The 208235-nt window shown below is 39.4% G+C and overlaps 4 protein-coding genes across 10 annotated transcripts; 1 reads left to right on the top strand and 3 right to left on the bottom strand.

Moving 5' to 3' along the window:
- Positions 1 to 1960: 1960 nt before the first annotated feature.
- Positions 1961 to 7155, bottom strand: DONSON (DNA replication fork stabilization factor DONSON). The gene is made up of 10 exons (XM_065741719.1): positions 6881 to 7155; positions 6705 to 6785; positions 5580 to 5783; positions 5230 to 5408; positions 4570 to 4748; positions 4346 to 4469; positions 4129 to 4230; positions 3449 to 3647; positions 2604 to 2819; positions 1961 to 2337 (listed from the first exon to the last, which is right to left on the bottom strand). The coding sequence occupies exons 1-10, from the start codon at positions 7136 to 7138 to the stop codon at positions 2200 to 2202; spliced, it is 1680 nt and encodes a 559-aa protein (XP_065597791.1). The 5' UTR covers positions 7139 to 7155; the 3' UTR covers positions 1961 to 2199.
- A 1021-nt stretch (positions 7156 to 8176) lies between these two features.
- CRYZL1 (crystallin zeta like 1) lies at positions 8177 to 26387 on the bottom strand. 3 transcript variants are annotated; one of them, XM_065741760.1, is made up of 14 exons: positions 26366 to 26387; positions 24712 to 24783; positions 21845 to 21922; positions 21189 to 21261; positions 20527 to 20571; positions 17796 to 17864; positions 16551 to 16684; positions 15874 to 15985; positions 12766 to 12789; positions 12228 to 12326; positions 11430 to 11551; positions 10896 to 11001; positions 9228 to 9273; positions 8177 to 8600 (listed from the first exon to the last, which is right to left on the bottom strand). In XM_065741760.1, exons 2-14 carry the CDS (start codon positions 24775 to 24777, stop codon positions 8501 to 8503), a joined length of 1074 nt encoding a protein of 357 aa, XP_065597832.1. In that variant the 5' UTR covers positions 24778 to 24783; positions 26366 to 26387; the 3' UTR covers positions 8177 to 8500. The 3 variants fall into 3 exon arrangements, with proteins under 3 accessions (XP_065597832.1, XP_065597831.1, XP_065597833.1); XM_065741759.1 differs by lacking the exon at positions 26366 to 26387 and adding an exon at positions 25665 to 25714; XM_065741761.1 differs by lacking the exons at positions 12766 to 12789; positions 26366 to 26387 and adding an exon at positions 25665 to 25712.
- ITSN1 (intersectin 1) lies at positions 26039 to 141868 on the top strand. Of its 5 annotated transcripts, none has more exons than XM_065741740.1 (39): positions 26039 to 26180; positions 53326 to 53385; positions 57676 to 57768; positions 59687 to 59750; positions 66264 to 66424; positions 67682 to 67861; positions 68480 to 68573; positions 70679 to 70779; positions 71476 to 71539; positions 73694 to 73831; positions 74733 to 74848; positions 75895 to 76157; positions 76808 to 76957; positions 77130 to 77270; positions 80736 to 80823; positions 80998 to 81137; positions 90691 to 90812; positions 91901 to 92064; positions 93450 to 93571; positions 99966 to 100207; positions 101127 to 101286; positions 102127 to 102332; positions 103006 to 103088; positions 105231 to 105397; positions 110343 to 110388; positions 113655 to 113776; positions 115940 to 116057; positions 119458 to 119649; positions 128109 to 128230; positions 129009 to 129115; positions 130546 to 130729; positions 131225 to 131323; positions 132140 to 132307; positions 133914 to 134126; positions 134608 to 134729; positions 135416 to 135498; positions 135599 to 135682; positions 136095 to 136268; positions 137151 to 141868. In XM_065741740.1, the coding sequence occupies exons 2-39, from the start codon at positions 53358 to 53360 to the stop codon at positions 137297 to 137299; spliced, it is 5070 nt and encodes a 1689-aa protein (XP_065597812.1). In that variant the 5' UTR covers positions 26039 to 26180; positions 53326 to 53357; the 3' UTR covers positions 137300 to 141868. The 5 variants fall into 5 exon arrangements, with proteins under 5 accessions (XP_065597812.1, XP_065597811.1, XP_065597813.1 ...); XM_065741739.1 differs by having other exon boundaries at positions 91901 to 92130; positions 137151 to 141866; XM_065741741.1 differs by lacking the exon at positions 67682 to 67861 and having other exon boundaries at positions 26040 to 26180; positions 91901 to 92130; positions 137151 to 141866.
- Positions 141869 to 143708: 1840 nt separating this feature from the next.
- On the bottom strand, positions 143709 to 146321 carry ATP5PO (ATP synthase peripheral stalk subunit OSCP). Its single transcript, XM_065741713.1, has 7 exons — positions 146227 to 146321; positions 146078 to 146128; positions 145890 to 146000; positions 145678 to 145807; positions 145456 to 145568; positions 144207 to 144293; positions 143709 to 143888 (listed from the first exon to the last, which is right to left on the bottom strand). Exons 1-7 carry the CDS (start codon positions 146254 to 146256, stop codon positions 143775 to 143777), a joined length of 636 nt encoding a protein of 211 aa, XP_065597785.1. The 5' UTR covers positions 146257 to 146321; the 3' UTR covers positions 143709 to 143774.
- Between the last annotated feature and the right edge of the window lie 61914 nt (positions 146322 to 208235).

Genomic DNA, 208235 nt, shown 5'->3' with positions numbered 1-208235 from the left:
TCTTCCTCTGCAGAGTAAATTATTTGTGTGCGTGCTCTCTCAGCTGTCACTGAATGTGGTACCTTCCGTTGCCCTTCAGTGGACAAGTACTAGCATCTCATTTTGCATACAGCAGAGAAATGGTACCAGCTTCTCCACCACACAGCCAAGAAATAAACCACCTTATTAGTCCATCAAAGCACTCTAGAAATGACAGTCTTTTTTTTGTGTGTGTGTGTGTGTGTGGACATAGGTGTCTCTAGACAATTAAAGCTTTCTTTTCCTTTTGGCTTCTCACCTTCAGTTTCTGTGTAAAATTGTGTGAAGATCTCCTCGCCTCGTTTTCTGAACAAGTTGTGAGGTGTGGATTTGAAAAAGAAAGCTAAGCAGATGGTACAGCAGTGCAAAGACTGACTCGGGGAGAGCTGGGGATTCATTGTAACTCTCAGGCAAGTGCAGCTTTTTGATGCCTGACTCAAAGCAGTTAACTCAGGATGCGGGAGGCAGCTCCTCTTCAGGCTTTTGTTTCAGTGTCTGCTCTGATACAGCTAAAACATCAGCAGTGTTGCTCGTGCTGTTCCGTCCGCGGCGTCCGTACAAGCACAGGTTTTGGAGCTGCTCACTATCAGATCTGGAACATAATCTGTTGTAATTCGTCACAATCTGTTGTCTTCGTTAATTTTGTTCTTCTGGGGTTTATATTCTCCATGTATGTTGGAAAGATATGTTTTGAGGAACAGATTAATTCGGTCCCGTGGAAGACTCCAATTCAGAAGTAACTGTTGAGGCAAATTCTGGATTTCACGCCTTAAAGACGTGGTACTGTATGTAGATTTAACCTTCGATTTTCAATACTTAAAAATATTAATATCTGTAATACTTCAATTATGGCATTTCTTGACTTTGAGGTTTCTGTTTCAGTTTCATTCCTGTTGTTTAGAATGATAAATGAATTCAGTGCGGAGATGTCCTTCTGTTCAGTTTGTAAATTTGGTTGGAGTGTCCTTTGCATGCAGGAATAGACAAGTAGTCCTATTAAAAAGAATAACTAGGAAACACTCTCTTGGGACCTGTTTATTTATGGAGCACTTCAGCTGTCTCAAAAGTGAACGGTGACTCCTGCAAACTGAAGGCATCTCTGCCTGCTGGATTTCTGTTGCGGGATCGCTTTCTTAGAAGCGCTTTCAATGACGGTGCTTCTGCCCTCCCCGTGGTGAGGAGTGGTCTGAAACGTGCCTGACAACACAGAGCCAGCTGCCACCTGAATAAGGCCCAGACAGTCAAGCTACGTGGTAATTTTCAAACGGGGCTGAAGACACAGGGCAGTCGAGCGTAGTAACGACTGGAAAACCAACTGGTGCTGGTTTCTCTCTGGTTGACTGACAGCCCAGATCTAAAGATAGCAACTGAAATTCGTAGTAATCGTAACATCTCCCACAGTCCACATACCAAAGTGGTTAACTGTCCTGCTTGGTGAGAATTGCTTTCCCAAGCTGTCTGCTACGGAACAGCATTATTCTGCTTTCAGTACTGCGTGTGATACTGAGGTGTGCTCCGAACGTGCTGGTGTCAGAATTGTGGCTGTGGGCTCACAGATAACGAAGGGCTTTTGGAGGATGCTCTAAGCTGCCCTTTCTTCTTGTAAGGCAGGGACTCAGATCTGGGTACATCTAGCGAATGGGAGTGGCAGTGGTGGAGTTATATCAGCAATTCTGGGGAATCCCAACCTTCTCATCTGATGCAGATGCAATAGGACTGTTTGTGCCCAGCTACTCCTAACCCAGAGGCGTGCCATGCTGTGGTTAAATGCCAAGCTTCTGGCTCAGTGCTGTAAGCTGGCTTAGAGGTGGGAGGAGAACTTCACCTCTTGGAAGTGGCCACACATTACTGCACTGTTTCAGAGGAGAATCTATATGTGGAATCTTTATCTACAGAAAGATACAGGCCCTCCAACCTGAGTTCAGATGAAGCAAAAGCAAACTGTATTATAAAAATTTATTAAAAAAAAAAAAAGCTTTCTACAATACAAAAGGAGATGTCCAAGGCTTTAGTTTCCCTAGAAAGCCCTTTGATGTGTTTTATTGTGGTGGTGTGCAAGAGCTGTCTGAGATGTACCAGGAGGGACACAGCCCAGGCACTGCCCTGCAGGCCTGAGAGAAGCACAGCAGCTGCACACTGGAGAGCTTTGTGCCTCATCACCTGGGAAGGGCACGCACATACCTAGGGCTTCCAGGCATAGGCGTAATCCTTCATTTCCAGAAACCGGATGGAAGATTTTCCCAGCGTTGGCACCTGACTCAGCTGATCCAAAGTCTTTGAATGCAGCCCGCACTTCAGCAGGTCTTCGCTTACAGCTTCCTGAAGAAGAGAAACATGTATCAGCACATTTCCATCTGAAAAGAGCTGTAGTTCTCAACAGTTGCTGATGCATCTCCGGGGAGCTCCTAAACATCCCGTTCTTCAGTGAGCCCATTTCTGGGGGAATGAAGAGACACAGCGACTGCCAGGTGGTGATCACAGGCAATACCCACATATAAGGACAAGTTGTTACAGCTTAGCACACTATGGCCTGTAATAAAGATGCTGTTCCTAACAGCAAAGCCTGCCTTTTCTAGTTTACTTACCTTCTTCAAGGCGGTGCTCGCGTTACCAAGATTAGTGTTGAACACAGCTGTAGGCTCATGTGTATACAGCACTGCAGAAAATGCTCCGTGCTGTGCAGATTGCAGCAGCACGGTCAGCAAGTGGAGGGAATGAGGCAGGACAGGGCCTACGATCTCCAAACTGAAGATATCTTCATATGCCAGACGGACCCTGGCCTTTGCGTTCATGCTACGAGCCTGAAACCAAGATTGCACAGTCTTACATCTTGAAGCCAAATGAAGGTTGTGGTGCCAGATGTTCATACCCCTTCACACAGCAGTGCCACAACCCTATGACAAGCTCAAAACGTTTTAAAGTGTTGTCAGCTTCGACAGGTATGAGTATGATGTTCTTAGCATCTCTAGCAACTCCTAAAGCACACCAGCTACGTTACGCAGGAGCGTTTTACAGGATTAGGAAGATCAGCTGCAGAAGAACTTTGATACCACAGGAGCAGCTTCTCCAGAAGCACAGGACTGTGTTGTCTGCACATTCAGTGCCCGCCACCTCCTGCAGGTCAGAGGCTTTCTACTGCAATTGGTTGTTGCAGTTTAAGTGCCTGTATGACATCAGTAGCATTCAAAGGCCATTCTTTTAAGGACACTTTTACTATCCGGCAAGGCTACTTAACACCTTAGCCATCATAGGTAGAAATACTGGGATTTCCATTTAGCAGCACAGGTTTTGTAAGGATGACCTCAAAGGAAGCCCATACTGCAGTCAAAATGCTAACTCAGGCTACAGCGACACAAGTCACTCTGCTGTACCAGAAGAAGGTACAGATTTCATTTTATTACTGGAAAATAGAGATGGCTGCATTACTTACTTTGAGTGTCTGCATTGTTCCACCTCGGAAGGCAACGGGGGACAATAACGTGGGAGGAAGCCCTGCCTGCGGTCCCGCGACAGCCACCAGGCTCTTACAGTTTATCAGGAAGTTCAGTAAAGTGAATGTGTTTGTTCCTTTCACCACTGTGAGGGACTCAGGTCTGTGATCCACCTGCACTTCATGCTTCTCTTTACGACTGAATTGACCCGAGTCAAAGGAAAAACTTGAGAAGCACGGCAACTCCAGAAGAAACCTCACTGCCCTTCTACCTTTGACTAATCAAGTCGTTAAAGCAAACAGAATAATCCCTCCAAAAAAACCAAGCCTTACGCTCACTCAGATTCCTAAACTCAATTATTTAGCAGCTTCTTACACCCAATTGATTGCATCACTAAAGCTGTGAGATAAGAAATGTTTTCCAGGTCCAGCGTCTTACAGCTGGCAAGTAGCGGTTATTAAATACGGACAAAGTTAGCAACTCCTAGTTTTACTATGAATTTTGCATCAAAACATAAAAAAACATAAGCAGTTCTGCTTACAGCAGGAGTCTGCTTTTGAAGGGATTCCCCTGATGCCCCCACTTGCGGGAAGTCTGAGCACTCCTCTCGGATGCAGCACAAGGCAACAGCTGCAAGGCTTTCCAGGGCAATCCATGGTGAAATGAAAAGAAAGGATACAGTTTAATAGAAATAGCATCTGGCTTTTTAACCTTGTCTTGGACTCCCATCTCCTCGAGCCAAGAGAAACCATCATCATCATCATCACTTGGAGCAGCTTCCCTGAGAAACACAATCATTTTTAGGATGGTAGAACTTTCTACGACTGTTTTTCAAACGGAACATGCAGGAGTGCAGCAGCGCCTCAGGACTGTAGCGTTTTAGATTTATGACATACTCGCCATCCTCAGGGCTTCTGCCCACTTCAGGTTGTTCAGCAACTTCTGTTTCCAAATTTCCTTCAGAGTTTTTCTGTTTTTTGCTTCGACTTTCTTCTACAAAAGGCAGAGAAAACTCTATGCCTTAAACAGAAGAGAAAAGAGAGCAATGAATGGTTTTGGAATGCACAGCTAATGTGATGTATTGGTCACTGAAATCTAAGTGGGAGTGGTTGCAGCTCACCTTCATTTCTCATGGCTTCCCTTAAACCTCTGGTGGTGGGAGAAATCACGGCCGTGATAACATCACTTCCCGCCAGACCAGCTGCACGGAACAGGACAGTAAACTGGTAAGTGCACACATAGAAGTAGGGGCACAGCTTGGCTTTGAGCAGGTTGTACAGAGAAGTAAAGCTGACAGACCTGCAAATAAGGAAACAAAGAAATGTTCTGTGATTGAAATCAAGCTGAATTTGGCTGGGTGTTACTGATGTGTGCTCTGGCCAGGCTTGAGACCACAAAGGGCGATTAGTCTGATTTTCACATGCACTCAGCATGCAGGAAGCTGCTCTGAACTCCTCTGAAGCACAGCCTGCTTGCAAGTACCATGCTTTTCTTGCATACTCGCCATCCAGCATGCAGTTTCCCACTGAGCACCAAAGGCAACCTGCTAACAGGATTCACAGAATTGTATCCGAATCAACAACTGTGGCTGGAGGGGGACATTTAACACACAAAGGTAGCTTTGGTCTGAAGAGGCAATTCCTCAACCTGGTCGTTAAGTAAGCGCAGACCAGCTAAAGGAATTAACCAATCAATCAAACATACAAAAACAGATGGAACTTGTGCACTGATTTAAACCCCAGGGTCTTGATCTCACCACCCACACTCAGGTTCCACTCACCAGTCACTCATCAGCACTTGCTGCAAGGCCTCATCCTGTGCCCACGGACAGGCCTTTCCTGCTACCTTTCTGTCTGCTCCAATACGAGGGAACAGCTGCAGCCACGGCAGCGAGGGGTGAAGCCAGTAAACGAGGCTCTGCTGAAAGGCACAACGCAGTTCTGTGGACAGTTTTGGTTCCTAGATCACAAAATATAATTTAGGACGGGATATTTAGAAATACTTCATTTAAGGCAGCTTAGATAGCTGTCTATGTGAGCCTTACTCTCAAAATACAAGCAAATAAGGAAAAGTGCAAAGGTTCTCCCTTCTAAAGCAGCAGCTTCCAGCTCCCTTCTGAAGTTTCATTACCTGTACACTCTGTGGCAATTCCATTTCCACCGCTCTGCAATGCCGAGCAAATCCCTGAGCTTCCTCCTGTGCTTTTAAATGCTCTGCCCAGGTGAAAGGCCGAGAAGACATAAAGAGAAGTCGTGTTTTGATGCTCCAGTCTGCAGGAAACTCATGTCTCGGTGAGGTGGGGACATTGGCTGCAGGAACAGTTAAATGAAGGTCCTTACAAAACAGAAATAACATCAGTTAGTCCACAGAAATTTAGAAACACCAAACAACCAACAATGTAGCTACCTATGCATATTTTCACATGGCTAGGCTTCCTTCCATGCTGGCTTAATACACCCCTCCCGGCAGGCAGAGCAGATCCTGGACAGGACAGGACAGTGGCTGACACAAGGAACTAGTGGAGTGCCACAGCCTTGAGGAGGAGAAGGCAAACCTGCTGCTTCCTCTGAGTTTCTGTCCAACTCACTTCAACAGTAGAAATCCCTATTACCTTGTTTTAATTCTAAGGAACTACTTGCACTAAATTAGGAGCACATACTTACACTTCCCAAAAGACAACAAAAAATGCTGGAGAGTTCCAGAACTGTGTGTTCTGGGAGGCTCTGCAGTTCCGCTAAGTTAATCTTAGCTTAAGTTTACAAATCTATAAAAGCCTTTGACACCATGTGCCTGAAACTCTGTCAAGGACTGTTACTCTCTTTCTTATTTAGGCAGCTTAGGGAATTCTTCTGAACGCTGATATATATATTAGTACATTTGAAGATGAACCACCAAATGCTAAGCGCATAGAATCTTCTGAGTTGACCTTTATGGGATGTTTAGAGGTAACCTGGTCCAACCCCCTGCAGTGAGCAGGGACACCCACAGCTGCATCAGGTGCTCAGAGCCCCATCCAGCCTGACCTTGAGTGTCTCCAGGGATGGGGCATCCACCGCCTCTCTGGGCAGCCTGTTCCACTGCCTCACTGCTCTTATGGTAGAAAACTGCTTCCTTACACCCAATCTACAAGTTTGAAACCATTTCCCCCTGTCCTATCCCAACAGGCCCCACTAAAGCACCAGCCAACCAGCTCGGGCTTTTCCCCGGGCCAGGCCAGCAAGAGGCGTTTCAGACGCAGTACGCGAGGCCCGGTACCTCGGGCAGCAGCAGGACGTCGGTTCCCTCCGAGAGCCCCGCGCTCCGTGCGCCCTGATCTTCTCCGGCAGACTCGAAAAACTGAAGGGGAAAAGCACGAGATTGGCAACGTTCAAAAAGGCTTTCTCGGAGGAATCTCACGAGCCTCCGCTCCGAGGCCCCGCGCGGCTCCCCACCTGCCAGAAGGGCGCGGCCGAGGCGCGCCCCCCCTCCGGCGGCGCGGGCTCCCCTTGCAGCCGCCGTGCGGGCCGGCTCGGCGCGTTGTCCAGGCTAGAGAAGGGGTTGCGGCGGGCGGGCGCGGAGCGGGCCCTCGGTGCCGCGCCGAAGGGCTGCCGGGCGTCCGGCTCGCTCCTCCGCGCCCGCTTGCGTTTCAGCCGCAGCGTAGCCGGCGGCTTCTTGAAACCCGGCGAGTAGCCGGGCACCGCGGCGGCCATGGCCGAGAGCGCAGCGACAGGGCGGGAGCCTCCGTCCCCGCTTGGCGCCAACGGAGCCCGTCCCCGCCCCTGGGCGGCGCTGAGCTGCGGCGGCCGCCGCCATTTCCTGCGGCCCCAGGGGGCGCGGTGGAGCAGGAGCCTCCGGGGCTGAGCTCGGTTCTCGCGGCGCCGCTCTCGGCCCGGCATGGTGCGGGGCCCCACGCAGCCCGCGCTGGGATGCGGCTAGGCGCCCAGCTCCAGCAGCTGCACAGCCTTGCTACCAGCTCAAAGCTGCTTACGAGCGTCAATGGACGTATGAAGGAAAGAGCTGCTTAGGGCTCCTCTGTGAACCCTCCTGTTCGAGCGCATCTGGCTAGCACTAGAACGTTATTAAAAGCTGAGGCACCTCAGCCAGCTGCGTGCAGCACTCGGCAGCTCAGTGCCTCAAGTACACGGACGTCTACTTCATAAACACAGCTTCAGCTACAGCTAGTGCCTCTGAAACAAGTTTGCTCTTAAAGGAAAGCAAGGAGGAAGCAACGTGCTATGAGAAAAACAAAGCAAAAACTACCACCAACATCACCAACAAAAAGCATGGCAGCATTTCCCTCCCCGCTGATCTGTTCTAGGCATAGGACCCAGGTTAAAAAGAAGTGAAAGTGCACAGAACACAAAGGTCTCATGAGAAAGAAAGAAAAGATAACATTACAGTAATTTAATATTCTTTTGTCTCAAACTTCGGAATTGCACGATTGCATTAGCTCCCGGACTGTACATAGTCAGGTTCACAGTTTCTGACTGCTGACATGAAGAAAACCAGCAGTGGGGGCACTCCTGCTCTCAGTACCATCGCTCCCCCTATAGGATCCCTGCCAATCCTGATGGATTTCCCATCCTGCTTTTCTACTATGGAACAGTTTTAAAGGTAACTGAAGACCTTAGCATACTGCAGTCACTGCTCAGCCTTAATGCAGCCCAAAAAAATAAAAGTAATTAAGTGCAAAGGGGACTACTGGTAGGGGGAAACTGAAAAATAAAACCAACCAAAAAACACCACCAGCATTTTTTTTCCCCTTTAATTTCATACGGTTGAAAAACAGCAGCAAGGGAGACTGCCTGTAGATGTTACTGACATTTGTAATGAGGGCAGGGCTGTCAAGATTTGTGCGTCAAGACTGTCTAGAAGTTGCTGATGGGAACATTTTACTCAACTGGTTCAAAAAATCTCTCAAGTCTCAGGAGCTTTACAGACCATTTGTGCTGAGGTACAGAAGATCTTTAAACTCTGGTTATAGAATTACTTGAAAGTGTATACTAATTTACTTCTGAGATACATTACATTTCTTTATCTTCCACGGGCTTAGAAGTCAGGAATTCGTGTGGTTAGAACTGAATGACTTGTCTTTTTCTTGCTTGATTCTTCTGAACTATTTCCATAGAAACTTTGGCTTCATACAATGGGATCGGTTCGTCCAGCTGAGGCCTAAAACAGAACAGAATGACAGGTTTGCTGAGCATGCTCAGATCAATAGCACTGCTATAGACTTTACTTTCACTGTGTCAACTTTACTCCTTAAACACAATGAAAATTTTACAGCTTTGCCTAGATTCACAGAGGAATGAAAGAGCCCTAAAGCAAACAGGAAACAGAAATCAAATATATATCCTTCTAACAGGGAAAAGGTGGTGGTGGGAAAGCTTTTGCTCTACAGCAATACTGTTTGCCCACATTAATAGAAAGGATCTTCCATTCCCACCTCTATGGCCGTATCTAATAATGCTGTCAGTCTTCTTATAAAGAAATATCAGACAGACCTATTGTGTTTTACAGTCAACACCACTTCTCAGTCAGACACATTGCTGAGCAGCCAGATATATGCTCTTTCTCCACCAAGAAAAGAATGTGCTGCCTCTGCTAAATTTTGCCATCAGCAAAATCTGGGGTTTTACCGAGTTTCCCCAGGCATGGCCCACTATATTATAGACAGACCATAAACAGTTCCACATGAGCTATGTAAGACATCCTTTCCTCAACATCTCACCATAGATCTGCTGTGCTGGCAAGAGATTTCTAAGGCTCAATAAAAGAAGAGTAATCATCATCTCTTACCTGAAAACACTACTCGATAATTTCTCCATTATATCTTCTAAGATGCGTATCTACAATGTCTGTCAAGGTAGTAGCATATCTACAAATAATTCTTTAACTGTTGGGTTTGCTGCTAAGAGCCCAGCAGGATCAAGACAAAACAAAAATGAAGCGTAACTCCAACCATTAGCTCAGATTTACACACATATTTACATATAAGAATAACCCTTCCTAGCTTGTAGAAATGAAGAATGGAGAATTAGAAACAATAAAGAGTTACAGTAGGCAAACACAGTCTGCAGGGGGTAAAATAAAACACTAAGTAATCAGAATGGCAACTGCACTGGTTGTGCAGACTGAAGACAACTGACTTTGGCAGTGGTTAAACTATCCCTCTTGCTCATGCAGAAATTTGAGTTAAAAAAGAAAAACAAAGCAAACAACATAATCAAGTTTGGAGCATAGCAGAGCTTATAAATTATTGGAGCAATATTGTGCACCTTTAAGGAATCGTTGTGCTAATGCACAACATCTGTATCAACGTGGCAGATGATTTTGTATTTAGTGTTTACATGAAACTCTGTAAAAATAATGTTCCTTCTTTCATTTTAAGAGTAACCTGGTTAACATCGGATGCTCAAGTCATTTTAAAAAAGATCATCTTGTGATTTCTTCAGGTAAGGAATGAATGCCATAGGCTCAAGAATTTCACAAGATACAGAGCTATCAAAAAGCAGATTTTTTCCTTTCAGCTTTTAAAGAAGTGGTGACAAAAAACGCTGTTGTTATTAGGGGAGACAACAGGAAAAGATCCATTTCTGTCAGCTTACTTTCTGTAAGTAGGTAACTACATGGGAAGCAGTGAACAAAAGTACCACAAGATAACACTATGTATGACAGCCTACATCCCCTAAATAGACCTCTCAGTGTGCCCGACCTTGCCTAATCTGCTTTGCAGTTCAGTGGAGGAGGGGAGGACTTCCTCGCAGTGTAGTCAGTCTTTTGACAAGCATAATGACTTAATCCTCACCTGCCTCTGCTGTTCTGCTAAGCTGCAAAAGTGATTCAGCAGATCTCAATCTGCAGTGCAGAACAGGGAGGGTCCTTAAAGCCACAACTGTTCCACTAAGCAACCCACTGAACACTGTCCTGTTAGCAAAAAGCTCCAGGCCCACCTCCTTAAGGCCACACGTTGGTAATGCAAATGAAGGGAGCACACCTCTTTCCACACCCACATCTTCACTCAATTAAATGTTATGCACATAACACTACGGATAAGAAGATTACGAAGCCAAAATGTTTTAACGTTTACAGTTAATCTGATTGCATTAAGATTTATAGGTGATACATCCCAACAGAACAAAAATATATTTTTATCAGCAAAATATTGTACATACAACGTTAAAACTTGTAAAACTTCAATTAATTGGCCCCATCTCAAACAAAACCACTATTTTTTGCAGAATGCATTTTCACCTGTCACCGTTACTTTTTGCTTTCTATTTAGAAAGTATACAGAGAGTAGCTTTAAATACACACGTGTTACACTGTAGTTATATTGTATGCTTCTCTATGCTGACCTTAAGCCTGAGGTTACAGGAGGGAACAGAAGATAATGTATTAGTTTATCTGGTACATTTCCATCCATTTCTTAGCAGTCAGCACTCAAAATTATCATCGAAAGGATATAGAGATACTTCCCCTGCTCTATATTGGACAAGTTCCATATCTCCTCATTGAGAAAGGAGACTGTGGCTCCTTTAAGAAACAAGGAATGACTGTCTGGAGGATCCAGCTTAAAAAAAAATGAAGAAATATGTTATTTACTTATATTTTCCTGTACAAAAACAAAGATCAAATGGTTATTTTATATTTATGGTTATAAAACAAACCAACATACTCCTTAACCATTCTTCCAACAAGTAAACTTGTAACACAGATTTCAGTGATACTTTCTGTCTTGCCAAACTGCTCAATATTCTGAGCCAATCAAAAGAGATCTTTTATAATCCTCAGTATAGTCATACTATTAACTGACTATGTTAGAGAACAGAGCTCCAAAATTATCACAAAGAAAAATAAAAAAAGCATTACTGAACCTGAATGCTTTTCATTTTCCGGCTAAGAAAATCTGAATGAAAACTGATGTCATTTAATAGTGGGTAACCACTGAGCCATACACTGAGGCATGAATGAACTTGCTGATCAATATAGCCTCTGTACCTGAAGATTTCTCTCTGTTGTTATCCAGTTTCCCCCGACACCAAGAAGAGTGATGATATCATGCTTATGAGGCAGTAACTGTGATTTTGAAGTTGATTCGTCTTCAGTGCTATATAATTTTACTGGAAAAATAAAAGGACAAATACATTCTATCTCAGAAGAAAACAATCATTGTCAAAAATGAAATGTTTCTCTCTATCTGTACTGAAAAACACACATCTTGGGATTCTTTCAGTCTTATGACTTAAGATAGAAAAGAAATGCAGCATATTCACGTGAGCACACACAATGCGTGATGGCTGCCTGGAACACAACTAGAATTCAGTTACACTGTTGGTCTCGTGAGACTATCAGAGAAAGCAGACGATTCAGGGAAGTCAATACATACTGCTTTTAAGATACTTCAGTGGGACTAAGAAGTTCTTTAATATTGCAGCTACATATCATAACTTCAGACTTCTCAGCTATTACGACTGTTTTAGAATAATGAGCTAAGGAAGAGTAAACAGTGTCACAGATCTACTTTTAGAAGTCACTTCTTTCCAGCTTTAAGAAGAGAAGAAACACTTTGGACCAATTTAGCTGAGGACCAGAGTTTCCAGATACTTCCACAAGAGGCAATAGGAGGAGTTCTTAACCAGATCTTTCTGAAGGAGGTCTATTGAGTAAAGATAGGTAAGTAAAATTACATGGGACTGAGCAATTACACAAACTTTTAATGTAACTTCCACATCTGCTTGGAAATAACAAAAAGCACTTCATGCTACTCTGCAGAGCAGGTTGGCATCAGTTACATACCTCCAGCATCGACAACAATATCCACTCCCAGGCCACCTGTTTCTTCCAAGCAGCTTTCTGCCACATCTATCTTCCCATTGGACACATCGATAACCCGAGCTACACAAAGCAATACAACCCATTGATTACAACCAAAGCACAGAGTTTAGATTCACAGCAGAACAAAGACTTCCCATTTTCTGTATCATAAGCAAGTTTGTAGCTAAGTCAGAAAGCTCAATCAATAGTTTTTCGTCTTCCAGTACAGTGAAAACCAACACAAAAAACATCAGTTAAATTAATCCAGAAGTAAAAATGTAAAGTAAACGTAAAGTAAAATGTATTTTCACCTCATGTATGAACAATGCCTTATTTACAGATGGATATGAAAAGAAAGGAAACCACCAGGAACAAGGGCAGAGAAGTAGCAGTTAAGATTCTTCTATAGAAATTACAGAGGCCAAAGACTTCTCAACAAAATGATAACTGGAATAACAAAATTGAGAGGCCCAGTTCCACAGCATCATGGATTGAACTCAAATTCATGAAGTGCACTTACTCACTAAAGGCTGCCGCATACCTCCTTGAATTTGAGCACGGGGACAAAGAACAAAAAGAGAAGAAAAATTGCAATGAACTGATCATTAAGAAGAACATTAAGAAATGCTCTTTCCTCCCTCCCCCCCCCTCTATTCAAATACTAAGAATTTGAATACATCTTAGGTCAATCATTTTATATTTTTCACTGTAATCAAATTGCCTGGCCAAAAACAACAGACATGGTCATAACTTCAGAGTAATTTGATACTAACATTTCCTGTATTCAAATTAAAACCCAAACAAAAAACCCAGAACCCATTAGTTTCCTCAGTTAATAGTTTGAAGCTACTGTCTCAAGGCAATTTAACATGGTAAAACAAATACTACAGATACAGCTTCACTTCTTGAGAATCATTTTGATTTAATGGACTCAAAAGGTGACTTTCAAAAGGAAAAGCAATAGGTTAGTCTGTTCGACCATGTTCTGATTTCTGTTCACAAAAAAAAATTGTTTTGTTACTTAAGTCAACCCCAAACAGTACTCCTAGTGCTGCAATTATTTCTCTCCAGTATGTAAAACAAGGAGCATCAAGTTATAATTTAACTCCTTCCCAGAGCAGTGACGGAGCAGTGGCACAGCTGCACAGAGAGGTGGTGGAGTCTCCTTCTCTGGAGACGTTCCAGACCCGCCTGGACGCCTACCTGTGCAACCTGGGCTAGGGAGCTGCTTGGGCAGGGGTTGGACTCCATGATCTCTGGAGGTCCCTTCCAACCCCTACAGTTCTGTGATAATATCATTTCCTACAGTTCTTAGGCAAAATTTCTCACAGAACATTGGCAATTTGGTTCAGTTTCTCCTTCTACAATTCGCACAACTTCATTCTGACTGGCAAAAAGGCTTCAGTTTCTTTTCTTTCACTGTTGATGAGAAGTAGAAATAGCAGCACTTCCACAGCTTCCTCCCAGAGTTTACTCTCAGCCAGGAATTTCTGCTACAGACTTTGAATACCACCACATGTTTGGTTTGCTGAACACAGTGTCATGAGAGCCATGAACTCATAGATGAGTTTTTGTGACAGTGAGAATTAATGCACTGAAAGCTCAACATTGGGTGTGAATGAAACAAAACAAAACCCACCAAAAGCCAAGCAACCAAAAAAAGTAACCCTAAAACCAATATACAAGACAAGCTGAAAAAAAACCCCACTAACTATGAAAAGAGAGATAACCCAGGGAACAGAAGAAATTCATGTGAACAGGCATATGCATGCATGCCTGGATATATATGTTTCTTATATATCTATCTTTTGTTCTCTAACATTAACTTAGCACTTTATTTAATATTCTGTCTCTAGTCTGAAACACGGGCATCAGCATACTCCCCTCATTATTATATTTACTTCAGGGGTTATTGAAAAAAAAAATTAAAATAAAATAAAATAAAATATCTATACACACAGGTCTATAGGTTTCCAAAAAGAATGGTTACATTCCCAACAGAAAACTTGGCAGCACCCTGCTGAAGATCATTAGGGTCAGACAGTGAAAAACGCCTCCCTTCTTCCTGTTGTGCAAGAACCTCTGCTCAGCACTCCACTTCCTGCTGCATTATCAGCACTCCAAAGCTACTACAGGGAGAGCTAAATGCTCACTTGGTAGGCTGGAAGTGAATCACTCCCCAACGGTGCAGATGTGTGTGAACGTGCAGCCCCAGAATGCACAGACATACTATGTTGTCTCTGTGCTTCCACTGACAGTTCTGTTCTCAGGAGCCAGAAAGGAATTAAAATTGACAGGAACTCTGTTCTCTCAGTGTCTAAGGAACAGCTGTCTGGCTTATTTCATCGCGCTGCTAGCTTATGATTCTGGAGCCAGCAGGGAGAACATAAGGACAATAGGAAGTGCACCTGCATGTCAGCAATGCCTGGTTTTAGCAAGACCCTGAGATGGGATTTGAGAACTGCTGTAATTCTCCACTCGGAAAGCCAAGACTGCAAATAATTTTGCTAAGCAAAACAACAAAGGAGAAAGGAGTCAGAGACAACTGACGTTATCTTTTGAAATCAGATCTCAACTCATATGTTTTGTGATGTGACTGTAATTGATGTAGACTCCACAAAGCTCCTCTTAAGCCAAGACACTCTTACAACAGCTACCACTACTTTTATGCATACTTTTTTGAATGACCTATTTAAACTTGTTGATTATACTGTGGCAGTCTCAGCATTTTGAAGAGGAAGCAACAGAAACTAGTTTTAACCTTTTGTTCACTTTACAGCAGAGTTCACGGGCTGCAATTAATCCAGAATCTGTGACGTTATCCTTTATTTTAGAACAGTCTGGATAAAGAAATATTCTACTCTCCTCACTCCACAGAACTGGAATAAAAAAAGTTGATCAGAAAAGAGTCTAGTAGCTTTTACAGAGCCTTTTCCCACATTTCAAGTAGCATTCTTATTTTGAAGGAGAAAAAGAGAAAACCTGAAGTATTAGGATAGAAGTCACAGGTGAATGCAAGTATTTTCTTTAATGCAAAGCTCACTTAGCAAACAGGAAAGTCCAATGAAGCATTTTGAGCAGCCAACTACTGTAAAACATGCATCATTTTACATCTACAACAGTACTTGAAGCAGGTGTCACACAGCTTGATAAAATGCTACTAGAAGAAATTGGAGTCTGATTAAGAATTTATCTCAAGCATATAATTACATTTGAACTCTGGTTCAGGTATGTAGATTACAGACTGTGATACTTGTGATCTAGCAAAGCTTTCTTCTTGTTCACAAGTGACAGTTTTACCACGTGAAAAGGTTTTTGAGAGGCCAGGCCAAAAGCCAGCACTGAAGTCACACAGAAAGTACTTAGAGACAGTCATCACCATAATGAATAATGAGAGAACAATGATGAATAATGGAGAACAAAAAATTAAACTAAAAATAAAAATTTCATTAAGTATACTTAAAAGAGAATTTAAATATGTATGGAGTACAAATAAGTTTTTAAACTATTTAATTAGACTATAAATCTGTATTTCAGTTTTCAACTATTGAAATAAGCCTCTAGAGTAAAAGAAATTTCAAAAAGTCCTCCTTAAGCTTAAACTATAGTACTGAAGGACACAACTTACCCACAGCAGGTCTAAGCCTCTCCAGGTACTGCTTATCTTCAAGACTGTAGGCAGTAGATATTACTTTAGCTCCTCTATGCTGTGCTAACTGAACAGCTATCGTACCAAATGGCTGGAGACAACAACAACAAAAACAACAAAGAAGTAGATGGGCTTATTTACAGCAAGAATTTAAGAAAGATTATACTGCAAGGACAGTCAGAAGTTGAAGGAAAAAGTGCTGCTAAGAAAACAGCTCCAGCTGCATTTACATGAACAAATCCTGGCTGCGGCAAGCTCCACATCTTCATTAGCAGTAGGGATTGCAGAAATGCAAATGATTGTTTATATCTGAAGAAAGTTAAAAAGCAACAGTGGGAAAGGAATGAAAAATTAAGGCACTTTCCCACAGTTACACCTGAAGGCTTAGTGTAAAACCACATCAAGGTAAAAGAGCAGAAAAGAACTACCTCTTCACTACCCACACAATGTGTAAGGATTGTATTCTTGGCTCAGCATCTCACGTGGGAGGGCCCTTCCACTAATCCAAACTAAGCTAAGGGCACTGACAGGAATAGAACAGAGTTTGATAAGCTTAGTATGCTGTAAAAAATCCAGTATTTCTGGTGATAAGACAGTTGCTATGGCAGAGGCCATCCATACTGAAATTGTTTTATTATGCCACAGTCGTTACCTACACTTGCTCCATCCATGACAAGGACAGTTTTTCCAGGAGAGACTTGTGAGAGGTAGTGTAAAGCTGTGTATGCTCGGACTCCATCACGAACAGTTCCTGCTGCTTCCACCCAGCAAACCTTCTCTGGTTTGTGAACTAAAATGTCAGAAAGAAAAAATAAAATCAGACACAGAAAAAAAGAAAGGCAAAAAATCCCTGACATTTTACTCAAGACAGTAAAGGTGTTTTGCAGTTTTAGCCACATGCTCAAACTACTAGGGAGGTAAAACTAGTGAACAGCTTTGTAAACTAGAAATCCCAAGTTCAAGCATCATTTTTAATGTAGGCAATTTATATGATTTAGCAGAGAGCTCGACAGTGAATTAGAAAACCACCATAGAACAGGCAAAAGTCTGAATAGTCCAATAGCCTGTAGCTATTGCAAATAGTTATGACAGCAAAGATTCTACATTTGTTCTTTTAAGTATTAGAAGGAATAAACCTTTTGCATTCCTTTGAGTCCATAGCTTCCTCTGCAAAAACTGTCAAAGCCAGGCAGAAAGACTTTTTTCCACAAACAAGTTAGCATAAACAAGAAACATTTATCCCATGTATATTAAAAAACAAACAAACATGGAAAAGACAACAGAAGCTAAGTTGAGCAAGTGTATGTAGCTTATTCAAAGTAACACAACAAATGGTTGGGAGAAGCACAGAGATTCCTAAAATCAGTGTTCTACACATAAAGACACTATGCCCAGGAAGTGGAAACTGGAAAGTCACAACAGTTGAAAAGAACACTTCAATACCAGGCTTCCCAGGGCCCTCAATCCCTGAAAAATCACTTCTCCAATTTACAGTCTCCTAGAGTCATTCCATCTGTTAGTCTAGTCACAAGGGATGATCCCGGATTGGATCAAACTGAGGAAAAATGAATATTTCTTACTTAATTTTTCTGACAGGTTAGGTGAGGAAACGAAGGAAAATAAAAGTGAAGCAACAAGAAGGGAAGTTAGAAAGAAATAAAAAAGATGAGTCTGCTTGCATGGTTTAGGCAAAGTATCAACCATTAAATGATCGCAGCAAAGAAAAAGGTTTTGAAAGTACATGGTATTCAATGCTTTTATGAATGGGTAGAGTAGACAGAATCTGAATCTTGATGGAAAACGTGCTTGGAAGTTCGAATTACATAGCTCCCTATTAGAAAAGCCAAACTGACTTCCAAAGGTATAGTAAGATACCTTAGCAAAATATATAAACCACATACCCAAATAATGCTCATGAACTAGAACAACTTCACAAAGACCAGACTCTTCAGAATCCAGGGGCAAAATTCCTGGGGAAAAGAAGATGAAACACAGACTTTTAATTTCAAACAAGCATGCATTATAACCAAAACAAATTCCACATGAAACTGTTGGTTCCACTTGGCCTGTGGTTCAATTGGGCTTATGGTAGGTTAAGAGAACTCAGTAAGGTAAGAGCCTGTAGTTTCAATAGGGCAGAGTGCACAAGACTGTTTCAGGAGTACTCCAAACAGCACTTTGAAGACAGGGAGATAAAGACCTGGGACATAATGCTTTTTGCTACCAGCGCCATTAATTTTTGTGAGGTCATGTTTGAACACACTTCATGCTGCTCTCACTCTGATTAGCACTCTGCTTTCTGCTCTTGGCCATGGCTAACAGGAAAGAAAATTGGGCCCTCGTACTGCAGACCAAGCCACACTACAGCTACAGTCACCAGGATGGAAGACCAGAGGTAAGTGTGCTATCAGCAAGAGCAATTAAAAAAAGGATAAAAAGGACCAGAGGAAGAACAACCGAGAACGACTGAGAATTTTAAAAGTTGGGACACAGAAGACAGAAAACAAACACAGAATGGACAGAAGAAGAGGCCACAGAAGTCATTCCATTGGCCAAAAAAGAAGGTGCATAAGCAGTAGGTTCTGGCATCCAATCAGTTCTCTGAAGATATGTGCCCTCTTTCTTGGGTAAGATGCTTATTAATTTTCCTCCCTCCCTCATTCAAATCTTAGACTTCATTTAGACCAAATCAAGGGCTGCATCAGATAATCTTCAGCAAACTCAGCTGATATTTCCACCAAACTTTCATAACTTCCACTCAAAAATGATGGGCTGCAGTATACATTTTCAAATCACCCAAGGCTTTTTGTTTCATATTTTTAATAGAACATCAATAAAATGCCCCAAGTAGACAGCTTCAGCAGCTATTAAGAAATAGTGCAAGAAGGGCAAGAATCTCAGAAGATGCTTTCTCACAACATCAATTCCATTTTACTTTCACAACTTAGTCATCCTCTGTTTAAAGCAATTCACAGAATGCTAACATCTACGTAGGAACAACGTTCCTAAGAAATACATCCTCTATCCTAAAGCACTTAGATTTTGATGATTAATACAATATCATATTTCGAATGTTAACAAGGATATCCTTATAGTAAACTAAAGTAGCCTTGGCAGCTAAACCAGTTTGCATTTTATATCTCAAAACAAGAAATGCAAAACAAATAATACACGAACATCTTCCTTTTCTCAGATGCAGAAAATCAGGTACAAGTCACTAGAGAATCAAGTGTTAGAAGATAATGTATGTTACAGCCTCCAAGGAGTCATTACACATGGCTGTCAACTCACACTGATTCCAGAGTCTCTAAAACCTGAGCACCTATCTATCTAAAACCTACCTATCTAAAACCAAATGAACAATGCTGTTCACAACAATGATACAATTCCTAGTTCAAAGTAATTCATGTTACAAGACTTGAAAATGCTTGGTCATAACTGTGCTGCTTTAATAAACAAAGTAAAGCCATTTCTGCATCCCATAAGTGGAATACTATTTCCAACCTGTTAGAATTAGACTTCCTATGGTAAATTAATAATAATAATCACTCCTTCTGCTAAATTTGAAGCCAATTATAAGAAAGTTCTGCCAGAGTTCTAAAAGGAAAAGCCCCAAACACCTTCCAAGTGATTGACTTGGAAGTCCATTTTCAACAACAACAAAAGTACAGTGACTAGAACATGTCCATCTGATGGGCTTTTTTTGTTACCAATCTCACAGCCAGCTCCTAGCTGGCTCACAAAACCCAGGCTACATCTTAAGTAAAGGAAGTGAGGAAAAAAATCCACCATCATGACCTGCATTAATAGGTATTTTAATGTGCAGTAGAAACAGAGATTCTACAAAATTAGCAACTTGAATTAGTGTCTCTATTCAAATGTCAGCAAAACACCTGAATGGATTACTTTCATTAGCTCCGAAAATCCAATAGAACTATTGAACCTAGCTGCATATTCAAGTTAGGACCACTTGTGATTTCTTTACATAATCAGGAACAGATTATGGTAGGTGGTATGTTTCAGCAGTAGCTGCAGTGACAGTGGGTCACCTCCACTGATGCAGATTTCTACAAGTATGGCATGCGGGCTCCTGTTCAGCACTGGAGAGAATGCAGAGCCAATGGTGGTGACCATGTTGAATAAGTGTTTTGGAGCTGAGAATCTGTCCTAACCAACAGTGTTATGGTGCTCTTTGTGTCTGTCGTAGTTTTCAGGTAATAAATAGATGGCACTACTCTTGGAGAAACTTATGTACATCAAGGTTGTGTTAACAACACTAATCATTGTCTATTTATTCAGACGGTTGCCTCTAGAACACTCACTTTGCATGGCTAATTGGATGTATATTTTATATACATGAATATACATGCCTAGTGTATATTCTTCAAGATTCAGTGGACTTAGTAGGACTAATACATATCACGTTAGCTGCCTCTTATAACCAAAAACCATCTGTAAGAGAGTACCTTCAGATTAAAATCTTCATTTACAGGAGCTGATTCATGTGATGCCAGTAAGAACTTTGAAAATACATATTTAATTGTAACTTCATCAATGACTACAATCTCAGCCATTCATTATAAAAAGATTATTAATTGTATTAGCTGATAAAGCAAACTAGTGTTGACTTACCTGCCACTTCATCATCCGGCTGAAAGAAGGACACCTTTCTCCCAACTCACAGAGAATATATGAACAGAAGAAAGAAGGTACCAGCATAAATATTCACAGCTGAAATTAAGCATGTATTTGACAGCATTTCTTATCACTAGCTCATACAATTAAACATACCCAAATGCTAATGAAAAATACACGTTTTGTATTGAATATACACATCCCAAAAAAGAATCTTTCTTCTTTGGCATCCCATTCTCAGTTAGATGCAAGCAGACACACACATTTGAATGATTTAGTCTTTAAACCATGCATCAAAGATAGATACACAAACAAATCACTGATGGAATTCCAGAGTGTCTTCCCTATTCCAATGAATATTTTTTACTAATTAATTATAGGTTGCTGCAGCATGCATAGTTAAGACCTTAAGATCTCAATATAGTTTATTCAGAAAGCTGCTCTGCAATTTTTAAATGCTCCAAACTGATATTCAGGCACTACAGTTCAGCTCCTTTACTTTCAGTTCAGTACCATTACTACCATAAGGAGAGTCTCATTAACAAAACAAACAGTAAATCCTATTATTAAAGGTGTACCATGCAAACACTATTTATTTATCCTGGATTAACAGGCTTAAATTCTTGCTCCATACTCTCACAAGGATTGTACTAGCTTACCTTCCAATACAACTCCAGAAATCTCTCGACCAACAGGCAGAAGCTCCTTTTTCAATTTCACTTCTGACAGTAGCTAAATGAAAAGAATGTTATAACTTTTCTACCAGGGCTCAACATTTCCATGTTTATTATGATCTTAAAGCGTTTGATATTTGCAATAGGAAAACTGGGCCATTACCAAAACATTATTAGGGTTAAAAAAACAACAACAAAAAAAAAAAACCAAAGTACACACATTTCTCATTTAATATTAAAAATTTTATTTCTGCATTTAAATTTAGAAGTGTATAAAGGAAAAAAATATATAACCACAGTCATTAGCTGACAAGCGAAACTGGGCCTTAAAGTCAGTATGCAGAGGATGATAAAAGGGTTTTACTGTAAGAAGTTGAACGAATCCTGTGATCTTTCTCCATAAATTAGTAAACAAATTCAGGTGCCTTTTATTTAAAGAGATATATAAGAACACCACATCAATCCTGCACCTTGTTTCTCAGTGGTAAAGCCATATCCTCAGATGACATAAATGGAATTGTGCCAGTTACCAGCTAAGGCATTGGCTTACAACTTCAACGGAAACTGTAAACACCTCTGGCCCTTACAAAAAAAAACACAACAAAACAACAACAAAAAGAAGTAAATAAAAAAGCAAATACCTTTGTGTCTATCCAGCTCAGTGCACAGGCTCTAACTTGTACTTTCACATCATTGTCTCCTGTAGAAGGAAGGTTTTCCTAGGACAAACAAACATAACATCATACAACGTAAGATGAATGTGCCAATGGGATCCTCCTCAAACTCTTAAAAGCACTTTTCCACAGTCCTTGTTTCAGACTGTTTCATAGTCAGAACAATAATTTGTTTTCACTGAAATAGAAACTGATATCACACTGGATTTACAACACCATTTGGAGTACATGTATGATACTGTTACAAACTAACTGCAAGACTTTTCTAAATCTCTATTATTACTGTAGCTATTTTTCTGCTTTCTCTCCCCTGCAAGTTAAATATCACATTCTTACCTGAAACAATTTTAATATGTAGCCACCTCCCTAGCAAATGGAAGGTGGCAAATTTATAATATTAAAAGTAGGCTGTAGGAGTGATGGAGAATTTTAAGATAATTTAGACTGTCAGAGATACTGGGCTGTCATATTGTTCAAATAGTGCTGATGATGTCAATGAAACTGCTGTGGAGTCCCACAAATGATGGGCACCTAATATAAAAGATCTAATGGAACTTCCTACCCCAACTTTTGGTTTTGGCATTGAGACCTGCACTGATTTTAAGCACTTTAGTGCTAATTTATATCATCTAAATAGCTACACTGAGTACTGGGCTTCTGACTTGGTGCAGTTTTTAAAGAGCTACGTAAACTACTGAAGGCAAAATCATCTATTTCCCTCACAGACTGCAGCTGGTGATGTAGACTTGCTAGAATTGAAAGCGAAATGTATCAGAAAGATGTTACAGCTTTGTTTCTACTTCCTAAATCAGGACCTCTTCCTAAGTGTTGAAGCTTTCTTGTATTGATTTTTAAAAACTATTCCCAACAAACAGCTGTTGCTCTTCTCCTAGGCTTAGAAAGGTGAAGGGGAGCTTCAGCAAGAGGAACATTGTGCTGCACTTTTTCCTCACCACCGCTCAGTTAAACATATGGTGTTCATTTAAAATTGGAAGGGATTTTGCCGGTGAGATTGACCTCCTCCTCCTCAAACAAACCAAAGTGGGTTCTTGTTCTTTGTTACATGAAACAGGCAAGCCATTGGACTGCTCAACTACATGAATACTGCACTTCTGATTAAATAACAAAAACAACATAAAAACTGAACACTTAGAATCTAAGGAATTTGTGTAATTTATGTAAATTCAAGATCACATTTGCTTTTGGATGTATTGTATACGTGGTTCAGTGAACCCAAGTACTGTTACAAAGCACAAAGTAAAAGTGCATTTCTTTAGGAACAGGTTACAAGAATACAAACCTTGGGAACAAGAAGAGACAATGAAATGTTTGTGCTGTTAACTTGTTAATGACTTCATAACTTAGGTATGTCAATATTATAATTTGACCAAGCACCATTTAAGATACTTTGCTTTGCAAATTCTTCATCCAAACTACTGTCTTCTCATTACCTAGCTGCTGTTACATTAACATTTCCTCAGTCAACTGGTTTTCCTTCTTTTTTTTTTTCCTACAAAACTTATTTTTATTTAGGATCAGGATTCCATAGTACTGCTCATGGTACAAATACTTGCAGAATTAGCTCCTATCTGATGAGCTTTAAAAAGGCAAGCGGACAGAAAAATAATATATACAGGAGTGCAGTTTCAAGATCTCATTAGCTTACTTATGATTATACCAGAGCTGCCAGGCTTGCCTGTTGGCAGCATCTTTGTATATTACCATCCCCTCTTCAGTGTTGGAGCTAGTAATCATGAAGCCATCACATGGATGTAAACTAATCCGTAAAAATTACTAGTACTCAGCTGGGTAAGTAAGCTGATGTATCCCACCTTATAGCTGCATAATTCTTAAAACCATTAAAAGGAAGAGGCTGAAGATGTGTTGCTGAGGGGTGAAAAAATCTTTTCAGCTAAAGCACTGTTTAATGATCAGTATAAGTGGATTTAAGACTACTCCCTGAATATGCATCTTGCTGTATCATAATCAGCCATCTTATTGCATCCGTCTCTTCCAGCAACTCATTAAACATGCTTCATTACTGTGACTTTACAGCTACTCAAGCAAGATTCTTATCAGTACTACGTTGTTTCATTTTGACATATGGCTCACAGGTATATTTAGCTATCTATATTACATAAATATACATAGTTATCTGTAGCAATTTATTTTCTATCTGTAAGAGATTCATTTAAAAACCACAGGTTCACATCCTCAAAACCATATAAGCATTTTTCTGCATTTAGACACTCATACTGCATCAGTATGCATTTGTCAATATCCTGTGCTAGTCTTATGCCACCAACTCCCGTGTACACCTATCCAGTTAATGATTACATCAAAGTAACATGAACTGTTCAGCATAATAGCTTCAACTAGATCTGACAGAGAAGTAGCTGCCTTCTTGTTCTTTCAAGTTGCAGGAAGATAGGCTCACCAGACAGAGGGGGACTATCAGTGCCTCTAAGAGAAAGGCTACACTGTGATTTCAGCCCTTAATAAGAGCAAAGAACTTGCAAGAAGAGAGAAAATTAACAGCAGAGACACTTTGAACATGTTAAATTTCTCAACGCACATTTCTACTTTTTCAGTGACCAGAAAATGTACTCAAGAGAAGGGAGCATAAAATAAATGAACTCTGGTTTTGTAGCAATGCAAGACTGCAAACAGAAATCTAGCACTGCCTTTGTTAAGAGCTGCATCACGATGGTAAAATACTTCTCTCCTACCTTCATTTACCTGCCTGCCTGCACAAGGATGACACTAGTTCTTTTTTAAGTTTCACTCCCTTCTTCCACAGAATGATTAATTGTGCTGTTATGATAAGCACTCACTCTTTCCTGGAAGATAAAGGTCATTTCCTCTCCGGATGAATTCTGCTGACAATACAAGGCCTTCATAGTGACCTGAAAAAAAGAAACAGTAACTGTAAATCACACAGTAACTACAGAGAAAATAAGCAACTAAAGCTTTACATTAATTTCTAACTAGAACAGCAATTATTTGCAAGCATCAGAGTTGTGATGAGTCTTACAAATTTTAGGGCAGGCGAAGAGATACAGCATGATGGAACCACAGAAATATAGAATGGGTTTGGTTCGGTTGGAAGGGAGCTCAAAGCCCACCCAGTCCCAACCCCCTGCCGTGGGCAGGGCTGCCCCCAGCAGCTCAGGCTGCCCAGGGCCCCATCCAACCTGGTCTTGAGCACCTCCAGGGATGGGGCACCACAGCTTCTCTGGGCAGCTGTGCCAGAGCCTCAGATGTTACTTACACCACATTACATCAGTAGTGTTGACAACAACACAACAAATGCTGAGGACTGAGAAGTGCTACAGAAGGCAATGAATGGTGTGTTAGTCCAGCAGCAGATGAAAGGCATATAGTTTGAGTAGCTCAGCTAAAAGCAGCACAAAGGGAAATAAAACTGCTGCGGGAATACCAGGAGCCTCACACACAACAAGAATCACAACTCAGGTTTTTGGTCTCTCTTCGCTGGTGCTTATTGTTCTTGACAAAGAAGAATCTTCCGGAAAACAGGTTTCTTCAAGTTCCACGGTGAAGGAGAGCACAGACAGACGGGGAGACAGCCCGGCCTTACACTGGCACGCACCACCCGGCCCTACCACAGCCTGTCAGCGCAGAGGTGCCCCACCAACGCCGGCCATAACCCGCATCCACGATCGTCCTTGGCCAGGTACCTGCCCGCCAAACGCCCCTGGTAGCCCCCCAGTATTTCTACCCACAGCAGTCCTTCAGGCAGGGTAAGAGCCGGGGTCGACAGCCCCACCCGAGGCTCAGAGCTTGAAAACACGGCCGCGCCCGGCTGTTGCCATGACAAGCCGTTGCTCCCCCGCTCTCCTACCTCGGCGCCCTCCAGCGAGCGCAGGCCAAGCCCTCACGCCCCACCCCTTCGCAGTAAGCAGGCTCGCGATTGGGCGCTCGGCACGAAGGCGGAGACGGGATTGTCTAGTTCAGCTGTCACTCACCTCCGGCTGGGAGGGGCTTGGGCTTCGACGCTCTACCCGCCTGGGTGCGAGAGCGAATCCGATTGGCCGCGGCCTCCTGCCCGTCACGGGGGCGGGGCGGGCGGACGGCGATCCGCGGCCGCGCGTCACTACGGCGGCCGCGAGGGCGAACGGGGTGTGTGCTCCTCCCCTCGCTGCCCGCCAGACGGCGGCTGAGGAGGCAGCGGGAGGGGATGGTGCGCCCGGCGGAGGCGGTGGCGGGCGCCGCTCCGGCTCCTCCATCCCCCCCGCCGTCGCCATGGGCGTGAGCGGGGCCCGGCGGCCCGCGCAGCTATGAGGTACGGGCCGCACCGCCTCGCTTCGGGCCGCCGGCGCGCGCGTCCTCGCGGTGGGGGCAGCGGCGCCCCGCGGTGCCTCCGCCCGCTGCGGCCGGGCTGACACGCGCCTCGTTGCCCTCCGTCGCCCCCCCCCCCCCCCCTTCCCGCCGGCCTCGGGCTGGAAAAATAATGATATATATGCATACGTGCGTGTATGTATATATTTAGCATTTGTCCTCTCCTCTGCGGCGGTGCCTGGGCGGGAGGGAGCGGGGCGATGCGGCGCCGGTTGTGCGCGGCTCGGTCACACGGCAGCCATCGCTCCTCGGGGCGGGGGGGGAGGTTGGCCATTGGGCTGAGTCCCTCGGCGCGCACGGAGGGGATTCCCTCGCGGGGACTGCTGGAGGAGAAAGGCGGTGCGCGGTCGGGGTTCGGTCCCTTCGTTTCTCGTGGCCGGTAACTTTACGGCAGGGTTTTTCCTTTTGTTCTGGTTCAGCCGCTCCGTTATGTCGGAGGGAAGGACGGTTCGGCTCTTGGGAAGAGGCGTTTTGAAGTCCGTTTTTGTGTGGGGAGCGGGTGTTGCGGTAGGGAAACCGGTTCCATAGACGCGAGTGAGAGAGCATCGTTGAGTGAGTACTTTTTCACTTTGTCACATCCCAGATGTGACAGCGTAGTACTCCTTAGGGCAAGGAGACAGCCTGGCTTTTCCCTTCTTTCCCCCATCGGATGTCAGGAAAAGGCTCTTCACCAAAGGTGGCCGGGCCCTGGAGTAGGCTGCCCAGGGCAGGGGGCACGGCCCCAAGTGCTGCAGTTCAAGGAGCGTTCTACCAGTGCTTTCAGATGGAGGGTTTGAATTTTGGGTGGTGCTCTGTGGAGCCTGGAGTTGGACTCAGTGGTCCTTATGGGTCCCTTCCACCTCAGGATGTTCTCTAATCCTGCACTAGCTGTAAGGTACGCTGCTTGTTCATACCTTGTATGACAATATATGCTTAAACTGATTGTTAAACATTTTAACAAAACAAACAAACAAAAAACCCTCAGAATACAAACGTTTTTTCCTCACTCAAATAAACAAACTCTCTGTGTCCATATTGATGACTCTGGAGTGTTGGGCTGTGTAATGTTATTCCATACTCAGTCTCTCAGGCTCCTTTTTTTTCTTCTGCCTTTTCTTTCTAGTCACCAATAACCTCCCTCAATGCATACAACTTGCTGGCGTTTTTATACAGTATAATTCCTCACACAGCAGTGAGTTTTGATTACTGAGTTCTTTCCATTGTAAAATGTGCACACTGCTTCTCCCAAGCCTCCTGTTAAGGGGGTGAGATGTTGAAAGAGGAACCTTATATCAGCTATGTTCAGGCACCCAGATGCAGCAGCCAGGGGTTTACTTCCCCTTGGTAGGGGTAAGGTGTGTTGCTTGCCTGTAGGTAAGGAAAGCAGATGCCTACTTTTCATTAACTTTACATTTGGGCCAGGCAGTCATCCACATTTAGTCAATCAGCTTGGACCATTTTAGCTCGCGTGATTAGCACTTGTATGCTCTCACTGGTTTTGGCAGCCTTACAAGGGTCATGTTTCGTACAGATGAACTGTTTCTGAACAGTTTCTCCAGTGTGTTAGGCTCAAACTTCATCTGAGCCAAGCGGTTTGCTCTTTGCACTTGCTCCTTCTCAAACCACACTTAATTCTTTCAGTTCTGATGTTCCCACTGTAATATCTGGAACTGGAGACAGTATGAAAGGTTGGTTTTCAGAGGAGTTGTTTTTTTTCTTTAACATTCCTTTGTATTGCTGTTCAGTGGGATAGCTATTAAGGTACAGAAAAGCAAGAGCTCAAAATATCTCAGAATAAATCAGTGACCTGCAGTGCCTGTTCTGTCTGTTGCTGCTGTACTTAGCTGGTGGGAAATCTGCACACCCTTTTGTTAATACCTCTAATCATGCAATTAGGTTAGATTTGGATTCAGGAAAGAATGCAAATCTAGCGAGGAAATAGTTGTGAATGATGATGCCAAATAGCCTTTACTGATCTACCTTTCTACTGTAACCAGAGATTGTAATTTTAGGGTAACACCAAGGTGAATAAGAATTTCTGTTTGTAGAATAGGATAAAAAACAATGAATTTGTGAAAGCATCAGCAATGACTTGAGGAGAGGGGAGAAGATCATAATTGGGAGTTACCAGCATTGAACACGTGCTTATGATTTATGCTACTCCACCTATTACTAAAGGCAGCATAAGTGGGAGGATTTTTTGTTGTATGCATTTCAGGGCAGGGATGTCTCAGAAATTAGCCCGCATGGAACCGAAGAGATGAGATTTCTTTTTTTTACCCTTAAAGCCAAAATAGCTTCTGCCCTTGTTGTCTGCTGGAAACATTGAATGCTTGTTGCTATTGTATTTAATGCAGCTGCTGAACTTGAAATGGCCCCTACGCTGAGAGTTGGTTTTGTTTTTACTTGCATAGCATGAAATTGGCTGGTATAGTAGACAATTAGAACTTTAGTCTAGTCTGAGGTCTAACGATACACTATTTGTATGCATAAAGCTTTACTATGGAGGTGCCAAAATTTCAGTATGCTATGTGCCAGAAGTAGTTGTCCTGGCTTAAAGCGTACTCTTTCTGAAATTAAAAACCAGTGTACCAGATTCTACTGATTAGTTTTGAATAATATTACTGCTGTAGGTACATTATGATATTTTAATTCCCAGCTGCAATATTCCTAACTCTTTTCCAATCCTTTGTACAAAACCAAAGAAAGTAGTTTTGGAGTGTACATGTAGATGCATAGCTAATCCCCCCTGCCTAGAATGATACCATCTAGATGGCTGTAAGTGTGCTCAGGAGGCAGAGATGGTCGCGTTCTTGGCAGAGCAGGCACCATTTGTATAGGAGAGGTTAGTTTCTAATTACTGATCTTAAAGGCTTTTCTGCAATTGAAACTGGAATTCGTGGACCTATTTTGGAGTGTCGGTATAATGTTTTGACCAACATAGAAAATGACCACAGACAAAAACACTTGTGTTTGGAGAGGAGTGAAGAGAGGTTTCCTACCAGTTCACCAGAAAAAATAGTGTTGTTTTTGTTTCTCCTTTTATTGTTGGTGCCAAAAATGCATTCCTATGAGGGGAAAAAAAAACAAATGAAATGATACATTCTCAGCTTACTTTTTTTATCTTATGAAATATATTAAAAGTACATGTGTTGGATTTTGCAGTTTCCCTTTTTAATTATGCTATAAGATAAATGAATTAGTGCTAGTGTCGTTTCAGTGGTCATCTTGTGGTTTTTTTTTTCATTTACATTAAAAAATATATATCTATTTTGGAACAGTTGTGTGTGTGTGCAAAATGTGCTTGGAATGGTAAAACAATAGTACTATTAATTGCCTGAAACCTAAATCCCTACAGTGCATTTCTCTTTCACAATACTTCCTAATCTCCCCCCATCGTTGCGGCTGTACGTGCCCACAGGATATATGCAGTGACCACAGTTTTGGCAGCTGAAGTCTGGGTACTACAGATTTTCAGGAACAAGTTTTCTGTTGTGGCTGTCCTTGAAAATCATTGGCTTCATGGTGTGTTTGTTCCCTCACATTTCTCAGTGTTAATAGTATGTGTTAAGCAGGCCCTAGAAATACTATGCAAATAATGTTACTGAAGATCTGTTGGCACAAGAGTCCAGATTTCCCTTTGTATTTTGATGGTAGCACCTTCTAATCTGCGTGGAAAGGACTTAGAGATCACTAATTTGCTGTAAATGATTGGACAGGAGTTTCCTTTGCATTTTTTGTATTGTAAGATACTGTTAAACTGGCTTCGTATCTATGTTCAATTCATAGTTATTAGCACACTTTAAATATCTTGTTTTGCTTTGCCTTACCAGTTGAACTGTAAAGGAGAAATCTGGTGTTGACTACCAGGGAGCTAATTCAGCCATGTGTCTCTGTGGAGCAGGAGAGTTTTGGGTGCCCATTTAGTTGAACAAGTTTTGTACAAAGTCAGCTGCATATATAACTTTAAAAGATCAGATTGAGTTTATGCAGAGACATTCAGATGCTTGACAGGCTGAAAGAGCTGGGGCTGTTCTGCCCAGAGAGCAGAAAGCTCTGAGGTGACCTGATAGCAGCCTTTCAGTATTCAGAGGAGAGCTGCAGGAGAGAAGGGGACAGCCTCTCTTAGCAGGGCCTGCTGGGATAAAACAAGGGAAAATGGCGTCAAGCTTAAAGGAGGGAAGTTTAGGTTGGATATAAGGAAAAAGTCATTTACAGTAAGGGTGGTGAGGCACTGTAACAGGTTGCCCAGAGATGTGCTTGATGCCCCATCACTGAAGATTTTCAAGGCAAAGTTGGATCAGGCCCTGGGCAACTTGATGTAGCTGTATGTGTCTCTTTTCACTGCAGGGCAGTTAGACTAGATGGCCTTCCGAGCTCCCTTCCAACCCTAAGGATTCTGTGATTCTTATCAAAGATGGATGTTTTCATATAACATTACAGCTGTGTTCTGGGTTTGTGGTGCTTGTGGATTTTGTTTTCATGTATAGGACTGATCTGAAAACTTCGAAGGTACACTTTGTATAGCTAAGTTTGTGTTTTTCAGTCACCACTTCTCTATTAAACAGAAAAAAATGCTGTAAGAGTACATGTTTCGTGAACTTTTTTTTTGTAGTTTTATGTGTAACAATTTGAAATTCACAAGCACAGCATAGTGTGTGCTGGCCTATAAATCTGGTTGTAAGGGGCAACATGTAATATATTTAAGTTTTTAATAGGTCACGATGGGATCTGTCAAAATTTCAGCATTAACTTTTCTCCCAGTCCTGCCATGAAGAAAGATAAAGACTGAGCAGATCTGTTCAATTGCCTAGTTCTGCTTATATTACACTGTTTAGACATTAGCTTCACATTGTTAATGCCTGATCCTGCAAGCTGTTCTGTACAAACACGTGCTTGTAGCAGCACAGAGCTGAGAGCTGATGAGAATGTCACCAAATATAGATGCACCTGTGAAGAGTTCCTTGCAGGCACACGGCCCTTGGCTGCATGCAGGTTCTGTGGGGATTCCAGAGTGAACGGAGAGGAGAGTTAGGAGCTCGGTCACCTGGGTTTGTTTTGTACAAGATGTTGAAGCAGGGTCAACTGGCAGAGTCGGCTCATGTTTTAGGTTTTTGTTATGCTGCTCTGCGGGACAGTGGACTCTTAAAATTGCTCGTGTTACATTCCTGAATTTCTTTTAGCTTCACTTTTTCCTTTTAATATAGTTATATGTTGGCAGCTTTTGAGATTTGCCAGGCTTTCAGGAAAATTCTTGCTCTTGTGAAAACCAAATGGGAGTTTAAATGATGCTGTAATTCTGGTTGAAGGCTTGCAAAGAGCAAATACTGAAAAACCACTACTGGCTAAATTGTAATTATTTTTGTAGAGCAGTTTGTGTAGATAAAAGAGGTGATTGTATGTTGTAACGAGTTCTTTATCAACCAAAGAGAATAAACTGTATCATTTAGGTGGAAGAGATCAGTTGAAATCCAGTGTAATTTTCACTATAGTGGTGTAAGGTTTCAATAAAATGATACTGCTTCAGGGAGTGTTGGCATTCTCTACAATGATGTGGGCAGGGAAAGATGACAAATGTCATTTCCTTGTTTGTGTGGCGTATTGCTGGCACTAAGGACGAGCTTTGCCTGTGGCAAGAAGTTGTTGACTTTGGTGCTGTTGGTAGTCCTTAGAATCACAGAATTGTAGTGGTTGGAAGGGATCTCTGGAGGTCATCGAGTCCAACCCCCTGCCAAAGCGGCTCCCTAGCCCAGGTTGCACAGGTAGGCGTCCAGGCGGGTCTGGAATGTCTCCAGAGAAGGAGACTCCACCACCTCTCTGTGCAGCTGTGCCACTGCTCCGTCACTGCACTGGGAAGAAGTTCCCATGCACATTTATGCAGAACTTCCTATGCTTCAGTCGACTCGTGGCTGAAATCCCTTCATGTGATGATGGTGTGGTACAAAGAGAGCATTCCTGGATTTTGAAGGAGAGCTCTTTAGTCAATGTGAAACCAAAGTTGTGGACTCCTACCACTGTTATGCTTCTATAATCTTTGAATCACTCTTGCTCATAACAACTGTCAGTGTCTGGGCTATGTTTCATTATGTTCTTACCGGAATAATCTGAATGGCATTAAGGCTTGTGCAACAATTTCTTTTTAACCATTCCATCGGTTTTAGAGTGATTAGTCATCTTTTTTTGCATGATCAGAATTGATGGATGAACTGTGCACAATAACTGGAATCCACTCTTATGAAACAAAAATATGAAATCCTGTGGACTCAGTGCTGAATTTAAAGTATCACATGTAGAAGTGGACTGATTCCTTAAGAATGACCCAAGAATGTTTGGTGGTTTAAACTCAACACTGAAATCTGATGGTATTGCATAAAGCTTGCATTGTCTGTAGATGATGCAAGTAAATTTTGCTTTGTGAGACTTTTGGGAGGGAGAAGGGGAAAAGAAACATCCTTTGCAGGCATGGACAAATGCTATTGCATGGCTTCTTAAACACTTGATTGGTATTCACTAATTGGGTGAATTTAACTCAAAGAGTTTAATCTGCTTCTGTTTTAGAGTTTATAAGTGAGAGTGTGATTACTTATGTAACAATCCCGGCTACCTTCTGAATTGAAAACAACCAACTCTCTCTGGCTCCAAATGAACAAATGGAAAAAAACCCAACCCACCAGCTCTTTTTGAACTTGGTGTGTTCTACGAACGTTATATAGAGCTTGATATTTAGATACTCCTTCCAATTCTTGTTGTGAGAAATCTAGTAAATTTATTTTAATGTGGTGTAACTTATTTATGCACTGGAACAGGTTGTCCAGAATGGTTGTGGAGTCTCCTGTGGAGATACTCAAGACCCATCTGAATGCCTTACTGTGCAAACTCTTGTAGGGTAGCTGCTTTAGCAGGGGTGTTGGACTCAATGAACTTTTGAGGTCCGTTCCAACCCCTGCAATTTTGTGATTCTGTGATCTCTTTGTTGTACTTGAGATTTGGATTATGCTGTAAAGAAGATCTTGGTGAAGGCTGTGGACTGGTTAGTGATAGGTTTTAAACTCTATTGATTAAAAAAGCTAAATTTATGCTGGAATCCTGTAGTCTGGAACCAGATGGTGGCATTTGATGTGTGTGAATAAGGAGGAAAAAAGCAATATTGGGTTAATCAAATCAGCACACTGTTGTGTGTGAGAGTCTAGCTGTCTTAGTGTCAGGTCATCTTAATGCCCCCAGAGAAGAGGTAAACATGTCATGGGGGAAAAATGGGACAGATTGAGAATATTTGATGAAATCTTTCTTTTCAGCAACAAGGATGAGGCTTGCCATCAGCTGTTTCATGTGAACGTCACCTGATTTTACAGCATCTTAGTTTGAATGCAGCCTTTGTACAGCAAAGGCTACTTTTGATGTGATGTACTGTCTCTTGAGTATTTAGATGCTTCCATTTGTTTCTATTGTTGCTTCTTACACTTCCTGCTGAAAGTAGACAAGGAATGTTTCAATATTGGAACTCTGGATTTCATGGGTAGGTGGTACAGCCTGGGCTAGTTCCATTCTGCTACTGCGTCTCGATTCAGCCTTCTGTTCTTGCTCAGAAAGAACTGTAAGGCCAAAAAGAGTAGGAATGTGTAGAATTTATTTTTTTAATCATTTTCGTTACTGGTCTCATCACTAGCTAGGAGGTAAGGGTAAGAGAAATGAAGCTCTGACCTTTTGGTGTTTTTGGCTCTTGCTAGTTGCTGGCTTGAGGAATTGAATGTGTTCCAGGGATGACATGCTAGCTGAAATTTCAGCAGACTGAAAGACTGTAGTCTTTTCAGCTGGTAGTTGTTTCTGAGTGCTTGGTAGGCTTCATTGATAGCTGAATAATAAACCTTCTGCCTATTGTGTTACCTTTTCTTTTGTCAGAGAGTTTCAAGTACTTCTGTGTGACAGAGAGGATCCTTTCCCCTTAGTAATTGGAAGTGATTCTGATAGATGGTAATGTTTCTGTGATCAGAAGTTATATGAAGCTTCAGAAATCATGTTGCATTATTATTTTTGCATTTTCTTCCTGCTCAAAGCACATACAGCAAGAAAAAGGTATACCATAAAACCCAGGAAGATGGGAATCTCTGCTGAAGTTGCTTAATTCCTGGAGTTTCTTGAATTAGTTAGGGCAGTGCCAAGTTCCTCCATTTCCTGGATTACCTTGATCCAGTTCTTAATTAAACCATCAGGGATTTGTTAGGAAAAGCAAAGTATAGGCTGAATGGGACAGGGAAGTTGCTACATTAAAATATCTTTCCTGAACATATGCGTGAAATATATTCATACTGAGTCTCTTAAATGTTTATCTTCAACATCAAAATGAGCTGTTCTGCTTGGGAAGCAACAGAAATTTAATTCCCTTATTTAAAAAATAAAAGTAGAAATAACCCCTCCTCTTCCCCCTTCCCAACCAAAATTCAAAAATGTGTCAGCATTATGAGTACAGAATGCTGACACAGCTCAACTTTGTATGCAGAAATGAAACTTAGGAAAGCTGTATGCTGAGAGTCCTGTGAAATTTCTTTTTGTAGGGAGGTTTATTATTGTACTTTCTTATCCTTTCTCAGAATCAGGAAGGGGGGGGAGGCTACAAATAGTGCTGTGTACAGGTTTCCAAGCTAAATACAATTATAATCTTTAAAGTTTCAGTAAGTGCAGTTTCTAGTTCTGTGCTGGGTCATGTAAAAGAAGAAGCATTTGGCTTTTTGCAGCGATTCACAGGGATCTCTCTGAAGTGGAGGCACCCAAGGTACTTAGTTGAGCTGTGCTCTACAGCTGGGGAAAAGAGATGGAGAAACATTTGGCTAACAAGACTACACTGAAAGAAACCTAGATGAAGAGGAAAAATGGGACTCTGTCCTACCTGTGATGTTTTTAATATCTACCTGTTGAGTTTAGATGTTACCCTTGTGCTAGATAATGGATGAAGGTGAACATAATCTACTGTAAGTCTCCTGCTTTGTGTCTCATTAAAGACTTGATTCTGTGAAAGTTTAATAGAAACAAAGCCTTATTGTGGTTAAAGAGAGAGGCTATGTAGTTAGATGACTTCTACCATTCCTTTGAGGTATAGACTTCTGAAAGACAACTTCTGGAGGTGCATTCTTGAGGTGATGTACATAAACCTAGCATTAGCCTTTGTTTTTATTTGGTTATTTTTTTGCATGTTACCTAGAAGTTTCTTTTATAGAAGGGTTAAGGGAAACAGCTGTTCTAGATTCTAATGGTCTCTGAATCTCGTTTCACTGAGGAACAAAGAAGTTGTAGTTGATTTGTTTGTAGGCACACAGGAAGACTGGACCTTTTCATGTACGTGAGGAGACATACAGTAGGAGTGGTTGCATCTGAAAACAGAGACGACCGAATTGCTGCTTTCTCAGAAAGGCTGGAGGAACCCAAGTGATGTACATGTGCAGTCGTTGCTGGGGATCAGCGTGTTCACATGACTTGTATTTGACTTATATTTTTAAATTTCCAAAAGTCTCATGAATGAAGTCTTAACTTCATTCATGTGAACGTATCTGTAAAGTTAGCCTGTTGGTGTAACCAATACAGAAAAGAAATCTCGCAGAAGTGCTGCTCTGAAGGAGAGGCCTCTAGAGTGATATGTCTGTCCCTCTAGTAATGGCAGTCTGTATACCTACAGTTTGTATGTTTACCTGTTCCTGAATGTCTGAATTGGTTTATATTGCCCCAGTTTTCTAATGACCTCAGATATATGCTGCATCTTGAATCATGGCAATGAACATACTTTCCTGCTCCCACTAGGAATGGACTAAATTTGTTGGGAAAGCATTTGGCAATTCTATTCAGTTCATTCTCTTTGAAAAACATCTCAGCAGCTGGTTGCTATAGAATCTCTATATCTCTTCCAGATTTTAATGTTTAGTGGGTTGGATACAGTGGGGAGGTTATTGGCAAGGTAACTGTAAAAATGTGTTAAGTTCTTTCTCTCTTGGGGTGATGCTGGCTTAGTGCCTTTTTGTAGGACTTCTTTATTACTGTTTTTCATTGGCATGCATGAGCAGCACCGCCAGTGGATGCTGTGACCTTTGGCACTGTCTATCTGATTACTCATATTTTTGGCCAAGCTGTAGTGTTTTAGTGTTCTGGCTCATTTTCTTTCTTGCATCTTTGTGTGTCTGTTCAGTTGATATGCCAACCTGGAGATAAGTAGCTCAAAAATGAAGTTGAACTCAGTTTCTGTTAAGGGTCTGTAACACTTTATTTTGTTCCTGATTTCAGTCCAAAGTTAGGCCTACCTGGCAACTGTTGCAAGTGATCTGTAACATCTGCAGTCACCCCAGTGTGCTGTGATCTGTGCGTGTTGCTGCGGCCTGGAAACCTGAAATTGCTGTTCTCCAAAACTGACCAGTTCTCCTTTCACAAATGCAACCTTTTCCAGGATTCAATTAAATTGGAATGTGCAGTCTCTAGAAAAGAGAAATATTAAAGATTTGATACGGAATCAAAGCTTTATCAACCAGCAGTGTAGGTTGTTGTCAAGTTTGTCCATGCCTATTATCTTGTGTCTGCCATAAGCTATGCGTGTTGCTATAATGCCTGTTTGGTTATGTATTCAAGCAGATATATTCTTATGTCTTAATATTCAAAGCAGTTTAGAAGTGGTTTCATAGCTTTCTTAATAGTCAGCAATGAAATGAATTTTCCAGAAAGACCCGTGAAAACTATGCAAACTTCAAAATAGGCTAATATTAGAGAACAGGTAAGTAAAGCAGAAAACCTGCCAATTTCTGTGTGGTCAGATGTTTTCTACCACGTGCTGCTTCTCTCTGTAGTTGTGATGTGCCAGTCCAGTTTTTGAGAAAGTCTGTCTCTTTCTTCCATTGCTCTTATTAGACAATAGATTTCTTCCCAATATTTCCCCTCAATTAAATAATATATGTTGTCTTGAGGTATTGGATCATCTTGATAATGCCCTATGCTTTCACTGTTACTCTGTTTCCTGGCATCTCTTTCAACTTGATGTTCCTCTTGTTACTTTCAGTTCTCGGAGGATTTTAACACTGTGTGATTTGACAGTGTACTGGCTGCTGACAATCGTGTTCCTCGAGGACTCTATTAAGGCCTCATTTTGGGCTGCTAAGCCATCAGGAACTTTTCAAAAGGCTAAAGTAATGGCAGGAGGATTGGAAGATGCTGATTTTTCTGCTGGGTCTAATGCACAATGCTTTCTCTTTTGTTAGCATCTTGAAGGTGCTGTTTCTTGTTGTTGGAATGCTCCTCAAGCGTTCCAGCTCTCAGCTGTGCAACTGATGATTATAAATGTATATATAGAAATGCATATGGCAGACATCTGTGCTTTTCTCTGTTACTGTCATGTTTTTAGCATTTAAGAACGGATAGTCAAAGTGGCAGTCAAATAATTAGTGAGATTTTTCAGCAGGTTTTTAAAGCAAGAACCTGAATTCTTGCTGTATATGTCAACTCCTGTAGCTCAAGACAGTTGTCTTGGACATTGTTAACTGGAAGATTAAAAAGAAAAAACAGGAGTATAAATGGCCTATTCAGTTTAGAATGTCAGTGCATCTCTTGGCAATGCTTACTGGAAGGCTTTGAGGATTACTTGCTGCTGCTTTTTTCTTCCTAGAGCACATGAACTGGCATTTTTTTCCTGGAATTTTTTCTTGCATAATTTGGTGTTTCCTGCTTAAAAGTTGTGCTAAAACAGCTGTACATTTCAAGGAGTACTTTGAGTACTTGGGTTCTGAATCCATCAACATCTGTATTTAAGCACATAAGAGCTGAGGCACGTTACTGTAGTTTTATTTCTATAGGTACTTTATTGCTCATTTATGTGAGAAAGTAAAGTTGATTTGGTAAGAGATTTATGTTATTCCTGCTCTGGAAACCTGTGTGTCTTGGTGCCTTGAAAGTGAGAGAAAATAGCACTGGAGCTTTAGGAAAATTAATTACTCCTAGGTTTCTGGAGGAAATTAATTTAACAGTCTTATTCTTGCTCTGTCCCACACTTCCCTTAATTTGCTGCTTAATGGGACCTGTTACATCTCTTCACATCTTGGGAATGAAATGTCTAATAGAAAATGCTGTATATCCTATTTGGTGTATTTAATGCCTTGTCTGGTTAAATAGCACTCAAGTTGTTGATTAGACATGAGTCCATTGTTCTGATGTCATGGTATTGAAGTATTATTTTTTTTCCCCAAAGGACGTGATTTTAAGGAAAAACTTCAGTCTCTGTCCTCTGAAAGTATCTTTCCAATAAGTTAATTATACAGAATCATGTAATTGAGGATCTCTCTTGAAGTCCTTTCCAACCACCACAAGTCCAACCCCATTGCTAGAACAGGTTCCCTACAGTAGATGGGTCACACGGGCAGGAGGATCTTGTATATCTCTGTAGAAGGAGACTCCACCACCTCTCTGTGCAGCCTGTGCCACTACTCTGCCATCCTTATTGTAAATAAGTTCTTCTGCATGTTTGTATGCAGCTTTCTATGTTCAAGTTCTAGGCTGTTGCTCCTTGTCCTATTGCTGTACGCTGCCGAGATGAGCCTGACCTCGTTCATTTGCCTCCCACCTCCCTTTAGATATTTATAAACATTAATCAGACCCCCCCCCTCCCCTCAGTCATCTTTTCCTCAGGCTAAACAGACCCAGGTTACTCAGCCTTTCCTCTCCTCATAACATAGATGCTCTAAGCTGCAGAAAATGATGTATGTATTTTTTTCAGTAGTGTTAGAAACTAGATTGAGTTTCTGAGATTCAAGACTTCTTCCCTCACGGAGGTTTGATTGTAAGTGCTTCAGTGTGTGGGTTTTTGAATAAGTATTAGTGACTTCATATTAGTGTTAAATGTCTTTAGTCTGTGCAGATGGTCAAGAGGAAGGTCTTGCATACCATTTTAGAAGGTAACTTACTAGCTGTAATGATTGGAGAAGGCATAGAAGCTTCAGTATGAACTCAGATTTCATACTCATGTCGTAACTCGGTAAATAATCAAGTGTATTTTTAGAGTCTGAAGTTTATTTTTAACATCTTGTTGCTTGCCAGCATTTAGACTATGCTGTGCTGTATAGAAGAAACTAGCCAGCGTGTGTTGAAAAACTGATGCTGAATGTACTGTCTGCAATGCTAGCCTCTGCTTTTTCAAGCTTTCTTCATAGCTGTCCACAAACCTTATTGTAAGATGTCTCTGCTGCAGAGCATGGCCTCTGTGGTGTCTTCTGTTGGAGTTACAAGACTCAGTTTTCAAGGTACACTTACCCTTGTAGAGAAATTTAGTCCTGTTCATGAGTGAGATCACCTTAAAAGTTACAGTAACTTCTGGTGAAGTAGGTTGAATGAATGGTGATGGTAGTCAATTTGGTTGTTAGGTTTTCATCTGCTTCTGCAAGCAAGAACTCTAAGCTTGCAAACATAGATTCATCCTGTACCATGAATAGTATAAACTTTTCCTATCATTCTCATGTGAAGTATGTTAACATTCTTGGCTGCAGTAGTAAATAAATGTAGTTGGTAATCTTAAAACCACAGATTTCTAATGCATCTCCTCTTGTATGTGTGTATATATGTACACCTGATTAATGACCTACAGATGCGATCCTATTAGCCAAAGGAGATGGGTTCTTATTATTACAGTAAAATGAGATTCCCCTTTTTCCAAGCATTTCTTGTACCTAGCAATATTATTTTATTGCTGTATTAAGTGCCTGTTTAAATGATCAAGAAGTGGAGAAACTTGGAAAGTAACATTGCTAACTGAATATGTTTTTAGAAGAAATCTTATTCGAGCATTGTTTTCTATTTGTGAGAAGTGATAACTGAATGATACGTTTCTGCCATAGAAACAGTGCTCACTGTGCTGGAAACTGTGTAACTTATGCAAACTGCTTAGATTAGTTTAGTAGATTACAGTCAACTGAACAGCTAGAAAAAATAGGAATATTCCTGGAATACCTCAATTACAGCAGTGTATGTATAGCAGTCCTGTTACATGTAGTTGTTTTCAGTCTTACTACAAGTATATACACGTGTGTTGTTGTTGTTTTTTTTTTGTGAGCTGTTTGTTTCAGAATCTTTCTGAGCTTTGGCTGCATGCTGTATCCTGAAGTTGTTATTGGCACAGAAATGAAGAGCTGTGTTGAGGTTAGGTCTAAAGCCTAGGCATAATTTTCTGGTTTCAGAGATGTGGGAGAAGTTATGTTTTAACTTGAAGGGCGGGTGAGCCATGAAGTCTTCTGTAGCATTATACCCTTCCTGCTTTTGTCACGCTTGTCTTTATTGTTTGTTGGCCCTTCCTTTACTACTCCTCATGTAAGTCTCATCTGTTCACTTACATTTTTCTGTACCTGCTTTTGCTGAGGGAACAAATCTGAGGACACACAGAGTTCAGATTGTCTGCATGCAGTATTGCCCCCAGGCAACTTCCATGAATAAAGATTATGCTATAATGTATGAGCAGGACTGTACTTATGTGTGTAGTTGGATGCTGATCAATAGTTAGCAAACTTGCAAGTATGGTAGTTTTCAAGGAGGTATTAAAACATTACAGTCCAGGGAAATTTCTCTTTTCAGAACTATTAATTGTGCATACTTCCTTGGTCCTTTACAGAAAGGCCATAACAAAGTAGCCTGCTTTCCAGACAAAGCACGAGAAATGCCTGTGCATATGGTTCATGGTGCATAATGCAGGTACTGTAATACCTGCATTGCCAAGAGAAGCTATTTTGTCATCTAGAAATACTTCTATTCTGAGAATGGGTACTTCTTTCCTAATTGCTTGATATGTGTACATTCTTTAAAATGTGCCCTCTTTTCTGTCTACTGCTTTTCCTGGATTTAGTCTCTGCATGTCCTGATTACTTCTTGAATAGACTTTAATTCCTGACTCTTGGCAGAAATGCAGTGTTTGTAGCCAGGAACTTAATGATCCCATGTTTGAGTGGTCCCCTCAGCTGCTCAGTGGTTAGAAAGTGCTGATGTAGGATAGTGATTGTGAAATTCAGCTTGTTTTGACCAAATCTGAACTTTCGTGGTTCTTCCAATAAAACGCTTACTTCCACCTAAGAGATTTCTGTTTGCAGTGGAGAAAACCTTAACTCCATAGTATATGTGGTTTGAAGGAGTCTGTTGCATAAATACTTGCACTTCTGCTTTAGTGACGGAGCAGTGGCACAGCTGCACAGAGAGGTGGTGGAGTCTCCTTCTCTGGAGACGTTCCAGACCCGCCTGGACGCCTACCTGTGCAACCTGGGCTAGGGAGCTGCTTTGGCAGGGGGTTGGACTCCATGATCTCTAGAAATCCTTTCCAACCCCTACAATTCTGTGATTCTGTGAAATACATGGATGGTTTTCTTTTTTCTCTTCAGTTTCTGTAATTTGGTTGCTGACTTAAACTCCTTATTGCTACTGTTAATATATTTAGCAAGCTGGTTTCTGTGCTTGTATCATATACGTGAGGAACCTTTTGCTCCAACAAGGGCTCAGACTTTGCCTGTTTTGCTTAAAGATGATTTTAGTAGAAATATAAGAATGCATATTTGTTCTCTGGAAATGAAACTTGTTGCATGCTTTTAAACATTTTTGGAGGGCATTCAGCCACACTGACATTGATACTTGAAGTCAGTCTAATATAGAAATAGAGTTTATAGGTTGGAATAAGCTTTTTCAGAATTTTTATTTAGAATTTAATTTTGCAAAGCATCTTTGCATCTGTAAATTGCTTTTTCTTGCTGACACAGCTGGAATGGTCTTGCTCTTGTGGAATTTTTTTTCCAGGTATTTAGCAGGGGGATAGGCATCCCTGATGGAAAAAGGAAACAGGAAAACATTACTTTGGTATAAACCTTGCCTTATGCCATTGAGCCCTTCTTTCATTTTAAAGACATCTTCTCCTTTATCAACTTATGTACTATTGCTTCAGATGGGTTGGTTATAAAAGAAGCATTTCACTTTCTGTAAAGCCGATAACTGACCATCCGACCCTTGGAGTTTTCAATTTTATCACAAGTAAAGCAGGAACTGTTCTGTTCTGTAATAGTAACAAAGCTTCAGTAGCTACTTCCTTGTAACATGTCACCTGCTTTAGACTCAAGTATGTTCCTTCTATTCACTAGGGAACTATTACTCGTATTGTATTATAGCTGTAGCTCTTCAAATACACTTCTGAAGGTGCCTGCTTCTAGGCATCTTCAGTTTGAGGGACTGAAGAGTACCATTGAATTGTATCTGGTGTAGCTGATACTGTTTATTGTATGGGTTTCTTACTTGAAGTGGGGAAGAGACAATGTTCCCTTTAAACTTTCTTTAGAGGCAGATTGTCACAACTGTTTAATCAAATGTAGCATTGATGACTTTTTATCTTTGCTACTGTTAACAGAGCACTTTGGTCCAGTTTTAAATGCCTGTTGGTTACCAGACCAGTTTTCTCTGTTCATACTTCTTACAATTGTGTCATTTCCTATGTAGCCTTTAATGTTTCCTGAAGGGTCAGGATCATTTACAGACGGAATATGAGCTTCTTTAAATTAAGTTACTGTGTTGTGATGGGTTGACCTTGGCTGGTTGCCAGAGGCCCATCCAGCTGCTCTCTCACTTCCCCTCTTCTGGAAAGGGGAAGAAGATGGGATGGAAAAAGCTCTTGAGTCCAGATGAGGACAAGGAGATTGCTTGTTGATTTGCTATGGCAGTTACTGGTTTGACTGAGGGGAAATGATCACCAATTAAAATAGGCTTGGGCAGTGAGAAACAAAGACAAAACACCTTCCCCTCATTTTTTTTTTTTTTTCCCTTTTATCTCATGCTCAACTTCATTCCTTTATTCTTGTCTCCTCTGCAGTGGAGTCTGTGATCAGTCCATCACAGCTCTTCTTTGCAGCTACTTTTCCCTGGTACTTTTTTCCTGCTCTGGCATGGCCTTTCTGTGTGGCACAGTTCCATGTTGTATCCACTGGCTGTGTCATGATGTCCTCCATGGGCTGCAGCATGGATCTTGCTCTTTTGTAGACTCTTCATGAGCTGCAGTGAAGTACCTGTTCCATCATGGTCTCCATAGGCTGCAGGGGAATCTCTGCTCCATCGCCTGGAGCACCACCTCCTCCCTTTCTGGCTGTGGTGCTCACAGCACAGTTTCTTATGCTTTTCCCTGTATTTTCTCCCCTGCATACATAACTATAGTACAGCAAAAAGCTATTTGCTCTAGTCAAGCAGGCTAGTCAAGAACAGTTACGATCGGCCTGTAACTGAATAACCAGATCAAGTGTGACCAAAAGAAAAGGTAACAGCAATATTTGTCTAAGGGTCTTAATGCATGTATCTGCTCTTGGATCTGATATCATACAGAACAGTTAGGACAGAACTATGAAGACATTCAGAGCAGAAGGCCCATGGATATGGGAGATGTTGGCTGCTTCACTTAAGGTTCATGCTATAGCTTAATAGACACTGAGTAACTCCTACTAATAAAATACTATTTTGAAAATCAGCTTGCCTGTTGCATACATCTTTTGTCATATTTTTTATACAGCTGATGATCATGGTTCCTCTAAGAGTTCAGAAGAGCAGATGCTTGTGGAAAACAAACTGGCCTTCACTGGAGCAGTTCAAAGAAAAGAGCCATCTGCAGTTTCCCTTGTATCACCAACTTTATCCCATTTCTGCCCTATTAAACCTTTTTATCTCCTGTCTTTGTCTAGGGAGAGGGAAGAGGGAGGGACTGACTACACAGCTCCTGCACTCTCTCAACATAGACATGCTGACTCCAGGATTTTACTTCCTTCTTACTCTGCTTCTAGCATAACTGTTGCTTTGAGGCAGAGGTGGAAAATATGAAGTGAAAGAACTGAGAGCATCTGAATCTTTACCCCCTTTTTACATTGTCTTTGGCTATCACGTTTAGACATGAACAGGGAGTTGAACAGTGTAGCTACATGGCATCAAGGTAGTCCTGTGTGTAGTGAAACTTTATGATGGAAGACAGCTGCTGCTGTTGGAGAAGGACTTGGTGACTGACTACTCATTTTGCTGTCCATATATAAGAATCATAAAATATTTCAAGTTGGAAGGAACCTAGAAAGATCATCATGTCCAGCTCCTAGCTCCACACGGACCACCCATAATTCAAACCCTACATCTTTGTTGTCCAAATGCTTCTTGAACTCTGTCAGAGTGTGGCCATGACCACTTCTAGAGAGTCTGAGAACGTCAAGCTGAGCAATGAGTCCTTTGATCCAGATACGTCTAATATTAGATGCAGTTATGTTGGCCTACTTGGAAAGAGAGAGCACAGATTTGAACTGTCTTTGTAATCCCTTTGCATTTCAACCTCATGACAGAAAACTCAGCTCCTCCATCTCCATCCCCTTGTCACTTTTGAGTTTGTGCAGGGGTATAGAGAAGGAAAGAGTAGGGGGGCTCTAGCTGCAGGAGGAGTATGTAGGAGTGCTAGATTAAAATGGTGCATGAGAAGACAGGAACACCAGGGTAATGTGGTAAAACATGGGAGAGTTTATGCGGAGTTGTGTCGTTATATCAGCTAACCTCTGGTATACTTATGGGTTCCTTAACTTGCAAGTAATATAGCACTCCTCAGTATAGGATGTGGCCCAGGAAGAGTGAAAGCGTTTGTGCTGTGATCTCTGATGTAGGAATAAGGAGTTAATCTACAAGAACAACAACAACAAAAAAGTGTTTCCATACTATTCTGTAACTGGGCTTTTATTTTTTTTTTATTTTTTTTATTTTTTATTTTTTTTTTGCTGAGGCAGTAAAGGAAGAAACAAGGTTACTTGTTATGTGAATTGGAAAGATTAGAATTCTGACTAGGGAAAAATGCCTAGTGAAATAATGTTATCCAGTGCTGGTTTGGGCTCTCTGAAAAAGCAGTGCTAAGAACTTGGCCAAGTTGAAAGTAGGATGTGACTGTCATCATTCAAAGGAAAGGCTATACTAGTATTTATGTAATATAAAACGTGCACTTAGAGAACACACAGACTTTGTCAGAAATTGCTTTCCTTTGGCTTAAGCTGAACTCCAAGCTTTGTCTGTTATTCTCTTTTGGTCCTAGTATAGCTTTTAAGACATTGCCACTACCTAGTGATCCTTGAGCCTTGGAGACAGGCAGATTAACAGTTCTGAAATAAAGCATCGCTGTTTCATTTTGTCTAATGTAAATAACAGAACCAATCTTCTTTATCTGGTTCTGTTGGCATTCAGTATAACTGCAAACAAATGCTTACTGGCAATTGAGATCACTTTTCAAGTTCATGGTTTGTAAAATAAGACAGACTTTGAGAGTCTAAGAGAACAAATACTTTCATAGCTGGCAGTGATGGCATGCGTTTCCTTGACTAAATCCTTCTTGAAGGAAACACTTGGCTACTTCTAAGGTTATCTTCCAGCTATAGTATGTATTTCTAACTTCTTAATTCTTGTGTTTCAGATTTTCAGTATTACAGCTTGTTATGAAGGGGGAGGGGTAAGAACTTCAACAAAAGTTATGTTAATGTAGCCTTTTACTATAAAAAGCACCTCTGTAAATATTACAACTGTTAAAAAATTAAGTTGTAAGTGCTTGGAAATATCCTAAATGTCAGTTAAAAAAACCAACAAATGCTCACCTTTCAAGGTCTGGTGCATCAGAATGAAGTCAGCAAATGCTAAAGTGAAAATAAAGCAAGATTTTTATTTTATATCTTCATGAAGATTTTTAGAACTAGTCAAGTGATACAGTAGATTGCATTAAATATTTTTAAATGGAAGCCTGCCATCCCTTTAAAAAGGTACTGTAATTCAGACACTCATGACTGGAATTATTGGATGAAATGCTGTCAAGATTAAAAACTGTACACATGTTTATAATTAGAAACAGCAATTCAAATGGTGCTGACTAGACTATACAACAAAATGCTCTTATCGCTACAGCCTTTGCTTGCTTTCCTCCCAAAGTTAATTCCATTTGATTAAATTGGGAATTGCTTAAGGGAGAGACTTTTGCTTGGTTATATAGTCCTTATTGTCCTAAAATAGTTTAGATACAGTGATTGGGACCTATTTGAGCTGGTAATATGTAGTCATCAGCAGTATTTCTTATCTGGTTGAAGTTGCTGAATGTAATCACAGTGGAAGATGCTGAGTTATTGAACTCTATTTCCATCTTTATCATTCAGTTTATCTGCTCCTTGTAGTTCCCTTGTGCAAAACATGTTCTTGTGGTTCATGATAAGACTGAATTAGATTTCTGTTCCAAATTACACTATTAAATTCTACCTTGAATTAGAATAGAATAATTGTTCAGATAGAAGGGAACTACAAATATCAAGTCCAACTGCCTGACTACTTAAGGGCTAACCAAAAATTAAAGTGTTGTTGAGGGCATTATCCCAGTTCCTATTGAGTGCTGAGAGGTATGGAGTATGAGCTACCTCTTTGGGAAGCCTGAGGTCACCTCTTGGCTTTCTTTTCTCACAGTCTGTACCTGTGTCCAACCTTACTCTGCTCCTCTTGTCCTTCTAGGGAGTCAGCACCATCCCTAGTTTAGTATTAAGTGAATTGCTAAGGGTACACTTCATTCCCGCATCCAGACCATTGATTAAAAATGTTAAACAAGTCTGCTCCTAGAATTAAGCCCTGACAAATGCTGCCCGTGATAGTGCCAGCCAGATGTAATTCTATTTACTTCATCCCTGTGAGCTCTGCTGTTCAACCTGTTTATCACTTCAAAACTTTTCCAGAAACTAAGTTTAGAAACTGTTGTTTCCTGGGTCTTCTCTCATGCCCATTTGGTAGCTGAGTGTAACACTGCCTAGCTTGAAATGAGCTGGGACCTCCTCTGACTCCTGTAACTTTTGGTAAGTTGTTGAGAAGTGTCCAGACAGAACATCCACCCTCGGTACTCGTGTAATTCCTGTTATGTCACATAGATTTACGAATATTTAAATCATACTGCACAATTTCAGTGGCCACAAATGGAACGTCCCTTTTTCCCTGGTCATAGTTCTCCAACTTGGAGGATCAGAAAGCCCAAAATCTATCAATAATATTAAAAGCTGAAGCAAAAAAGGCATTTAATACCTCTGTTTTTTCTTCTTCCCTATTTGTTAATTGGCCACTGCTATAAGTATTAGTGCAATGTTTTCATTTGACCTCTTCTTGCTCCTAACATACTTAGAAAAGCTTCTTTTGTTATCCGACGCAACAGAGGCCAGTGGAAACTCAAATTGCATTTTGGCTTCCCTCATTTTCTCCTTACAGATGTGAATTACAGCTCTGTACTCACTGTATGAAGCCACACCTTGCTTCCAGAGCTCATGTATTTTCTTGTTCTGCCCTAGTTCCAGGAAGCAGGCTCATATTCCACCCCACTTGCTTGATGTGTGGCACAGCAGGATTGCCTGCTCCTGGTCTGTTAAAAGGTGGTTCTTGAAAGGCAACCAACTCCCATGGACCTCTAAATGTGCTTCAACGGGTTCCCAGGGGACACTGCTAACTAGCTCCCTGGGAAGCTTAAAGTTTGGTCTCTGAAATTCCAAGCTGACAACTCTGCTGACCTTTTTTCTTACTACACCAAAACTCAACTAATTCAGGATCACTGTGTCTGAGACAGTCATCTAGCTTCACTTCTTTCACAAAGCCTTCCTTATTCTCAAACAGTGGATCAAGGAGGAGGGCACTTTTCCTGGTTTGCTCACTCAGAACTTGTGACAGGAAGTTATCCTCAGTGTGCTTTAGAATTTCTCAGCCTTGCTTATTGTGACAGTACAATATCCCCAGTTTACGTCTAGGAAATTGGAGTCTCCCATAAGGACAAGGGCAGTTGGTGGTGAGACTTCTCCCAGATGCCTGTAGAAAAGTTCATCTGTGCCATCATCCTTTGATGAGTGATTGATAGTAAGCACCCACGATAATATCCTTACTATCCATCCCCTTAATCTTCACCCAAAGACTCTGTACTACAACATCCCTAATGGCGATGGCTGTATAGTAATTTTTCCCTTACATACAGCACCTGTTCTGCCTGACCTTCCTGAGCAGCTTATATCCCTTCATTCTAGCACTTAGGAAATGCGTCTCTGATAACAATGACATTGTAGTTCTGGGAAAAAAATAAAGCTTCCAGTTTGTCCGTTTTGTTCCTCATGCTGTGTTGTTTTTCTCTAGGAGTATTTCAGATGTGCTCTGATCTCTGCTGCAGAGACAATCCCACTAGCCTTGCTGTCCCCAGCCACCCCTTGACCAAAGCTCAGAGTTCCTAATGGTATCCTGGTCTTCAGTCGGTCCTAATTTAAAGCCCTCAGTCAGTCTGTCTGGGTTACAAGAATCTTTGCTCCCATCGATAGGCATAGCTTCCTGAGCACTGGAATGGGGATTGTCATTCTTGTTTGCTCTGGAAAATTAGTGTTAAAGTTAGTAAATGGTTACTTGATTGCTTTTCATCTGTTGCAGGAAAAAAAGGATACGTTTTAAGAGAACGAATCTGTGAACTTGCTCTGAAAAAAAAATAATCTTGAATAGAAGAAAATCCTAAGTGCATTGTTTACTGGTTAAACCAGAAGTTATTAAAATAAGTATTTACAGATTGATTGAAGAAATGAACTCATCTGAAAATGTGAGCTACTATAGCCTATAAAACCAAGCTGTGTTTTGGAGAATACAGCAAGTCAGTTATTAATCTGGATAGAAAAGAAGTTTGCTGTCTGAACTTTAATGAAGATATCTCTGAGCATTGAAGGTCTGGTTTGACCAGGAATATTCTTCATAGATGTTCTTTATAACGTTTCTCTTGAACTTTGACCTTAAAGTCTTGAAGAAGTGTTTTTTGGACAGCATATCCCTTAGGCAGCTTTTCAGCCAGAAGAGACAACAATCTCATAGCTACTGGAAGAGGCTGAGGAGATCTTTCTTCCAAAAACCACACAAAAAATAGTGACAAAACGAGATAAAATGACAGTGCAAAGCAATAAACATATTTTTCTATTATTATTTATTATTATTTTCTTTTCTGGGGTTTCCACTACAGTTGTCAACATCTGGTTGATGAATGTCTCAATTTTTCCTGTTTTTAGGAAGTCAGGAGTTTGTTATTTGTTAGAATCCTGAGCAATTTTCTGACTTGGAGCGGAGGGAGGAGAAGAGCACTTTGTTACAACACCTATTGCCTCCCTGGTGGGTTTGTAGTGATTTTTCTTCATTTTGTAGCCAGCTTACTCTTTTTAACAGAAGATAGATACTATGTTTACAAAAGCGACCTTCTCAGCCCTTTTGATCATTGCCACAGTAACTTGAACAGCATCTGCAACTGTGCCCAGTCTTGTTAGTCTACTATTGCTCTGCAAAAAAGCACAACAGTAGAAGTTCCTGACATCTGGGAGAGTGTTTTCAGTGAGTAAATGATTCTTGTGAAGAGCTGAAACTCTGAAGAGTTGCCTGAAACTGTTAACTGTATTCACCATCTGATCTCCATGGAGCAAGAGTCAGACTTCCTGTGAATATATTGAGTTATTTTCCAACATCCATCTGATGGCTTTGCTGAAACTGTTGATGTCCTTTTATTAACAGTAGTTTAAGGTGTTTTCCACATCACATGGGAAAGCAACCAAACCTGCTGTTAGACTGTGATACTCTCATATGGAATCCTGCTTGGGGGTATTTGGCCATAATTTGGAAATCTTGAAAAGGATGTGGTTTACCTGGTTTTCTTTTTTCTTTTTCTTTTTTTTTTTCCTCCTGTAGGAGGAGGAAGGTGACCGATAAGTTCCTTCAGGGATTACTGTATGTTCTGTGTGCCCAGCTTCTCTTGTGAATTACTGTTTTGGAGTAGAAATGCTGTGTAGCATTTTGAGGAGAGTAAAAATAAGGTGTTTTTTTTCTAGTGAAACTTGCCTGTACAAGGACATATAGCACAAAAACAGCTAAATTGCTCTTAATTTATACCTCTTTTTGAAAATTTTTAGTGTTTTTTTCTTTTTTTTTTTCAGTTTTGAATGTGAATGGTCTTCTAAGAGGATGGGCAACTTTGAATAGGATCAAAAGCAGTTTTGAGATGTTATTAAATTATATATGTAATTTATAGTGCAGGGAATTTTTGTACATCTTACTTTTGTGTGTATGTTGTTAATATCATTGTTTTCAACCTGGTTACTTTTCAAAAATGATTTCAAAATTGTTTTCCAAATTTGAAATAAGATGTGAGTGCTTGAGTATGAAGGTGATATAAACTTATGTTTGGAGAAAGCTTCATTTTGCTCTGAAACCCATGGGAAATCATGGCTGGGAGGACTAGGTTTATTCCAGTAAGGTTGACCCAGTGGAAAAGGATCTAGGATGAGAACCTGTCTCCAAGTATTGTCCATGTCCTTAGCTCTGAGAAAGACATAAGCTGATTTCATTTAATCGACCCTGTTATTTTTGTCCCTACTTTCTTGCTGGAAGTGGGCACTCCCAGTCTTTGTGGGCTTTACACCTCCGTAATGCCAGAGAAGTAATACATTAAGCTTATTTTGTGAGCAGATTAGTGGCTCAAAGCTTTCTGCTCCTCTTTCTAAAAGAAAAAATATCTGAGCCAAAGAAAGTATTTGACAAACCCTTAACAATTCATTACTAATATAATTTTGCTTATGTTGTTACGGGTTTGAGGTTGGCTTTCTAAGGACAATTCTAACTAGCAGTGCAGTTGTGGTTCCCGTTATGGTCTCTTCTTCCTGCTTGAGTAAATTCTGAACTCTTGGTCAATTGCAATCAAATGTGTTAGAGGGTTAAAAATAAATAAAAAAAGCCAAAATAATAAGTCCCGATGAATATGAATACCAGTAGTTCATTAGAGAGAACCTACTGTTTTTCTGAAAGTAACTAATGCGTTTACCCATGGTGTTTTGCTGTTATCTTTCTGGCTCCTACATAATTTTTGTTTCACCATGCTATGTATTCTTGTTGGGTGGATTGAAGGGCCAGAGGAAGGAGCTCACACAGCAGAGACTGGCATTCTTCATACTCCAATCTGAACCAACTTGTTGCTACCTCAAAATGATGTTGCAAATCAAAATGTCAATGCTTGCATTTCCATTACAATAGTTATGAATTCATGATAAGTTTATAATATAATGAATATGCCAGGTGGTTTTCAGATAAATAATGCCTGCTCTCCATCCCAGAGTTTTTCAACCCAAACATTAATCAACCAAAAAAACCTACTCAGCATTAGAATGCTGTGTAATTCCTTATCTCTTTTAACCTTCATTTTCATATGTATCAGACCCTGAGCTGCTGGAATCAGTTGTCTGCAGTCGCAGAGTTTAATTTCTGCAGAGAGAGAGCCCTTGGGGTTAAATTGAAATATAAAATGAAATCTCTTGTTATTGAAGATAGATTTGGCAATAAAGAGGGAACACATTACTCTTTCACTGGAGAATACTGATCTTTCTCTTATTTCTTTTTCAAACTCTAAGTTCTCTTTCTTCTCAAGTCTGAGGAGAAGTCTGTCTTTCTGCTCTTGTCCTCCTGTGCGTGCCTTAAATGCCTTCCTTGTCCTTCTGTGTAGTGTAGGGAATGGAAGCAGGGAGAGAATCTGCTCTGCTCCTATCGTTCCTGCTCTTTTCAACTTGTGCGTGAAAGGGGCTGTGCCAAAAGGTTCAGTGTTGTGTCTGTGGCAGTTACGAGAACTCCTTCACTTCTCAGGTTTACTTGTAGTATTAAAAAATAGAAGTGTAGTGATAAAGGTAGTGAGTACACTTTAGAGATTGAAAATACTGTCTTTGTACGTATGTCATTTTAAACTTCTGAGTTGATGGCTTCTGTGCATGAAATCAGCATTGGCTGTGTTTGGGTGAAGGTTTCTGAGTTATGTACCGTGCTTGATTCCTTTGCCAAATTATGAGGGAAAAAATCAGTATTTTTTTCATGAATTGCAACTGATGGTGAGACTGGTACACAAAATTACTTTTGTTGTTGTCATTTTGTTGGTTTTCTTTTTGTTGTTTTGTTTTTTTCCTGTGACATCTGTGGAGTGTATGTATAGTAGGATCTCAAGCTGGAAGCTAGAAGAGTATGTGGGAAGTGTGAAAAGGGGTTGGGGAGAAGGGAGCAAAGAGAAATTCAGACAAAAGGAAATTGTTGGTGCAAGTTAATGCCTTTTCTTAGTGATATTGATAAATTTCTGCCGCTGCTCAAGCATTCTAAATAATTCTCCTCCTGATTCTGCTTCCTTTGCTTTTCTCCTGTTGCCTGGAAAACACGAGTGGAATCTAGTAGGACAAGAGCTGCTTTCGCATTGTCTTGTGGCTCTGTCACTAGCTATTGTCCTCTCAGCTCAGGCAATTCATGTCAGTCTTTGTGTGGAGCAAGAAAAATGTTTTCCCTGTTTTTTGTTTTTTTGGTTAAAGATTAAATTTCTGGACTCTAGACTGCTTTTTTTGTTGTTGTTGTTTTTGAAAAGCAAGCAGTGTTAGTAGTATCTCCCACCGACTAAAGTGTTTTTTCTTGTGATGTCAGCTTTAGCACTCTGTTCATCTAAACAGGCTCATTAAATTTGTGAGCTAATTGTAATAAAGGATATAGGAGTCTTGCAATCTAGTTTCATTTTTTAATGTACTTTGTTTAAACAAAGGAACTTTAAGCAAGACACTGCATTATATGTTTTGGTTTTTTTTTTTGGTGAGGAGCAAAAAACAGATTGTTGCCAATGTTGTATGGTTTCAACAGTTGGAAACAGAGCCAGTTTTGCTCTTAAGTAGGAGCGGAGCTGTTACACTTGGTGAAGTAATGCAGCATTGAGCAGTGTCACTGAGATCTTGTCAGCTGTGGCTGACTTAATTCTGTTCTTTACTACATGGCTTAGTGTTTATAAATGAAGATCATTTTTGAGGACATTCTTTTGAACAGAACTAAAATGTAGCTATTTTCTCTTACTAGAAGACATTCAGGGATGTATGGGTTAGCACAAGAAATTTAACATTTAGATCTCATGTAAGTAACTGTTCTTGCAAGTAGCATTTGTACTGCTTCTTCATTGCCTTGGTTTGTCCTGTACTAATTGAATATGTAGTGGTACAGAAAAGACATTGAAAGTGGAAGATGCTGTAACTGTGATTATGTTTTTCTTTTAATATTTTCAGGCATCCATTAATAAGCTAAAAGTGAAAGAACCATGGCTCAGTTTCCAACACCTTTTGGGGGTAAGTTATTTATACTGGATTCTGAAATATATGCAAGAATTCTGCATAAATGCATTGTCTTCCAAATATGTTCTCTATTGAAGTGGTTTTTGGAAATATATCTTTCTGAAATGATACCTTAACATAACTTGTGATATTTTTTCAGACCCATTAGAGAACATGCATGAAATTTTGCAGGGACATCTTGAGGGAATCAAGCACAAAAGTTGCACTGTTTCTCTTTTTATGCACTGACCCATTGTAGTCCTCAGTTTGTAACTAGGGCAGATCCAGGCGACTCAGCCACTAACAGCAGAGCATACCAACATTCTGAAGTTCCCTGGTTTTATCTGCCCAAGTTTCCCTGCTTGAACCTGTCTGCACTTTTTATTTTTATTTTTCAGAGGAAGTTCTAAAATGCTACTTCACTATTATACATTCTTGCTTCATAAGCACTGTTGGTGGTTGAGAAACTGATGTGATTTTTGTTTTAGGACTCTTGGACTTTCTCATTGCTAAAAAAGTATAACAAGGTGCCTTTGTGTGTCATCACTTCAAACATTGTCCCAATGCCTGTGTTTAGCTTAGAAGAAAAATGTTAGTAACTATTGGAACTTGTTTGATTCCACTTGCATGATGCATCTGTTGTGGTCTTTTCTCTGAAAACACAGATATGATTTTCATATGTATGTATATGTTTATATATATGTGTGCAAATATACATAAATACACAAAAATGTGTGTGCATATGTGTTTATGTATACGAATATATAAATATATAAATGGAAGTCTAGTTTTTGGGATGTATAGCTAGGAACTAAATTTCTATCTAGTGTTAGGGTTTCAGTAAGAGATTTCATTAAAAAAAAAACACATTGTTCAGAGTACATTGTTAAAGAGACGCAGTTGTTTGTGTGCAATCTGTGCCACTATGAAAAAGCAAATGAAACAAATTAGAAGACAGTTCTCTTTGTGATTGTCAACCAGAACAAATGTATAATGGGAAGCTGCCATTCACCGCCTCAATTATCTTAAAGTCCATCCCTTTGGAATTATATCTTGTTTGGTGCCAGACTTAGTCAGTTGTGAGCAAAACTGGCTACTGAAAATTTACATCAAATAAATTCACTGATCAAATGTCCTGTAGGATACACTTGTAGATTATATAGAAAGTTACGAAAAGCTTCATTTTATCCCGATTTTCACACTCTGAGAGGTCATGATGTGAATGGGATCTACTGGTTTGGACTCATGTCTTCTTGTGTTTATAGTTTGATGCATTCAAAGCACAGCCCTTCATTTAAACACATACATTCTTACTGGAACTCTTGTCTTCAGAAGCATTATAATCTGTCATCTTCAGAGAGTTCTTATTGTATCACAGATGGATAGCAGCTTTCTTTTTTCAACTTTATGTATTACCATTTGATCTTGCATATGTTGTCCAGGAACTTGTTAACTGTACTACATGGCTTTAGGAAGGAAGGAATTTACATTTCTTTTTCAAACAGCTTTTCCAATCTGGCTGCCCTGCAGTGAGTAGCTTGAAATAAGCATGTGGTTAATATATGTTTCTGGGGTGTCTTTAATTTCAAATGTGGTGTGAGAGATGCCTGTTACAGTATTTGTACTTAAACCAAATCTAGCAGGCAGCATCATACCTACTCGTAGAAAAATGACAGGAAAAATCCAAGATTGTTATGAGGGGAAAAACTCCTTTCTTTTCAAAGAATCTTCCAAAGTCATCTCGGGGAAAGGGTATGGAAAGAGCATAGCACCCACCATTTAAATTGGAGTGACTCACGGATGTTCTAGAACACTGCTCATTTTTCAGATGACTATCTAAAAGAAGACAATGTGCATAATAGGCTTTTTATAATTGTTGAGGAGAATGTGGCATGCTTGACCTTCTGTTTATTTGTCCATGAGAAGAAAATGCCCATTTCATGTATGAGAGTGCACTGCATCACTTTTGCAGATGTGATGATTACCAAGCCTTGTATAAGAAAAGAAGCTTAGAGGACTTGCTGCTGCCTTCATGAATAACTTTCTAGTGAGTCAGTTTTGTGGTTTGGTGGCTGTTTATTTTGCATTCAAATATATTGCAACGTGTTGCAACTTCTACGCTGGCATCCAGGATCTGAAACCATAAATGATGTGTTGGCTCTGGGAATGACACTACTTCATGCTCTCCCGTAGGTCTCATTGTTTCCTCAAATAGCTAAAGTTGGAGATGTGGCAGTATCAGAGATGCCATTCATAGCTCTTATGAAGACAATGTTAACACTAGCTTGATTTAGCTTCAGATCTTTTGATGATATTCCCCAAAGGAGATCAACTGTTTTAATACAGACCAAATCTCTATCAGGAAGAAGTATATACTGACAGTCATTTGTTCTTGTTTCAGGGAATCCAGAGAAGGAAGCATTTATTTCTTACTATTTTTAATAGTTAATAAAATTTTAAATTACTTTGTGTCAGAAAAGTTTTTGTTTGGGGTTTTGTTTTATTTGGGAATGGATAGGAAGAGCTGAATTTTTGTTGTGGTGTTTTCAGGGCAGGGGGAGTACTGAAGTCACGTATACCTCAAATTGGGCAAGAGCAAGTCACAGAATCATTACAAATGCCATGGTATTTTTCTTTTACCCAAACTATATTCAAGAAATACTCTCTGCACGTGTACACTACTGCATCCAGCTTTATGACCTTATGCTAGACAGAGTAGTCATGTTTCTGTTACAGGCAGATACTCATCTGCTGTTAGTTGGCATAGGTTGTATATTGGTCATAAAGTCTTTGCATCATTTTTTTTTTCCCCTGACAGAAGTTTGCAGGAAGGTGGGGGAGAGTATTTTTGAGACTGAGCATTGAGTTTTGGAACATTCATATTCAAAGGAGAATCCCATTTCATCCATACAGGCAGCACAGCTCTGAAACCTGTGTACAGTGCCTCTGTTTCTTTTGAGTACTCCTAAAAAATAAAATGTCCTTTCTTTGAATGAGTTTTTATCAACCTGCCTTCTTCTAGAAATACATAATCTGGAATAGAGATGATAATTTTTTACCAACAATTTAGTTTTTATGGCACTAATAAAACTTAACATTTGAAAAGATGCTTCTCTTCCAATTGTCCGTTTCATTTTCTCTCAAAGTACGTTTTGCCACATGAAAGTAGTTTTTAATTAGAAGAAATCTGGGAGGCAGGAAATCCTCCTGTTTCTCATATCTGCTGAGTTTGATTCTGCCTCACCCTGCAAGCACTTTGAAGTGCTTGTAGAGATTTGTGGGCCCTATTACCTGAAATCGAGTCTGAGAATTTAGTGGTGAGACAGAATGAATGTTAGCTCTCCTCTTTATTCTCACAGAATAGCAATTCCATTAACGTAGATACCTTCAGATCTATACATGTCTATACAGTAGGAGTTACAGGAAGTTGCACCAGCGTGAAATGCTTCTCCAGATGTTGAAATCATGATGCATTACTCATCTACAAATTGTTGAGATAAGTCTGCAATACAGTATTAGTTAAATGCCTGGAAAAGGAGACTGATGAAAAAAATGAAAGTAGAACTAAAGAACACATTGTTGGAGCATAGTACTGTAGAAGGTGTGGTAAATCTCAGTGCAAACTAAATACTTTCAACTTTAAAGTGTGATGTGAAGAATCTGGTCTGTGTAACGTGATCTGATTACTCAGACTTCTCGGTTTCAGACTGAGGATGAGTGTATTCCTGAACTGTGTTTCCCAAACTGTGCTATTGTTGCCTGTGAGCAATGTTAACTGTCTTGTTGTATTACGCTTCTCCTAGACAAGTACGGAGAGTTCTAATACAGGAGTACAAAAGTATGTAGGACACATCTCGTGAAATGACATACCTTTTCAGTTAGAAGAACTTCAGTTTCAGTTGTATGTGCTCTTTGAGGCAGCTGGCCCCCCACCCCTAAATATTTAGTTTTGTGAACGTTCTGTGTTACATCTTCTGACAGTGTCTCTTAATAGCCCTTTTTAAAGTTTGATTGCACTTCAAGTAGCTTAGTTTCAAACAAGATTCCCCTGAGCCACATGAGTGAATCAGTGCTCAGCAGTTATCATAATTAGTTAACATTTAGTTCTACTATGATCACAAGTACCAACTAGGTGTTTAAGGATTCATGGAGCTTTCAGCTGGAGACTTGAGAGGAAATAACTTCTGTGTACTTGTGTGTTATATTCATACATTCAGTATGGGATGATATAATGGTATTCAGATACAGGGAAGTCATTTTCAGACAATATTTTTTAATTATATTTCACCGTCTCTTTTTGACTAGGCAACCTGGATATCTGGGCTATTACTGTGGAGGAGAGAGCTAAACATGATCAGCAGTTCCACAGTCTGAAACCAACATCTGGATTTATCACTGGTAATGAAAAAGATTTCACTTCTAATTTCATGTAATTGCTTCTTAACTAACGAGCCTGAATATGTACAGAGCTCCCTGGGAGAAAGTAGAGCATAAGACTTTAAAAAATTGAACAACTTGTTCACTTTGCATCCTGTTATTCGTATGCCTCACTGCTGACTCTACCATTTCTGATGTTAGGCTATATACATACACTGTACCTGGTTTATGCCATTTGATTTTAATTAGAATTAGAATTGTTTATAACTGGCTCTATAAAACAGTTCTATTGTGTAGAGCCAGCTGCTGCTGTAGTTATAATTCAGGATGTGTAATCACCCCAGTATGTAGTAATATTTATAGTGCTTCTAATGTCCTTAATGAAGTAATTCACTGTCCTGGGTCTGGCAGGTAGGGAATTAAACTTCTTCATGGCAGCCCATATGGTGCTACACGAACACAATTTTGGTTGTTGCTGAACACCTGGCCACAAGGCTTTGTTTGTTTCTCATGTGCCTCCTGCAGTGAGTAGACAGGGAGCAGTTAAGGTGTGTACAAAAAAGTAGGATTAGGAGGATGCAGTTGTCTTCCAAAACAGCCACTGCTCAGAAACTGGCTGGGCATTGGTTGCTTGTGGGAGTTAGTGAGAATTTACCTGTGTAGTATTGGTTGTTCTTTTTCTTTTGCATGTTTCAGTTATCTGTATCTTGACCAACAAGCTTCTCAGGTTTTCACACTTCTCCTATATTCTCTCCCTCATCTTGCTGTAAGAAGGAAAATGAGTGAGTGACTGTGTGGTCTTAATTTCTGCCTGGGGACAATCAGTTACACTAACATACTGAGAGACTAAGTCTGTTCAAATAAAAATCTGTCAGTTTAACTGAAGTTTCTTTCAGAAACTGATTACTTAAAGTAGTGAAATTGGTTGATTACCTCTTCGGACGACCTCTTAAAAAATGTAAATAGCAAAAATTGATGTAAGTTGTTGGAAACAACTGAAGTAAAGGCTGTACTGTTCCCACTGAACTTTTGTAAAAACCCGCTGATGTGCTTTGGCTTTAAAGGCACTGTGATATCTGCTATTTTTGTTTGTTTTGTTTTGCTGTGTTAAAATATCCTCAGTCCTATCTAAACTCTTACACCTGATGGAAATGTGAGGCATATCAGTGTGTTACCTTTGTTTACCTGCCCACTGCATCAAAAAAAATCAAATCAGAATCACACATCACACTACTGAATACCTCCAGTTTTATTGTTTCTGCTCTGTTATGTGACAGACTAGATACAAAATCTGTTACAGTTCAGTGTGCAAGTTAGTACTGTTTTTATTGACCTCTTTTAGTGCTATTTCTAGATTGTTTACAAATTCCCTTTACATGTAATAACATTTCCAAGTGCCTGATCTTTTTGTAATTGTTTTTCTATCCTTTTAATTCATGCTTGGAGAAAGGAAAGCACCATTTCTTTCTCTAAAGATTGCTTATCACACATTAGGGTAAAGACTACCCTTTAGTTAGATAGTGCCATCTGACTGGCATTGTACTAATAAAAATGTGGAATAGTTTGTATTAGTATATACTTTCTTTGGAAGAAACATTTTATTTGTTCTCACAAAGTGTATGTTGGTGCAGAAGGAGCCATTGATGCAAACTAGGGACTGTGAAGCAACAGTTTCCCATTATCACGACTGTTTATGTCCACTTGACTTCACGTAGTGCTGACTGTTGCAGAGTGAAACAGCACTTGCTTGTTGAAAATACCTTGTAGGTTCTCAAGTGACAAACTTAATTTAAATCTGTTGTTCTGTTATGTATGTGTAGAATTAAGTATTTATGGCTTTATTGTTGCTTCTGATTTAGAAGTTTTGATTTATAATTTCCTCTCTACTCTTGTAAGTATTTTTAGCATTTTCTGAAACGATGTCCTATTTATTTTGCAGGTGATCAAGCTAGAAACTTTTTTTTTCAGTCTGGGTTACCTCAACCGGTGTTAGCACAGATATGGTGAGTATACAAAGTGGAGGAACATTCTAGTTGTCAGTGTGAAGCTTACTAGTACAGACTTGGACAGTAATAATATTCCATATACTGGGATTTAAAATTACCCATTTTGAATGGTCCTTCTGAAGTCTACAGTGCAAATATGCTTTTTGATATAATTTAGCTGAGTTTTTAAGTTACTTCTTCAGTTATTGGATGTAGCCATCCTACAAATGGTGTTTGTAAAGTCAGTGTTTTGGAACCTGCTTTTCAAACCACTAAATGCTTTCTGCTTTGTTAAAACTATACTACTACAATCATTAAGCATAGTAAGTAGTAGTAAAAATATTTCTTACTGGATTACCTATGTAACACCAAAAAAATTTGTTACTAAACTAAGACTGGCAGTAGACTATTTCCATTGTAGTTAGAAATGCAGTTTGAGAACTGGACATTTTTACTATTTCTTGGTGAATTTAAGTATTTTAAAATGTACATTGCTGTATATTACACATCACAGACATTATTACAGTCTCCCAGTTCTTCTTGCTGGAGAATTTCCTCTCCAAATTACATGACTCTTCTGTATTCAGAAGTGCTAACGTACATAGTTTGTTTATAAATTTCATTAGTTGTGTTACTACTAGAACTTTCTAGATTGGAAAAAGCTATGGGAATAGCTATTGGCAAATGTGTTAACTTTTTCTATGATGTTAACTGTTGGAAAGAGAGGATGGTTTATTGCACTTATAGCAACTTCTTGTAATAAGGGCTTCTAAAGGCAGAATCTTGAACTGAATGAGAAGGAATGGTATTTACTTGCAAGAAAAACATTTACTTTGGAAATATGTATGCCTTAAAAAGGGCTGAGCCTACATGGCTTTTAGATGAATAGTCTGGTTTTGGTTCAAATTACTTTTGTCTTAAAAATATCAGATCTGATCTGGTTACCTTAGTTGTGGGAAGACTCAGTGAAAGTTCAAATGTCCCTGTGGAACTTATCTTGCCTCTTAATTAAAAAGCAAAGGAAGTTTTGTCTTAAACAAAACACCCTTTCTCCAAAATTGTTCCATAGGCATGAGCTTTAAATAGATGTTAACAAAACTAAACAGTTGTAAATAGTCTGACTTAAAAATCTCTTCCTCTCTGAATTATTCAGTTTTCAGCCTCTTGAGAGGGAGAGAACCATTCCACTACTTCTGTAGTTGTCATAGAGACAAGACCTGAACTTGCACATTTTTTTAACTAAAGCTGAACTAAAACTTATTCATGGTGCCTTTGTAAGTCATAGAAAACAATGTAGATATCTCTCCTTTTTACTGTCTATTCTTTTCTCAGTCATCTCTGAATTAAGAGAAGTAATTACCCAAGTTAAATTCTAGATCACTTGTATGCATTCTCAGTTGGAATTAGAGTAATGAGTAAGATAGTATTTGCATAGTGATTATAAAAATAGGAATCCTGTTAAAAGAAAGAAAGAAAGAAAGAAAGAAAGAAATAGAGGAAAAGAAAAAACAAGTTAAAAAGAAAAAACGTCCTTATTTTCCCACCACTTTTATCATTTAACTCTTTTGATGAATCAGTGAATGCTTGTAGCCTCCCATGTATTAGTACTGTCCCACAGAAACAGTAGCAGTTAGACTGTTCAGTGACATGAAGTCCAGTTCAGCCTCCAAAGGATGTCACAGTGTGTTTCAGACTACACTGAAAAATGTGAATCATTGTTTGCTTTAACTCCCAGGGTTAAGATTTAGAAGTGGCATACTTGCTTTGTGAATCTAGAAGTTAATGGCAGTATCCTAAAGTTACTACTCTGAATTTGACCAACTTATACAAATCTTCAGATTACTTTTCTGATCCTAGAAATGTGGAATTGTACGTATGTTGGGTGTTGCAAGCATTTTCTTATTTTTAATGATTTTACTTACTTGAATCAGTTTATTATATCAATAACAGATGCAGACAAGAGTGTAGTAGTTGTTTCACCAAGAATTAAATACAGCTGTGTGTAGATAAGCCAGTGCTAATAGAAAGTTTTGATGTGATGTGTTGTCTGTGGAAGATCTTATTTAACTAGGAAAGCAGTTGTGGAGGGGATTGGCCTGATGAGTGACTGGCCAGCTTTCTTCAGGAAAAGCAAGCCCTCTGAGTTTCCATACATGTTATCTCTTGAGAGTTTTGTTTCACTGAGCAGTGTAATGACAGTAGCTATCTTATGTTTTAATTTCAAATAAAACTGAATTGCCATTTTTTTATCATGAAAAAAAGCTTCAAGAAACATCAGCTAGCTGAAGCATCAGTTAAATGTTTTCTTCAGGGGCTACTTTGAGGATATTTGGCAGTTGTTGTAACTGTCTTCTGAGATGCATCTCTTAAGAGTGTATCTTATTTTAATTTCTGCTATTGGTCAAAGCTTCCCTGGAATTCATATTCCTTAAAAACAGTAGTTCCATGTTTTCTGGCACAGAGAATTCCTATGTTCCTTCTACTCAACATTCATGTAAGAAAGAAATCTCTGGGTCCTCAGTGTAGCAAATTAGTGGAATTATTATGGTGTGTCATGTATGGTACTATCCTTTATAAACTTCGTAGTATGCCAAGCTGGTAATCTATTAAGAAGCCTCTAAGTAGGCTTTGAATCAAGAGTGCAATGGCTTGAAAGATAGCTGTTTTTAAGTAGGATATAATCTGGCTTTCTTCTAAAGCTCTCATGAGTGGTAGCCTCTAAAAGCATTTTCTGTGTAACCTGTGTCTCTTGTATTAAGTAGGAATGAAAATAATCAGTCCCAGGTGCTTTCATCTATTTGGAGATATTTGTTTTATTTGGGACAAACTATAGCCACTGGTTGACACTACTTTTTCCAGACATAGGCTTCTTTAGCAAGCGCACAACTTATTTTCGTGGAGATAGATATTTTGTAGCCTAATAATAAGCACATTTGGAAGAAAAAAAATGCTTGTGTGCTTAGTTTTTGCCTTTCATAGATGCAGAAGTAATCAAGTTGTTTCTGCATTCTGCAGAGCAGAGGAGAGGAAGAAGCAGGAAGAGATTTGATAGGGGAAGAATCTGGTCAGCGCCTGAAATCAAGCATTGTGATGAAGTCCACTGTAATTTTTATCATTAGAAAAACCCTGTTGTAAACACAGAAATGTTCTATGAAATATAATCAATATTTAGTCAATGTTTAATCCATTTACTGCTCTCCACAGGTTTCCAGCCAGACCTTAAGTGAAACAAATTTAAGGACATTACATTCCTCCAAATTTCATTATAAGCAGAACAGTGTAATTAGGTAGTGTTTACTGTCAGCCACTTGCTGCATTGAAGGTGATGTTTATTCAAAAGTGGCACTGTAATCTATCAGTATGACAACTGGGTTCAATAATTAGAATTGGAAATTTGTGCTGTATATTCACTAAAGATTTTTGCCAGAAAAAAGCTAATTTTGTTAACAAGCTGTAAAAACTTGTATAAATTTTGTAGCATGTACTTTATTTTTTCACTGAAATTCATGCTCTTGAACCAAGACATTGATGCAGAATAAGTGAGCTGAGCCAACATGACTGATGCATGTTAAAGTTTCTTAATACTGGTAGGTTAATATTTTTTTCACATTGAATGCAAGGGCTTTCATCTTCTTAAAATAGGTAGTGCCTGTAGTATCAAGGATGCCTACATTAGAATAAATATTTACTCTTAATGCATTTTCATGGCTGTGTATTTCATCATGTGTTTGCTTCAGTGATGGAAGGTCTTCAGTTTTATAAATCAGAGTAGATGAATGTTTGTAGAAGCCACTTAAGTTGAATAAATAAAGCTATTATAAATAAATCTCTGCTTAAATTCAGAGATGTAAGGAACATTGAAACTATTAATTTGAGTTGTCAGTGCTAATTGGTCCCAATGGAGCTGGCTGACTTCTTCATACGTTGAGGAAGATGTCTCCTCTGGGAGGACTACTGGCTAATTGAAATGAGGTCAAAAGTCTTCTAGAATAGGTTTCTCCAGACCCTTTTCTCTCACACTGTATGAACATCTGCAGGTCTGCTAGCTATATAAACCTGTTTTTGTTCTGTTTTCCACTAAGAATCTGACAGAAAAATGACTAAGCAATCATTGAACTAAACTTTCATTTAAAAACACACACCTTTTCCCTGTTGATATTTTTGCTTTTTCATTAGTTGCCTTCAGAAAAGTGTGGTGTCTGCTTGTATGCATCAGTTTCATGAAACTAATTATCTTCTTCTAGCTTCCATTGTTTTTAATACTCTTAATTTTCTGATGAAGCTATCTTACCCTCATTATTTGCTCACTGTATATTGGTTTAATTTCTAATACTAAACCCACAGAAGAGGGCACCACATAAAGTACATTTAGCAGTTAAGTTTCTGACATTCTAACACTCCATGTAACTTTTCTCATCTTCACCTTTGAATGTTTCAGGCTTATAAGACTTGCAGTATTTATTTCTGCCAAGTGAGACTTTTAGAAATCTAACATTGCTGTTTATAGGTGGTGACAAATGTAAATGAACTGTTTTAGGTCTGAAAAGAAAAATGTGTGTGAGGAAGAAAATAAGAAAATTAAACTATCCTGAGAAATACTGTTCCTTGTAAGCCTGAGTGATTGTTTTGGACAGATTTTTTTTTATTAACAATTACTACAGTCTAACCTTCCCGTTCCTAGGAGAGTCTTCCTCTGCCTTCACTTGGGTTCTTTCAGTGATCTCTGCAAGTTGTATGAAAGCTAAAGTACTACATTTCTGCTTTACTTTCACCAGCCCGTTGCTTGCAATGATACCAACATTTTATTTGCTCTTTGTGGAAGAGTGATCAGAAACTGAGTCTGCAAAGCAGTGTGCTCTGCAAGGAATAGATACTCAGTCCAAAGCTGTACCTTTCTTGGGCAGATTTGCCATGATGGTTTTCTCTTTTCCTTTTGCTGGTTGAACTACTAGATGTGAAATGTGACTACTGCAGTAGGCTACTTTTAACTGAATATTAGTGAAGTGAATCACATACTAAGCAGTGAAACTTGAATCCAAATTGCATTATGCTGTGTGGATCCTGGAATCGGTTTTGAGTACAAATTTGGGCTTTAAAAGACTAAGCTTAAAGCTTAGCTTAAAGCTACTGAAAAGCAGACAGTTTTGATATGTAAATTAAACTTTACTGTGTTATGGAGCTTCAGAAAACAACATTTAGATATTCATACAGCCAAAACTTTTTCTTGAATGGAATGTATGTATTAATTCAATATCTTAGAGGGAGTGGTGCAGTGCACACTTATCATTCTGACTGTAAGCCCCACTGTTCACAGTTACCACATAAGACTTTCTTCTTTAAATACTGCTGGCAGATTCTTGATAGTGTTACTTTATTTTACTCCACCATGGTCAGAAGGTTGCTAAAATGATGAAAATGTCTTGACAGTGTTAGTCTTTCTAGTTTTTGCAAAATGCTAGTGGCAGTCTAAACCGGGGGAAATGCTTAATGTGTCTGGTTGGTCTGCTGAGATCATAGGTTTCTTTTCTTTTTGACATGTACTGAGAGGGTTTTCATTTTTTTTGAATGCTATGCTACTGTGTTTACTGGACTTTCTACTTGTTTAGGTATCAGTTATAAATGTCAGTTTACTGCAGTAATATTTTGATAACTTTTAACATATGTGTGTGAAAACTTTTATTGATGGACATTTGATTTAGAAATAAAAATCTTTGTTTAACTAAATCTGCCTGGGTCCTTTACATGTCCATGACCTGTAAATGTAGATGCAAATTTAAAAAATTATAATTAGAGTACTGAAATGTGTACTTCATTCTTCAAACTAGTGCAAAAAATAAGCATAATTTGAAAATCTAAGCTTACATCTGATTATGTCATAATATGCATTTACTTTTTTTTTCCTTGGGTTTGCAACTGCAGGAGCTAACATTCATCCCTGTTCCCTCAATCCCACTCCATGCTGGGCACTGTTTTCTTAACCATGGAATGAAATCACAAAACAAGACAGTTTAAGTTGGACTACTCTAAATGAAAGTCTACGCAAGATCTAGTCTGTGTTTTGAGTACTATTTGTTACCTGCAAAACTTTGTTTGTAAAGTTTGTACACATAGTGGTGTTTAGTAAAAATGCACAAATCTAAAGAATATTTTGTTGTAAGTTCAGCTGAAGTACTAATTTGCAGACTCAGTCATAGGATTCCCTGTGGTACTGATTGTAGTGCCTTTTAGTCTTATTTGTGTGATTTTGCAAAGTTTTTGTACAGCTACGTTAATCCTTTTTCTCTGTTTGATTTGTTGTAATTCCTTTGGGGGGTGAAAAGTGACTTTAAAACTATTTAGTAATATCTGCAAGAAAGAAATCAAGAAACTATTGGTTTAAACAGTATATTGTTTGATGTTTTTACCCTGGCATGATTATTTTGAGTGGATATTAATTAGTCTTGAATATACATGTCTGTGTGTGCATGCTTCTAGGTCAGTCCTGAAGATCACAATTTAAGAATCTAACTGTGAAAATTGTGTGTTTTGTAGGGCTTTAGCTGACATGAACAATGATGGAAGGATGGATCAGCTGGAGTTTTCAATAGCGATGAAACTTATCAAATTAAAACTACAAGGTTATCAACTCCCATCTGCGCTGCCTCCTGTCATGAAGCAGCCACCTATTGCTCTACCTAGTGCACCAGGGTTTGGTAAGTTCTTTGTTGTTCTTCTAGGTAGCTTGTATTGTAGCAACCTAACTTTGATTTTCATTTTGCAGTTTCTGAAACAACCATATTTGGACTCAAAAACAAATGCTTTTCCTTGCATTCATATGCTGGAAGAAAAATGTCAGTGAACTTTGAACACCCAACTAAAATTAGTTGGGGTCCTATTTTGCTTCAGGTCTTTAACTGTTCCCTGTATGTTCCAAAAGGTACTACCTGAAAGGAGGTTGCAGTGAGGAGATGTTAGTTTCTTCCCTAGAGACTGTGGACGTGGCACTAAGGAATGTGGTGTAGAGATAGGACTTAGTAGGTTTAACTGTGCTCTGTACTTGATGATCTTGAAGGTCTTTTCCAGCACAGGTGATTCTACAATTCTATGCTGAAAACATCTAAGTGAAGCTGAACCTCACGTTTGATACCTTGATATTTTGCCATAGAGAGAGGTTCTTTGTCTTTCTGATTTAGTCATTGCTGTGACTGTAGTTGATTGCTGCCTGAGAATTACTGGCATTAAGAAAAGCCCTGTTGTTTGATAAGTTGTCTCTTCCATAGTTTTACAGTTTTTATTTCTGACTAAGAAATAAGTGAAATTGAACAGAACAAATACCATTCTAAGTAAGAAACGGCATAGTAAAATCAGCTTCCCAAGAAATCCAGCAAAATCCATGATTTTCTTTTTTGTTATTTACTTTAATAAACTCAGCTGCTTGCACGCGTCCCCATTCTTCCCATTGGCATGACTGGACCTTCTTAACCTCCCTGTTATCCAAAGAACTGTGCTTACACCTAAAATACCTCATTACTATGCTTTACCTGATCACCTTTGCACTGTTTCATCTTCTGAGTAGTCTGCAAGCAGTTATCCTGGAGCTTGTTCTTTTCAGCTGTATCTAAATGTAGGCTTTGAGTTCATTATTCACTGGAAGCTGACAGTATTACTCTTCATTTAGTTCAAGGCGAACAATTGTTTTCTTCAGCAAATGCTAATTGACTTCTTGGTCAGTGCTGCATCCAGTGTGATCTTAAATGCGTACATTATAAAATGGTATTTTGTTCCCTCTACATTGTTTTATGTTTGCCTTGCTAATGGTGCAGCATATTGTAAGAGTGTGTGAAAGTTCTCATTTCAATTCACTGTTTAATTCTCTGTTTGCTTCTGGAGTGCAGGCTGCCATTAAATTTTTATATTATGTTGGGAGTCTCCAAATTAGAAAAAAAAATGTCTCCTTTTCTCCCCCATAGGTATTGGGGGCATTGCCAGCATGCCATCTCTTACAACTGTTGCCCCAGTGCCAATGGCATCTATTCCAGTAGTAGGAATGTCTCCGCCATTAGTATCTTCTGTTCCTGCAGCAGCAGTGCCTCCCCTGGCTAATGGAGCTCCTGCTGTTATACAGCCTCTGCCTGCTTTTGCTCATCCTGGTATGCTACATACTGAACCTCTGTGTACAGTCTTGCTTTTAACAAATTGTTTTGCCATTTTCTTTAAATCTGGAGAAAAACATACGTGAAAATAGCCATTCTAACTTACTTTAAGAATTATTTGGGTTAAGGAATGTAATTTGATTTAGCCCAATATAATTATTTAGCAGATGTGTATGAAAGTTAAAACAAGGCACATGGAACATAGTGTACTGTAGCATTCAGTCACGTTGAGCAATGGTGTGATAAATCAAGCTTGCCTGTGAACTGTTGACTAGAAATTGGACCTCTGCTCCCTATTTATAACTATTGAAGTGCTGCTGCAAGTTGGTGTTACTTCAAAGTAGTGGAATACATAGATGTTCTAGCATCAAATATAATATGATTTGGTATCCAGAGTGTTTACATAAGGCTACAAATGTAAGAAGACATGAAGAAAGCACCTATATGTTTTCACTATTCTGTTAGACACTGTTAACTTATATTAATATTTTTAAATTCACACCATCAAAAGATCTGTAATGCTTTATTTGACATTAGGAACTAAGTGATCGTCATTGAGATTGTACACTTTAAAAAGCTCAGACTAAACAGTACATGCAATACCTTATTTTACAGCCACATTGCCAAAGAGTTCTTCCTTTAGTAGATCTGGTCCAGGATCGCAGCTAAACACGAAACTGCAAAAGGCACAGTCGTTTGATGTGGCTAGGTAAGTTGGTGTAGAATGAGTGGATGTGTGTCTTTTTTCTTGTAGTTAGAAAAACTGTTTCTCCTTAACAAAATTATTTTCTGAAAAAAACAGCAACAACAACAACAAAAAAACACTTGTAGAAATCAGTTCCTGCTGAGATACTACTTCAGGATTTCATAGCATGCTGTGGTTTTTCAAGGAATGCTGTACGAATACTGAATCACTGAGATGTAATAAACTATTACAGTATGTGTTGATACTACTTGCAAGCTCTTGAAAACTTAGTTTTTAGAAAAGCATTAGATTCCGTAAACATACTTTGCATTGTTCACTACTGCACAGACACTCTTCATTTTAGCATGGAAACATAAGTAAAATTCTTTAAAATTAACAAGCATAGGGTTACTTTTTAAAAGAAATATATTTAATATTTCTCATATTTTAAATGAACTCCACTAAAGTATTTGTTATATGTACTCTAAAGTTCCTAATTAAAAATCACCTAAAAAACTTCTATTGTATTTCAAGGCCTGGAAGAAACTATTGTATGCAAAATATATTTTAATGTAATCTAAATGAAGTATCTAATAATGTGGAATTTCTTTAGAGGGAGATAAAATGGTAATTTTGCCAAAATATTCATTAATGGAAGACCTAAATCTATTGAATTGGAATTAGAAGTTGAAGTGGTGGGGTTTTTTTTTTTTAGTTTTTTAGTTTTTTAGGTTTTTTTTTTCTTCTTTCCTAGCTGAGATTTTCTTTTGATTTGAAGAAGGGTGAATTTCAAGATTCTGCTTAGGGTGCTTTTATTAGTCTGCTGAGTCACCATTAGTAAACCCTTGGCATGCATGGTATTTGCCATATATGAGACCAGTGTTTTGTCCTTCAGCATTTCTTCTTCAATAACTATCATTGGAGTATCCATGAAGGAAAGTTTTGTTTTTTACTATATAGTAACATTACATCACAGATCAAGTTACATAAATAAACAAAACAGAAGTAGACTTAATGTGTGTAAAAATTCCACATCTAGCAAAGCTGGTGAGAGAGGAATTCACACACACACACACACACACACACACACACACACACACACACGTATGTACATATGTGTGTATGTTTATTTTTTTAGATGAAGTTTCAGTTTTTATTTTCAGTGTTTAAGAAGCAGCTTCTTTTTATTTTGCTCTCAGGAAAGGAATGTTTTAAAACAAAGTAGTTCTGGAGGAGCAGAAATAGAGGTATTAGCATTTTTGGACATCTTGTGAAAATAGGGTATGAGGTCAATTAGTAGTGTGTTCATGTAATCTCAGCTCAACTTTGAAAGATCTTACCATGCTATTTGGTCAATGGACCTGGAAAAAGGGATTCAGTGGGTTTGGTTCAGCTTCTTCATTGTGATTTGGTATGCTTTCAGAAATGCTTATATAATCTGCATTTTTTTAAGCTTAATAAAAATGGGAAAAGTTTTAATGTGCCTAAAGCAAGAAAAACTACACGCATTGGTTTTCATTATGAAGACTTGTCAGCCTTCAAGCATGGGAAATTATAGCTACAAATAATAACAGCACTCAGCCTACTATGCATCTGAATTAGTATTACATTTGTCTGTTGTGTTCCATAAAGAAAAAATCTGATTGCTTTTAAGCGTATTTTTTTCACACTTTCTGTTGTTTTCAGTAGATTTTGCATTTGTTTTCCTTAATCAGCTTATGTATTATTTTGCTAAGACAAGTAGTTATAAGACAGGATAAAACAAGATATTACTTCCAGTGATCATGGTAAAGCTTTTCCTGTCATGTTTCAGTAAAAGATTTTAGCTCCTCTAAACTGTTTAGGTTACTCAGTTTCTTTTCTAGTAAGGAAAAAAGTAAAAATCTTAGGCCTGTCATTCATCTTTTCTAAAAAAACATCTAAGACACTGATTCATGACAAATGTTTGCAAATAAGAAGTAAAAACTTTTGTGGTTTCAGGAATAGAAGGCAATGGTTGTGAAAACAGGCAGTACAGGCATACAACTTGATCTCTGTGCTGCACTTCATCCTCTTGCACCTGTTGCTTAATGCAATTAAATGTAAGATTATATTTTTTTCTCTCTTCCCTATTCCTTTTCTAATTCTAGTGTGCCTCCTGTGGCAGAGTGGGCAGTACCTCAGTCATCGAGACTGAAATACAGACAACTGTTCAATAGCCACGATAAAACAATGAGTGGACACCTAACAGGTATTGAAAATGTCTCCTTTTTTAACTATAAAAGGCCAATTGTAATAGCAGGCTAAATGCTGTTCAGATATTAAAGAAACTTTCATCTCCATGTTATCAACATCAGTATTTTTCAGTTAAAATTTCCCAGCTGCTCAATGATCTTTAGGAGCAAGCAATCATTGTATTTGGGATCCTTTTCTTACTTTCTTTCCTGAATTTTCTGTAAAAATAGATTGTAGCTGGGAAATAATTGGACAGGATATAGTGGGCTGTATGAAAACTCCTGTGACTGTTTGCAATGTTTGACTCATACGCTGGTAGGGTGCCTACCCAGTTTCAGAAGGAAAATTGAACAATGCACTGACATAGTTTCATTAGTTCAGTGCACATCTTTTGTGGCAAAGAGGTGTTTGATTTTGGTTTATTTTATTTTATTTATTTGATTTTATTATTTTATTTATTTATTATTTTACTATTTTATTTTATCTTTTTGTCTGACTGAGTGTTGTAAAGGGAGGAAGGGTTATGCATTTTTAAATACTTTCTTCTTGAGGGACCTAGGAATGGTAGTATGTGTAAGCCTGCTAATGCTGGTAACATCACTTTGATGTTGCCTATTCAAAAATAACTTCTGCTTGTGCAGTAACTGCTCAGTAATACAAGAAAAGGAGAAAATTAGTTATTCGTTTATTAACCTATGTTTTAATTTATTAGGTCCGCAAGCAAGAACTATTCTTATGCAGTCAAGTTTACCCCAGGCTCAGCTGGCTACGATATGGTAAAGATAAATTAACAATTTCTACCAAACTGGAGGTTGTACTTAAAACTCTGCACTGTCTCCTGTATTATTTTCCCCCATTTTCAAACTCTTTCCACTGATAAATCATTATATTCTTCTCTTTTTAGTGTGTAACTTTATAAAACAAAACCTGCACTGCTATCCCTATATTAATATTATTTCACCTAACCAAAAAAGAGTATATTTTGCACTATTCGCATAGCTGCTTTGTATGTTGGGTTTCAGTTACAGGGACTTCAGGTAGACTAAATGCTTAGCCTCCTATCTTCTACATCCTCACCCATATCTGATACAGCACCAGTGAAAAGTTACAGATTTACACAGGTAGTACAAAAGGAGGCTTATCTAGAACCATACATTTTTGGAGGCTTCTCTGTCTTCTGCCTGATTTTATAACCCCTTCCAAGGGTCTGGGATTACATACCTATAATTGTGGATTTTAAGAGAGTTTGTTTGGGCTTCCCTTTTCCTTTCAAGTTCTCATTTGTCAGATTTATTGTGGTTTTATTGCTACATGGATTAGTCTCTTTTTGCCTTTGCTTTGGAAGTCCATTATATGTAATGTGTAATGTTTCTACTTTATTACTTAGTAGTACTTGATGACTGTTGATTTATGGTTATCTATGGTGGTTTCTCAAGTAACCTTACTACTTCTGTAGTTTTAATTTCTGATATCCCTCTGTTTCTAGTTAATCTCTTCAGTATGTAAGTCTTCCATAAAAAAACACTGTCAATAAATAGTCCATCTGACTTCTGTTGTGTGGGGATGTCAACTCTGTTGTCGCTGTAATGTCACAGTAGTGTAACTTAATTTTCTAAGCACTGATGTTTTTGTTATACCTTAAAAATCACCCTCTTCTTCCCTGTTTCCTAACAAAGCTACTATAAGGAAAAAATAGCAACCCTGATTAGCCAGAAAAATCTGTGCTTGTTTCCAGAGCTTAAGTAGGTTGTGCAAGCAGAGGAATGATGATGCTTCAGGAGTTCTAAACATAACAGTAATTTTTGACATTCAAAACTGCCTAGTCTAATGAGATAAGGAATGGACTCTACAGCTTTTTCTGGCCTACGTATTTCTGTCTTTCCTGAATTTATTCTCTGTCATTGAAACCACTGTTGCAGTTCTCTGAGGCAAGATTTTTCAGTCTGTACTGGAAGTTGCTTCAGTTTTTTTGTGGGGTGGATTTGCTGTCTCAAAGGCACACAAGGTAAAGTACTGATGTGCAGAATGGCAGCTGTTTTACAGCAGCTATTTCAGTGTTTGGAGGACAAGGATGTGGACCCAAACGGTTAGGGTATTAAGTTATATCCTTGCATGATAATTTTTCATTCTATCAGTTTATTCCTGTGACCCAGATGGGTACCACAAGTATGGATCAGATGAGGCTATTATAACTTTCCAGGTTTAAATTCCATAACTAAAGTCCTGTACTTTAAGACATTAAAAAAAAAAAAAAAGTTGCTCACCTAAGATTTTTTCACAGGGGATTTTCCTGTATGATTAGAGTCACAACCATGATGGAGAAAAAATAAGCTGATATTGAGACTGTTAAATTTTGTTCAAAAGCATCCAAGTTTGAAGGTGATATTGAAGATTTCATGAGTCTTCGGGTGCACTGGTTTTAGGCCATCCATTTTTTTGGGGGTGTGCATAATGATAGAATATGTTTGGGCTTGTTAAGGCTACAGTGTCAATGGCTTTGATTTTAATGCAAATATGTGCTCAGGAATGCAAGATGGGAAGATGTAAACTAGACCAAAAAACTTCTATCAAACATCTGAGCCATTCGTTTTTTGAATGATACTGCATAGTGGATGTTCACAAGGTGTCCAAGAATGTTCCACTGATTAACATTACTCGTATAGCTTATAGTACTGGCAACATTCAAACAGCAAACAAAATGGAAGCCATGACTGCATGGATATCTTCAAGGAAAATATGCAAGAGAAATGTGGGAAACTGTGATGCGTTTGGATTGTGCTCTTCATTTGTATTAAAGGAACAAACTAGTGTGAAAAAATAATGGAAAAAGTGAATTAATTTGGAATAGAATATTCCAAAATTGTGCTTTTTATCAGTGTTTTTTTTTTTTCTCTAAGAATTTGCTTACTTTGTATTTTTCCTTTAAAAAGGAATCTTTCAGATATTGATCAAGATGGAAAGCTTACAGCTGAAGAGTTTATTCTGGCTATGCACTTAATTGATGTAGCTATGTCTGGTCAGCCACTGCCACCTGTACTGCCTCCAGAGTATATTCCACCTTCATTTAGGTAACTAGTTATAATTCTGGCAACTTGCTCCTAAATTTTTGTTCCATGTGGTAAACCTGTCCTGTGAATGTGAAAAAATATTGGAAAATAACCCTCCTTGGTTTGGTTTTGTGCTGCTTAGATGGCAGAAAATGCTTTCTCATTGGGAAATGCTTGTATTCCTTTTTGTTTTGATCTTTTTGTTTTTATTAGAAGTGCTGAATGCTGGAAAAAAAGCTCTTGTAAGAGTACAGTTTTTATCAGTGTTTTGCTGACTTAGTCTGGCTACACGGACTAAAAGGTTTTTAGTTCAAGCTTATACTTCTGACATGTTAGGATGTTTTAGAATTTAAAATGTGCCCTAAATTGGCACTGTAGCAAATTCTGATTTTTTTTAGAAGATTTATTTGTGAATAGTAATGCTGAGTTAGTACGTCTCTTTCTCTATTTCACTTCTTCTTGGTGGAGAAATGGGTGGGAAGACAAGTTATAGCAGTGTAAAGAAATGCTTACATGCAATCATAGCTTCATATTCCTTAAGTATAGTCTTGAAGATGATAAATTTTTGTTTCGTCTGTGTGGTGTCCTGTTTTCAGTGTGACTATAGTAAGCTTTCTCTGTCTTTGCAACTTTCACTATAGTTAAATTTACCATTTTCCCAGCTTCGTACTTGTAATAAAGATCTTAGTGATAGAGTAAAACACATCTGCAAGCAACTTGATGCTTAGGTCACCAGTGTGTGTTGTTGGTACTCTGGAGGGTACTGTTATCTTAATGGCAACTGCAGAGTAAAATACTCCAGACAGTGAGCATCTAAATATTACATCATTGCATTTAATTTATGATTCAATCATTAAATTATTAATAATTTTGAGTGGCATACGTTCTTTTAAGCAACTTGGAATTATCCTTTTATTGACAGAAGAGTACGCTCTGGTAGTGGTGTATCTGCTGTAAGTTCAGTATCTGTAGACCAAAGGTTACCAGAAGAACCAGCATTGGAAGAAGAGCAACAGCAACTGGAAAAGAAATTACCAGGTGAGCAAGCATTAATAGAGATGTGTTGTGTGCTGTTATCAGAGAGACCAATCCTATCAGTCTGTATCTTGTTATCCACTGAATCTGTTGGCTAATTTTAAATAAATAATTTTTCTGAGAGTCAAAACATTAAAGTGATCACATTTCTTTTATGAAAACTGGTGATTGGTAATTGGAAAGAGGCTCAAACTTAAGACAAGAATTCAATTGGTTGGGCAGATGTTGGGCCAACATGTCAAGCAGTTGGCGCATTCACACTTCAGAGTGAACATGTACTGTCTCTTGATTCAACTCGCATGCCAGTAAGTGTACATGTTAAGCATGAGGGAAGAGAAATATAGAATACAAAGTATGGGAATGGGACATAGAGGGTATGAAAAGAACCAGAAGGTGATGTGGAGGGAATAATTTGGGAGAACCATGAAAAAGGGGTTTAGAGCACATAATAGGGAAAGGATAATTCCTGATATTGCATAAGAATGTCAGGGAACCTGTGCTGGAACTGATGGCATTGTTTTAGGACAGTAAGTGATGAGGATGTGCATTGGTAGGATTCTAGTCTTCATGTGTATTTATTCCTAACAATTTAATTCAGCAAGCTGTTTCTTTTCCTGACAGTAATGAGTTATCTTATGAAAATATCAAGTTTTAACATGTTCTGATCATTTGCATAATAGCTTTTTGATAACATCTTTGGCAGAATTCCTTGCCTGTCTTGTAGTTAAAAAAAAAAAAAAAAGCTGCATCTTGTGCTATTACTATTATTGTTGTATGTATAGAGGAGCTTCAGATCATGTGTCTGCACTGAGGAATGAGGACTAAAATTCACTCTAATTACCTCAGGTTGTGGGTTTAAAGGGAACTACAGTATGAAAGGTAATGACGAAACTTACGGTTACCCGTAGAGAAGTACTATCAGTAGTTGAATGCTGTTTCTAGTACTGTTGGAAGATTATTTCACTTTGATTCAGCATATGTTGATTTTATTTTCAAGACAACAAAACAAAGTTTAATTCTCCTTTGCCCCATGTTTCCATGCATTAAAGTTACATTTGAAGATAAAAAACGTGAGAACTTTGAGCGTGGCAATCTAGAACTTGAAAAACGGAGGCAGGCTCTCCTGGAACAGCAACGCAAAGAACAAGAGCGTCTAGCACAGCTGGAACGGGCAGAGCAAGAAAGGAAAGAACGTGAGCGGCAGGAGCAAGAACGGAAAAGACAACTGGAGCTAGAGAAACAGCTGGAGAAACAGCGTGAATTGGAACGGCAGAGAGAAGAGGAAAGGAGGAAAGAAATAGAGAGAAGAGAGGTAATCAACTGGATAAAAGGAAAGTGGCTATGTCACTGAGATCAGTGTTTGTTTAGAACAGCATAGAATATGTACACTGAATATTTTACCGTCTTTAGTTTTAGTAAGCAAACATTTCAACAATGAGCATTTTGAATTTTTGGGCATTTTGAAGGGAAGGAAAGAGTTTAATTACCTTTTCCTTAAATTTTCACATGAAACGAATGAATCAAATGTTTAGATCTAGGACAGTGTGCTCCTAGTTTCTGATTTCTTTAAAAATAATGCCAATCCTTCTCTTTAATGTTAAGAGACATTTGAATTAATGATGAAAAGCAAAGTTTGAGAATGCCTCATGTTTGGGGGAGATTTGATGCTATTTTACAGAGTTTGTGAAATCTTAATATGAAACAATAAATCAGAAAATTGCATCTTGAATGATATTCTATTAATTCACTTATCTGCTATAAAGTGTAGCACCAGTACTTTCAAGTGAGCATTTAAACAGTTGAGCAATTTATATGCTTAAATAGAAGTACACAGTTATTCTACAGCTTAGCAGCATGTTTATGTTAATATTTTAATCACATATTAGAATATGAATATCAGTGATTAGAATATCTTCTCAAAATAGATTTTTCATATCTTTTTGGCTTGATTAAATGCTAAAGGCAGCAAAACGGGAACTTGAGAGGCAAAGGCAACTTGAATGGGAACGTAATCGTCGGCAAGAACTACTAAATCAAAGGAACAGAGAACAAGAGGACATAGTTGTTCTGAAGGCAAAGAAGAAGACTTTAGAATTTGAGCTGGAAGCTCTAGTAAGTGATTGCATTGCAGAATAAACACACAAACATGGTAATGCCTGTGATATAGTCCTACTTACTTTCTATAATTTCAACAGTAAGTGTGGAATAAAAGTACTTTTTAGATCCTGATTTCCGTGAGAAGCATTCTGGTAAAACAAAGAGGTCTTTTTCTTTTTGTCTAAAGAATGATAAAAAAAATCAGTTGGAGGGAAAGCTTCAGGATATCAGATGTCGGCTGTCTACCCAAAGACAAGAAATTGAAAGTACAAATAAATCTAGAGAACTGAGAATTGCAGAAATCACCCATTTACAACAGCAACTACAGGTAAGAAAATGTCACTCATTTTGTTCTTAGTCTTGCACTTTTCCCTCTTTAACTGTGTCAGTGTCCTAGCAAAGCTTGGCACAAAATATGTTGTGTTGTTTCTTGTAAACAAGCTACTATTGTAGATCCTTTATCATTTTTAAAATTTCTGTATTGTTTAGGAATGTTTAGGAATTGCTTTCTACACTTGAAGATATAGCTGTGATTACTGCTTTGTCCTCATGGAGTCCTATTGTATGGAGTAGTATATAAATGGGTATGGGGATTTTTAGCTTTCCCTCATTGATATTAGGCAGTTTGTAGCCAAATATTAGGGCACTTCTAATTATGCACTTTTAAAATTGCTTCATTCACAATTACTTTGACAGCGCTTCTGTAAGGAAAATTACGTTTGATTCTCGGTGGTTGTTTTGTTGGATTTTGTGTTTGAGGATTTTTTTGTTCTTTTGTTTTTAGGTTGATAGCAATAGCTATAGCTTTGTGGAACTCTCTTCTCTTATGTGTTCATTGTTCTCTACGACTAGTATGTCAGTTAGTTTTGCTTGGTGGTTTAATCACAGTTATGATCACAGAAAGAAGTGCGACTAGTTAGTAGAAAAGGTCAAATTTGATCTGGGGAGAACCTAAAAGAATGGGCAGATTTTTCCTAAAAAAGATGAGTTTCTCAAATATTCTTTACATTTTACTATCTAATTTGTAGAGGAAAGTGGAGAGCATTATGTGACTTATATAAAGTCACTAGTAGATTAAAAATTAAAATTGTTAATTCTCTTTATAGAATACTACATCTTTACTTGGATGTATTATAATTTAATATAGCTGACACTTGGCATACGAAGTGAGGTAATTAAAAGAAGTGATTATTCTTTAACCTACTAATTTGTTTCAAGATGGAGTTTGATTCAAATTTTGGAAGAAATTGTTTACCAGTTAATATTGCATGATGAGAATCTCTACTAGTTACATGAGTCTCTGGTATCTGGTAGAATGACATTTTTCAGGGGTATTTGGAAGGATGTGTTTGAACCACATGCATACTTTCTGCAGGGCTTCTGCTAGTTTTCTGCAGAGTTTTTTTGCCTCCTTGATGAACTGTTTGGTTCCCAAGTAATTTGATTTTTTTTTTCTGCACTGGGAGCAGAGAATGTGACAGAGACTTAAAGTGTCTTAGTGGTGTCTCAGCTTCTCGTTCACCCTCTTGCTTAGAGCAGAGACAGAAAATTTTCCCTCATTAGACATGAGAACTTGTTTTTGATTGCTTTTTTATTTTTTCTTTCTGCCTCTGTATAGACATTTCTTGTTGCATGAAACTGCAACATTAGCGATGCCATTAATTTCTTCCATCTGTTTCCTCAGTAGAACTAGTGGAAACAGAAGTATGTGTGACAGACATTCTTGGGCTGGATCACCGTAGCATAGTTGTCTGTGATAGCAAGAAACAGAACTTTATTTTTGTGGCCCCTTGACATTCGCTTTTCTTAAATACACTCTGGGTATTCAAAATGAAATTTCATTCAAAATGAAATTTATTAATAAATTATTATAAATTGTAATTATTCTTAAATTATTCTCGGTATTCAAATTAATAGTCTGGATTTCAGTAGTAGTCTGCCCATTAAAAACAAACACATGAATAAACAAATGCATTCTACTCTGAAATACTGAAATCAAAAATTACTTTTTGTAGTTGTAGAATGGTAATTTCTCTTTAAATCCTGTCTCAATTCAAGATTTGTTCTGCTCTTTTTCTTAACTAAATGGTTCCTTGACTGGAATGATACAATTTTGATATCCTTGTGTATAGAAGGCCAGTTTCCTTTCCTTTTTCTCTATTGAGGTTTATCCCTCAGGGCATATAATTGATTAGAGGCTGTCTTTCATGGGTAATACTACTTCAAAACTTCATTTCCAATACAGCTGTATTCTAGACTAATGTAATAATTCTTTAAAAAAATTTCATCTTAGGCTATGGCATGGGTCTTGCAGGTATTTGAGCAGGAAGGGAGTGTGGTGAAATAGGGAAGCATAAATGCAGAGGACAGTGTAGTTTTAAAACATGACAATGGTGATTTATTGGGGACAAGGCAGACAATTTGGAAAATGCTCCATTATATATTGCTGTTCCTGGTTTTTTTGTTTTTTTTTTTAGATAAAAAATGACAGGCCCAGAACTATCTGGCCTTCATGGTATCCTTGAAGAGCTGAAAAGTGCTATAGACAATATGGCTTAACAGTGAGGGAGGCATGTAACTCCTAATAATCAAATGTATAGCTTATTTTAATTTTTATACTTAATGAATTTGTGGAGTCCTCGATTCTGCTGTGCTACCTGAGTATGTCTTCTGAAATGTAAGGAGATTAAAGGTGTCTGTGGTTGTTGTGTAATCATAAGATCTGAGTCAAACACAGGGGTCTTAAAGACTGCCATGAATAAGGTGGGACAACTATAAAGTTGTGCCACTGGGTTCAAGCTTGTGTTCTAGGGATGAAAATTAAAAACACTTAATGTTCAGTTAGGTGACATTTATTGCTAGGATTATAATATTTCGTAGTCCTTTGTGACAAGTTGAAATTGTCAGATGTTCCTCAAAGGCTTACAATTCAAGGTAGCTGCTGAAATAAACTACATAGTTTGTGTGAAAGGTGAGACATTGACAATTGAATGGTTTTGAAAAATAAGCTGTTTCACATCATGCTTCTATAATTTGCTTTGATAACTTGGAGGTCAGGGCTTCTGAAAAGTGTATGAAGTAGCCCTTCTTCCTCCAAAAAGAGCAAAGACTATATATAATCCACAAAAGGATGCATTTCTCAACCGTAGAGTCTTTTGTAATTTTAGTACAAAATCGTATGAATGTATGTTGAAATTTTGAGGCCCTAATCCTCTTTCACAAGTACTAAATGTAGAGCTTTAGCAGTCTCTGCTCTCATCTAACAGAGCTTCTGTTGCGTAGCTTTTATCCATAATATAAGGTGAGAGCCTTTGTTTCCTTTTCTTTGTATAAACTGATAATATATGTCCTATTTATTATTGAAGTTATGTTTATCTAATAAAATGAGAAGTAAACTGTTAAAAAGTGTTTTTTGACATACTTAGATATATGAAAAGATACCTGTATCTTTTTTTTTTGTCTCAGTTTCAATTACTTCCAATCCAATTTACATATTCAATGGGAAATCAGTTCTTAAATAATAAGCTTAAGTTTGATATTCTTCTTGTATTGAAAAAAACACAAACCAACAACAACAACAGAAAAAAGCCAGGACAAATTGGCAGAGAACCATTTCTGAGTGGAGGTACCATGCAGATAGTGCTTCTGTAGTAGCAATAATACATGATTTACTGTATGGAAAAGTAAAAAGTGATTTCAGAAAAAATGAAAATGAAAGGTCTCATGACCCTAATCATCATCCATCACTTATCACTCTGCATTTTTCTTGTCTTGTTTTCTCTTTCCTTTTCAGGAATCTCAACAGATGCTGGGAAAGTTGATTCCAGAAAAGCAATTACTCAATGACCAACTAAAGCAGGTTCAACAGAACAGTTTGCATAGTAAGTATAATTTTTATGTTTCTAAATGTGTTTGTAAAATCCATGATACTGTGTTACACAGCATACTCTGTAATGTTTTCTGTGTTGCAAGATAAAGTTTGAAAAATGTTGTGTTCTGTGCCATGATATTCTCCATGTAAAAAAATATTTCTTTCAAAATATGTTTAAAAACAGGAGATTCTCTTCTTACCATCAAAAGAGCCTTAGAAGCCAAGGAACTAGCCCGTCAACAGCTTCGAGACCAGCTAGATGAAGTAGAAAAAGAGACCAGATCTAAACTTCAGGAAATTGATATTTTCAATAATCAGCTGAAGGTAATCCTAAACTTTTAATCTCTATCTTGTAAATATTCAGTCAGTACATTTATTACATAATCATGGAGAAATATATTGAACTAAAATGATTGATTAATAAATCAATTGATTGAATGTCAGTGTTGGCAATATTGTGAAATCTATAATTTTTGTTGTTGAAGAATATACTACTTAACATTCAATGTAAGAGTTTAAATAAACTTAATCTGCATAATATACCCAAGAATAAATTTGAAGTCTGATTCCAGAGCAGCGATCACAAGTATTAAATCACCACTTTCTACCCTTTTGCATTGAAGAACTGCATGAGTACAGTAGGTCATCAAATCTGCTGGAATCACTGCTTCAAATTCAAGTCTTTGTTGAAGTCGCTTGTTTTCCTGCTAACACGCAGAGTTACTTATCTGCTGTTTGTAAGAGCATACTTGTTCCTGAACGTAACTGTCTGTTGTTTGTGGTTTCATACTTTATTGATTAGTTATTTGTTGAAACTGTGTATTTTGTTTATTTCTGCACAAGAAAATTACAGAAGTTGCAAAAGTCAGTAGTGGAAGAGTTATTCAGAGAGAAGTTATAAATCAGTCTGTAGTTACAACCATTTAATAGTGTTCTTTCTATTTATTTCTCTTTTTTTCACTTTAGCAAAATTAGATCAATTATGACTGCATCATGTGCTTTAAGAAGGAAGGTGTGTTTGAATTTTAGCAACAAATAGTTTTTTCTGATCTTAAAATTAGTCATTATTGTAGGTTAAAAAAAAAAAAAAAAGCCGGAGACCATAACACTACCTATTTCAATGCTGAGAGGTAGAAAGTAAAGAATCTCTACAAAGACATAGCATACATAAAACTGAACTAAATTTTCAGTTTACTTGAAAATAGAACTGTTTGCTTTAGGAGCATTTTATCTATGTACTCTTTGGACACATTTTATCATGTTGTGCTTTTTGGGGTGGTTTTTTTTTTAATGGATACATTTTAACTAATTTGAAGATAAATGTGACCAAAGGATACTAATTCTAAAATTAGTACCAGCACTTTGTTTGATTTTAGGTGACCTAAAGAGTGTATAAGTTAGTGGTAGGGGGGTGTATGTAAATAATCTCAGTTCCATGGCACTAAAAAACCACAAGTGTGTAAATTTAATTTTGTAAATACGAAAGGGCTCAATAACTAACAAGCTCAGAATTAAAAAAATGAAAATTGACATCAATGAAGACATAGATTTATCTGAATGTCTTAGCATATTGTATAATTGTAATCTATTTCACAGCTAAATGGGATAATTGATTTCTGTGTTTAAATCTTAATATTTAACTTTATGACTTTAAATTCTGAAAATTAATTATGTGGACAGCTTCAGGGAAACCTTAGCAGCCTTTCTTTGACTTTCATTGTGCGTTGACACAGTGCTTAATAAGATGACCACTTTGTGATGCTGAATGTTACTATTTTTGCCTTGCTGCAGCTTCCTGTGCTTGCTTGGAGATGAGTTTAAGAAGCAGTAATGTGGCAGTGGGGCAGTTTTACTAATGAAACTGAAAAGTGGGAACTTGATTCAGAGAGAGTTGCATCTTCTCCCTTTTGTAATTTTACTGAATGTGTAAAATGCATTTTTGGAGGCCTGAATATCTTTACTACTAGATTTAAACATTTGCAAATATGTGCTTGCCATTTCCTGGGCTTAGCATGGGATGGAGATCATAGAATCGTAGAACAGCTTGGGTTGGAAGGGATCCCAAGGATCATCAAGTTCCAACCCCCCTGCCTCAGGCAGGGCAACTAACTTCCAGATCTGGTGCTAGACCTGGTTGCCAAAGGCCCCATCCAACCTGGTCTTGAGCACCACCAGGGATGGAGCATCCACAGCCTTTTGGGACAGCCTGTGCCAACACCTCTCTTCTCTGTAAAGAACTTCCCTCAACATCCAATCTGAACTTTCCCTCCTTGACTCCCATTGACAGAGAAACTGCTTAGGAAGATCCTGTGTATGCAGCACTATTTTAAGGGCCATTTACTCTTGATGAGGGAGCTCTCAGAACAGTTTGTATGTGAGACTGTGCACAAAGCTAGTGAAGAGTTCCTGAAACTCTTGGTTTGGTTACAGTTTGTGTGAAGTGGAAGTTCTGCTCTTAAATCAAGCCAGAATACAGCTATATATTAAGTAAAAATGCTGCAAAGTAGTCTAGGAAGCTGAATAATTCTCTGATATTTTTAACCTAAACAGTCTAAAACCTGTGACAACTTTAAGATGCTGCTGTTGGAAAGATGACTTTTTTTTTCTTCCAATTTGGTAATAATTTCCACAACTAAGAATGGAGTGTTTTGCTTATTTACTTAGTGATATTGTGCGTAAACATAACAGGTTTGTTTAGTGCTAAAATATTTTAGAGTTTGTATAATTATCAGTCAGCTGTAGAGTACTCATGTTAAAATGTAAAACCTTTTCAAATAATGTATGAAAATTCAACCATGTGAGCTCTGAATATAGTAAAGGCTAATTTAACTTCTAGACTGAAGGGAAATATATAAAAATAGAATGCAAGTGAATATTTATTGAAAATATATTTTTATTAAATAAATTTCAAACACTATTTTTAACCAAGGATCTTCCTAAATTATCTTGTATGTTTAAAAATAATAGGTTTTTTTTTTCTATCGTAATCTACTCTTCTGTTGTGCTCCAATATACTGAGAGATGCAGATTTGATGGGTAGCTGTTGGAACAGTGTCACACTAATTGACACTGGCTTGTGAATATGTTTTCTGTCAAATGATGGAGAGGCACTGGTGCTGAACTATATACTACAAGAAAATTCTGGGCTAGAAGAAGAATGATATGGTACATTTTGTCAATTCTCTGAAAAGAGAAGCACATCTGGGATACTCTTTAAGCGTGTAATATCTTTGAAGTGTTTTGCACTTACCTACTAAGAGAGAAAGTCTCTAGTCAAAATATTAATAGAATACAGAGCCGGGATTGGAAGTATGTAAGCTACTGCTCTCTGAGTACAAACTATATACCAAACTAAATTACTAGTTCTCGTGAAATGCTTCAGAGACAGTAAAGTTGACAGCAACGTGAAATCATAAATACTTATCATCATCACTGAAATTTATTCCTCGTGTTTTGTTTATGAATAACTTTTGTATGATCTCCTATGTGAATATATCCTTAAGTTTTTGCAGCACATTTGCAACACTTGTTCTACTGAGAGCTGATACGTAAATATGCTGAAACAGCACAGCATGAAGTGAGCAGTTTAACTGGTGCCTAGTGTACCTTTTCATTATTGAAACTGTGAGGTCTGCTTGACACTCTAATGTATTTTTGATTACAGGTCAGCATTTCAAAACTTAGCATATACAGTGGATTGCACTGCATTTGCGTTCACGTTGCAGCTTTATGTGAATACTCAAAGTTGTTGCTAAATTACCTTATATTTGCTTCATGTCTTAATAGCGTAAATCACAGACTAAGGAAATAAATGACTTCTGGTAATAAATGACCATTTCTCTTTCCAGTGAACCTTTATTCATCCCTCCAAAACAATTTATTTAAATTTCTTCTCAATTAATCCTTTGGAGCTCAAGTACTTCAGTTACTTCTGTTTCAAGTTAACATCTCAACTGTTTGAAATTTCCATAGGATTTGTTTCTACTCAAAACTTTTCTGGAATATAAAATATTATTAATGCTTCAAAGGAAGTAGATGCATTTATCTTTATTGAATATTTGTAGCTAAGTTAACAACGGTTTGAACTAACTGATAATACTTAGAATTACCTGACTTCTAGAGTGCCAATGTGGCTTTAGCCTAAAACCACCAAGTTGACAAAGTGCACTTGTTTGGCAAAGAAATAAGTACCTTAGCTTGAAGCTGATCTAATATCTTTTAAAACTAGATCTGTGAAATTTTGTTAGAGAAGTCTTACAGATTGTATTTGGCCATAAAATGAGCAGCAGAGTTTGAAATAAGGTTGCAAATTAGGCCACATCTTTGTATTTTTAATTAAATTGTAGGAGTCTAACTTCTGATACTCTTTACAAAAATCTTAACCTAGAAATGTAATAATTAAAACTGACACAGATACTAGTAAAATGAACTAAATTTACAATTAAATCTCACAATGACCATTCACTACACAGCCAAATAAAGCAATTAAAATAGTTGTTAATATGGTTTTTGTCTTCAAAGACCAAGTAGTTATTTCATACAATGCTGAAGAATTATACATTTTAGAACTTATCTGAGTTATTGCACAAAAGAAAACAATGTTTCTGAAATATGTTAGTCTTGCTGAGAAGCTATTCTCAGTGCCTGCAAAAAGTGCTGAACAATTAGATTTAAGTTCTTAGGAATGTTTTACATTTTGTGTCATGTTCCAGTTGTTGTCAGTCCCTGTGTAGTCAGTGTGCACTGGACAAGTCTTGCATATGAATGCCTGTTTACATTTGAGCATTTCTTTCTTCCAGTCAATGGCAATGGAAGATGCAATGCTGCAGTGCCTGGCAGTTCTCCTGGGCTGCGTCAACTACTTAGACTCCTTTCTAAAGGTCTCCATGCCATACTCAGGCAATACACAACTTTCTCAATCTGAGTGATGAACCTCCTCCAGTTATGTGCTTCAATTTTTCATAAACTGATGAGTGTGCAGTGTTTAAATAAGTTAGTATTTAACAAAAGGTGCTAACAGTAAAATATAACCAAAGAGAAGGGTTTGTAATTCTATATAATCCTTAGTGCCTAAATGAGGAGTGTGCCTTGATTTACAACCTGAGCAAGGTACTAGTTAAGTTATTTTTGCCTTTTGCATATCTGACAGTTTAAGATTTAAAGTTAATTGTCTATTTTCGTCACAGTGTTCAGAATTTTTAAAATGAAAAAGCTTTTTATATTAAGTATTCCTACACAACAGTGTAATTTGGAATTCCAGGTATGAGAGAAATTGCAATGCTTTCTCAAATCCCTCATAGCTATGAAGTGGGGTGAAAGCAGGAACTTCTTTCAAGGTGTTTTGGGAGCTGGGGAATAGGGTAGAGAAGCATTTCTGTGGGAAAGACTCAGTGCGCACAGAACTGTAGGGTTCAACAAATGCTCTGGTTTGTCTCAAAACAAGATTTGATGGAAATCTTGTATTGTAATTCTTGAAGAGTGTTTTAAGCTCTCTTTCTGTCAGTAGGCAAAATTTGGGCTTAAACAATTACATTTTTAAAATTAAGGTTTTCATATCAATATGACTTGTCTGTACAGATATAATATTACTCTGCTGTATGAAAATCATATTTTAATTCATATTCAATACTATGTGAGTACCTAAGTGTGGTTATTGTAACATCTCAAAATTATTTTTATACTTGTCAGTCTGTTTGTGAATTAAATGGACAGGTAACTATTTCTCTCTGCTTTTATGATAAGACATTTGTTGTCCTGCACACTGGAAACAGAGCATCGTTATGTCTTCAGAGTTACAATATACAATTTGTACAAATTTTATGTTGCTTGTGTTTGTAAAAGATGAGTGCAGGATTGTCCTGAATATTCAGTAAGCGTTTAATTCTGTTGACTGTTGAAGTGTTAAGATAATTCTGTTCAGTTGGTGTCCTATAGCACTGTGGGAGATGCTGATTGTTTCTATCCCCAGACACCCACTGGTACATGGCAAAGCAACAGAGCATCTACCAGTGGCATGAGATACCAATGAAATCTTTATTTCTTCCTAGCTGATGCAAAGAAGATTATTTACTGCATTTTTTACTTCAAAGTATTCAGTTCAGTGCCAGGTATAAAAGTTAGGTGGGATTTTCTTAACTGTTACAGGCAGGTATGTCTCACCAAAGAATCTCTTCATAAAATATTGAACTAGCATATTGATGTAGCTGGGAAGGAATAAAATGCTAAAATTTCTATGGAAATCTTTATAAACTGTACCTTGAGATTCTCATTTAGCTGACCATATGCAAAGTGACAAAATAAGCAAAGAAAATAATTTTATTATTTGAGCAAGAGTTGATGATGCTGCCTTTTGTACTGCATATAGGAAATTACTTGCTACAGATAGATATGGAAAGATTACTCACACTTAGAACTTTCAGAATTTTCTATTTGTCAGTAAAAGTGGCATGTATTGTATGTTCAGTAGTGTGATAAACTTATATGTCTTAATTGTAATTAGGATATAGTTTGGACAAACCTTGCAGCTAGGCATCTAGTAGAAGTAAGTAGTATGTGGTGCACAGATGTATTGTAAATTCTGACTGTCTTTTATATATTTGAGTATCTAGGATGTTTTTTCTGAGTGGAGCAAAATACTAATTGTGTCTGAATTCAGAGGTAGATTCTTCCTGATTCTGTGAGTGTAGGTGAACTGCATTGTTCTTTTTAATATACGAATTTCTTCGAAGTAACCTAAGCTCACTCATTTTCTTCTAGGTTGTCACATTTAAAGTGTTTGATATTTTGTTTTAGCTGTGATAGTGTTCTCATACTCTTCAAGAATTTTGTTTCCTTTTACCATGCTTGGTGATTATTCCAATTCAATTGCTCAAACAACAGTTTGAGAAAAAGATGCAAAGGGAAGAAAAAGCTAGAAAGTGCTAGCACTTAAATAGCTTTTGTGAGTAACAACAGATTATCTTCAGTGTTGCCATATTAGAACTATGTGGCTGCCTCAGTTCTTTCCCTTCAGTAGCAACAGTGGGTTTGTTTGTTTTTTATCTCGCTGACTAAGACTCAGAAACTTGAGCTTCTTGGCATGCAGAGTTCAGAGATAGCAGAGGGAATGTATGTGAAGGAAAACAACAAGAAGAACAACAAAGGATTTTTAAACTAAAGGCTACAATTGAAAATTTAAACTTAGGAGACAGGAACCTGTGCTTTGGATAGCAGTCTTTTTACGCAGAAAAGAGAAGCAGCTAGTTGAAAATCATGGGTACTACTGAAGATACTTGATAGTTCTGAGCAATAGCATTTTTAACTTCATGAGTTTTGTAAGCACTTCATTTTGCACACGTGAAGACTTTTGCAATCTACTAAAGTTCATAATACTGTTGAAAGAAGTTTCTCAGATGGCAAACTGAAATCAGATGAGTGATGCCTCCTGCTCCCTGCGCAATCTGTGCCTTCCTATATTATCTCCAGCCAGTGCCTCATACAAGAGGCAGATGGGGCAAGCAGATTGTGGCTGCAGCACACCATTCTCAGATGGAATGAAAGACCTGCCAATAACCTCGTGGGGAAATCTCTTCTCAGGAGGTCCTGGCACAGGCTGCCCGGAGAAGCTGTGGTGCTCCATCCCTGGAGGCACTCAAGGCCAGGTTGGATGGGGCCCTGGGCAGCCTGAGCTGGTGAGGGGCAGCCCTGCCCACAGCAATGGGTTGGGGCTGTGTGGGCTTTGATCTCCCTTCCAACCCAAACCATTCTGTGATTCTGTGAAACTGTGCCATTTTTTTTAATTTATGACCATTCAGATTAATGCTTGTGAAACACTGTGCTGCTAGTACTGTTATGGCTGTGCAATTGTCTGCAGTACTTGTACATACATATTTTTAAAATACTAATTATAATCACATAATGAAGACAATGTGTGTGATTCCTCTGGATAAGTTAATCGGAAACAAGTGTCAAATCATTTGTACCGCAGTGTAACAGCAGGAAGAAAGCTGATTTAATAATACAGTTATCGGAAATGATCTCTTACTATAGTTAGCACTATAGAAAAATCTGGTGCAGGCTTACACCTAGCTCCAGGAGCAGTTGCCTAATTGTGCATTTGCTGCAATGTTCTGATGGCTTTATTTTCTCATTGTTCCTTATGGACCAAATACTATGAACCCATTATGGTTGAATATTGCTAACGCTTTTCCATTTTACTGTTCCTTTTCCTTAGTCCAAAATAAGGCTATGCATGAATGTTTATAACAATAGACATTCAGGGTTTAAAAATTTTCCCAAAGGTGCTATCCTGCCTGAATAATATTGGTGATTTTCAAAAGGGTAGTTTGTTTTATATTCTGCCATCTAGTTAGGATCTATTCTAGATCCTAACTTTTCAGCTAAACTGGCATATGATTATGGAAAATAATTATGATGATCATAAAACATAGTACTGCCCAAATTATTTCTGTCTTTCAGTGAGTTTCATAGCACTAGCAGAGTTTTAATTAAAACCTGTATAGGAACTGATTATCTCTTTAATTCTGAACTCAGTTTTCATTGAATTTAAGATTGAGGATCATTAAGAAAATGGGACCAAAAGCTAGAATACGAAGTTCAACTTGACTTATTAAAAACTTTCACCCCTATATCAGAAGTGTTTTAATACCTCACAAAGGTCATGTGCTACTCCTCTTAATTATGTAGCTTTTTTGATCTTAAATTTAGATGTTGCACAGAGCAGTCTTCAAGTACTAATGCATAGGCTAATTTCACTGACAAATTTGTAGACACAATATAAATTCAATCTGTAAATAAATATTAACTTTCAACTTTTATTGCTAAGAAGTTATTAATAATTTTTTGAGATGAACCCACTTTTCTCATTTTGCCCCTTTATTATCATCTGTGAATTTCTGAAAAAATGTCATAGTACTTTCAATATTAACTGTTTTAATGTCTGGGTAAGTGAAGATAAAGCTTTGTAGGACACAAGAATTAAAAAAAACCTGCTTACTGTCAGTCATGTTTCAATAAAAGCAGGCATTATTAAGATATGGATTTAGAAGCAATTTCCTGTTACAGACCTTTTCTGCATATTTAGTGTGTACTATTCTTTCATAAAACAATATTAAAAAAGAAATTGAACTATTTTCAAATAAAAGCTGTCATTTTCTTCTCTGTAATGCCAAGGAGTGTAGACTTAATGTACAAAAATACGGTAGACTCGAAGTTATACGAAGAAGTTCAGGATGAAACCCATATTTGTGTTAATAATAGATGTTCATGAAGAAAACAAATCTTAAGGAGAAAGGTGTTTGTGTTATTGCTTGAAACATTTAGAATATATACAGTTTTCTTTGCAGTTAATTAGAGGATAACTGACTTGTATGTGGATGGTTAATCTCTGTGCCAGATTACATTTGAAAGATGTTGCTTAAGGAATTCAGTGTCTTGGCTATAAAACAATCCTGAAGATTCCTTAGTAAATCACCATTAATTTAAAAATAAATCGATTAACTTGTTACTATTCTGAGCAGGTCAGCCAGATTTTTGTATGGAATTTAATAAATTCAACGAATCAACAAAGAAAAACATAATTGACTGTTTGACATTGTCAAATTTTCATCCACTTCTGAAAGCCAGATTTTAGTAAGGTCTTAGTTGTTTCTTAATTGCTCAACATCTCAGCTAGTATGGATAAAAATTAGGAAAATATTAAGCGGTTTATAGTCCATTGAAACATACCTTAAATATCTGCCAACACATTTGGCAATACTGGAAGTTTGAAGAGATATACAACATTTGCAGTTTTTGTTACCTCACAATGGAAATATATGGGGCCATTAATTATGATTAATATAGCGTATGTTTACTCATTCTTTACTTTTTTGTATAGGAGCTGAGAGAAATACATAACAAACATCAATTGCAGAAGCAAAAGAGCTTGGAAGCTGAGAGGCTGAAACAGAAGGAGCAAGAAAGGAAGACAGAACTGGAAAAGCAAAAAGAAGCACAAAGGTAGCAAAGTGCTCTAGCTTATGCCCTTTCTGCAGAGGTGTTGGAGTGCAAAGCATTTTGCAAAAAAAGTCAAATAAACTTTGTATTTCCCAGAGCAGTCTGATCTCAAGTAATAAATGGCAAAAATATCGAAGACCCAGGTCAGTTCTTAAATCAATGCAGATGACTTATTTTGAAATCAAGAGAATCCTTTTTTTATCCTTGAATGAAAGGCGTGTCGTGGAGGTGATCTACATCTGAATGTCACTTTTAATTGTCATGTACATAGAGATTTCAGCAGCATTACTTAAAGGTACTTCTACATGTAAGGACAGAACTAATATTTTTTTTCTGCACACTTCTAAATGTTTTTGAATGTACTTATATTTTATTTATGTAAAGTGAATGGCATATAATCTGGCAACTACTTTTATTCTGATGTCATTTATCTGTAGCTGCTTGATATAATTTTAGCAGCTTAGAGGGTTTTTTTGTGCTACTGGGGACCATAAGGATCTTTTTGAAGAACTCCTAACGTTAATTAGCTTTAGTAATTTTAAATCTGATTCTTTGCAGATTCGTAAGACTGTACAATAATATACAGGAATAATATACAGTTCTGAGAAGGAACAAATGTGTTAAATATTTTTTCTTCTTACGTTCAGCTCCAAAACACAACAGGTTTTTTATTTCTCATTGTATGCTGAGGTTGCTCTGTAACTCTTTTAAAGTTCTGTGGAATTATTTTCTGGAGGCACAGACTTTACGTGCAAGTTAAAATGAAAAGTGATATTTAAGTTGGGTTTTAAATGTGAAGACAAAGCAATTCAAATAGAGTCCTGCAGCTACTAGTAGTTTACACAGGAAAGTTCTCAATTGTCTAAGTGTCATAGCCCTTTCTTTATGAATTCACACGTTCTTCTTTGCTCTTCAGGAGTCACTGTTAGAAAATGTGGTGGGGAGCTTGATAATTCATCGAAATAAAATTACCAGATCTGACAGGATACAGAAATGCCATAATAAGGAGTACACTTTTTATTGCCAATTATGTACAAGGACAACCTCTGATACTTTGACTAACTTTAAAAGATATTTAACTTATCCAACAGACGAATCCAAGATCGGGATAAACAACGCCTGGATCGAGTGCAACAGGAAGAAGAACCTCAATGGCAAAAAAAAAATCAAGAAGATGACAAGCAAAAAAGGGAAGAAATAATCAAGAAGAAGGAAAATGAGGATAAGGGGAAACAGGAAATCCAAGAGAAACCGAGTAAGCTTTTTCAACCACATCAAGAAGCAGTTAAGCCAGCTGTCCAGGCTCCATGGTCAAATGCAGGTAGAGGAAAAATTCAAAAAATACTGTTGCACGTGCCTCACTGAAAAATTATTTTTGGTTTTGTCTTCTCATTTAATATAGAAAAGTAATATGGTTCAAAATCAGATTACTTATTTTGTTGAAGTAAATCATTTATGATTTGAGCTTTAGACTCCAAAAACTTGTTCACTTTTAAATTTCAGTATTTTTCTTAAAAATAAGGTGGTAAGCAGAGAGAATAAAATGTTGATGAGACTCTCAGTTCAAACTGGAGCGAGAATCTTAGTTCTAAGTTTGTGTAAAATGCTGATTTAAGTTGCCAAAAAACACTGCAACATTTCTCATTACTTGTATCTTGTACTGATGTGAATTTATTATAGTGTCATTCAGTTACCTTTTCTCCTCCTCCCTTTGCATGTTGCTTACTAACAAATGGCCTGAAGTCCATGATAGAATCTCTTTTCTTCTGCTATGCACTTGACCACTTTCAGCTGAGAGCTTTTTTTGATATTATAACCCCATTTTTAGAATCATGGTACCCTCTTGAGTAGCTTTGATTTAATTATGCATGAGAATTAACTGGAAATGTAATATTTTTTTAATACTTGATCAGAAGACTGCATAAAAGGGAAATTATTTTCTAACTTTTAACTGTAATCTTGTGTTTATCAATTATATCCATTTGCTGGGTATTATTTGTGCAGAGTAGTACAGGGCACTTCTATGACAAAATAGGAACTGCATTATACAGGAGAAATGTAGCTTATATGTTTTTCCTCTGTTCTTGTTTTCACTAATGATGCATCTGTAGTACAACATGTGATTTTTAAAGCACCATCTGTAAGTGACCTCTTTTCAGCTAATCCATGTGTATTAGAATATTTTGAAACATCTTTATTGAAACTGTATTCAGGCTGCAGTTGAGGCTGCTACATAAGCAGGCTCTAAAAGTATTTGGGATACCACTGTTGCATGCAAGAATATTACTGTTTGAAATGAAATGATAGGTTAGTGATCAGACAACTTACGTGATCAGTGAAGCATTTGATAAGTCATGTGTACTGTGCCTTAAGTATGCAATTCTTTCTGTGAAAATAGTTGTATATATCATAAAAGTTAAAAAATAGTAATTTTTACATGCTGTTAAGAAAACAGTAAAAGGTATATTTAAAATCATTGACTATCCTATTTCCTCTTGTATAAAAAGAGGATAATGTACAATGTAAGGTATTTTTTTTTTATCCAATTTTACCACATTTTTTAAGTATGGAAAAATAATGTTTTGGGGTTTTTAAAATTTATTTATTTGTTTATATCTGTTTGATTCTTTATTTGCTCAGGAAAAGCTCCACTATCAATTTCTGCTCAGGAGGATGTAAAAATAGTGTATTATAGAGCACTGTATCCTTTTGAATCAAGAAGCCATGATGAAATCACTATTCAACCTGGCGACATAGTCATGGTAAGAACAGACTGTGATATAATTACTTGAAAAAATACTTAAGGTTTTGCACTTCTGTGAGAGAAACTACATATGGTGATTTATTTATTTATTTTTACAAATTTGAGAAATGTGTTTTATTGAATACCCAAATGAACAGAATGTGATGTTACACAGTAAATTCTTACTTATGGATAGCTTCTTAAAGTTTGCTGTATTGTAAAACTGAAAGATAGTCTGTGAGAAGATTGTATTAGATTTTAGTATGCTGAGCTGTGTGTGAGATGCAGAGGTTTTGAAAATGTTTCTGTACATGGTGAAAGGTTTCTTGTCCTCGAAGGTACTTAGGAAATACAATTACTGTTGTTTTCAAATAAGAGAGTGGTTGCCAGAGGTTAAATAAAAAAATGACTTTGATAAATAAAGGATTTTTCTAGTAAGGAATTTGCTTTTTTATAGGAGTTGCAGTATTACGAAAAAATTATTTTAAAATTTGTTTTATTAAGAGAATGTGATGTCCTGAGTAGTACAAAGTGAAGCAGTTATACTAAGCTACAGGATGACTGCATTTCTGTCATGATCCCAACAGTGTTTGATGTAGTCTTTGTGTGGCAGTGATACTTCTCTAACAACCCTAGAATTTTTCTACAACTCTTAGTCATAACTTTTGACTTAATTTGACCTAATTTAGTTCTGTATAATTTAATCTGTTAGTTCATGTGATAGTTATTTATTTATTTTCAAGAGGATATAAAGTAGAAAAAATACCACTTTATTTTAAATAAAGGAAACTTGAAAACATAAAAAAAAATGCTTGCTGGTGTGTTGACACAGAAGCATTTCCATTTTTTTAAGAGTAGATGAGATACTGGAATATAATCTACCTATAAGCCTAGAACTATTGCATTAAACTTCAAATTCTTAAAAGCTGTTTTCTGCTTGTTTGCATAATTATATTTTAAAATTACAGTTCTGAGATTAAATTTATATTTTAAAATTAAAATTTATATTTTAAAATTACAGTTAATGGAGATTGTATTATTAATAATAAATTGCTAGTATGACCTTAGCGTGTGTATGTCTGTTCATAATGAAAATGCTTGGCATGGATATCAAATGGTGTCTTGCTTGCTGTGGGAAGATATTCATTAGTGTTCCACCCCCAAAAAAACTATTCTAGCATAGAAATAACAGATTTTGGAAAGTAATGCACTTTGTAGTTTGTCCTAAACTGTACTGATACCTCTATAGTAAATGCATCTATTCTGCAGAGATAGGCTTTTGTTGTTATTATTTCTTTGCGGCACAGCTGAATCAATGTTTGTGACATTAGAATCTACTTTTGGAAAATAAAATTGAATCCTGGATCCATAGCAGTACCGAATGACTTGTGAAGAGGTTCAATCCCATTCTGAATAATAATGCAATTTTTATTGCTCTTCGTCAAGAAATAGCATAGGTCAGTGTGGTGTTTAAAATAGAGAGGATGTAGGTACGTGCATGTCTTTAAGCTCTTGAATAACAACTCTTTGTTACTTTGTTGGGAAATTATTGCCTCGGCTTAGAAGTAAATGTTTGGGTTTTTTTGTCTTGAGGAAAAGTGATCACCACTAGGTAGAATCACAGGGAAATACCATTCTGCCAAAAAATATGTAATTTTAAGGAGCACTTGACACATGTTAAATGAAGACTTAGGAGTAATTTGAGTTTTCTTGTGTGTTGTTTTGGACTTTAACTTACTCCAAAAAAGAATATTCTCTACCTCTCAGTTTTCGTTACTTGACATCCACTTAACAATAATTAAACCTGATGATTATTTCTTGTGAGATTTATCTCCTGGTCTGCAGTAATTGCTTAAATGGACTACTCTTAGAAAATCAATGTAAGACACTTTTGTGAAATGTGTTATAATTCTGCCTTGCTTTAAATCATTGCTTTCCTGGTGGAGGTTAAAAGGGAATGGGTAAGTGTGCTATGTGACTGTTAGGAAGTCTATGCAATTTATTCATGTTCATAAATCAAGATTTTGTTATCATGTAGTTTACTTGTTTTTTGATTTATGTAGGAGTAAAATAACAAACCAGCCCACATTGTCAAAAGTAATTTAAGTGCAATGAACTAGAACTTACTTTTGATAACGGGCATTTGGACTCCTAGACTCTGTCCTTCAGTGTTTGTCGTGTCATGTGGTTCCACAAGGTTCAAATCAGTTATGTTTATTGGAAAACAGTAATTTACAAGCTTACATGTTAAAGTGCGTCTGATTTCTCATTTGTGACATAAATGCAACTCTGTAGTTATGCTGGTCTGTTTAGTTATGAGTTTGTGTTCAACAAAACAAACGTGAGTTCAGAGTTTGGAAACAGTTACTCTAAACTCTAAACACAGTGTACAGTTACTGTGTTCTAACATAGGCAAATTTAGCATTTCCTCATTTTAACAAGTGTAAATGGCCTTATTTTTGTGAGCTTTTGAAGTCATGTGCTGTACCTATATATTATATAGAGGAGATATTACCCGAACTGTCACTGCTACGAATAAAGAAACCAGGCATAAACCCTGGATTTAAAGGGGACTGCAGAATTCATTATGTCAGAATGACTCGGGGCTTTAATAGGTGTACAGCTTGTAAATAGCTTTTTACAACAGTGTAATTACACTTTTTACAGTGTGTGTGAATGTTAATGTTGAGGTGTGTAATGGTGAAATTGAGAAGTAGGAGAGTTCAGTCTGAAAGTATATGCAAAAGTTAAGAGCTTTCTTCTGCTTTACTTTTCAGTATGTTATTTGTAGGACTGATGTATCTTGTGAAATGATTTAGAGAATTTGTAAAGTTTGGGTTGTATTTTGTTTAAAATCTAATTTATCTTTAAAGGATATTTGTATTTTGACTTGAATTTCTGTTTTCTCAGCTTCTTATCTTTTTATGTACGTTAAATTCCTTTCACTATATAGATTGATTTATAACCCTAATTGTAACTTAACCAAGCTTTTTTCTGGGAACAAATATATTCTGAGCTAAGAAAGCCATGCTTGGTTCAGGGCTCTGTCTATTCAAGAACATAAGTTTCTATTATGTATACCATGTATGCAATTCATCTCCTTTGGAGGGTTTTCTGACAAAAAAGGGTTCTGCTGGCATTTGCTTCTGTTGGGCTCCATCCTTGAGCAAATGAATAGATTCTGTTGTTACTGATACTCTTTGATATAATTCAGCCTGTTTAAATAAACTTTAGAATAATTCAGTGAAATACAGTTGAATTATTGAGTAACTGAACTGCAGTGGCTCAGATAGCAGAATGTATGTTAAACAGAAAGTTCACAGAAGAAGCTTAAATGGGAGAACTAGAACAGTTTCATAATGCTTGTTTGTTGTCAGTTTTTTTAGTTGTTGATTGTGAAAGTTAGAATTACTGTTCTTTGTATTGGACACATAGGCAGCCTTGTTGTGTTAGATCCTGTGGAGGCGTAGCCAACATATGGCCTCTGGCAGGCAGAGCTTATGTTCAGATTTATGATAGGAATTCCAGTATTCTCCAAATATCTAGATCAAAAGTGTATAAATAAAGTAGAGTTAAAATGATGATTCAATGAGTAGACAATTGAACAAAATGAACTGTGGCACTTTGCTTAGCTTTCATTAAATAGCTTTTTGAGACTTAGGGTTTGATTTTATATGTAGAGTGAATTGCAGTTGTAAAACAGATCTACTCTTTTTGTGTATGTGGACTGCTAGTGATACACAAACGAGATCAAAGTGGAGTAGGCCTCTGCAAAGCCAATCCTTTTGTTAAGAGAAGAATTAACCGTACCCAATGCTTCTGCTGCTGACTGTTGTATTGCTGTTACTTCTGTCACTTGTTGTGTTCAGCAACATTGGGTATGAGAATTCGTTAACTGTGTCTCTGAAGTATAATTGATTAAAGTAAAAATACACACTGCTGTTCAGTGTTCAGATGTGCATTTACATTCTAGTTGTATTCTGCCAAAAAATAATCCGGAATATTATTCCTTGTAGGGATTTGGGATGGTAAGTACGGAAATATAAGGTAATTGGAACAAATAAATTTGAAAAACATACAAAGAAATTTGTTTAAAGTTTTAGTACTGCACAACAAAAGTAGATACAAGTTATATTATATTTGAATAACTGAGAAATCATTTTCAAAGAACTATAAAATAAAAACTGCTTTTCAAAGTGTCTTGTTATGAATATATACTGATAACTTTATTTGATTGAATAAGCGTAGTTTTGAGTATCCTAATAAGCTGTTTTAAGAATTACTTAGTAATTTAAGACTGTCTTCTAGGAAGGTATTAAATCAGTTGTTTTAAAAATCCCTCTGGTAATTTTTATTATACGCTGAAAAATTGCTGTGTTTTGTTTTTTTTGTGTGTGTGTTTACTTTGATATGTCTCAAAGATAACACTTTCAGAAGACCATGGTAACACATTTTTGCCCTTTCAGTACTGAATCTTTCATGTATTAGTGATTCTAGTTATGACCTGAGAAACTGAATGTAGGAACTATGTATTTATTATTACTGTTCAGATTATTCAACTCTGCATTAGGTGCTGAATAGTCCATTTCTCCCTCTCTGTCCCAAGATTCACCTCTGCTGTGACCTTCCATTACTCATATTGCTGAGCTAACAAATCCTATTCAACGCTGCAGGGGAAATTTTGCTCTGCACTGCAGTAAAACCACATTGAACTGGTCAAGCATGTACTCCATTCATTTCTGGTTTTACTGTGAGTTAATAGGGACTGAGACAGAAGATATGTGCAACAAAAAGCAGAAATAATGAATTGTTTTGCACCAAAATAGGAGTGTGGGATACAAATTACAATAATAGGCAGTCAAAGAGTCAACACAGGGCATAAAGCAAAGCAATCTATCTAGCTCCAAGGAGTGATCTGGGAACAATTGGAGGCAGAGATTTTGCTGCTTCAGTTTGAGTCATTTCTATGCAAAACTGTGTTCCCTCTCTCGGTCTGGAGTGACTCATTTACACCATAGCCACAAATAATTTTTTCTACCACTGTGTTGTTTTGTTTTTTTCTCTCCACACGAACAGAACAAATAGATAGGTTTGTTTCCAACTGATGAAGCAACCAGTTCTGAGATACTACCATATGCTGTTGGATGTCATCATATGTCATCATATTCTGAAAACTCCTATGACTGATAGTATTTCTGATTCTTTAGCTCATGAAGCATACTGTTAACAACAACATACTGTTGATAATGGATGCTGAGGAAGGCGAGTGAGATGATTTTGAATTAAGGATTTAAGAATCTTTCACCAGTTGATTGCTGTGTTGATAACTGGAGCAGTAAACACATGACTTATGCTTTCATTAGAAACTTTTGTGTATTTTAAAATACTGTTTGCAACAGGCCTAAACAGATGAGAGAAATTCTTGCCAAAACCAGCCCCTCTGTAGGGCTGGCTATGTGACTTTTCATTACTGGCCTGGTTTTACTGCCAACTTGATCACTGCTTTGGAGTCTGCAGTAAATAGATGTACATTATTGATGTGCCAAAGGTGCAAACCTTGTTTGTATGTAAATGTTTGTTTAAACCCCTTAAAACTGAAATTCCATCGAAGTATCAGAGAGAGGTTGGATAGGTAGATCTCCAAATTTACTGTAATTATTACCTGATGCAGTTATTGCCTTTTTTTCCTTTTAAAAGTGTCAGCAGCCTCCAGATATTGCATCAGTGTTTAGTTACTGTAGCAATTCATGAGGTATGAGAAGGGGTAGCAATGGTGAACTATTTTTCTTCTGCAATTATTGATTACTGTGGAATTATTTCATATAAATATGTTAGACAATCTGTCACTGTTGTTTTTAATTTGTTTTGTGGATGTTGATTTTAGTATGCTGTGTTTCTATTGTATTTTCTGCAAAAGGAAATTTAGAAAAAAAACTTATTTAAAACTGTTTTACACACCAGAAATAGCAATACATGGTAGTCTTCTCCAGAATGAATATCTCCAAGACTTGTGTGCCATGACAGACTTTCAAGCATCTGTTTAAAAAAACATGCTTGGCTTATGCATTAGTGCTGAAATGAGACCTTATTTTTATTTTTATTTTTTTACCTCATCACCCAGAAAACCTTTTGATTTGCATTTGAAAAAAAAATACATTACAAAGCATGCCACATTGTGAAATGTTCTCTTAGCTATTAAATGCTATTGAAGGAATAGCTGATGGCATAATCCTCCCAATGGTATATTAAATAATAATAAAAAGTTCTATCTAGGTGGAGCTGGTACTTGTAATTAAGTTACAGTTTCTCTGTAAGTAGATGAAGTTAATTACTGTGGATGAGATGTCTTTTATTAAGTAAAAATTCCACTTGTATATTATGTTTCTTAGCTTTCTAATTTAATGCATCTGCAGGTCGATGAAAGTCAGACTGGAGAACCAGGGTGGCTTGGTGGAGAATTGAAGGGAAAAACTGGATGGTTCCCGGCAAACTACGCAGAAAAAATACCTGAAAGTGAAGTCCCAGCATCTATAAAACCAGTTGAGACTGCTCCTGCACCTAAAGTTTCTGTGCATGAAACAGCCACATCACTAGGAACTGCTGCATCTACAGAGTGTACAACAACTGCCAACAACTGGGCAGACTTCAGCTCAACGTATGTTTGGCTAGTGATTGTCACCCTGAGTGTGTTGGAGTACTTTTTAATTGATTAGACTATGATAGGAAGTTAACACCAAGTACACAGATCGCAAAACAAAAAGATTTTGTTTGAAGTAAAATATTTTTCTGTAGTAAATAGTTACAATTTCAGCCTTGTAAAACTGGAATCATTCTTCTTTCATATCTGTTCAGATGATGTACACTTTCATGCTTTTCATAAAAATTAGTAATGCTGCCCCTGACCTGATAAAGATTTTGGTGATTGTGGCCTTTGGGCACTATCATCGTCCAGACGAACAAGTGAGTACTCAGATAAGAGCATGTGAAGCAGGCAAAGGGAATGGGCAGAGAAGATTTAAGCTGAGCATTTTGTTTATGCTCCTAGAGTTCGCTGAATTTTATTCATCTAAGTGGGTATTTTGAGGTAGGGGTATGAATCATGAGATTTGGTGGACATTTTAAAGAATAAGGAATAGCATTAAAAGGGTAAGAGGTAGTATAAAACTCTTTTTAAGGTCAGTAGGAAATAAACAAAAGAAAAAAGGTAAAGAATTGGAGCAGCAATATGAGGCGTAACACAGAGACATGTGGAAGGTCAGTGTCTGTGCATAATACAGACTGCAGTACTTAATATTTTCATTGTACTGGGGCTCACCTAAACAATGAAACTAAATTACAGAGACGGTTGGCCATAAATGAGTGATGATGAGCAGGTAACTGTTCTTAGAGACTGCCTTCTAGAAATGTATTTATTGTAACCCTGTTTTGATTGCATAACTTTCACTGGAGCGTTAAGCTGCTAATAGCTCCTGGAATATTCAATTACAAAAATTAGAATGTAGAATGTTTGTTTACAAAGAAACATTTTTGTTTCTCTGAAAACAGTAGGATTAATGTAGTTCACTTATTTTCAGATGGCCAGCAAACACTAATGAGAAACCAGAGACAGACAACTGGGATGCCTGGGCAGCTCAGCCGTCTTTGACTGTTCCCAGTGCAGGACAGCTGCGGCAGCGATCGGCCTTCACCCCTGCCACTGTTACAGGATCGTCTCCCTCTCCTGTACTGGGTCAGGTGAGCAGCTGTGTTCACTGGAACTGTTCTGACCTGGCATGGAAAGCAGAGAGAGAATACTGACAGTTGAAATCCTCTCCTGAGATGCACGAACTATGACAGTTTGGACTGATAAGGCATTAGTATATACCCATTAACAAAGTCAGTGGCGGAATCTAACAAAGAGGCTGCTGTTATTCTGCTATCCTTTTATGGCTTTTTTAAACTACAGTGGTCTGGTCTTCTTGAAGTTTCTCCAGGGTGCTATTTTTGGGTCCTTCCTTTGGGCTTTATTAAATCACATGACAACAACATTCATTCCAGAGTGGATGATATGATTAAGTGATGTTGATGTGACTAAGCTTCACAGTAGATGAATTCAGTCCATCTGTTAAGAGGCCACACTTTCCTGAACGGCATATATTGTTCTTGTAAGCTTATGTGTTCTGATAAATGCAAAATACCTTAGTGTCTTTGAGCAAAACTAACAGATTGGAATATACAATATATAACTTGCAGCAAAGCATAACATACCATAAAGTTTACTTTAAACTCTTTCAAAATAACTTTGTCAAGGTTTATTGTATCTATATCGTAATTGTAGAACTTGCAAAGAAGTGAACTCCCTAATAGTCTTCCATCGTAGTGAATACACATTAGCAGATAGAAATGTAGGAGGGCTGCGGGTGTTTCTTTTGTTACTGTGTAATTCTGACTGACATTCTGCTTAATGCATGTGATAAGAAGTCACTGTATTTTGTGGCTATATAAGTAGTATAAGAATATAATTCTTTAAGGAGATTTCTTTTTTAAAATTGATGCAAGACTGAATTCTCTCTATTTTTCTCAAAATTGCATTAGGGTGAAAAAGTGGAGGGACTTCAAGCACAGGCCTTGTATCCTTGGAGAGCAAAAAAAGACAACCACCTTAATTTCAACAAAAATGATGTCATCACAGTTTTAGAACAGCAAGATATGTGGTGGTTTGGAGAAGTTCAAGGACAAAAAGGGTGGTTTCCTAAGTCATATGTGAAGCTTATTTCAGGCCCCATTAGGAAGTCAACAAGGTATTGTATTTACTTTTACCATACTTTACTTCTGTACTGTATTGGTTAAATAAATATGAAGAGTTGCTTACTTGAATTTTAAAGTTTAGATTTGACTCTGTTAGGAATATTTTTATATGACTCTGTTAGGATTTTACTTTCATCTCTGATAATTCAGATGAGGAATTTATAAGCTGATCTTGATTCTCCTTGCACCGTGCACCACCAAAAATAGACCTAAAGCTTAATCAATAGTCATAATTAAATGTGACTTGCAACTAAGAAATTACTGTTTTGACATTTTCAATTATAGCAATGCAAGTCTCAGCTTATCTTCTCCCAGAATAAGGTACCTCAAAGCTTAATCACTTATCATTATTCTTGGAGGATGAAACAAACAGAATCTAGTTCTCTGAAAGGTGAAGTCAATATTAACATCAGTAGTAAAAATTAGAAGTCTTGAAATTTTTTCTCTTCTGAGGGAGGAGGGTCAGCAAACTCTGTATTCCATGCAATTACTTAATTATAACCATGACTAGCCATTGTACTTGAAGGCTTTAACTTGAAAGTTTATCATCTAATAGAAAATCTAGGGAATTGCTTAGGGATACATACATATATTTTATTTTTAGAATACAGTAAACATCTTCTGAAAAGATTTAATTTCTTAAATGACTGTTATTCTCTTGTAAAGCATGGATTCTGGTTCTTCAGAAAGTCCTGCTAGTTTGAAGAGAGTAGCATCACCAGCAGCTAAAGCGACTATGTCAGGTGAAGGTAAGCATTCCAAACTGAATGACATTAACACTGCTTACTATGGAATTAAATGTAAGCCATCCGTGTATTACCAAAAATGAGCCCAGAATCAATAAAACAGGCTTGTTTTAAGAATCCATAAGACAGGCTTGTTTTAAGATACCAGGCTTGTTAAAATTGAAGTTTGTATATGTTGTGTATGTAGAAGCAATAATTTAATTTCTTCTACATTTCTTCTACACTTCATAGTGTCCCATATTGATATTTTGGTATCAGTTCAGTTCCCAGTGGAACTGTTTAGAATGGGTTTTTTGCAGAGGGCCAAGAAAACACTTCCGTGTTGTGTTTATTTGTAATTCATAGATAATTCATGATGCCAGGAATTATTAATGAATGTTTCAATTTCACTCTGTACTTATTTCCATTGTTTTATTAAAGCACTCTGTAGCTGACTGCAGTTTCCTTATTTGAGTGTTGTGATCCTTATGCTCAAATCTGCTCCTCATTTTTAAGGATGGAGCATTTGGGGCACAGACACAGGTAATAGTCAAGTCACTGGAGGGTTTTTTTGGTTGTTACCACTCTTCATCTGGAGATTAATGTCTCCATAAGAGCTGTGCTAACAGACTGTGTGCACTCTAATCCACTTCAGTGCAGTGTCTGTTAGGTTAACTTAAATCACAGTCAGAGTAAATTAGTGGATCTAAATTTAGTTTACAAATTAACATCTACGTAATCTCTTCAGAATACCGTCCATGTTTAATCTACAATACTGCATATTATTTCAAGTGGAAGAGTCTCTTTGTTTATTGATATGCTACTGACATGAGCACTACAGAAATGAAGATAATGTCAATGATCTATTCAAAATGGAAAGAGAGATGATCAGTTATTTCAAAACATAACTAGTATTGCTCATATATGTTTTTCATTTTTGCTCATACATTTTTCATTAAAAGCAATTTGGAAATGCTAAATCTTTTTTTGTAAAGTACAGGATATCTTGGGTTATAAGTTAGTATTAAAAGAGACATAGTTTATATAAAAGCATTTCAAAAAAGCTGCATTTTTAAGAAATAATTGAAGATGCTAAATCCATATTTTATCAGATATAGAGAACATAAGAGAATATACATGTATATAGCATACATTGTAAATTTTAATGTGTGTTTGTCCTTGTGTACAAACAGATGTATATCTTCTTGAAATGCAGTTGTTAGGTAAACCATCTGTTAGCTTTCATTAAGAAAATTTATTGTGGTTTGAATTCTTGCTCAATTTCAGTAGTCAGACTGAGGATTTTGGTCAGATTTAGTGTTCAAGTAAATGGAACAATTGCCAGTTGCAGTGGAATACTTAAAAATTTCTGTCAAGTATGCCTGATAGTCTTCCAGAAATATTGTGACCAGTTTTTAATTCCAAAGCCAATCAGAGAATCGTAGGATATAATCTGTAGTAATCAATTTTATGTCCATGTAAACGTGTTAATGATCAGTTAAATAAGAATGTATCAGTTGTGTCTAAAATGTTAATTGTCCAAAACTCTTTGTAATCCTTTATGTAAAGGTGTTTTTTTTTTCATGTAGTTATGTGTTAGTTATGCACTGCATTGCGTAACATCAGTCTAGTGTTTTTTGCACTTGAATACTAAGTAGGTGACTCTGTTTTAACAAAACAGAACACATTCAGGCTTTGTCTTGATATTTCCCAGCCATCTGTTTCATAAGATGCAATGAGATGTGTGCTTTTTATGCAAACCTTTAAGTAATGGTAGAATTCATTGCACTTGAGAGCCAAACAGAATATGTAAAACAAGGACTCTATCTACAGATGTTTGGATGCTAGGCATCAGCACAAATCAGAAACCACTGGGAAATGTGTTCAGAGTAGCTTCTGATATGAAGTAGTAATATATGTACATTTTAATTATACTGGCAAATTATTTTACCAAAAAGATTCCCCCAAGGCAGATTTTGATAGACTGTATTTAGTTCTGTTGTATATTTCATTTTATACATTAAATATTGAAGCTTTATGAATAAAGTAATGAATTTATCCTCTATCTAGTCTCTAGTTAGATCATATTTTATTAGGCTTTGCAAATGGTAATTGAGCAGTTTATCAAGTGTTTCTCAATGCTGTGTATTTATTTCCTTCTTGCAGAGTATGTTGCTATGTATACTTATGAGAGTTCTGAACAAGGAGACCTAACATTTCAGCAAGGTGACATGATTCTTGTGACAAAGAAAGATGGTGACTGGTGGACTGGAACACTAGGTGATAAAACAGGAGTTTTCCCATCTAATTATGTGAGACTCAAAGATTCTGAGGTAGAGATGTTAAATTGTTTTAAAATTGACCTGGGGGAGATATGTTTTCTTTGGTGTTGTAGTGGTCTTCGCAAGTCAGTGGTTTGCAAGGGAAGAAAAAGTATTTGCTGAACAAAAAACAATAATAGTTACATTTCACAACATAATTTTTTAAGTTATATTCTGAACCATTTATGACAATAACTCTTGGATATGTCAATTGTTAACTTAGCAGTTTTGTGAAGACAAATAAAAATAACAGTGATTACTTTTTTTTTTCCGGGTAAGTTTTTAATGACTGAGTTGTATTCATCATTTTCTTTAAAAAAGAAATTAAGGAAAATATTTCAGTTTATTATTTTGTTTTTCTTTCCCTGTTTCAGTGTTCTTGCAACCCAGGGAAATGAATTTGGTAATAAAACTTAGCTAAATACAGTATTTATTGATTGAATAATAGAGATCCTGTCTCATCTGATTTTACCCTGGAATAATCTGATAGAGTATATCTGTGTTAAATTTTTTAGACATTCTTTAGGAAGATGTGTTCACTTTTATGTTCCTTGTTTATTTGGGAGGATAGTTCTCCCCTGCTGGTGGGAATTACCCTATTGTCAGCTGTATACAGTACTTATCTATAGGAAGGACTTTTTGTTTGTGTCTCTTGAGAATTATAGGATTTTTTAAGTAAATAAATATGATTTTGTTTAGATGTCCTGGCGGACAACAGGTTGACTGTGAGCCAGCAGCCCTGTGCCCTTGTGGCTCACGAGGTCAGTGGTATCTTGGGGCGCATTAAAATGAACGTGGCCAGCAGGTCGAGGGAGGTGATCTCCTCTCCTCTGCCCTGGTGTGGCCATATCTGGAATATTTTGGCCCATTCTGTGCTCCTCGGTTCAAGAAGTTCAATCTTCATTTCAGAACTAAAATGTCGTACTTTATGCTTAGCATACAGTTTTGGATATGCCTTTGCTCTTTCCTGCCATTTCAATCGCATCAAATCTAGAACAGCCCAGGTCGGAAGAGACCTTGAAAGGTCATCAGTTCAAACCTTAAATTTGTCTAATGACTGTGGAGCAGCAAAGTTGGATCAAGTCCCAGACTTGATTAGAAGTACTGAACTATTCAGTTATTGGTAGCATTGTAGCACCATGGATCCCACCATAGCAAGCTAACTTGTCTGTTTGTCAGAGAGAACATTTTTACAGTAGCAAGTTGTGATGTCACCTCGTTAGGCACGTTAGAGGTTTGTCCTGAAGTCTGAGCTCAGTGACAGTCCAGACATGCCTTTGAACTGGAAGATCTGAACTCTGTCCCCAAGTCTAGCAGCTTGATATGCCTTTAGGCACTGCAGCACCCCTTCAACTGTGGCAGCACAGTCTTTGTAGCAGGGAAAAGACTGGTTAAGGAAAGCACTGTTTTTGCAGTTAAGATATGGATTATAGTTCACCCCTGCCAGTAGTTCTTAACATATATTACAAAGATGGTAGTTGCCCCATGGTTAGAAATACGAGTAGAGATAATTAATTCTCTAGCTGTGGAAGAACATGTGATCATGAAACTGAGTCCTAAGTCTATTTGGAACTTACTACTTATAAGTTTATATCATAGTTTATAAGTAGGAACTTTCGTTCTCAGCTTCCTGAAGCCCTGTGATGCCTAATTCATAGATGGGTAGTAATAATTGCTGATTAGATCCATAACACTGGCTAACAGGAATATAACTATGGTTAAGTTTACTTTTGAATGCTTTTGAAGGACCTGATGTTGTTTTCCCATGAGATATTCCGAACACATTTTAGTCTCAAAATCTGGGAGTTTATATTATGTTAAGCTGCCTTTTGTGTGTCTTGAAGTATAGAGCGTACCAAATGCTTGTCCTGTCTGATGGGGAACAGACACGCATGTTGGCAAGTCTTTGTAGAGAACTCAGGAAGAGGCATTTAATACGGAGAACTGTGTTTATTAGAGAACTCAGTTTCATGTTTGTCTGATCTCAGCTTGTCTGGGCCTGAAACCACTAAGTACAGTTTATTAAAAAGTAGTCCAAGTGCTCTTTTTGTTGGTGAAAACAACGTCTTGAGATAAAATCTTGATGAGAAGAAGGAGGAAAGAGCACAGAGCTCATGGAGATTTATATTCAGGATGGTTGTTTTCCTGAAGTGATTCACATACCCCCCAGGAGACAGTAGATGTTCCAAGTGGATAATTGCCATTACACGTACAAGGTTTTGCTATTCAGGTTGGTCACAGAGCCAGTTTTTGCAAAGGATTCACAGTAGTGGCTGTCTTAACTTTCAGATATGCTGCTGTGCTTGGACAGCTGCTGAATGATCATGAAAAATTTTGCTAAAAAGGCAGATTAGTTTACTGTGTTCTGCTCTGTTGACTTAGGCCTGAAAAAGAAGGCAGTGCTGATTTTTCAGTAGTGCACCTCATTTACCTCAAGCAACCATACTAAAGAATTTTCTCTCACTTAAAGTTTGAACATATTAACAAAGTGAAAGTCTTTATGTTCTCCAAGTAAGCAACTTGACAGGCTGTTTCCTATTTTCATTAAATTGAGGTAGGTATGTACAGAACGGTAACAGATTTTTATTATACCCCGCTTTTCCTTGAGACTGGTGACAGTTACCTCTGCATTAGGATATGGAGCTGATATGGTGGACTTGGATCAACAAAAATGTAGATCTCTCAACTTGTGAGACTTTGTATAAATGTTCTGAAAAATATTAGCAGTCAGAGCCTTTTCAATCTGGATTCTTAGGGTTTTATTGTACAACACAATTGATATTTCTACTGCCTTGTTTTATTACATCATCAGAGCAAGTTCTTAACTGTTTCAAAAGATTTTATCATTTGGCACAAAATATCTTTGAATGCAGTTAGTATCTTAGGTGTGATAAAAAAGGAGATAAAATGACTTGTTTTTTTCTTAACAAAAGGATACTAAATATTTCTCCATCTCCTCAAGGGGACCAGAAGTTGAGTCTATCTTTAAGCGCACTGTTTATTAATTTAGGTAATTTTTCAACCAAGGTTTTCTGTGTATTTTTTAATTCTTTTTAACAAGGATTCAGAGAATCTTCAAAGAGAACTCAGGCTCAGTCTGGTTATGGCGATTTTGAAACTCCCTTCTCAAAATATGTATGTTTTCCTGAGAATTGGAAAGATACAGTGTCACATCCTGCTTTATCTGTCCCTGCATGCCTAATCTGACAACCTGGGTGCTGGTTAATTGATGTTTTAAAAACTTTGTTATTTGGAAGTCTGAATACTTGTTCTTTGTTAGTAGGGCGAAGTGGTGTTTCTCTGCCAGAAACACTGATCTAACTAATATCTATTTCTGATACTATTGTATTAGTGCCAGTCCTCTCATTTGGGTCCAAACCTTTCCTACTCGTGACTGCATATGGACCCACCATCACTTTGTATGGAACATCTTGTTTCCATACCTAACTTTAGTCTTTGTATCTGATCTCTGTATGATGCTTTCGTATTTCACTTTTTAAAGTTAATATAGGTCACATTGCTCACAGAGAAAAGTGGAGGGCAAAAGTGAAAGAGAACCAAGGAAAGAAAGGAAAACTTGTTGGTCTTCCAGAAAGTAACTGTAGTCAGTCTTTTACAAGAGAGTTGAACCGAAACCAAGGGTTTTTTAACTTTAGGCATCCACTTTTCACAGCCCTTCCCAAAGTGTATCTCACAAAATGTAAAAGGGAACTGTGGTACACTAGGTGTATGAAAAGTGCTTTTGTGCCAGATGTTTTTTTATTTTTTTTAACGTCTTCCCTATCCTCACTGTCACCTTCCAGTTGCAGTTTTAGGTAGTAGGACAAGCATGCCAACCCTGCTGAATTTCTTTCTAATACAGCATTATGAAGTGTTAAAGTTCAGTCTGAAAGATCAGGCTTCTTTAACAGCTTTCCTGGAAAATGTCCCAAACATTGAAGTCATAGAGCAGCCACATACTCTTCAAGACAGGTATTTTTCCTAATCTGTTTTGTTGAGGCATTTGAAACCAGTACACATTTTTAAAACGGCACTGTTCTCTTGGTCATTCAACTAGATTTTTAGTTATCGCTTTATTAGTTTACATTATTAGGAATTCCCAACTTTTTAAAGTATTGAGTTTACAAGGAGAATATTGAGGATGAAACTGTTCTTTTCCTTAGAGGAACTGAAACCTTCTGGTCATTTATGTCAGTTCCAAATATGTGAGGAAGATGCTGAGGAAGAAATTGAGAGGAGGCTGAAGAATTGTGAGCATCACTTAAAGGCAATAGGATATTATGTATATTCAGTATTTCTGACCAAAAGACAGTTTAGATTTCTTATATTGCTGTCAACTGTATCAGACCTTTGATTTGTAGTAAATCAGACTCTCAGTGTACTACAAAGAAACAGGTAATTATTTAGGGCATAGAGAGATTCTGTCCCACATGGAGTATCTACTAAAAAGATTGGCAAAATGACTGAGGAAGGCGATGTGCAAGGGTAGAGTCCAGACCACACCTGTTTTTGAGTACTCTAATTGCGTGTATATAACAATGCAAGTGCATTTAAAAAAAAATATAAAAAAAAGATAACTCTTTCCAAGTGACTGGTATTCTTAAGGGAAGATTTCTTTTTGAAAAAGAGAATTGTGAGTTTGTAAATTTAGAAGGCTTTTTATGCTAAATTTGTCTTTTCAGAATAGCTGTTTTTTTAAACATAACTGAACAGAACTACTTCCATTGCTTGCTTGTTTTCACATGGATGTTTGCAAAGGCATTTCTTATGAATCTCTTGACCTAGGTGACAAGATGTTCATAACTTAAATAGTAAGAACTACTGCAGTAACAGACTTCCTTTGAGTTTTTCTCTCTCATCTTTGTTTGGTGTGTTAAAGTGAAGTACGGTAAATCATTTTAATATACTGAAGATATAATTATGACTGCTAAACTTGCATCTCACTCTCTATTTCAAGGCTTCTGGAGCAGCTGGAAAAACAGGAAGCTTAGGGAAGAAACCTGGTAAGTCATATATAGTGACAGCACCTCATTAAGTACTGTATATATCTCTAGTCAGTGAAAAATTTCAGTGGAAACTAAGTCTTTTCCATAATAGTAAATCATTTGCTCTTCATCATTTATATATTATGAAATACACTGTTGTTTATATTAAAATAACATATAACCTATTCATCACTGTATTGAAGTAGCATATGTAGCTAGAGGATAAAAATCTGCTTGCTCAAAAATGAGTGTAAACTGAACCAAACAGAACAGTGGAAGCCCCCCAGAATACTCAAGTTTCCCTGTGTCCCTAAAATGAAAGTATGCATTCCAGGTTGTGGTTTCACACCTTTGCCCCAGTCTGGTATACACTGACTGTCTGCTTCCCATTTTCAAGAGCACATAACTTGTATCTGTGCCATGTAGCTTACTGCCTGTCAAGTCTGGTTGTATTGTAGAAGATCACGTTGCATGTTATTTTTTTTTCTGATACCTGGGGGTACGAGTCAGAGGAAGGGCTGTCCTTTTAAACAGCTGTTTTTCCAAAGATCATTTTAAAAGTGCATTCCCTGTCACTAGAAGGCATTGTACATTTTCTAGAAGTGTACATTCTACATTTTCTTTTTTTTTTCTCCTCAGTGTACTTATTTGCTTCTGTACCAAGGAGATGATTTTGTATCAAGCTGAACTCAATTAGGAGATGTTTGATGCTTTTGTCCCTTTCTCTGAGGCTCATTCAGTTGCATAGTGAAGTGGTTCAAGGATGTTTACCAAATCTTACCTATTTCCATACATACATACATACTCACATTCATGTTTTGTTTTGTGGGGAAAAAGTGGCTTTTTGTCTGCCTGAACAGGTTCACTGTGCAAGAGAAAAGAGGGAGGACACAGAATAGATTGCAGTAGCCCCAGTTTGATTTGTCCTATTTTACCTCTGCTCTTGGCAAACATTACTGATTCATCTATGAGAAGAAAGGTTTGGAAGTAAACTACTTCTGCCCTTTTAAACTTTGCTTTGAATAACCAAACACAGTTGTGCTAGTAGATCAAAAGCTCGAGAGAGGCAGAAAAGAATTCCAGAAAACCTGTAGAAGTGAGTCCTGTTAGGAATGATGAGAACATACTGATAGGTCTGGCTACTGTTTCTATGCATGGGAGGGTGTCGCACAAAAGGACGTCAGCCTTGAGTACCAGCTTTATAATCACTAATGTTCTGAAACTGAATATTCAGGGAAGCAGAAGCTGGGATTGTGTCATCAAAAGGTGTATTTAGAAGCTTTTGGAATTTAAGAACAGGCCTGCCTATTTTTCAGCAAGGACGTTCATGGATGTTTTTGCTGTGGAAGAGCTGCAAAAGCTCAGCAAAGAGAAGTAAAATGCTAATAAATAAGGTGAAATATTCTACTTATTCAAGGTGCAGCAGGATGAGTGAGTGTGGGCAATATTGTGTGTTTGACAAGGAAAAGAAAATGCTATCTTGTGGAATTTAAGCAGCACTATGGAGACAGCTATATCTATGAGAAGATATCTATTTCTTTTTCTAAACGAATCTGTTTTGGTAGAGGAAATGTTCTCTTGGCCTGAACTATAAATGAATTGGATTTCTTCTTAGTATTTCAGTATTTAAATGTATCAAAATTAGAAATCCTTCCTGTAATAAAAGCTACTTCTTTCCTTTTTTGTGTGTGTGTATGTAGGTTTCTTAAAACAAAAAGCAAAAAACAAAAACAAAGAAACAAACACCTTTGTTTTCCTGCATGTTTTCCTCCAACTTTCTGCTTTTCTTCGACATGTAAGAGCTAGATATTAATGTGTAATTCAGATCAATCCACAGTAAATATTCTTCACGCTGCCAGTTGGTGAAAGTAGATCTCTGTGATCTCTGGAGCCATGTGGATTGTAATTTTGTAGATAAAAATGTGACATTTCTTTTTTTGAGTTGCAGGCTATGAGATTTTTGATCTCTCAGTAGAATGGCGTAGTGTAATATATTGAAGATTATAATTTTTGTGCTAGAGAGAGGTTTTTGCATAATTAAAAAATGACTTTGATTCCCACAGTTTTGCTGGTTTCATTTTACCTTCTGAATTGCTCTGAGGTATATGAATTGATGCAATTGTGAAAAACCTACAACTTAAGGATCTTGCAGGTCTTTTAGCACTACGGCCACATTTCTAGTCAAAAAGCTTGCCTTCTTTGTCTTTGTACAGGAAAGTCTGTGCTGCTGCTGGCTTTTCTCTGTATATACCTTTCTATTCTCGTACAGCTCAATATTGGATTTACTTAGCATTTCTTTCTTCCATCTTCTACTTTCACAGTGGAAATGCTACTTTTTGTTTCAGAACCATGTGTAAAGCATCTTTCTAACTCTGAGGAGCTTCTCCATCACGTTTGGTCCACACTTTTACCAAAGGTTTCCAATAATCATCATATTAAATGTCCTCTCTCCATCACCCTAAACGTTTTGATGACATGATAAACCTGACTTAATAGCTATCAGTTGGACATTGCAGCCCTAACTGCTGCTATTTATAAGCTCCTGTCAGTTCAAATCTCTTCAGAAATGGGTTAACCCAGCCAGACTTTGTAGACTTATGCTTTCACATGTATTTCCACAACTACTGTAAAATGGTGTGATCTGCTCCATCCGCTTTGGCTAATGTAACTGTGAGAGAATTGTGTGTTTACCATTACTCTCTTGTAAGATTTTTTGCTGCTAGATAATCAGATAAGGTACTGGTTTTCAACTGATGTCCACAAAAGAAAGATTTCAAAATAAATCTTGCCTGTTGCATTTCAGAAGCTTCCATTTTTTGTCTAGTGTGGTGGTGAGAAATTTTTTGCAGACCTTCCTTTGTTTACACTTCTGTTACTGCATTTTCTTCATTACATTGTCATCAGTGTCTGTCTCTTCATAGGGAACATAGTCCAAACTGGTGCTACAAAAATATGTTTATTGGAAAACAGTATTCATGATACTTGATTTTAAGAGCCATATGGCTTTAATGATCGTCACTGTTCTCTATTTCAGATATTTTTTGTGTTCTACTCATACATCTGTTGCACTTTATTCCTGTACTGCTGTGAACTTTTTAAGGAGGAACTTCTGATCTGTTTTGTAATTATAGTTTCTTTTCAGGAAACTGTAAATACAGTACAGTTTTATGGAAGAAATTCTGAAATGGATATTCTGTGGCAGTGATGATAGGCAGAGTCAATATTGTATGGAATGTGTTCATTTTTTTTCCAGATTAACTTTTTTTTTCTTCCCACTTTAACAGAAATTGCCCAAGTTATTGCTTCTTACACAGCAACGGGTCCAGAACAGCTCACTCTTGCTCCTGGTCAGTTGATTCTTATCAGAAAGAAGAACCCAGGTGGCTGGTGGGAAGGAGAGCTTCAAGTGAGTTACTGGTTTTTGAAATAAAATTCCATGTAAAAAATAATTAAGAAGAAGAATAGTTCAAAATGATAACTGTGTCAGTGCTAAATGCATAATTTTGAAAATGTTCTGTAACTAATCTTTTACAAGTAAAATGCCTTTTCGTTATAATTCACTGACATTGAAATTACTGCAGAGAATGGCAGGAGGAAACTATGTTGCTTCATTGTGAGGCAGGGATACCCATCTCACAAATCAGACCCAGCCTGCAATCTGTTTTGTTCATTTTCCTGGAGGCTGGGTATTTGACCTAGTTCAAACTTAAATATTTTTTTCCTCGTTACTACATAACTTTTTTTGCTTTTTCTGGTGATATTTTTTCATTTCTTTGTGGATAAATCATTTTCCAAGATTGCTTTGGTTTTCATTCACACTCACCTTTATGTTGTTCACTTGTAACCTCGGACTCTGCTTTCTAAGTTTAATTTTTTATTGTGTAAATTCCTTTCTGTAGTTTTGGATACCATGTTATCTTTCATTTAGTTTTACAAATATTATTTTTTCATTTGATGTCATGTTCCTGTTTAATTCTCCTGTTTTATTACTAAGATTACTCCTTGCTCCTCTATTATATGCGCCCAAAAGTTAATGGAACAATATGGTGAAATTAGTTGAAGATTTTATTAAAAACAAAAGCAAGCGATGACAAAAGACTGTTGTAAAGTAACTACTAGATTTGTAAAAAGACATTAACTTTTTAATGTATTCAATTTTTAAGTGGTAGATTTTTCTAGAAGTATATATTATTGCTAAGTTTCAACCTGATGTGTATTTTGATTGTACATGTCTTAGTTGAAGGTAAAATAAAGTAGGGTAAATGTGTTAAGCATTACATTGCTAGAATTAATGCAGAATATCTTAATATGAATGGTCTAAGTACACTTTAGATCAAAAGCTTTCGTTTTCAGTAAGGAGAGGGGAGAAAATAGTGAAAGAATAGTTTTTATTTGCTGACTTTTTGAACTAATATTAGCATATTTTCTTTTATAGACAGTATTCTTTGAACTCAAAATTCAAACCTTAATCTAACTAAAAAATAAGTAGTTAAAATAATTCTTAATATAGATTGATTCACGTCTCAGCTTCTAAATTATTAGAAGTTTTATAATAAGCTTTCTTAGCTGAGAAAAATGAAATATATTTCTTCTGATATAATTTGCAATGCACAGTATAGTTGATGAAATAGCAGGATGCAGATTCTGTCAAATCACTATCCTGCTTTGGTAACACAAGCTTTAACCACTTGATCAGGCCTGCATTTTTCTGTCCAAACATCCTGTTTCTGACAGTGACTGATTGCTGCTGTGTTACAAACCTTACAACCCCGCTCTAGGTCGTGTATGTGGTAATCTGTTTCTGTTTGTGCGCGCACATTCCAATATGTATGTCTACCACATTTTGTACTGATGCTCTCTGACAGCATGAGAACATCTAACATCCTTTCCAAAACTTTAACACCTGTTAATAAGGAATCATTTGTATAGGCTGGTTGGATTCTGGCTTTGGGATTTTATATTTGAATCCAAATTTGATGAACTTCTTCAGGTCATAATGTTTTGCTGTAGTTCTAACACTTAGTTAATATGACATATGTTTATACTCCACCTATTGTTTGGGCAGGACTAGCTAATACAAAGTTTAGAAACTGTTTCTTGAAGGAAAAGAGGTAATTGAGATTCTTAATCTCTACTTAAAATATTACAGTCCAGATATCAATTTTTAAAAGCAATTATTGGCATAATGAAGAAGCATTTTAGTGTTGTTATTCATTATTGTGATGTCTAGTCTGGCATTCTAGAGTTAAGGTTTTAAAAAAAATTTCTGGAAGAAGCAATAATGTACTTATAAAGCACACAAAGCAGGAAAACTTAAGTGAAAACTCACTTAACATAGTAGTAAATAAGTGTTTAGTTGTAATAAAAGCTTGTTTCATATAATGGGAAGCATCATAACACTGAACTGTCACCATTAAGTTTCCTTATAAAATGAATTTTATTTGAAATAGTCAGTGAGACTGCAGGTAGTTAAGGTATTGACTGAAGTACCTTGCCTAAGGTTCTGTTGATATTATTCCTCTTAAAATAGTTGTTTTTCTTTTTCTTTTTTTTTTTTTTTTTTAACCAGGCACGAGGGAAAAAACGACAAATAGGATGGTTCCCTGCTAACTATGTAAAACTTTTGAGCCCTGGTACCAGTAAAACTACACCAACAGAGCTACCTAAATCAACAGCATTACCTTCAGGTAAGCAGTGTATTAATGAAGTTGCTGTTTTAGTGCATGTCATTTATAGTTAAGTCTTCTAAAATTAATTACTAGCATTAAATATATGCCATAGTAGTCACTTATACATAGTAGTCATAGCATTTTACTTATTTATTTATCTATTTATTTTACTTTTACATTGCAACTTGAAGAGTAAAATATACAAATTATAAGTCTTGTTTGCTTGCGATAATTGTAATGAGGGAGTTTTTAAAATGTCCATGGGCTTATTGGTGGCGACGTTTGTCATTCAGGACTTTTTATTTTTCTTAAAATGAAATGTGAGATAGAGCTTTTTGTCCTTGATAGTTAAAGTTTATGAAAGGATACAGGAGGGATAAACTGTTATACTTTTAAAATCTATTTGCTACAGCTCCAACATGGCAGTATCGGCTCAGTGTACTGCAAAATACAAAGCCAGAAAGAAGACTGACAACAGAAAGTTCATTGCTTGTGGTTTTTTCAGTCCTTAACTGTTTAGGGTTTGCTAGTTTTGTGGTACCAGGTAAAGAAGAATCTTGACTATCAAAAACGTGTAGTATAGCTTTTTACATAATACCCAAAGATTCGAGGCAGTTGTCAATTGTGATTTTTTTGTTTGCTTGTTATTTCAAGTTTGACAGTTTGGGACTTGACATATGCTGATAAAATTTCCAGAGTAAATTTTCTATATTTCTAATATATTTCTAAATTTTATGTTAGGAAGTGAACATTTGAGAAGCACTTTTTTGGAGGGAGGATGTTAGTGAAGAGTCTTAATATAGCAAAAAGCATGGAAAGTTTGAAGAAAACTGTTCACAAGGGTAAAATAGTGCTCAAGGTGGTGCATTGTGAAGAGTGTAAGAGTGTGTTGTGACTGTTATGACTGGGTTTTAAAGGCAAGGGATCCATCAGAAGCCTCCCCTTCTTTTGTCATTTTGTTTTAATGCATAGGCTCTCCATGTATCATACTGTGATGCAAACTGCATGGCTTTTGACAACCTTTATAAAAATTCTATTGCATGAACTCTTTTGCTTTATACTTTGGATGTTCTATTCATTTCCAATTGCTTCCTACCTGTCCTGTTCCAAATTTGCATCAAGAACGTCTCCTTCCTGGTTCTGAGGGGTGAGAAGAGCTGTTAATTGTACTTGAACTAGCTAGGCAGAAGGAAATCAGTACAGTACAGGAATAGCTGGAAATGCATTTCTACCACTGTGTGTGTTTAAAGGAAGAAAGGCAACGTTATAGCTTGTACTGATCATGAGTGTACCATGAGAACCTGGATTCATTCTGCCATTGACTAGTACTAATCAACAGGCAAAATATTTCTAAAAAGGAAACGAGCTGAAAAGCACTGGAAGCTCAGAGAAGGCTTTACCTACATCTGTAGCTAGCAATGGCTTTTGGAGCTGTTGCTGTTATTTGTTTAACATAATTGAAGAACTTTCTTTCTGGGACTGCTCTAAGAGTTTTATAAATAACACTGAAGTGCTATCTAAGCTGCGTGACCAGGTGTAAACAAGATCAATATGAGGTCTCTGCTTCAAGCTCAGTGGAGGAGTTCCATCTCTTAAGAGCTCTCTTAAATTACTCCCCATACTTTAGGTGGTTCTTGAGATCCCTTTTTAGATATTGTGATGGTAGCAGTGGTCAACACCAAATTCCAAGAAATTCTCCAAGAAAGGAGAATAATCCTTATGAAAAAATCCTGGAAGAAACAAATTCTAGAATGGGTTACAAATCTGTTAATGTACATACTATATTCAAGAATGATCTAGTTTAAGCTTTTTATTGTTCCTAATTTTAGTAATGGCCTGTAAACATTTAAAAAAATGTTGTAAAACAGATTCACAGGTCTTTAAAGTGAAATATGAACATCACATCAGTGCTGTTCATGCATTTTAACTTGTATTAGCACAAACCTATCTAGAACAGTAGGACACCATTATATGCATTTTTTTATCCAGTATGCTAGAGAAATGTGCACTTTAGAGAGTTGATGTATAGATGTGATGAGTAACAGTGAATACCCCTTGACTTTTTATTTTTTATTCATTTTTATGTTTTAATTAGAATTATTTTTTTCTCTTTTGCAAGTAACAAAGCCAAATATTGAGATATGTGCTGAGGTCCTGTTAAATATATATTTATATATATAGACATTTATATATATAGATATTATATATGTATATAATATAAATATATATATGTATATATTTGATATGAGGTTTGCAAACAGGCATAAAATATTAACTAAGAGGAGTTGAATAATTTCTGAAATATGAATTCCAAAAAGGGGAAGGAGCTATTTGACAAATTTAATTAAATTGCTGGCTGTGCACAAGAAAGAAAATACAAGACAATTGTAGATTGAGAATAGAGACAACATGACAGGAAGGCTAATTTAGCTAGCAGCATTGTGTCTTAAGGCAAAATACCAGAAGCCCTGTGTCCTGGCATGGAGAAATCAGCAGACAAATAGAGGAAATTATATAACTTAGATAAACAGTCCTCCTGCTTTAGAGAATTAAGAAAATTGCTCTATTATAACTGAACGGTAACCACTGTATCCTGAGAACCATCTTGGTTTGATGAGTTTTATAGTAAGAAAATACAAAACATGCTGCCAGCAACAGTCCTGTGGAGCCAAAAGGAGACTTTTAATGGCCTTGCAGCTTTTTACTTTTTTCACCTTTCCAAGGCTTTTATGTTCCTAATTTCTACGGGGCAATACAAGAGTATCACCATTGCCTTTCTCTTGAATTATAGATCTGTTCAGCATGATCAGTGCTAATTAGAGAGAAGTGCTTTTCTCAAATAATAATACTTAAAATGTTTTCTAACCTTTTCTGTCCATTGAATGGTTCTCCTAGAAAGGATATTTATTTAGAACAGGGTGTTGAGAATGCAAAATGATGATTTTATAAATACATTTCCAATTTGGTGCTTTGTATATAAAGCTGAAGAGAAATATCAATAGAAAGCTAATACCCTTTAAATGTTCGACTTTTTCTTAAAATTCTGAACTTTTCCGTCTCTCACTGTTGGACAATTTCTATCAAAAATATCTTGGGTGCAGTTCCTGTAGATTACACTGTTCTCAGTTTGCACTGTTGTGCTCTGCCCTTCCTATTGTGGTCCTGACCCCTCAGTAAGCTGACTGAGAGGAAAAAGCTGCATGGAAGGACTTCATTTTTTTAAATAACCTTGAGCCAAACTGTTGAGGGCTTGAATAAATTCTGGTACAGGGATAGAGAGAGGAGCAGGAGCACAGTAGTGCCAGTACAGGTCAGCATAGTATCATGGAACTATACTGTGATATCTGCAGTGTTTACACATAGTTCATGCTTTTTTCAAACATTACCAGTGCTATAGAACTCTTCCTTTATCTTACAGTGTGCCAAGTAATTGGCATGTATGACTACACTGCACAGAATGATGATGAGCTAGCATTCAATAAAGGCCAGATTATAAACGTCCTTAACAAGGAAGACCCAGACTGGTGGAAAGGGGAGGTGAATGGACAAGTGGGTCTCTTCCCATCCAACTATGTGAAGTTGACAACAGATATGGACCCAAGCCAGCAATGTAAGTGACCCTCTCTGCTGCCGTGCTGTGATTATTTGTGTAGTACTTTAAGATGAAACATGCAGCATTGCTGTGATTCTGCTGTGGTTTGCAGAACTCAATGCCTCACCACTGCTGCACTTGGCAAAAGTCTCTTTGAAGACCTTCTGTAATGCAAACCTTATTTTATGTTTGTTTTATTTTTAGTTCCCATCCCCTTTGTAGCATGTTATTCTTTATCATTTTTGCACCATGCTGTTTACATGCCTGACTCATTTTCCTAGCTTGAATTTGCTCATTGTTTTGTTTTGCTTATGTGTTGTTTTCCTCCTTTTTCTAGGAATCATATGTTGTCCATCCCCCACTCAGGCTTGAAAGTCCTCAAAGAGACCCACTATCCCATATCACTGCCCAGAGGGATGATGGGAGATGCAGCCTTGATCATGTGACTTCCAGCATGATCATCTACTGCCTTCTGAGTAGAAGAACACACTGCAGAGCAGTTTACCTCATTTTACATTAGTTGCATGTAATCACAATGTTTGAGTTAATTACCTACAGATACAGACGCAAAATTAAATGAAACAAAAAAAAAAAAAACACAAAAAATTCAGAGGATAGTGGGTCCTTTTGTGGCTTTCATAGTTACCAAACTAATTTTTCCACCTTTGCACAGGTGCTTTTGCAGTTTTAAAATTATTTTTAAATATGTATTTTAGTCTTAAAGGAAAAGTATAAATTAAATTTCTTCATTTTAATTTTGTTTGTGCAAAAAGACCCACTATCAAGGAATGCTGCATGTGCTGTTGAATTTGTTCCAAATGTCCATAAATTTGAGACTTTATGTATCTTTCTTTTTTATTGTTCACTTGTCCAGTGTTGTCAATATGTCTATTTTTTTTTTAATTACAAAAGAACAGAAGGAGTTAAATCAGTTTAAGGAACTTTAAATGTGCCCAGTTTCAGATAAGGTATTTTGTTGTAGTTCTTGTACTGTATGTATCGGGTGTTTCTTGTTGAGTGTGTAATACATTGTGAAGAGAAGAAATTAACTTCCTTCCGATGCAAGAGATATTAACCTTGCATAATGTTGTTATCCCAGTTATGTTAATTTTATTTTGCACATTACTTGTAGCTGCATACAATTAGAAAGCATCCTGGTTTGTGTTTGTCTCAGATGTTTCAGTTTTTGCATTTTCGTGTCAAAAAATCAATAGAATGCTACATTCATGTGAAGTTTGAGCATTAACTTTTTTTTTTCATCTTGGTTACACGAAGTTCATGAAGTTTGATTTTACATTTTTACTTTCTCATAACTATGGAACAACACTTTTTGAACAAGTAATTTTCCTGACAAGAAAGAATGTATAGAACTATTTCCCTGCAATTAATTTCCAATGTTTACATTTTTTTTTAAACTAGACTGTGGAATTTATACAAATTAATATTAAATGGAGCTTACAGTCAAATTTATGTAGTAGACATGCTGTAGCTACGCCATGTTTGCCTTCCAGCGTTAGTTACAAACTCTTGATGAAATGCCTGGTGCTGTCAGTGCAGAAACCCTCTCTACCCAATGCCTCATGCACAGTATAGCAGTTGTACTAATTACTTTACCATTTAGTTATCTTCTGTTTTATGTACTTCATTTATTTCTATATTTCATGCTGGCAGTGTTGTAGAATCTCCAATCCTACCCCATCTCCCTCCTTCTGACCCACCATGCGGTGCAAAGAACAAGTGAAGCTCCATATTCAATTGCACTTCAGTATTTCATCAATATGAATGTAAAATATATAAATATATAAAAACCTGCAGCTTTAACAACTGTAATACAGCCTTTAAAATTAGTCACATGTATAGAAAATTAAATTCTTCATATAAAAGCTAGACTAAAATGTGTTTGTTGTCTTGTTGCTGTGTACACGCAGAATTCCCCAAGTGGCATTAGTGCATGTAATGAATTTGCCACCAGAATAGCCTGAAGCCCACCTGTTTAATTTCTGAATGATACCTGTGTTACTTTGAATATTGTTTGATTATAAGTACTCAGATTCATTGTGATCAGCTGCAAGCTTTTGCACCTTTCTTTCTCTATTCAATGCCTTCTATATGTTATAGATCAGTAGGTACTTTTTGACAATATGTTAGTTGATGTATTAGGTATACTTTGGGTTTACATTGACCTAGGCTCTGCATTTTTTGCCAGAAGCTCTAGTCTTAAAACATGCACAATTGCACAGATTTCCTTTATTTTTAGGATAGTATTTAACATGCACAATTTTTTCCTTTATCACTCTGCCGTTAAAAAAAAAAGGTTTTCTTTTTCACCATAGCCATTTGCTGAATACAGTGCTGCCTCATATCTGACAGAAACTGAGCATAACTTAATACCTGTAATTTTCAGTTACTGTTGTTTTTGCTTGCTGAGAACTATGTAGCAGACTCTTCTCCATTATTTCAATATTTCATGCATTAAAATGTTATTTTAATGAAAGGGTATCTCTATGTTCCCATAATGAGCTATTGTGTTGAAAGATTCATAACGTGACTAAAAGCTTTTGTCCTAAGGGACTCTGTGGTTTTTATGACTTCAGGCCAGAAACACACTTTCTCTACATATTGAAACATTGACAATACTTTGGATATAGAAGATTCAGATGCTGCTTTTTAAGTTATTATTATTACACTAAGGGAGAAAAAAAATAAAACGATTTCAATATCTGCATGTTCTATGTTTTCTAACATGCTTCTTAAAAATACTGAGAGTGGTGTCTCATGAAAGAAATTCAGAATCGCAGTGCCCTGAAAGTTCCTGGGGTCAGTTTTCCACTGAATTGAATAGAACAGGCTGAAGTTGTCCCTCTGTAGACACACACACTGGTGTATGTTGTGCCAGGATTCCTCGTACAGAAGAGTACTGTGTACTACTCAACTGAACAACGTCTTATAAATCAGACTATTCTTGAGAGCAGTTAACACACAAAAGCCTCAGAACACATTTAAAATGTCCTGGATGGAGATATTCAGACCATTGTGGCTTATAATGAAAGTTATTGTTGAAAGACCTATAATGTTTATTTACTCAATTATTAAAAATCCTTACACCTACTACTATAGATCAGCGTGGTAGTGTTTGAACTTACTCATAATCAGTTATTTCCCCCGGGTAGTAGGGAAAATGACATTTTGTACTTACTCTCTCTTACCTGTCTGGATTTTTATTAATATATATTAGAAAGGGAGCATGAAAGTAATTCCTTAATAAAGAGAATTGAAATAATCCATCAGAAATATTGGTTGTTCAGGATTGTGTCGCAATCCAGTTTAGACTTTCTTCTCCTTAGTGGTTCATCTGAGAAGCTCTTCAGCTTCCTAAAACCACGTGATTATCTCCCGAAATATACTTGTCTCCTGTGGTGGAGATGTGCCCACACTCTTGTCTCTTCAGTTCTTGAATTTGTGGCTGCAAAGCCAACAAACGCTAATCTTAGTCAAGGCTGAAATAAGATTTCCAAGATCTACATAGACAAAGATAAATAATTCAGATGATTTTTATTTTGATTTACATTTTAAGTCAGCATTAAGAAAAGGAGCAGCCTTGTGGCTTCCCAATCAGTTGAATGCGTTCTTTGTATCAACTTTCATTTGTGAAGTACCTTTTCCTATTGCAGCAGGAAATCAGGAAAAGGATCAGTAACTTGAGGATTGTAGATGAGACTGCATTAAGAGAATGCTTCAACTTCTATCTTCAGAGTTTTTCTATTTATCTTGAAAAAAAAAATTCTTCTGTATTCACAGAGGAATTATTCTGTATTCTTGTGGAATTATTTTAATTAAATATTTCATGGATAATGTATCTGCTAGTGTGTTTAAGTGGAAGGATTTTTAGACCTGAGATGATTTTACAGCAAGTGAATACACAGCTTTTAGAAGGGGTTGGAGTCCATGTAGTACTCCATTGCTCCATGATCACAGGACTTGGCTCCATGCTCCAGCAGAAGCTTCTCGTTTTCCTTTGTGTGTAGCCTACTGCTTTGAGTGCCCTCTCAGCAGCAGCTTTACCTAGCAGCAAGAAGAAATCTCGGTGCTTCTTTTCTACACTGATCTCGACTTGCATTTGACCCATCACTGTGAGTACTGAGCTAATGCTGCCAGCTCCGCCAGTGCCTGTACAGCTGTGAGCTGGTGCCATCACTACCAAAGAGCTGCTCTGTACTAGGCTCACATATGTCACAGATAGTGGTTTTCTGAACCCTAGTCTAGCTTGCTAAAACCTGATGTTGTTGATTTTTTTTCCCATCATATTCATCTCTGCCAAGTGCATTTCTCAGCTGAATTATTTGGTATGTTGGAGTAATTCTGTTAAAAGTCCATTCGGTTTGATTACTTCACGTTACATTTATTTTGGAGGGGAAGACCTGGAGCCAGGAAAGGTAATGGATGGAGGTCAGCACAAGAAAGTGAAAAACTAATAAAATATTTGAACTCTTAAGAGTACAAGTTATCCTATTTCTGACTTTAAGTGCAGTACCTATGTGGCATCTTTATTTTTGCTGAAGGCAATGTGAAGGTGGGTTGTGCACGTCCATCAGTGTACACCTCTGGCTGATGCTCTTGACTGATGTGCTGTTACTGCAAAGGGGCTCAAGATTGGTCCTGAGTCGTAATTCCGAGGTGAGAGTTAAAATTCATTGACGCAACATAAACCAGTCCAGGACTCAGTTAACTGGGACAACAGGAATTGTTACAAAAGATCCTTCAGTTGTTGTTAAAACCTGTGTGGATCAGCAGTGACAATCCCTCTGCTTGACGATAGCTGATTGATGTGAACAGGAGATGCGTGTTGTAGGTGACCTCTCTTAACAAAAATGAAGCATTGTTTACTAGTTTGCAAGTGGGACTTTCTGGACTTGCTTTCTGATTCTACTTCTGAATGTCCCAGAGGGAAATGCTTTGCTCTACATGATAAATGGGTGTACCAGTCCTGTTAGGAAATTCTAAACACACTGAAATCACTGACAATAGCTGTGAAATGGGATTTTGCATTACAGAAGATAGAGAAGGAAAGATCTGTTGAATCACCAGTGTCTGAACTGTCCTCATCAAAAGCTTGAAATAGTCTCTCAGTAGAGAGTCCATCTCACAAGTTGTTCACAGGAAATTGGTGTTTGCATCTGAAGCTAATTGATAAGAAGAATGAATGTTCAAATGCTGTACTTTGAAGGAATGCTATTATGGTGCCACGAGTACTGTTTCTTCTCACTTAAGGTTTTGGAGGAAAACTGATGTAATTTTTTACTGCTTTTGGTTCCCTGTAATAGCAGCCTTGCCTATGGCAGGGGATTTGGAACTGGATGATCTTTAAGGTCCCTTTGAACCCAATTCTATGGTTCTATGATAACAGAGGGGGCTCCTGTCTACTGTGGTCTTGCTGTACAGACTGGGCCAGTATGAAGTTATGGTGAAAACTGGCAGATAGATTGTTCAGGAAATCTCCCTGAACTTGAAGAGGTTAAAGCTTGTTCACTGCACTGTGAACATGCTTGATTAACTATCGTAATTTCTCTATTACTCTCTGCATTTACTAGATTTATTGGTAGTTAAAGATTCAAATTCAGCTTCTGCAGTCTTTCAGATGGTATCCAACTCCAGAGTGGGAGAGAAAATAGAAAAGAATGGTATCTGATAACCTAGAAGGTAGAATACGGTGCCTAGCTTTAAGTACATGAATGGCGACTGACTACTTGTGAGCCTAAAGCTAGAAACGTTAACTGGTTCTGTGCTGAGGTAAGGTCCTGGACTTCACCCGTAGCACCCATTTGTCAAAGGAAATGCCTAATATCAAAGGCACTTTAGCAGGAGGCTCTTAGTGAGATGAATTCATGAATAGTGTTATTTCAGCTGCACATGGAATTTGGATGTACATAATAGTACTTTACACAGTACTTGGGCTTCCATGTGTAAGCAGCTGGAGCCCTGTGGCCTTGACATTCCAGCCTGAAAAAAACAAACAAGTTCTTACTTGGTATTTATGATACAAAGATGAGACAATTCTTACTGCTTGTGCACCTACTGAAGAAAATCACTTAAGAGAAAAGTCCTTCCTGCATTTTCTACAATAACTGCAGTAGGCAGTTTTCCCAAATATTTAGCATTCAAGGCTGAACCCTCCATTGAAGGTCAGAGTAACCCATTTAAGCCCCAGCTGGCCACTGAAATGTAGTGGTTCAAAATGTTAAATACTTCCTTCTAAAGGCTGGCGGTGGTTGGAAACAGCACATCAAGCCAAGGTCATCAGCATCTTTGAACACTAAAATTCCTCGGCCTCTGAGAAAAATCATTAAACGCTTTGTTCACTTCTAATGAAGCTGACACTACGTGGGGAGAACTGATTCTGTTAATTAGAACTGTGATTTACATGATAACTAAGAAAATGCTTTGAAAGGAGTCACTTATTAAACAGTATTGAAACTTTTGACTTTAGAATAATAGTGAGAATTTTAATTATTTTGACTTGAAGTTGGTAAGTGATATTTCTCAAAGCCAACTTTTTAATTTCAAGCAAAGTTTGAATTGCCTCTTTGAAAGGACTGCAGTGCACAGCATTTCAAAGGAGCATTATCAGTGTGCTACGCTTCCAGTCTGATATGTATTCAGCTTCTTACTTATAGAGGAAACTACTTTGACTATCTGTATCAACTTTTTTTTTTAATATATATACAATCTGTCTTTATCTTTTCTGGAGCCCCGATTAATAAAAGCAAGCTGTCCCAAGGCGTTCATGAAAAATTTAATGGTGACATGTGGTGGACCTTGCTAGTTGTGTAGCCCAGAATCAGGTCCTAAATTACGTTCCGGAAGCTAAAAATACAGTAGACACTCTGAAGTGTTAATTTTATATGAAAGAACTGAAGGAGTTGTCCAGGGGGTGATATGATTAGAAGCAACGGCTGCTCACTGTATGAAAGCATTTGAGAACATCTGATCTAAAACCACACCTGTTAAATCTCGTTGTGTTGGAGTCATGGCTGATGCTGGTGAACAGTTAAAACAACAACAACAAAAAGCTTTGACCATTTTAAACCCCATGAAGTGAAGGTCTCGTTGAACGTTTTTAGTCAGATTTTTTTTTGATGAGGAAAATCTGTTTCAATGAGGAATGTACTGAATTTGCCAATGCTTTGTTGAGGGGTGGGGGAAAGAATTAAAATGAATGATTTTGATTGCATCAGAGTAAATGTAGGTAATACTTCTTTAAAGCAAAATATTTTAAACCTGTTTCAAAGCAACTTTTCTGCCTGAAATGTGTGATATTTTATGCAGAGCAGTTATAAAAACTATTAAAAGTGAAACAGGAAGAAAGCATTTTCCTTGCCAATTTCAGAAGAATTTAATTGAGCTGTTCTAAAGCATACTGAAAACCATAGGAAAAAAAAAAGAAATTAAATATTCTGTTGTAATGCAGAATAGGAAATAGAACGTGAAATTTGGAATATGCTTATAGTATAAATATTCTAGAATTTACACAGTAGGTGGTTTGGAAAAACAGAAGGGCAAACATGATGGAAGATATGTTCTTACTCATAATGTTTCCTCCTGCTTTTTTAAGGAAGATATGTTCTTAGTTATAATATTTCCTCCTGCTTTTTAAGGTGTAGAGCAACAATCAACCCCTTTGGCTTAGTGAGACCTGTGAGGTGACTCTACCGTCCTTCATGAGTTTTGGCTCAAATCCTTCAAAACTTGTGCAGCAATTTTTAACCTAAGTGTGAAGAAGTAAATAAACCCTACTTTGGCAACGATGCCTACTTTGACTCAAGTGATAAATGTTAAACTTGAATTTAGAGCATAAATATGCTGAGAGCTGAAAATCTCCTAGAGCTAATCAAAGCATTAATGTCATATAATCCTCTTCCTTAATTCTACACCTTTCAAAGATACATCTGTATGCTTTTTGGCAATAATTCCAGGTGAAGTCTTTGTCCCCTTTTTACTAACAGTGATCCATTTGGGGATTTATTTTACAGTGTGGTTCCAGCTGAATGACACAACTAAGGGAAACAGTGAACTTCGGAGTGAGGTTGGAAATGGGCAGGTAGTGGTGAGGGGGACTTTTAAGCTTTGCTACCAGAGAAGAGACATTTAGAAATCCTGTTCTTGCCACAGGGAGGTCTGCTTTAGTTGTTCCTGGACTGCATGCTTTCATTTTAATGAGACCTTCATTCACTTGCCTTATTAACTAGTTATCTCCTAGAAATGACCTTGATTTAAAAAAAGAAAAAAGAAAAAAAAGAAAAAGTTAGCGACATTGTTTATCTTCACTAAGAAGGATTGTATGCACTGTGTCATTTCATGTGAATTATGATTAAATGAACAGGCAGTAGTTACTGTTTGTTAAGTGTTTTCAAACTACTGCAGATCTGGATCAATTTGAAAATGACCATAAGTAAACCCCAGGATTCTTTTGTGTTTTCCAGGGTGTGCAGACTTGCATCTTCTGGATATGCTGACACCTACTGAAAGAAAAAGGCAGGGATACATCCACGAGCTCATTGTCACAGAAGAGAACTATGTAAATGATTTGCAGTTGGTCACAGAGGTAAGGAGGCATAGCACTCATTGGATCAATAATTTCACCCTACAAAGAAATTTGATATCACTGCACTATTGGACTTCCTAGGAATGATCTATGTTAAGTTTTCATATATATGCATATATGCATGTCTGGGTGTGGGTCTGACTAATGGGGAGCCCTTATGTTACTGTTGCTGAAATGCTGATGTTTAAATTGTCGTTCCAGTTAACTCTTTTCACTCCTGATTTTGAATGTTTGTTTCTCGTATGTAAGTTCTTAAAGCTTGAAGCGCATCATGTACCTGTTTCCACATGCACAGTGGCACTCAGTTATCACTTAGTCTGTTTATCTTTAAATGTTACATATTGCATAGCATCTTTTATGTGGGGAACTTCATATGGGCAATTGAAGTGGGCAATTCTTCTGACAGCAAGGGAAAGCCTTTTTTTTTTTCTTAAAAAAAAAAAAAGTGGTCAAGTTATGCAAAGTTGAGACACTATGAGATTAGTCAGAACTTCCATAAAGGAGTCCAAAGTAAAACATATTTTCAGTTGTTTATCAAAGTAGCCCTGGGATATATTTTACTGTCTTTCAAAGAAATAAGCTGCTCACAAAGGTGTTACCAGGGAGACCTGATAATGGGCACAGGGCATACTTGAAGTCTGTTCTGCTGAGTACCAGGTGCTACTGTGATGTAAAGTTGTCTCAGTTCCAGACGAAGGAAGTAAGCATCATCAGTCTTAGCAACTTTGATTATTCTAAACATATACTTTCTAAATCGCTTAATTTTCTGAATCTGTAGATCTTTCAGAAACCACTAATGGAATCTGAGCTGCTAACAGAAAAAGAAGTTGCTATGATTTTTGTTAATTGGAAGGAGCTGATTATGTGCAATATAAAACTACTGAAGTAAGTTGTTTTTGTTTTTTTTCCCTTCTGTACTTAGCAATTAAAAAATCATGGGCCTCTTCTTTTAGCTGCATGAAAATATTTGCCACTTAAAAACATAGTAACCAAAAGAGTCAGACATTTTTCCATGTTGGAAAAAACCCAACAAGATATTATTGTTTGCTATAATTTTTTTTTGTTGTTAAGAAAAATGGAGCAGTTCTTTACTGAGTGAGGATTTGCATTTTATTTGCTCTTGGGCTACCTGCACTGCAGAAGGGAAGGTCAGCTTTTCCTGAAGAGTAGCACCTCTCAGGGCTGCCTCCTGTCCATTTTTTTGTGCTTCTCTTTCTCTATCACAGCCCCATACCAAATTCCAGTCCCACTGTCTGTGAATGGGAAACAAACAACACTCACTGCTACCCTTATTCCAAGTTACATTATGTATTCCTTCAGTTACTGTACACATTTAACACCTGAATGAACTATTTTGTGATATGCAGTGCCAATAAAGCCTGGTTTCCTATGGATTTGTGCCCAATGTGCCCTGAACCCTTCCTACCAAAGTCTCCAACTACTGCAATCCCAAATCATTACCACAAAACTCCACACAGTGCAAGAACCATTATTTTCCCCCCTCATTCTCTGCAGCCTCCACTAAATCTTGCATTCCTTCTTTCATCTTTCTCACCCATCCTTGCTACTTCAGCTGGAGGGAAAGCCTGTTTTTTGTAAAAGAGGTCAAGTTATGCCAACCTGAGACGCTATAAAATAAATCAGAACTTCCTTGGAGGCGTTTACAAACAGATTGTTCTTTTGGATGTTGCCTAACAAAGAGAGTAGCAATTGATTTAAACCTGCATCTTAATAAGCAAGAGAATTTATGTAACTTCTTTATTTTTCCCTATTGATCTGCTGATTTTCATTGAAAGTGTAGAAATTTTGCAACTTTTAGATACCCCTGCTTTTGTAATGTGTTTGAAAATGGCCCACAAAATGATAAGTTATGACACTGATAGGGCAGAGACATATACAAAACATCAGATGACAATAAAATTCCTTTCCTTAGGAAACCAGGATAAAAGCTAGAAATAGCTTTGGGCCCAAGGTAATGGTAAGGTTTTCATCCCTCGTTCAAGAGCATATCTATATGCTCTTTCTAATAGAGTAATGATATACCTTCCTAAATTGTGTCTGATCTGTCTTTGCATTAAGTTAATGTCAAATAATAGGTTGGTGATCACAAGAAGGAAAACTTACGTTGGCTGAGGGTACAGTGTTGATATTATGTTCTAATAATATGCAATAAGTCCTGTGGCTGACCTGTTTATTATTCAGAGGTCTGTTCATTTCAGTAATGAATAAGAATCAACCCGCTTATTTCATAGATCAGGAGCCATTATTTAGAGGTCTGCTGACTTATCAAACACACATGACCTTTTTGTGTTTAGGGCCCTGCGTGTGCGTAAGAAGATGTCTGGAGAGAAGATGCCAGTGAAAATGATTGGTGACATACTGACAGCTCAGCTGCCACACATGCAGCCGTACATTCGGTTCTGCAGCTGCCAGCTGAATGGGGCAGCACTCATTCAGCAGAAAACAGATGAAGTCCCTGAATTCAAGGAGTTTGTAAAAGTAAGAGAAGCAGCATTCACCATGTATTTTGTACTCCATAAATCACATTGCTGATTTCCAAATCATTGCCTGAAGTGGTGCTGTATGTTGGATTAAAATGACAAGTCTTCAGACCTAAGCAGTCATTGAAGGAATACTTTGTGTTTGTTAAAGGAATGCCTTTTATCAAAGAGTTATACAGCCATAATATTATTACTTTAGCAATGGTTTTGGAGTAACATTGCATGAGTGTTTTGGAGTAACATTGCATCAGTGCTTTGCACTGAGAACTGGACAAATAATATTGAGAAGATTCTTTTTGTTTGTGCCAACAAGTTAGGGGTAGAATACATTGTAAAAAATACGAGAAATTCTGATGCATTGTCATTGTTTGTGACCTAACTGAATTAGCTGAGTCATTTTGTTCATTTGTTGCCTTTTTTTCATTATTTTTTCCTTATTTTGCTAGATTTTAAGCAATCTGACTAACACCATTTTACCTCTCTAATGTTTCAGAGGTTAGCAATGGATCCTCGCTGTAAAGGAATGCCACTATCAAGTTTTCTACTAAAGCCTATGCAACGGGTAACAAGATACCCACTAATAATTAAAAATGTATGTTATTTTGCAAAGATGATGTTTTTGATGCTGCTTTGCTTGTAGCTTAATTACAGGATAGCTTCCCTATGTTGTCACTATTAGATATCTGATATAGTAGGGAAAGTAGGCTGCCCTTTTATATTTTATCACATTAGAGCAAATGTAGTAATTCATTTGGCTTCAACAAAATGTCTCTGGATTTCTACTACAGATAGGGGTGAAACTTGCACACAAAGTACCAGAAGGCAATAGAAGCTGAATTAAATGTTTGAAATTCAGGAAATGGAAGTTTTGGGTCTATCTTATGCTCATCTTTGCCTTTTTACATGGTATCACTCCCTCCCCCAGGTGTCATAAGTGACATTCAGAATACAATCCTGAATGCCAAATCATTGCTGTGTACATTACTGGATAACATTACAACCCATTCCTAACTTTTATTTGTTGCCTAACACTTACCATCTTGAATAGTACCATTGAAATTGACCGCAGACGTTTGTAGGAATGAATCCAGTTACAAATTGGATGTTATCACTTAAGGGATTCCATAATCAGACTTGCTTTTTTTTATGGCTGGAATGTGCATGCTTATGTCAGAAGAGTGAGTAGCATATTGATGTAACAGCTCTGCAGGCAGCTGTTCACCTACTAACTGTGAGTTTGTCTCTTATTCTTAAACTTTTAAGTTTGTCAAGGAGGAAGAGAAATGTGGAAGCTTCTGAACAGCACTGATGAAAATAAAGATATAAAACAAAAATGTAGGGTTCTCAAGATGATTACATTTTAAATGCAGATAATACATAAAAGCTAATGTTTTTTATTTACCTGTAGATAATAGAAAACACTCCTGAAAATCATCCCGACCACAGTCACTTGAAGCATGCTCTTGAGAAAGCTGAAGAATTATGTTCTCAAGTAAATGAAGGAGTGCGGGAGAAAGAAAATTCAGATAGGCTGGAGTGGATCCAGGCTCACGTTCAGTGCGAAGGCCTCTCTGAGGTAACAACATGTTGTCTAGAGTAATGGACACACTTCACTGTTTGGGAAGAAACCATGGCTCACTTGTGGCACTGCATCAAGGGAAAATGGTGTAATCATATCATATAATCATCAATCATTTATTTTCATCTTCCTTTGGCTCCCTTTCACTCATGCATGTAATCCTTTTTGCTGCTTGTATTATTGTCTCCTACGTGATAAATGTTGTTTTTGCTCCTACCTCTGGACTAATGCCAGATTAAATACTGCAGCTTTCAACCACAACTCCAATTCAGTTTCGTGGCTCTTTATGATAATTACTCTTCTGTTTTATCTCATCCTGAAGCCATACCTGACCATCTTGGAGTGCTTTAAAAGTCATCACGGTATCTGCTTTTTGTAATAAAACCTTGTATACATTCTGAAAGTGCAGGAACACTGATCAAGTCTCTCTCAAGACTTTACAGAGAGAATCACTGCCTACTAATGCATGTTATTATTTAAGGTAACATGTTAAGACACTCTGCTGAAAATATGATGAGAATATTTGTGTTAGACAGAGGATACTTTGATGCTCTCCATATAATGGTGAAAATACTAGAGGCAGACATATCACAACTTGATTTTTAAAGTGTGTACTGAGTTTTCAGTTCAAAAGAAGAACAAATAATAAGCACTGCTTGGTTTATAAACTGGAAAATGTTGCATTTCATCTTAAAAATCTATTCCAGGGGAAAGACGATTCAGACAAGTTCAGAAGGGCCAGAGTTATGTTTAGCTGTTTTAAAACTACTGCCTGAAGGGATATGGCTGCTTTTGTATTTCGTACATGATGTCTGACCCTGCAACATCAGTAATATTACCTGAATGGCCAACTGACTGCTTGCTGACAAGATAATGCCATTAACACCTTAAATCTATGGCAAGCAGTGACCAGGCCTTTCCCCAGTAGTTTTCTGGCTGAGATGTTTCCAATCTGTAGAAGAAGCTACTCCAGATCTACCTGTCTTGCTAGAAAGGATGACAGGGCCCACACCATCCTGACCAATGGAAAATAACTTAAAAACAAAAGGGCTTGCAAGCCTCTACAGACCAGATAAATTCCAGATGATTCTTGCATCCTTCTGGTTCCAGCTACTGGTCTGCAGCAGTCCTGTAAGCCTAGCAATTATGGGGAAATACAGGTTGTCTGGAAGTCTCATGTTATGTTTTATGAGTGAAGTTCAGACACAGTTCAGGAATGCCACTCTTGTTAAAAAAGCTCATCATTTGGAGTGTTCATTTCCATAACTACTGCTAATTCTGGGCAAGTCATCATCAGCTCAGCTCTGCTCACAGAGGTGCATGTGCGTGGCAGAGAAACTCAAAAGTTTTTTTTAAGTGCTTTTGGCTTTTCTCTAACTGTCCAGGACATGCCTTGCACAACTGATAGGATGCCTTAAATTTCGTATAACGTTTTTATGACTTGCACTGCTTGTCATGCACAAGGCAGAGACATTGCTTATCATCCCTTTGGCACAAATTAAGACTAATGTCAGGACTCAAAACTGTATTTGATCTCTTTCAGGGGAACCTCGATTGTTTTACCTTATACAGTGCGTTGTTGTTCTTCTTCTACTTTTCGCAGCAACTCGTATTTAATTCTGTTACAAACTGCTTGGGACCACGCAAGTTTCTGCACAGTGGGAAACTCTATAAAGCCAAGAGTAACAAGGAACTGTATGGCTTTCTGTTCAACGATTTCCTCCTCTTGACTCAGATCATAAAACCTCTTGGCTCATCTGGCACAGACAAGGTCTTCAGCCCCAAGTCCAATCTGCAGTACAAAATGTACAAAACTGTAAGTACCGTTCTTAAATGGTGACTTGGATAGCTATATACTAAGAGAGGTACAGGAGGCAGCACCCACGTATTGTACCTGTGGGCCTTAATATAGAAGGATGTTGAAAGCTTTGGTCTATGCTGGAGATTCCAGGTACCAATGGTGAGCAAGCTGGCTATGTGCTAGGTGAGGGAAGATGCTTTTGAAATTTGGCTAGAACAACCTCTTCAACAGAAGTGACATAAAGGAAAGCAGTGTTTGTTGTTCCCTGTGGGAAAGGAGAGATTACTATGCTTCATAAAGCTGTTTTCTTACTTCAGGAGAAATGTTTCCAGACTGTGGATGTCAAAAAAGGACATATTTTAAGATAAATGGGAGGCCAGCTGAAGGGGAGAAGCTATTGTGGACTCAAATGAAATCTGTTGCAAATTACTCTATCTTGCATGCTTCTGTTTGGATACTGTGCAATAGAACACTAGCTTTGCCTGATGTTTTACAGCCCATTTTTCTAAACGAAGTACTAGTAAAATTACCCACAGACCCTTCTGGAGACGAACCCATCTTCCATATCTCCCACATTGACAGAGTCTATACACTCCGGGCTGAAAGCATTAACGAAAGGTAAGTTCCTGCACAGGCCATGTGAGTACTGAGTTTTAAAGGTCTGATGCAAATGTATTGGATGTACACATGCATAGCAGTCTCCAAGCAATTGGTATTACGTCTCCTTGTGCTTAAGGTAATATTCAATACATGAAAAGAATGGAGAAATAATGACACTTCCTGAATTCCAGTAATACCAGTCGTGAGATCACTGGGAGGGCTGATGATTTCATGTTAGTGTAAAGAAGGTAAAAGATTCAGTCCTATCTTATTCTGTTAATGCCCATCAATCTTCTGTGCCAGTGTGAGCATCTGTATGGATATGTGTTGAATGAGATTCAGGAACAAGTCAGATTAAAACCTGAAGCAAAAACCTGCCTAACAAAACTCAGTTAGTTCTAACCTGGTTCAGTTTATAACGAGTAAACCAAAAAAGTGACAACCTCACCTAGTGATTTATGTTTCTGGCAAGCTTACAAAGACAGGATTGCACTGACTTACAGTGAAAAGTTTGGTCTGCAGACTTGTGAGTTCTTGAAAGATCTCTTCCAAGCGGACAGCTTCAGCGTAGCAGAAGCTGGAGTGGGGTTGGGGCCATAGGCTGCAAGAGGTTGGGAAGGAGGGTCAGCTTTACTGTTGCCTGTAGTACAGCAGGGAGGAAAAATGGAAATATTTTGCAACCTTTTTCTCCTTTCCCTCTGAAGGACTGCATGGGTGCAGAAAATTAAAGCTGCTTCGGAACTTTACATAGAGACTGAAAAGAAGAAGAGGGAAAAGGCCTACTTAGGTACAGCATGGGGTACAGGGGTTCTCATCCTTTCTGGGGAAGTCCCTGGGCCAGAAAATACCTTAAGGACTTTTGTCTCTCCTCTTCTGTTTCACCACAGTTCGCTCACAAAGAGCAACAGGCATTGGGAGGTTGATGGTGAATATTGTTGAAGGCATTGAACTGAAACCTTGCAGATCCCATGGTAAGTGCCTGGAGTTTTTCATAATACGCTCTATGATAGAGACATTCCTATTTGACTAACTTAGATGTTCTGTCAACATATTTTTGTTTAGCAAAGCAATTTTAATGAACCTAAAATGTGCAAAAGTGATTCTGTACAGTTCAGTAGCACTTGTGCATTATCTCGCACTTTATCATTCCGTTCAGACAAACAGCTTTTACCACGTAAACTATTTCATAAGAGATCATAAGCCACGAAATCCTTAATGAAGTGTGGAAAGTGCTCAGCACCTTGCAGAATTGTGTTCCTGCTTACTAAAATGGCAGCAAGACCACTGGGCTTTGCCCAGTCTGTTGACTGCAAGAGTAAGAGGGTATTCAGACACACGCTTGAAAACATGATTACATTTTTCTGTTTGTTTCCTACTTCCCAGGAAAGAGTAATCCGTACTGTGAGGTGACGATGGGCTCTCAGTGCCACATCACTAAGACAATGCAGGACACCCTCAATCCAAAGTGGAACTCCAACTGCCAGTTCTTTATCAAAGATCTCGAGCAGGATGTGCTCTGCATCACGGTGTTTGAAAGGGACCAGTTCTCCCCAGATGGTAAGCAGGGGGCAGCCATGCTTCCAAGGGTAGTTTCAGACCTCCCTTTTTGAAGAGGTGCATGCCCACTGAGGTAAATACTGGACCCCTGTGCGTGTTTGAGGCCTGACACAACTCTCACTTCCAAGTGTAGGTCATGCCTGTGTTGGAGCAAAAAGAATTGTGCACTCTCTAGGTTTTTGGGTTTCCTCTCTCGTGCAGTTGGACAGTAATTGAAGTGCAGTTTGCAGTCCTGCTAAGTCCTTACGTGAAATTCTGGATTTTTTTTTACAAATGAACAAATTAATGGAGGAGGAAAAGAAATGTCATCAAGTTCCTGTAACAGGCAGGAGTAGAAATGAACTCAAGATTCCCAACCTACTTTTATTTCATTAACTGCTGTAGACATTCTGAGCACTGTAGAATGTCTTTTGGAGTAATAATCTCTCAGGAAGCATTTGGGCAGGGCTGTCATTCGTGTGACCAGTACCATTTGCCCCAGTGACCTTGTGGCTGTTGTCATCCATCCCTTGGCTCTATCTTGTCTCCTGATAGCTACCCGCTCAGTTTGAGCTGGGCAGCAGCCTTTGGCCTTTTTTCCTAACGTATCATAAAATGAATGATCTTAAGCGAAGCAGCTGTGAAGTACATGGTGGATTTTTTCTGCCTATGGTGTCATTCATTTTTAAATGCTGCCGCTGTCTAATATGGTCCAGATGAAATTATCTTCTGTACAGATAGGCAGCATTTGTCCTTCAACTGCAGAAGCTTAATTGGACCGAGGGCTTGTTTTCTTCTTTTGCTGTGTGTACATGGAAGCTTAGTTCCTTCTGCAAATTAGCGTTTTATTCCAACAGAAAACAGTTGCTTCATTTCTAAGCGTGCTGTCTTTTTGCATTTCAGACTTTTTGGGCAGAACAGAGATCCGTGTGGCAGACATTAAGAAGGATCAGGGTTCAAAGGGACCAGTTACAAAGTGTCTCCTTCTCCATGAAGTCCCAACAGGAGAGATAGTCGTCCGACTGGACCTGCAATTGTTTGATGAGCCTTAGAAGGAAAGGGACCAATGTTGTTTTTTATTTTCAGTCTGAGTTCACTGCAATATATGTATTTGCAGAAGCTGTCACAAAACCCGTATTGGTTTGGTATGAAACTACTGCTTGCCCTTCACATACAAGAGGGTTATCAAAGCAAACAGGAGCATCTTTGTGCCTTGATAATTCTCACTGAAGAACGAGTCCCGGTTTAGTGAGGAAGTCTCCCTCTATTTCTCTATGTGGAATGTGATGTCTGTTTCCTGGGTTGATGAAGTAACCTGGTTGTTCGTTGTGTCGCAGCCTGAAAGGCTGGCACACCACATAGGTCCCCGTGCTTGCTCCAGTTACTGTACTCGTTAATTCACATGAAGAAGGCAACGTTGGTATGTTTGGTGGCTTTCTGCAGGGTTTTCCCCCATAAGGAATTCTGTGCCTATTGCTCAGCAAAGTGGCGTGTAAATGTTTTGTGAATGGAACAAGCAGTTATGCAGTAAGAAGATCTCTGGAGATCTTCATGGCGATACTGAAAATATTTAGAAAATAAATAGTCTATATCTATAAACAGAGAAGATTCTATTAACATACCACTTCATGACTCACATTGCCCCCAAAATAAATTACGTACAGGCCTTGTGCACAGAGATGAGTTGCGCTCCAGAAGAGTTCACCCACTCAGTACCTTTGGAAGAAGTGTCTGAACAGTAAGTGAAGGACGGAATATAGAGCCCTGCTGAATGTTGTGCTGTGCCACTTCCATGCTGTTTTACTACTGCTGCTCAATGGTGTGAATGCAGATGGATGAAAAGGAAATAAATGATGGCTCGGGCTCAGGAAGCTCATTTCTACCCTGCAGAGTCTAGTTTGCAAAGCGATCAGTGGCGACCAGTTATTAAATTGTTCTGTGCCTGCCTGCATTTGACATCACGTTGCTGAATTCAGGACAGGAGCCCACTGTCACTCACAGCAGTGTTTGTTGCAAACCGGGCTGGTCACGGAGTTGGCGGCAAAGGTGGTGAACAGAACGGAGTGTTTGTGATAGTAAGGAGTGGGTAACCCCAGGGGAATGTCTTTTCATCTTGGGGAACACAGAAGGTTAAATATGTGTTTAACTCAACACATAGCATACATACGGACCAACGTGCCGCGAACTTCCCGCGTTCGGCAAAGCACCTCCCTCGAAGTGCACGCATAGGTTGTGTGTCCCTTAAGTACACGAGTAAGTGCTTTGCTAAGACAGGTCCTGAGATGTGACAGACCCCTAAGAGTAAAAATTCATCTTTGTTCTGCCTGGAATCATCTCGTTCATTACCTGTCATGCATACACTGGTATTTTTGTAATAACTCTATTTCTGAATGGGAGGTGTCAGCCTGTTCCATTAGCATGTGAATGTTCTCGTGGAGCCTGTTGTTAGGTTTTGATGTTCCTTGCATGTCCTTTCAGTACTGGTTTCCACCTTCCCTGTATAGATGGTGTTCTCTAGCACTACAATTCTTATTGATTTCCATTAGGAAATTAGGATATATTCATAACGAATAAGTAGATACAGTATGGTAATAAGTGTAAACTGTGCTGGGAAGTGTCTGTGTATTATAATTTCCTACGAGACCACTGTAGTGTTTCAAGCAATGGGAAGAAAATGTATGTTGGAGGGACGACAAAGTTTACATTTCATACTTTTCAGAATCGCTTTATTATTTATTTATTGAAGATAGTGTAGAATTTTGTATCAGAAATGACAGACATACTTATGTATTTTTTGAAACAGAAAACCAGAGATACACACTTCAGTTAGAAACTTCCAATTGATCACATTTTAGAGGGAGTGCAACTTCCTGGGCATGCATTTGGTTACCACTAACTGGCAGAAAACATGATTAAGAGAACTTTAAGTTTCTATTTTTCAATGTTGTTAAGAAAAATTGTTTCAATTAAAATATGTAAATAGTACTAAACCCATGTTTTCCTAATTCCATATCAATACATTTTATTAAATATAATGTATATGAAAATACACATTGTTGTGGTAGGATAAAAAGAAAAAGTGATAAAATCTATTAATGGGTAACATTAAATGTCATTGTCTAACCTTTTATTGCTGTCCTAATTTTACTCAGTAGTTGGACATACAGTGAACATTCCTTTCAGTGTTTAGAAAGTTGGATTCACCAGCATGAATTACAGCAACAAATAAGTAGACAAATAGGAAAACAACCATGGATGTGGTGCCAAGATCTAGGGCAGGTTTTCAGAAGACTCAAGTTGCTGCATTTTCCTCTGAGATTCAATTGCTGTTGGAAGTAGTGGCCAGGTAGCTGTGGGAGGGTCCTGTCAGACTGTGACCCCTGTCATGGCCACATCAGATCGCACCTTTTTGTGTAGTGACATGACTGAGCACCTTCCCAACCACCATCGCGTCTCATTTCCAACTTGCCCTCCATGCATGGGAACATTTAGTTCCTGTTAATGCCAGTGGAAGTCATGCATATGTGGTGATGATGAAGGGTTGGTGTTTGGCTCATGGATTTCTAACTTGCAGTCAGTCCTTTTAATTTCACTTCTCTGTCCAGGACTTCACGTGTTGTGGAGCTGTGGGACTAGCGAGGCCTCTTCTTCCAGGTAACAGCAACAGGACAAGAGGTGATGGCCTCAAGCTGCACCAGGGGAGGTTCAGCTTGGCTATTAGGAAAGATTTCTTCTCAAATATAGCGGTGAGGCAGTGGCACAGGCTGCCCAGAGAGGTGGTGGAGTCACCATCCTTGGAGGTGTTCAAGAGCCGTGTGGATGTGGCACTGAGGGACGTGGTCAGTGGGCACAATGGGGATGAGCTGATGGTTGGATTTGGCGATCTTAGTGGTCTTTTCCAACCTTCCTGATTCTATGGTTCCATGCCTGGCTGCACCACAGACTTTCCCAGCAGGGCTGGGCTGTGAGCTCCACCATCTGACCCTGTCATCCCATAGGCTGTGATCCATTGCCATGAATTACCTTTGTGTCCCAGCTAGAGCAAAGGCATACTGGAAGCTGGCTGCATGCCCATATGGCTACGCTGGAGATGCAGGGATGAGTTCAAGGAGCCTACACGATGAAGCTGATTCAAATTCTGTAAGGACTGGTAGATTGAAATAGCTAAACAGAGCATCCAGTAAGTATTCAAGGTTAATATAAAGGAGTTTACGTTCTTGGCAGATCTGTTTTCTTCCCTGTCTTTTGAAAGTGCGTGGTCATTGGGTTATAGCCACCAGATTCTCCAGAATGATATTTACCAGGCTAATTGTAAGTCATATAACTACAGGTTATAATGCATTTGAAAGCACTGAAAGATAAAAACCATAAAGCTGATCTTGGCTTTGGAAATACTGAGTATTTCCCCAAGATCAGTGCTGTAGGGATGCAGTGTATAAGGCCCTGAGAGGCCGTGTGCAGTTGGTGGACTGATGTGGGCACCTCAAGGGACAGAACACATCGCTGGGCTGACCCTATGGACAATGACCCATAAATGACAGAACTTTTTCTAGATATGCTTAATTATTATGTATTTTCTCAACATGAGTTTTTATGAGGGAACTTTTTAAATGTTCATTCTGGAATATTTTTACCCTTCAGAAAAACAAAAACAAAACAAAAAACCAAACAACTTTTTGTTACGTGCGAGTTGGGTTTGGGGGGAAGAACATTGCAGATAGTAACGTTTTTGTAATACTATTCAATACATTTTCCAAACGAAGATGTGATGAGTCCAGGCTTTCACTGCAGCAGTGGTGTCTGCTGTCATACTGCTCCGTTTGTGCTGTGGTGTTTCACTGTTCCACTGGAGCAGTCCAAACCCTTGAAACGCAGAACAGAGAGGAATCAGGTGAGCTCAGCTTCGCTTTGAGGCGTTTGCTCTGTACGTACATTCCACGTGTACCCCCATGTTTGTTCAGCCTGAACACTCCCGTCCTCCATCCCTATCGATGTATCTGTAGAGAAATATATATATATATACATGTGATTATTTGTATATATAATATAAGAGCATAGCTACTTTGTTGTTGTCAAATATGGAGTCGATCTAACAGAAACGTTTATGGGCACACAGTTTTGTTTGTTCACTTAAATATTTTAAAATAAAGGCCATCCTTGGGAAATTATTTTTCTGTACATATTCAGATATATTTAGGACTGAACTTCAATGAATAAAGAATGTGTTAAACTAGCCTAGTTGCTTGACATAGCTGTCAGAAAAAGGCTTTGCTGCAGCCATAGGTGAATCATTGCACTTCTTTGTAAAGCTGTGAGGTGTTGCTAACCCCGGATTTAGCACTGGTTCTATGATCCCAACCTTCTGTGTGAATCCAGGCATTGTTGCTCCCTCGGAGCCCTTCTGTTGGGCTCTCAGGCTCTCCTGCCTACCGTGGTGAGTGCAGGTGACGGGGGGAGGCTGGGCTGCAGGAAAATAGGGGGAAAAAAGGACGAAACAGTGGCAGAGCTGTAATGTCAGAGCTTGGTGAGCAGCAGGCTCTTCTGCTCTCAGGAAGCGTGGGGTGTGTTGACCATCGTGCAATGGGCTGGAAGTGAAATCCCTCCTGGTTACAGTGCCTGCTGCACAGGGACTGGGGGTGGAACCTGTACTTAAGGAGGAAGGGAGAAGGTTGGGGGCAGGAGCTCTCCTGGCACCAGTCTGAGTGCTGATCACACACCATCTCAAGAGAAAGTCACCCTGTGAGGAGCATATTGAAAGATGAGTGAGAGCATGCTGCTTTTGGCAGTGTGAAATGCCTGGATTGGGTTGAAGCTGCCCCATCTAGGTGACAATTTGTAAAGGGTTGGATCTTTTCATTGGGCAGACCCCCAGCTTTTGCAGAATACTCTATTCCAGACCTCAATTTGCTGAAACAGACTTCAGATTCCAACAGCCTTTGTAGACTTATTCACGCAGTTACTTTTTATTCAGTGTCGGTTCATTGATGAGAAAAGCTAGCGTAGTATTTTTTCAATGTTAATACTTAGAGCCAGGGAACCCCCCACCATGGTGGTGTTACTTTTCCGTGCACTTGTTGTTGCCAGACAAGCCGTATCAATTAGTTTCCTTCTTCAAAAAGGAAGTGTTGTACTCTGAGTAGTGTTTGTAAGATCTTAAAAATTACAAAGGTGTCATAAAGTAACTCCTCTACCTATGTCTTAGGAGCTGGACAGGGAGGAGAAATGGTCTTCTTTTTCAGAGAGGATGCAATTCGTTTGTACTGTTCATCTCCATCTCATCTAACTATCCTACAGGAACACATCTGAACCGTGAAATGGGTTTGTTATGAAGAATTTCTACCGGGTATAATGAATAACTAACTACAGATTGGATGCCACTGTTTCTCATAAGACAGTTTCATCTGTACTTTGGTTGCTCTGACTGTGTTATTTCCTCTGTTGCACTCTGTTAAATAATTCTATTTACGGGCAGTGTCAAATGAAACAGAAGTCTTTAAAATGCATTCACCCGATTGAGGAATTACACCGCGACCCAGACTGCGCTCACCGAGGTTGAAGCTGCAGATCAGACTTCAGTCTGTGCAAATTGTTTGACACAGATGAGACTGTATTTGTGCAAGTGAAATTATGCAAGAATAAACTGTTGGTTTGGGTTGGGTTTTGTTTGTTTGTTTAAGTTTAACAGCCTCTTGTGATGTTGTTGAGAAGCACTGAAGGGTGCTGTGGTCTCACAGACAAATGAATGTTCAGCGTTGTACGTTTGACAGCAGGACTGGAAGGTCCCTCTCTGCTCTGTCCCCTCCTTTTGGTTAACAATGGCTGCACCCAGCCAGCTGCCCTGAGGTCAATATCCTCTGTATCCCATTAAACATAAGTTCACTTGCCTAGCTCACCACCGAGGCAGTGTTTCTTTGTAGCTGTTTTGGGGCTGGGTCACCGCAACCAGACAGCAATACACTCAAAGCATCATTCCTATGCAGCTGCTTATTAATAGCTAAGAGAGCTGCCACGATTGATTAATTGGTTTCATTAATGACGTAGCTCAACAAACTAAAGCTGACACTATTAGCTGGACACCCCCAAAGCCACTGCCAGAACAGTGTCCCTCTAACATCACACCAAATACTCGCTCCCAACCAGGAAGTGATGGGCACATCAGGCATTTTACTCTGCTTTGCAAGCCCACAGAACACTGTGCAAAGGGGAAACGGCACACAGCCCCTCAAGACAGGTGTGGAAATAAAAAAAAATAGTTTAAATGTTAACCTGGAGGCATATACAGCCTGGAGATTAGAACAGCGACATAACATCAGGCAGCTGTGAATCAGTGCCCCCTTCTGAATGTCTTTATATTTAGTTTTAAGATAGAAACATCTTAACCTCTCACGATCAAGCTTTTGGAGGCCTCATCATCTTTCTCCCAATGCTGCATGTTAGAATTGAAAAACTTCAAAACAGCTCTTCAAGAAGAAATAATTTTATTGTTTCCATCCGCCAGGTTTCAGAATGAATGAACAGGACAGCTTGCTACACAGTCTCTCTCATTATTTTGGTCAGTTTCTGGATCTTTGACCTTGTTGACATATCCACATACTTCTCCCCTATATTGACAATCATTCCACCAAGGACTGAGGGATCAGTCTAGAAGAAAGATTGAACAGAAGATCCATTAACAGAAAAAAAAAAGAAATCAAACAAACCAGAAGTATAGTAGGGTAACAAGTTTAGGCATAAACAGCTTTTAAAAGTGCCTTAAGATAATTTTGCAGTCACTGTATTTCAAAGTTAAGATTGCAGTTATTAAAGCTTCAGAAGTACATAATACAGCGACTGAATTCAATCTAATGAATATATACAACAGTATCCAAAGGTTCTTTTTACTGATTTTCTGCAAAGATGAGAGGAAGCAAAAAAGCACAGCTTGGCATTAAGTTTATTTACAAAAGAAAACCCCCCTACCTTGGTCTCCAGCTTCAAGACCTCCCCTTTAGCCAAGAATCCATTCAGAGCACTCTTCAGCTCAGTAAGGCTGGCATCATCCAAGGGCTGAAAAAATTTGCACAGAACACAATGAAAACAAAGGACGTAAAAAAATTCAAACAATATAATGAGAACACTTCATTTTCTCCTTAGACTCCGTTAAAGAAAAACACTCCCAGGAAGGTAGTGGAAGCAGCCCTCTTAGATGGCAATAATCAAATGATAGCTAAGAAATAGCAGCATTTTGTGCTCCTTTAATTTCATTAAGCATTTTGCTATCTGCACGCATATTCCCAGCAACTGCCTGATGTTAACAACTCCAGAAAGCAAGCATCAAGAACCCTGAATTGCTAAACTAAGCACTCAGCACAAGACCCTCACATCTATATCAAGGCAGCATTTAGCCTATATGAGGAGAGATTAATTTTGCTGCTTCTAACTGTTCAGATTATCAGCTTAATAAAAAAGTTCCATGTGAAGTACAGGACAGGGACTCAGGATGCTGTCAGAGGGCTCCCAGCACAGCTGTGGGAGCTCAGCCAACTACACCTCACTTCATCACCACAGAGCAACCTGTGGCAGAAGCACCAAGAACCTGCCCTTGCTTTCCCTGTGAATTGTTCAGATATTGCTGCAACAGAAACGAGACTGCACAGAAAAATAGTGATTTTTGTGTTACCAGCAATAATAATCCCTCAGCTGCCCAGGTCCCCATCCAACCTGGCCTTGAGTGCCTCCAGGGATGGGGCACCACAGCTTCTCTGGGCAGCTGTGCCAGCACATCACCGCCCTCTGAGGAAGGAGCTGCCTTCTAACACCTAGCCTAAATCTCCCCTCTTCAAGTTTAGTTCCCCCTTGTCCCCTTACTATCTGCTTTTAAGCTCACAGAAATGTAATCTTTGCTCTTGCCACAGAGACCTGCCTCACTACAGCTAAGAGCTGATCTGTTAGTTCTGACCTCATCACTATGATCTGGATGACAAAAATATGAGCAGAGGCAGTTTTATCTGCAGATCTGACTTTCATCAGCCATATGGTTCACACATAGAAGACAACATTATCTGTTAAGCTGAAACAGGAAGAAACAGGTATAATTGCTAACCAATAATTTCTGTACGCTGAAACACCACCGGAGTGTTTTGTAGAGGTGAGATTTTTCTTCGCTCCTCACGCAGCAAGCTGCTTACACTACAGTTAAGGAAGTTTGCCTTTTAAACTCATAACCCACCTGTGCAGTGGTGACTGTGCACAGCACCTCTCCTCGGAACGCGCTCATGATCTTCCCAAAAGCAGAAATGATGCCTGGGGTATAGCGCAAGCGACCGTTTTCAGCAAGCAGGTCTGGAAGAGGCAGATGTATCAGGAGGGTTTAGTGCACCCACTAGGAGCCTGTTCACTTAGCAACGACTCATCATGAGCAGCGTTTGCCAAGGTGTAAGTGACTACTCACTCATCAGGTTGACAGTAACGGTGGACATCTTCTCTTTCGCTAAAGCATCGTTTACAGCTTTCTGCTTAACTGTGCCCTTGGTGTGAGGGTTCATAACAACGCTAGACAGCTTGGGGTCCTTCAAGAGAGTCTGAGAGCACACACAAGCAACAGTGCAAAGCAGCCCACGACCCCCAGCCCCGCGCGACCCGAGGCGCGCCTAAGCTTCTTACCCACACTCGGCCCAGCTCCTTCTCCACCTGCTCCAGCTTCTTCTGCTTTGTGGCGGCGGAATACAGCGCGGTGGCGTAGCGGCCCTCCAGCCCGTACACCTGGATGGGCGGCTGCGGGACACACGGCGCCTGAGCGCGGCCCCGCAGCGGGGAGCCGGCCCCGCACCCCCAGCCCCGGCCCCGCTCACCTTCACCAGCCTGGAGACCGGCCGGGCCGCCGACGTGCTCAGCTGCCGCACCTGCGGGACACGCAGCGGCTGTCCAGCCCCGTCGGGAACCCACCGCGACGCGACATGCCCCTCCAACCCACCATCCCCCTCTCTCGGCCCCGCTTCACCTTCACGCCGAGCCCCGCTGCCGCCGCCATTTTCTCCCGCCGCCGCTCGAGGTCACCGTCGCGCAAGGATCAGGCTGGCAGGCAGTGCGCATGCGCGGAGGTTGTCCCCGCCCCTCCCGCCGCGCGGGGCACGCTGGGACGCGTAGTTCCCAGCGCGCGGGCGGGGGAAGGCGGGTTAGGCCCCGCAGGCCTCATTGTCCTGAATTACAACGAGCTGCTGCCTCCCCACTCCGAGCAACCGGGCCCAGGTGCCAGCTAGGGCACAGAGAGACGGGTGCAGCACACGGGCGGTCCCCGTTCACCTCCGCCCGTGCCACAGTCCCCTGCTCGACCTCGAGCTGCCCGCTCGGGTCCTGCGTGCTGGGAGCTGCTTTGGCAGGGGGTTGGACTCGATAATCTCTAGAGGTCCCTTCCAACCGCTACAATTCTGTGGTCCTGTGACTTGCTTGCAGCACGGCGTTGCGCTAGCTGCGGGCGTGCAGGGCAGGCTCCAGACGCTAGGTGTTGCTGCTGCTACAGATTGAGAACCGAGCGCTCCTTTAAACTGTGGCAAAACCAAGGGATTAGAGCGGCGCTCTTGAGGAAGTGCGATCTGGATAAGAAGGCTGACCTAGCATCCCATCAGGAGTAAGGCAGTGTCACCAGTATGCTTTGTTCTGCATGCTGGCGTTGGGCTCCTTCAGATGTCTGCAGCTATTTGCTGTGGGGACGTTCGAAGCCACAAGCGTAGTCCATGACAGGTTTAAGCCTGACGTAACACCGTTCTTGGTACCTTTAATAACAGTAGTACTAAGAAAAGTGAGCCTAAAACATAGGAAAGGCTTTGTTTTTCTTAAAAGCATTATTATTATTATTATTAGTTTCATTTTGATAGTGTGCCCTAAAATTTGCCCTAAAATTTGGGAACAATACAGAGAATCATAAAATCATTAAGTTTGGAAAAGACCTCTAAGATGACCCAATCCAACCCTTAGCCCACCCCACCATGCCTCCTGACCACGTCCCTCAGTGCCACATCCACACGGCTCCTGAACACCTCCAGGGACGGTGACTGCACCACCTCCCTGGGCAGCCTGTGCCACTGCCTCACCACTTGATCTGAGAAGAAATTGTTCCTAATACCCAGCTTGATCTTCCTTTATTACAACTGGAGTTCATCACCTCTTGTCCTGTCGCTGTTACCTCTGATAAGAGGCTGATCCCCACCTTGCTACAACTTCCTTTCAGGTGGCTGTAGAGACCAATGAGGTCTCCTTCTGGAGCCTCCTCTTTTCCAGACTGGACAATCCCAATCCTCTCAGGTTCTCCTCATCAGACTTGTGTTCCACGCTCTTCATAGTTTCATTGCCCTTCTCTGGACACATTCCAGGCCCTCAATGTCTTTCTTGTAGCAAGGGGCCTGAAACTGAACAGGGTACATGAAATGCAGCCTCACCATTCCCATACTTGTTTGAAGCCTCATATCCAAAATTTTATTATAGTAATTCTGAAACACTTTATGGTCTTTTAGTGCTCTATGACCTTTTAACCACTAACCATCATATTTTGAGAAGTCATGGCACTCCGGTCAAGTTCCCATTAACTGGAATTTTGAAGAAGGGAATAAAGAAAAGCCCTGGACAACTGTAGAGAAGTCGGTCTTCTTTCCGTGCGTGTCAGGATTATAGAGCAGATCCTGGAAACTAAGCTAACGCACATGGAAGATAAGGGGTGACAGCCACCATGGCATCAGTAAGGCTAAATTGTGCCTGAAATTTTTAGTGGCCTCCTGCAGTGGGGTTACAGCACTGGTGGATAAGAGAAACTGAGGCCATCTACCTACACTTGTGCAAAGTGTTTGACACTGTCCCACATGACATTCTTGTCTCTAAATTGGAGAGAAGTGAGTTTGATAGATAGACCACTCAGTGGATAAAGAATTGGATGGATGTTTGCACTCAAGGCGTTGTGATCAGTGTCCAGGTGGAGACCAGTGATTAACAACATCCCTCAGGGGCTGGTATAGGGAGCGGCGCTGTTTAACATCTTTGTTGTCAACATAAACAGTGTGATTGAACACAACCTCAGCACGTTTGCTGATGACACCAAGCTGTATGACACAGTTGGCACACTGGAGTGAAGGAATGCCATCCACAGGGACCTTGACAGGCTTGAGAGGTGGGCCTGTGCAAACTTCATGGAGTTCAATAATGCCAAGTGCAAGGTCCTGCCCCAGACTCAGAGTAATATCAAGCACAAATACAGGCTGGGCGGAGAACAGACTGAGTGGAGCCCTGAGGAGAAGGACCTGGAGGTGCTGGTTGATGAGTAGCTCAGTATGACCCAACAGTGTGCATTTGCAGCCTAGAAAGCCAGCCATAACCTGGGCTGCATCAAAAGAAGTGTGGCCAGCAGGTCAAGGGAGGAGGTTCTCCTTCTCTACTCTGCCTTTGGGAGACCTCACCTGCGTCCAGCTCTTTGGTCCCCAACGTAAGAAGGGTATGAACTTGCTGGAGTGGGTCTAGAGGAGGATGATCAGAGAGCTGGAGCACCTCTTCTGTGAAGTGAGACTGAGAGAGCTGAAGTTGTTCAGCCTGGAGAATAGAAGGCTCCAGGGAGGCCATATAGCAGCCTTCCAGTCCAGTTTGCCTTCAGGAAAGCTGGAGGGGAATTCTTTATCATGGAGTGTAGTGGTAAGTTAAGGGACAATGGCTTTAAACTGAAAGAAGGTAGATGTAGATTGAATGTAAACAAGAAATTCCTCATTGTGAGGGTGGTGAGGCATTGGCACAGGCTGCCCAGATAAACTGTTGCTGCCTCATCCCTGTTGGTGTTCAAGGCCAGGTTGGGTGGAGCTTTGAACAATGTGGTCAAAGCAACATGAAGGCAGAAGGATTGGAACTAGGGGATCTTTAAGGTCTCTTCCAATCCAAATCATTCTACATTCTATAGTAATACATAAGAAAATCTGTCTTTACTGAGTCTAGTCATGAGCTGGGGATTGGGTCAAATCCTGATAATACTCACAAGAAATAAAATCAGATCAACTTTCTCTGCTAATTTTAGACAAGTGTTATCTCACAGTTGATAAACAGTTTGTACGTTAATGCCTTGTCCTAGGGAGGGAAATATAAATCTTGATAAAGCTTGATCCTGCACCTGGATATATTACAAGTTTATTTTCCCCCTAGAAAGGATTTTAATTCCCTGTCGTGGCAGTATCTCATCATTTTGCATTCACCTCTCTCCATCATTTCTATTTGCTCATGTAGGTCCAATACCAGTGAGCACTCAAGCACATACTCTGTTTATAAGCTCTTCCACAATAAATACCTGGAAGAAGATCTACATACAGTTCTGCAAGTTTATGTGGAGGGTCAGTGCCTGAAGCATTGTAACCTTTGAGTAATCATTTTTAGTAAACATAGTGATGCTATAAGCATCACATTTTCTTTCTCCTGTTGAGACAGACCAGAACTGAAATCCTGCAAAATATATTCTCTCTACTTCTATTTGAGAAGTCTTCAAAATAATTGGCCTGAGTTTAGATTCATTTATATAGACATTCATGCTTATGGAAGACATGGACTTCACACCAGCATAACAACCACAGAGCCTACAGTAATCAGCACTTCTATGTCTCTTGCAAGAATGGGATATTCTTCATTATATTCTATCACAGTTGCAGTGGGGATGTGTTTCAACCAGTGTACAGCTGCATGAAGTCTCATAAAAGTAGTCAGACATAGACAGTTCCACAGAGAGCTTGCAGTATGTAGTGTTAAAATGAGATAAAGCTTGTAACAGCACATCTGGTGTCCTCACAATGATGAGAGCATATCAAAATATGCCAAACTTACCCTCCACCACACTGTGGCAAGCTCCTTAAAAAAATCAACAACACTGTAAAACCTACAAAAAACCTCCACTAACTAAACTAGCATGTCAGAACTTTGAAAGTGAAGGTTGAAAGCAGTAAGTACTTGGCTCCCTCACCTTTCAACTCACCTGACACATTAACTTTCAGCCTGTTTTGAGCACTGCTCTGCATCTGCAAGTCAGCAATTGCACCCAGCTGTTTTCCTTTGGCTCTGCCTAGGATTCCCACACTCAGCAGTATGGGAGGGTCCCAAAACAACTAGGGTGTAGCTGCAAACAAGTTCCTGACCTCAGTAAAAAAGTTTATGTTACTTACAAGAAACGGAGGAGGCTTTCACTCACAGTACTCCTTAGGTTCAGGGAATGTGGTACAGAAAAGCTATGACCCACCTCACCTCCCTGTTGCTACTGTGGTTTTGTTCCTGCGGCTGTCTGAAGGGAGTGTTGTTTTTTCTCTCCCAGGGGCTGCCCTTTTCATCCTTGGAAGCAGTTGGTACTCTCACTGAATCTAATTCACTTGGCTGTTTTCCAAACCTCTGCTCCATGAGCTGTTCTGCTTGGGCAGGTAAGTTCAAGTGCTCTGTCACAAGAATTCCTTGGGGACTAACCCTTTACAGGTGGAGTGACCCACCTACTAAAACCTAGCTGCCTAGGGAAGACCTGACTTATTTTCCCATTAAAGAAGTGTTTTTTCACCAGACACATTTATTTATTTATTGTCCCTGCAAACCTGCAAAAACGATTGGAAAACCACAACCATTGTTAGGGGAATTCAGAATAGGAGCTGCAGCCCTATTAATTGAGTTAGGATGCTGAACTCACTGACCTTAGCATCAGAGCACTGTACTGAAAGTTCTTTATAAGGATATTCGCAAAACCAAGCACCTGTGCCTAAGTTTTCCTCCAAAGGAATTTTCAATCTAGCTTATAGCATACATGATAAAATGGTAAAACAATACAATGTTATTGTACCAAGAGCACCCCAGAAGGATTGTGTGAAGGTAGTTTGTTTTCTGAGCTACCATAGTAATCTAAGTTGTAAAAGGGAAAAAGAGTCACAGTTAAGTACTTGTAGCTTCACTGATAAAATATCTCCTCTGTGCCTCTTTTAGAATAGTCTAGTAAGCCTGAAAAATCTATTTTGGGGCAAACTATGATGTGATATTAATAGGTTAGAAAGTTAGCACTAATCAGTAAGGCCTAACACTAGAAAAGGTGATGAGGGCTCACTTGAGTATTTGATTGTTTTAGATGATGTCCACAAAATATCAGTGGTAGTAAGAATTTTTTTTTTTTTTGAAAGTATGCAAATAATTGACATGGTACAGGCAGTACTAACAGCTGAGCTTTGCCATCTCACATATTAGCAGAGTAGTACCAAGAACATTGGACTCAGACTCAGGAGAGCTGGGATCTATTTTCAGCTTTGCTTTGGGCCTACTGATTGGCTTCTAATTATTCTATGCCTCAGTTCCCCCACCTGTAAAAAAGAAAGAATGAGACCAACGTCCTTTATAAAGAGCTATAAATTCTGTTGATGAAACATGCTTTATTAATAGCAGTGATACCTTTTCCCTCGTGCTGTTGTTAACAAAGTAGTTGTAAATTCACAAATATTCGATTAATGGTAATGTGCAAGCTGCTATGAAGAAAATAAAGGAGAATTTCCATGGCTCTTTCATCGCTGCTGCAGAAAATGGGATATTACCTCTTGTCCCACTTCTGGAGTCAGAAAGGAGATGTATGCAGGGAATGAGAGATGCTGGTCTATATCCCCTAGGTCTATCATGGAGATGACCACTATAAACTGGAAGGCTCAGCAAAGGCCATTGAATAGGCCTAGAACATGAGCCACCATCTCAGCCAGTGAGCACTTTAGCTACCTCTCTTACAGGATAAAAAGTGTACCTTCAAGTGGAAAATATATCTGCTTTTAGATTAAACTAATCTTAGGCTAGATTCTGGCTTGAGTCATACCAGGGTAAGTCTTTGAAATGTTCAAATCAGTGGTATTTCTACAGACCTGAGACCCCAACCTGCCATCCATGTGCCACGTGTAGGACTTTGTATCTGCCTTGAACTGAAATTGCCTTGAACTGCTGGGCTGAGCTAAATGGGATGAGGTTCAATAAGACCAAGTGCCGGGTCCTGCACTTTGGCCACAATAACCCCATGCAATGCTATAGGCTTGGGGCAGAATGGCTTGAAGAATGTAAAGAGGAAAAGGACCTGGGGGTGTTGGTTGATGCTCGGCTCAACATGAGCCGGCAGTGTGCCCAGGTGGCTAAGAAGGCCAACAGCATCCTGGCCTGTATTAGAAATAGTGTAGCCAGCAGGAGCAGGGAGGTGATCATCCCCTTGTACTCAGCTCTGGTACGGCCGCACCTCGAGTACTGTGTTCAGTTTTGGGCCCCTCACTACAAGAAGGACATTGAGGCCCTGGAGCGTGTTCAGAGAAGGGCAACAAAACTGGTGAGGGGCCTGGAGCACAAGTCTTATGAGGAGCGGCTGAGGGAGCTGGGATTGTTCAGTCTGGAGAAGAGGAGGCTCAGAGGAGACCTTATTGCACTCTACCACTTCCTGAAGGGGGGTTGTGGTGAGGAGGGGGTAGGTCTCTTCTCCCTGATAAGTAATGACAGGACGAGAGGGAATGGCCAGAAGTTGCGCCGGGGAAGATTTAGATTAGACCTGAGGAAGCATTTCTTTTCTGAAAGAGTGGTCAGGCACTGGAATGGCCTGCCTAGGGAGGTGGTTGAGGCACCATCCCTAGCGCTGTTCAAGAAGCGTTTAGATGAGGTGCTAAAGGACTTAATTTAGTAGTTGGGTAGAGATAGTGATAGGAGGATGGTTGGACTAGATGATCTTATAGGTCCTTTCCAACCTTATGAACTTATGAACTTATGAAATTAGGTGTCCTGGATGCAAGGGTCTTGCTGAATGAACACACTGCAGCATTTTGTATTAGACAGATGCCTCAGCTGATTTCAGTTACATATCAGAACTACAACTTGCTCTTTGCCACAAGAGGGAAGCCAATACTAATAATATAACTGTATTCATGTATTAACTGTGGTTAATGTAGCAAGATTTTTATCCATTTCAAGGCTGTTGCATCTCCTTCTCTTTCCTTTTAGCAAACTTGCATTTGATCATATGTCAGCAACTAAAGAACATTATTCTACATTCCATTTGCTCAATGCCCTGTGAAATGAATTTCATGGATTTGCTTCTCGTTTGAACAGCGCATACATAAACCTGAAACAGAAAGTAGGGGCAAAACTGAGCTGTTTGTTTTCATAGCAAATCTGAGCAGTCTACTTACAAACAAGGGAAAATTCTGTGGATATGGCAGCTGGTAAAATAAAGGTGGTGTTTTCCCTCATTTGGCTGAATATTAGTAATTTAAACTAGATATTAGGAAGACATTCTTTACAGTGAGGGTGGTGAGACACTGGCACAGGTTGCCCAGTGAGGTTGTGGATGTCCCCTCCCTGGAAGCATTCAAGGCCAGGCTGGATAGGGCTGTGAGCAACCTGCTCTAGAGGGATGTGTCCCTGCCTATAGCAGGGCGGGTTGGAACTACATGATCTTAAAGGTCCTTTCCAACACGAACCACTCTATGATTATGTGAATATGAAAAATTAAAGAGTATTTGACGAGTTGTAGGCATCATTAGTAGTCTACAGAGCAAGAGCTACTTAAAATAGTTGCAACTGAATTCAGCGAGCCTGCTGACTCTTGTTCTTTAGCTTGCTCTGCAACGTATGAGAGCACTTTCTTTATAGATTCATTTATTATGTCAGACCTGATCTCATTTACTGTACTGCAAACCAGAGTAACTGCTGATTTCAGGAACTTCACTGAATCACTTGTCTTGTGGTATGTTATCTGTGAAAGTCACCCTTATTTAGATCACATGCTTGAAGGCTTAGATCTATTAGGTCAAGATTTGTTATTACATTTCATCCTGCGTCCAGGCATTAAATTATGTGCACGGTCTTTTTGAGAAGGTCTTCAGAAACTGGTGAAAGCAGAGCTTTTATATGTAGGAATTAAAAAAACTGTTTGGGTGTAAAACAGAAACTGAACAGGGACTCATCAAAAAAATTTCTTTGGTTAGTATTTTCCTGCAGCAAGATGCATATACATGAGAGTGACTGTTCAGAAGATTTCTGTGAAACATTACTGTCATATGACAATCGTTAGAGATCATAATTCCTGGTACTTGGAAGTCATGATTTGGCTTGTGTCTTTTTTTTTTTCTTTTTTTTTTTTTCTGGAGGCACAGCAGAAACATGGAGCCAGAAGCAATGCAGAAAAACACATATGTTGAGGCTTCCTATGAAGCCCCCAAGAGTGTTCCCTGCAAGTGCAGGAGAAGGAATCGGGGCAAGGTTATGGAAGTCACAGACATAAATTGCAGTCCCCAAAGGGCCTTTGCGTAACTAGATTCTTAAGTGTTTTTTTTCTTTTAATACTTAGCTACATTTAATGGTATTTTGGATATTTTCTTCTCCTTCCTTCTCTCTTTAGAGCAGTCATACCTTAAAATGTTTTCCTAAATGTACTGCTATCTCACAGAAATTGTTAAGATTACAAGGGAATGCATAGCCTGAAATACTGCTGTCCCCCAAGTGGGCAGACATCTCTCTCAGACTCTCCCAGAGGATTGTTTTTCAGATATTCTCACCCTACTTCTGTTTCTCCTTTCCCTCTGGTACTGTTTTCGGCCCCAACCCTGCATGTATATGTGCAGGTGTTTTTTTATGGATGTGAGCAGTCACACTGCCTCCAGTGAGAATATTCACATGACCAAAACCATGCACTTGCATAGGGATTTCCTGAATCAGGGGCATAAAAGGAAATGGCCAGGTTAAGAATAATGGGTTGGTTTTATCCCTGATGTAATGCCTTTGACTCCAGTGGAATTATACAGGGCTGAAATAGATCCAGTACTTCCAAACAGGGAACTACCTCCAGCTCCATCACCTGCCACTTTTTGTATTGACAGTGTAACTAAATTCAGTCCTCTGTTCCCCAGGTTAGGGTAGCTGAAACTGAGAGAATTCAGATCACTTTGCACCAGGAGAGCTCCTCTCCTCCAGCACAGCATCTCCTGGGATATCAGGTGTGTTTGCCCTGCTGAGCTATTAGAGGCATGCCTGTGGAGCTTTGACTATAATCCACACGTCCTTGTTGCCACACTGAAACAGCTCTCACCTGTCCTGCCACTTCCCTGCTCCTATCTGATGCTGGGGCATTCTGTGGCCTTAGCAGGAGCTGCAGGTCTTGGGGCAAGAGCCCTGATTTTCTCAGTTGATGTATCGGATGTTCTGCTGTGTGGTCTCCTCCTGCACCAGCATTTCTTTTGTCTTTGTGGGTAGGAGGTGCTCCAGTTGAATATTCACACTTGAAAACAACTGGTGTGCAAGCGTGAAGATTATATATATATATATTTATAAATATAAGCTTTTTTAGGCTTAGAAGAAGACCCTCTTAAAAACATTCCTCTTTCCCTTCTGTGGCTGTCCTCTGTTTTGCCTGTGGGATGTTTGGGACCCCCCAGCCCTCACTGATGTGAAGCTCTAATTTGGGAGCTCTGTGAAGCTCAGCTAGACTTCAGTGCAGTTCAGCACGGTTTCCTGTGGTCTACAAAAGCATATGCCCTACCTGCCTGCTCACCCAAATACTCCCTAAAGTGGGATGGGCCTCCAAATGTCAAAAATTATGGAGCCAGGAGAGGGAGAAGTGAGGGAAAAAAACCAACACTAAAACACCCTCCAGCATCCAGGGCTCATGACTGCTTTGACAAGATCTATCTTTAGTTATAATAGTGAGTCACATCATTGTGATTTGACTTTACGGTTAGTTTGAGGTATGAGCCAGGCCATGGGATTGAGAGCGAGAGCATCACGGGATGCAGCTGTAAAATTCCACTACTCTGTAAATCAGGTTTGAAAAGCATTAAGAAACAGGAAGCAGGCAGGCAGGGGAGGGTGGGTTTTTGTGTGTGTGTGTGGAGGGGGGGCTGGGGAGGGGGGTTGTTTTTTTTTTGTTTGTTTTTCCAGCGGAAAATGATCGCGGTGCCTGCTGCATTGTGATGTCGTTGAGCAGTGCGGGGAGCGGAACGGAGGACGTGTATCGGTAGGCTGCTGTAATACTCCTGAGCCAAGCGCGCCTCTTTCCGCACTGCTCCGTGTGCCAAGTGTCACGTCCAGCCCACCCCACCAGCCGCCACGAGCTGATGCGGGATTTTCGCGGATGGTGCCGTGTTGCTAAGCAACCTTGCTAGGCAGCGTGCTATACATCATGCGCGGCCCCGGCTACTATGGTGCGGTGAGGCTGCTTCCAATTCTTTTTATCGGCTATGAAATATTAATTTTCTGCTGGCAGGTGGAGGTGGCACCAGGAGATCGAGGGGTGCTCCCTCCCAGGTGGACGTGTGCTGCCCCGTAACGGGAATCACGGGCAGCTCCAGTCTGGGCTGAGCTGATGGGATGTAAAATGTGGGCATGATTCCTGAGATATAAACACTTTCTGTGCCTGAGATGGGCTACAGGTTGGCTTTAGCACAAAGAAATTAATAAATAACCAGGCGGTGAAGATTATGTGACAGACATAATAAAGTAAGTACAATATATTCCCCCTCCTTTTTTTCTGTGACTCATACAAGCAAATCCTGATGTGAGGACCACATGTTTGCATACACAAAGAGAAGGAAATTTCCTCGACATTTGGGGATTTATTTTGTTTATTATTATTATTTTTTTGAGCCTCCTCCACTCCAGGGCATTGTGGATGAGAGCCATATCACAAACACCAGTGACAGTTTGCTAGATTGATGGGTGTAATTGCAGTGGAGACTGCCTGCCAAGCCCCCTCCCTGAAATGATTGCATAACCCAGCTGTTGCATGTGCAAAAGAAAAAAAAAAAAAAGGAAAAAGGGGAGGGAGAAAACCAAGAAAACCAGTCCTATTCTATAAGAAGCTGAATTGTTACTACAGAAGGTAAACAACAGAGATCCTAGTCCCCAGAGCAGCAGAGGAGATGGTATCTGCAGCTCATTTCAGGTATGCAGGGCCAGAAAATGCCCTCTACAAAGGATCTATCCAGGACAGGGGCTTCGATAGTTCTGAAATCTCTGGATCAAAAATGCTCATTTTTTGGACCTGCTGTTACTTGTAATGTTACCAGGTGGCAAGAAGAATGCAGAAGAGCGGATAAAAGGCAGTAGATCATTTCTGGCACTTGAATGCCATGTTTTTGTACTGAACATCCGCAGACAGACATGTTATTTAAGCCCAAGTGAAGAGGGAAGCAAGAGGGGAAAACCACAGTGTCAAAATATACAACGGTTTGTGAGATGAACCGCTGCATTGCCCCTCATCTACGCTCGCAGACATGAGAACACTGGTGGAATCAGCAAAACTGAGCTTTGTCTTCCAATTACTTTTAAGAGACCAGAATTTTAGTTTTAGCTTAACTCATTGTATTGCAGGTGTACCTTGCTGCATTTTGTGGTGGGTGATGGAATCACACAAACCAAACTGCCCAACAATTAGAGTGGTTACATCTTCATACTATAGATCTCAGAGGACTTTGATACAGAAATTGTTCTCGAGGTGTTCAGTGGCATTTGTCCAACAGCAGAACAAAGACAGCAACAGAACTTCCATTTCATGCTTTTCACCAAATGACAGCAGGCTGAAATGAATTCAGTGCCCATGGTTCAGCTCCTTTGTTGAGATCCTCAGCCTATGCATTTAAGGCAAATTTAATCCTAGGAGAAGATGATGCTCAGAAGTAGTTCTGAGAGGAGTATCTGGATGTAACACTTTGGAGTGAGAAGTACTACTACAGGTAAGTAAAATGCCAGCCCTTCCACAGCTATGTTTCAGACACATCTACAAGTCTGTCCTGGTTTTGCTGCCATTTTTGTTGATGAGAAAAACATGGAATTTTTATCATCTGTTTTCTTTTTTTAAACTGAAGTAATTTAATTGGAATGATTGCCCAGTTATATTACTTTTTTTTTTTTTTTTAACAAGAGATTTCTTCTATAAAATGCTTTGACAAATATTGACAGCATTCACAGTAAAATTTAAGGTATATGAAAAATTTGCAGAATTTCACCATCGGTTTGCAAATCTTTCACTTCAGAAAGTTTCTCAGCTTAGATGTTTGGCAACTGATGGAGCTGTTAAACTTCTAGTGAATGAGGACCAAGTAAATAACTGCAAGGCCTGTAACTGTGTACATTCACTGAGTCGAATTGTTTGGATGGACACCAGGGACTGGTGGAGGGATGCTGGACCCAGCACACATCTAAGACAGTGAGTGTACCAAGCCTGATTCCTGCCAACACCAGGACTTCAGCAGTAGGAAGGTACTAGGAGCATAAATGTCATTTGTATCTGCTGTGAGACCTCTGTGGAGTGATAATACAAATGACAACCTGTCTCAGCCCTTCCTGAGGGCTGAGAGTTATCACAGCAAAAGTTAGAAGATAAATTACATCTTACAACAAAAGGGACTCGAACATAACACATGCAAGCATCTCAGACTGTGCAGAAAGCAGAAGAGTGTTATGCTGGGCAGAGGTAAAAATAAGCAAGCTAATCTCAAATGACATTGGAAAAGAAAATAGCTGAAGAACTTTTCCTCTCTGTGAGTTTCATGGTAAATACCACTTCGTTTTCGGTATCATTAACGTTTTATTATTATGACTACTATTAAGCAGCAGCCCTGCCTACTTATGCCTCTATTTTCTGGGCATGTCTCAGCATTTTACAAGTTAGAGGTTGTGCTAGCACTTGGAAATATTGTATCATCATTTCATTACCACCTGGCTTGGAGAGAGGATCACCCAGTAACTATAGTGTAGGCATCTACTGAGATAAAGCAAGGGAGGAGGCTGCTACAAACTCTTCTATAGTCACTATGAAACTACATTTGTTTCCTTAAAGAAGAAGCAACACTTGTCTTCTACTTCTTTAATCTGATCATCACAGTTTTTTTTTTTTTCCTTCCTTCTATTGATTTGCAAGAAACAGGGTTGGCTGCATTGTTTCATGCCACAAGAGATATCACAGCCTTCTTTGTCTCCAAATGACTCTGGGTCAATGTAATCTGAAAAACAGCTCTAACAAAACAAGCTCTTCGCAGATAAACCCACAAAAAGAAAATCCATTGCAAGTCTCCTCCAAAAATTATTTGCATGTTTCCCTTTCCTTTACATCTATATTTACTGGTTTGTGTAAGAGACAACATCCAGTTCTACTCAGAAACTCTTACATAAAGATGAGAATGGGAACGTGATATGTCAGAGAGGTTACATTTCAACTACTTTGCCTGGAAGAGCTCTTACAATAACTGTAACTGGAAACAAAAGTGAAAAACAGCACTTAATAAAAATTACGTGGAATCAGATAGGATGTGCATGTATTTGTGTGGGTATTAGTTTCCTTTTGTGTGAGTATTAGTCTCCTTGACTATCTTCAGCGCTTAAAAAAACCTGCAAAATTATGAGCCAAACCCCTAAGAATGGATAAATAAAAGAATGAGACAAGACCATTAACTTGCCTCCTCTGTGCTTGGGTTTCAGGATGAGCTTTTAATTAACCATCCCCTGCTACCTTGTTGATGGAACACTCTCCTCATCCAGGTGGTGACCACTGAATAATGTTTGAGATACCTGTCGGCTGGGTGGCAAACATGACAGAAATGTCTCTAAGAAGCCTCCCTGTGAAGGACTGGAAAGGTGTATACAAAGTGTAATGCAGAAGTCATAAACTAAGTAATGAAGTTGAAAAGAAAGAAGTCCAGTTAAACTCGGTGCACTGAGTGCTTAATGTGGTAGATATTCTTAGTTGAAAGAATTTCTGACCTAGTAATAAAAAGATCTAATTATGTGAGTGTACTAAAAGGATTTTTAAACCTATTCAGAATATTCATGATCATTTCATCAAGTTTTCTGCAAAATTCAAACCAATAATCCTTAGTCTTATTATCTCTTATTCATATCTCCAGCCTCAAACTACTATTTGGACTATAATGTGTATGACTGTTGATATTAATTTGGTGTTTAAACATTGCTTGCATTTTGGCTTGCACTATTGATGTTATGCAGCATAGACACTGCAGGTTTGCCTAACAAAATGTGAGCAAAGGCTTTATATGCAAAATTTTATTTTAAATGTTACTGAAGAAGTCTCACCTCACATTTATGCTCATTTTTATTTATATCTACTTCTACTGATATGCATATTATGTTTTATTTAAATATTTATATATCAAATTGCACGGAATTGGAAAAACTCTCCCCTTCCCTTCCCTTCCCTTCCCTTCCCTTCCCTTCCCTTCCCTTCCCTTCCCTTCCCTTCCCTTCCCTTCCCTTCCCTTCCCTTCCCTTCCCTTCCCTTCCCTTCCCTTCCCTTCCCTTCCCTTCCCTTCCCTTCCCTTCCCTTCCCTTCCCTTCCCTTCCCTTCCCTTCCCTTCCCTTCCCTTCCCTTCCCTTCCCTTCCCTTCCCTTCCCTTCCCTTCCCTTCCCTTCCCTTCCCTTCCCTTCCCTTCCCTTCCCTTCCCTTCCCCTTTTTTGAAAGAACTAACCCCCCCCAAGCAGAGAAAAAAAAAAAGACACTCAGGATTTTTGTGGACATAGACATTTCAAGAGGTTTTTCCTTTTTTAGGTGAGGGGAAAATTAAAATAAAAATAGTATAACTTCTTCCTTTATTCAATCATTTTTAATACCAGAGTCTTAAATTCTGGTTTGGAAGATGAACATTCATTACAGAAATATCTAAGCTTGAATTTTTTTTTGCACTGGTTCTGGATAAGTGACAGTAACACCCTACTGAATATTTTTCCAATACATGGAAGGCTGTTGATTGCCAGTTCATAGATTCTGGGGCCATTTTGTTTGTTCCTTAAACTCGTGTTAATGTTTCTGCTGTCTCACAATACAACACCATGCTGTTGCTAACTAAGAATTCACTGGAACACTCAATTACTGAAAAACAGTTTCAGAAATCTTTCTGATTCATGAATGTAGCTGTGCTGATTAGGGGTAGTAGCAACACAACCATAGCCAGCTTCCTCTCTGTCAATAAATCTGTTGTTTCAGTCTGGGTGAGTAACACGATCTAGCTTCTGATATTATTCTGTTGTTTGGCATAGTAACGTTTGCACTCAGGTGTAATGTGAACCTGCTGATGTTGGTCAGTGAAAGCGATGCCAACCTATGTTTTGGTCAGCTTGTTGTTGTGCATTTTATTCCAGCAAGCTCTTTACCTTTGTAATATATGTCATGTACTCAATGCTGGCTTTTTGTTTGGTTGGTTTTTGGTTTTGTTTTAGATTGGAAAAATAGATTCTGATCTCACCACCATGAAAACTGCCTGTAATTTAGTTAGAACCATTGGAGCTACACTGCCCTGAAGGATTAACCTGTGGTTTAATTTACACAGCAGTAGTGATCCTGCAATTCCATTCACTTTTTCAGTGTTAGGAGGACAGAAGTTTCCAGCTCCTTGCTCAGGCTTCCTATTCCATAGTCAGCCTAGAATTTGTTGTTGACTCTTGCCTCAGTGACTCCTCATCTCTCTAAATCTGCTATGATGACCTTTGTGGTCCTCTTGACAGCCCACTAAAATGTATACTATATCTTACATTCAAGTTGGAGGGGATGTTTTCCTCTTCAGATTTTAAGAGCTGTTCATTGCATAGGACTATCACGTGGTCATTCATTCCTACTTCATAGGTATTTTCACCTCCCATAGCTTCAGCTTGTATTTGATGAACTGATTAATCTTCTGGGGATTTCCAGTTCATTTATATTGAAAGTGTCTTTCAAACTACTGTGGTAGTCTAAACAAAAATGAATTAAAAAAAAACCAGCAACAACATTTATGAGTTGTATATTGTAATCCGCTACCCAGCTCTGAACAGCAAGTCACAGGAAGCAGAGTTGGGAAAATCCATTTGCTCTTCAGCCTCTGTCAGTGTTCAGATACTTCTCTACAGGATACTGTCAAGTGCTTTTTCCAGCTGATGGTTAACTAGCATGTTCCGACCAGCCAGATTAAACATTCCCATGTGGGTTGAAGGGGGTGTCTATTGCAATAAATGCTGTGAATACCCTTGAGCTCAGCTAGCTTTCTCTGGGCTTTGCTGCCTTGTTGGCTGGTGCCAGCAAAGGAAAATCAATACAGAACACGTAAATTTGCTGGCCAGAGGTCTGGAATAACTCCTGATGCAAAGAAGGAAGATAGAGACCCCATTTCTGTGGGAATTTTTTCCAGTATTTAAATATAAATGGGGTTAATTTGGGAACAGAAAGTTCTAGAGTGGGCATATCTGTTTCCAGGAAAAAAAGAAAAAAAAAGCATGCATTTCTCAATCAGCTAAAATGTCCCTGGCCATATGTATTGGCATTCGGACATTTCTTTCCACACAAAACTAGCCCTGGATGTAAGAATGCAAGTATTTCTTTTTTCTTTCTTTTTTTTTTTTTTTTTTTTCTGCTTAAAGCTAAGTCCAGAAATAAATCTTTTTGGGATCCAAATCCTGTTAAATAGTTTGTGGTGCTGGGGCTTGATGGACTGCACAGAAGAAAGCTTGAAAATTTCAGATTTTATGTAATTAACTGTTAGGAGGGAGAAAATAATCTGTGTCTTTTCTAAGACTTTGTATGAGTAAATCCTAAATCTACGCGGTCTTGGAGCAGTAATGATTTACAAATGGAATGGCTCACGTGCTAGATGTAAAGTAAAAGAATAAATAATGGCTGTTAACGTGGTCAGGGCAAGGAAATATAGGTCAGATTTTTTAAAGACCTGTAGAGGTTTAAAAGATGATATTCTGTTCATTTTCATCAGAAATATAACAGTTAAGATTTACTGTTGCTTCTGTGTGTGCAATATCCCATTCAAAACCAGGACAATCAAATGTCCAGACACACCTTTTTCCACCCAGAAGTTTTCTACAGTCAAAAAAGGAAGAAGGTAGGCATTCACCCTGAGTTCCCAGCTGTTAGACAGATGTCCCAAGCCCCATAGACATAGCCACGGTGGCTGTGGAGAATAACAGTGCAGAGGATGTGCAATGAGTCCAATGTGTCTGGGATGTGCTAAAGCATCAGCTGCTGGATTGATCTGCGTGCCCACACCAAGTACCAAGCTGTTCCAGCACTGCGTGAGCTCATTGTGTTGAGATTTCCCAGATGGAAGAATGGGAGCATGAGGTAGATGAGCATGTAGAAAAAAAGCCTGCGTGAGTCTTCTCACGAGCCTGAACAACAAATGGGGGAAAAAGTCATCACTGTCTCTGTCTGTTGCACACAGCAACTGTCAACCTGCAGACTGTGAGCTTCTTGATGGGTTGTGATTGCTCCTATGTGGCTGCTGGAAGGCGTTCACTGGCATGGGGTTCAAATCACTACAGAGGGATCTGCAGCTCCGCTTGAAATTTGCTATGGGGTGAAAACTTGAAAACCCTGAAAGTAAGGGCTAGGTTAATGCACAAAATGCTGGGATGAGATGGTGTGACAGACTTTACTGTGCCTGACTGTAGAATTTGGGTTTTGGCACAATTTGATGTTATTTGATGTGGTATTCTGCTTACTTGAAAGTGTTACATACATACATATATCTGTATGTATGCAATTTATACTGTAAAAACCTACATAATGTATACTTGGAGATATGTATGCACACACATACCTCAAATTGCACTTCTGCTACTTTCCTGCCCATGTGTGCTTTGTATGAAACAAGGAGAGAACAGTGAGAAATGCTTCAAGGGACTCAAATAGTTGCAGGGCATTGCTTGTCAAGAGATGGTTCAGTCAACGCTGACCAAAGTGGCATCACCTCGAAAAGAAAAAAACAAGCACCTCTCCTTTTCCCCTCACTTTCAGACTACAATAACAATAGCAGACCACATGTAAGGAATTTTGTGCAAATAATGGCTAGGGTTAGTAGAAACAGTTCCACTGTTTCTCAGTTCATCAGCTCCTCCCAGATGGTTCCTAATCCCAACAAATGTCTTGCACCTCCACTGTTCATTTTTTTTTCCTGGAAGAAGAGGCAACAGAGATTTAGCATTTCAAAATGGATGAGCCACTTTGAATCACACTGAAATCAACTATCCAGTTTTAGCCTAGTCAACCTTTAATCACAACACACTGCACTTTCTTTCGCTCCCTCCCCCTGCTATACACTGTATCATATCTTTCATAAATGCCAAGAGAAACAGGGTAATCACTTTCAGTTCCTCCTCCAGGGTCAGCAAATCACAACTGACTCAAGTGTATCTGGTTCTTGTCCTCCCTGAAAGCAGCTATGACTGTGTGAGAATGTCGTTGTTTAAATTATTCAGATTACTGCTTGCCTGAGACTCTTTTTATATCATGGCTTTCTTTCGGAGCTATCGAAGTGTTTGTCTGGACATGTCTTACAGATGACAAGAAATAAGACGAAGGTCTTGCTCTAAGTTCAGATCCCAGGAATGGACTGTGATGTCCCAGCCATTGCCCTGCTCTGCCTTGCGTGAGGTAGGATAGCAGAAAGGCAGGAAAGTGTTTCCCAAGAGTTGTAACTAGCTTTTACTATTGAGTGAGTCCCAGCATGTACTTAACAGGTAGGGTTTTACTGCTCTCTGACATTTCTGTCAGTGTAAATACAGAGTAATTTCACTGCAACCACCATCAGATTGGTGAGAGGCAGTGCAATTCAGCCCATGTTGCTTTTCAAATGAAGGCAAAGGAATGCTTTGTTGAGAAGCATCAAAGATAAAAGCGACCATTCATATTATCAAACTATGAAAACAAAAGAGGAAACAAGTGGTTACTTTAATTAGTACTCATATTCCTATTATTCATGCTAACTGTTATGAGCAAGTGGCAGGTCTTTACTCTGCCTTCACTGGAAGCAGGAAAGGAGCCAGTTGCACTCTTGGCTTTCTTGTCATTTTTACTATCTTAGTAGTACATTGATCAGAGTTTGTTGCCAAGTATGTTGTGCAGATCACAGGCATTCCTAGCATTGTTTTATTGAGAAGAGTAAAATGACATCAGGAGGAAAGTTGACCCAATGTATTTCTTTGTTTGCTTGTGATTTTTTTTTTAATCAGAAAATCTTGCTGGGCACCGATCAATTCTTTTTTAAACAAGATTGCTCCAGATTAAACAAGAATAATACAAACATAACCATGCAGGGTTTGCTTGTTTTGGAAGATCTGTTGTTGAAGAGGTGTAGCTTACATGCATTCTGCCAATTTGTCCAGTGTACCAGTGTGTTGCAAAAAGCATAGTTAACTATTTCACGTGCAACTATTTGAAGCTCTGTAGTTTATCTAAGCTTTGAAAATTGCTTTAAAACACTAATGATCAAAGGGAGGATTAAGATTAGTTCTTAATTTCATGGCAAAATAAGGCCGGCCACTGTTGTGCGGGCAGAACTAGGCTTTTTAAAGTATACCTTTGCTTTACCATAACTCAAGAAGCTTACTTTAAAAGTTAAGGACTAAATGCAATGTGGGTTTGAACTGTGTTTTAGAGCCAGAGAACTAGTGCAAAAATAGGTCAAAACATTAAATACTATCATTTGGCCAGATCATTATTTGCCTCTTAAACTTGACCCTTATTATTTTGGGGTGCTCCTGAGCAAAATTAAACACTTATGAAGACATATTCAGAATTTGGCAGACTTTTGTGTTCACAAAAACAGACTGCCATTAGGAATTGCCTTATGGACCACCCGTAGTGATTTTCAGCCATATAATAAGGTTGAAATAAGATCTAAAAGACCAGGGGAAAAATATTTCTCTTATTCCACTCCTCACTTCCCCTTTCAGGTTAAACTCCCTCTGACTTCATTGACAGTTTGTCTTAATGGAGTAATAATTTAATACATCTCAAGGTATGACTCACATAGTAGCTGTGTGATCCACCCAGATACAATAGTTCGTTAGTCTATTAAAAAAAAATTGGGTCTGTTTTGGATGATGTTATCTTTAAGGAGGAAGACTTTGCCCTTTGGCTGCTGTTGCTGGGAGAACGTTCACCTCCTGTCAATACTGTGATATCAGACTGGGGCCTCGTGATGTTCTTCTTATGGAGATGTGGAAACTCAAAGTTTAGTGAAGAGGCATATGTGCCTTTGTCATGGCTTTCCGTTATCCGATAGCAGGGACAGGTTTTGGCCTTTCTGGCTTGGACCAGAGAAGAATCCTACAATTTGAGTTGTGTTTCCTGCTAGGCCCTTGGTGGACTTTAAAGTTAGGAGCAATTTTAAATCATCTTTACTTAATCAACTAGGTTGAGTACAGATTGTCAAGGGAGTGAAATACTTTCCACTTGTTTTCACTTAATGTCCCATGATATCATTAGCACCTTAAGTCCTCATACCCCTTTCCAGTGCAGAGGCTCCCTCTTTTTTTCCCCTTTTATAGTAGAAGTTACATTTAATGCCTCCCATAACTAGCACATGCATGTGTTCCTCCACAGCAGCAGTAGGTCTGTGTCCTGCTCACAGTGTGGTATACAGAGTTGTGTGATAGTTGCAGCACATCTTAGAGGTACTACACTTTAAACAGGCTCTGAAGGCAAGTAGTGACAGGACAAGAGAGAATGGCCTCAAGTTGCACCAGGGGAGGTTCAGGGTAGATATTAGGAACAACTTATTCTCAGAAGGAGTGGTGAGGCAGTGGCACAGGCTGCCCAGGGAGGTGGTGGAGTAAACGTCCCTGGAGGTGTCCAAGAGCCGTGTGGGTGTGGCACTGAGGGATGTGGTCAGTGGGCATGGGGGGGGTGGGTTGATGGTTGGACTAGGTGATCTTAATGGTCTTTTCTAACCTTATCGTTGTTTCTAAAAGGGCCTATTTTTTACTTTGATAACACAGCAAACACTCTGACAAAACACAAAACAAAGCATAAGTTGCTGATTATTTTTCCTGCCTCCATTACCTGAAGGAGCCTTCACTTGTGAGCGCCTGATATTCTTCTGTTGCAGCTTTGTGCATCTTCTCAGCCCATCTTAGTCAGCTTTCTCCAACTTCAGATGGAACCACACCCGGTCCTGTGAGCATGGACTGCCTCTTTCTCTCTTCTTCCCAGCAGGTCTGGGAATCTCCCCACCTACCTTCCTACAGAGCTCTGTAAACCAGTGTCAGCATCTTGCTTCCTTTGATAAGTCTCAGGGCATTTGCCAATCTGTAACAGGAGAAAACTTGCTTCACCTTGCCCTTGCCTGCACAGCAAACCGTTAGGATTTATTTACCAGCTTTGCTGCTGTGTCTTGCAGTAAGAAATGCAGTCTTTGTCGAAGCAAATGGTGAGCTCCACAGCTACACAACGTTATCTCACAACTTGTTATTTCACAGGTTGTATACACATAGATGCCACAGGTTATCTCATGTATAAATATTAATGTGTGCAGTGGAAGATGAGTGTAGATACTATGAAACACTGCGCTTGAGTGATTTGCTATGACATAATGGATGAGGAGGGGTTATTCACTTCATGAACTAATCTGTAATGAGTCATATGTTAAATTTAAGTAATTGCTCTCTGTTTTGTGTAATAAAACTGGGAACTAAAGATTTATGGATAACTGTAGATCAACTGCTTGATATGAGTCGCAATCTAATGACATTGCATGATGTACTCGATATATGCTGGGGGAGATAAGCTCTTATCTAAGGAGGCAGCCAGTATAATTACATGCAGTGTCACTCGGCAGGGGAGTCATAGGGCTGTGTTCACAATAGAAAGGTAAGGACAAAGACCCCTCACTCTACCCTAGTGCAGCTGGCATCAGTGTGGATCAAGAGTGGCATGTCTTCAGCTGTACCTTGGCCTCCTAAGGAGCTGGTGTTTGTGTAACCACTGTCCATCTCCTCCTTGTCCCCACCTTTTGGCTGATTACAGCTAGGTGGGATAGGGGGCTGGATTTTCAGAGAGATTCAATCCCTACCAGTTTCCTGAAAACTGGAATCCGGAGAGCTAGAAGTTCAAATTAACACACTGCCGCCAATGGAAAGGCAGGCACAGTTCAGGAATCAGCTCCTCTGTGGGGTAGTGAGAGTTGCTGGCCGATGAGCCCATGTGTAGCCCTGCACTAGCTGCAATGTGTGCTCCTTCTTATTTGACAGAAATCTCATGGGGAAAGGAGAAGTTGCTTAGGTAGGGCAAAAGGACAGCAAATGGCAAGGAAGCTGACTTTATTCAGCCTTCTGGTTATACAATATATTATGGAGTTTTCCCATGTGATATTTTCATTTCCTGTATTTAATTTTTCTAATCCAATGATTTAATTAAGGACTTCAAGAAGCTGAACTTAAAGTAGCTTTCTGAATCTGTAGTCAATCTTTCTTGATATTTAAGTGAGTACAGTAGAGGGAACTGGAATTAGTGGCATTTAGAGAAGGGTCCCACCTGTGTGCTTTGGACACCGATCCTAATTTTCTCAAAATAAGCATGTTTTCAGAACCAGAATTCTGGTTCTAGCCTCTTTTGGACTGCCATTATTTCCTACTGTACCAGCAAGGAATGTTTTCCTTAAAGGCTGGTTGCTGGGGCTTGATGGACAAGGTGCCTCATCGGTTATGGCAGAGTCTATGTTTCGGCTAGCATCTTCTCACATAAATATTCCATGCATCAAAAATGTATGACACGCACCAGAACTACGTAAAAAGAATGACGTATGAAGACAGATACACAGTGCCCGTGGCTAAGAATTTCTTAATCAGATGTTCAAAAAACACATCTACGCACCAAGGAAATATTTTGAGGTCTGTTATTTAAGCTTGCTATGAATAAAAATTTCGTTAATGTTCAACGTAATAGCTACCACTGGAGGACAAATCATTGGGATACATTTGCAGTCCTCTTTTTCTGGGGCAATGGAAATTTTCCTTTGGCTTTTTTTTCATGTGATAATTCAAACAAATCTGCTCTTTGCTCTTTCCATCTAGATTACTTCAGTAATTGCCCTCAGGACAGCTTGTTTAAGCATAAACTTGTGTCGGACTCATGTGCTTTTGTTGATTCCAGGGGCTCCTGTACTGGTTTCCCCATTAAAAATGAAGGAGAGAATGACTTTGTCATTGTGACTATTCCCAGAGATACTGTTTGACTATCACAGAGTATGGAGGTCCCTCACTTTAAGATCTGTAATTTTTTAAGGTGAAAACTTTTGTACTTGATTTTAAGAAATGCAGGATACCCTGAGAACCAGCTGGAGACAGCAGGTCTTTGATATTTAACAACAGCATAGACTTGCAGGACTGAGGATTGAACACTTTGAATGTAGAGTAGGGGAGCTGAGGAAGAGGACACTCAAGTGTTGTACTGTTGTCGTGTAGCTTTAGTGAAACACTGTGGGAAATCTATGACTCTGAGGACATGCTGCTGTAGCCTTAGCCTGTTAATTTCTAACAGGAATGAATGAATAGCTGAGTAGATGCAAGCAGCAAAGAGCAACAAACAAATAATACAAACTTAAAGAAAGCACTATTAAATAGATTAAATGTTACAGTATGTAGCTATGCAAGATAACCTGGGGGAACTGCAAGAAAAGGATTGAAAGGAAAGGGGAGTTTGTAATAGAGTAAATGTGAATTAATGCTAAGCTACAATAAAATTCCCAAGGAATTATATTTTGCATCCACATGAACACTAGGGTAATTCATCATGATTAATGATGTTACAATGAATCCTGGTATGTGATGAAATACTTTTCTGTTCTGAAAGTAGGAGAAAAATGTTTACTATGAACAGCTAAGTATGGGCATTAATCATTATGTCTTTAATGGCAGGTCAAAATTATTTTCCTGCAACTAATATTCTGCTCGTTATTGTAACATTCAGAGATAATAGTCCGACTGAGAGAAATGTAAGATTCCTAAAGAAATTGTGCAGCTTAAGCTAGAGTTGCATACAGAGTCTCATCCATCCTGAAATGTTTGGGCAGTCTCCTTCAATACTTTTCACGCAGCACTGGTGCACAATGGCCAGAGGAGCAGCCAGCGTGACACGAGGTGTGTTGACACTGATTTCACAATGTCTTTTATCATCAAGGGGCCGTGCTCTTGGCTGCTTTGGAGGCATGGAGGTTTCTGGAAGGTGCAGTTTGATCCTGGCAATCCCTGTGTGTTTCCCCTTTTCCTGCTGTAGCCCATCTGCAGTGGCCTCCTTGGACAGGACAGCTCGTGTTGTACGTGCTGCCTGGACAGCTGGGCCCCAGGGAGACAGCCAGAGAGCACAAGGGCTCTGAGGGCGTGGGACCTGGGCCTTGAGGTTGGGCTGTGTGGTGATCCTTGCCATTGCCTCATGGCAGCAGGCTCTCCTGCTTTCTTCCCCACGCTTGCTTCCAGTAAACACATATTCTAGGGGCCACTCTTGTGTCGGAGTGGTTTTATTTAGGGGAAATTACCCTGGCAGGCACATACTCATATCTGTCTGTTTACATGTTGAAGCTTCTGGGGCTGCGTCCAAAATCCACTGAAATCAGTGGGAGCTTTTCCACTTATCCCAGCGAGCTCTGGTGGGCCTGGGTATCAACACAAACAGGAGGCATGTGTGCAATTAGCCTGCGCCCTATTCCTCTCCTCCCCACTTCTCATGCCTCCTCTTCTCCCCATTGACACCATCACCACATAAACCAGGCAAGCTTAACAAAGATCGGTGTTATCAGTGACATTTAGAGCTTTCTGAAACTGCGAGTCTTTGTAATCACGGTCACAGGCTTTGTAATCCTTCAGTGCCAGGGCAGATTATACAGGTAATGGGGTGCAGTTATCACTACTTATTCAGAGCGCTAATCCACTGACTAGAAAATTAATGACCACATTACATTTACATGTATTTCTGTCTGTCTAAAGCATGTCTTCCTTCATTGGTTTCACTTGCTTGGTTTATGTCCTCTTTCCCGTCAGGAAGCACAGCCATCCCTCTTCTGTAGCCACAAAGGGAAAACAAGGTGGGCAAGAGGATATGGGCAGCTTGTGGCCAGATGGGCCTGCATGTGTCTCCAACCCAGAGAGGGTACATCCTGTGATTTTCAACAAAATAATTGTTGGTTTTTTTTTAAGGCCAAATTGGCATCACTTTGCAATGCAAATGGCTGAAATAATCATTACCAGGCAAACAAACAGAGGTAGGAGAGGGTCAGGGAGAAAACATTTTTTTTCATGTTTTGAGTTCTTGTGGTTCAATCCAAACCATGCTTTCAGGTTGGAGCAACCAAGCAGCTTACATATGGGGACCAGTGAGACTAACAGCACTTCTCATATCTCACCCTTGAGATTCCTCTGCTTCATTAGCCCTGGAAATCATTTTGCAATACTATGTGTCCTGTTTGGAAGTGTCACTAAGGGACGGTGATGTTTTATGTCCTGGAAACAGGACTTTTGTCTCCCTCAGAGGAGCATTTAGAGGAAAGTTTCCCTGGAAAATGAGATTTGCTACACTGTTCCATCCTTTCCACTTCCTAGAGGCATGGTACAACACAGCCCCTGTCTGGAGCTGCTCCCTGTGTGCTATGTGGTGAGATGAGGAGCAAGGACCCACTGCTCTCAGCTGTTGGGGTGAGGGGGCAGCAGCAGAACTGGCTGCTGGGCTGGGCTGTGAGAGCAGAACCAAGAGGAGCTGGCGGGGAGGAACCAGCATGTGTTGCAAACGGTTGCTCTTGGCTGACATCAGGGCCCCTGCAGGGCTGCCTGCAAGCCAGCACAGCTTAAGCAGCCTGGCATCAGTTACAAGGCACGAAAGTGGCTTGGAGCCACCTTTGTTCCTCCCCTGCTAGCCCCTGTGCTGCGCCCAGGAGTGGGGGATGTCAGGAATTGGGATGGAGGCAGCTACCAGCCAGAAACCCACCGGGAAGAGAGAGATGTCGTAGACAGCAATTGTTTTGATAGGCTCTGCAATGTTTTAATTGTGTCATCCTTACAAGGAGTTGTAAAGACTAGTGGCCTATGTGGTATGATACCAAGAAGAGGATTTTGTTTAACGTAATTGGGAGTATAAAGTAGCAGATGAGAGCTTTGGAAAGATTGGATTAAATTCAACAGATCTGTTGGAACTCTGTGCGTCTGTAAATCCTGGGGTCCTTAACTTTGTCTTGGACTGAGCACTGGCTGACTGAGGGATGCAGCAACCTAGATTATTCTGATCTTATGCTGACAGCCTTTAAGCTAAAGAGCAGCTTATTTCTAAGTCATTTCTAATTGTTATTTAAAAGGTTATTATACATATATTCAAAAGGTTTTACCATGCAGTAATCTTCAAGGCTTACAACAGAAGTGGCTTTCTGGTGTTAGTAACTATAAGCGCTCCTGTGTCCTCTCTGGAGACTATTTGCTCACACTAAGGTAAGTAGCTAAGCAGGAATGGGCCTAGCAGAGAGAATGCAAAGGGTTAATTTGATTCTCCCAGCACCGAGATATAAAAATGTAAGAAATAGACTTTAGAACAAAAGAGGGAATAAATTATCCTAATTTCAAGCAAGAGGTAACAACTTACCACAGTTCATTGCTTTAAAAATTCTTGGTAAGTTAACTCAGTCAGTGAAGTGGTGACGCTTCTCAACAGTCCACAGCATTGCCTCAAAGAAGTGTTTATTTTTTTCATTAGCAGCTATGTTAAATTTTTAATCAATGTTTGGCAGATGCTTTTATGTTTCTAAGCAGTTCATTAATGTTTCAGCAAATGTGTCACATCTGCAAAAGCAAAGTTTTTGCTACATGTGTGAGTGCCCCAGAATCCTTTACTGCAAATAAGAGTAATGTCTGGGAGAAGCCCATGGTCTAGCATGGGCCTGCATATGCTGGTGGGAACATGAGATGGTGTGAGGAATGCAGACTCAGGAAAGCCAGCTTTGGGCAACCTGGGGGAGATGAGTGTCTGAGAGCTGATGAAGTGTGGGCAGCATGGGCTGAGGTGCTGCTTCTGGATGAAGGGTGAAAGTGGAGGGCATTTGCTTAGGGAGCAGGCAGGTATTGGCAATACTTGAGAAGAGCAGGCAGGCAGGCAAAAAGAGCATAGATGAGAGATCAGTGGGGACTTGAGAAGGAGGTCCTGGATGTGTTGGGAAGTGGGGCTGCAGCAGGGGTTAGCAGCAGATACATAATCTCCTGAGAACCAGAGGGTATTGGAAGACTTAACTGTGGTCTGTGATAGAGCAGTTCATGCATGGCCATGAGTGACTGAGATAATGAAGTGGGAGGGAGTGATGAAGGATTATATTCAGCAGGAGGGAAGCAATTTGAGTCCTTCGTTGCTCATTCCCAAGCACTCTAATGTTTGGGTGGTATTTCAGTGGCAAGGATTTTATAAGGGAAGTGTGATGTTGTTTTATGGGGTGCTAGCCAGATCCCACTGAGCCATACTCTCAATCTTCAGTCTTAGTCACAGTTTTTCAACAGAGCATTCATCTGTTCATAAAGTTGCCAGTGTTCAAACATTATCATTGCTAAGGACTGGCCTACATTTACGTATTTTTAACACTACAACTGGCTCAGAAGTGGAGTTTTTATGGTTTTATTCTGTTGTTATAAAGGCATAGTCATTAGTGTGAGTGCAGTTGTATTAGGACAAATATCACTTGCTGTGGTACAAGTCTTGTTCAACACCTTCATCAGTGACCTGGATGAATGGCTAGAATGCACCCTCAGCAAGTTTGCTGATGTTACAAAGCTGGGAGGAGTGGCTGACACACCAGAAGGCTGAGCTGCCATTCAGTGACACAAGGACAGGCTGGAGGGTTGAGCAGAGAGGAACCTGATGTGGTTCAACAAGGACAATGCAGAAGGGAGGAATAACTGCATGCGTCAGTTAGAGGCTGACCTGCTGGAAAAGAGCTCTGCTCTGCAGAGAAGGCCCTGAGTGATGGACAACAGGTTGGCCATGAGCCAGCAGGGTGCCTTTGTGGCAAAGAAGGTCAATGGTATCCTGAGATGCATTAAAAGGAGCGTGGCCAGCAGGTCAAAGGAGGTGATCCTCCTCCTCTATTCTGCCCTGGTGAGGCCACTTCTGGAACACCGTATCCAGTTCTATGCTCCTCAGTTCAAGAAAGACAGGGAACTTCTAGAGTCCAGCTTAAGAAAGATGATGAGGGGTTTGGAGCATCTCCCATATGTAGAAAGGCTCAGAGATCTGGGACTGTTCAGTGTGGAGGAGACAGAGGAAGGAGATCTTACCGATGCTTGTAAATATCTGAAGAATGGAGTCAAGTGTCTGGGATCAGTTTCTTTTCAATTATGCACAGTGACAAAACAAAGGACAATGTGAGCAAACTGGAAAATAGGAAGTTTCTATGAACACGAGGCAGAACTTCTTCACTGTGAGGGTGACAGAGCACTGGAACAGGTGCCCAGATGGTGATGGAGTCTCCTCTGGAGGTATTCAGAGCCCGCCTGGATGCTTTCCTGAGCAACCTGCTGTAAGGAACCTACCTTAGCAGGGGTTGGACTCAATTGTCTCTAGAGGTCCCTTCCAACCCCTATGATCCCATGATTCTGTGGTTCAGTGAAGAATCCCACTTAGTGCCTGGGAATAGCCTCATTGCCATAAGCAGCTCTTCATACTGGTATGTAAAGGATGCATTAGCAGTAGTGCTAGCAGGATCAAAATGATAGAGGACTACAGAGTTGGAATGTAGACAAACTTCCAAAACAATGGTGGAAAGGTGATGCTGACTCTTCAGTGTCTTTTCTTGGTTTTGAATTTGAAGTATCTTTCAGATGCTTTATGGCTTTTGTCTTTTCTCAAAAACACAGATTATGTAAACACTGTATTTCAACTCGGCTCATTTTTAAGCACTTAGCTGCAGATACTTTCATGACATACCAACAAAGCTTTTAGAAAAAGCCTCATATTCTTTTCTTTTGCTGCATGGAAATGACAGAGCAACTAGTTGCTTTTGAAACAGACACATTCTTTTCCCCTTTCTATGATACCTCTCTACCAGCTCAAAATAGCTTTACATTCTCAAGTATTGCATCAGTAAACCTTTCCAGTTGTTGCTTTTCCCTTGGTTAAAAATATTAGTTTGGACTCAGAAGCATCTTTTCCTTAGTGGACTAGCTTTTCACCTGCAATTTCGGGCTCCAGTGGCCAACCTGATTCATGACACAAAACACTTGAAACAAGATTGTCAAGTTGAAAGCTACTGAAATTGAACCTATATGATTCAAAGCTCTTTATTGCAAATGCCATCACTCTGCAATGGAACTACAGATATCGCTGGAGCGCTGCTGACTCTCTTGCCTGAAGCTTTTCCATATGGGTCGCTTATGCAGTTTACCTTTTCTCATTTTGAATGTTTAATCCTCTTCTCAGTGAGTTTTGGGTTGTATTCTGGCATCACGATCTTAGCTGTAGTGGTCAGTCCGGAACAGTATATCTCTTTGGGCTGCGTGTATCCAAGGAGTTAGTTTGCATTCGTTGCTGTTGCTGACTGCAGACAAGAGCTAGGTTGGATTTTATACCTGGAGGCACTGATTCTGTTAGAGTAAACATTAGGGTTGCTAGTGTAATTGGACACATGCAACTCACCTGTATTGGCACCCTGGCCCTGCCTAGATTTCCTTCAGTAGCTCCAGTCAGATTTTCATTGGCAAGGTCAAAAGTATTGCAGGTTTCAAATACCTCATTGTCCTTCACTCTTAAAAGGGCACAGTGTATCGTACCAGGATGCCTGCACCAGTCAAATTCTAAGCAGGCTTGTCTGTGGTTTGGAAAGGGTTTTGTCATCTTTCTGGAGGCTCAAGGCATAATGATATCTCTGATTTGCCCTATAGCTACATTTTAAAGCAAAGAGTTCAACAGCTTCTATTACTTCGGGAATAAATTGCCGTGCTCAAGTTAAAAGGTTCACTGCTTCCCAGGATCAAAGTTTGTTTTCCCTGCTTGTTACTTGATGAATGCGCATGTAATCCCACTAATAAAATAAAGAATAAATGCAAACCTGGTTTGGGGGATGAGCAATAAGGCTGGGAGGAGGGGGAGGCTGTGAGGGGCTAGCAATGTAAGTCATCCAGTGAATCAATGACAGGAGGGTGGGGATGGTTTCTTCCAAAAATTTCATGCCAAAGTATAACAACAGTATAAAACTCCTAGTTCCCTAGAGACCTAGCCAGATGGAAACCTGGTCTCCATAGCAGGCCCTGAAATATTCTGGACCCATTTTACGTACTGTAATAAAAGTAACTCAGTACCAGCTTTTATTTCAGAAATGCTATTAAAATGCTTTTAAAAAGCAAAATAAAACTGAGAGACACATGATCAGCATGAAGGAATTATTAGTAAAACAACACCAATACGCAGCTGAGATACTTTTTTAATAAAGAGCAAATCAGTCTTCATACAGAGTTAGAATAAAGTCACCAGATGAATACCAGCTCTAAACAATCCTGAGACCAACTCTAGAAAGTAGAATATGAAGTTTTCCTATAAATATCATATACGTAATTGTATTAAACACTTGTATTAATAATCTGAAGTTAGCTGGCTGTTTTGTACTGAGTTCAGAGGTTATTTTTGTTGCCCCCTGGCTTTGATGAAGAGTGTATTTTTAAAGTTTGCATTCTAGCTTTATACAGGGTAAGCACACAGCTACGTTTTTACTTTTACACAGTGCAAATTAAGAAAGAGATTAATTTATCCACATAACCGGTTGAAAGAAAAGAAGAGAGAAATTGTTTCATAGGGCTCCTGTGGGTTTGTGCCCTCTCTGTCTCTACCACTGGTTCCCTAAATTCTCCTCCTGTCGAGCTGCACAGAAAGCTGGCTCCAGGTGTGCTGCTTGCTTGGCTGCTGACTGCCCACTCCAAGGGAAGCATGGGTCCCAGATCTCTCGTGTGACAGGTTAGGAGGACCTCACCTCTTGGAAAACTCCCATTCTCTGTTAGTTTTGGCAGAAGCAGACAACTGGGTTGCAGAACTAATGGCTGGGGGAACAAAGTAATCGCTTTAGCTTCGTGTCCTTGGGAAACCAGGCTAAAGAACAGAAGAGTAACTAAGATACTAAAAATACGAGGGCAGTGCGAGCTCTTCAGTTCTCAGAGCCTTCTGCACACTTGTGTAGCAGGGGCTGGGAGTGTGGAACAGATGTGGCACTGTTTTGCTGGCATAATAGGAGGGATTTTTCAGTCTGGAGAGAGGAAGGAGATGATGGGTTAGTCAGCTACTGAGCTTTTTTAATGTCGATGCAATGACTTGCTTTTCCCCAAGTGATAGCTGTTGATATTTTGAAGCAGCAGTTTTCCCTCAGGTTACTTCCTGACCCATAAGACAAGGCTTTTTGCCTCACCCTTAAATTCTGTGGGTTGCCTTGCTCTATTTCCCTTAGGGCCAGGCATCTTTGTCCGATCAAGCTTGAATTAGGTCACTGTTAACTAGTGTCAACTTGGAGGAGTCTTGCTGAAGCTGGCAGTCTAAAAAAAATTAAATATTTTCCATGCCACAGAGACTATTGGTCTGTGACCCACCAAAATATCAAAAATCCAGATGTATAAGACCAATTCTGATGAAGTTGGCATAGTCTTATTTGGGTCAATTGTCTTAACAAGACATTATGTCATCAGCTAGGGAAAAATACAATCTAAACCCCCTAAAAATAACTAATGGGAAAAACCTTGCACAATAAAGCCAGTCGCATAGCATTTGGTCATCAGAAAAATAAAAATAATTTCAGGCTCATGATATATTTAATCATCCGTATTTATTCCTCTGCTGATCTAAAAACAGGCAAATGTTCTTTTTCTTCTTGGAAACAAGGCAATTCCGGAAAACTTCATATTTTAGACAGCTCTTCAAACAGCTTTTCTGCTAAAACTTAGATTTCATTATTTGTTAGGAGGAAAGCCATTAGAATGAAAAAAGGTTTGAATTTTATGTAAGATCCTTCACCACACCAGCTAGATTGAGGACAACTATTCTGCAGAATTTCAGAATAGTCACCAAAAGAACACTGTGTGTTTCTTCATATTTAGAGAACACAGATTTCATGACAATCATTCTGATCTGACCCGAAGAAGGCAGAACTGAAGATACATGGAGCAAACTAGACTGAGACTGAAAAGGCATCAGATGGGCATAAGTACACTTAGGCCCTGTTAGCTGCCATATTGTCCCAGAAGGGGAGACGTGGCTCTGTAACAGCAGCAGCAAGAACAGAAGAAAGGGAAGCAGAAGAATCTCCGTCTGCATGATGTGCATGCAAGGAGCATCCTGTGAACAAAATACTTTGCAGTAGTGATGTCTGAAGCCTTCAAAATCACTGCTCTATTAGGAGAAAATTAGCTAGGCATTCTCAGCCTGGTGGCTCCAGTTCTTTTCTATGGAAAAGCCATGGGGGAAAAGCTATTAAGGCAGCAGTACTCCAAAATACAGTATTGAGTCCAACCATGTACGGAGATTTTTGAGTCTGGAATTGAGAGAGAAAAAAAAAAAAAAAAAAAGCAGTGAAGCAGTGTAATGAAAGAGATGAGCTGCACACAGGGTCTCTAAATCTGTGGTCCTTCACCATGGCAGTGTCCAGAAAATGCAAGAGATTTTCAGTGAGGGGACACCTTTGAGGAAGGGGATGAAGTTAAGCAGTTCAGATGCTGTGGATTTCTTGAGAATCTTGAAAATGGTTATTTGAAGCTTTTTTCTACTGCTAAGTGGATTAGAGATTTGGTTGGATTAGAGCCTTAATAAATACCTACAGTGTTTGTCTTTCATCTGTGAAATGTTTGCTTGCTTTTAAATAGACTATTCTTGTTTGCTCCAATGTTGTCATGTTGATATGAAACTCTGGAAACAGGAATTCTGCCCTTAATTCAATAAAAAGATTTGGAAACCTGAAGCTAAAATTCGCCTCAAATATAACTGGTATAAATCCAGAGTAGCAGGACTTCATTTCAGTGCTGGAGAAGCAGCAGGAGACTCGCTCCTTGACAATTTTTGATGTCTGGATGACTTGTTTATGTGCCTCATAATAGTTTGTGGTGGTGTAGCTAATATTTTTAAAGCTTAGCGCTGGCCAGAGGGCAGCTGTTCTGTTCCACGTGACGAGGAAACCCAGCAGAGACAGTTCCTTTGTCTGGAGGGCAGAGGACTTCTGGCTACGGCAAAGATGACCAAAGAGGTGAGGCCTGGCCATTTTTGCCGGTTCGGCAGCCATGCAATCATTGAACAAAAGCGGACCTTGTGAAATTGTATATGGCCCCAAGTCAAAGGAATGCAAGGAAAGGTGAAGTCTAAACATGCTCATTCTCTGCTTACTGCTGCTGCTACTCCTTTGTCTGGTTTTCCTTTGTTAAGGGCATGAGTGGTCCAGGGAGCAGATAAACCCATGTGCAGGAAGCTGTTGGGAAGGTGATGCCTCCTCTGTATCCACAATCAGAGAAGCCACAAAGCCTGATCCGTACCACTCTGGTTATCCTTTGGATGCTTTTAACTGATGAGCAATCATAGGTTCATAGGTACATTAGGTTGGAAAGGACCTACAAGATCATCTAGTCCACAGTTATCCTCCTATCACCATCCCTACCCACTGAACTACTAAATCAAATCCCTTAGCACCTCATCTAAACGCTTCTTGAACAGCGCTAGGGATGGTGCCTCAACCACCTCCCTAGGCAGGCCATTCCAGTGCCTGACCACTCTTTCAGAGAAAAAATGTTTCCTCAGGTCTAATCTAAATCTTCCCCGGCGCAAAGGTGACAATCCAAAGGTGATAACTTGATGATGACAATTTATTGCATCAATTTATAACTTTAGTCATGTAAAATTCACAACTTGTGTGCAATAGGAGGGTGATGATGAAAATTTACTGCAACAATTTGTCATTTATATTGGTGACCAGAACAAAGTATGTAAGACAGATAGGCCACAGACCAGGGAGTGGGAACCAGATGCCAGCTTTGTGGACAAGGAGAGTCCCAGCTCCAAGTGATGACCCATGGCCTCAAGACTCCTTTTCACACCCTCTCCTATGAGGGCACATAGGTTTTATGGGCATGGTTGTGCACTAGCATGATGGGGAAGGTTTTCCACTGCCTTTGAGGCCAAGGAAGAAGGTGACAGTGGGGCTGTCAGTACCCAACATTGCAAGGTGGAGTGCAAGGTGGAACAAGAGGCCTGAGGAGCTGTGAGAGATGCAGATGTGCAAAGGATTATATTGTGGTAGGCTGTGCTTGTGGTGGCAAAAACCTGAGGGTGTTCGGCAAGGTGAACTGAGCTGGATGACTCTTGTCATGACAGTTATACTTGCTTCCTCCTCCTCACCTTACTTACATGCTCATGCTCATGGTCCCTACTTACATGCTCATCCACCCTCGTCAAGGGTGGTAGCAAGACACAAACCCAGCAAATACTTTTCTGATGGGATACTGAGTTGCAGTGAGGGGTCTGGTGAATGCTGAGGCAGAGTTTGAAGCAGAGAAAGAAGTGCAGTACAAGGAGCAAGACCCTTGCCCCTTTTGGTAGCCCTGAGACTTGGGGCTGTCTGTGGAAGCTAGAGGTGAGACAGGCCCAAGCCTGCTCACTGGCCATCTAGGGAGGTGGTGGGGTTGTGCCTGATCTGCAGGCAGAGTTCTGTTTCCAAGGGCATTATTGACAGTCTTTTTGTAGAGCGGAGATGAGCTCAATAATGAATGCCTCAGAATAAATCAATGGTGGGACAGCTTCTAGACCTGGTGATTTTCCACCCTCTGCAGCTTCTGGGGAGTACATAAGCAACGGCTGCAGTCCAGCAGGGAAAGCAGTGCATGCTTCAGCTCCACTAGAAAGTATTTGAGGAGGGCACTTGCTTTTAGCTAATTTCAGGAATGTGGCCTTATTCTTCAGGGTACATTTCAGCAGCACATTATGTATCTGCCAGGCTAGTGTTTTTGCTTCAGGAGACTGTAAAGGTCACCTACAGGCTGTTCAGATGTCATTACTCTCTCTTTAACATAAGAGCATGCAATCTTTTCATATTTCTGGTGACAGAGACCAGTTTTCATTCTACCTCACAAAGACAGCCAATAGCTTGCAGTGTTTATTCCTGCACACATAAAATCTTTTTAAAGAGCTGTATTGATCTGTATAAAAGAAATCACAAGGTCATAAGACAACTATTGCATGCTGAATTGTACGGTGTACTTCAGTACTGGCGAGGTCAAATCCTGTGAGTAAAGATGAACCTTCGATCTGGAACGAGATGAAAACTGACCTACATATAACATCACATAAGAATGATACAAATTTGTATGACTTATTACTTATATTTTAAAAATCCTGTCTTTCCACCCACAACATCCACAAATAATAGAAAGAGTTTCTGTCCCAAAGACCTTCTGATGACTGTCTGTTCATATGACAAGGAGCAGGTAAGGAAAGAGAAAAGAAAAAGGAAAGAGGCAGAGGATGTGAAAGAACACCGATCAACCCAATGACCACAGATTTTCACAGGATCATAGAATTGCTCAGGTTGGAAAAGACCTTCAAGATCAAGTCGCATTGTTTACTGTCCCATGCCATCTGATTTGCAGAAATAAAGAGTTCTTCAGCTGACTGTTTTTCCACAGAAGACTCTTTCAATATGACCTTTAGTCATCTTTTTTCCATTTTTTTCCTTTTTTGGTTGAAGCTGGACAAGGTTCATGTCAGAGTGGAGAGTAAACAGGGAAACTGTTTCACGATGGTGAGAGAAAGATGGAAAGTGACAGGCTGAACAGTTTGAGCAAATGAAGGTGTTATTCTCTATTTCATTTTAATGGCTGATAATCAGAAAAGAAGAAAGAGAGGGCAGGCGAGAGTATTCTACTACTAAAAGGAAGAAGGAAAAACTGTGTGATGTCTTAGGACAGATCACACACCAAGAATGAAACTTGTCACAACAGAATCGTGTTGATTAATGAGTAGGCATACTGTATGCAGTTATGTACTATCAAAAAATAAAATTAATTTATATTTAAGAGAATGGAATGGTCTCCAGGTTTAGTGGCACTGCTCTTGCAGAGCAAAATCCTGCCCAAGTTAGGGAGGAGGAAGTGCTGCTGAAAGGCCCTAAGCCACAGGGCTCCTGTGGGCCAAACCGAGATTCCTTGGGATGGTTGATGCAGTATGTTCTAGAAATAAAAACACACCCAAGCCTTCCTCCAGAGACAGCTGTCCTGCTAGCAAGCCTAATAAAGTAGCCATCCTCCAAAACCACATGCCATGGTATGTTCTTGCATGAGCTCTTCCACATGGTGAGCTGGTCCTCCGTGCTAGCACTTTCTTGAGCATGGAGGATCTGATCAGCTAGGCAGGCCGGAAAAAGAGGCCCCCTACATCTGCTGAACAGCACATGACAGAATTTAGCCAAGAGATGACTTAATTTCTGTGGAAATAGCCTGTATTTTTTTTTCAAAGTGGCTGAGCACCAGGCACATCCTTACTGAGATCAGGGGAGAAGGAAGACACAGACACTGAGCCTTGCTGAAGACCTCTGTGATGGGCTGTGCTCCTCAGTGCAACGACAGCACAGCAAGGCTGTGAGGTTCTGCACATCTTCCAGATATATTTTTGCCCTTGCAAAACCCACCCACAGCTGAAAGGATCCAACAAAATCTTTTTCTGACACAAAGTGGAGAAACTTCAGCTTGAGCAGAGAATTGCTCAGAAACTTAAGGATAACAGCATCTAAAAAAAAAAGTTGTGGCTCAAGGGGAAGCCATTGCTGCCCAACGAGTAGGCTGGCAATGCCTCTGTCTAGTCACCCCACCTGCGGAGTTTTCCGAGCATGGTGGTTGCTTTCTCTATTAAACAGCTGAAGTTCAGCCTCTGCTGCACTGCTAAAACCATTTCTCTCATGTCCTTGATTATGTGATGGCTAGTGATAATGTTAATCCTCCACTGCCAGCTTCCCTTGATCTAAACCGCCACCCTTAGCAAGGGCTTCCAGCCCAGCTGGCTGTTTCATTTCCTTCAAAGCTGCTGTTTTTCACGACTGCCTCTGGCCAGGAACATAGCGAGGAAAGGAAGGCAGCACTGCATGGAGGGCATTGACCGGGATGGGACGCAGACAGCCTGGGCTGCCAGCAGACGGGGGCCAGGAAGTGTTGGGAAACACCATGATCCATCTTCTCACTCGCAGACGCTGGCATTGAGCAGTTGTGCTGTACCCCACTGTCAGCACGACTGAGAGCCTGGAAATAAGTCAACAATGTGCGGGCTTGAGCTACCCTTTGCTCCTGCACGACTTAACTGCACCGTTAAATATCAAGTAACTTTTATCACCATTTTTTGCCCATTGAGTGCCAGGTCCTAAAGTGCATTTTGTGCATATTCTCCGTACATTTTCACTGTTTTCATCTTCCACAATGATCTCTCATCATCTCTTGCCTGACTTGTTTGCCCTTACTGGTGTCATGGTTGCAGCCCTGGGAGCCCTTCAGTCTGGGGCACACGTATTTCTGAGGTGTGACTGGTTCTGCACAGACATTGTTCTCCTGCATCCTGTTGACTTTAGTGGGGGTGGTACCTCCATACTGAATAGCAGAGCATTGCTCTGAATGTGAAACATGCAAATAAATAATAACCTCACTGACCAAATGCCAGCTGATTTTGTAAGCCTTGAATGGGCATATCAACAATAATTTGATATTTACCTCTCTATTATGAGCTTCTCCATTTTGGGAGCTCAGCGTGGGGTAGGCACAGAGGAGAAGTGACCATCAGGATCACCTTTAACTCCATATTTAGGGTGTGCTGGTAAATCAAAGCTCTCGTGACACAGTCCTGTGGACACAGTTTTACGCTGATCTCCATCCATGCACCCACTTTCCTCCACAGTCATATTCTCAGTTGACCCACCCTCTACTTGGATTTCCTGCAGTCACACTAGTGCTCGTGTGGGCCTGGAATCCTCACAGGTGTAAGGGTGTGCACAGTGGAAAAGGATTCACTCATATTGATCAGAGCCATACTCAGAGAGCTACATGCTACAGTTACTTCATGCATTCTTCTCCAGCCCAGCCACATCTTACAGTCCTAAGATTTTGGTGATGAAGATGTCCCAGGGGCTCAGTATCTGGGGGACAACCTACTGTAGGGAAGCTGCTTTAGCTGGGAGTTGGACTAGGTGATCTCCAGAGGTCCCTTCCAACCTCTACGATTCTGTGATGATTCTGAACATGATGGAGTGCTTGGTTGGTTTTTTGGTCACCTGGCACCCCGTGAACAAGGGTCACCTGGCACCCCGTGAACAAGGGTCAGAATGGAACTCAATTTGTATGTGACCTGTCAGGCTGCTCTGTGCTTTGCAACATTGGTGTTTAGACACCACAAAAAAACATTAAATTGAATCCTGCTTTCTACTTAGAACAGTATTGATATTTAAATAGGAAAAGACTAGCCCATAAACTGGAAACTCTATATCCATGGAAACATGGAGCATAGCTCCTATGACTCAACAAGCACAGCAGTGATTATTTTGCTGTCATTTTTACAACTTCAAAGCTTAACCGTATTAAGAGACCCTCAGCTCTTCCACTTGATTATTATCTGCTGTATGTAGTTAAATAATAGTAAAAAGAATATCACTGACTGAAATGTTATGGTCCCATTTAAAAAAGAGCACCTACCACATAATGGTGTAGTAAGTTGTATTTCAGTTTATTGATAGACAGACAAATAGATAGACATGTTGGTCTCTCTCTCTCTCTCTTTTTTCTTCTCTCTCGCTCATTTTTTTTTAGACGTCGATACAAACATGCTCTGTAGTTCTGTTGTAGCCCTGATAGAGCCAGCTAGCTACATTCCTCGTTTCCCTGGTTGTCAGGTTGGTCTTCACTCAGCAGTGAAGGAAGCTTACTGTAAAATAGAAATGAAAACACTGCTTCAAAATTGAAAAGGCAACAAGAATACATCTGGCAGGACCAATTTATGCATAAAGACTGTGGGTTTTTTATTTTTTATTTTTATTTTTTTTACTACAGCATCAATATGGATGGAACTAGTTTTAACAGAGAGCAGAACTGCTCCTGCTACCACAAGCTCTTCAGGATTATCTTGGAGATGGGATAAAAATGAGGGACACACGAACAGGATGGGGCTGGGGCAAGTGGTTCCTAAGTGAACATGGCCAAGCTCTGGGTGACAGGAAGGTTCTCATTTTAAATAAAAACTATTTTACTGTGTTGGATGCAGTGCTATTTTTTTATTTTGTAAATATCCACTTGTATTCACGTCGAGGAAGGCTGTGTCATGCCACGTGTGGAACAAACCAGCTTTAGTATGATTCTTTTTTCCCCAGCTTTGTATCAATTCAGTGGCAGGCTAAAGACACTGTTGGAATCCATGTGTTGAATCCTGGGGAGAAGGAATGAAAAGGTCTGATTTCCTTAGCAGAGCTTGCAGGATGCTCTCTAAGTGTAACAAGTGGTACTGCAACTTGCAACACAAAGGGCTCATAAACAAGGGAACCTTTATTGCAGAAAAAGTTTCCACTGCAACGAGTTCTCAAATGGTCCATAAAAGGGCATAAATTGGCTCTTTCATTTCAGAAAAATAAAATGCCTGCCCACTTGATAGCACAAATAGTAGATCGCAAAGCCAGCCCTTGTTTGAGGTGTTTACAGGACTGGGCAGACACCAGAGAACAGGAGTGGAGGAGGGCAAGGGAGCAGCCCACGCCTCCCTGTCTGGCCATGGCATGTACCTGGACCCAGAAGATCCAGTCAGGATTTATGTCAACAAAAAGCAAACAGCAGCATCTTAAAGGTTTAGAACACATTGGCAAAGGAGAAGCACCAGGGAATGTGTCAGTTTTGTAGCAGCCTGACAAAGAGAGAAGGCCTTTAGTATTAAGAGTTACAGGGCTTTTTTTCTTTCTTCTTTTTTCTTTTCTTTTCTTTTCTTTTCTTTTCTTTTCTTTTCTTTTCTTTTCTTTTCTTTTCTTTTCTTTTCTTTTCTTTTCTTTTCTTTTCTTTTCTTTTCTTTTCTTTTCTTTTCTTTTCTTTTCTTTTCTTTTCTTTTCTTTTCTTCTCTTCTCTTCTCTTCTCTTCTCTTCTCTTCTCTTCTCTTCTCTTCTCTTCTCTTCTCTTCTCTTCTCTTCTCTTCTCTTCTCTTCTCTTCTCTTCTCTTCTCTTCTCTTCTCTTCTCTTCTTTCTTTTCTTTTCTTTCTTCTTTCTTTCTTTCTTTCTTTCTTTCTTTCTTTCTTTCTTTCTTTCTTTCTTTCTTTCTTTCTTTCTTTCTTTCTTTCTTTCTTTCTTTCTTTCTTTCTTTCTTTCTTTCTTTCTCTCTTTCTCTCTTTCTCTCTTTCTCTCTTTCTCTCTTTCTCTCTCTCTTTCTTTCTTTCTTTCTTTCTTTCTTTCTTTCTTTCTTCTTTCTTTCTTTCTTCTCTTTCTTTCTTTCTTTCTTTCTTTCTTTCTTTCTTTCTTTCTTTCTTTCTTTCTTTCTTTCTTTCTTTCTTTCTTTCTTTCTTTCTTTCTTTCTTTCTTTCTTTCTTTCTTTCTTTCTTTCTTTCTTTCTTTCTTTCTTTCTTTCTTTCTTTCTTTTTTTTCTCAGTTATTCACATGAGAAAATAACTAGGCATTCCAACGACATCATTTGGCAGAAATGAAATCTAAGTGCTCCAATTTGAGTTTCAATAAATCAGTACTAGAGTTGGCTCTGTCACTCTATAAACTCTTGGGCATTGGCTTTCATACCCTTTTGGAACCGGCTGGCTGCTCTCTTAAACACGCTGATTGTGACGCAGTGATGGTTTCATCATGACACGCACTAATCAAAAGAAAAAGGGCAGGCAAATATCTGCGCTGCCCCACAGATGAACAGCGTTTTTAATGGTTTTGCTAGAGCCTAATGAAAATAGAATTGTTTGTTTAACATTTCCAGGATTTCCTTTCTTTTTCTTTCTTTCTTTCCTTTTTTTTTTTTTTTTTTTTAGTGATTTGGAAAAATAAAAAGGCAATACGATACCATGCAGCAGCCACTGTTGTTAACATGATCTTTCTGTAATGGTGTGTGGAAAGAATGCACAACAAAGGAGCTTGAAAAGCTTTGTAAATATACGTTGCACATTTTGGCAGAGAAAAAAACCTGCCTTATTATCTTTCTGCTACTGCTGTAAATGATATCACCCTTTTACTGAACAGATGCAAGCCCTTCTGAATCCAATTAAAGGCTTCTCAGGTGTGCTCATGTGAACAAGTTTTGGATGCTTGGTGTGTGTACATTGGTGCGGCTGGCAGGTAGCTGGCATTTCTGTCATAAAAGCTATGAAGGTCTGGGTGTAAGTGGGTGGACATGGTGTGCACCATGCGTTTCTTAATGCTGTCAGAGAATCTCAGTAGCAGTGAATATCAAAAGTGTTGTTGTTTCTCTAAATGTTATGGCAAAAGCATGAATGGAATTACAGCATTTCTAAATATTTTGCCTCATTAGTCTGCTGGGAAGAATTTGAACTCCTTGTCCTGGATGTGAATGCAAAGTATTGACTAAATCCAACTCACACTTTGCTGGCTGTTGGGAAGGCTCAGGGTCAATGTCGCCAGAAAGCTGCAAATTTCAAAGGCCATTTCTCACAAAATCCTCATCCCTAGCCTTTCCATTTTTAATTCTTTTTTTTTTTTTTTTTGACTCAGAACCAGAAATGTCTCAGATTATAGGCCCTGGTCTTCTTCCCTTGGCTGACAGGAGTGTAATACAAACAAAAACAAAGGCATAAGGTATTTAAATAGGAAGTTGCCCATCAAAGGATAATATCCCTATGAGGTATTTACACTCTAGTATGCTTAGCTCAAATGGACACATTCCTTTCTGCTGTATCTATTAGAGGGGAGCCCTTTGTCATGCTATTTCCTAGCTTATGTGAAGCAAAGTCTCTATAAGAATGGCAAGCTAGAATGGCAGAAGAGTTCAGAGGTAGGGAGAGAACACAGCAACAACATTAAAGACACTGTTGAAGTTGAGGCAGATCATTTTGTCCTCACTCTTCCTCTGTGGAAAGATGACAGGCATCTTGCTGTGTACTTCTCTTCCATCAGAAGGAGAGATACCCTCCTTCACAAAATTTGTCCAGATCACTTCAAAGAGGGCCTTCTGCTATGTGTGATACTTTGAGGGTCCTGGGTGCCAAAAGTGATATTTCTGTTGTTTGTTAGGTGTCTGCCAGTAGCAAAACACCTGAATGGTGGTTGCCTGGTAGATGAATTTCACTTCAGCTTGGGCAGCCAATATTCACAGAATCCCAGAATTGTTTAGGTTGGAAGTGACCTCTGGGTCCATCTGGCTCAACCCCAGCTCACGGAGGGACACCCAGAGCAGGGTGCCCAGATCCATGTCCAGGTGGATTTTGGACAACTCCATGGAGGAGACTGCACAGCCTCGTGGCTCACACTGCTTCCTTTCAGAGGGGAAGAGGTCCCACTACTTCCTCTCCAAGGGCTAAACTTGTGCAAGTGAAAACTACACATGCTGTTGTGTGTGGTGTGCAAGTGTGCGTGCACTTAACTGCACTGAACACAGGATAACCGACCATGTCTCAGTGAAAATCTGTTCATCAACATTCCGAGTATGGCTCTTGAGTCACCTAGTTCTGATGCACACTGAGCACTAACCTGCAGCAATCGATGCTGGGTATGGAATCATGTACACTATGAGGATAGATTTGTTGCATTTAAATAAATAAATACTTAGGGAATTATATCATGTTAAAAAATATAAGGAGAACGAGTGTGAGGAATCAAAATTAGTTAGGAACTAAAACTGGAAAAATGCTGACTCAAGGAGGAAGGCCAACAAATTCTGTATTGGTGAAGCTTGTTAAATTACAGCTGATAGTGACTAAAATTGTAAGACTGCAAGACTGCTAGTGGGCTCCTCAATTTGCTGTGACACACTGGGCTTATTAATGTGTATTTCAGCCCTGGGATTATCTTTTCAAGCAATTTTAATGTGTGAATTTCCAGGTTTTTTTCTTTTTTTTTTTTTCCTTTTGTGCCAAACAGTAATTCTCTGAAAAGAGAGGAGAGGCATCTACCAGGTAAGATGTTCAGTATTTAAAAAGCATCTTTTATACACAGCCATCACGTAATGCTGCTAGTAAAATCTCAGTTTTTTCTTATGTTTACAGTAGAAATAAGTCATGAGATTTTGGATGTCTTATTGAGTGTGTTTCCAAGTGCAGGCACTTCAGGAGTCTTCAGAACCTTTTCCTCTTGAGTCAAGTAAAGCACTAATCTGTCTCACTTCTACATGCAGCCCATATTTATGGTAAATTATTCTTTGGTTATACATTCCTACGTCCAAAGTCTTCTACCTGGGAACTGAAATTACTTCTTTTATTTCAGGAAGTTGTCCAGATTGGGTTACAGCAAATGGCCCATGGCAATCCTTAATGCTAATCTTTTACACACTTCAGAGCATTAGGTTAAAGGGAGGACAAGTACCATACTTGCTCATGTAATTGATATGTTTTCCCCTTTCACTTCCCAAGATTGTATCTGTAAAAGTGAGAACACAGCAATTATACACATCTTTTCTACAACTCCTGATAATCTTGCTAATGATCAGGCAGCACAAGCATGTGTTATGCTATTAGACCTGTATGTGAGTTTTGTACTTCAGGACATGACTTGCAGGTGAAATTTCTGCTCTGAATTTTAATCTGACTTCCCAAGGATGTACTGATTTAGAACCCTATTTTCAACAGTGTACTGTGGTTTTGCATACCTCATATATGAGCGATGAAGCTGAGAAACTTGGGATTTGATTTTCAGATCTTGGAGTGCCACCTGCGATGAGTGGCTGTCCAGCAGAAATTCAGGCTCAGGTGAATCCTCCTTGTAGAATGGGTGCTGCTTTTGAAAATGCTCACTTCAATATTGCTTTTTTTCCTATAAATGATTGAACTATGAATATGCCTCATCAGGAGATAATTTGGATGACGGCCTTTCTAGACTCTGTGGACCATTTCTTCTCGATGCACAAATTAAGCACAAATTCTACATCTTCTTACTTGGTAACAAAGCTGATCTATTAATTCAAGGTGTCTCTTCCTAATCCTTTGGCATATAGGTTAAGCGAGTACATCCCTAGAAGCAAGCAACAGGAAATGTGAATAGATAACATGGGAGACATTGGTTCCTCTTCATTTGTAAAAGCGGCTGTTTAACAAGTCTTGTATAACAGTGACTTCTGGGACTGAGCCCATCTGGGGTGGATAACTTTTATATAACATTTGGGGTCTAAATTAAGAGCTGGATTCTGCCCTTGGCTGCCCCCCATAACTGAGCGTAGGGAAGCACAGATGGTAGAAAAGCTCACTTTAAAGTAGTGACCTTACATGCAGTATGTCCAGCCAACAAATCTGCTCTCTGCACTACAAGATACTGCTCATGTAGCAGGCTGCATGCCTAGGTAGCTCCTAGTAACTAGAAAATAGCTAATGGGCTATTTCTTCTGTTAACATATGCACGTGTTGTTCCTAGCTGCAAAGGCAGGTGCTGACACAACGTGCAGTCAGTTGGTGCTGGGAAGAGGGGCATGCAGCACCCTGTGGCACCAGGCTGCCTGTATAAAGTGGCCTTCCATGACCCTGCTCCTTATGAACTCGGGTCACCGGTACCTCTGCTCTTTGCTAGGAGGGCAGGACAGGGGTGTGGATGGTTCCCAGCACCTCACTGTCAACAACTGTCTTCTCTGAAGGACTGGGCTCATCTGCTTTTGCCTTTTGGGTTTCATTTTGAAGATTTGGGAGTGAGTGCAGTTCTGCTGGCAAAATGTCTTTCAGTCCAACTGATGCAGGTGACTGAGTGCCTATCCTTGGTGGATCTTTACCAAATGGAAGATGGAAAAGAAAGGAGTATGCGACCTTCCAGCCTTAAGCTCTGCATGCCATTTGGCTGGTGGGTGGCATTAGCAAGGCTCCACTGTTCATTGTTGTGGGTGTCTTTATGAGCATTAGTGACAGAGAGCCAGCAGGCTGGCAGTAAATACAGACAGGCACCACAATCCACACCAGCACTTCTGCAGTTCACTGATGACAGAATGGGCATTGGAAGTGTCACTGTTTTTCCAAGTTGTGTGTTAAATTTGGTCTGCAAAGGGCCACTGTGTATTTAGGACCACTGTGACATACTCGATCCCACAAAGTAAGCAATATTTGCAGCGGACTGTGTATGAGCCAGCTATATGTGTGCTCTAGCCCTACTTAAAATAAACCTACACATACTATCACTCTCTTATTTTAGGAAGCAGTGAAAGGCAATGAGGGCTGCAGGAGCTACATATCGGTATATGCTGCACATACGCTGATTACACCCACTCTTGTTGTGGCCATTTCTACTCAACAGTTGCCAGCGCTGCATAACTCATGGTGTTTTGGAGAGCGCAGGAACAGGGTAGGCAATGTTTGCTTTGCCCCCTTGCCTGTTGTCAGCTTAGGTGATGGGCTTCCAAGTGTGTGTGTGCACATAGAAGCAATGTGTGCACACACACGTGACTGGGTTGGAATTCATTACTGCTGTGGAAGACAAGGGTGTACACCCCAACAGCAGGAAACCATCTGGTGGTGTTACAGCTGTAGTGTTACAACCCTGATGACAACAAAGCAACAGCATGGAAAATAGGCATCATGTTCCCTCAGCGGAGGCTACAAAACCTACTGGCTACCTCCCCTCTGCCAGTCCCCCCATTCTTTTCCATGCAAGTATGCTGGATGCACTGGTAGAGATGGAAAAACAAATACTTCGGGATAATGATGCTGAGTCATTAACCATGTGATGGAAACAATTCATCCCGTTATCACCAGCCAGCTCCACCTCCGGCCTCCCAGTAGCCAGGGGCTGTAAATCTGCCATCCCTCCTCCTCGGAGCCCTTTGTAGGACAAGTCCCTATGTCCACACACAGCAGTAGGTGCCCTGATGCATGACTCATTGCCTGGACACTGCACTAACTGTGATAGCGCTTTCTTCTCAGACTCTTTCATATCTAACACAGTTGGGAAGTCCAAAATGAGCGGTGAGGGGAGAAAGATTAGCTCCCAATCTCTCCTCTTTTATATATTTAAATAAGTACCTGAAAACTAACTTTAAAAAGGACCTCAGGTTGGCCTCTAAAATTATGTCTCAATTTTCACATCCATCTTAGTATATGCACCATCCTAGATATAGGTGTTTACACTCTGTTCTCATCCTGAAAAGCTATTTGTGCAGTTTAGGAGATGTGGGAAAAGCTGCTCTGTATGCAAACTAACATCTAGGTTTTGAAAATAAAATTAAGTGGTAGTTTATTGCAGATTTTTTTGCCTTCCTTCCTTCCAAAAGAATGTATGCATATGAATGAAATAGTGCGAGCTGCAGGTAGGAAAAGGATTTTCTGATTCTTCAGTAATTTATATTTACTTCCAACTAACAACAAAAACAGCTTACAGTACACAACTTTTGGCCTACTATGGATTAAAATGCATTTTGGAAATCTCCCCAGATTCCTGACACATTTATTACACTAAAAATATAGAGTGTTTTGGATCCTTAATCTTCACATCCCTGTAATAAGAAAAGTTGTATAATCCATCTCTGAAGGACAAGCCCTTATGAAAATATTGCAGCTACATACTGATAGTGGACTTTCATCACACTAAATCTCTCATTTGGATTCAGCGAGGAATAGCCTCTCATCTTCTCATACTATAGCATTTGTTTGCTGAAAAGCTCCCATGAAAATATGGCAGTCTATTTCTGAAGGTCCGTTTTCTACCCTTATTCTTCTTAGCGCAGCAGGCTTCCACCATGAGTGCGGATGGTGGGTGGGCAATGGCAACTTCTGAGCTGTGCTCGTCCCAGCACCATGCCACCTGGGAGGGAAAGGGGCCAAGTGCAGGGTATGGTAGAGCAGCTGTGAAGGCAGAGGTATGGTATAGTGCACACACCTCCTGCTCTTCCCTGTGTGGTGTACTTTCCCCTGTCCTTATGGGTCATTTCCATCCCTAACATCTAAAGTGCTAACGTTAATGGCATTTTCTTGCTTCTTTTCCAGTTCACCTCTAGTACTTGGCTGCTCTATGCTGCAGCTGCAGATAAAATATATACATGAAGGAAAATTCCACTGAACATATTGGTTTTTTTTTTGCTTTCTCCTTGTTTCCAAACACCACTTGCAAAGCATGCAATGCCAAGTTACAAGTTATAATTTAGTCCTTCTTGCTCTATTCCTGGGTTCAGTACAGAAACCTGTTTGTCATCTGGAAGGGCAGCTGAAGAGCGAGAAACAAATGGATCATTCTTTCAGATGCAGTCCAGGTAGTGTCTTAGTTTCAGCTGGGATGGAATTGTTTTCTTCGGGGAGTCTGATATGATGCTGTTTTGGTTCTAGAAGAAAAACAATGTTGATAACACACTGATGTTTATAGTGGCTTGCTAAGCAGCATTGTACAGAGCCAAGGCCATTTGCTGTGAAGGGCCCAAGGAACTGGGAGGGAAGAGAATCAGACAGCTGACTTAAACTGGCCAAAGGGATATTCTATATCATATGACATTAAGCAAAAGGGGATTTAAAGGGAGTGGGAGTTCATCTCGCTCTCTTCTGCTGCTCAAGGGGCTAGATGGGCACTGGTCAGGGGGTGGTGAGCAGTTGCTTGTGCATCACTCGTTGCATACATTCCTAAATACATATAGTCATAACTATTATCCATTTCCTTTTTTCTGTCTTAGTAAATAGTTTGATTTCGACCCCCAAGTTTTATTTGGTTGTTTCTTCTTTTCATTCTCTTCCCCATCCCACTGGGAAGGGGAGGAGTGAGTGAATGACTGGGTGGTTCTGAGCCACCTGTTGGGTTAAACCACAACAGACAGAAAAACTGAGATGCAGTACAGAGCTGAGCTGCTCTGTTGACAAAAAACAAGTGTTAGAAAGCATACAGTTTCCTGGAAAGGTGCATTGTTCAGCCTTCATCTACCTAAAAAGTGATCTCTGATTGTGACACAACATAAAAAAAGCCCATTACTTGAAGCCTCTCAGGGTACAGACATTTTGGACACAGCCTGCTGAACGTGAGAAAGCAACAGGAATCTGTTAAAAACAAAACATCCCTTATGGACAATTCAGAGTGCTTGTTGGGGATGTTACAGAATAAAAATAGGACAGACCAGAACTGCAAGAGAACTGATTCAAAACTTTGACAGCCATTTGCTGTATGATATCTACACCTATCTTTTTACCTATAGGTAGAGGTAAAACTATATCCCTTCTTAAATGAAAAGAAAAAAAAAATAACAAATCAATATAGAAACCAAGAGATGGGACCATTATTTATACAAGATGGCACAATTTCAGTATTGTTAATTATTCCTTTTGGTAGCGCTTTGACTCAGAGCCTGGAAAAAGGCTTTTATTTCTTTTAGTTAGACAGAAAAGAAAGCAAAGCTGAAGCGTTCCAGTTTCTTTGACATTTTCATACTGATAGTGGGATTGCTCAGCTTCAAGACTTAGAAATTCTCAGGGCCTAGGAAGTTAAAGGTTAAGGCAGCAGATTTTACCATACCACTCTGCTAAAGGGCTATATTTCTGAGCGCAGTTTTATTGTGCGTATCCAGTACGGTAGTCAAAAAGTCTTCCACAGATTCTATGTGAGGCAGAATTGGTTTTTCTTACAGATAAATTAACTTCTGTTTAGTTGCTTTCCATTGTTTATCATTTCTGTGTTGAGCATTCACTGCCACCAAGAAATGTGGTCCTACATTTCCTCTGTGGCTCTTTCCTTCCCACCTGCTCATTCCTCCCACCTCTTCTTGCCAGTGGTAGCATTTATTTAGCTGTTTGTTGAGCCAAATTGTGAGTTTGATCTGGTTGAATGCTAAACAGACTCCATAGTTCCCCCATGAACAGACATATATGTACTTTTCACACACATATGCATTCCTTTGGAATTGCCAAAGAGTCAGTATCTTGGGCAGCAGACTATAGTTTGGGCATTGTGGCCAGTCCACACCAAACACCAAATAACATTTCCATGGAAGTGGTCATAGCCAGTAACAGTGACTGCTACAACCTGTGTCTTTTAAAGTTGAAGGAAACCAGGAAAGATTAATGCATAGTTTCCCTGGGTGAGTGAAAACATTGTGTCGCTTAACCACTGGCTACAGCGAGACTTCAGCTTTTATGGTATGTATTCTACCAGCAGAGAAGCTAAAGGAGTGCTGCTGATGGGGGCTTTCTTCCAGCAAAGAAAATCCCCAGTGTAAATGCAGCCTGGAGCACCACCATTGTCTGCAGTGGTTTGAGACCACTGTGGAGAGGTTGCTCTCACCACTGGTACCAATGTATGTCATCGCAGCCTGTAGTGAGAGCACTGGACAGCACACTTGCTTTGCACTTGGTTCCCTTTTTGTGCATAGGAGCGGTCGGCTCAGGCTCAGCTGAAACCACTGTCTAAATAGGTGAGCAAACAAAGGAGGGGAGGATGTGGTGTTACTGTTCTAATTTTACATCAGGGGATGTTGGCACAGTGCTGAGCGTGTGTAGTGCTGCTGCCAGTGGAAGCATGCCAGAATTGTCAGTGACGGAGCTGCCAATATTGGAATGGAAGAGAGTGAAAAGCACTGGATGTAATTAAGTGCATTAATGCAATATTAACATGAGGTAGGTGTTTGGTACCTCCTATCTTAAAATCTTGTTTTTCTGTGAGAACAGGGAATGGGACACGTTAAAGGGGTGCCAGATGAAAGAAATGATCTTGAGAATTACTGATGTTATCATATCCTCTGCACAATTTTGTGCAGGGAGGGAACTGTGAAGACTTCAATGTTAAAACATAAGGAAAGGAGTTGCTGTTATGTCCTGAGTTATTCTGCTGAGAATAGCATGAGTTGTTCTGCTGAGCAGACTTGTAACATCTTATTACACAATACAGACAATTCCACGTCCCATAAAGCAATGATATAATTCAGTGTTTCACAGTGTCCATCTCTTTGTATCTAATTTCATCAATGGAAATGGAAATTGCTAGAATATTTTTCATGTATCAGCATTCATAACATCTCTGCAAGGGGCTATTTGATTTCCTACTTTTCTGCAGCTGTCATCTGTTTTGCTATTTCTCCTGCATATTGTTTTTTTTTCCCACAAATATTTGCTGCAGAAATAGTTCTGTGACTATAGTCATAGCCTCTTCACACAGAGCCTCACACTTCAGATTCACCTCATTGCTGCTGGTGTTACCAATGCCACAATTGCTCTGCACACGACGAAAGTCCCAGTAAAGGTGACAGTCGCATCACCTTCCACTGGAAAAAGAAACAACAAAACAATGTGGCTTTTTCCCAGATCCTCATAGTTGCTGGAGCAATCCTGGAAATCCATGTTTTAATGGGATGCGCTGTTGAAGATCAGTGTGGCACCTCATAATGACAGACCCATTTCATTCTCAGTTGCTGAACAACGAAGCGTGAACACACGCGTGTGTGTATGTTGCCTCCCTCCCTCGGGAAGGGCTGTGGGCACTTCTGCCAGGCTCCATGCTTGCCCCAACTTGCTGTGCTTAGTAACTCAGGTTCAACATACTCTTGCTCCTACTGGGCTTGCTGTGTTGTTAAATTGTGTGTTAAATTGCAGAACAGACCCAACAGGGCTATAAATAGAAAGAAATCGCACTGATTTGCTCAAAAGCTAAGATGAAGGCAGAGATTTTGCACATAGGCTAAGAAAGGACGCTGCAAATTATTTCAACTGTTGCTTGTATTGTTTTTGTCTCTTTTTCTTTTTTTCCCTGAAGTTGCTGCCCTGAGAGAGGTTTTGGAGGTTTTATTCGAAGTCTAGAAGAAACAGCTGATCTTCTGTTTTCGCACATTCCAATATTCTTGCTTTCAGTGTTGTTTTTCAGGGCTTTCATTTTGTTACTTTACTGTGAATAATTAAAAAAAAAAAAAGACCAAACAAGCTGGAGCTTTTTCTCTCTTACAGATGAGCTTGTAGCTGCACTGCATTCAGTTAACTCTTTGCAAACTCACTCAGTGTGATGGGATAGCTACAATGCTCCCGAGAGCATAAAAAGGACAAGCTTTACAACTGGAAATGATGCTTATGCTATTAAAAACCACCTCTGCTGAGCTGGCGAGGCCACGCTTTTTTCAGGTCTGAGGGTCAGAGTATGCTTTCATTTCTAGGTGGAGCACTTTTCCTGAAAACATCATTGTGATAATAATACAGAAGTCCTGATTCCTATTTTAGTTTTTTTTCCTTTTTTCTTTTATTTTCTTTTCCTTTTTTTCTGTCATGATATAATCACTTCTAAAATTCCAGATGAATTGAAACTTTCATCCTCACGAATGCAGACCAGCCTGTACTTTCCACTTGCTCAGAACCGTACTGTTGTGCCACTTCATTCACCAAGGAATGTGGAAGATATCATGCTAAAGTTGTTCTACAAGACTCACCAGCTCTCCCAAAGCCATTAAGTTCTTAATGTGGATCGCTTTGAATATACTCATGATTTAAATACAGTAGATCCAAGCTCTCGATCTACTGTTTGATGGGAATCAGATACACAGCGGAGTATATTTACTACACAGACATGCATAAATCCTTTCTCAGAATCTAGTATTTAAACTGGAGTAAATCTTAAAAATATAATAAAGAAGAAAATCAGCAGATTACATACTTAGTACACATGTTCACTGTACTGCAGTCCATGGAAACATTTAATAAACCTGTATCTGCTCCTTGTCTTAAGAGAACATAAATTATAACAGTAGTTGAATCAGGTAAAAACAAAGTGATATGAAAGTTGTTTTGGCAGGCTGGATCTGCAGGGAAGAGGAGAAGGAAGGAGTGAAGGGGTTATAAATCTGTTGGAGTATTAGTTTTTGATGGTCATGGATGATCCTGCTTTATCACCAGATAGCATCCATGAAGTTTGTCTGTTTTACTAGACAGCTATGACTTGAAAGACCTCAGGATGAAGCACCTGTTTTGTGTGCAGAAACTTTCATGTTAGAGAGGATCTTCAGCTGAATGTTTTCACCAAGGTTATGGTTTCTTTTGTGTGACTTCTGAAGTGCAGAAAGAGCAAAGTTAGACAACGACATGGCCCCACTTTCTGCTCTGACTGTGATGTGAGATTATTCTAAAGATGCAGAGGTTGAGTGTGTAAATCAAAATGTTTGTATATTCATTAGGAGGAAGTGGAATGGTCTGCGAAAGTTGGAGAAAGCATCCTCAGTGGTGTGTAGTGATAGGACAAGGAGTAATGGCCTAAAATGTGAACACAAAAAGTTCCGTACTAACATGCTGAACAACAACTTTACAGTAAGGGTGACGAAGCACTGGCACAGGCTGCCCAGAGAGGTGGTGGAGTCTCCTTCCATGGAGATATTCAAGACCCCTCTGGACACCTACCTGTGTGACCTGCTTTAGCAATGATCTCTTGAGGTCCCTTCCAACCCTTGATTCTGTGATCCCTCAGAACACTTAGCATCAAAAGCAATTCCAGTGAGAGATTTCCTACTTCCCTGCTAAATGAAGGGGCAGTGCTTTCCACAGCAGTAGGAGCTGGAGTATCTGCTGGGCTCTTACAGCACTATTCTTGTCTCACCGTGACTGTCTTCATCTCTCCGAACTAACTTAGCCAGCTGCTGACCTTTTATGAGCTACCTGCCATTTCTCTATGATCCAATTGACAATGTTTGTCGAGAATGGAAGAGCCAAGAGATTCTCAAGGTCATTCCAGGGCAGTGTATACCAGGCAGTCTATAACTTTTCCAAGACGTGGAGTTAAAAAGTAAAAAAAAAAAAAAGATTCAGATATGAATCTGTGATTTTATTCAAAATCCCCAAAATCTTGTGGGACTTCAGGCAGGTATTCAAGCTTTTGCTTTCCATTTGGAAGCCCCATGGTTGCACGGGGTTTTGAAACACTATTAAGAAAGCATTTTACTAATGAATTTGCTTGCAGAGTGAAATATAAATTGCCAGAAATTTCACAATCATTTTAGAAAATCTCTTACTATTAACCCACATAATCTGCAGGTGGTCTGATTGGATATCAATAACACAATACGTCTGTAAGTGTCCTGACCTTTGTAAAGGGTAGCACATTTTCACAAATGTTAATTGTACAATTTCAGTAACAACTGCATTAGTCATCTGTAAAAACAGAATGTGAAACCTCTGGTTTTAACAGCATACACATCTACTGCAGGTTGAATATACAGGAATAATTGTATTATCTGAAAGATTTTGAATTCTTTGATTGAAATCACTCATGTGGCACTGAATAACTTTCTTAGCTAGGAGTAAATTCCTCTGTAGTTTAACTACAGTGAAATGAAGTTAACACTGGGAAAAATAGAGGATTCTGATTGTTACAAACATTTGTAAATTGTTGTCCTGTTACAAAGAAACCCATCATAAAGACAATTGTGAGGCTCTTTCCCATGACAGTCTTTTTCAGTCTGGCAGCATGAGAGGGAAACAGAGAGGAGGCCTGATGAATACTCTTCCTGTCATGCAGGAGAGAATTCCTGAATCTTACGGAATGAACAATGTGGGATATATAGCACATCTCAAAGTGGAAGTAAAGCATGTCACAGCTACCTATGTGCCATGCAGCCTGGGGAGAGGTAGATTTGCCTCCTTACCTGTTGAACACATTTGTACTTACCTGCTTTGTCCTCCCATGAAGAAAACCCAACATGTAATGCAAATTAGGATTTAGCTCTAAATATTCCTCATTTCCTCAGTACTTCTAATATCTCCACAGAGACCTGTGGAGGCTATTTTGTTTTCAGGAGATTTTTCAGATGATAATATTTGTGCACAATCTGGAAAATGTGTGCACTAACTCTGAGGTTTTTGAAACCATCAGACTAGCTCTGCAAGATGTTAAAGATGAACAGTACATCCAAAACATTTCTGCCACACTGGAATTCCTAAACAAATATGAATCAACTCCACAGCACATGCACAATGGATCTCATACATCTCAGAAGCATCGGCTTCACTGTGCATGAAACATACAGGTGACCTATGGATGTGCAATAGGTGAGTAGATAACAGTGACATCTACCAGCCATGCTCGAAGTCACAATTCCAGTCAGACCATCTGACAACCTGAAAATCCTGAACAAATGTATGCAGTCTGCATTTTCTGCCCAGACACAAATTTTGAATGAAAAAAGAATAAATGTCCAGGGAAATCTGGATAAATGGTAGCCTGGAGTAGAACTTACTGTCTCCAGAAGAGAGGCAGACTGAACATCCTTTGCTTCAATAAACTACAGCTTGGGAACTGAATAATCAGAGGCAAGGATGCAGGGCTTCCCCCTGGGAAACAGGAGACAGGTGGTCTCCACTGAAACAAGAGAGAAATAGAAGTGTTATTTTATTTTATTTTATTTCATTTTATTTTATTTTATTTTATTTTATTTTATTTTATTTTATTTTATTTTATTTTATTTTATTTTATTTTATTTTATTATTTTTTCTTTTCTCAAATGGTTGCAGGACTATGAGAATATGTACACATGTAAGCACTGTTAGCAGCAAAACAATTGCATGTGTTTTGCTTGTGGGATTTATAAGACTGATGTGATCAAACCCCATCACATATCTAAATTAATCTGGGTTAGGGATTCCTCTGAGAAAAATGTAGGTTTGAACTAGATTAAATAATTGGATCATACTAGATTTCCTTGTTCAGGTTATTATATTTCCCAAACACAATTTATTATAAGCAAATGCCCTCACATAGAACATGGTAAACAGCTGTAAAACTAGGGAGAGGCACTGTGCATGTAGGAGGCAGCATTTTAATTGCACAGAATTACATTATCGCCTTTATAGCACTAGAAAGATTTATTAGCAATATACATAGTCCACAGCCATTGCCAACACAGAACGCAACTTTCAGATGGGTTCTCTGTAAAGGAAAATAAAATATTAAAACAAATACTGTTACAGTATGACAACAGTGCTGGAGTTTGGATGGTGCTGGTGTGAACATCACAAAGCCCTGGGTTTTACTCCCACTCATGTCATAAGAGTTTTGTGCAACGTGAAGCGTTCCATTTTTCCCTCTTGTACTTCTGCAGCTTCTCACTCCATTCTCTTGGCTTTGCTTTTCAGAATAGCAGGCCCCCAGGACAAGGACAAGGACAGCTGCCTCCCAAATATTTGCAAAGTAATGCAACAAAACAGTCTTTCAGGTTCGTGACAAAACCTTTCATTCTCCTTATAAAGAAGAAACGCTAGTGCTTGTTTGTCTCCCAGGTGATGGGATTTCAAGCTCCTTTGGCCAGAAATGCACATGATGTAACTAGAAAAAAATTTTAGATAAGTGAGATAATATTTCAAATAAGGCTTATTATCTGTTTTTCACGTGTAATAGGAAGCCCCTGTAGCAGTAATTCAGCCATTTTGGACAGGCTATGTTTATTTACAAATATAAAAGATACAAAGAAGCCACAAGAAATGCTCTAGGGGTCAGCAACCCTTCCAAGTTTGCATTTAAGATCCAGTTTCTTTTTCCTTGCTTTGAGATTCCACGTACTGGGCAAAATACAGTGATAACTGGGAGCTGCTTTTCCCAGTGATGATACTAGCAACCCCAGCTGCAGATGCAACATATGTGTCTGCAAGTTATTATGTAGACAGGCTCTTCCCTTAGTTCTAGTATCTCCCTTCCCATCCACATACAAAGATCCCTTTGTTAAGGACGTTTCAAACATCAGTACTAGAGACTCAGTGACCTCCACTGGCACCAAGGCTTATGTAGCCTCCTAGCTAGGAAATTTTTCTTACAAAAACTGTATCTCTAGATAGTATATAAGCTCACTGCTTTCTTCTAAGAGTTGAGAGTTACTGCCTTCCAGGGAGCAGCTGCCTTTTACATGTTTGAAGACCATTATCACGTTCCTTCTCAGTCCTCTTTTCTCTAGACTAAACAAATCCAGTTCTTAGAGATTGGCCTCCAAGGTCAGTCTCTTAAGACTTTTAGTACTTTCTGTCACTCCTAGGTCTTTCCCTAATTGCCTATGCTTCTCTTGAGTCCAGTGACAAAAGTCAGTCCATTTTCCACACTGAGACCTCACCAGTGCTGAGTAGGAATGGACAATTTATTTCACATCTCACCTAAACCACGTACACATTTCAACATGACTCTTGCTTCCCCACACAAGTGTAGCATTGTTAATTCTTAGTCAGCTTGAGATCTAACAAAGCCCCCAACATATTTTTGTATTTTGCCTTTCTGTTCTCCATTTGGGGGTTTATTCCTGCCTAAATGTAATAGGTTACACCTGTACTTACTGAATCCTTTTGCTTTCAGACCATTTCTTCCATTGGTCAAGATGCTAATCCTGCTCACAGAACTTTTTCAACAAACTTGATAACTGCGCTCTATACATCATCTTCCAAAACACAACAAAAATAGTGAGTGGTACAAGTCTCTGGCAGAGCGTCTGCAGAACTGCTTTCCATATTCATTCCACATCAACAATGAACAGATGATAATTCCTCTTCTTCTTTTTTTTTTCCAAAGTAGCTGTGAGTCCACCTTAAAATAGTTTTAACTCCCTCACAAGAAATCACAAGAGACTGTAGTAAAAACCTTGTTCAAGTCAAGATATGTAAGATCTGTTGTCTGTAAGACTTGCTACTTGTCAAAGAAGAAAATTAGCTTGGTTCAGCATGATTTGTTCCTGGCAAATATTTGTTGGCCTCTACTTACCCTTTCATTACCTCCCATGCACAGAAGAAGTTTGCTGTATTTCTTGTTTCAGTGTATTTCCAGGAATTGTTTTTTTTTTTTTTTTTTTTTTTTCTTACTATGGGTACTGCAGCTGCCCATCCCGTCTTCTGATCTCCAAATAATGTGGGAAAGGATCCCTAATGGCTCTTGGTTTGCTTTGGCTGGTTTTCCACACTTCCTCAGATGAGGTCTGTCAGGTCTGGCCAGCTGGAAAACGCCTGACTCTAGTCTGCTCTATTCTTTCTGCTACTTGGTTTTAGACATTAATGGTTACCCAACTGGTCATAGTTAATTCTTTTAACCGAAGTGAGGGAAAAAGACATTAAGCACTTTGGATCTTTCTGTGTCACCTCATACTAGCTTTCATTCCTTGAAGGATAGATCATATTTTTGCCATTGTCTTGCTCTAACTTCTAATGCATAGAAGTGTTTTCCTATAAAACTCGCTTTTCTTTTTAATTACATTGCCTTTTTTTTTTTTGCCTTGGGCTTTCTGATATTATTCGTACAGGCTCTTGCTATTCTTTTATTCTGGTCCTTAGTGTGCAGTAGTGTATGACCACATCAGAGGACCAATGAGCCACTTACTAAGATTTAAAGAAGCTGCTGCCTGTATGCTGGGGCATGGAAATGGATAGCATGTCTGCTGTGGCTCTGAAGCTTTCTTCCCAGTGTCTTTCTCTACCCACTCATGCATTTCCAGGTATTTATTTGTCTTCCCCCTTAACTACCATTTGCTGAAAATAACTTTGAACTTGTACCACTGATCTGCTTAGCTTTAAGTTCAAAGCCATCCCTGCACAGTTAAGTTCCCCAAACCCATTTTTTTTTCCTAGGCCCCACTGCCACTCAGCAGTTCTTGAAACGTCACCCAAGCCTTCCTCCTCAGCCACAAATTGATTTCCAGAGCGGCAGAGCCAGCACTCCTATCTGGAAGAACTGGGCTGTGCCAGAGCTCCTGACCCCTCCACCATCACTCCTATCTCCACATAATCATGTTTGACCTGCTCAGCCTGGCAGAACTATGAACACACTTGCAGAGGAGCTTTAAAGGGACTCTGTGTGAGGCTGGGTGAGTCCCAGCAGCTTTCCTGCACCTTCTTGGACTTGGGCTTTTGGTGGGCAGGACACTTCCTGGTATCAGGCTGGACAGGATGATTCTTCCTCCCCTTTCTATAGTGAATAATCACCAGCTTTATGTATTTGTTGTTATCTCTTGGGTACAACGCATGGGCTTGGGTTGGAATTATCTGGAGTTTAACATCTTACAGATTCTAACAACTCAATCTGAGACAGGTAAGACTTAACTGAATATTTCAAGGATATGTTTTACATTCAGAGCATTTTACATGCCTAGCACCACCTGAATTCAGTTTCAGCTGGGATCATTCAGCGTTTCTGCAGATTAGACCACAAAATTTCAACTCAGATACCCAGAAAGCAGGGGCATGAAATTTGTGGCCACCTGTGAAAAGTGTGATTTAACTGACCTTATTCAGGATTATACAAGAACTGTGCAGCAAAGGAGGGACTGAATCCATCCCTAAGGCAGAGCTCAGCTGTTCCAACCAAGAGTTCATCCTTCTTCTTCATGCTCCTATGCTGTCACTTAATGCACATTTGTTCTGAATCAAACATGGAAAAACTTATAGACAGTGGCCTTTTCCACGACGTAGCTCCTGACAGAGCTCCAGAGCAGCTCCACTCTGAGATGTAAATGTAGCATAGATCCCATAGAAAGAATAGAATGCAATTATATTATTTGCAATTATTTGAAAATGCAAGTGAGAGGAAGGATAAAATAACACTCATTATGTAGTATTGATTTTCAATCTAATCCTCATTTAAAGCAGATTTCATACGTGCAATTAGCTAGCTTTTAGAAAAAGCAAACAGTAAAAGGAAAAGAAAAGAAGAACCTTTCAGTCGTGTAGCATCATATTGTACATGTCACAGGGGCTGAAGCCTTTAGATCTATGGCAAAGAGCCCTGCCACTCGGAACTAACAGGGAAACTGATAAGAGCAGTGTCTTTCCAGCCATGACTGGACAGGGGCAACACTGGACAAATTACTTTGCAGAGACTCACAGGTATTTGCTAACAGAAGAGGACTGGTGGATGGATGGGAGTATCCAGAGATCAGTGGTTCTATTATAAGCTGTTAAATACTTCATCCTCCCGACTTTCCTCTAGCACAGTTCATTCAGCTTCCTAATACACCATTTTTCCCTGCCCTATTCTTCTGCTTTCTCCATCATAACATTTTTCCATCCATTCTTAAATTTTCTTCCCCCTCCACTCTCCCTTTTAAATCTTCATTAGATCTTTCTCCCAGCTTGAGAGCATCACATCACAACTTCCTCTGCATTCCTTCCTTCATGTTTCAGTCACCCCAGCTCTGGGCTCTTTACCCAGGACTTTGTCCTTTATCATCCTTCATTTTTTCCTTCATTCTTTTCTCAGCTGTTTCATTTCACTCCTCCATTCAAGGACAACATTGCTCATGTGTCAAAGAGCCACATTGTCACAGCCACATCTGTTACTACAGCCTCCTTCCCTTCAGCCCTGCTCACTCACATGCTCCCTTAGGATCAAATGATCTCTGGTCCAGCTCCACCCACCACCTGCTTGGGATAGGCCTGGAACACAATCATTGCCACAGCTGCAGAGCCATGCAGATATTCCCACACTAACTTCACACTAGCTACTTCACCTTTCGCTGCCTCACATGTACAGCACTCAGCTGCAAACCCTTCCAAGAAAGTGAGTAGAGATTAGGGAGTACAGAATCACAGACTAATAGTGGTTGAAAGGGACCTCTAGAGATCACAGAGTAAAACCCCCTGCCAAAGCAGCTCCCTACACCAGGTTGCACAGGAAGGCATCCAGGTGGGTCTTGAATGTCTCCGGAGGAGACTCCACCACCTCTCTGTGCAGTCTGCTCCAGGTGTGTATCTGTATCACTGTCTATGCATCTCTATGTGTCTCTGTATCACTGTATATGTATCCCTGCCTAGACAAGCAACAGTACAAGCACTTGGCAGTATATGAGTGTATGGCAGTACTCTTCCCACAGCTGGTTCATGTTTTCTTCTATCACCTCTGAAAATCTGTCCTGATTTGAAAATAAAGATGGACTACACCCTGGTACTAAACCTGCAGTAAATTTTTATTTTCGTTTGGTATTGTGTGATGTATCACATCCAGAAATTAAAGCTTTCTTAAGAGGAGAGTATTAGCTTTTCTGTGGTGCACAGAGCACTTATTAGAAAATGAGGTATATTCCATCACAAGAAAGATCATAGAAGCGAGGTATAGTTATGCTTAAAGAGGCTATTAAGGATCATCTTGAGCTTTCAAAAGGAGATTTTTTTCTTCCATTTTCCCCCTTTAATCCTACCCTACTGGACTCGCTTCTTCATCAGATGTCTAAGAGATATCACACAGTTTTTCATTCTTCAAAACATTTCCAAAAGCTTTTTCCCATATTACTTTTTGCATTTACATAGGCATATAGAATGCAGGAGGGCCCTGTGCACTATCAGAATCACAGGATCATAGGGGTTGGAAGGGACCTCTAGAGACAATTGAGTCCAACCCCTGCTAAGGTAGGTTCCTTACAGCAGGTTGCTCAGGAAAGCATCCAGGCGGGTTCTGAATACCTCCAGAGGAGACTCCATCTCCATCTGGGCACCTGTTCCAGTGCTCTGTCATCCTCACAGTGAAGAAGTTCTGCCTCGTGTTCATAGAAACTTCCTATTTTCCAGTTTTTGCCCATTGTCCCTTGTTTTGTCACCGTGCATCATTGAAAAGAAACTGATCCCAGACACTTGACTCCCATTCTTCAGATATTTACAAGCATCGGTAAGATCTCCTTCCTCTGTCTCCTCCACACTGAACAGTCCCAGATCTCTGAGCCATTCTACATATGGGAGATGCTCCAAACCCCTCATCATCTTTCTTAAGCTGGACTCTAGAAGTTCCCTGTCTTTCTTGAACTGAGGAGCATAGAACTGGATACGGTGTTCCAGAAGTGGCCTCACCAGGGCAGAATAGAGGAGGAGGATCACCTCCTTTGACCTGCTGGCCACGCTCCTTTTAATGCATCTCAGGATACCATTGACCTTCTTTGCCACAAAGGCACCCTGCTGGCTCGTGGCCAACCTGTTGTCCATCACTCAGGGCCTTCTCTGCAGAGCAGAGCAGAAAGAGCAAACATTCATTAGTGCTTTTTGTGCTGCTTTCTGATGTACAGATGGATATGAAAGATACTCATATGTAGGACAGCTTACCTTTGTAGCTCCCTCAACTTCAAGCACGTAAAGGTTGTGACTCAGGTCCCTCAAGCCATCCATTTTCACTTACTGCTTTTTAAGAATAAATTTAAGAATGAATTAATAGAATGGTTCAAATTTGCTTTCTGAGTTATTAGGGCATGCTCACTACTGTTTCTCAGACGTTCCTCTACAATCTCTGTGCTTTTAAGTGTTAAACGAGACTTTCCTACAGTCTTTGGATACTTCTGAGCAGTGCTTTGAGGAGCAACAAACTTCAAGATGCAACATGGAAGAGAATACACTGTGAGAAAGTCAGAAGGCACTATGGACTTCCACAAAGATAATGGGATGTCACAGCTGTGTATAGCAGCTGGCTCATGAGTGAGTGTGTGCAGCTAAAGGTGGGCATTGCACATCAGACCAGAGGCCCATGTATATGCAGCATTCAGGTACAGACATTGTCACTGTATCTGTGCTGCTAATGTGAGTACCAAGCCCAAGTATAGCGATCTCATTAGAGAATATGCACAGGAGCACAGTTGTTAGATCTCATGCACAAATCTCCAGCACAGACATAAATGGACTCATGTTCAGTCTTATGTTGGTGGAATCTTGAGGTGAAGTGTTGAAGGATGGAGATGTGTGGCTGAAGTTCACAAACAAAAGAGGGAGGGCCTGTTAGACCCATGCAGGTATGTATTTCTATCTGTGGGACCTGAGTGTGCAATGTAGTTAAAAGTGCTCATGAATGGTGAATTTACATGTATACTCAGTTGTTATCAAATATTGGCATGTGAGTAGTACTAGAAATTTGTGGATTTACATGAAGTTCTGAGAAAGATTTCAAGGACTGGAGCTGAATGTGCTGCTTTTTTGTTTTATGGTTTTTTGTGGGTTCTTTTTTTTTTTTTCGCAAGACGATGAGTGTTTGAAGCAGGCACACCAGCAGAACAGAAGGGTTTCATTCTGTGGACAGCGTGGTTCATGTGTGCTTACACCATCACCAGCAGGGCAGAAAGTGCCTGCCGTCTGGTCATGTCTGTGTGACGGGGGTACCTGGGCTCTATCCTCCTCGGGGACTGCCATTTGCAGATTACCTTGATTTCCTCTGGAAGGACTCAGGCAACTGTTCAGAACAAGAAGCTCATTCTGCACAACACTGTACCAAAAA

The sequence above is a fragment of the Cyrtonyx montezumae genome, unplaced genomic scaffold (genome assembly GCF_038088225.1).
Source record: "Cyrtonyx montezumae isolate F1298 unplaced genomic scaffold, pur_monq_1.0 scaffold_3, whole genome shotgun sequence".
In the NCBI taxonomy this organism is placed as follows: Eukaryota; Metazoa; Chordata; class Aves; order Galliformes; family Odontophoridae; genus Cyrtonyx; species Cyrtonyx montezumae.
The sequence above is the reverse complement of the archived record's forward strand: the minus strand, read 5'-3'. Positions and strand labels throughout refer to the sequence as shown.

Coding starts and splice junctions, on each gene's coding strand:
- DONSON (XM_065741719.1), bottom strand. CDS start 7,138: ATGGCCGCCGCGGTGCCCGGCTACTCGCCGGGTTTCAAGAAGCCGCCG. Junction 4,231..4,345: donor AGAAGCCCTGAGGATGGCGA/GTATGTCATAAA, acceptor TGTGTTTCTCAG/GGAAGCTGCTCCAAGTGATG. Junction 2,338..2,603: donor CGAGCACCGCCTTGAAGAAG/GTAAGTAAACTA, acceptor TCTCTTCTTCAG/GAAGCTGTAAGCGAAGACCT.
- CRYZL1 (XM_065741760.1), bottom strand. CDS start 24,777: ATGAAGGCCTTGTATTGTCAGCAGAATTCATCCGGAGAGGAAATGACC. Junction 15,986..16,550: donor TTGTCATGGATGGAGCAAGT/GTAGGTAACGAC, acceptor TGTTGTCTCCAG/CCATTTGGTACGATAGCTGT. Junction 8,601..9,227: donor TTATCGAGTAGTGTTTTCAG/GTAAGAGATGAT, acceptor GTTCTGTTTTAG/GCCTCAGCTGGACGAACCGA.
- ITSN1 (XM_065741739.1), top strand. CDS start 53,358: ATGGCTCAGTTTCCAACACCTTTTGGGG. Junction 71,540..73,693: donor GCTCAGCTGGCTACGATATG/GTAAAGATAAAT, acceptor TCCTTTAAAAAG/GAATCTTTCAGATATTGATC. Junction 135,499..135,598: donor GAGGGAAAAGGCCTACTTAG/GTACAGCATGGG, acceptor GTTTCACCACAG/TTCGCTCACAAAGAGCAACA.
- ATP5PO (XM_065741713.1), bottom strand. CDS start 146,256: ATGGCGGCGGCAGCGGGGCTCGGCGTGAAG. Junction 144,294..145,455: donor GCACAGTCACCACTGCACAG/GTGGGTTATGAG, acceptor AAATTTTTTCAG/CCCTTGGATGATGCCAGCCT. Junction 143,889..144,206: donor TCTTGAAGCTGGAGACCAAG/GTAGGGGGGTTT, acceptor TCTTTCTTCTAG/ACTGATCCCTCAGTCCTTGG.